Genomic DNA, 242,718 nt, shown 5'->3' with positions numbered 1-242,718 from the left:
CCCGAGGTACCACTGTAGATAGATAGACAGACAGACCTACCTGTTAACAGATCGTAGTTATTTCGAAATAATCACACCGGGCAGCGACCTAGCATGATTGCATTACAGGAAGCAGAGTTGTTTTGCTGTGGGAAAGTCAGGGTGTGGAACGTGGGCGTTTACCCCCCCCCCCCCATATTTCAGTCACTAACTTGGTTATGTCCAAATAGCCTCAAAATTCAGCCCTCTAACAGGTGTTTTGCTATTGGCATGCTTGACAGCTGTTTAACCATGTCCCGTAAATGCAGAAAGGAGTGCACTTAAATACAAATAAGTTTTGTTCAGCAGCCAGCCCTCAAGGCAGAGTGTGCTTGTGAAAATACAGTACATAACAGAACCCACAACATATACACATATAATCTGTCATTTTCAATGGAGCAGGCTTTTGAGAGTTTATGCTGTCATAAGTTACCCAGTGTATCTGCAAGGTTGCAATTTCATTTTGCTGCTTCTTCATTCTATCCAGCACTCCAGTCTTTTGACAGAAGTTTCTACCCAAACCATACATTTAATAAATGCAACACAACAGTGTAGTGAGAAAATATATTTGTAACAGAAATTAGACATATACATGAGTGAGGTTTGAGACTTGGGCCCTGCATTTTTCCAGATTAGTTTCCAGGTATGATTGAAGCTTTCACGTTTCTGGATGACCGTCTTTGCAGCATTTGCCCCCAATCTTTAACCACTTCCAATAATTGCCTTCCCCATTTTGGAGAAGTATTGGGGAAAGAATTAATGAGCAAAGTTGGGGAGGGAAGAGAGAAATAAGTCTCAACAGTTTGTTCAGACTTCTCCAGCACCTGAGTAGGTAGGGAACCCCATTTGGCTAACTACGCCCAAATCCAAATGTCTTATTAGGGAATTCTGTGCTTTAAAAACTGGTGATTACAGGTAATCATGTACATATTTAAATAGGCTGGTAATTAACAATGTAGATGAAATGGCTTGTATGATATATTTCTCAGGAATTACTTTCTTCAGTCTTCAAAGTGCCAGTTAAATATGTTATGTTCACACCTTTGTTACACTAATTTCTCTTTTGTGGCTCTTACTAATGCAGTGAAATACTCGTAACTGTCAAGATTTGAGGGAATTTGTGTCTTTAGAAGCCATGCCTAATCTGCAGATAAAGCTCTTTTGTTTTTATAAGTCAGCACAATCAAATTATTTTTAAAGAATTACATTGCTACAACCAATCTTAAAGAAAAGTTGTAGAGACTTAGTTCCAGAACACCACCACAATGTATACCACTTCATAAAATGTTTATTTAGGATGGTAACACAGGATAAGTCATGCAACAGCTCAGTAAAAAAGGGAATCATGTAAAGTTGATGAAGTATAGTACTTGGTGCTGCTGATTCAGGAATAAGTTTATAAAAAATCACACTCATTGTCCAAAACTGGTACATCTAGAACTGCTTGAAAGCTGAACATGGACATTACTTGTAAAAGTATTTGTATTAAAAAAAGTTGTAGACAGTTAAAAATTGCCACCTAAAGATTACTTCAATTGGACAACTATCACAGGTTCATCCTTACAGCTGCAACACTAAGGCTGCTGTGAATGAAAGTAGAACTTTATGCACTCAAAAAATGAGGAACCATTTTATCCTGAATGAAAAAATGAAATAAAAATTGTCTGCTGCTAAACCACAAAAGCAAAGAAATCTATATTAAAAAACCTGCATTGGCACCAAATACTCTCAAGCTGATGTATTCAGAAGGTTAAGAGAGGTATCAGACAATATGCACTGGCAGACACTATAGGAGAATGATTCTTACTTTAAAATGGAGTAATTATAACTAAGGACATTCATGAAATGGTGACATCCTACCGTGAGAATTTTGTCATTTGTAGTTTGATTTCAGTTGACACACTATGTTCAACTTTTTAGGGGGTAAATAAATACAGTGGGATGAAATTTGAAATCAAGAGAGAAGAACGGTTACCATCCATCAGTCAGCACACACCTGTGTGCCCCGAAACAAGTCAGTAATTCAAAAAGAATCATTTGAAAATAAGAAGTGTTTGCACTTATTCCTGGTCATAAACAACCCCACAAAATCTCACTTTTGGAACTATTCCAATTGAAACTACACACTGAATTAAATTCACACAGTATTAAGTTTCTTTATGTAAAAAATCTTTATACATAGTAATAAAAAAAGATAAAGGCAAGATGCATCAAACAGAAGTCAGCTGGTTGTTCTCTGGTCCTATACAGCCCACCAATGATTCTTGCAAGAGACGTGGGAGACTGTCTGTTTCAAGCATCTTCACCTTTCGCTTGTGGTAAGGATTGTTCTGTCTAAGCATCCAGGATGGCAGATGCTGGCGGTTAGTTTTGGCACTTACGCTGGCAAACTGAGCTTCTTTCCCTTGAGTACTAAAAAAAAAAGACAAAACAAGGCATTGTTAAATGTATGCATGCATCCAATTATCAACCACCAAAAAACTAATGTTTTTCTCTCATGCATCACCAAGATACACTGGGTTGTACCCAAGTAAGTCATATTCAGAGAAGCCCCACTGAAGTAAAGAGGTCTATTCAAAGTATGATGCACTTGGATACAAACTCAGAGGGTTTTATGGAATAATATGAACAAAGCATATACAGCGGTACCTCGGTTTACGAACTTAATCCGTTCCGGAAGTCCATTCTTAAACCAAAACTGTTCTTAAACCGAGATGCGCTTTCCCTAATGAGGCCTCCTGCCACCGGTGCCCTTCCACCATTCAGATTCCGTTCTTAAACTGACGTAAATTCTCAAACCAAGACACTCTTTCCAGTTTTGCGGAGTTTGTAAACCAAATTGTTCTCAAACCGAGGTATCACTGTACCGTCTTCTTTGATGTATTCCACCTTGCATTTTTATGAAAGTGCAATTTATAAATATTTAACGAAATAAACAAAAAAGGAAGCTTGCTACCCCGAGGAGACAAAAAGGTAAAGGAGGAGATATGGTGAGAAACAGTGACTTTTAATATTAGTAGAATTTGTGAAAATTAATCTCTAGCCTTTTATTATTTTATAGGCATTTGTAGCCTGCATTTCACCATGCAATCCCAAAGCTGGTTATATACAGCTCAATACAATTAAACCATGTCACAATGTGCAACCCAAAGACCTATGCAAAAAGGTGACAAGGCGAAACAGACCTCGGAGGGCATGTCGGGGGCCAACACTGAAAAGGCTTTCTCATGCACTGCTGCCTAACAAACTACATATGGCAGCAGATCCACAAAGAGACCTTCCCTGCAAATCTCAACACTGTGGCAGGCCTATATGGGAAGAGGTGCTACCTCTGATATTTTATAATGTTTAAACTCTGATATTCAATACAGTACAGTAGAACCCCATGTTATGTACTGTCCTCCTTGTAAATGCTTTGGGTTACGAGCTCCGCTAACCCAGAAGTACATGCTCCCAGTTGCAAACTTTGCCCTGGTATGCAAGCGGAAATCGCGCAGCAGTGGAAGGCGCCATTAGTGAAAGCACGCCTCATATTACAAGCGGTTTCGGCTTAAGAACGGACCTCTGGAATGAATTAAGTTCGTAACCGGAGGTACCACTGTAGAAGAATTCCAAAGCAAACTTAAAATACATTTGCTTTGCTTATATTGGGCTGGTAATGCAGACTGCTGAGCCGGGGCAAAATAAGGAAGAGGTGACAATACTGGATGAACTGCGCCACATTCATACAGGACTGAGCTTTGAAGGACCACTGGGTTCACTTACTCTCCCCTTGTGTGTAACAATTCCACCCTTTTCTGGTTTGCAGCAAAGCTCAGCTTGCCACTCAGCCACTGTGTTTGCACGTCACTTGTGGCTAACTATGGCTTTTGCTTGCCCTGCAAACCAGGACCAAAAACCACATTTCAATCCATTCTCATGTTGTTTCGCAGATAATGCTTTGTTATAAATATACTCAGATCTTGGCTGCATTTGACTCTAGTGTTACGCAACAGTGGGAAACCCCAGAGCACACCCACAACCTCCAAAGTACTGAAGAGCTGTGCTTATTTGGAAGAGTGACAGAGCTACAATATTATACACAGCATTAATATACAGTGGTATCTTGGGTTAAGTACTTAATTCGTTCCGGAGGTCCGTTTTTAACCTGAAACTGTTCTTAACCTGAAGCACCACTTTAGCTAATGGGGCCTCCCGCTGCTGCTGCACCGCTGGAGCACAATTTCTGTTCTCATCCTGAAGCAAAGTTCTTAACCCAAGGTACTATTTCTGGGTTAGCGGAGTCTGTAACCTGAAGCGTATGCAATCTGAAGCATATGTAACCCGAGGTACCACTGTATTGCAGAAAGCATGTGCAAGGGATCTATAATACATAAAATCTTTAGGCCTACAGAACAGGAAGGCCCACTCCTTACCTTTTGTAACATACAAATAGAAGAAGTCACAGTACAGAATAGTCTGGACCACACCAGCAACAACAGCTATAAGGTCAAAGAATCCCTCAAAGTAGTAGCGCCAAATCCAGTTGATAAGGTACAAGGCACGGTACAAGCCCAAGAAGAAAAGATAGTGAGTAGTGATGGTTTCTGCCTCCCCAGTTTTACTGATCATAAAAAGTTGGGGGAGAATAGCAACGGACTCCAAGTAGATGGAGAAGGTCCACAAGATCTGAAAGAGCAAGACAAAAATGTTAAAGTGATACCATCACTTGGCAGCTTCCGCGTCTAGTATGGGTCAATCCATATCAAGTGATCCAACTTTTTTACCACCCAATTGCCATCCAATTATCTTAATATTCTGTGCACTTGTTGAATGATCAAAACTAAGTTTAAATCTAAAATTTTAATTTTTTATCTCATCCCATTTGTGAGTTATGAGGGGTTGAAATTTCAATAAATTGACAATTTTGCCCTACACAAAAACCTTAAAAGCTCAACTCAGAATTGAGATACCTCAAACCTAAAAACAATGGACTTACTTTAAATTTTAAATTTAAGAATTTTGAGAGAGATGATGGGAATAACTTTGGTAATAACGAGTTCTCACCTGCAAACCCCACACATGTAATTTTTAAACATATTTGGGAAAAGACTGAATCATATTGTCCTGGAGAGTAGCTTCTTAGCAAAATAATGGATATTCATAGGTAAACAAGAAGAATCTAAAACCTCTATAAACTGATGGCAGGTGCAGGAAAGTCTGGTATGTAATATGATAGCGCAGTGACTTATATACAGGGGGGGAATTAGTAGTGGCTTGAAATAGTAAAAACCAAAGCAACACCTCTATGGAATTTTGTCCATGTTTTAAGTGTACTATCCTAAAATAGTATGTAGGGATACTTTTATTAGAAGTATATTATTTCACCTTGCAGCTAAAATAAATGCTCAAAACATCCTACAATTTGATGGACATATTTAAAAGCAATCAACTATGAAATAATGCTTTGCAATTATCTTTATACTGTGTTTTTTTGTTTAGCAACAGTACGCCCATTTGGTGCGTTTGTTTTCTTCTTTTGAAAACAAATGAATAAAAAGAATATGGGGCTGAGGCTTTCCTCTACAGGAAAGCAGAATAAAAATGTAGTAGGAAATAAGGTGGGCAGTACTGATATATGAAAGTTTTCCTGTGCAATTCATGGATCAGCTAAAATATAAGATGTATACATGTTGCCTATATTTTCCATTTCCCCTACTTTTTAACACACCCTTTACATAATTGTAGTTCTCCTTAAATTATCCAGATGGCACCAAAGACTTCTCAACTTCTATTTGAGGAACTTAAATTACATGAAGTGAAGGTCATAAGAGCCAGACCAATTTTTCAATGTTTTTGTTTAGTGCACTGAACACACCACAAATATTTGAATAACTAATTACGTTTACATAGTTAGGATTATGGTCACTGCGTTGTTCCTCAGATATAAAGTAAGTGGTCCTTGCTTCTTTGATGTATTCCGCCTTGCATTGGTATTACCACACAATGGTATGAACTGGGATCACTGGATGTACTTCTAACTCCAATCCCTGTATTGCTTTGGTTTAAGATGGCAGAAGCGATGGTGGAGCCACCTTCTCCTGCACTCGGGATTAACACCCATTTGTGCCTGAAGATCAAACTGGGCTTGAATTTTAGCATGTACCTATACATCTGCTCTCCACTACGGTTGGCTAAAATCAATCAGGCTCTCCTGAGTTGGAAGGAACCATGAGGGTCATTCTAGTCCACCCCCTGCAATTAAAGAATCTTTTTGCCCAACATGGGACTCGGACCTTCAGTTCTGAAATTAAGAGTTTTGTGCTCCACCGACTGAACTATCCCAGATTCTTCATGTACCTGCCCACTGAGCTCTCTGTGGCGTACTAAACCTAATTCTACCAGCACAGAGGTGCCAATGAGCTTTCACGTGAATAATTTTGGAGCCCACAGACTCATTAAACAAAAATCCTTGCCTAAATCCAGATAAGCAATTTGCACCGAATCACACACAGATTTTGATAATGACATTTTACAAGCAAGGTTATAGGAGAAGTTGATTTCAAAATTCCTAAAGAATTTTGTTTTTAAACCTGGTTGGGATTCTTCAGCACTATATGGGAGCAGCCCACCAAAGCAAAATCTAAGCCAGCCAAACAATTAGCGCCAGCTCTTTTAATTCACTGGACCACGAACAAATACTATATCAAACAAACTGTGCAGCCTTGAGTGAGAAACATCAAGCTTACGATGCAGCATAAAGAACAAAGTGTTCTGCTTTATTTCACAGTTACCCAAGTTCTCTTTACATTGTTTCAGAAGCCAACGCTTTATGAATAAACTAACCTCCAGGGGAGAGAAGTCATGATTGACAAGAAAAGACAGCCCACCAACTGGAACCACAAGGAACTCCACTCTGAATGTATCGTGGTTTCCATCATAGGTAGCCTTAAATTTCATGTAGATCAGGTAGACTGTGGCATACGAGCAGGCAACGTAGATAAGCTGAAAGGAAAAGACCCAGATGAGTTATCAGGCTTTTAGTCTGTTTCCTCCATAAAAAGCATTTTATACATACAACAAGGAACAATGTTGACCATTGAAGCATGGTCCCCCTTCCTGCTCCCATTTGCTCAGTTACATTCATCAACATATTGCACCGTCTACAACAGGAAAGCTATTATTCATTTTCTGGGGACCGGCTCTTTTTTAACATAGAAAACGGTTACCTGGAACATAAGGAAGTACAGTTCCCACCCCCTCCCATACCTACCAACTGATTGATTTGGGTTCCTTCAGAAGTTTAAGGAAAGTGGGATCTTTGCCTCAAGTTTTAATGGCTTGAAAGCAACATAAATCTTGTCAATTCTAATGCTGCAGCTTCAACTATAGATGCTTAAGTTGTAAAATCTCATTGATTCTGTCCCACTTACTGCAACTGGAGCATTTGTGTGAGAAAAGGTGCAACTACAGTAAACCTGCAACATGTGCTCGCTTTACTCATGGGATCACAACTTTAAATAGTCATTAAAACAATCAATCAATGGAGAGTGAGGGAAACCCAGTTCCCCACTCTCCATTTATTTATTTTTCCTCCACTCACAAACACAGTGGGCTTTCCTTGCTTACTGAGCTTTGGGAAGGCAGCGTGAGGGCTCTGGCAGTGTCCCAAAAGCAGCCCTCTGCCTCACTGGGGGTAGGGGCAATTTTGGGGGTTCCTGACTGTGCATGGACCCCTGGAACCAAACCCTTTTGTAAGTGGTGGGGCCACTGCACTCATATGAACAGTTCTGCACTTTGCGGTGGCTTTTCCCATACAATCTTTCTGCAATTTTCTATGGGTTCCAAAATCAGTCATTGATAAAGAAACAATAATATTTAATACAGGGCATTCCAAACTGTGCTTCGTGATATGTTGGTGTGTCGGCTACAGTATGCAGGTGTGTTGTGCGAACAATCTCCTGGGGCTGGAAAGGGGTTCGTTTACTAAATAAAACTGAATGACTATGTCATGAAATGATGCACATCTAAAAAGTCTGTCACCAACATGGAAAGTCTGGAAAGTTAAAATGTTATGGCCATCTCCTGAGGAAATCAATCAATCATTAAATCTGCATATGGGTAAAAGTGACAGTTCTGAAGCAAGGACCACTTCTTAGAAAGATTTTACCCTAAAATAGTGATTGCCACGTGCAACTTATAAATGCCTGTTACTTTCAAATTTAAAGCTGTGGTCTGTGGGCCACCAGTGATTCATTCAGATTGATCTGTGATATATCTGTGGAGTTGTGGATGTAGTGGCACATCTATTGTATTAAATATTCATATTGATTTTTATTGCAACTTTTATTTCTTATATCACATTTTATTGGATTGCAGTTTGTAACCTTTCTACTTACTGGGAGCAATAGGAAGCAGTGCTTATTCCAGGCATAGGCAAACTCGGCCCTCCAATTGTTTTGGGACTACAACTCCCATCATCCCTGACCACTGGTCCTGTTAGCTAGGGATCATGGGAGTTGCAGTCCAAAACATCTGGAGGGCCAAGTTTGCCTATGCCTGGATTCCATCCCCTGCCTCCTGCTCCTGAGCTGTTTTTGTGTTAGCTGGTCATTGGAAGAACTACCATTTAAGAATTGGTGCTTGAGTTTGTGCTTTTCCTCTTCACTCCCTGTCCCTTTCCACTTGTTCTTTAGATTGTAAGCTGACAGGGCAGGAAATGCCTTGTTTTAATTGATTGTATGTCAAGCACTCCAAGAGTCTTTTCGGCTAAAGCCTGGGGTACAAATCTTCTAAATAAATGAATTAAAAATAAATTTAAAACCATACAACATCTGCACAGCACATTACAATAGCTATAGCAGCCCCACCCCAAAAAAGCATTGTGGTCTGCCAAGAGTCAGACCCTTGGGATTTTCAAGTGGTTCATGGGGAGAAAGTTTAGGAACCATTGGTATAAAGCATGGGTAGGCAAACTAAGGCCCAGGGGCCAGATCCGGCCTAATCACCTTCTAAATCTGGCCTGCGGACGGTCCGGGAATCAGCGTGTTTTTACATGAGTAGAATGTGCCCTTTTATATAAATGCATCTCTGAGTTATTTGTGGAGCTTGGAATTCATTCATTCCCCCCCCCAAAATATAGTCTAGCCCCCCCACAAGATCTGAGGAACAGTGGACCAGCCCCCTGCTGAAAAAGTTTGCTGACCCCTGGTATAAAATGTCCATTCTCAGGAGTTTCATTACACCACTGTAGTGAATATTTTAACTCACACGGCTCTCTTTATGACTACCGAGGAGAATAGCAACCAACTTGAAATAATGGCCTGGCCACCAGGGCCAGGTAGTAGCAGATGTCATGGTCTCTCAGGGACAGGCGCCACTTCAGCTAGGCAGCCTGCAGCTCCTGGTTCTTCCAGGTGACATGCATAGATTAGATTGGAAGTGGGTTCAGATCACTATCTAAATTATACGCATATTCTGCTTTGGTATATTTGAAGAGTGCTTCATTGGTAGTGGGCTTGTTAACATAAGAGGCATCCAATGTAGTTAATGAGCCTACAGTTAAAGAGGCAGCTCCCAGCTTCTGATTTCAGGGCTTCATCCAGAAGAGGTTACCTTGAGGAAACTGGGCTTCATTACGTTCATGATAAAAATACTGTACACAGACTTAATTATCAAGTGGAGAAGGCCGAGGCTAAGAAAAATTAAATGACTTGCTGAAGGTCACACAAATTGTGTCAGATGTGGAATCCAGGTCACTGCCTAACTAACTAGGCCACAGCAACCCCAGGCGAAATGTTCAAGGTTCTCCACTCACCATCTGTAAGCATATTCTCAGGGAACTAATACTTAGAACACTTTAACAAGCGGAACCTAGTTTCCATGCACTGTAGCAGACAGAAAGGACAGCATGAGTCACCATCCCAGAGGTGGTATTCAAGTAGCCAATGAGTCACAGAAAAATCCCTAGAAAGCAGTGGCCAGGATGCCAACAACAATAACATCTTGAAAGTGCAAAAGCCAGGGCTAGCCTGGAGAAAACTCACCAATAATAACTGGTTATGATTATTAAGATAAAAAAGAAACATGGTCTGGATAAAGTTACACTTGGGGGAAAAGACATAAATTCAAAGCAGTCCGACTAGAAGAAAATTAAGAGATGCTGGTTAATGTTACAGGTGACGGGCCTGCTCAGGCAATGGGGTTCTGTAGTCAATTTGATGTTTAGTGGGCCTGATGGGAGTGGGAGTCCACAACATTTAGAGGGCCACAAGATCCCACCCTTAAAGGTAAAGGTACCCCTGCCCGTACGGGCCAGTCTTGCCAGACTCTAGGGTTGTGCGCTCATCTCACTCTATAGGCCGGGAGCCAGCGCTGTCCGCAGACACTTCCGGGTCACGTGGCCAGCGTGACAAGCTGCATCTGGCGAGCCAGCGCAGCACACGGAACGCCGTTTACCTTCCCGCTGGTAAGCGGCCCCTATTTATCTACTTGCTCCCGGGGGTGCTTTCGAACTGCTAGGTTGGCAGGCGCTGGGACCGAACGACGGGAGCGCACCCCGCCACGGGGATTCGAACCGCCGACCTGACGATTGGCAAGTCCTAGGCGCTGAGGTTTTACCCACAGTGCCACCCGCGTCCCTTGATCCCACCCTTAGGTTAAACCAATTTCTTCACTGGATTTGCTAGCTGCCTTTCATTGAAATGATTGTAGGATGGCACACAATAGCTTCATACAAAAATACAATGAATTATAATAATAAAAGAACGCAATATTAAAATCCAAACATTAAAATTGCTACAGAACAAAAGCAGAATTTCAAGCAACAGTAACAGTGCATCAGGGCCTGATCAATTTGGTTACTTGCAAACACTTGGATAAAAGAGACTTCAGACTACAGCAAAAGCTACAAACAAAGAAGCAAACTGAACCTCCTGGGGTTGCCAAGGTTGTTCCTTGCCAATTCTCTTGTGCCTCCTTTTGGCATTTGCACACACACTTGCATAAGCAAGCGAAGCATACACAGATATCTGGGTGTCACTCCCCCTGTCCCTGGGTCCACAGATGAGAAAAGGGCAGGCTATATAAAAGATGGCATTGCCAATTCCATAGCCTCCCAGGATTTCAAGCTGCATCCCCATCATAAGTAGGGTAGACATTGGATCTTCTTTACCTTCTAATGTCATTATGGTGGTTCTACTCCACCAAAGAATCAAAAGAGGATAATTATTTGGGGTTGGATCCAGACTTAAGTCATGCTTGGAGTAGACCCACGGGAATCAATGGAGCTTATGTTAGTCATGACAAGCTTGTCCCATTGATGGGTCTACTCTAACAATTCTAAGTTTGAAGCCAGTCTTTCATCAGTAAAATGGCAGGTTCATATTTTTGTCTTTACAGACGACACAACTGGCTAACAGCAAGAGATTTGAACGAACATTCGAAAATAGTCTGGTTGTGACTAAGCATGGCTCCATAAACATTTCAGTATCATTTACTTCAAAGTAATTAAAGTTGAAGGATTTGTGGATTCTTTGCACATCATGAATAGAAAAAAAAGCTGGGCAAACAGTTTTCTGGTAGACCAAATTAAAACTAGAATCAGATAGAGGATCAGCCCTTATTCTAGGGCTCACAGACATGAAGAAAGCTGTGTGAACAAGATGCAATTATGACCATTGTGTGTCCCTGACTAGACAGGGAATTTTTGACAGTTCTAAGGAAAACGAATTAAGTACAGATAAGCACTCCTCATTAGTAGCAACAAGCATTCAATGACAGTTTGAGACAAGCTTCTAATCACTTTTTTATTCTATCATCCTTTCATATGGGGTGATCCCAAAACCAGGGGACAAATCAGATCTACACATCTGTTTAGCACCAGTGGTTCTGCAGCACCAAGTGCTTCCATACCCCTCATTGGACCTGCTTTTTTATCTTTTTGCATTACAGGTGTAACTCTTTACACCAAGTCATTTTACTTAGCTCACAATTCATATAAATATTTCATAACACAACCAGCATACATTGGAATCCAATAAAAATTCAGCTGCTTGAGAGAGCATATATATCAGCACAAGTACGCCAGACTCATCCTCGAGCCCAACCAATACTCATCCCCTTCATGTATTTGTAGTCAGAACTGCAGAAGCAAACATTCACATTAATATCAAAATGGAAGTCCACCAGAAACCCAGCCTTGAAAGTGGGTTTGGCTCAAGGTTGGCTTTCTCCACCACGCTCTCCCAGCAAAGCTTCCAAGTCAGGATTGCTGAATGCCTGCTTGTGGAGCAGCTGGTGTATTGAACTTATGGAAGTTGACTAAGAGAGCTGTAAAAAGGTCATGTGCATCCAATTAAGGCAGGTCCGTTTGAGCACGTTGCCATACATTCAAGACATCCCTACTACAACACAGATTTTACCATCTTAAGAATTTCAGTTTCCATTTTAAAAGTATAACCGGGGGGGGGGGGATAAGGAGTGCTTCCAGGAGACACAAGGCAGAGTTCTACTGCTGTTCTGAACACCGTTCCCACTCCCCTCTAACTTGACTGTCATCCCCGTCACCTTTAGTCTTCTTTCATTTCTTGAAAAGAAACCTAAAGCCAGTTTTGCAAAGCAAATAGATACTAATTAGCAAGGCACTCTGTCTGAGGACCATATACATTTCATGAACCTTTTCTTTTTCCAAAGGCCAAAGGCACTGGGATGATCACATTTATACACACCTGGTTCTTCTGCTCCAAAACTAAGAAAGCCCTCAAGTAAGGCACAGAGTCCTCAGAAGGTGAAGAGTCAGACAGGGGTGGCACATCCCATTTCGCCACTTAAGGCAAAATATGAAGTGCCACTCTGCCCTGTCACTGCCACCTTGCACTGCCTGCCTGCCTCACCACCTCCACGTCAATATTGGGTGAGATCTTGCATGCTCTGCAAGATCTCACACCATTTTGATCTTGCCCAAAACCAGCACCAGTGCTGGTTGTGGTGGGGTAGGTGAGGCATCTGTAGGGGCACTGCCGTGGGGGCTCCCACTGCCTGAAGCTGCAGCCTCACCCCACCTAAGGGCTGCATCAGCCCCAGAGTCGGGCATACTCCAGGGACACAAAATAGTCCCTGGCTTTGTTGCTGGTCAGATACTTTGTAGGAATTTTAAAGAACATAGTCATAGTGATAATAAAACCGGGGGAACCTGATCAAGCTATTGGAGGACAAACTAAGTTGTGACCATCAGGCAATGCAGCAAACTGCCTCAAGAGCTGACTTCAACCCTTTCAGGCAAAACAGTTTATCCATGTGTAAAACAGAGAAAGCTGTCATCTAGGAGTGAAACTCGTATGACTCAAGACACTGCAGATGACTGGCAATACAAAGGTAATTTATTGTGGCATTTTCAAACCTGCTTCTTCCCTACGGCTGCAACACATTGGTTGTTGTTTTTTTAATCAGCAGACTCACGTTAACTTTAACATGAACAGGGAGAAGCACATTTGAATTTTCTTTCAGCCTTTACTCGAAATTACCATGGAGGCGAATTCATTAAGAGGTATGTGGAGAAAATTCAGTAGCCCCTCTTGCATATTGAATGTATCATACCTTCATAGAAGTGTTATAAAAAGAAATGAATGAAGTGAAGAGATCCAGGTAACGAGTGGTGAACACCAGTGCAAAGAGAAGCTGGCTTTTCCCAGATATACCTAAAGGAATAAAAAGAAGTCATGTGAGAAAGGGTATTTAAAAACCCAAGCCATGTGAATTATCTTAGTTCAAACACCAAGATTCACTGCACACCCACCGTTGCATTGCAACAGAACCTTATGGTAATCTGAGCTCCAGATTCAAAACCCAGAAGTTTCATCTATTGCTAGCAATTTTCTGCTACTTACCTCTTTTACTACTATTCAGCTTTTTATTCATAACCAACAATGTACCAGGCACCATACTGAACAGGTCAAATCATAAACCCTCTGTATAAGATCAAAAGGAAGATTTATCAGAAAAGAAGCTAGGTTCACTGAATACTAGTCACTGGAGAGCAACAACAACAAAATGCAACAATGAAGAGAACTAGGGATAGTCCTATGGACCACTGTCACTCACAGAATGTCTTTCTATGCTCTGCCCCAGAAATGGTTCAGTAGCACTGATCAGGAATCACTGTGTATCAAAGCTGACCATCAGCTGGTTGTGGGCAGTTTGCCTACTCTGAAAGTTGTTCAGCTTTTTTTTTTTGCACAAACCACAATATTACAATATTATTGGACCTTTCAATGTCAATTCCGCATTTGAAATCCCAGTAATGTCTGGGAAAATCCAGGTGTATGGCACATGTATGCCATTTCAGTTTATTATTTTTATGTCAGCCAGAGAGAGGGTATCCCAGTGCTGTGTCCTTAGCAGCCTTGGAAACCTAAACTATGGCTGGAAAGATGTGAGATCCTCTCTTCCAGGTGAGTGACTAAAGAAAGCAGTTGGGTCTGTATCAGCCTCTGCGTTCATAAGACTCAATTCCACTCCCAAACTAATGGAAGATGCCATATCATCACTTGGACCCCCACCTTTCACTCAAACCCTTCTGATATTAAATAAGTATACAGTCAATTACCATCCCAGCCCAGTTCCTAGGGTCTTCCTTCTACCCAACTCCCATCATGGTCACAATGAGGCTATCTAACCTAGGCAGGGCCCACTACCAGATCTGATCCCAAACTGTGAGAAATTCCCACTGAGACATCTTCCATGCCCTATACCTGAAGAACCATCTGCATTGAGAGTCCCTCAGGCAGGACACAGTGGGTGATAACAACACTAGACATCAATCTTGAGCACATTTACATGCTTCCTATCTCCCATTGAAGTGTGTCTATAACTGAAACTCTGATGGGCAAGTCATTAAAAAAAACCTCAATACAGTAAGTTCAGAGACCACATTTTTGTAAAGACTGTCTCACTTCATGTAAAATAGGTGTTGATTACAATACATGCCTCATTACATTGTCATAATGTGGCAGGACGTGCCTATTTATTAGCTCTGCTCCATTCAGCTCAATGTGAACAAAGGAAGCAACAGAGGTTGCATTTTTCAGCAACATAAGACAAAAGCATGGATGCACTCTATGACTCAGCCTGTTCTGTCGTGCTATTTTGTCAAGGCAACTGTTTAGAGACCACCTTTCTGCCAATGCATTCAAAAAATGGTATACAATCCAATATACTTGTTACAAATGGAAAAGGGAATGAAAACCAGGCACAGAGTGTCATGTAATTGTTGTAATGACCAGACTCAATGGCCACCAAGGGAGAAAGTTCTGAGGTGGAAGGAGTCAAACAGCAACTGGTGCTGGCTGAGCTAACTGACCTTGCAGTCTCTTGTTTTTCCCTCTGATGAGAAAGGGTGCTGATGGAAGCATGAGAATTAGATGTCCAATACTAAGGAAGAAGTGTTCAACAACCAAAAACTTACCACAGGTCCCAATTTTTAAGTTACAGTGGAACCTCTGGTTGCAAACGGTATCTGTTCCAGAGGTCCAACTGCATCCCGAGGAATTTGCAACCAGAGGACCACTTCTGCGCATGCGGCAAAACCCAGAAAAATACTTCCGGGTTTGCCGCGTTCACATCCCAAAGATTACGTATCCAGAGGGATACGTAAGCGGAGGTACAACTGTACTCTTAGAGCTCTCTTGTTGCTTATAAGTACTCTTAGTGCCAGATACATTACCTTTTATTTCAGTAGCCCCATGACAGTTCATATTTGTATCATTTTAATTCATTACAATATCAGATGTCTTTTATTCAAAAGGGAAGTAGATGGTAATAATATTCCCTGTTATAATTGTTTTTCTTAACCACTTTCCTGTGAAATGTCAGAATGTCATCTACTCTCCCTCTCTCATCTTGATGCAATTGTTTTCTGTCGATCAACATTGTTTATTCAAAAAGAAATTGTGTTAAAGAATAAGCAAGTATCTTTGTTTTGAACATTAGCTTTTAAAGGCTTAAATTTGGGAGGCTGCGTATCTCTGCTGGTTGCCAGCATTCTCTAGAAGTAACACACTTAGACTCAATGTAACTATTTCACATTACACTAACAATGCCAGTGCTAAACAATTTTTTCTTGTCAGTCTTAGGAAGTGATAACACCAAGCCCCTAGAAGAATAAACTATTCTGGTTATGAAAGTTTTTGCATTAATTGATTTGCAAAGGATCCCTACCCAAACATGACCTCACTACATATACTCTGCTAGCTTCCTCCAACCTTCCCCCTTTGCAAGGACACCTTGAGGCAGGGGTAGTCAACATGGTGCCCTTCAGATGTTCCTGGATTTCCAACTCCCATCATTTCTGACCATTGCCTATGCTGCCTGAGGCTGATGGGAGTTGTGGTCCAAACAACTTCTGGATGACACCACACTGGTTATCCCTGCTCTGGGGCAAAATGGTAGTCAGAAAGGGTACAACCAATTGTTCCAATGATGCTTTGCTCAAAGGCACAATAAGCTGTCTCCCAACTACCCAGATATCACGTGCTCCTTATGGGCTTGCTAGTGTTGAATACACTATGAATACGTAGTGTTATAGGCATTCAAAATAAATATACAATAAGCTGTATGCAGGCTAGGATAGTACATGGAACAAAGTTTAACAATGAATGGGTCATACTCTAATAGCTATTTAATTTAATAGCTATTAACATGCTATTAAAACAGGTGCCTTTGCATATATAACTGCTCAATCCTATGCTCAATCCTTTTCAAAAAGTGAAGTTTCAGTTCATTGAAAGTTCATGATTGCAGCCAGTTTACAATATTTATATAAGTTTATATAAGCTTACTAAGGACTAAGCCGCCCTGTAGTCAACTAGCATTACTTTTACGTAAGCATGCCATAGTGTCAAGCTGTAGGGATAATAAGACTGCTTGGTTACAAAACAGAAATATATATAAAGTTAATGAATTCTAACTCTAAAAAGTTCTGCATATGAGGGGACTCATGGTTTATTCAAACTCTGGCTACTTTTCTACAATAACTCCAGTCTGCAGCTTTAAAAAGAGCTCTATTAAATTCCCAGGAATTAGTCAACTGTGAGTGATGCATTTTGCCACCAGATAGCATTTCCTCTGCCTTACAAAGTTCACAGTTCAAAATCTACTTGGCTTGATCATAAAGACTACAAACAAAATTACCAACACAGAATCAGTCTAGAATAGTATTTAGACATAAGAACACAGTTCAAAGTCAAACCATCAATGCAGGATAAACAAGGACTGCGTGTCTAAGTGAAATGTACTGAATAGCTTCAGCAGCATAAAAAACTTGTGACTGAGCTTGCTTTCCTTTCCTCCCTTCCTTTTCCCTCACCTGTCATGTCTTGTCTTTTTAGACTGTGAGCCTAAGGGCGTGCCATCTTAAAGCAACTTACAAAAATCTATTCCAAGACTAAAATCAGGGTGTAAATGCTGTAAACAAACAGGCACACAGAAGCATCAGAGTGAGTAAATTCTCATTTCTAGGTTAAAATAACAAAAATCTATCTTCAAAATAAGAGATTAAAACAGCCCTTTTAGGAACAAGTTTTGTTTTGCAACATAACCAGGGATTTCTTCAGTTGAATAAGTTTCTATTGAGGAAATGACATAGGGGTGCAGCAAGAATACAACTGATCTCTCTCTTCCAGGCAGCTCTGTTCACCACACCTTCTGTTAGCTGCCACGTCAGACTAGGCCAGGAATCCCAATTGAGAGCCTATTCTCCCAAGCCTTGATTCAGTCATTTGCTTCCAGTTTTCAAATGCAGCTGGCAATGCAAGTAAAAGAGCTTGCCAAGCTCTCAGATCAAGTCGGATCACAGGTTAACCCCTTCAGTTACAAATAAATAAAGGGTCTAGCATGAAAATCTATAAACAGAGGTTCCAGGATTCAGAAGAACCACCTTGGAACTTGCATAAAAAACTTGCTGTTTCTGCAAAGCACTCAGAAAAAGCACAATTTAGGCTGTGTCATATGTCTTCGATTTCAGAACTACTGCAAAATACAATGCATCTTGATTAGGATGGTAAAACTCATTTTTTCCTGCAAGTCCAGAATCTGAAAGGGAAGTTCTAGCCTCAGGAAAGCAAACTACCATCCCCTTTGCTTTAAGTCCATTCATTCTATTTGTGCACAACTGCCTCAAAATAAATCGATGTCTGAATGGTAGGACGGAGAGAGAGAAAGTCATACTTCCTGCAGCTCCCTTCACACTGTACCATGATTTTGCTTGGGCTTGAATGCTGCACCAGGAATTTTCTTTCACCTACTACATCATTGTGTGCTAAGAAGGCACTTAATCTGTTCATTCATCTCATTTATATTACTGTGCTCTTCTTGAAGCAAGAAAGAGATGACAAAGTTATTTGCCCTGAATATTCATCATTATGGAGGAGTTAGCAAATCAGGTTGCCTAGATTTAGACTCATTGCAAGTCTCTACTGACTTTGCTTCAATTTCACTAGCACTATGAAATCTCTCCACCTACAACACTATTAAAAGAAAAAGAAAACCCCCAACCATTTCTGCACTTAGTTCACTCCGATGGGATCTTCATCAACAAATATATCCCATACAGAATACGTATAATGAACATAAAGCCCTGTTTTCAGGATACCCTTTCAAAGATATTCATAGTGTTGTCCTACCCTCCCCTTTTTGAAAAATATTGACCGTAACCTCTACTCTCTAGACATCACATTTTCCAGTGCTGTAAAGGCTTACCAACTCTTTATTTGATGCAACTGCAGGAGTGACCCCCAATCAAAATATTTTATCGCATATTACATTCTTCCTCCAAGGAACTCAGGAGCAAAACACATGATCTCCCACATCCTTACCCTAGCAACAATCCTGTGAAGGCAGTTACAGTTCAGAGAGGTCTAAGGTCACATGACAACCTCCACCAGGAATTTGAACCTGGGTGTACCTGGCCCTAGTTCAACACTCTAGCACTGAACTACACTGGCCTCACTCTGCAGTACCCCACAAGTTTTCTCTAGCAGACAACTCCACTTAATGCAACATCCCATAACCTTTAAAAGAAGTCACTTCTCAGATCTCCTCCTTTAAAAGTAGGAGGCATAGCAGGAATACGATCCCCAAATCAGCATCACAACCCCCCTGCAAGCATTCCATGAGCTTCCACAATTACACCAAACCCTCACCAAATACAAGAGTAAGTGGGGGAACCCATCACTCCCCCCCCAATGAGTACCCCCAAATTCCTAACCTGCTCCAGCCTCCCATAAGCTCCTCACTTACAAGAAATCTCCACCCCATCACCACCCACCCACCTCCACACCCCCAAAATTGCCCCTCATCTGACGTTCTTGCCCAACTCGACACACAGGAGACAGCATTTTTTGTGGGGGGGGGGAGGGTTGGAAATCGCTCCACCTCAACATCCCATAATCAGCCAAGCTTGCTCCGCCAACACACACAGAGGAGAATATGGGGGCACCACCCCCAAAGTAGGCACTCCCTCCTCAGTCAGGCTCCACCACAACTGAAGGAGGCGAACTACCCCCATAAAACAAGAGGGCATGCGGAGCACCCCATCCAAATCCCCCCTCCACTGAAGGCAAGCATAAAAAGGGGGGTGGCAAGAGGGACGCACCCTCCCCACTCCCCTAACCAAAGTCTCTGAAAGGAAACCCCATAGGGAGGAGAGAATCACACCCCCCAAAAAATCTGCACCCCTAAATTTCCCCGCTCGTTTCGCAGTGTGACGAGGGGGCAGGACCACCAGTCCCCCCCCACTCCCCCCCCCTGAGGCGAGGGGCCGAGGCGGGTCGTCCCCCCCCCATGGCCGGGAGTCGACGTCCCTCGCGCCGCCTCAGCCTCGCCAACCGCCCGCCGAGCCCGACGCACCGGCGCACGAGCGGGTCTTCCAGATCTTGAGGAGGAGGATGATGATGGCCGCCAGGTGGGAGAGGTCCCCGGTGAGGCGGAAGACGTTCATGGCGCCGGCGGCCGCGCTGGAGGAAGAGGAGGTGAAGGAGGAGGAGAAGCGGGGAGAGGAGCCGGCGACCGGACCGAAGATGGCGAGAGCGCAGCGGACACCGAGCGACGTGGCCCGGGGACGTGGCCAGAGACAGCCAGCGCGGGCGCGGTGCACGCCGGGAGAAGTAGGGGGGTGGGAGAAGGAAAGAGAAGGCGGGGAGGAAAAGCCACGCCCCCTTCTTTCCCTCACAGCCGATGGGCGGGGCTCGTGAGGGATCCTTTCATACGCACGCGCACATTCTCCCTCCCCCCCCCGCATCCTCGGAAAGGGCGCACGACGGGTTTTTTTCTTCTTCTTCTGCGCACGCGCGCATATCTCCCACACCGCAACACAAGACTCGCCCTCTGCCGTTCCGTCCTTAGAAGGTAGAGCTGCGCTTGCGCTGTATGGAGGAGCAAGAATTCTGGAAGGCGTGTAGCGGGGGCGCGAGTGCGCCTGCGCCGTTTCGCCCGTTGGCCCCAATAGCGGGTTTTAAAAAGTCGGTTCCAGACGTGCTGCCGGTTGCTAAACTCACATATGTTTTTGATCGAGTGGCATTGCTCTGGCCTGGCATTTTAATGCGTTATGAGCGCTCGGGCATTGTTTTAGGCTGAAGTCGAAATTGCGTTGAGTGTGTTTTTTATATAGAAAAAGTGGTGTGCACATATGTTTTTAAAACTATTTTTTAAAAGCTGCTTTTCTGGGCAACAGCATCTGAAGCGGCTCAGGCCTGCTGTTATTTTTACTATAATTATTCAGTTACATTGTAACTGTTGACAAGATGACTGCACAACAAAATCGACTTTAGAGTAGCAAAGTTTTTCTGCAGTTCGGAAAAGAAAACAAAAAAGAATTGCCCAGGGTCGAGTTATTATGGTGCACATATTAGCTCAACTATAAAGTACCCATTCAATGATAAATATATATTTGTCACTTTCCACACAAAGCACAATATAAATTATGTAAGTAGATCATTAGTGTAACTTATATTAACTAGAATCCTAGAACTGTAGAGTTGGAAGGAACCCCAAGGGTCATCTAGTCCAAAGCCCTTGAAATGCAGGAATCTCAACTAAAGCTTCCATGACAGACAGCCATCCAACCTCTGCTTAAAAACCTCCAAGGAAAGAGAGGCCACCACCTTCTGGGGAAGTCCATTCCCCTGTCAAACAGCTCTTACCATCAGAGAGTTCTTCCTGATGTTTAGTCGGAATCTCTTTTTGTAACTTGAATCTGTTGGTTCAGGTCCCACCCTCCAGAGCAGAAGAAAACAAGCTTGCTCTTATCTTCCCTGTGACAGCCCTGTAGATATTTGAAGATGGATTATCATCTCGTCTCAGTCTCCTCTTTTCCAGGATAAACGTACCCAACTCCCTCAACTGTTCCTCGTAAGGCTTGGTTTCCAGACCCTTGATCATATTGGTTGCTGTCCTTTCCACATTTCAATTCCTTCAAACTGATAATCTACTACTGTTGCATTTGCTCCAAAGTTCTGCCTTGACATCATTAGGTGTTTAGAAAGTTGAGGTAATTTTGATCTGTTTTAGAATTAATAAGTTTTGTTTGTTTTAAAGTAGGGTTGTTTATTTTTATTTATCTTATTGTGAGCAGGCAGCAACTGTTTTAGGAGTGTGCACGTGCATAATGCTGACCCCAGAAGTGGCTGGAACAGGGGGTGGGGACGGGGCAGGGAGGGAACAGAGTGGAGCAAACTTAACATGCGCTCCACTGATGCGCACAGGGGTCAGGAATGCACACCCCCCCCCGTGCTGAACTGTTGTTGCCTGTTGTATGAATTTAAATAAATAAATTGGGCACGTCTGGCCCAATCTCTTCATACTTCCAGGTAACTGATTAAGACACAGGTTTTTCAGCAAGTGTTTGGAGGGGAGGCCTGATTAGACAATAAAATTTACTTTGTCTGTCTGCTGCCATTAGTAATTGCTATGTAGCATGGGAGTAGCCAGGATTTATTGGGGGGGGGGGCAAAACCAAGGTATCTGTGGTGCAGTTGGACAGTTAGTTAAGTATTTTTATTTATTTACTTGATTTAGGGGGGGCAGCTGTTCCCCCTGCACCTCCCAAGCAAGCTATGTCCATGCTATGTACAGTGGTACCTCGCAAGACGAATGCCTCGCAAGACAAAAAACTCGCTAGACGAAACGTTTTTCCGTTTTCAATTTGCCTCGCAAGACGAATTTCCCTATGGGCTTGTTTCGCAAGACGAAAACGTCTCGCGACTTTGTTTCCTTTGTCTAAAAACCGTTAAAACCAAGGGTGCTTAGCTTGAGCAGCTGCAGTTGCGACTTGACTTTGAGGAGCAACTGTTAGCACGTGGTTTGGTAGCCTTTTCTCAGACTTTGCTCACTTTTGAAGCTTTTCCAAAACTTTTCCAGAACTTCTCTTGCATCCATTTGGTAAGTTAAACTTTTAAAACTTTTTTGGGGGGTTTTGGATTTTGGGTTGGGGTGTTTGGGATTCAAGGACTTGGTGTTGTGGGGGGGGTTGCGATAATCTGGGAGCTTGTGGGCCTTTTTTGGGAATTTTTATGATTTTCTGTGACCATTGGGCCAGGTTGTTGTTTTTTTTGAAAATTTTTCTGAGTTTGAATTTCTGAGTGCTGGCTGGCTGGGGGAACAGTTGGGGAGGTTTCTGCAGGAATCTGGGAGCTTGTGGGGTTTTTTTTTTTTTGGAATTTTTATGATTTTCTGTGACCATTGGGCAAGGTTGGTTTTTTTCAATTTTTTTGTTGATTTTTAAATGTTTTTCTGTCATGTTTATAAAGTTAATTTATTTTCCCTTCAATTTTTGAACTGCTCTTTACAGTATGTGTGACTTTAAAGAGCAGTTAATAAACTGTTGTTGTACCAAATTTGGCTTTGTTTGGACTTTTTTTGACCATAGGAACGCATTAATTGATTTTCAATGCATTCCTATGGGATTTCGTGATTCGCAAGACGAAAAATTCGCTAGATGACAAAACTTGCGGAACGAATTAATTTCGTCTTGCGGGGCACCACTGTAGTGCTTTTGTTATGAATTGCTGTGTTTTTATTTAAGGCCCCATCTGCACAGTGCAGTTAAAACGGTGTCATACTACATTAAACAGTCATGGCTTTCCCCAAGGAATCCAGAGAACTGTAGTTTATAACAGGTACTGCATCTTGTTAGGAGGCTCCTATCCCTGTTCATAGAGCTACGCTCTCCAGAATTTCCTGGGAAGAGGAATTTACTGTGCAGTCTATCAGTAGTAATGGGACGAACTCATTTGTTAAGTGTCCATGCTCCAGGGAGGGCTCTCAGCAGCTGGAGTCTCAGTGCAAGGAGGGAAAAGCCTTTTACCAAAACACCCAAGAGAGCAGGGTTCAAAGTGCAATGAAGCCACAACAGGGGAAGGTAGGGTTGCCATGTGTCCTCTTTTTCCAGGATGCATCCTCTTTTTCAGGTGTAAAATTTCTTTCCAGGTGGATTTTTTAAAAAATTGCCAAAATGTCATAGACATAACTGGTGGTTAAAGACTTGCTTTCCTCTTCTCTTTTCCTGCCTACCCCCCAGCAATATATCACAACTTCTATTGCCTGCATATAGTTGGGGTATTTAAAATGAGAGTCGTCATAGCATCCTCTTCTTTGCTCTTCAAAATATGGCAACCCAAAATTGGTTATCACGTGGGGGGACGGTTTATATTCTCATGTTCTTTTGAAAAAACCCGGAGAAGAGAGCATTAGCCTTTTCCTCCAGATGTTCCCCAATGAATGGTATTCACAGAGAGGTATACAGACAGATGGATGCCAACAACAACACAATCTCTGAACCTGGAAGAAGCATGTCACCATCCATGATTATTAATCATTCTCCGCTCCCTTCTTATTCTGTCTCTCTGCAACATGCGCTGCAGCTCCTAGCAACAAGCCTTGAGTGGTGGTGGATGGTAAATGACAGGAATGCAAGGAGATTAGCAACAGGCGAAAAAACGCAGCACCTGTCCAATTTTTATTTTCCGATTCCAACAGTGTCTCCACAACAGATGTGAAACATAAATCTATATAATGTTTTTTTAAAAAAACAAACAAACACCAAGCAATCCATAGTTCTAAACTAGGCATTCTAGTTTAGTGGAAGGAGCAAATACAAAGAGCATAAAGCAGGGATTGCCAACCAGGGCCGTCTTTACCCAGGGGTGCAAGGGATGCGGGGCACCTGGGCGTCAAATTCTGGGGGGCGCCAAATGTATACCTACTGTATACCGGTCCCTCTTGATCGGCGGCAGTGAAAAGCAATGGAGCGAACGTCCCTGCCCCCCTCCTCTGTCACTCTGTTACTCCATAGCATGAAATATTACTGATGAGTCAGGAAACAAGAGCAGTTTTTTCCGCTGCGTTGTCGTTACAGGTGAGTAATTCCCCCCCCCAAAAAAGCTCAAGAACTTTGAGTTCGCCCCCCTAAAAACAACATTGGCTTCCCCCCTTTCCAAAAAAAGCTCAATAAAAGTTAATTTGGGGCAACTAAACTAAATTTGGGGGCGCTGGGCGGATCTTTGCACCCCAGTGGTGCATTTTGCTAAAGACAGCCCTGTTGCCAACCCAGTGCCCACAAGCACCATGGTGTGTGAAGGGCTTTCACCGGAGGTGTCTTATCCCCACTAGAAAGTAAATTATAAGGCAAAATGTCCAAGAACCTTCTAAGCAATTTCTGTGAAATGAGAGTGGGTATGATGTGGTCGCCTTGTGTATTCCCCCGCCGGGTTTGAGAATTGCGCCCTGCTACTATTAGACAGTAAGGCCGGCTCACCCATGAGGCAAGGTGAGACAACTGCCTCAGACAACAGGATCCACAGGGGCAGCAGATCCTGATGCAGATCTTTATTCCCCCTTTGCTCCTGGTGTCAATCTCCACTCCCCCACTCCTTCCCTGGCAGGGAGTGGGGTGTCATTTTGTAGTTCGCCTCAGGTATCAAAATGTCTTGGGCCGGCCTATTCAACAGTAACGTACGTGTGTGTGTGATCAATATTGTGTGACCTCCACAATAAGGACCAGCAGGACATAGCTGATTTCCCTTGGCAGGCATAAGGTTGTTTGGGATGGCCGTCTCTCTTGTGTTATGCCACACTCCCTATGACAGCCATTTTGTGTTATGCCCTTCTCCCTATAGCAGCTATTCTGAGACTGGTGCCTGCCATAGCTGCCAACCTTCCCCTTTTTTGTGGGAAATTCCCTTATTCACCGTTTCCCGCTGCTTCCCGTTGATATCCCAGATTGTTAGATATCCCGTAGACTGTCCCCGGGACAGGTGAGGCTGCTGATCCCTTATTTTCAAGGCTGCTGATCCCTTACTTTCAAATCTGAAAGTTGACAGCTATGGTGCCTGCAGTGCTCTCTCAAAATTTGAAATGAGCAAAGGCAGAATCATCCTCAGTTTAATCAACTCTTTATGAATCCTCAATCTTGAGTTCAAAAGAACAGCATCCAGGATCAAAGGAAACATGTTCCGAAGTAAATAAAGGGGCTTGTATCAGTAAATGAATTAAAACAACAACAACATCCTGTACCATTTAATCTTCTGGAACAGAAGCAACAAATGTATTATCTACCATACCAGAAAAGCTGGAAGGTTTTCCAGCAATTTTAATTATTTTAATTCTTTTTTCAGCTCAGTCAGTACAGCATGAGACTCTTAATCTCAGGGTCATGGGTTTGAGCCCCAAATTGGGCAAAGAAATCCTGCACTGCAGGGGGTTAGACTAGATGACCCTCGGGGTGCCTTCCAACTCTACATTCTATGATAAAGTAATCCAAATAAGCTTATAAGGTTGTTATAAGTAATCACCCCTCACCAACTTATATTTGCAAAATACAATTCAATACAAAATTATGGGAAAAGGTAATTCTGGAGGATTCTTTAATTTTAGAATAGCACACAAATAATTAAAAACACTTGTAGACCACACAAGGTTTCATCCCTGACAACCAAATTGCAGTTGAAACATTTACTTTGTAAGCATGGTAATTCATTTTGGTTCCACAAGAACTTTTGCCATAACAAAACAAATGGAATTTTCACAGCATTTCTAACATTAGGTTTCAACTGCTCATCCAAAAAAGAGAGGGTGAACAAAGATTTTTCTTTAAAAAAAAACCACAGTCTTGCAACGTGTTAATTGATCACTTAGCATAATGAACATACTGTAATCCATATTTCAATGAGGCATTTTGGCTTCTTGGAGAAAGTACTGTACCACCTGCTTGCTTCCTTTTGAAGTATCATATAGATAGGATATATGTTATCAAATGCCGATCATATTTAATCATAATCTCCATTTTTTGCAATTAAAGTAATTGACACAGAGATTAAAAGATTATATCTAACTACAGGTCACCTTTAAAAAAAGTGTGCCCTGACTCTTAATAAAGAAGGGGGGAACAATTAAAACACAAAAACCACATGGTTGTCTTTTCTGGACTATGGTGCTGGACTATAGGCTGTAAAAGGTAAAGGTAAAGGACCCCTGGACAGTTAAGCCCAGTCAAAGGCAACTATGGGGTCATGTGGCCAGCTGACTAAACCACTTCTGGCACAATGGGATACTGTGACGGAAACCAGAGTTCACGGAAATGCTGTTTATCTTCCCGCCACAGCGGAACCTATTTATCTACTTGCACTTGGACATGCTTTCGAACTGCTAGGTTGGCAGGAGCTGGGGCAGAGCAACGGGAGCTCACCCCATCGCGGGGATTCGTACCGCCGACCTTCTGATCGGGTGGCGCTGTGGTCTAAACCACCGAGTCTCTTGGGCTTGCCGATCAGAAGGTCAGAACTTGGTGTTATCTACTGAACCTGAATGGTGGGAGATGCAGAACCAACAAGAGGAAGCATTTCTTTACACTATGGAGTTCTCCACTACCCGCTGTAGCCATAACCACCAATTAGATTGGCTTTAAAAGAGGATTGGCAAATTTGTGAAGGATAAGGCTACCCGTGGCTACTAGTCATCATGATAGCCATGGGGTTCCAGGGTCAGAGGCATTATGTTTCTGAATGCCAGTCACTGGCCAACAGCAGCAAGATTGTCTGTTGTCTTTAGATCCTGTTTGTGGGATTCCCAGGAGCATCTGTTTGGCTACTGTGGGGGAACAGGATCGGCCCCAGCTATTTTGTTGCCTCCGGCACAGAATAAGATGCCTGCCCCCCACCAACCCAAATTCCACGTAAAGAAGCTGAGTCTTACTTCCACACTGGTAATGGGATAGCATTCAATTAAGTTCACATTTAAAGGCAAACCCAGCAAATTTGCAGGAACTGAAACCTAGCCGTCCTTCAAAATTCACAGTTCTCCAAATTTTGCAATGCAGTTCCCCAGCCAAATAATGTATACAAATACACACACTAGCGTAAAGTGTGCATAAAATGCATATAATAGTGAAAAATGACATACCAAAATGCATGATATTGGGGGAAATAGCTTTGTAAATATTTTCACATTGGGGAAAATTGGATATAAAAATGTGTCTTCGTAGGAGAAAACCACACTAAAACGCTGTCCATTTTTTCATCGGACTTTAAAACAAAATCACAGACAGCTGTGGAAATGTGGAGAACGGAATTTAAGATTGGAACCATGAGAAATCAAGACAACTGAAACTGACAGATCCATCCATCCTTACCTCCAGTGCTTCTGGCAACCTATGCTATTTTAGGGAGTAGACGAACAGGCCTGTGGTGTGCACTGCTCTGATCTCCAACAGAAGGGCCCTCAAGAGAAATGGATGCTGGCTTGTGCCTACTTTTGCCCCTGTACTGCCCACCACTGGCATATAGCCCTCAGAAGGTTACCCTGAAATGAGAGCGGCCCCCAAGCTGAAAGGACCACTTACATTCCAGGGACGCAGCGATTGTGGTCCGTCATAGCCCCTTGGAGGTTGGGGGACACACCTATGTCCCTTGTGGCTGGCTTTTTGCTTTGGCCTCAGCCGGCCGCGAGGGGCAATGGGATAACCCAATTCAAACTGGCCTATGGTGTCCAGGGTTTGGGGCAGGGCTTCAGCGGTGGACCAGGAGAACAAATGCCTCATTCTGGTCTGCCACTGAGTATTTAAGCCAGCTCTGCCAGGTGCCAGCAGCACAGTTGGGGAAGCTGAACAACCCACCTACCCACCCTGTAAATTGGCAGTGCCCTAAAGGAATGTGGGCAGTGCGTATGAAGAACCTTACTGTGGAGATAATTGGTCGCCGTATTCATGGCCAGGGAGGGTTTGCCTTCAGACATATTGGGCCAGTGAGGGGTTGTTGTTGTTTTTTGCTTTTGTTGTTTGTCCCAATCTTTCTCAGAGAAGGCATTGGGTTGAATCCTCAGTCTGTTTCAGGTGGGTGAGATGCTACCTCACCTCCTTGAGCAGGTGCGATATCTCAGAGTCACCTGGTAAAGGGGTCTGGGTGGGAGAATCTGTCTGGAAGTTCATGCAGGGTTGGGGTCGACGGATGAGCCATAGAACTTCCCATATGGCAGCCCAGGGGGTTGACCCTTGGTTGACCTGCGTCTTGAGGTGACCCTTAACTTAGGCACAGCCCTGTTCAATGTCAGCCATCCGTCAGGCAGCTGACCAAGGACGGATACCCAACATCAAAGCATACAGATGTCTGTAATCAATAAAGTTGTGGAGATTTTCAACTCCACAACATTGTTGTGTCAGTTTATTCTTATGTTTTACCAAACCTTCCTGGCTCCTGGGAGCTCACTGCACATGGGCCCACGAAAGATTCCCCACTTCTGTTCCACATAATACACCATGGAGTTTTTTGTAAATTAAGAGCATTTGCGCCTGGGTCATGGAGCCAGTGGTCTGGATAGTGAGCATCTTGTTTCCAGCAGCCAATATCTGCACATTTGAATCATCATTCAACAGCACGTGACACTAAATGGGTGTTCTGTCTCCCATTGGCTCACGTCCCAACACCTAGCAACTGAAGGATTTCAACATGAGTGTGTTCTCCTGGTGATTCATTCTAAAAGCTATGGCTATTATTCTACAAACATTACATCTGGTTTTGTAGTGCCTCAATGGCAATCAATGGCCATTGCTACTTCTTATGGCCATGGTTATGGGAAGATGGAAAACATCACTTGAATGGATTCCTAAGACTCACAGCTACCATACTTCTTAAAAAGCTGCAATGTTTTTATTTTCTCCGCATCAGTAGGCTGTCCAAAAGACTGTTTCTGTATCCACCCAGGTGAGCTGTAGCCTTCTGAAAATTGCATCAAGGTAGAGTGATATTGAGAGGGAAGAAATAATATACAGAAAAATTAGTGCCTGACATAGCATTCTTATAGCACAATCCTTTAGATGGCTGTTCAAACCTAATCCCCATTGAGTTCAATGGGACTTGCTCCTAGGGAGCCTTAGATTTAAATCATATACACACTTCTCTGGGAGCAAGTTCCATTGAACTTAATAGGACTTAATTCTGAGTAAACATGCATAGAGTTGCACTGCACATTTCTAAGCAGTCAAAATGGCAATTAAAGGCATCTTTTTATTATTTTATAGATCTTATTTTTTCAGTTGTGTGTGGGGAGGGAACACCCTTACAATAACAGTTTACCAAATACATAAGAATACAACAGCAAAATCCAGCCACAAAAGTATTTCCTGATTTTCAAACTATGTTTGAAAGCACAAATGTAGCTTTCTTAATAAGCTGCTATCATGGTATCACACGCCCTTAGTGTACAAGGTTTTGTTTTTAAAAAGAAAGAAAGAAAGAAAGAAAGAAAGAAAGAAAGAAAGAAAGAAAGAAAGAAAGAAAGAAAGAGAAATTGAAAAGAGCATGCTTACCATAAACTCTTAACAGTGATAACTTGATTCAGGAAACAGGATGCAGGATGAATGCAGTAAACACCCAAAGACTTAAACTGCAGGAAATTGGAGCACCTGCAAAGAGAATATTCTATTGTGAATTAACAGCATCTCTAACTTGCACATACACCTTAGTGAATTCAGCTATCTGAGAAAACATGGGGGAAGGATTCAGAGAAATCATTCTCTCGACTGAAATTGGCCCATTGGTGATGCATGCTGCTAGCTATAGCAGTCATCTCTTTGCTCCAGGGGACTCTCCCAGCAGTAAACACTTTGCTCCAGTTGACTTGCTTCCTGTTCAACACAAACCATAGTTTGCTATTACATCGGAACAAAATAAATAAACAATGGTTTGTGATTACCTTCCAAATCAGAAATGGAAACCATGTTCAAGCCACATTGAAAGTTGTTTTGCAAATGCAACCAGAGTTTCCTGGTTTGGGTGGAATAACAAAGTATAATTTACACAATACAGGAAGTAAATGAATTGCAATGCTGCAGAGAGTATGGAGTACCAAGAAAAATATTATGGAGTATAGGCAAAGCATTAGAGCATTACATCCACACCTCTTACTAGAGTTTGGGGGACATGTATAATGTAATAGGAATTCGGGGGTGGGTGGGGGAGACATAGTGTTTTAGACTACTGAGCTTTGTGATGTCACGAGCAATATGTGCCTTATCTACATTACATAGGTAGAAAGGACAAACCAGCTGCAGTGTGTGGTTAAAAGAGCAGGAAATGACTAGGATCCTTTGAGAAGATACAGCAGACATAAAAGGAACATTGCCAGATCATTTGGGAAATGGGAACTTCTTCAGTGCCTCCATGAAGGAGAGATAATGAAGTTCCACTGTCAGCTGACAGCTGTTTTTGCTCCACCAAAACCCAGAGGGAGAATACTGGTAGCAGCATCTGTGCTCTCTTGAGAGATTATCCCTGAAGAATCAACGAGCCAGTGAGTACAAGGAAATTTGATTTACTCTGTTTGTACCAAGCTAGGGGAATAGTGGTCACCTGTCGCAACGCATGATGTCACAGGCAGGGATGATGTTGCCAAAGCTGTCATTGAAAAATAAAGAAATCTTGGGATGAACCATTGAGGTCCTACAGATCCCATAACTGGGAAGCTGCTTTATACTGAGTTAACATAGGAACATAGTGTTGTGAGGTTGGGGGGCCCTAGACCTCAGAAATTAATAAATGGTAGAATTTTGATTTTTTTGGAGTATTAAAGGGCAAATTGCTGGCCAGTGGAAAAATACAGGCTAAGCTTCCTTTCCAAGCCAGGATAGAGGTGTTAAATTGACAAAAGGTGTTGGTGGCCCATCTAAGAGGAATCTTGGGTCTGGGCAGACAGAGGTTGCCAAAGTGAGTGTGTGTGTGTGTGTGTGTGTGTGTGTGTGAGAGAGAGAGAGAGAGAGAGAGAGAGAGAGAGAGAGAGAGAGAGGGGTGACTATGTATTTTGCAAGGTGTGCTGGGAAGAAGGAGGGAGAGAACAAAGACAGAGATTCATCTTGGGCATGCTGGCTAAAGGCAGGATGGGAAGGATGCCTTTGACTCCAGTGTTGCACTGTTGTGGGGAACAAGCCCTTCTTGAGATGACCATTCTGTAAGAGCTGGACTCCCTCCATCCAAACCTAGGTGTAAATATCTGAATAAATCATAAAACTACAACAGTCTCCGCCCTGGTCTTCAATTCTCCAAAGAAGCACAGGCCTTGGGTGAGCACCTGGAACAACCTGGAATTTTGCTACCACTCAGCAGAGAGTGGAGGTGGCACCCAACTTTTGTAGCAATAGGAAGTTGGCTTATACTGAGTCAGACCATTGGTCAATATACCGTAGCTTATTGCTGTCTACTCTGGCGGGCAGAGACTCTCCAGGGTTTCAGACAGGAGCTTCTCCCAACCCTGTCTGGAAATGCTAGGGATTTCTGCATGCACGGCAGATCTTCTACCACTGAGCCAGGGCCCTTCCCCTGAGGACCATGGTTGCATCCAGACCAGTACTGTCTTCTCTGACTGGCAGTGGATCTCCAGGGTTTCACAAAGGAGTGCCAGGGATTTAATCTGTGACCTTCCGCATGCAAAATAGGTGCTCAGCCACTGAGCTATGGCCCTTCCTCAAAACGTAGCCTGGCCAGAAGTGGGATTCAAACCTCTACCTCCAGGGGAGACTGTGACCTGTTTGCAGTGCTTTAAACTGCTCAGCCATCCTGGCTGCAGAGCTCCTCCATCCTTGATTGCTTTTGTCATGGTTGTGATGATAATTTTATTATTTGTACCCCACCCATCTGAGTGGGTTGCCCCAGTCACTCTGGGCAGCTTTCAATAAAACACCAAACATTAAAAACTTCCCTATGCAGGGCTGCCTTCAGATGTCTTCTAAAAGTTGTAAAGTTATTTAAATCCTTGACATCTGATGGGAGGACATTCCACAGGGTGGGCGCCACTACTGAGAAGGCCCTCTGCCTGGTTCCCTGTAACTTTCATAATCAAAAGAAACATCACTTATTAAATTGCAATCTGTTTCATACCATTATGTTTTACACTTTTTAGGGAGGGGTCAATGTTTTAAAATAGAAGAAGAAGAAGAAATTGGTATGCTAAGTTACGTAGGGCTAAGAAACCATGGTCTCCACCAAAGGAATTATCATCCAGCAATTGTTCTTACTGGAATTTTGCTTTCTGGTGGTAAGCTACAGCTGCCATTGTGTTAATTAAAGGGTGTTGCTACCATATGGGTCCTACATAATGAGATGCATGCAACAAGGAGAGGATAGCACTCTGGTGCTGTATAGAGCGGGCTACAAGATACTACAGAAAGGAAAGCATCCTTTTGTGTTTATGTGGAGCTTTGTGTTTTTTTCCAGATACCTTGAGCAGAGCTCCGTGCTATGGATTTCAGAAAATTCAGACAAAAACAGAAAAGAAAACAGAAATTGCTGCAGTTTGCCTGTTCTTCTGTGGTCTGGTACTGGTTGGAAACAGAATGCTAGACTAGATGGGCCTTTGGCCTGCTCCTTTTCTTAGTGTCAAAGAAAGTAGATGTCAGTGGACCAAGGATGTAACTTAATGTTATAGGGCTTTTTGTGGGGCTTCAGTCTGGGTGACACCTGTGGGTCCCTTCTGGGCCTGTGATTCTGCATCCAGTGAGTTGGAAGCCATAGCCTTAGCTGTCCAGTTAAGTACTGCCATTTACATATCCAAAGAGGTCGTCCTGTTGCCATAAAGACGAACGGGTGGCCTTTTGCCACCTCACCTGGCTGCATGACATGTCATTCTAGGATGAAGAACAATAGAGCAAGCAGGAATTTTTGTGTGTAAGTTTTGGCTACTGCTGGAAGCTGGGGACACAGAGGTTTGTCTTGCTCTGTGCTGGACCTTAAGCTATGGCTTGATGATCTTGCTGAGAACCTAAAGGGGATGTGAAGCCTGATGGAGTGCTAATGCTGTGAGCCCCTCCATCCTATGCTCAGGTTGCATATTTGTATAAAGAAACCCATATATCCTAAAGACAACACCGTCTCCACTGACCTTCATTCCAAGGAAACCAAACATAATGCTGGAACCCCTCTCAGTGACTGGGATACATGCAACAATATGAATATGGCCTGAGAGTTGTTATTATTTTTAACTCACTGTTCTGAACTGATGTGTATGTCGGTCTAACCGTGCTCTCATGGAGCGGAAGCTCCTGGATGCTTGTTCTGGCTCCATCCATCGCCAGCAGAAGACTCTGAAGCTGCAATCCATTGAGATGCTGACGCTGCAACTCTGTCACTACAGCAGCATTTTCAGGACCAAGGTTTGCTATTTGTTCTGGGGACAGCTCCTGGACAAAGCAAAACCAGATTTTCATGTTGTTTATTTATTGTGTTTCTATCTCAACCTTGTTCTCCAAGGAGTGAGTGTGCATGGTTCTCCCCCTCCTCATTTACCCCCCCCCCCCACAACAACCCTGTGAGGGTGGTTAGGCTGAGAGGCAGTGACTGGCCTGAGGTCACACAGTGAACTTCATGGCTGAATGGGGATTTGAACCCTGGTCTGCCAAGTCCTAGTCCAGCACGCTGACCACTACGCCACATCAGCACTCGTGAAGGATTTTCCTGTACAGGAGCACCAGGAAAAGTGAGCAGCACACAGGGCATTGCAGAGTAAATGCATTCAGTATACAGACATAGGAGCCAGTGTGGGGTAGCGGTTCATGTGCTGAACTAGATAAAATGGAGAGGGGGTGAAGCTGGTATGCTACCTTGAACAACCTGGAGGAAGAGTTGAAACTAGTATTAGCCCTACTCAAAGTAGACCCATTGAAATAAATGGACATGACCAACATTGGGGGGATTTAGTTTGTCTCATTTAGTTAATTTGTTAGTGGTTCTGTGTATGTTTGTTTGCTGAGTGAGGGAAATATAACAGTGTAATGCAGTTATATCAACATACTTTATTGAACAGATCACATCCTCTGCTTATGTATTTAATTATTCCTGAAAATCCTTCCTATCTATCTATCTATCTATCTATCTATCATCTATCTATCTATCTATCTATCTATCTATCTATCTATCTATCTATCTATTTATCTATCGTGTGTATGATCACAAGAATCCAGGAGTATCTGTATTTTCATCTATACAACATAGAAGGTTGTGTATCTTGCTGGTGTGTGATGGGAAACCAGATGCAGGAGCTGGAGAAGACAATACACCTGCACCAAGCAATCTCCCATATATGACAATTTATCCTCCTAGCGGTTTCTGCTCCATCGTTTCACATCAGCAGCTTCGGAGTCAACCGTCTGTCTTCATTTGTGCTTGCAAAATGTTACACTGGAAAAACAATGATGCAATCAATGTGATCCACAAAACCGAAGAGATGTCATCGACTGCCTCGGCTGTCGGATCTTTTCTTCAGGTGCAAAATAATCTGTCGAGTGAGGCCATATTATTAAGCCTTCTTTGAAAACCGGCTACTGTTATAATTGCACAGTAATTATCTTTCCACGTAGAACAAAGATGGCAATTTGTGCGACTGACACCTATAATAGCACCTCTGAGTTCTCCTTGATTTTGTAGAACGTTCTTCATCTTTCAAAAAAAATTCTCTTTCCCCATTTAGGTTTTACAAAAATAAAAAGGATGAGAGAGCCCAGATATTGACTTTCATCAAGAGGAAAGGAGCTTTTTTTGGACTTTCTCAAACAACAACCCTTGCAGTAGAGGTTGCATCACAAAGCTATTTCTCTTTGGTTAAAAAATCAACAAGCAACATGGTGGAGAGGGGGTGATGCCAATGTTTAGTGAAATAGCTCTGCTACATATATGGAACCCCAATGACTGGATTAATGGACTATCAGTGGTCTGATGAGCCTTAGCTAGAGACCAATATGGTGGCAACAGCTTTGCTGTGACCCAGCTGGGATGGCCTTGCGACTTGCCTGTGGATCCTGCTTAACCGCTTTCTGACCTGTGTATAAGTCCAGGAATTTCAAATTACATTGGGTTCGCTTTTAAAACGCAGAGTAAATGAAAATCTCCTCAATCTCTACTTTATGTTATGTGCATAACACATTGCTATCATCCATTAGACTTAAAAAATCCAGCATGCACAAGCTGTATGCAGCAAACCCCACGGGAACTCTTTTATGTCCTTAGTTTCTCCACGGAATAAATGCAATTATATAGAGAGATATCAGCTTTGCTAGAACATGGCCATTGTTACCTATTATTGACTATTTGTTTACACTGCTCTTTTACTGTCAGAACAACCCTGCCAGGTAGGTTGGGCTAAGACAGGGGTCTGCAACCTTTAAGACAAAAAGAGCCACTTGGACCCATTTCCGAAGAAAACAACAACTGGGAGCCGCAAAACCATTGCGACATTTAAAACAAATATATCTCCGGAGCCGCGATCTGACAGCGGGCGGGAAGGTGACGTCGGGACGGTGCGTGACAAACGCACGCGCCGCCCCCATGCGACGTCACAGCCAGTACAGCGCCCGCCACAGTGGGGAGTGTCGGACGCACGATGCGCCTCCTCCCCTCGCAAGTATCCACCCCGGAGCCGCAGCAAAGGTGTAAAAGAGCCGCATGCGGCTCCGGAGCCGCGGGTTGCAGACCCCTGGGCTAAGAGGTAATAATTGGCCCGAGGTCGCACACTAAGCTTCGTGGCAAAATGGGGATTTGGACCCTAGTCTCCTGAAACTCTAACCAGGTGTATGGAACCTTCCCCCCCCGGTGTTGTTGGACTACAACTCCCATCAGCCCCAGCAAGCATGGCCAATACCCAGGGATGCTGGGAGTTGTAGTGCAGTAGCATCTGGAGGGCCAAAAGTTCCCCACCCATGCCACTACACTCTACTTTAATATTTCTAGAGACTTAAGAAGAAGCCCTTCAAAGTGTTCTCCGAATGAAGATACGCATTCACGTCACCGTTTATAACAAAGCAGAAGTAAATGGGGAAAGAATCAAAACATCCACAACACTTACTTTGAAGATTTCATCAGGGATATATTTTATTGCTGTTGGATGGAAATAGGGCATCAATTCTTTTTCAAGAGCTTTTAATTCTTCCCCATTTAAGCCAGCTAGAGAGAGAGGAAAAGATTGAGAGAGTGAGAAAAAGAGATCAGAATGCAGCTTACTTAGTTCACACCACGGTGGATTAGGCTGAATTTGGGGCAAACGTACATTTCAGAGCCTCTGTATGCTTTAGCTGATCAATATTTGATTCTAAAATGTTTTCAGACACCTCTGGGAAATCAGGCCTTTAAGAAAACAAGGCGCTTCTCTGCAGTTAAATGAAAAGTTCGATGTGCAGCCCTTGTAAAAGTGCACCTTATTAATCCAATTTTCTTTTTCCTTTTGTTTCTGTTTTAAGGGCAAAAGTTGCCATTTCTGCTTGTGTTCTTTCCCATCTCCCAAGACATCCATATAACAAACATATAAATAAGCTGTGCCACACATATTATAAGCCAACATTGCACAATCCGCCATAGCATAGTTGCCAGTTAGCCATTCTCAGAGTAGGCCTACTGAAGTTAATGAACACGAGTGAGTCCTGCCCATTCATTTCAAAGGGTCTATTCAGAAGGAATGACACAACCCATAGGGTTGTATCCAACAGCAGTCCAACTGAGAGCAGACACACTGAAATTAATATATGTGACTAAGTTAGGTTCATTCATTTCGGTGGGTCTACTCAGAATAATAGAATTTGTGGAGTTCAAAGGGACAACGGGGGTCATCTAGTCCAACCCCCTGCAATGCAGGAATATTTTGCCCAACGTTGGGCTCAAACCCATGACCTTGAGATTAAGAGTCTCAAGCTCTATTGACTGAGCTATCGCAGCTGAGTAAACTTAGTTGGATACATCCCATACTCACCCTGACACATGTCCCATTGAACACAATGGAACATATTTCAAGCAGACATGCATAGGATTGCACTTTAAAACTCTTTTATTTCAATGGGGTTAATTGCTCCTAACTTGGTTACCTTGTAGGCCACCACAACATCCCACCAATATTGGATCTAAGGTTAATGGTGACCAGATACAGGGTTCATCTTTTCCCTATTTCCCCTTCCATCTTCTGATTCAGAGATATAGGGTACGAGGTGGACCACATCGCTCAGAACATCCTTGATACGGATGTGAGCCTCCTTACCTGCAATGTTGCCAATCTCCTGCAGGATAGATCTGTCCCACCCTGTAGCAATTCCAAACACAGACTCTGCCTTCTTCTTAAACTCTTTCAGAACGTTTGCGCTGCATGGCAGAGAGCCAATTCTTGAAACAACAGCACTGCAGAAAGGGCAAAAAGGGGACTGTAATTTTACACAGTTGGAAAAGCCTGAATATTAAAGTAGACTTAGTGGCGCTTCATGCATGAGATTCTTCCTAGACAGCTGTAAGGAATCATAATAATATCACGTTCGTTTGCATGATGAGTATCTATTTTGCTGCTTCCCACGGCTTCCATATATACATGTGCAATTATCACCTGAAAATTTTGACACTCGTGGGGCGGCGGAAGAAGCCATGTGTGAAGCTGCTCTGTGCATGAGCTGCATATCAAATGAAAAAAGATGAGATAGCAAATAATATTTAATATGTTGATAAGGCAATAATTTGTACTTTCTTTATTTCTTTTTGAGTGGGCTAGCATCTGGCACTGGTTCATGATTCATAGCTTAACGTAAGAAAAGCCCTGCTTAGGGTTCTCAGCTCAGGAGTATCGCAGACCCTGAGATTGCAGGGCCCAAACCTGGGACTTTGGGGTGGTCCCTGGTGATGATGTCATGAAGGCATTCCTCGGTGACGTCATAGGGCAACCCCATGAGATGGAGGTTAATTGAGAGAAGGGAACAGAGGAAGGCAGACACCCCAAAGTGTACCTATGCTATCATTTGCAGCCAGCCCCTGCTGGGCTGAAGCTTCGAAGGGAATCTTGCCCACCTGTAGATTCAAGCTCGCCATCCATCACTTGGAGGGGACCAGCCAAACCTGGAGACTTCAGGCGAGACTGGAGGTCTGGCAACCCTAGTCCTGTTGGGTCAAGCCAATGGCCCATCTAGTCCTGAATCCTGCTCTCACAGTGGTCAGTCAGATGCCTCAGTGGGAAGCTCATAAGCAAGACTTGAGTGCCACAGTCCTCTCCCTCGCTTGTGATTTGCAGAAACTGGCAATGGGAGGCAGACTGCCTGCCACAATAGAGGTAGAACAATACACAACATGGCTGTTAGCCTTGTCCTCCACGGATTTGTCAAATCATCTTTTAAAGTTATCCAAGTTGGTGGCCATCACTGCTTGTTGTTGGAGCAAAATCCATAATTCAGTTCTCTGTTGCGTGAAGAGGTCCTCTCCTGAACTTCAGGGTGCACACAACATACGTATTTCTAGTAGTCCCAAGACCTTTTAGTCTCAGCAGGCTTTTAATGTTTAATTGTCAGGGATTCTTAATGATGATATATTTATTTATTTATTTATTTATTTATACATACATACATACATACATACATACATACCCCGCTCATCTGGCTGGGTTTCCCCAGCCACTCTGAGCAGCTCCCAACAGAATATTCAAAACACGACCAAACATTAAAAACTTCCCTAAACAGGGCTGCTTTCAGATGTCTTCTAAAAGTCAGATAGTTGTTTATTTCCTTGACATCTGATGGGAGGGCGTTCCACAGGTCAGGCGCCACTACCGAGAAGACCCTCTGCCTGGTTCCCTGTAACCTCACTTCTCACAGGGAGGGAACCGCCAGAAGGCCCTCGGAGCTGCTAGCTTTCGAGCTAATATGCTTTTACTACTGTCGCTAATACTATTAGTATTTCACACATTGGTTTTAACTGTATTCTGTTTTAGTACTCTTTATTGTAAGCCTGGGGGTTATTTATTTATTTATTTATTTATTTATTTATTGGTAAGGAACATTTCTCAAAAAAAGTTTATGGCTTTTACTGTTAATATTATTTATTTATTTATTTATTCAGTTTATTAGTTGCTTGCTACATGAAGAGTCTCTAAGAAACTTTTTAAAAAAATTAGCTCAACATGCAAAATAAAATCAGAGATAACAATAAAAGCCATGCAACATTAACTTTTTTCTAATTTATCTTTCGTAAGTGCATTGTTAATGGAAGAATTGTGGTGCTGTACCTGAACTCAACTGCATTTATAGATTCGATCTCTGTGGAGTTCAGAGCACAAAGATTATGGCCTAGTCCAGCCAAATCAAAGCTTTTCAGGGTGTCCATTCCTTGACCCGAGTCTTCCAGAAAGCCCTGTAAAATCAACCTGGCCTGAAAAACAAACACAACGAAGATCTAACTCAGTTAAAAGCAGTTAAATTAGAAGGTAACAAGACTCTGCACTCCAGGAAGCTATAATGCAACTGATTATCATGGAATCAGGATGCTTGCACACAAAATAATGATAAAAGTGGCTTTACACTGAAAGTGAAAAAGAACTTCTTTTAACTGACAATGCATGTTCTAGTCAAATATTGTCCATGAATCAAATTATAGGATGTCACCGTGGCAAAGAAGCAGTTTACTTAAAGGATCTTTTTAAGCTAGTCCCAGAGGTCTGGGACCACTTTACTTGAAGGATTGCCTTACCAAATATATAGTTTCTTGACCCCTTTGATCTGCGGAACTGGCACTTTTACAAGTTTCACATAATGGTCATTCCGAACTTGCAAGGAATCAATCCTTCGATGCAGCAGAATCTACACACTGGAACTTCTTGCCCATTTATATGCATAAGGCGCCTTCATTGTATCATTTTCGGTGCCCATTTAAATGCCTACCTAGGCACGAAATTTTAACATGCATTCTATTATGTTGTTTTATTATGTGCTACTATTTCTAAAATGGCTGGTTTTATTCAAATTTTGATAGATTTCAAATGTAAGCTTGTTTTTCAATTTCAAATAAACATTTTACATACTTAAGATATCAATGACTTCCCTTCTTCTCTTTCCATGGCTCACTTTACATATCTTATATCCCTGCATATTTTACAAAAACTATACCAATCAGTTTTCCATTATTACATCCATCAAAACATATTCACACTGTTGAATTTATCTTAACGCTGCCAGCGTTAAGACAACTATTTTCCATATATTCAATAAACATTTTGCAACCCTCTCTAAACGTATGTTCTTCTCGTTCTCTTATTCTATATGTGAAGCCTGCAAGTTGTGCATATTCTGTCAACTTAAGTTGCCATTCTTCTTTGGTTGGGACCTCGCTCGGTTTCCATTTTGGGGCTAACAAAACACGGGCCGCAGTTGTTTCACACATAAATAAACTTTTCTGACACTTGGGGGAATTCACTTTTGTACACTGTTCTTTATAAACTGCTTGGGGAGTTTCTGTTGTTTTATGTGGTCTATACACTTTCTTAAATCAAAGCAATAAAATGAAACAAGTGATCTAGAAGCTGGAACCTTTGGGATGCGGTGGGGGATTTTGCAATGTCGCCCTTCCCAGCCCTTTCTGCCACATGGAGCTGCTGTAGAGTGGGAAGAGCCACTAGCTAGGAATGTGCTAACATCTCTGGCTCAGCAAAGGAGAAGCCAACAACCCCCCCCCCCCCCCCGTTCCCAATCTGCTGCCAGTTTTTCTACATGGCAACCAGGGCTAGATTTAGGTTTGATGAGGCCCTAAGCTACTGTACTGAAGGTAATGGGACCCGTTATATGTCCAGCTGTCCTTTGTAAAAAACAAATCGTCACTGTTTTTTGTGTTGAATATTTGCCCTATGGTAATTTATGGACCTAATAGGTATCTAAAGCCATTTGTACATATTGCCATGCAACCAGTCCGGGCAGAATGTAGGCACCCTATATACGTAAATGAGCAAACCAGTGATATTTTAGGGAGCAGGCTAGCAGGCGGGGCCCATTACTTGCATCATAGGAGCCTACACAAAACAAAACACTGTTGCTGTAGGTAGGTTTTATTTTTTTTTTTATCTTATATTTTGGAAATGTACATCCAGGGTTTTTTTCCCTTAAATTTTTTTGGGGCCCCCCCAAGAGAGTGGGGCCCTAATCTATAGCTCATGGGTAGGCAAACTAAGGCCCGGGTCCAGATCCGGCCCATCACCTTCTAAATCCGGCCCGTGGTCCAGGAATCAGCATGTTTTTACATGAGTAGAATGTGTCTTTTTATTTAAAATGCATCTCTGGGTTATTTGTGAGGCATAGGAATTCGTTCATATTTTTCCCCCCTTCAAAATATAGTCCGGCCCCCCACAAGGTCTGAGGGACAGTGGACCGGCCCCCTGCTGAAAAAGTTTGCTGACCCCTGCTATAGCTTGTTTAGCTTACACATAAATCCATCACTGATGGCAACCACCCTGCAGTGGATTCACCAATTGGACACACTCACCTGCGTAGGGCTCCATTCTGTTTGCTGGCTGAGTGCCACAACGGTATCAATAGAACCCAAATCCAGCATTCCAATTTCAGTCTCATTTAGCACTGCAGCAATGTGCCCAAGGGAAACTATGTGGTAGCTCTTCCAGCTTGTCAGGGGGCCCCAAGACTTTAAAACAACAACAACAACATATTGGGGTTAGCCAGGAATTCTCCAAGGACAGAAGGTGTGACACCTCACTTTTTTGAAAGATAACTTTTTAAAAACAAATTATCATTTAAAATCAATAATGCGGCATAAAGTAAACAAAGATCACAGCCACACATAGGGGGTAAAACAAGTAACATTCGTTCTTATTAAATAAAATAAAATAAAAACAACGGTTACTCCTATCTGCTGGGTTGACATATGGTACATTAATGGAATTTATTCTAAGAATATAACAAGAAATCTACCTCTTTTGAAATATCCGATGAAAAGTACTAAGAATTTAACATGTCAATTTTGCACACATGCCCCTTTTGTTTGATATTTGGGGAGGTGTGCGTGTATAATTGTTTTTGTATTATATATATATATATATTAAACTGTAATAATAAATTTAGAAACACAAAACAAGTTCTCCTCCTGCAAAAATTATTTCAGAGCTATGGCTGTCTTTTGGTTTGAGCTTAACAATGTAGTTTTGCTAAAAATACCTGCTGCCTGAAGGATTATGCATGGTTTAGTACATTACAGAAGTAAGCACGTATCTTCCAGCTGAGCACAGCTGGCGCATGCTAATCTTGATGGTAATTTCTATGGGCTGGAGAGATCTCCCTCTAAGGATTTTTTTTCAAAAAAAAACTCAGCAAGCAGCTTTTGACTCATGACAGCAAATCATCGGATCAATCTTGCTGTTAAGATTGAAGTGGCTTTGGCTTGTTCTATGGTTGCAGCATTCCTCCCCGCATGTAAATTGTGGCAGCCACTGGCTTTTTTCTTTTCTTTCATTGGGGTGGGAGCGGAAACTGTCAGATTGTAAGCACTGTGCAGCCCTGGGAATCTGTGGTTTCCTCAAAGGAGGAAGATTAGGACACCCCATCTAGGACCTTCACACTGCCAGTTAGAGATGGGTGAATATGTCAGTGTTGGTTTCTCTCAGTTTCTCATCTTTCCAACCTTAAATCCAGCTCTCTACATTTCCATGTTAATTTGTGATCTATTAAAATCCTCATGAAAAGTCACCAGCATTTTAGTGCAAATTTCTCCTACACCTGCAACTCCAAATTCACATGGGAGTGTAATCTGTTTTGAAACAAGTATTTTAAAAACTGTTGGAGATGCCGGGGATTGAACTTGTGACCTTCTGCATGCAAGGCAGATGTTCTACCACTGAGCTACAGCCCTTCCCCATCTGGGACTCAGCTACATTATTCATGTTATGCTAGAACTGTGTTATAAACATGCAACACCAGATGGCGCTGTAGAGCACAAAACTTTGTCTATACGGTTTTACATAGAGTTTTTCTTTTTCTTTTGTTATAACGATTTAATTTATGACATTTATAGTGTGCTTTCCCCCCTGTGTGTAGATCCAGCCCTAGTTTGGCCTTAAGTCATAGATCTAGGATACCAGAGTCTGTTAGGGAATGGCAGAAATGAATAAACGGTGGTATTCAGATAATATTTGGGATATGAAGGGACAATACAAGCAGCAGAACTGTGCCAGACAAGAAATTCCAGACCAGGCTAGCTAACTGAAAAACCATTAAGGATCAACGGAGAGCCATTAAGGGCAATTGGCAATGCAAAAAGCTATCATTCCCTGCCTGCTGCGAGGAGTGGACAGAGACAGGAGGTTTGGGAGGCTGCCAAGGTGATGGGGGATGTGATGTAACAGGAAAAAATGTCCTTTTTGAAATGTAAAGGTGTTCTGGGAACAAGGAGGAAGGAGGCAGAACCATCTTGGCACTGGCTGGAGGAGGCTGCACCGAGAGACTGGGAGCGATGGCTGGCTGCTGCTATGGACCCCACGAATCTTGGAGGGGAGTGAGAGACTGTGGGAGAGATTCATGGGGTTTGTGAGGGGGATTCTGTCAAGAGGGTTTGTTCTGACAGGTGGTAGAGCAGAGGAGAGCCGAGAACTCTCAGTACAGTGGTGCCTTGCAAGACGAAAAGAATCCGTTCGGTGATTCTCTTCGTCTAGCGGTTTTTTCGTCTTGCGAAGCAAGCCCATTGATGGATTAGCGGATTGGCGCTATTAGAGGCTTTTAGAGGCTTTTAGAGGCTTTTAGCGGCTTATCTGCTGATCGGATCAGCTGATAAGCGGCTTAGCGGCTTAGAAAAAGGGGGGGAGGAAAAAAAACCAGCAGGAACTCGCAAGACATTGTCGTCTTGCGAAGCAAGCCCATAGGAGATTCGTTTTGCGAAGCACCTCCAAAACGGAAAACCCTTTCGTCTAGCGAGTTTTCCGTCTTGCGAGGCATTCGTCTTGCGGAGCACCACTGTGTATGCTCTAAGGTTCTGAATCACAGAACACTGTTAAAAATAGACAAGACACAGCCCCACACGATGTTCACAGGAAAAAGGATCCTCAGAGGGAATACTCTGATAGAAAAGGGGTAGTAGTGATTCTGAGGCCAAGGAGGATTTGGAGGTCTGTAAGGGAAACAGACCAGTTAAAAACCTAAGTTCCTGAAGTGAGTGTGGATAAGTCTGATCTATGGAAGATGTGTAAAAGAAAGTAACCTTAAGCCTGAACAGCATAGAGCGTATAACTTGAGACAGTATACGTTTTAATAAAAAGCAACAGCACTGTTTGTTACAATTCTGTGGAAGAAGAAGAAGCAAAACTCTTTGCTTACATCTGTTATAATAAAGTTTGTTTGCAACCTTTTTTCCCAAAAGAAAAACCCACTGTCACTCGTGATTCATTCTCCACTGGGGATTTCACCTAAGAGAAAGGGAAACAGAGGCCTGGCACAGTGGTCCTAGGGAGAAAGAGGGCCGATGCGCCATTGCACCCTCCCTCTATTGAAAGGTTTAGGCGTAAATATGTGCCCAATAAATCATATTTCCTAAAGATGCTAGATTCTGGTGTGCCTCGATTTCTCCAACGGAAACACAACCCTGGGTTAGCGCCAGGAACCCCCGTGGAATCTTGCTGCTGCTCAGCAGAGATTGGTAGTATTTTATATAACAGTATTTTATGATACATCTGCTGCTCAAAGCGGGAATCACTTGACCCCACTAACCACCCTCAAGCTCAAGTAAATGCACATCTAAGGGAGTTTGGTAAAAACAACAACGCTTCATAGGTACCTCCTTAGCTTTCTCTTTCAGCGCAGCAAGCTGAGAGGTATCGAAACGGACCACAGAGCCAAGGAATTCCACAGTCTTGGCGAAAGTGCCCGGATCCATGCAGGCCAGCTCTTGGGCTGACCAGAACATGTTGGCTTCTGATAATTTCATAATCTCCTCTGAGGAAGGTGCCATGACGTCTGCGCAATCTGGTACTGAAGAAGATATATTCGCAGAGAGGTTAATCACCGACCAAAACTCATTGACTGTAATGCTAAGCGGTAATTAGATCGTAATGCTAATCTTTTGCAAGATTACTGCCACGTTGGGCAGGGTGGGGCAGCAACAACTTCCATTACAATGCAGGTTACTACCACAGTGCAGATGTTTCATTTGACACTTCTATTTCTCTGGTGGGAGAAAGGATCTCATCACCTTAAACTTCGTCTTACAGGGCTCCATGTGCGAGAGTTTTTGCCTTGGATATCCCAAGCGCATTTGGATTACAGCTATTGCCTACATTGAATAAGTTAGGCCGAGATAGCTTAGGCCAGGAATGGGAGACCTCTGGCCTAGGGGGAAATTTGGCCCTTCAGGCTTCCCTACCTGGCCCTTGGGATTCTCCCCAGACCAAACCATTAAGTATAATTGTACATTGAAATGGAAAATAACTTTGTATGTGTTTTGCACAAGGTGTAACATTGTAAAAGTCCATTGAAGCCAGGCATGCTAAGCAGGAGGGGAGCTAGGGGGCCAGCCCCCTGGAAAATTTAAATAAGGGGCTGGGCCCCCTCAAGGTTCTGTGGTAGCTGTGCGCAAGTGACACTGCGTCATGCGCAAGGGACATCAGCATGCAATGGGGTATGCGAGCGCACTGCAGGGCATGCTAATGTCATGCGTGCATGCTTAGGAGGGGGTGCACGCATGGCATGCTGATCCGGCTCAACCCTGGCCCCCTCAACCACAGGGGCAAGGCGGCAGGAGTGATTGAAGCTAAGCAAGGGCAGCAGAGACCCTTACAACTGATAATTAACTAAGAATGTACCTATCTCTGCTCCTCTGTCATGAGGTGTTCAACTCACACAAAATGGAGATTTGCAACTGAATATCTTTCTCATTTGATCTAAAGTCAGTCTTTGTTCTGTGCTAATGACTCCCTCTCCAGGAACACAGCCTCAGGCTGGAATGCAGGCTGTGTGTAGAGGGACAGAGCTTTGGTTTTTCAGTTCTGGATGAAGTAATTTCATATTTCTAAGATGCTGTACCTGTGCTTGGACAAGCACATGATATGATGCAACTATTTGGATGTGACGTCATTCTGAGTGTTTTGGAACAAGTTCCGTTAGTAAAGCTTTTGAACCATATTTTTTTAGACTGGACAATTTTTACGTATTTCAAGGAGAGTCAGTTTTCATTTATCCTAATGCTTCCAAAAGTGCAATATTAGTAACTGCAATATACCCTCTCTCCAAGCCACACCCTTCGGTGGTCCAGCTTTGTAATGTACTTCAACATTTTTGCCTGGCTGGAAACGTGTCCTTATACTCTGATAATGCTTGCATGCATGGAAGATAAAGAAGTGTGTGTGTGTGTGTGTGTGTGTGTGTGTGTGTGTAAAAACTGGGCTACTGTAAAAAGGTAACATTTGCATTCCTTTCTCCACTCACTTTTGCCTCTGGTCTCACCCACCACTTGTATATGGCCCCCAGAAGCTTGCCCTTAAGGGAATGTGGCCCTTGAACTTAAAAAGCTTCCAAGCACTAGCACTTACTGGGATGCATCAGCCAACATCTTAAAAAAAAAATCGGTTAACAACTGTCCGAGCCCTTAGAAAAGTGTGGCTTTGCAATTTTAACTAAAAAAGAAAGCAACTTTGCATTGGGTTATCTTCTGTAATAAAGTAGAACATCACAGATGCTGATTAGGAGCCGAGTTTTCCCCCACTAAGCAAATTACAGCGAGGATGTACCAAAGAGATTTGTACTTGGAACGGAAGCGAAAGGAAGGATTTGCTTCAATCAAACAGAACTACAGAAGCCAGCAAAACATTCTAACAAGATTGTGTCTGCTGGGCCAATGGAGGGAGGGTCAATAATAAACAAACAGTAAATCGGATGTCGTACTAGCAAAAATCCATTCATCATCTGTCAAACTGGAATAGCTTCACATTTTTAGAAGCAAAAGGGGGTTTACTCCACATCCTCTCTCTTTGATGTAAACAATACACATGAAGAGGCAAGGATGGACAAATTTGTCAGTGTTGGTTTCTCACTGACCTGCCTGCTGTCTCACCCCTCTCAGTAAGCAACAGCACCCCACGTGCTGGGAGGCCAATACTGCAGCTTCACCCCACCTGGTGAGCCACTTCTCCTTGCTTGCTGTTTTTCTTTATGAAATCTAGTACAGTGGTACCTTGGTTCTCAAATGCCTTGGTACTCAAACAACTTGGAACCTAAACACTGCAAACCCAGAAGTGTGTGTTCCAGTTTGTGAACTTTTTTCGGAAGCCGAACATGCTCCATTTTGAGTGTTATGCTCCTGTTCTGAGCGCCACACTTCTGTTTTGAATGTTACGCTGAGGTCTGTCTGTTTTCACTATTTATTTTGTGTTTTTGTTTTTGTGGCTCTTTTTTTGTTTTTGTGACTGTGTGGCACCCAATTCAGCTACTGATTGGTTGATTGTGTGACTGCAGTACATTGTTTATTGCTTTCATTTTATGGATCAATTGTCTTGTTAGATAGTAAAATCCATGTTCAATTGCTGTTTTAGGGGTTGTTGTTTTTTGCATTATTTTCTATGGGAAAGTGTGCCTTGGTTTTTGAACGCTTTGGTTTTGGAACGGACTTCTGGAATGGATTAAGTTTGAGAACCAAGGTACCACTGTATAAATATTCATTTGAGACAATAGACAAAAGAAGCCAAACTCAGCAGCATTTTTTTCTGCTATACAAAGCCAGGAGTGCATTCTACCTACCAGAAGTCAAATCAGGTGTTGTCCCTGGGATGCTGGAGTTGCGGATAGATTCAAATTGAGCCAAGAGCAGCTCCCCAGTTGGCAGAACTGGCCCAGTCGTCTTTGATGCTATTTCCGAGATGATATCAGGAAACTTTAAGGAGAGGGAAGGACAAACTAAAGATGGTTATTATTATCATGCAAGGTGCACTGGCCGAAACAACATATTCTGCCAACTATGAAAGGTGAAGGAGCCCTGTCTTCTTTTGCATTAGGCCACCCTAGATAGCAATATGCTGCAACATTTTGTTGCAGGTCCAGCTTGTCATGATTAATAGCCATGAATTTGTCTGACCCCCTTTTAAAACCATCTAAGTCAGCCGCCCTCACGACATCCAATTTCAGTGAATTCCACAAATAAATGATGTGCTATGGGAAGCAGCAATTCCTTACTGTCAATCCCAAATCTATTGCCCACTCATTTCCCACAAGTTCTAATGTAGTTCAAAAGAGAGAGAGAGAGAGAGAGAGAGAGAGAGAGAGAGAGAGAGAGAGAGAGAGAGAACTACCGTATTTTTCGCTCTATAAGATGCACTAGACCACAAGACGCACCTAGTTTTTGGAGGAGGAAAACAAGAATGTTTTTTTTCTGAATCTCAGAAGCTGGAACAGCAAGAGGGATTGCTGCGTAGTGAAAGCAGCAATCCCTCTTGCTGTTCTGGCTTCTGGGATAGCTGCGCAGCCTGGATTCGCTCCATAAGATGCACACACATTTCCCCTTACTTTTTAGGAGGGAAAAAGTGAGTCTTATAGAGCAAAAAATACAGTACATACCTCTATCCGCTCTCTCTGCACTAGGTATCATTTTATTACAATAAAAAGGCAAGTATTTTTTATTTTCAAGGCAAATGTTGCATCTTGCAAGGACTCTATATATACTATTAAGTGAACTCATCTGAGTGTGGGTCCTTCGGAAGCCAAAATGGCACAACTGAAACACAAGTGTGTGACAAAGTTTTGTCAAAGGAAGTAGCACCCTTGGGTGAAACCCCAAGGTTTTCTGAAGTATGGGGGGGTGGGACTCAAACAGCCCATTGAGGATAGAACTTGCTCAGTGGCTATAGAACACTGCCTGTTGGGGAAGGGGATGAAAAGTAGAGGGGAGGGGGAATGGAATGGCATATCCTGGAAAAGGTTGTCACTGGCTAGCTGGAATTGAGAACAGAAGCACTCCAAACACACCCCAGCAAGAATTCTGAGAGTACCTTTTCCACGAGGATGTTTAATTCAGCTTTTGGCAAAAGGGCTATGAATGATCCAACGTCCCGCGTGGTTTCAGCTGTCCAGTTTCTTGGGGAACTTGGAAATACATTTTGGAATATGATGTGAACAAAGAAATCTCAGAGCGTGCCACAATGATGTAGCAAATGTACCAATAAAATCCATATGCTGGAACACAGCCAATAGCTATGTAAAAATGCCCTTTTGTTGCTTTCTTTACATAAGATCTTTTAAAATTATTACTTAGACATGTGTTCTATGGATACCACTTCCCCGCATGCCTCTACTGTAAATTGTGAGATTCTCCTGTGTCCTGATTGAAGAAAGTGATCAACTTTAAGGTGAAAGTCCTTTGTCATTAATGGTTATATACTGTGTGTTGTTAAATGAATACAACAGAATTAATTTTTTTTAAGTGTCAGACTGATTTATATGCTGCTACACGAAGATTCGGGACGCGGGTGGTGCTGTGGGTTAAACCACAGAGCCTAGGACTTGCCGATCAGAAGGTCGGCGGTTCGAATTCCCGCGACGGGGTGAGCTCCCGTTGCTCGGTCCCTGCTCCTGCCAACCTAGCAGTTCGAAAGCACGTCAAAGTGCAAGTAGATAAATAGGTACCGCTCCGGCGGGAAGGTAAACGGCGTTTCCGTGCACTGCTCTGGTTCGCCAGAAGCGGCTTAGTCATGCTGGCCACATGACCTGGAAGCTGTACGCCGGCTCCCTCGGCCAATAAAGCGAGATGAGTGCCACAACCCCAGAGTCGGTCACGACTGGACCTAATGGTCAGGGATCCCTTTACCTTTACACGAAGATTCAGAGCAAAACCCTCGCAGATTATTCTCTTACCCATGCAATTCAATAAGTCTGTGCTTGATTTCTGTCTTCTGATCATCGCTGAGATGATGGCATAGTCCGAACTGGTGAAGGGCTGTTGCCATCGCTTCCTGCGAGATTCCCTCACAAATAAACTCTGGGGGTAGATGGCAAATGAGATTTCCAAGCAAGTCGATGTCATATTCATCGATGGCCGAGCCGTTCTGAAATAAAGAAATCAGTGCTGGGGTTTGCGTGTGCGATTTTGATCAAGCAAAAGATGGAATGAGTTCTGAAGAACCGCTAAAAACATAGAGAAAACAACCATTAAAAACAGTTAAGAAAACCTAAGGGTTTATTTCCTCTGGGTATTATGTTGAGTTCCTTTTCCCCAGTTTCATTCCTGGTTTTCTTTCTTGTTTGGCTTGCTGCTGCTTCAGTGAGCTAGTTTGGGTTGTTTTGTATACAGTGGTACCTCGGGTTAAGTACTTAATTTGTTCCGGAGGTCCGTACTTAACCTGAAACTGTTCTTAACCTGAAGCACCACTTTAGGTAATGGGGCCTCCTGCTGCTGCCGTGCCGCCGGAGCACGATTTCTGTTCTCATCCTGAAGCAAAGTTCTTAACCTGAGGCACTATTTCTGGGTTAGCGGAGTGTGTAACCTGAAGCGTATGTAACCTGAAGTATATGTAACCTGAGGTACCACTATATTATGTTTTTTAAATTGTTATTTTGTATGGGGTTGCCCATAAAAGACTTGGAGAGCCTGTGCGGACCCCAAAGTGGGACGTACACATTTTAACGAAACAAAATAGTGTCATATTCTTACCAGGCAGTCTTGCACTTTTTGCAGAATTGCTTGTTTCTTCTCCCTATTTGAAACAAGACGGTCAAGTTCAAGCTTCCCCAGGCTGGTCACAAAAGGGGCACAGAGAGGTCCTGAAATGGATTCCAGATACTCAGCACTAGAGGAAAGATTTAAAATATCGGTTTTGGGGAAGAAGAAACTAGGATCTTTAGAGCACTACATACTAAAATTCATTTAGCAGCGTATCCCACTTTTCCCTTGAAGGGCACTGTATGACATACATTGGGTTCTTATGGCCCAGAAATGAAGAATGTCTGGTTCCGCCAGATGTTGTTGGACTGCATCTCCCATCAATCTTAGCCATTGGTGATGCTGACTGGGCATGATGGGAGATGGAGTCCGGCAACACATGGAGGGCAACAGGTTTTCCCTACCCCGGTGTGTATGTAGATATATAGGATTGTGGCTTCACAGCAGGCAGCAGAAATCTTTATTTCTGTTCTCTGTCTATCCAGGAGCCTTTGTGTTTCTTTAATGTGTGGGACAGATCTGAGTGACAAGCAAAGGTTACACACTCTTATAGATGTAGAGCAGCCATTTCTTCTTTATCCCAGAATCCTATGAGCGTAACCTGAAATCTATAGCATCTGAGAGGTATTTTCTTTCAGTCTGCCATTGCCATCTTGGAACTATTTATCATTCATTCATTTATTGCATTTCATAGAACTCTACACAGAACTGTAGAGTTGGAAGGTACCCCCAAAGGTCATCTAGTCCAACCCCCTGCAAGGCAGGAATGTCAGCCAAAGCATCCATGGCAGATGACCATCCACCTCTGCTTAAAAACCCCCAAGGAAGGAGAGTTCACCACCTCTCGTGGGAGTCTGTTCCACTGCCAAAGAGCTCTTACTGTCAGAAAGTTTTTTCCGAATGTGTAGTCAGAATCTCCTTTCTTTTAACTTGAAGCAGTTGCCTTGAGTACTACCCTCAAGAGCAGGAGAAAACAAGCACACTTCCTCTTCCATATGACAGCCCTTAAAATATTTGAAGATGGCTATCATATCTCCTCTCAGTCTCCTCTTTTCCAGGCTAAACATACCCAGCTCCTTCAAGTGTTCCTCATAAGGCTTAGTTTCCAGACCCCTGATCATCTTGTTTGCCCTCCTCTGCACACCTTCCAGCTTGTCAACATCCTTCTTAAATTGTGGCAACCAAAACTGGACACAGGACTCCAGGTGTGGTCTGACCAAGGCAGAATAGAGTGGTACTATTACCTCCCTTGATCTGGACACTATACTTCTATTGATGCAGCCTAGAATAGTGTTAGCTTTTTTTTACTGTTGCATCACACCGTTGACTCATGTTAAGCTTGTGGTCCATTTATATCCCAACTTTCCCCCCTAGAATCTCAAGGTGGCATACATGGCTCTCCCGCACCTCATTTAACCCCCCACAACAACCCTGTGTTTTTGCTTTTTAATGGACCAACAAGGGTACCTTTGCTTTTTATTAAAATAGGCGTGCATGAGAGAGAACTTACGGAAGCACTGATAAGAGATAGGGAGGCACAGATGCATTGGAGAGTATCCAAAATTTCCAAGCCAGATAATTGATCTGCAAAAAAGACATCCTTAAATCATTTTTAGCTATATGTGATTGTCGAGGAGCAATGGAAAAAGCAGCAGCAGCTATAATCCTTGATAGGTTCGTTGCTCATAACTTCCGGACAATATCCAGATGTACCTATCCATACCACACCTTCATGCAACGTAACATAACAGCACTTAATGACATCCACATAACATAGCAGCACATAACACAACATCCACATATGTGTAGATGTGCTGCTATGAAGATGTGGGTCATAAGACCAGACCCCCATAATATAACATGACACCACATCCACATAACATACCAGCCAAAGTCACACATCCATATACAAACTGTGGCCAATGACTGGTTTGCAACTTCTCAATGACTCACTTGCAAATTAAGTCCCACTTGGAAGCACAATTAGACTAGTGTGCAAAACCCAAATTTGGCTATCCACCAGATTTTTGCATTCCTTTTATTGTTGCAACACGATTCTTGTCCGTTTAAGCACACCAAATTGTGTACTTCTTTCAAAATCTATTTGAATTCCATATTCAAATATATTTTGAAAGAAGGCAAACATATAAACAATATTTTGAGGGCATTAAAAAAATAAATAAATCTCAGAGTAATGCAGAAACGTAACAGAATTATGGTAAAAGCTTTAGAAGGTGGTGTTGGCCTGAAATAGACCCACCCACCCTGGCGCTAGCTTCTGTTGAACACAGAATAATCATTACGGTGCTTTCACAATTTTACCTGATATGGCGACAGCAGATGAAGATTCTTTTCAAAAACTTTGAATGTGTTTAAAAAAGAGACTGTGCTCATACTCTCAAGCTGACTGCATGTTACTCCTTTGACCAATTGGCTGATGCTGATTTGAAGAAAGCATAGATAGTTAAGTAATTATAAGACCCAACATGACTTGGCACGTTTTACAGTGCAATTCTATGTATGTCTACTCATATGTAAGTCCCATAACATTCAGGAAGTGTGCCGAGAAGTGTATCCAGACCATCTTTATTTTGCAGATGGGACTGAAGTGCATAGCGTAAATTTAGGTTGGGTAATTAAAATTAGTGCTTTTTTCTGAAAAAAAATGTTTAGGGGTACTCTCATTTTCCTAATCATATTGAAATACTGCCCCTCAATGAGGCCAAACTTAGATTCACAAAATATTTAGAGGTATGCATACCCCTGTGTACCCCCAGAAAAAAAGCACTTATTAAAAAAATACATTAAAGTGCTCTGTTGCCCAACTCAACAAATCCACGTTTTAAAAATTGGACTTTTTTGTGGTTTGTAAATTAACAGTTAAATGCACTTGAATGGTGTGGGACGAACAAAGGGAAAATTGCTTCCTGCGTGCTGTTACTTCCATGGTGATGCTCTGCCTATAGAAATTTCAGGCATCTGAACCTCAAAAGAGCAATAATAATACTTGCAATTGTGGCACCATAAGGATGGAAAGGTAAGGGTCAGTGTGAAATTTGCACTCATACCTTAAGAGGTCAGGAGGAGGGGTTTTCTTTGACAACAATTCATACAGAAACAAGGCCTGAAATGAAATTATAAATTGAAATGAAAGTACTGAAATCAAATTAGCTGCAGGGCATCCCCAGTCCCTAAAGGAATGCTCATTTTCATCACTTCAGTCTCCTCTCCCAACTTCAGTTTTCTTCCCTTGCTATACTTAGCTGACATCGTGACATTCAGTACCTCCCAGAAGCTTGCAGGTTTTTGCCAGGCTGCTTTGGGATTTTTCTGCATACCTGGTCTGCACTTCAGAATACCCAGTGCCGGATTTACATATAAGCTAAACAAGCTATAGCTTAGGGCCCCCAAAAAATTTAAAGGGAAAAAACCTGAATGTACATTTCAAAAAAATAAGATAAAAAACAAATAAAATAAAACCTACATACAACAACAGTGTTTTGTGTTGTGTAGGCTCCTATGAAGTAAGTAATGGACCCCGCCTGCTAGCCTGCTCCCTAAAATATCACTGGTTTGCTCATTTCTATATATAGGGTGCCTACATTCTGCATGGACTGGTTGCATGACAGCATGTGCAAATGGCTTTAGATACCTATTAGGACCATAGATTACCATATAGCATGCAAAGCAAACTCCGGCCCTCCAGATGTTTGGGACTACAATTCCCATCATTCCTAGCTAACAGAACCAGTGGTCAGGGATGATGGGAATTGTAGTCCCAAACATCTGGAGGGCCAGAGTTTGCCTATGCCTGCCATATAGCATATATTCAACACAAAAAAGAGTGACAATTTGTTGTTGACAAAGGACAGCTGGACATATAAAGGGCTACCGTCAGTAGCTTAGGGCCTCATCAAACCTAAATCCGGCCCTGGGGATACCTGAGAGATATTTGTGTTGTTAGTTACCTGACTTGGCCTTAATTCTTTGTCTTTCACCAGTGAAGAGTTCAGTCCTTCCACCATCCATAAAGTAACAAGTGACACCTCTTTAAAAAAGGCCCCTTGCATATCGGCAATCACTGATATCAGCTCCGTGGATTCGATCATCTACAGAAGAAGCACAAGAGGCAATGCTAAGACGAGTCCTGATGAATCAGGCCAATGGCTGTTCCAGTCCAGCATCATGTTCTCACAGTGGCCAACCAGATGCCTGTGGGAATCCCGAAAGCACACCAGTGCTCTGCCCACCAACAAGTGGTGTTCAGAAGTGTTACTACCTCCAAAAGTGGGGGTAGAACATAGCCACCATGGCTAGTTGCCTTTGATAACTTTATGAATCCTCAAAACTTCTTTTAAAGCCATCCAAGATGGTGGCGATTTTCTTGCGGTGGCAAATTCTCCACAGTGTCTTATCCCAGTTTACATCACTTGCTTTAACTGAACAGCTGCAGCTCCCTCAGAGTTTGCCCCAAACCCAAAGGCAACAGTACAAGGTATAGCTTATTTGGAAGTTCTTCTGACTGAACTCAGTGGGACCTAGGCCCCATCTGCAAATATACAATTACAGCAATATCGTACCATTTTAAACAGTCGTGCTTTCCACCAAAGAATCCTAGGAATAGCAGAAGAAGAAGAGAAGAGTTTGGATTTGATATCCCGCTTTATCACTACCTGAAGGAGTCTCAAAGCGGCTAACAATCTCCTTTTCCCTTTCTCCCCCACAACAAACATAATGTGAGGTGAGTGGGGCTGAGAGACTTCAGAGAAGTGTAACTAGCCCAAGGTCACCCAGCAGCTGCATGTGGAGGAGCGGGGAAGCGAACCCAGTTCACCAGATTACGAGTCTACCGCTCCTAACCACTACACCACACTGGCTTTGTTAAGGGTGCTGGGAGTTATTAGGGGTATACATAATCAAATTATCAAAAGACAGAAAAATCAACACATTTCTTTTAAAAATGCACACATTCCAAACAAGAGAACCAAAATGTCAATTACCTGTGCAGCAAACCTGCACAGCTTTATTAATCCAAAAGCTTGTCCTGAATAGTAGGAAATGTTTGCATTCTTTCACCTGGCCACAACCTGTAGCCATGCTCTGTGCCAGGCGAGAGGAATCTCAAGATGTTCTGGACTACAACTGACATCATCCTGGCTGTGAGGTGGAAGTCAACAACATCTGGAGGCCTATAGGATTCTCACTGATAAGCTCCTCGCTGATAAAGTCTTGAGAACTTTAATTGAAACTGTTTATGGAATGTTTTACCTGTTTTAGATTTTTTTAATAATAATAATAATAATAATAATAATAATAATAATAATAATAATAATGTGGATATGTTTGTTCCCTCAGGAGGTAGGACAGTATATAAATTCAACAACGAAAAACAACAATAATTTTATCCCCTTTTTTGGGTTAGAGAACTGCATCACAAAATTCAGACAGAAAGGATACCCGCGTTTCTGTTTGTGTATGAAGGCTCAGCAAACTTTTTCAGCAGGGGGCCAGTCCACTGTCCCTCAGACCTTGTGGGGGGCCGGACTATATTTTTTTTTGGGGGGGGGGGAAGAATGAATGAATTCCTATGCCCCACAAATAACCCAGAGATGCATTTTAAATAAAAGGACACATTCTCCTCATGTAAAAACACACTGATTCCTGGACCGTCCGTGGGCTGGATTTAGAAGGCGATTGGGCCGCATCCGGCCCACGGGCCTTAGTTTGCCTACCCATGGGGTATCATTTTGGAAAGTGCGAACCCACGTGCGAAATGTCAGGTGAACTGGATTTCTCCCCCAACTCTACTCCTCCCACACAAAGATCTGCAAATACCTTCCGGAGGATCCCTTGGTGCTGTGCTGGTGACAAATCTGATGCACGTTGCGCCAGTGCGCCTCTGACAACCTGAGAGAGCTCTTTGGGACTCATGTTGTGGAACGCCTGGGTGCTGATCCCAGTCGCCAAAGCACCCATTTGACTTATATTATGAAACGACAAAGCCTGCATGAAGAACAAAATAAATGCACAGCAGCCGATTAACAGAGTATAAGACTGCATTTGGACAGTATGCATAGGTTATATGTAAAATCTCCAAGGTTGTTTTTGCATATCATGGGCAGAAGGCTTTTGAGCCACTTGCACTTTATATTGTACTAGCAGTCTTTTACCTGGCATTGCCTGGGTACAATGCAGAGCAGTTCTGAATAGTTCATTTTAGATTCATTTTACAGCAACATCCCCCAAAGTACCTTTTCATACATCAGGTATTTGCTGGATAAAATCATGATCTGGCTTTTGGCCCATCCAGAGACTTGGTTTAAGGTTGGAATAGCATTGTGCACAGCCTCAGGTGAGAGAGACTCCAACTGGCTGATAGTTAGTCCCACAACTGCGTCCGAGAGTGACCCAAGAGTGTCGTTCAACGTCTGATTTTGCATGGCAATGTCAAGAAGTTGGGATTTGAGCTGAAACAGTTTTTTAAAAAGTGTGTTAAAGAACTGATCAGAAGCTAAAACATGTATGCTTTCTGAGGCTAACTTTCCTTTGTTTCTCTGATCAATAGCAACGCTTGCTAAACAGACATTCTTAACAGTTATAAACACATAAAGGCCTGGGTTGCACACCACATTGAACCACAGCAGCTGTAGTTAGCAAAAAAGAATGTTTGCCGTGTGGAAGAGTGCTAGGCGTTCTTGTAGGCAAACTACACAAGTGAGAATAGATCTACCCAGTTATCTTGCTAGTAATTAATGGAGCAGCAGAGATATTGCTCCAGAGTAGTGTTGGTACATTCGGTCTGGCCATTGGTTTGTTGGTGATATGCTATGGAGAGCAGAAGATCTACATCCAGTAGAATGGAAGCAGCTATGCCAGAACCATGTAGTAAACTGGGAACCTCAATCAGACACAATACTTTCTGACAGCCTATGTAGGTGGAATACATGCTTGATAAACAAGTGAGCTATTTACTTGGTGGACAGGGCGCAAGATATGAAATGGGCCGTTTTTGCAAGCAAGTCCACCACTACCAGGAATGTACTGTGCCCACCTGGTAGGGGAAGATCTGTGACAATATCCAAGGATATACTATTCTAAATCCAAGAGGGAATTGGAAAGAGATGTAACAACCTAGGCAGTTTGTTGGGTGGATTCTTGGTTTGCCGGCAGCTATCATGGCTGGGCATGGTGCTCCATGTCCTTCGAAACCCTGTGCCACCAAAATTCTCAGGTGCCCGAGTGGACAGTCTTTTACAGAACCAAATGACCAGCAGGCTGGCTATCATGACATGACACTAAACTCAAATTTCTGTCACTTCCAAAGTGATGCAATCATTCTAGCAAGAATAAAGTCTATACCCACCTTCTGAACATCAGCCTGGAAACCCCTCAGCTGGTTACATTTAATCATTTGATGAAGCAGTACCCGGGCCACATTGGCACCCATCTGTTCCAGGCTATTGTAAAAACAAACCAACAAGCCTAACCTGCATGAAAGAATGTGGAAGTGAGTTGGCAGGCTTTCCCTACTGAATGCCCATCACTACAGTGCAGCTGGGTAGCATAGGGCAGTGGTTAAGAGACTGAGTTATAAACCAGAAAGTCCTAGGGGGTTTATAATGCTTCCCTCTCTTTTAGAGTTGTTGTAAGGCTCATACAACAGCGGGTGGCACTGTGGTCTAAACCACTGAGCCTAGGGCTTGCCGATCAGAAGGTCAGCGGTTCGAATCCCCACGACAGGGTGAGCTCCCGTTGCTCGGTCCCTGCTCCTGCCAACCTAGCAGTTCAAAAGCACGTCAAAGTGCAAGTAGATAAATAGGTACCGCTCCAGCGGGAAGGTAAGAGGCGTTTCCGTGCACTGCTCTGGTTCACCAGAAGCGGCTTAGTCATGCTGGACACATGACCCGGAAACTGTCTGTGGACAAACACCGGCTCTCTTGGCCTATAGAGGGATATGAGCGCCGCAACCCCAGAGTTGTCCGCGACTGGACCTAACGGTCAGCGGTACCTTTACCTTTACCTTTAAGGCTCATAAGAGGGTATAATACACACAACGTGCCTTCCATACTCTAAGCGCACTGTATATAAGTGGTACTGTTATATCAGGCAACCAATCAAAGCAAATTATTTTGAATCAAATTACATGTCCAGAAAAATCACATGACACAGCCCTTCTGAGACTGTACCACTTCAGGACATATAGCAGGGGACAATTGGCTGGTTGAATGCTCTCCCACATTATTATACAAAGTCCTTGACAACTTAGGACCAGTTTACCTATGAAATGACCTTACCCCACATGCGGCCACTTGATCTCTTTGAGTAGAAGAACTGGCACCACCACAGATACCACATAATACCCATTCCACATTTGTAAGAACTCAATCATTTAGTGTGGCAGCACCTACACTTGAAAATCCCTATTGATATCAACCAGGTGCCTTCACTGTACAGTGGTACCTCAGGTTAAGTACTTAATTCGTTCCGGAGGTCTGTTCTTAACCTGAAACTGTTCTTAACCTGAAGCACCACTTTAGCTAATGGGGCCTCCTGCTGCTGCTGCTGCGCCACCAGAGCATGATTTCTGTTCTCATCCTGAAGCAAAGTTCTTAACCTGAAGCACTATTTCTGGGTTAGCGGAGTGTGTAACCTGAAGTGTATGTAACCCGAGGTACCACTGTACGCTTTTCGGCACTTGCTAAAAACAAATTCTTCTTTAGACAAGCCTACCCAGGTGCTTAGAAAGTTGAGGTAATTATATTCTTAGTATTTTAACTTTTGTATGTTTGAAAGTACTGTTGCATTTTTTTCTTTATTTTCTTGTTTTTTTGTAAAATATGTTGAGGTTTCTGCTGTTGTTGTTTACAGTCAAGCAGTGTAGAGATTTTATGAAATAAAATAAAAATAAGAGGACCCATCATATAGCACTGTGGGGTCCAGAAGAGAACAGTTTTTCCATGACTTGATAACAATCCTTGAAACACTTAGCCTCATCTCTCTCCTCCTCACCACCATGCTCAACTTGCAAAAAATACAACCTTGAGAAATATGACTTGCCTATAGAGAGTTGAGGTGTTTCTCATATCAAATCCTGATGCATTTATTCTTTCCAAGAAAGCCAGCGAAAGATCCGGTGTGATATCATACACGGTATCAAGCTGTTTTGTTGCATTGTCATAACTGATGAACAATCTCATCTAATTAGAAGAGAGATTAAAGGTGTGTTATCAGGACTGAACTCAGCAGTATACACTAAATGTTCATATTCCATATGATACCTATCTACATCCCCTCCACTGCTCCCATTTCCCTCAATCTCTGGCCAGCAAAGAAGAGTCTTGCATTTTAGAATGCTCTTGATAAGACCTGTTGTCTTGGCTAATTGGATTTAACAACTTATGTGTTCTAAACAGAACACTGTTTTTAATAATAAAAATAAAATATCTACATTTATATTTTGTTTTCCTAAGGAGATCTTACTTTTGTTCAATGTTTGTTTTATTAAACAATGAAAGTGTGTGAGAGCCAGTTTTGACCTATTATAACTTCAGGAACTGTTTTTTTAAAAGTAAAGATCATTACAGTTCTGTGGATTTGATTACTGCTAGAATCTTGCTTTCTTTCATGAGTGATATATCTATATTTCTCTCTCTTTCTCTCTCTGTGTGTGTACTCAGAACTCAAACTGGTACTGTGATTGAAATCCAGAGTAGTACTTGGAGCCATAAGAATGACACCAACCGTGCCTTATATATTCCAAAACCAATATTCAGGTGAGTACTTCATCATTACTTACTTCATTAGGGTTAATTTTTGTGATTTCTTCCAGTGGGAGGTGAACCATATATCTTCCTAGGATCCACAGGTTGTCTGCACTGACCCACGAAGTAGAATTCTCCGGTTCTGGGGACACCACAAAAGAAAATATGCTCATAGCCAAGTGAGCATCATTACTACTATAAACGAACAAGTTGGCCTTGCAACAAAATGTTACAGTGAAAAGTGCTTCTATTCAGGGCTCTAGCCAGCCAGCCAGTCATGCCATGTTCAGTGCCCTCTCCTCCCAGTTTTCTGGCCAGCTGTCAGTAAACATTTTGCAACTGCTGTGCATAACCTATTCAGTTTCCCTCTGATTTGTTGGGGGGAGAAAATTTATTGTACTTTTGCAAACCTTGGGGTCCTCACTCCCACAACAAGCCTGCTGATACCCGCCAGACACTCTTGTGCATGGGGATCAGGGCCGGAATTAGGTTTGATGAGGAGATCTTACTTACTGAAGGTAGTGGAGCCCTTTATATGTCCAGCTGTCCTTTGTCAACAACAAATTGCCACTGTTTTTTGTGTTGAATATATGCTATATGGTAATTTATGGGCCTAATAGGTATCTAAAGCCATCTGCACATAACAAAATATGCATTTTATCAAAGTAATTGTTGAACTGAAATACAATTAAGAAGTATATTAATAGTGAAATAATTATTAAGCTCTAACTTAAAATGATTGAGTGCCCATTACTTACATCATAGGAGCCTACACAACACAAAACACTACTGCTGTATGTAGGTTTTATTTCATTTGTTTTTTATTTTATATTTTGGAAATGTACATCCAGGTTTTTTTTTCTTTAATTTTTTTTGGGGGCCCCCAAGAGAGTGGGGCCCTAAACTATAGCTTGTTTAGCTTATACATAAACCTGGCACTGATGGGGATGGTATCATTTTGGCAACGTAAGGAACAACCCTTAGATAATTAGTTCACTATTAGTATACAGAATATGCAACCTAAAGTCAAAACCTGGGCAGCTGCATTTTGAACTTCCTTCAAAGGCAGTCCCACAGGATTACAGTAATCCAACTGAGCAGATCTCCTCATTTCTTTGGAGGCAGGGTGATTGATTCCAAGGGCAGATTTCAACCAGCAGTGATCTATAGCTTTTGCTCTGGAGCCCTCTGCTGGATTCATGTGCAGTTCTTCCTGCCATAGCTCCTAGCATTGATCTAGATATGCTGTGTAGACTGTTGTATCGATCCGTCCCAGGAAACAGTGTCCAGAATCCATATGTCCATTGGGAAACATATTTCCCAATAACAGATTATCTTCTACCTCATTGCAATCTTGTAATTCTTAGACAATTGCCTACAATAAGCCATGGCGTGAAAGACACGGTTATTCCCCCAGAAAGTTAAACAAGAGGATTTGTCTCTGAGCAGCCGGAAGAGGAGAGGCATGCAGAGGTCAGAGTAAGGATTTTGAGCAGAGGGAGGTCCATTTGCCATCATTTGGCCACACACACCAATGGGAAGCTCACTACCAGACCCTCCAAATGTCCTTATTTTCCAGGGATAGTCCCAGATTTACAGAAGCCGTCCTGGTTTCTGATTTGATCCCAGAATGTCCCGCTTTTCCTTAGGGCATCTCTATTTTCATCAGAGAAATGTTGGAGGGTATGGAGTTATGTGACCCCTGAGCCAAGGAGATAAGTAGGTAACTATACAACCTTTAGAAGACATTTGAAGGCAGCCCTGTACAGGGAAGTTTTAAAAATAATATTTAACCACTGAGTCTAGGGTTTGTCGATCAGAAGGTCAGCAGTTCAAATCCCCATGACGGGGTGAGCTCCTGTTGCTTGGTCCCAGCTCCTGCCTACCTAGCAGTTCGAAAGCACACCCAAAAAGTGCAAATAGATAAATAGGTACTGCTCCAGCGGGAAGGTAAACGGCGTTTCCGTGCGCTCCTCTGGTTCACCAGAAGCGGCTTAGTCATGCTGGCCACATGACCCGAAAGCTGTCTGTGGAAAACGCTGGCTCCCTCGGCCCATAGAGCGAGATGAGCACCGCAATCCGAGTCATCCGCAACTGGACCTAACGGTCAGGGGTACCTTTACCTTTACCTTTAATATTTTTATATATGTGGGAAGCTGCCCAGAGTGGCTGGGGCAACTCAGTCAGATGGGTGGGGTATAAATAAAATAAAATATAACAACAACAACAACAACAACAACAACAACAACAACAACAACAACAACAACAACAACAATAATAGAATAGGACATCCCTATTTTCATCAGAGAAATATAGAAGGTATGCACTACACCCGATGTAGCCTGGAGCAGGGTGCGTGGAGTGCGTGGAATGCGTGGAGTGCAGTTGATTGCTAGGGTTGCCAGGGCTGACCTGAATTCTCCAGATTTGCTGCTCCCCCACCACCTGCTTCATGGCAGAGGGAGGGCTTGAATCACCAAGTGGGCAATAGTGCCTTTAAAAAGAATGATTAAGAAGACTGTGCATGCAGCTTGCAAGGAGCTGGCTGAAAATTATTGCATAGACTTACGGTATCTAGGGTCACTGACATGCTCTCAGAGACTGTGGTTGATGCTTAGCTCCAAGTGTCATGCTTAATGACATCACCAGGAACTGCCTGCTCACGTGACATCACTGGGGGCTATCCCCTGTGGCATCCCCAGAGGCTGCTCCTAGGTTTCAGGTTTGGGCTCTGAAATCTCAGGGTCTGGGGTGCTCCTGACCCAGCAACCCTATTGATGGCTGAATGGGAGACAGCTAAACCCTAGAGAGTGAGAGGCTAGGGTGAAGTCTTCAGGTTCAGGGGACAAAATGGCTGCTGTATCTAAAAGAGCAGAGAGAGAGACAAAATGCCCTCTAGTCAATCCCCATTGATGGTGTTATGTACTAAGCTTGGATCCTAGAACAATAGGCAGGTAGGATCCTAGAATGCAACAACTGATTGGCTTGCAGGATAAGACCAATCAGGCTCCAGGAGGAAGTTAACCAGCCTATTAGGCTGGTAGGATCGTAGAATGCAACAACTGATTGGCCTGCAGGAGAAGACCAATCAGGCTCCAGGAGGGAAGTAGAATCAGCCAATCAGACGGGATTCCTTGTGTAAATAATGTACATAAAAGCCTGAGGTTTGGGGGGAAATTCAGTCACTGTTTTACAAGCTGCAGTAAAGAGAATGAAACCACTGCAGGACTCCGAGCATATTTCAGATGGGGAAAAGGCACCTACATCAGTTCCAATATAGCACATTCACTCCTGGCGAGAAGCTCTTTTCATCCCTCCTTTGTTCAGAGAGAGAGAGTGGGAGGGTGGCCAAACTTGACATCCAATGAAATTTGAGCATGTTTAAGCAGGGTGGGGGGTGTCAATGCAGAAGAGGCAGGGCCAATGTAATCAGAAACTCAGCAGCGGTCACCTGTGCATTATAAATTTTTGAAGGGGTATTTCCTGTGATTTTTGTAAGCACCATATGAGGAACAGGTGAGTACATTGGGGCATATGGGTGCCACATTGGTAAGCCCTTAAAGCAGTAGGTCCCAATTAGTTAAGTACTGTGGAACCCCTGTTTTTCAAGAGTCAAGCCATGGACCCCCTACTTTTGAAAATGTTTATATCTCTCTGCTAGTTTTAGTTATGTGAATGGTGCCACAGACTGCCTGGGTGGGTTACACAAAACCCCTGTGGTCCTCCGACCAACACTTGGGAACCACTGCCTTAAGGGAGGTATATGGCCCCTGTTGGTTGCTGGTATTCAACCTACCACTGGTATTGTAGGATTTTTGCAGGATTTGTGTCATCCAGTCGTATAGAGCCCTTTGTGCATTTGCTCCTGTTCTGTCATACAGGTCTCTGAACACAGTTGATCTGAAAGAGAAAAGCAGCACACGATGGATGGATTTGACTGACTTTCCTTTCATTAGCCTGTCAGCCAAAATTCTCCCTCCCTCCCCACCCTGCTCTCACCCTTAGTCAAAATATTCTATATTTGTGAATTACATCACCCAGCACATTTTTATAGGATTGAGGGATTGCTTTGGTTGACTTGCTATTCATATAGGTTATTTCTATACTGAGGTTGGTATTCATAAGCATTCATATTCATATAACTTGCTATTCATATAGGTTATTTCTATACCAATGTTATAAAATAAAACCACTTGTTGCCTTAAATTATTTACAGCCGGAAAAGTAACTTACAGGTTTCGAAAAGCATCTTCTTGCAGATCGTTTGGGAGCCTTGCTATGGTGTGGCGTTGCAGGTAGGTCATTGATGATGCCTGAAGGACCTGGCTTAATATGTCCACACATTCCACAGCGTTCAGCATCAGGAAGCACCTTTCCAGAGTAACGAGGAACAATGTCCTGTTTCCTCCCGGACTTTGGAAAATTCTCTCTCTTATGCCGGCCAGATCGATAACAATATTTCCCAACTCCTGAAATCAAAGAGTGCAGCTGTATCAATGGCTATTAGTCATAGGACGTGGTCATGCAACAAAAGGTTGCAGGTGCTCCAGCTAGTCAAGTTCTTTTGCCACACACACCTCTTTAGATGGGTTAAAAAGGTAAAGGACCCCTGGACGGTTAAGCCCAGGCAAAGATGACTCTGGGGTTGCGGCGCTCATCTCGGTTTCAGGCCAAGGGAGCCGGCGTTTGTCCACAGATAGCTTTCCGGGTCATGTGGCCAGCAGGACTAAACTGCTTCTGGCGTAATGGAACACTGTGACAGAAACCAGAGTGCACGGAAACGGCGTTTACCTCCCCGCCACAGTGGTACCTATTTATCTACTTGCACTGGTGTGCTGGTAATGATGAGGCTGCCACCAAAAAACCACAATGACATCAACACTGACTTGCAAGTAAGGAAGAGATCAGGCTAATAATGGCACAGGTTCAGCAGCTAGCACAAGGTCCAGAAGTCAAGATTCTGAGGTATATGAGCAAGCCAGGAGGTTCATAACTGAATGGAAGCTACAAAGATGTCCCAACAGATGACACGTCCCCTCCAGCCAAGCTTTTAAAGGCCTGTGGAGTGAGCTCATTCACGGGACTCTCTTGCCTACGGGTCTACTCCAGGTGCACACCTGCACTCCCTCTAGGCAGATGCACATCCAAAGGCTGTGCCTGCATCTCAGTCTCCCTGCCTTCAGCTCTGCTGCCAACTACTTCTTTTCAGACCTCCTTCTGGCTGGTCAAAGCCCTCCTTCTTCCATGATGAGGCTCTGCTCTCTGCTGGAGGGGCAGAGGAGGGAGCTGGGACCTCCATCTCTGACATGTAGAGTCACGAGGAGAGCACCCGGTGATGGCACCAGCGTATGTAAAAGAGAATCTAGGCCAAGACTGCTCCAGTTTGCAGCATGCTTTAACCAAAACCGATTTACCAAATGTTCCTGCTTGCTGCTGAAGAGATACTTCATTGCTGTTTGAAAATGTGGGTGATTCATCTGTCGAAACTCTGACAGCAGCACTTTGGGGTGGTATAAGAGGTTGCCCAGGTAATTTTTTACAGACACCTGAAAAACAGGGCAGAGGGGTAGAGAGGATGAATATAACTCATTCAAATACGATTTACCTTGGGTTTTTTATGAACTTGCACACTGAAAAGAGAGACAGTCATAGATCGGGGCGAGGATCATTTTTTTTCTGCCAAGGCCCAGGTCCACATCTGTCAAGGGCTACATACTAGAGCTAAAAGTGGGCAGGGCACTCCTTCATTTCCCCCCCCTCTTTTTCTGCAGTCCTCTCTCTCTCTCTCTCTCTCTCTCTCTCTCTCTGCCACCCACTTTCATCCAATTTCTCTCTCCTTGCCATGCATTTGAAATTATGCTGTGTATAACATTTTATTAATTTTCAACAATAACAAAAATAAAAGCAGTAACAATAACAATATAAAAACAAAACAAAACAAATTGACTTCCCCCTAGTCCCTTCCTTGGTTCCATTGTTTATCATTGTATGTGTCCATTGAAAAGTTATAAATCATTTGAATTGCTTATGGTCCATTCATAATTAAATTACAAGTATTTTCAAAGCCCTGCTAATGTATTAACCTGTGTACATTGCTTCTGTATATATGCACTAAAGTCCTTCCAATTTACCTTAAATTCATTGTCATCTCATTGGCATTTTAAATTGGGCTGAGGACCACATCAACTGAGGCTCAAAACCCAATGAAATCCTATGGGGTGGGGAACCTCGGTCCTGTGGGCCTATGGGCCAAATATGGCCCTCTAGGCATCTCTGGGTGGCCCTTGGGAGCCATCACCAGCCCTGCTCTGTGCCCTCCTTTGATTGCTTTTGCCTGCCTGGTATCTATCCTTGAATTGTGATAATGCGTTTGGAAAGAGCAGATTCAATAGATTTGGCTTTTAACCTGAAATTAATATAATTTCTTCCCCATCTCGATAGCTAATTCAACATTTTTTCATTCCTAAATGTACATCCAAAACAAAGGTAGTTATGTTCCAAAAGTCCAGCCAATTGTCACAAAATCCTGACAAGCATTCTGAATTTGCATGCAGAAGGTCCCTGGCATCTCTAGGTAGGGCTGGGAGAGACCCCTCTCTAAAATCCTGAAGAACTAGTGCCAGTTAGTGTAGACAGCCCTGAGTTAGATAGGTCAATGGTCTGTCTCAGTATAAAGTAGCTGGCTACCCTCCTTGTTATGCTGTGAGTTCTTCCAATGAAGAGCTCTGAAGAACTCAAAAGCTTCCTACAAATTTGTGACGTTGTCATCCGTCGTCATATAGGTATTTGCCCAACGTTGAGGTTTGGAGTTTAGGAATGTTTATTTATTTTTATTCCACCACTCACCAGCAGCAGCAGCCTACCCAACCTTACTGAAATATTCTAGTAGCAGAGATATTAGAGTGATACAAACCTGTAGGCTGCTAGCAGTAATTTCAATATCCTGAGCATGGAGACTTGCCATGATTTGGTCAAGCAGGTCAGTTGTCCACATGTTAGTGCTATAGAAGAAAACAGAAGCAAAAAAAGTATGTTCAATAATTTGTTCTGAAATTGTAATGTTTCTATAACTAGTACATCCTCATACTAACATAGCTCTATAGTTTGCATTACTAGGTACTATTTACCTTCAACAGCATTGATGTTTGGATGTCAAGTGTCATTATGAATCCAGGTGATGGGCCAAAACATGTTTTTGGTGTGACTTTGCCCCATTTTAGGCCAAACTGGGCCAAACTCACAAACCTCACTATCCATTTACCGTATTTTTCCATGTATAAGACGACCCCTATTTTTTGAGCCCAAAATAAATAATTGCAACATTCCGTGTATAAGACTCCCAATTTTAAACAATTTCTTTGGGGGAAATATAGTCTTATACACGGAAAAATACAGTAAATACCACATTTTTTTTGTTTCTACAAATTCCCAGGTAGCCCAAGACACTCTCCACTATTCTACCATACAGTAAAGAACACTAATCAGATATTACCTTTGAAAGTGAAGTATATCAAGGAGAGCTAAAAAGGGGGGAAACAATCCAAAATGTTAATACTCTCTTTCATATTATAAAGTGGATTTTTAAAAATAAATGCAAATATAGTCCGCAATTACCATTTAGATACTTTCCAGCTATGACTTCTTCCTTAAAAAAAGAGATAGAAGAGGACAAAATGCATGCAATAACAAGGGTTGTGGAATGTAGCTAAAAATATCAAGTACCGTAAAAATACTGACCACGGTTCTTTGCAGCTGTGGAGGCAGATCTGAAGGAGGAAACAGTACAAAAAAATGTTAATAGAAACTGCTTTGACTGCAGTGCTGTACGCATACTGACCTGGAGGCAAGTCCCATGAAACTCAATGGAGCTTACTTCTGAGTAGACAGGTATAGAACTGCACTGCCAGAAACACAGAAACTAAGGCATCATGAACACTGTATATATTAGTGATATCTGCTAATACCGTATTGGCCCAAATATAAGCCGCACTTTTTTCCAAATTCCCCCCAAGCCGCCGAATTTTAAAGGTGAGGCTTATTTGCGGGTGCAGCTTATATTCGGGCCAATACAGTATAATGCAATTCAAGAAAAGGTTTGGGAAGGAGTCTAAGGTGGGCCAGAGAAATTAGATCATTTTGCAAAAGATTCTGCATATTTTTTTAATACGATATGATACGATATCTTTATTGTCATTGTCCCTTGCGGAACAGTGAAATTGAAAACTACTTAATGATAGACAAAGAACACCCAATCTACTATATATATTTTGGAAAGTAGTTTGTCTGTCTTCCTGTCCTCTAGAAGTTTGTCTGCCTCTCAATATATAATCACCAGACTTGCCACAATGACTCCTGATATGGGGAAGGTGGACTGTTACCATTTGGGCACCTGGTGCTATTTTGAAATGCGAATTCAGTATGCTTTCTCACATTGACGGGCTCTCTGGATATCGTTGCCAAACTCAGCATGAGGACTCACAAGGCAGGGGTGGCAGTCTTCATTGTTGCTTGCGTGCCGGGCGCCATTTTAAATCAAGATGGCTGTCAGGGTACTGCCATCGAAAGGGGGGAGGGGGGCAGAAGCGTACAGGGAGCCTCCACCGTTGCTGAGCAGTAACACTTCGTCAGGGAGTGGAAAGAGTGATGCCTCTGGTGAAGCGGAGGTAGAAAGGAGGGGCGAAGTGAGGCAAAGGTTCACAGAGGTTACTGTGGAGCCCTAGCACCTCACCCAGTCAGGATGGTCGGGAAACAGACATGCCTCTTTTGTCGCCTAGTTTTTGCAAGGGGGTCAAACGTAAAGAAAGGAGGTGGAGATTTGGGGTATCTAAGTTCTTATGCTGGGGGGACGGGACAGGAAGGAGCCACTCCCGGAATCTGCAAGTGACTGAGGCAGACATGAACTTTGGGTTTCTGCACTGTACATAGTTTGCACTAAATGAAACCTGTAAAAAGCAGGTCGGAGTCCTGGCTGTTTACTCGTGAGCAACCACCAGCACCCCTGACAATGGCAGACCAAAATGTGACTTTGGTGTGACTTTGCCTGATTTTTGGCATGATGGGTTCAAACTCACAAATTATACTGATAAAAAAGCCACAGTATTTTGGGGTTTCTACAAATTCCTGTGAAGTGCCAGTAACTTCTAGCTGGCAGGAAATAATTCTTTTGAAAACTACCACTTTATGAAAATTAGCTCTGTGAAAAAGACATATAATTTACACATTTAAATGTTCCTGCTCAAAAGAACATCTCATCTCTTAAACACTATCCAGCCTTTTAAATGAGGGCAGTTCAACCCTCAGTCTATTCAGCGGAATTGCCGCCATTTATTTGTTTGTCTGTCTCCTACTTCATGAATAGGATTGCACTGCCCTTATTTTAGTAGGAAACTTGCTTCATTTTCCTCAGTATTACTGGATTCCACTTTAATAGGCCGTAAATTTCTTCACCGACAGTATCTCTCTGTGACGCACAAAAGTATTTCATCTTACCTTGACTGATGTTCTGATGACTCGAAGCCTCTATAGGATTTGTTAACATCAAGAAGAAAAATATCCTCAGGGTTGGGGTCATTTTCCCTGTTGCCTTATGGTGTTGAGATAGCCAAAAGAAAGAGGAAGAAAGAGGTTTCGCCCAGCTTTGTGATTTGAACAAAATAATATCTGCATTGCTTGTTGCCATTGTAGTGTTGCCTGACTGTAAAATTTTGGTAGTTTTTTTTTTTTAAATTGCAGCAAATTTAAGAGCTTGGACACACACAGTTTTTTCTTTCAATGCTTGATGTTAGCATATGTTACTCAGGCTCCATCTGCACAATACATTTAAAGCAGTATCGTACCACTTTCAATAGTCATGGCTTCCCCACAGAATCCTGGGAACTGTAGTTTGTTAAAGGTGCCGGCCATTGTCTGGAGACCCCCTTTCCCCCCACAGAGCTCTAATCCCCAGAGCGGTTTAACAACCGGTCCCTCTTCTCGTCCTACTAGCCTCGGTGGGCACCAGCCACTACGACCCCTTTCTCTCTCAAACTGGAGGGAATGTCTCTCCTAAAATGGTCCTGGCCACCTGCAACAAGGGTTTGTATTACTACGACCAGGGCCAGCCGAAAACATTTTGGCACCTGAGGTGAACCACAAAATGGCACCTCCCTCCCTGCCAGGGAAGGAGGAGTGAGTGAAAATATATGTCTGGAACAATTGGCAAATGATGATCCACATCAGGATCTGCTGCCCCTGTGTATCATGCTGCCTGAGGCAGTTGCCTCACCTCGCCTCATGTGTGGGCTGGCTCAGTCTACAACTAAAAAAAAGAAAAAAGATATGAGGATCAACTTCCAGCCCAGTTTTCTTTGTGAGTTAATTGTGTTCCAAGGACCTGCCCCTGGCTTTGTGCGTGTAAGATCCCAGGCTAAACCAAATTCACCTGGCTTTATCATTTTTTCCAAATGTGGGCTGGCTATTATTTGTTTATTACATAAATTACTGCCACTACTCAAACAAATTGCCCAGGAAAGTTTATCTATCTATCTATCTATCTATCTATCGATTGATCCATCATAAAAAATTAAACAGCTGAATAAGACAGTTTTACCATTTCCTGCAAGCCAACCTGAACAGGATCAAAAATATCATGGAGCTTAAAGGTAAAGGACCCCTGGATGGTTAAGTCCAGTCAAAGGTGACTATGGGGTTGTGGTACTCATCTTGCTTTCAGGCAGAGGGAGCCAGTGTTTCTCCACAGACAGCTTTCCAGGTCATGTGGGCAGCATGACTAAACCGCATCTGGAGCAACGGGACACCGTGACGGAAGCCAGAGCACATGGAAATGCCATTTACCTTCCCGCTGCAGCTGCACCTATTTATCTACTTGCACTGGTGTGCTTTCAAACTGCTAAGTTGGCAGGAGCTGGGACAGAGCAATGGGAGCTCACCTTGTGGCGGGGATTCGAACCTCTAAGCTTCTGATCAGCAAGCCCAAGAGGCTCAGTGGTTTAGACCACAGCGCCACCCGCGTCCCATGCATCATGGAGCATAAAATAACTTCAACAATAGTGTGATTGAAGATTATGAGCATCTGATCTTGGGAACCAGCTTGATTTATTAGACCCATCCATCTTCGCTGTGTGGAAAAGCTACCTGTACTCCCCTTTCCGCTAGTCCATGGGGAGTTCTCCAGTACATCTGTGTCATTCATAGGTATTCAGTTTCCCTTACAATGAACTCAGTTGTACTTGTTTCTGCCTTTGCCCTATTAATTTGCACGACATGGCTTACAAATCCAGTCCTCCACTGACAAATTCAGTTCTCTGCCTTTCCTGCTTTTCTGCATTTTAAATTTTTATTTAACCAGATTTATATGCCACTTAATAAAACAACAATAGCCCTCTAAGTAGTTTACATGAAATAATATAAAGTATTCAGAAGAAAATACCAGTAGAATCACCAGACTTGCTTTTAGACATTATCAAAATATGGATAAAATCAACAGTTTTGGAAGCAAATGTGCTTCATAAAAGTGGCATGCCAATGTAGGCTTGCCTAAACCAAAAAGTTTTGAGCAGATGTCAAAAATGGTGCAATGAAGGCTAATATCAATAGACTGGGAGCTCCAGAGAATAAGTACTGCCACATTAAATGACTGATACCTCTCAAGGGCAGAACAAACATACATGGTGCTTGTAAAAGTGCCAATTCTGCAGATCAAAGTGGTCAGAGTGGACTCATCTTTCAAAGCAATCCTGCAATCCTATGCATGCTTACTTATGCATGTTTATAAGTTCCACTGAGTCCAAAGAGACTTACTTCCAAGTAAGCAAGCCTGGGATTGTAGCCTCCCTTGTTCACTCCTGTATCTACTGTTTTACTTTATATTTCATTGTATAAAATTCCCAGCAACAATAAATAAATAATGGGCTTGAAATATAATTTTTAGGGTTGTAGATTCCTTCAATTAGCATTTTTAAAATTTATTATAGTAAATAGTCTCTGAACTGGGTGAGGGAGCTTTAACCCTTTGCCTCTTGGTGGGGTTTCAAACCCACTTTGACTCCTCTCCAAGCCTGCTGTTTGCATTAGAATAAAAACTTCTATTGGGAGAACAGTGGGAGACAAATAGTTGAAGGCCATCCAGAAAACTTTATGTTATGGGGGTGGCACTGAATGTCACAAACAAACAAACAATTGACACCTCTAAGATTTCGGCAGGCATTGCTCCCCATTCACACACTTATTTCTTTCGCTTTTGCAACAGTGAGGACTAGAATCTTGTTTTGTTTTAAAACTTGTGCATCAAAGAAGAAATCCCGAGGCTGTTCCAAATCACAGAATACACAGGGGGATTTCTTTTTTTAAAAAAAGGAAGGAAAAAAAGCACCACACACAATCCAACTTGTACTCAAAAGACCTATCAAGTTTCTTCTCGGCGATTATTTTGATAGTAGATCCTGAAACAAAGAAGGTAAAACTACTGCAAGCTTTTATTTGCCTTTTGAGTTCAAAGCAGAGTGGGAATGAATTCCTAGCCTTATCGCTGGATTGTTTGAGTGAAACAGTGCCCTGGTGGAAGCCTTTGCACTGATCTCCAGCTGGCATTACAACCCAGAAGCAACGATAAAGGTGCACACAGAGAGATACCTGTCCTCAGCATCTCCCAGATGTGATTGCCAGACACTTTTAAGTGAGAAGGAGCTCTCAAAATTCTGCAGGGCTGGAGTGGTGGAGGGAATGGAGCGTGGGGGGAGAGATCAGATGAGAGGACTACTTGCTGTACTTAATAGTAGCAGTTCTGCTTTGCAGCCAAGGTTATCCCACCCATATATCTGTGCCAGGGCAATGTTTCCCAAAATTCCCCATCCACCACAGACCACCTGAAAATTGCTGCAGGTCTTGCCCTAGCACACAGAACCATTTCCCTGCTTGTTGTAGCAATTGCGATGAACTGCGCTACTTTTATTTCTTACACATCGTGTATTGTTGCATTAGAATCCAAACTGCAATGCAATTAAACGCAACCTGGAAGAACCGAAAGGAGCAATAAAAAATATAATGAAAAATATAAATATGAATATTTAATGTGACTGACGTGCTGTCCAGCCTGTCGCCAGCAACAAAACCACAGACACGCCATGGGGCGTCTGAATGATGCTTGCAGACCACCCATGGGTCACCGTTTGGGAAATGCTGTGCTAGGGAATGCAAGAGAGAGAGAGAGCTGGGAAGGGAACTGTGCCATCGCTGTCCTATGTGGTGATGATAAGGTGGCTTGACACCCAGGGACGAAAAAGAGGATTTCTTTCAACCCAAAAATAGGGCATCAGTTTGCATGAAATTTGTATATGCATATTGCAAACTGATAATTTCTATAATTTAAGTAGAAATACAGTGCATCTCATCTGAGTGGAAAAGGCACCAGGCAGCTTGCGTACTCAGTCTGCTGGCTGTAGATAGACAATTACGAGGGTTCCTTCTCCTTTGTATGATTCCTTAGTTTCAAGCCAGGCTTGGACTGGGCAACCCTCAAACAGAGGCAGTGTGGTGTAGTGGTTAGAGTGTTCAACCAGCCATGAAGCTTACTAGGAGGCCTTAGGCCAGTCACTGCCTCTAGGCCTATCCTACCTCACAGGGTTGCTGTGAGGATTAAATGAGGAGAGGCAAGTACCATGCACATCACCTTGAGCTCATTGGAGAAAAAGGTGGGCTAAAAATGCTACAAATAAATAATAAACAAACCGATAAATAAATGATACTTGCAAATAGAGGGCTGTCCTCCATAAAGCAGGGCACAGGGCCACCCTACGTACTGAGCCAGTTTGAAAGTTTGTTAGCTGAATTTCTGGCATTTTCATGGATTATAAGCATTCCCAGAAAATATATCGTGTGTTCCTGATTTCTCTCCTCAACCACAGGTTTTGTTTCCATCATCTCTGGCAAATGAATACCACTTGGAATTATATTCATTTATGTCACACAACTTATGTCCTTGTATGTTAGAAAGCCCGTAATTTCTTTAATGCCGAATGCCAAAATAAAAAATAAAAGAATGGGAAAAGGAAGGATTTGATTCTGTTCCTTTTGAGCAGCTCAGCATCAGAGGGGGAAAAAGCAACACCTTGTTTTACTTCAGAAACTTTGACTGAAAGAAACCAAAGCAATAAAGAAGACCAAACAACAAACCAAATATTATTTGCAAGCATTTAAAAGAGGTATTACTCTATTTGCAAGCATTTTAAAAATGGTAGTGGAATGAAAAGGCAAACTTCACATTGTGACTTACCTTATGCAAAATCCGTGAAGGTCAAGTTCTGAGAATCGTAAGTAGCTATTTTTCTCAGCTCCACCACGAATTCTAAGAGGTTTACTTTTTGGAAAAAGAGATTGCTACGAAACGCCAGTTCTGCACCTTGGAAGGTGAAGACAGACAAGGAGACTGGGAAAGAGGCTCAGGTGTACAGAAGAACAGAAGAGAAAGTCAAAAGGCAGCTGAGAGGCTATAAAAAGAGAGAAAAAGGGAAAGAACATGCGAGGGGTTGGATGTCAAAGAAAAAGTGACTTGAAACAGGAAAACTGACCTGACTCTGTTTGTCTGCTGTTCCTTTGGGGCTTGCAGCTCAGTGTCCTGGTAGCTTCCAAGCAAGGCAGTCGGTCACCTGAGAGATGGAAAAGGACTGCCCTACAAACAGGGGCAAAATATTCACAAGTACTACTCTCTGCATTTAAGGTTAAAGAGATTTGGGGGAAATGCTAACCCAGAAAGCCCGCTCACAATATCAAATTGCCAGGAAATGCTCTAACAGTTTCCATCAACAACATATACTTTTATAAACTTATTTTGAAAGGGCACATTAAAAAGAGTTAATAGGTATTCTGTATTTTCAAAGCTGTAGTATCAAAGTTGGTTATGGTGTTTGGTTTTCAACAGCAAAGGGCAACATTTGGCATACATGAGAAGACAAGCCGCCTTATCGCACAGGTGCAACAACACACACACACACACACACACACACACACACACACACACACACAGAGCTTTTTGAAATATGGCAACCCTAGTGTAAAGTTGAGAGTTAAGCATTATAATTCCATTTTACTACTTCTAAATGAGGTTTAGAAATAGTTTAACACCCTTAATTGAAGGAAGGTGAGGACAGGTGACCTCACCTAGGCCCGAAGTCACCCCCCCCCCAAGCAGGCTCAAAGCTTCTCAAAAGCTTTTCAAAATCATTTTCTCAGCAGCTAAGCATCAGAAACATTCCGCTTGCTGTAACTAAAAAGATTGCAACAAGGTAGAGAACAGAGCCCATTGTCTTCTCAGGCCTTTCTCAGAACCACATTGCAACTTGCTTTCTCTCCGGGAACCATGCCAAAGCACAAGAATGAAACAACTGGAACACACTGAAACCCCCTCACCCCCTTTCCTGCCAAGAGTCCACAATAGTCCCAAGACAGCTTTCTGTACATGCTCAGGAACCTCAACATGGGGCAGGACTCCTGAGGGAGGAGAAAGGAGGAGGGAACTGGAAAGGGGTATATATGCTTGTGCACAGGACTGTGAACTTCGTGCATGCTTTTTGTGACTTATCACACTTGCTCCTTCTACCAGTTCATGGATGGTAGAAATAAAAGCCTTTTCTCCAAAACTATTCCTTGAGTCTCTGTTGACTCCCACTTCCCTTTCCCAGGCGCAATATTTTTCCCACCCGAGGGCAAAGCCTCATAAGGCTACATAATGATTTTTAACTGAGTATTTCAGGCTGCAATTCTATATGATACTCATTTGCCTGGCACTATGCTCCATTGAACTCAATGAGCCTTACCTCTGAGTAGACACATATGCATATTTATTTGGGTGTAAGATCCATTCAGCTGAGCAATACACACAAATATAATCTCACATGGAGCTGTCCTGTATAAATGAATGTTTTCCTCTCCATTTGCTTTCTGGTAGCATTTCCAAAATTTGGGGAATTGCCGATATGCCTTTCCTCTCTCCACTCACAACTCCCATCTGTTTATTTCCTATGAGGTAAATATCCTGAGTTCCCTCAGTCTTTCTCTTCAAAATCTCGTCATTTTTGTAAGTTTTCTTTTCTCTTAACCCTTTCAAAGTTCAAATGGGAGGCCCAGGCCTGAACAAAGTATCCAGATGAGGACTTAAAATTGCTGAGCAAAGTAGCATGAGTAATGGAATCGGTACTAGTAAGGAATGCCCCTCTGTAATTTATTTGTATGGACATTTTTTTTTAATGATTTTTGTTCTTCTTCTGAGAATTTGTTGGCTTGTCTGCGTGTGGGGATGTTGCAGACTTCAGGTGATCGCTTCCAAGCTATTAACAATTGCGTGAGGGGAGCACAGGAACGTAATAACTTTATGGATCAGTCCAGTGGCCCATATAGCTCAGCATCCTGTTCTTGCTGTGGTGAACTAGATGCCCACGAGAACCCTTACACTACTTTTACAGATATTTTCCTCATATGTTTAATAATAATAATAATAATAATAATAATAATAATAATAATAATAATAAATATTTATACTCCGCCCATCTGGCTGGGTTTCCCCAGACACTCTGGGCGGCTCCCAACCGAATATTAAAAACACAATACAGCATTAAACATTAAAATTCCCTAAACAGGGCTGCCTTCAGATGTCTTCTAAAAGTCAGATAGTTCTTTATTTCCTTGACATCTGATGGGAGGGCGTTCCACAGGGCAGGCGCCACCACCGAGAAGGCCCTCTGCCTGGTTCCCTGTAACCTCACTTCTCGCAATGGGGGAACCGCCAGAAGGCCCTCAGCGCTGGATCTCAGTGTCCGGGCTGAATGATGGGGGTGGAGACGCTCCTTCAGGTATACAGGGCCGAGGCTGTTTAAGGCTTTAAAGGTCAGCACCAACACTTTGAATTGTGCTCGGAAATGTACTGGGAGCCAATGCAGATCTCTCAGGACCAGTGTTGCATGACAATTGAAAATATAATGGGGAGGCCAATATTGTCTCTGAGGGTTTCTGGCTAGGGATGAATGAAAACCAATTTCTGTTCGATGTCAGCATCACAGACTCTCCAAGTGTCCCTATTTTCCAGGGACATCCCTAATTTAGAAAAGTCGTCCCAGTTTCTGATTTGATCCTAGAATGTCCCTCTTTTCCTTAGGATGTCCCTATTTTCATTGAAAAAATGTTGGAGGGTACAGAGTTATCCAATCCCCCGAGCCGTCTGAAGGCAATTGTGTATAGGGAAGTTTTTTAAAAGAATGTTTAATGTTTTACAGTGGTACCTCGGGTTACATACGCTTCAGGTTACATACGCTTCAGGTTATAAACTCCGCTAACCCAGAAATATTACCTCAGGTTAAGAACTTTGCTTCAGGATGAGAACAGAAATCGTGCTCTGTTGGCAGTGGGAGGCCCCATTAGCTAAAGTGGTGCTTCAGGTTAAGAACAGTTTCAGGTTAAGAACGGACCTCCGGAACAAATTAAGTACTTAACCCGAGGTACCACTGTATTATGTTTTTATGTATGTTTGAAGCTGCCCAGAGTGCTGGGGCAACCCAATAAGATGCGTGTGGTATAAATAGTAAATTATCATTATGGAATGGGACGTCCCTATTTTTATCGGAGAAATGTTGGAGGGTATGACATCGCTTTTGGGTCTTTGCTGTCCTGCAAGCTGAGAATTTTGTAAACAAAAAAAAAATAAAACTCATTACAGGTTCACAAGGTAGTTCAAGGGCTGCCTTTCAGATTTGACATTCTCATCCACCTGCCTCAGGTAAAACAATTCCTTGAAGTAGCCTGTGGCAGCCATCTTTTTTTTTTTTGTTTCATCCAAGTTCCTGAGAGAATGAGCTGCCAGCTTGTATTTGCTGTGCTTTCTTTCCACTTAGAGCAGCTGTTGCTACCTATGAAAACTTGAACGTCACCCCTGGGAAAACGTTTTTAAAACTGTAAGCAATGGAAACATTCAGCAGAAAAGTCCAGAGAACTGGAGACTGCACCACAAAACCACACACAGAGATCCATGATGAGGATGTGAGATTGGGAAACAATGAACAGAAAGGACGTGCCTCAAACTCAGCCTTGAGAGCTAGACATGTATACAAGATAACACAGTCGCGTACGCCAGAAAGGGAGAGCCAAAGGGTGATGCCCACACTGAGAAGGGAGTAAAAATGAATAGAGTAGATTGAACAATGTATTAGGAATGTGCTGAATTCTGGTAGATAGATTGTAAGCCAAGCCTCCAAAAGAGGGGCGGCAGCTAGGGATAAAACTGCTGTGCTTATGCCCGATCGGGGCTCTTCGTATCCACGGGTACGAGGGGTCCGCCTTTGCAAACGCGCTAATAAAAAGGTTACCCTTATATTGAAGTCCTTTGTCAGTTTCTATCCACGGACAACTTCCCACAACTTTTGGCGCCCAACGTGGGGCTCTCGACGGGCTGCTCGGGGGGATCTCGGAATCCGGGTAGGCGCCCCTCCGTCTTTTCGGAGTGACCCGAGCCGGAGTCCACCCGTGACGGTTCACGAGGGCTAAAAGACAGGACTTGATATAGGGGGATAGAGAGAGAGAACTAGGTCTCATTTTTGGCGGTCCGGGACCGCGAGCACCCATTGGCGGTCCGGGACCGCGAGCACCCAGCGGGGACGCCCGCCTGTTCACTAGTTGCGAGAAGCGACGCTGGACTGTACTGGGTGAGTAGACGTGGGAAAGTGAAGAAACTTGTGGGCTGTGGAACGGGACGGGGGCGAGAGAATCGTCTCCTGAACGGAAGAGAGGTTCCATACGGACGCGTGAGTGTGGATCAGGGTTCTGCCCTGACGGGAGGATTAGCTTGCGGTTCCGTCTTTCCCGCGAGGGGAGCGGCCAGGCGATTCCGCGTGAGTGTGTGTGTGTGTGCGAGTCGGAGACACTGTAAACATGGGCAAGAGTCAGAGTAAGGGAAGGGGAAAGGGGAAGGTGAAAAAGGAGCTGCCCTAAAGGAGAGGAGGCAGCTGCGTAGACTTTGAAGCAAAGCGGGGCTGCAGAATAGAAGAGAAAAGTGGCTTCGAAATAGGGTTGGAGAAAGGGGAATGAGGTTTTCAACCAGTACAAGGTTCTAGGGGTTTAATGTGTATTGGAGGGTCAGAGACTCCCAGTTTCATATTTTGAAAGTGGGGGTTTGTCTCTTGATCTTTCTTACCTTTAAGCAATTAAAAGGTGGATGATTGGTGTGTATTCTAGCTTGTGCATGTTTTAAAAGTTGCAACGTTACACCAGCCTTTCCAGTGCTAGACCTTGCACACCTCTTGATAGGCCTGGCAATGTAAGGCTGTCTAGAATGCTCCTTGCAGAGTTTGGAAGAACTCTGGTTTTGTTTGTTTCTTTGCTTGCAGTAAAATACAGTTTTCTAAAAACTTTAAAGTTTTTTTAGTTAGTGAAAACCAATGCTGTGCTCTTCAGTGCTCTGTGGGCAAAGCATAGAGCTATTCCATATAGAAGAGTATAAATACAACACAATGTGTGTCGCTCCTGGTTTCTTGTGTTGTCTCAACATGAAGGTCCAGGTTCAGGGTAGTAATCTTGAACATACATTTAATCTACAAGCAAACACTGCTGTGTGGGCAATGTCTAACTGAGCAAACTTAAAGATTGGGGGGTGCACAAAGAGGGCCGCAGAATATGAGAGAGGATAACGGTCTGGGAGCAAGAGAGTTGAGAAGAGTGAGGAGGGGTGAAGGTGTCTAAGGACAAACTACAGTTTGTACAGCGGAAGGTAAAGTATTTGGGACACTTACTAGAAGGGGGAACAAGGAAATTGGATCCAGAAAGAGTTAAGGGAATTTTAGAATTACAACCTCCTAGAAACAAAACAGATGTAAGAAGAATGTTGGGACTCCTAGGATACTGTAGACTGTGGATAGATCAATTTGCCAAGCTGGTCCGGTTTTTAAACCGGAAACTGGCCGGAGATGGTAGAATAACATGGGAACAGGACGATGAACAAAGATGGGAAGAAGTAAAGAAAACATTGATAGGGGCCCCTGTCCTAGCTCTACCAAACCTCCAACAGCCGTTCCACCTATATGTAACTATTAGTTCTCAGACTGCTGTCGGAGTCCTAGCCCAAAAGAGAGGGGGGCGGTATCAGCCAGTAGCTTATCTTAGCAAAACCCTGGAGCCAGTGGTGCGAGCATGGCCCACGTGTATCCAGGTGGTGGCAGCAGCAGCTGAGCTCCACGATACTAACTGGGGCAGCCTCCACCTGGATGACGGATGGCCGCCTAACCCACTACGAAACAGTGCTACGTACCAGCCCTGATATTACATTAGGAACTGATCAGAATTTAAATCCAGCAGAGTTCTTGATAGGAGAAAGGAAAGAATGGGAACCAGATGAGCATGATTGCTTGGGCACTATACAATTAATGGCAAAGGTTCGAGAGGATTTATCAGAAATCCCTTTAGTAATGGGGGAGAGATGGTACGTTGATGGATCTAGTTATGTTGAGGAAGGAAAAAGGAAGTCAGGATATGCTGTAGTTAAGGAAGATGGGGAGATAATCGAAAGTGGGGCTTTGCCGGCGAACTGGTCGGCCCAGAAATGTGAGATTATGGCCCTGGCACGGGCTCTCGAGTTGGCAAGGGGCTTAGAGGTAACCATATGGACAGACTCCTGCTATGCATGGGGGGGGGTGGTACATACCTTTGGTAGGACTTGGCGGGACCGGGGATATATTAAGGCGGATGGAAAGCAAATAGAACACATGGCATTACTAGAAAGACTATTAAATGCCCTCACTGGACCAGAAAAGGTCGCAGTGGTTCATGTTCCAGCCCACACCAGAGGGACGAGCCCCGAAGAAGTAGGAAATAGGTGGGCTGATTTGAGAGCAAAGGAAGCTGTCAGGGGCACCCCTAGAGCCGCACTGGTACAACAATATAGTTTGAAAGTACCTGTCCTGACCAAAGCAGATACAGAAAACCTGGTCTTTACCCCCCAAGAGATAGATTACATGAAAAAGGAGGGATGGGAACAAAGGGATAATAGATGGGAAACCCCAGAAGGACCCCCCCCTTGGGATTACAATACTACAGAGGGAAGGGCGGCCTTAGAGACTTATCACAGAAATGTTTTAGAAGGCATGAGACGGGCAGCGGAAAGGCCTACAAATATGGCGAAATTCTCAAAAATGATTTCTTCTCATCTCTGTTCTTGCTAAAAGACTGTTGCAGCTAGAAGCGAGTGAACTAACTGTTTCTAACATTCATTCATGAAAGTAACAGGACATCAGTTTGTTTTTTTTCCTTGTGCCAGGCGCTTGGAGGTAGCTTCAGAGCGTTATCTCTTGGCTCCTATTCCAAGAAGGACACTGCTGCATTCAGCCAGCTACCCTGAACCTCACACTTTCTGGATTTACAGTTCAGCCACATAAACCCAGAAGGCCAAAAGTTACCCATCCCCCTGCCCCAAAGTATTAACCTGGAAAAGTGACTTTCTTAAAAAGCAAGTGAATGCTTTCTGTGAACTTTGTCAAGTTTTTCTTTTTAATGTGCAATTTTACTCTGAAAGGAGCTGCGGCATAGGAATTGATACTTTGAGGAATTTGAAACTTTGCCAGAAGCAAGGAGCGCATTGTTCTTTCTACAGACACTGGCAAATGAACTGAAATTTGCAACATGGCTTAGAGTTCTGAAACTTAGAGCACAGGAAGACTTTTAAAAATCTCGGCTGGCAAACTTAACCCAAGGAACAGAACTGTTAACCCCTTGCGAAGTTTCTTGCCATGCTGACCCCTTTGAGTTAATATATCAATTTGTTCTGTGCAATCGCTGCCGTCTTTGTTATCTCTTCTCTTAACAGGTGGACTTCACAGAGCTACCAGAGAGGGGGAGCAGAAATATTTGCTGGTGTTCAAAGATCACCTTACAGGACGTGGCGTTTTGGCCCAGCGTCCTCCCTTACTGGAACATCATAAAAGTGTGGAAGGCGGAGAAATTGCACCCTGCTTGGGAAGGTCCGTTCCAGGTATTGCTGACCACCGAGTGCAGTAAGGACCAGAGAGCACGGGTGGACTCACTATCACAGGGTCAAGAAAGCCCCGCAGGACTGGAGGGTAACTGTTGACCCCGATAATCCGCTGAAGGTGACGCTTAACCAGAAAGAATCCAAACGCTGACCTCGATGTGTCTATTCTGTACTTGCAAATGTTTTTATGAATGCTGTTGCTGCGCTCATTGCGAATGTTGTGTGTTATGTGTGCATTGCACTGAGTTGTGTGACATAATTTTTATAGAAGACATAATTATACAATATTGTGCCATCACCCTTGAGGGAGAGGTCAATTGCAGTCTGAGCTGGACTCCCACGGTAGTGCAAGCAGTAAACCAATTAAGACGGAGGCAATGATAGCAGGGTTCAGCCTCCTGATTATGCTAGGGAGTATCCTGGCCACCGAAATTCAAGATGAGAGCTGCAGCCAATGTATCCGAGTTACTAAAACTGGGACAGTAGTTACACGAACTTTAATGTATTATAATGTTGCCCCCGAGTGTGTAGTAGAATTAGACCCCTGTGTCCACAATCAGACCCAATATCTTAGATGTAAGACCCAAAAGAATGAAACGGAATGTTATGAGCCCCTAGCGGTGGGACCTATTACCTCTAGCATATATGTATATGGAAATAAAGGGGGAACGGCAAAGAAGGCAAGTGAAAGGGCACATATGTTTTCCCTAACACAAAATAGGCAGGGATATATAGCTCACAACTCCACCAGGGGCACGGAGAAGATACATGTTTGTTTTGATGCATGCATTGCTATTTCAAAGGGACAAGGGTCTAACGACCAAGCCGGAGTCACTTGTGGGTCATTAAGCTGGGAGAGAGCTTATCTCCAAGAGGATAAGTACCTGTTCCAGCAGGCTGCCGGTTCCAATGTAGGGGCCACTAAGATGGAATTATTGGTATACCAATGGGGTGGAAGAGATACCCCTATATAGGGGTCCGAAGGGGATAAATATCACCAGGGGAGCGGCTTCGACGGCCTGTGGGTCAGGACAATGCAATCCTGTATGTCTGTGGGCTAAGGAACTCCCTTCCACTAGACCTAAATATATTCACCTTGGTTTGGGGATAGATGGAAATGGGAAGGATCCTTATGGGCACCTAATCATAAAAGTACATACTACTAAGGTCAGCAAACAGCCAATCTCAGTATTTGAGAGCTTTGACAACAATTAAATAAATTACCTCTTCCCCCAAGAGCTCATAACATGTTTTTGAGTCTAGCTGAGACTATCGCCAAAGAGCTAACTGTGAAAAAATTGTTTTGTATGTGGAGGAACGAATATGGGAGTTATTATGTGAGTTTGAGGCAAGGTACAAAAGAGAGGGGGGATTGTGAGATTGGGAAACAATGAACAGAAAGGACGTGCCTCAAACTCAGCCTTGAGAGCTAGACATGTATACAAGATAACACAGTCGCGTACGCCAGAAAGGGAGAGCCAAAGGGTGATGCCCACACTGAGAAGGGAGTAAAAATGAATAGAGTAGATTGAACAATGTATTAGGAATGTGCTGAATTCTGGTAGATAGATTGTAAGCCAAACCTCCAAAAGAGGGGCGGCAGCTAGGGATAAAACTGCTGTGCTTATGCCCGATCGGGGCTCTTCGTATCCACGGGTACGAGGGGTCCGCCTTTGCAAACGCGCTAATAAAAAGGTTACCCTTATATTGAAGTCCTTTGTCAGTTTCTATCCACGGACAACTTCCCACAAGGAGATCAGATCAGTTTGCTCCAAAATGCGTAGCGAATGACTTTCTCAAGCACCCATAGTCTGGTTTCTCCCACCCTACCTGTAGCTACAACCCTGGAGTGTTTGCGTGTCTTATTACAAGACTGAAGTACAAATTCACAGGTTCTGGCAGCCAAAATAATATAAGTTTTCATTCTTTTCAAACTATTTTGTCGAAATGCGGAAAACGCAGAGTCTTTTACTCCTGTTCAGTTTAAGAATGCTTCCCCCTTTATTTATGACAGCCACCCTTCTTCGAATTCTCTCCTTAGAGATTATCGCATATATGAAAAGGAATTATTGATGTTTGAAATACAGGAAAACATAACCTTCAGGGAACAAAGATCAGAAAGCATGAGCTGCACTGCCATCTAGGTAGAAGGAAGGGGAACAACAAGAAGATTCCCTTCAACATTAGGCTTTTTTTGCTTCCCCGCTCCTGGTTAACCGATTCATAGAATAATAGGCTGCAGTCCAATGCACATCTGAGAGGAAACTCCATGGAGCACAGTGGAGCTTACTTCTGAGTGAAAATTCAAAGGATTATGCTGCCTTATGTTCTTTGGAGAGAAGCAACTGGAGAATTATATGAAAGGAATGTCCAATTCTGAAAGAATGGATCCCTAAATAGTTCCCAAAACAGACCTCTCACAGGTTGTAAGAGTTCAAAGGAGCCCAATTGTCTTATATCCTTAGCAGCTACTGAGTCATTTCAGGCCAAATAAATTTTAAAAAATAATTATTTATTTATACCCCACCCATCTGGCTGGGTTTCCTCAGCCACTCTGGGCGGCTCCCAATCAAATATTAAAACACAATACAGCATTAAACATTAAAAACTTCCCTAAACAAGGCTGCCTTCAGATGCCTTTTAAAAAGTAGGATAGTTGCTTATTTCCTTGACATCTGATGGGAGCTGGCCTCACTGAGATAGTAAACCTGTCCATGTTTTGTACCATTTCAGACTGCAAGGTAGTTTGGAGGCTCATAAGGGGGGAAATCTTCATAGAGATAACACTAGATGTTGTGGAGAAAGTTTCCAGCCTTCTTCTCCCCTTGATATGCTCCCTCCCCTTACATGTGATCTGTCTTGGCAGATGCACCTGACTTCACCTATGAATTTGGTGCCGGGCTTTTGATGGCATGACTATGCCCTGCCCCTCTGCCACCTCCTATTGTTCAGCCTCTCCCTCTTGTTAGTGTAATCTATAAATAGACTTTAAATGCTCCTTGCATAGTTTTGCCCCTAGCAACAGGTTTTCTCCCAGCAATAGGTCTTCCCCAGCAACAGACTTCTTTATTTGACATGCTCAGGAAGAAAGGAATGGGCTGTTGCTCTGTCCAGAGGGGAGGAATGAGTCTCTGTACATAGTTTTACTTTATTTTCCTTAGACCAGCAGTTGTATAAGTTGTAATGTTAATTCTTCAGTAAATAACTTAAGCAGAACTGGAATGGGTGAGGTGTTTATTCCCACATGAGAATTCATCAACAGATGAGCTAAACTGAGAAAAATGATTCTGGAAGACTTGCTGGGAGAGTCTGCAGACTGAAAAAGGAACCCCAAACGACAGCAATTTGCACAGACACCTCTGCCTGGTTAGAGTCCTTCCTACTTCCTGATGAGGCTCTGCACTCTTGGTAGGAAGGGAAATAGAGAGAACCAACAGATCTGATTCCCTCTCTCGGACATCATCTCTGGTTGCCAGCCCTCTAGCTCCTCACCATCTGCTCCTCCTCTGCCTGGAGCTGCCAAACCATGCCAAGCAGTCCATGACGATGAGAACACATGGCAACAGGACTAATGAGAACAACGCTTAACAGGACAAATGTACTTCTAACAAATGAACAACGAAACCAACAAGGTATTTTAATCATAAATGGAAAACAGGGAAATTCCCAGCTTTGCATGCAGGGATGGATGAATCTCTGCAATGCCAGCTTCTCATGTTTCCAAGCTTGCAATCAGTTCTCCACATCGGTTTGTGATGAATCAGCATCTTAGGTGTGCGTTTCTCACTGCATAGCAACAAGAACCTTGGCCATAGCAGTACACATGTTTTGTGGGCACAAACACCCTGGGTTTAATTCCTGACATCTCCAGCTGGGCTGTGGCAACCCAACCAGAGGGGCGCGGTACAAATAATAAAATTATTATTACTGGGCTGGAAAGCACCTACATGCTACCTTGGTTTGCTGTTGCATGTCAGAATAGACGCTACTGAGCCTACGATCTGATTCTGAATAAGGCAGTGTCGTTTGTTCATATGCTTTAACTCCGCAGGCAGAGCAGCCAAGCTTTGCAGACTAGTGAAGTTTATGTCTCCAACACTTCCTGCTAAGGAAAGAGGTGGGGAACCTGTGGTTTCTGAACTACAATCCTCATAACCCCTGACCATTGGGCCAAGCAGACTGGGGCTGATGGGAGTTGGAGTCCAACAGCACCTGGAGGGCCACAGGTCCCCCACCTGTGTTAAAGGATTGTAGGCAGCTGGGAAAGAGTTCATCCCAGGTTGTTGCAAGTTAAGGGTTTACAGTGCTGAATGATGCGGACCACAAGGCAACTTCCTATGTTTACATGCACGCACCCAAGTTATCTAAGGCTAAACAAGACTCCGTTTGCATAAATGAAGATTGGATACATGAGTCATCTCAAAAAAAGTTTTATTAGCATGATTAAAAACATGTGCTGAAGACCAACAGATAAAATAACTTCATCAACATGGAAGAAAATCCATCCCAACACTTGATAATCAATCCAGTTTTTCTACTGGACGGACAGCTTTATTGCCAGTATTCTCGCATGTCCTTGAAAAACCAGCTGCACTGGATCAGTTTATGTAGCTTCCTGGCTATGGCTGGATCATGATCCTTATCCATAGTTAGGTATAAAAATATCTTCGATTTATTGTTGGATTGCAGGTGCATCGTGGGGGTTAAGAAATCATCAACAGAAGAGTTCTTTTTTTTTTTTTAAAGAAAGAGTTCCTTCCCCCCCCCTTCCAAAACATACTACAAAGAAATTAGTATTTTGACCTTTAGACTTCATACATGATGTCGATTTAGAATGGATAACCACAATAGTTTTTCCTCCCATCCTGCAATTAATAAAAACCGAGAAAAAACCCCAAAATCAAAATGCTTCATTCACAGACTGCTTCTTGGGTTTGACTCAGAAGACACATTTACACTGGTTTGAGGACGAAGACAGCATCATCTAAGACGTAGTAGTCATTATACATGTCACCTTCACATAAGTATGGCAGTCTGGTGAACGCCTCTATGACAAAGCCAGCTTTCCTGAAAACCTCTGGCAAGCTGTTCACCTGTTCCTCCCACGTCTGTCCTTTGATTTCCAAAACTTCGGAAGGTTTATCCCACTTGCCACCTACTGAAAAAGCACATGGGGTTCGCGTTAGTTATTTATCTTTATTTAAATCTGTTTCACTTATCCTGCTTTTTGGCCTAATGACTCGAACAAGGCAGGCTGCGAATCCATTAGGAAAGGCAGAAATTACAACAACGAATCAAGGACAATAATGGACAAATCCTACGAGCAGCCGAGAGCCATAAAGCCCAGAGCGAGCTCTTCCCAAACAGCCAGACAGCATCCAAAGGTGAAAGAGAATAATCTTAATCCATCTTCTAAAAACCGGGAAAAAGGGAAAGAAACCTCCTTTCCCTATTAGGTCAAGAAATGCAAATTCCCCTCGCTGAAACATTGATGGGTATATGGAAAAACTTGTGCACAAACTGAGAGTACTTGATGGAATTTCTAAAACAGATAAATTTATTAAAACCTGGTTTGCCTTTCCAATTTACAAATTACTTAAAGATAGTGATATTAATTCCCCACTGCAATCTGCCTCAATTTGAAACTCATGATGAGGTCCCCATCCCCCTTTCTACCATTTATGCACTTGTCTGTGTTTTTCTTTACCCCAATACCCCAATAATATCTCCTTGAAATATTATTATTACTATTCTCCATATTTCTTTAATGAATGTAACTGGGGGGTGTTGGGTGTTGTTTTGTTTGATGTAATGAGCACTGCATTTTGTCTATAATGAAAAGCAATAAAAAAATAAAAATAAAAATATATACTTCTCCTTTATTTTAGTGGTTATTGTAATAAGTACCAGATAATTTTAACCATTTGGTTTCTTCCAAATTATTCTACTTTCTTGTAACAATAGGTAGGCGAGTTATTCCCCAATGCTTAAATTTATTTCCTTTTATGTGTGTGCTTCTGCATTTAAATATATATGTAAATTCAAAACTCCAAAACGTTTATTTTCAAATTGTGGGACAAAATGAGTACATAAACCGTGGGAAGCGATACCTCTCGCAAACCACTTTCAAGGCCCTTGAAAACTATTGCCTGCCTCAGTCTAATTTGCTTCGGTATTGCCAATGTTCAAAGTGCTCTTTCATCACCACACAGTGTGGTTTCTGTGAGGGAAGTGGCAAAGCAGTTTAGGTGAGAGCAACCTCATTCCCAATCTTCAAGAGAAAGGAAGTGCCGGGACCATATGAGCCACCATGTGAAGACTTAAGACAGGGGCGGTAAAACTTTTGCAGCCCGAAGAAACTCAAGTGTTAGAAACACAGAAAGATAAGCTAATTGCCAAATGACTCCTTAAACCTAGGTTATGGTTGCCACAATGGGATGCCTAGGTGCCTTTTTTTTTTATATAGTGATGATTAATCTCATTTCCATACCGCTTTATATTTTAAAGAAAATATCTCAAAGCAGTTTATAACACATTAAGACATCAAATAAAACAATCCAGAATAAAACAAATTCAAGCTTTTAGTAGTAGTAGTAGTAGTAGTAGTAGTAGTAGTAATAAAAAAATAATAATTTTATTTATATCCTGCCCTCTCCGGCCACAACTGGGCTCAGGGTGGCTAACATATAATACATTAAAATATAAATTCAGCAATTGACTGAAATACAGATTAAAATCAGATTAAAATCAAAATAAACTCAGATGGCTACCCACAATTATAACTATAGGGTTGGGGGCCTTAAGTATTTCAGACATATTGCTTTCCACCTATATTTACCTGCTTAATTTATATAGCTGCCCCATAGCAGAAGAACTCTAGGAAGCCAGTGTGGTGTAGTGGTTAGTGTCAGACTAGAACCTAGGAGATCAGGGTTCAAATCCCCACTCCGTCATGGAGCTTACTGGATGACCTTGGGACAGTCACAGCCTCTTTACCTACCTCATAGGGTCATCGCAGAGATTAACCGAGGAGCAGGTGTGAACCACGTACTCCTCTTTCCCAGCTCAAAATTAAAATTGGCATTGGTACTGATAAGAGTAGGATTATCTAATCCGTTTTTTAAAAGCCATGCAGCTTGGCGACCACCACTGCAAATTCCATCTTTCAACATTCAGCTTTGCTGGATGTTCTCAGATTCTAGTGCTATGAGAGACGGAGAGGAAAAACGGGGGGCGGGGGGAGCCATGCGCTTTCGATGCCTGGTGTGGATGTGACCCTAAACTCTGTTGCTCACACGGCCCTCTCCATAGTACTGTACTGCCTTGCACCACTGGGGCCCTGGATGGGCTTCCTGTGAAGGCCAAGAGAAACCAAGGTGTAGTTGGAACTGTGCACACCCCTTGAAGGAAAGATGGGATAGAAAGCATGATGATTATAATCTGTCAACTCTGTGAGTGTCATTCCCATTTTCCATTTGCTTGAACCAGATGTAACAATAGGAATCTGCTGTTTTCAGGAAAGGATAATTTGGGATGCGGGTGGCGCGATGGTCTAAAGCACTGAGCCTCTTGGGCTTGCCGATCAGAAGGTCAGTGGTTCGAATCCCCGTGAAGGAGTGAGCTCCCGTTGCTCTGTTCTTGCCAACTTAGCAGTTCGAAAGCACGCCAGTGCAGGTAGATAAATAGGTACCGCTGTGGTGGGAAAGTAAACAGCATTTCTGCGCACTCTGGTTTCCATCACAGTGTTTGTTCCATTGTGCCAGAAGCGGTTTAGTCACGCTGCCCACATGACCCGGAAAGCTGTCTGCGGACAAATGCCGGCTCCCTCGGCCTGAAAGCAAGATGAACGCCGCAACCCCATAGCCACCTTTGGCTGGACTTAACCGTCCAGGTGTTCTTTACTTTTTAACTTTAGTTAAAGAATTCTTTCCTCTCCATTTTTAAAGGTTCCCGAGGGGTGGCTACTAAACAGCACCCAGCAAATAAGCCGAAAACAGTTGCACAGAGAGACACCCTGTGCTTTATTTCACATCATGTAAATACAGAGCTAGGAACTTCCTCAGTTGTGCAATATGAAGAACTGTAACTGACAAGGGCTTCCCATTCCATTTCCACTTCGGGCTCCCCTCAGTTCCACTTTCTTGAGCTGTAACCCTTTCAGAGGAAACCTTGCAGGCAAAATGGCAACGTTCAAGCAATGGGTTCTGATTCTGGTGCTGCAATTTACCTGGGTGACATATTATGCAGGTAAGGAATTCTCTCTCTCTCTCTTAATCCTTTCTGTTGTCATTAAGCTTTAAAAATAACAGCTCTTGCAGAAAGCATCAGAAGCAGATTTGAGAAAAACTCGGGCAGGGGTGGGGTGAGGCAAATGGCCAAAAAGACAGCGGGGGCAGGGTGAAGCTGATCCTCCTCTATCTCTGCAGAAAAATGCACAGGATTGGGTTGTAAGTCACACCAGTGGAGGTGATGACTAGAGCCTTCAAATGGCTTGTGGAAACTGCAATTAACAGGAAACAGCAAGCTCCTAGACTGTAATATGCAGAGAACCGACTCCTCACCCTTTTTCGAATGACTTTCTCATCAGGGTATGTTTAATCCTCCTCAATAGGTGCCAACTTTTGCAAAGTGACAGTATCTCAACCTCCACTCATGGAAGGCTACCCTGCATCAAAATATATTGCTATACCGTGTACTTTTTCTGCTCAGGGATGCCCCACATCCACTCCGACCATTCTGTGGTTTCGATATCTTGCACATACCCACGAAGCCTTGTGCACTCCCAACTGCATAAACAGCACAAAGTTCAAAGTGTCTCACTTAACATCTAAGAACGAGGTTCAGCTTGGGATCAACGAAATCAGTGAAGAAGACAGCGCAATTTATTTTTGTGGGGTAGCAATTTCAAGTTCAAATTCCTCCACCTCCAAGCAAACTGGAAGCGGAACAGTGTTAGTGATAAGAGGTTGGTTGCTACTTTATTTTTTTATTTTTTGAGGGGGCAGGGTTCTCACTGGGAGAGCCAGTGTGGTGTAGTGGTTAAGAGCGGTAGTCTCGTAATCTGGGGAACCGGGTTCGCGTCTCCGCTCCTCCACATGCAGCTGTTGGGTGACCTTGGGCCAGTCACACTTCTTTGAAGTCTCTCAGCCCCACTCACCTCACACAGTGTTTGTTGTGGGGGAGGAAGGGAAGGGAGAATGCTAGCTGCTTTGAGACTCCTTAAAGGGAGTGAAAGGCGGGATATCAAATCCAAACTCTTCTATTATTTTAAGGAGATTTATATCCAGTGCTTTTTTTTTCCTCTAAAAAAAATGTTTAGAGGTACTCTCATTTTCCTACTCATACTGAAATACTGCCCCTCAACGAGGCCAGACTTAGATTCACAAAATGTTTAGGGGTATGTGTACCCCTGCATCCCCCCAGGAAAAAAAACCACTTTTTATATCTCACTTGCAGGTCAAAGACTGCTCCCTACAAATATTATTTTAATAAACTGTAAAGCAAAAGTGCTAAGGCAGGGTAGCCAGGCAGGGTAGACACTCCCAAGGTTTGCTGGACTAATGCTTTGGCTCTGCATAAGGATTTTCATATATTCAAACTAATCAGAACCAAAGAGATACAAAGCAAGCCTAACTCTCTCTAACTCAGTTGGTTGATTCACACACACGTGACAACCTTATCACACATGATAAACTATGTAAAAAATAAATAAATTGTCCAGTAGCACCTTAGAGACCAACTAAGTTAAGTGATAAACTATGGTTTACAAAGCTGGCAACGGGCTTTTGTCCTGCGTGTTCCTCCCTTGTTTTGGTGCTTCAGCCCAATTTGAAGAGTGTATTGCTATCTCAGAAGCAGAAAACTAAGTTTTAATGTCTGTTTGATAACCAGGTTTCTAAAACCACGGTTTGATCTTAGATTAAGATCCTGGTTAGGAAACCAGCCCTAAGCAGCAAGGTTTGTGTGTAATGGGAAATGGTGATTTGCTTTGAACCTGACTGAAGTGCTGAAGCTGGTGTTTCAGGGAAGGAGTAAGGGGAGGAGCTTGGAGAACTGACCGGTTTTATAAACAGCGGCATATAAAGCTGGAACCGTTACATCTCAACTGGCCCAGCAGGCTCTTCTTATGCTCTGATGGTCCAGACTCCTCAAGGTGGAATCAGAACAAGAAACTAGAAACGTAGAACCTGGGGACTCTGCAGCTCTTTTGTGGACTTTTAGGACATATGCGAATAATCGTTCCCATTTGAACATTGTACCTGCAAAATATAACTTTATATGGAACTCTTTGTGACATCTACATAGGTCTCTATGTACAAACAACTTGCACAACCTGTTGTGCCTTTGGGTCTTCAACTGGATTACATGGCGACCTCTTGCCACCCAGGTCTAGATTCTCCCTTTTCTTCCTCCACACCTACTTTTTCTCTCCTTCCCATCCCCTTCCTTACATAGAAGAGCCGGTGGTTTCCTTACTTTATGCGGTGTTATCACTGTTTTTAGGTCTCCGCTGATTGTTACTTGTTCCTTTTGATTAATGAAATCATTAAAAAGCGCAAGAAAATCACCATTCGTACTATGTCAATAATGCAAACTGAAACTAAACTAACAATATTCTTTTTGTTGTTCTTATTTTAAAAAAGAGAGTGGAACATACAGCCGAGGAGTTGAGTACAGCATGCTGGCCATTTCAGTTGTGCTGCTCCTCTACCTTGTTGCCTTGCTGGCAGTTTCTAAGTTATTCACTAAGGTATGTTCGTCTCTCTCTGTATCTGCTCTCTCTCAATCTCTCTCCCATACCAGATCCTAGCAGCTTTCCAATGCTTTCAATGAAAGAAACCCAAGACCAGCCTTGGGTTGCAAGTCTATTTGCATGCTGTGAAAATATTTTTTTATAAAAGAAAAAAGAGGGCATGTGATTATGACACCCTCGCCACTTCTGCAAATTCGGTTGCTGCCAAGCTAGATATGATGTCAGCCACATCCACTTCTTAAAAAACAAAACACCCCAAAACTGGGAATGTACATAGTAAGCTGCCTTATGCTGAATCATACAATTGGTGAATCTTCTGATTTGGACTATTGCAATAGTCCTTACGTAAGGCTGCCTTTACAAAGTTATGGAAACTGCAGCTGGCCTGAATTTGCGGTGGTTCTGCTGACTGGAGCAGGTTATAGGGAGCGTGTGACTCTCTTGTTACAACAACTTGTTGACTTACTGGTTCACTTCCAAGCCCAATTCAAAGTGCTCGCCTCAGCCTTCAAAGCTTTAAACAGCTGAGGACCAGGGTACCTCAAGGGATACCTGCCCCAATATGAACTTGTATCAGGTGAATCTCTTCTCTTTCTCCTGCCCACTTTGAGGTGTGTTTAGTAGGGACACAAGAGGAGGGCCTTTTTAGTGGCTGCACCCAAGCATTGGAATTTTATCTCTTGGAAGGTCTGCATAGCCCCCTCTTTGATGGCATTCTGTCTAGATGACAAAACCCTCTTTTTGGGGGCCTAGCTTTTGGTTTAGCAGTTGGCCACTTTTAACTGGATGTTTTCTGCTGCTTGCATATATCATTTAGTGCTAGAATTTTTTATGGTACTATGCTTATTTCATTTGTACAGTGGTACCTCTGGTTACGTACTTAATTTGTTCTGGAGGTCCGTTCTTAACTTGAAGCACCACTTTAACTAATGGGGCCTCCCGCTGCTGCCGTGCCGCCACCGCACGATTTCTGCTCTCACCCTGAAGCAAAGTTCTTAACCCGAGGTTCTATTTCTGGGTTAGCGGAGTCTGTAACCTAAAGCATCTGTAACCCAAGGTACCACTGTATATGATAGGGGGGAGTTTTAAAATGTGTTGGCACTGATGTACTCAGTGTTTGTTCGCCACTTTTGAACAGACAGGATATAAATATTCTTAATAATCCAATCAATCAATAAATTTTATGCAATACCCTTGTATCCACTAAAGAACTCAGGGTGGGTTATATTCCCCACCCACCCCCGAGTACACTGCAGTTACACCCACACCATACGCAGTTTGTTAAGGGTGCATTTGTAGCTCTGTGAGGGGTAAACTACAGTTCCCAGGATTCTTTGCAGGAAGCCATGTGTTTTTAATTGCGTGGTGTGGATGTGACCTGTATCTTCGCAATCATCACTTCGGGAGGTGGGTTAGGTTAACAGAGCATGCAGTTTGCCCAAATTACTCAGAGAGCTTCCTGCCCATGCAGTGACTTGAACCTGGGACGCCACAGTTTAAATCCCACACTCTACCCTGTGCACAGGGCTTCTGCTATCTCCATTTTTCACCCCACATGACCCGCTCTTCAATTTAACCTCCCAAACATTTTACTTCTCCATGTGACAGGTGGCTCCCATCACTATGATTCCTTGAACGCAACAGCAAAAATACCCATTACCACATCATCCCCAATCTGTGTAATGTTTGCTTAAAAAAAAAAAAGAGGTACCAATCCCCTTTGCTAAAATGCATTGTTCACCTTTGTTTCCACAGCCTAAACTCAAGAAAACAGAGAGGCATGTCAATGTTTGCGTAAGTGTTTGCAATCCTGTACACAAGGTAGCTAATGCATTCTCCAAGGGTGAATCTTTTTATGAGCAGGAAAAGGAACTACCCACGCAAAGGAGGGACGTAACAGCAAGCTTGGGGGAACCCTGAGGCCTACAGAGGGACAAAAAACTTTAGTTAAAACCCCAGTTCTTAAGAGAGACACCCTTCCAAGCTACTCAGTGAGGCCTAAGCATGCTCAGTAGCCACCCTTGAGAGAGAAACCCCCTTAGAAAACTGAGGGAAGAGGGATTATCCTGAAATGAGACATGGCTGGCTTTAACTCTTAATAGGAGCCTTCCACATGGCAACACTTGGCTGCATGTCCAGCCTGTTGCATTTCAAATCTGCAGTGGGCTGGCATATGGCAAGCCTTAAAAAAACCCCTGCAATCTTATACACACTTAGCAGCTGGAAGATCACAAAGTTTGTAGGCTACACAACAGTTTGGTTATCTATGGCAAGTTAATCCAAAGCCTGCAGGGAACCGCTGCTGCTGCATATGACATCTGAAAACAGATGTGCGCAGCCTCATCTCATGACTGAATTTCTCCAGCTGGGGAAATGGAGCCAGACTATGCCTGCTGGCAATCTGGAACAGAGGTGGGGAAACTGTGGTCGATTTGAATGCTGCTGGACTCCAACTCCTATCGGCCCTAGCCAGCATGGTCAGTATTCAGGGAAGCTGGGAGTTGGAGTCCGGCAACATCCAGGACGCAAAAGTTTTCCCCTAATCCATTTCTACTTTAGAAAGGAGGACCAGAAAAGTAATTGCACCACAATGCACCACTTTATGCTGAGATGGAAACACAGAATTCTGCTAGGGTTGCTTCCTCCTCCTCCTTCCTCTTGTGGTGTTACATGAAAGAGAAAGGGAGCACATGCTGAGTGGGTGGCTCTAGAAGTAGCCAGTTTGCATGGCTAGCAATAGGAACAGCAACGCCCCTTCCTTGTTGTGTCTGCTTTGTAACCGCCTAGTGGCAGAGTTCCATGGGGAACAGGCAGGTGATGGGCACAGGGCTGCACCTGACACTCAGGTGTGCTGCATTTGTGGAGATGGGAACCTGGCTAGACCGAAACAAAAGCGAGAGAGGGACCAGCAGGGAACGAAGCAATGCAAGGAAGAGGCCTGGGCTTCTGCTTGGCAGAAGCTGCCGCCCCTTCTCTTTCAGAGGCACCTCGACTCACATTTCCTCTTTTAATTGCTGCCATGTTTAAATGGGATTGTTTTCATTGCATGATATAACTACAGACGTTGGTATTCCAAATGGTACTTTTGATTGCGTATTTCAATTTTATTATTTGGTTATTTTGTGCCATTAATGTACACGGCTCTGTAGTTAATTATGAACGTTTGCATTTTAAGGTTTGTGTAACTGGTTTTCATACTTGGAGATTGCTTGGAAGTCTATTTGGGCACTGAGCAATATAATAGTAATAGTAATAGTAATAATAATAATAATAATAATAATAATAATAATAATAATAATAATAGCCTTGCTGCTATTTGCCAGGGCACACTGACCAACTTGTGCTCCCTTCCATAATATAACAGCAAGGAAGAGAGGCATGGTTGGGATGGTCTGATCTGGTTCTGTATAAGGCTACGGTCCTATGGCTGATAAATACCCCACCCCACAACTGTTAGTAACAGTCATGTTTCCTGTCGCATCGGCAGTGTCAGAAGGGGTCATTTTCTCAGTTTCTGTTTTAAAAACAACAACACGCCAATGTGCCCCACACTGCTAGGTGAGGACAAGTGTTCAAAGTCTCTTTTAAATTTCCAGGGTGGGGGAAGCAAAGTAGCCGTTTGTCGAGCGATCGCAAAGGAGTTTGGCAAAAAGAAGCGCAACAGGCAGCGGAGGCATGTAAGTAGCCAGGAGCATTGAAAGGGGGCAGGAACTGTGTTCATACAGGCAATCGCAGTGCATCGGTGACAGAAGGGGAAAGGAACCAATTGGGCGGCAGCACAGAGGCCAGGTTATAGGCTATGCTGCTATGCCAATGTTGCTCCAGCATTCTAAGTTTAGCAATGAATGCAAAAAGAATTATTATTGTCTTGTCTGTGCTGTGATTTGGCACCCATCCTTCCTTATCCATTTCAACCTGGAGAAGGTAGCATAGCTGTTCTGAGAATGGCGTAATTCTTCCTGCAACTCACACAAAAATGTATCTTGTATAAATGGGAATGTCGCAATGAAAAACAAGCTACAGAAAGTAGGCTTAAAAAACAAACAACCCAGTCTTACACATAAAGATTCCGGACAGAATAATATTTCATAGAAAGCTAATCCTTTTGAGCTTGCCAATGGATGCCAGTATGGTATAGAGTTCCCTTCACTGAGTAAGCTCTTGGAGAATTTGCAGTTGTTTGGGAAGCTTATGATTCAGCCGTTTTCTTCTGCTGGTACAGTGGTGCCCCGCAAGACGAATGCCTCGCAAGACGGAAAACCCGCTAGACGAAAGGGTTTTCCGTTTTTGAGCTGCTTCGCAAGACGATTTCCCCTATGGGCTTGCTTTGCAAGACGAAAACGTCTTGCAAGTGTTCCGATTTTTTTCCGCTCCCCCCCCTTTTTCTAAGCCACTAAGCCGCTAATAGCCTTTTAGCCGCTAATTCGCTAAGCCTTTAATAGCCGCTAAACCGCTAATAGCGCTAAGCCGCTAATAGGGTTGCTTCGCAAGACGAAAAAACCGCTAGACGAAGAGACTCGCGGAACGGATTAATTTCGTCTTGCGAGGCACCACTGTATATGGATAGCTATATATATATGTGTGGTTTTTTTTTAAAAAAAAAAGAGACAGAGAAGTGCGGTGCACCATTGCAGTGAACATGACTCTTTGGGATCAAGTATTTTGGGGTTTTATTGCACACTAGCAAACTACTGAACATGCTTCTTTTCTTTTCTTGCAGGGACATTTGGATAAAAGCCACAAAATGGATGAATTATCATAGCAGATGCACTTGCATGGGTTCAGTAGAACTGGAAATGTGAGTCACACATTAAACATCCGAAGGGGAAAAAGTGAGCTTCATATAGCAAAAAGCTCCTATTGTGTCATACTAAGCTAGGGCTGCCATACGTCTGGATTTTCCCGGACATCACCGGGATCTCAAAGGCAGAACTGACGTCCAGGGGGGAATTTTTGAAAGGCAGTCAATTGAAAAATCACTTTTTCTTGGCGTTTTTGTAAAAGAAAAGAAAAGAAAAGAAAAGAAAAGAAAAGAAAAGAAAAGCTCAACAACTTTCAGGGTGTCTTGGTTTTTACTTTTTGAAATAGTTAACCCAGAATGTTAAATGAAAATGTAGCATTTACAGTGGTGCCTCGCAAGACGAAAAGAATCCGTTCTGTGATTCTCTTCGTCTAGTGGTTTTTTCGTCTTACGAAGCAAGCCCATTGACGGATTAGCGCTATTAGCGGCTTTTAGCGGCTTATCTGCTGATCGGATCTGCTGATAAGCGGCTTAGAAAAAGGGGGGGGGAAAGGAAAAAAAACCAGCAGGAACTCGCAAGACATTGTCGTCTTGCAAAGCAAGCCCATAGGAGATTTGATTTGCGAAGCACCTCCAAAACGGAAAACACTTTCGTCTAGCGGGTTTTCCGTCTTGCGAGGCATTCGTCTTGCGGGGCACCACTGTACACATATGCCAGGAGCTGCCTAGAACTGGAATTAATTTCAGTGGCTTTACCACTAAAAACGGGGGCTAACAGGGAATACAACCTATTTAATCAGAAATGTCCTTGAGTTTTTAGTGGTGTTCCTTCCTTTTCCCTTCATTGATTTCCATCTTCCCCACATTCTCTCGCCCACCCTCACCCTTCTTTGCTTAGCTTTAGAGCTGCCTGTGCCTCTTCAAAAGGCGAGCCCATCTTGTACTTCAGAGGCCCACATATCTAGCATCCTGATCTCAAAGCAAACACTGGTCTTTGAACCATGAGGAAACAAATGCCAGTATGTGCTTGGTTGCCTTGCCAGGAAGTTGCGTTAAGTTTTATTGTACAGTTACCAAACAGGATCCTGGACATAAAGGTGTGGGAGAGAAACAGCAACACCCTGGAAATCCTGAGAAGTTACAAGCCCAGAGAGAGAAACAGAACTGTAGAATTGCAAAGTAAGATACGAAAAATGCAAGGACGTCGACCAGTTCACAACTCAGGCCAGCTTAAGCACAGGTTCTGGGGCCTAGGTCTTGCATGCTACATTATGGGGGCTCGCCCTAAATGGACCAGGAACAGCAGCACTGGTCCATGGTGGAGAATGGTGTGAACAACCAGTCCAGGGCACATACTGGGGCAGATGACAGTTGCTGGGTGGGTTTGCTATGCAGGAAAAGACCTGCTGAGGTTCAAGCTGCACCAAACATCTTAATTTCCCCAGTTCTGCTTTCTTCTTCTCCTCCTCCCTTTAAGAGACCACTTCCTGCTGCTGCCTCTTAAACCTACAGAGCAGGGAGCAGTAGAGGAGAAAGCAGGAAGTGGGAGAGCAACCAGGGAAGGGCTTTGTGGGAAGGAAGTAGGGAAGCAGCCAGGGCAAGGCAGGAAAGGAGAAGAGCAACCAGGGCGGTGTTGTCTTCCCCCTGCAAGGGCACCTTGCCCAAGGTCCCCTCAAAACTGGCAACACACCTGAGGTTAAGAAGCATCTCCAGGCATACAACTGTACTCCTGGGATTCTGCCCCGAACATGGGTGCTGCAGTGACCAGAAGGGCATTTACACAATTACAACTCAGGCACCAACTGCACCCATTCCTTATCGGATCTGGCCACTGTGATGCGTGACTTAGATGCGCCCCAGTTGGACTACTGTAACGTGATCTATGTGTGGCTGCCTTTGAGAAGTACAGTGGTACCTCGGGTTACAGACACTTCAGGTTACATACGCTTCAGGTTACAGACTCCGCTAACCCAGAAATAGTACCTCAGGTTAAGAACTTTGCTTCAGGATGAGAACAGAAATCACACGGTGGCGGGAGGCCCCATTAGCTAAAGTGGTACCTCAGGTTAAGAACAGTTTCAGGTTAAGAACAGACCTCCAGAACGAATTAAGTTCTTAACCTGAGGTACCACTGTATTTGGAAGCTTTAGCTGGTTCAGAATTCTGGGCCAAACTGCTGACTGGTACCGGTAGCAGAGAGCATTATTATTATTATGTTACTCTGTCATTAAAACAACTTCACGGGCTACCGGTTCGTTTCTGGGTACAATTCAAAGTGCTGGCTGTATCCTATAAAGCCCTATATGCTTGAGCCCTGGTTACAGGAAATATCGTAATTCCCTACATGAACCTACCTGGGTGCTAACATCCTCAGGTGAGCACCTTCTCTCAGTCCCATCGACATCAGTGACACAGTTGGTGGTGACACAAGAGAGCGCCTTTGCTGTGGCTGCTCCCACATTGTGTAATTTCCTCCCAAGAGATGTTAAGACTGGCTCCCTTTTTGGAAGACAGGAGTGCCTGGCGTGCTCTGGTCCATGGGGTCATGAAGAGTTGGACACGACTAAACAAAAAACCCCTATTTGTATCCTTCCACTGGCAGGCTAAGGCCTTCCTAGGCCTTTGAAAACGGAGGTGCAGACACTGGGCTGTGGTCAGGGCAAAGTGGGTTTTAATTTTTGGTTTTGAATGTGTTCTGCTGTATTTTAATTATTGTTTTTAACTAGTTTGTTTTTATCGCTCTGTATTTTATAATGCCGTTTTAAATGTTGTAAGCCACCCAGAATCCTAATTTGCGAGAAAGATGGGATATAAATACTAACAACAACAAATTGTGTGCACTCCTCAGTAGTGCTCAAGCAAGACGGGGGAAAAAAGTTCTTTGTCAACATGGCATTTTATCAAAATTAATGGGAAGTCAAATGTTTCTACTTTAGCACATACCGCATTTTTCGCTCTATAGGACGCACCGGACCATAGGAGAGGGAGAACAGGGGAACATTTTTTTCCCTTGTTCTCCCCCTCTAAAACAAGGTGCGTTCAAGGTGCATTCACCCAAAGCCTCCGGAGCGCAGCGGGAGTTCCCTCTGGGCTCCGGAGGCTTCAGGTTCCTTTTGACCTGCTCTTTGGGGCTGGCGGGGGGGAAGCGCTGCTTTCCCCCACCGCCAGCCCCAAAGAGCAGGTCGGGGAACAGAGCAAAGGCTGCGCGCAGCCTTGCCGCTGCCCCCGAGCTTGTGGGGCTGGCGGTGGGGGGAAGCGCTGCTTTCCCCCACTGCCAGCCTCAAAGATCCCTGAAGCCTTTGGAGTGCAGCGCGAGTTCCCGCTGCACTCCAAAGGTTTCAGGCTTCGGGGACAGCCTTTCTAGCCTCTGGAGGGCTAACCCCAAGCTAGAAGAGCGAGATGGAGCACTCCGCAGCGCTCCGTCTCCCTGTTCTGGCTTTGGGCTTAGCCGCGCATCCTGTATTCGCTCTATAGGACGCACACACATTTCCCGTTAATTTTTTTTGGGGGGGGGGAATGCATCCTATAGAGCGAAAAATACGGTATGTAGTTCAAAACAGTACAAAAGCTAAGAGATCTGTTGCGGTGGTTCAAATGGAATCCCAAACGATAGCGTGCAGAAAGGGGTCTCTGGACTGTGCCCTTTCCCCTGCCATGCGCCATCAGCTCCCAACCACAGATCCTGGTTTGTTGCAAACTATAGTTTGGCATTTTGTCTGAAACCAGGAACCTTTGGTTTGTGCTTTTCTTGCAAACCAGTTTGGAACTACCTCTTCCTCACAAGATATATTATTGCCACAAATGATGATTTATAAGCTTACATATTTCTTTTAAGAAAGACAGAAAGAAAGACAACACATCCTTCCCACTTTTCATGAGTGGATGAACAAAGAGTGGGAATAGAAGGTAATGCAGAAACTGAACTTGTAAAGAAGAAAGACTGGATTTCAAAGCCAGAACAAGTCTTTTCTCACCTCATTTCTCGTTTTCTTCCATGTTAACTCCCCCCACCCCCAGCAAAACATGACTGCCAAAATTTGAATGTATACAAAGTACTTTCTTGCAATTTGTCATCTGTATGATGCTGACGTATGGGTATCTAGTTCCATGGAAGAACAGACTCCCTGCAAATTAAGATTTGTCTTTGTAGCTTTTGTGCATGACAAATAGGCTGTAAGCTTAGTTTCCTTTCTTTGGTTATTTTAAATTTGCTTTGTACAGTGGGCATTATTGACCAAAATGCTGGATATGTGAGTTTTTGTACTTAGTTAAGACTAAATAAACCTTTAAAAAAACCACTCAGAACAAAACAAACAAAAACTCAGAACCACACACACACACACACACACACACACACACACACAAAACCAGAAAGAGAGAATATTGGAAAAAATGAACTATTATAAAAGTCAACTTGGAGCATGGGTGGAGTAGTTCCTTTGCAACTACAACCATAGTCCTTTGGGTGTGGAGACATAACCTCAACCAGGTATTGCTCCTTAAAAAATTAACTTGGTCCAGCCTTCTATTCTGACTACAGGCTATGACTGGCTGAAGCCTCTAAATAAGTCCTCCTAAGAGGCACTTTACATACGTGGAGCCATTGTTGCTTCCATACAGCTCTGGGAATGTGGTTTGGCTGCACTTGTTGGTGTACATGTTAAACATTTCAGAGCAACTGTGGAAGTGAGGCCAGCCATGTCACTCCAAGCAAGACATAAAGCGCCCATGGATTCTAGGCAGGCTGTCTGCAATTGCAAACAGCTCTTGGGAAACCCCTGCAGAACAGATTCTCATGCAATTGCAGGAGTGAGGAAGTCCCCCTTTCCTTCCCTCCCAACCCCCATCAATCAGCTGTTAAACACTTACCATTCTCCACATATGGATGAAAGGGCAGAACCAATGCCAGGATGACTCTGCCTCTCGTAGGCTCCAGTACACTTCTAATATCTTTTAATACAGTCAATGGCTGATCACAGCGATCGAGCAGATTCAAGCAGCTGATGACATCGTACTGGAACCCTGTGCTCTGCCATTCGTTGATGCCGAGCACTCTGTATAGGTAGAGGGGGAAAGTGTTGAGGGTTACAACCAGACAAGGAGAGATTGTTCTCTTTCTGCCTACAATGATGTGAGGCAAAGTAAGCAAATAATGAGTTAACCTCTGCTCATTAAGTCTAGGCCACTATGCAGATGATCCTGCAAAAGGAGTGTGGGCTTTATAGCGTTAGCATCTATTTTGCAGTGGGAGATCTGCAAATCAACATTATACGTCTTACTCCAATAAGATTTCATCACACGAACAGCAATTTGCTGGGTACATGCTGAAGAGGGAATAAACAGACAGGACCTTTATATTCTCCGCAGAGGAACTTGTCAGCTTGCAGAACGGTTGCAGCCTAGAGTGTCTGTCCCGATCGCAGATGTAATACAGTCAATAATTCCATCAGAGCCAGTGTTAGCATTATAATCTGTTTGCAATAACTCTAAAATGACAATTTTATACGAAGGGCTTGTATTAGCTCTGTTAGCTGCAGCTTGTCTTGAAATCGCCAGACACTAGAAAACTTTAAGAGGTTATACCAGCCACAGCTGATACAGCAGAACTTGGCAAATAATGGGGCTGGAGAAGCTGACACATAATAGAAGCCTTCGTCAGGGGACAATCAAAACGAGATGAATTTCTCTCATTTGTAAAGAAAAGGGAGTATGGCTTACAACTTCCCAGAGTCATAAGCATCTTTTTGCCAGAAACTCACCTAAGCCAAACAGGTCTTTGCACATGTTAATCAGCATTACCCAATCTGGAGTCCTTCAGATAATTTGGGTTATTTGTGGGGCATAGGAATTCGTTCATCCCCCCCCCAAGAAATATAGCCTAGCCCCCCACCAGGTCTGAGGGATAGTGGACCGGCTCCCTGCTGAAAAAGTCTGCTGACCCCTGGTCCAAAGTATCTGAAAGGAAACCTGCTTGATGCATTCTGATGGCCATACTTCTAATGTGCTCTAAACCACTGGTCTTCAACTGGTGGGTCGGAACCCCCTAGTGCAGGCACGACCAAACTCAGCCCTCCAGATGTTTTGGGACTACAATTCCCATCATCCCTGACCACTGGCCCTGTTAGCTAGGGATGATGGGAGTTGTAGTCCCAAAACATCTGGAGGGCCCAGTTTGGCCATGCCTGCCCTGGTGGGTCGTGGCCTGATCCAAAATGGGTCACAGCAGGAGCATTACTACAATGCAAATATATGGTAAAGGTTTAAGAAATAGGCCTCCAAATGCTTGCTTGGGTTTTCGTTATATTCATTCAGAAAAATAAGAATGGGCTATTTTAAAAAAGAAAAGAAATAATCATGGTACAGTCATCCTGCAAAACACAAGCTATAGCTTCTGTCCAACTGCAGGCACCGTATTTAATTCTGGGAGGGGGCAGAGGGGCAGGCGAGAGAAAGGAAGGAGGCACAAAACATTTCAAGAGTTCTAAGTTAAGAGACCCACAAATGTAATTCAGGCTAAATTGGACACTAGAGATCTTTGCTGTAAGTCAACAGCCCCTGTGTCTTGTTGTGATTTGAAGCTGGATCTCAAAGCAGCAAGGCAGGTCAGGAGCTGCAGAACCACAGGTAGCTCCAGGTGAGCAACTTGCTCTGATGAAGGTTGAGAGCAGACAGAACATCCTTAAGCCTCTGCCACTAGACTACGTCTGAAGGCTCCACCCCTTGTGGATAACCTTAGGATTCTTAGAGGACCAACCGTCTGGCACTTCTCCATAGCCTCTTGCCTTGTTAGCTCCCTGTACCAATGGACTGGTGAGGTACTGTGGGAAGCCTTTGTTTTCTCAGGCTCTGATACCCGTGAGGGTCCTGGCTCTGGACCTCTGGCCTAGTGGACTCCTGGTCTCCACCAACAGACTTAGAGCCCTAAAGCTGGCCTGGTTCCTTGTTTGGCTCCTTAGCTGGAGATTCTGCAGCCTGTGACTCAAGAGTCTTGATTGCTACTGGCCTCATGGCACCAAGGTTCCAGCTGGACTACTACAACTACAAAGGAAGCGGCGTGGTGCTGTGGTCTAAACCACCGAGCCTCTGGGCTTGCTGACTGGAAGGTCGGCAGTTTGAATCCCCGCGATGGGGGGAGCTCCCATTGCTCTGTCCCAGCTTCTGCCAACCTAGCAGTTCAAAAGCATACCAGTGCAAGCAGATAAAAAGGTACCACTGCGGCGGGAAGGTAAATGGCGTTTCCAGGCGCTCTGGTTTGTGTCACAGTGTTCCACTCCTCCAGAAGTGGTTTAGTCATGCTGACCACAGGACCCGGAAAGCTGTCTGTGGACAAACGCTGGCTCCCTCGGCCTGAAAAGTGAGATGAGTGCCGCACCTTTGACTGGATTAACTGGGTCCTTTACCTACCTTACCTTTTTTACTACAACTACAACACGGCTATTGCTCAGCTTTCCTCCTTTCAGCAAGCGCAAGGGGAATGCACACATTACCCCACTGCCCCATGTCTGAAAAACCACCTTGGATATTTTGCAGAAAGGATATACAGTTGTACCTTGGTTGTCAAACGCCTTGGAACTCGTATGTTTCGACTCCCGATCAAAAACCGGAAGTGAGTGTTCTAGTTTTCTAACAATTTTTGGAAGTCAAACGTCTGGTGCAGCTTCCGCTTGGCTGCAAGAGCTTCCTGCAGCCAATCAGAAGCCGTGTTTTGGTTTCTGAATATTTTGGAAGTCAAATGGACTTCCAGAACGGATTCCGTTTGACTTCCAATGTATGACTGTAAATCCTAATGAGATTTTTTTAAAAAAGCAAACAGATTGTATCTTCCCTAATTTGCAGAAATAATTATAGTTATCAGATAGAAATCTTGTAACAGCCTATATGCTTTGATAGACCATGGCAGGGGTGGGAGAGAAGATAGCTAACGTAGTATCACTGACGTAGCACACAGCCCACTTAGCAAGCAATATACCTGTATTTCTTCTTCTGAAGCTGCCAAATCATAGTTTCAGACAACTCGGTAGCATAGGTTTCTTCAAAGTGAGGACTCATGACTTTTGTGACTTCTCCATCTCCTGCTCCTAAATCGAGAAGCCGGCGGGATTTCCAGTCTGGATTTATTTTAAGCAGTCTCTGAAATTGTTCGGGTGAAAACACAAACATGGAACCTCTTCCCAGTAACCTGAAATGTTAAAAGACGACAAGGTTTTATTTGTTTATGAACAAAGTGGGCAAATTTAGGAAGTGGAGACAACATTTCTTTCATTTCAAACCAGTGTGGACATAGCGATGGGAAACCTTTTAACCGTTTCCAGAGTGGTTTAACATTCAGTCCCTATGGGTTTTCCTAACTATTGTTAGCACCGTTAACATCTACAGTTCCTAGGTTTCTTTAGGGGAGGCCATGACTGTTTAAAGTGGTACGATACTGCTTTAAATGAATAGTGCAGATAGGGCTTGACCTGGGTTGGCCCTTAACCAGCATTTAAAGTCGCCTGATGAAGAACTGCAGTATTTTACAACAAGCTGCCTGGCCCAATAAAAGACAACATTCCACCTACTCGACATCCAACTTGCAATGCCATGAAGCCTTATTGGGGTGTCCAAACTTTTTTCAAAGAGGGGCAGATTTGATGAAGTGAACATGTGTGAGGGCTGACCAAAGGGCCAACCAAAGTTGCCGAGCTTTTTCTACTATTTTACCCCAGGAAATAAACTGCCACAGGCACCAGATTAAACCAACCGGCGGACTTTGGACTTGCCTGCCTTACATGCTGACTTTAGATTCAAAGGCATTAGAGGAGAAGAGGACTCAAAAAAGGTTAGCTTTAAGAAGACAAGAGTGACAAGGAAGATGTAAAAGAATAGAAGAAGAAACAGACTGAAAGAGATGCTGAAGATGACATCGTTAGAGCAGTGGGAAAGGAGATTAATATTTTAAAACGGTATAAACTAGCAGCAAAGACCACAGTAGGTATCCGAAGCTTCCTTGTGCGATAGAAAAGAACGTGGAATGGCAAATGAGCCATTCATTAAGGAATCTGCAGCAGGGACAATTGGGGTCTCTGTGGACTGTATCAATGGCATCTCTGCTTGTCCCACTTTGAAGTCTATATTGTAAGATTACAGTAGTTGTGCCAGAGGTGCAAGTGAATGAAAGAATAAGGAGTGGAAGAATCCGGGGGGGGGGGGGAGAAAATAATTGGTTAGCAAGAGACACAAGAGGGAAGCAACGCATTAGTCAGGTCAACCACAGGAAGGAGCCCAAGCTGAAGGGTAAAAAGGTGATCTGTGCCAGCGAGTCCCAGCTGCAAAGAGCAGAATCATGATCAAGAGAGAGGACACGGGAAGGAGAGAGAACGGCTGGTGAGGACAATGAGAGCAGATAAAAAGTGGGAAAAGTAAAAACGTACCAATGCGCGCGGAATGGAATGGTCCGGAGGGAACTGCCATTTTTATAACGGGCGTTGGAAGAAAAACATGAAAGCAAGTGGCATTCACTTTTCAAAGACCAACCCCCTGGCAGTACATCTGAGCATCCCTCACATAAGTTGGCTCAAGGGCATTATTCCTAAAGACACCGCAAGAAGGCATTCAAAGTAACAGAAACCTTTTGGACTGGAGCAAAAACAGCGAGGATACGAGGGGATACAGCGAGGCACTGCAGTCGACTGTGCACCCCACAGGAAACGTCTAGCTGAGAAATATGATTGGCTCATGACATAATTCCTCTCTCACTGAAACAGCAGCAGCTCAGATCAAACTGTATAGCAGGATAACGTGTAAAAGGGTGTATTTTTTTTAAAAAAAAGTCGTGGTATTTCCTTCACTCAGCTAAAGAGGATGTAGAGTCAAGCATGCATCAAAGGAAAACATAAAACCTAGAGTCCTTTGGAGGGCCTGGCATTAAAGGAAACTGAGCAGCTGGGTGCAAATGCCAGGGTTGCATCTATGGGATGCAGGATGCATAGCTCTCAAGCAGCTGTCTGCCAGCATATTACTGAAGGTGGTGCTAGGCAAGACACACCACCCTGGCAGGTGTAACGCACGTCTCCCCAAATATAACTCAGGTGGCTAGGAAGGCCCAACAGAGACTCCATTTCCTCTGGGTCTTGCAAAAGAACAATGTTGAACAACAATTGATGACCTCCTTCTTGATGACCACAATAGAAAGTGTCCTCTCATACTGTATCACAGTGTGGTACGTTGACTTGACAGTCACAGACAGAAAGTCTTTACAAAGGGTGGGGAACACAGCACATGATATCATGGGCTGTCCCCTGAGCCCGCTAGACGACATCGCAAGGGATCTTTGCCTTAGGAGAGCGAGAAAAATTCTCATTGACGATTCACACCCCAGCCAGCACCTCTTTAATCTTCTACCCTCAGCAGGAGATGTAGAAGTATAATCAGTTGTAAAAGGTAAAGGGACCCCTGACCATTAGGTCCAGTCGTGGCCGACTCTGGGGTTGCAGTGCTCATCTCGCTTTATTGGCTGAAGGAGCCGGCATACAGCTTTCGGGTCATGTGGCCAGCATGACTAAGCTGCTTCTGGCGAACCAGAGCAGCACACGGAAATGCCGTTTACCTTCCCACCAGAGTGGTACCTATTTATCTACTTGCACTATGATGTGCTTTTGAACTGCTAGGTTGGCAGGAGCAGGGACCGAGCAACGGGAGCTCACCCCATCACGGGGATTCGAACCGCCGACCTTCTGATCGGCAAGTCCTAGGCTCTGTGGTTTAACCCACAGTGCCGTACCAACAGGCTAAAAAACAGTTTCTATCTGTGGGCTGTTAGGCTGCTGAACAGAAAATAATATAGTGCAACTGATTTTCGGGGTTGGTGTGTTGTGCGACAAGCACACAAAGTGCAATGGGATTGAGTGAGGGGGGGAGGCTCGGTTAATTTCATTTTACACAGGTTGTACATTAACAATAAAGGTATTATTAGTGTGTACGTGTAATTTCAAGAATACTGATTGGGTAGTGGTAGGTCTCTTCCTCAGTATCACTGTTCTGATTGAATTTGGAGACCCTCCCCCCAATAAAGCAGCTTTTAGGTCTTCCCCCAGCTTGAATGCTTAGTTATGGGCTCATTTCTAAGGAAATTTGCTACAGTGAAAAATTTGGTTGAGGGCTCCAGTTGCATATTAGTTCAATTTGTCAGCTCAGGCAAAGCTCAGGCAAAGCAGAGGAGGTGGCCTTAATATGTAGAAATGAACTGGTGTTGTGTTTTTTCAAAGGACACTAAAGGGCAGCTCTCTCCATGCTGAGTATCTGCTCCAAGTTTCCTGTGAAAAACCAGTTTGAACAGACCCTTCCAAGACAAGCAACTCCATTCTATACTTGGCTATCTTCAGTCTTCCTAGGCTAAAGAGAATGGAGAACCATTTGATTATTGATCGAATACCACTCTCCCTGCTTCCATCTGTACACACTGATATATAGAAGTTGAGAGCAAAAGCTTTACACCACGCTCCTCTTGAGTTTGGAAGCAAAGAGAACTGCTCCGGTTGAAATGCTCCGGCTCAAATGGGATTTTTTATTTTATTTATTTCACAACTTTGATATACCACTCACAACTGGAACAACACCTCTAAGCTGTTTACAAAAAAACACACAACAGGATTAAAACGATCAATTATTAAAAGTGCTGTTTAAAACAGTCAAAATCAAACAGCAAGCAAAAAGAGATTAAAGTACATTTCAGCGTTCTACATCTCCAGGAAGGCTTTCCTGAACAAAAATGTCTTAAGCAGGCACTTAAATGTTTCATGCAGAGATGCTACCTATGGGGGAATTCTAGAAATCAGAAGTGGCTCCCCCGGCACTAGCGTGGAGAGAAAGATGGGGGTGAAGTGAGGGGATGGGTGGGGAGATGCGCTGGCAGACGCAATCCAGCACTCGCACTGGTACATCCACACAGAGCCCACCTTCCTGCCTCTTTGCTTCTCCCCCCTAGGTAAGCTGAAGCAGCACTAGTGCTAGGAGGCCAGGTATATGACAATGTCCCTCTTCGCCAGCTGCACCTGCTAGAAATGTCATAATCATGCTATTTTTCCAGAAAAGAGGTGCAGGATCCCACCATGAACACCTCCCTCGCTCTCTTAGAATGGCAATGGCGCCCAACTGAGAGGTGCCGGAATTGTGTTCCTGGGAGCTCTGGCTGAAAAACAGCCTCGGTCGCGAGCAAGATACCAGGAGGCAATATTAACTGAGCTATCCCGAATGCTACAAGGTATGATGGCTGTTAGGACCAGCCGTCAATGGCAATTAGCCATGGCGACGGTATGCTCTCAGAATATCAGTCTCTCAGGGACTCATGTTCTCCTTGTGGGCTTCCCAAGAGGCATCTGGAAACAAGATACAGGAAGCAGGATACTGAATGAGATGGACACATCAGAAGATGCATGCTCATTCTTCGTGGAAAAGTTGTCGCTGCACTGTCAAAGCGACAATTCCTGCTCCCCTCCAAAAACCAGGGCAATCACGTGGCATAGCTGCCCCCGAGTCATCTCATAAGACACCACTTAGGAAAACGCTTCATTTAACTAGGATCTGGAAGTGGACTTCCCTAGTGCAAAAGTCAAGCCGCACAAGAGAAGCAAGGGCGTTTCTTTTTGAGCGTGAGACCTACACACCCTCCCCCTCGCCACTTTCCACTTGGCACTTACCCATTGATAGACGTCCTGGACATAAACAGGCTAAAAACAGAGGACACGAAGGAGTGATAGAGTTGAATGAACAGCCAGCCCGATTTCTCAATACTGTTATTTAAGAAGATCTGTGTTCCTTGGTCAAGGTAACTCTGGACAAAGATAGGCTGAAGAGATTCACACAGCTGCTCTGTATTGCACACGTACCACTGCAGGGGGAGGAAAAGGGACAAGAATCATTATTCACATGTCGGCACTAGGCCTGGGCAATATAGCGACCTATCGCCCAGGACCGGTATGAGGAGCAGACCGTGATGCTGGTTTCACTCAGCGGTATATCGCTGGTGAAACCGCTCCACTCCTGAGTCCCTCTGCTAGCAGCACAGCTTCATCCAGGAGATGCTGCTAGCAAAGGGATTCAGAAGCACGGCGGTTTCACCAGGAATATACTGTTGAGTGAAACCAACGTTGCGGTCTGCCCTCATATGGCGCAGAGGGAGGAAGAAGCTGTATCGGCAAGGTGCTTGTTCCTCCCTTCTGCATCTTTGAACTGCTCAACTTATGGGCACCCAGTTGCTGCTCCCTTCAGCCAAGCGTTTAACAGAGCCCCTAGTCTGCGCTAGCTTGCCCAAGCTGACAGCGGGGTGGGGGCTCTGTGAAACTGCCCCCCCCATCTGAGCAACCCCGAGGCCTCAGCAGCATCAGATCGCTCAGCTGGGGTGGGTGGGAAGCTTCTTCTATGCCCCAGCTGTGAAAAGCCCAATGCTGCTGTGGTGTCAGATCGCTCAGATTGGGGGCTGGAAGAAGTCTCCCCCCATCCCATCAGATGGGTTGGGGAAGACTTCTTCTACGCCACAACTGAGCGAACCCCGATGTTTCTGAGGTGTCAGGGCTCGCTCAGCTGCATTGGCCCTAGCCTGCAAAGCACTGGGGTGTAAGGGCCTCAGGTCCAGCGGTGAGACCAGCGGCCGTTTCACCCTGTGTCTAGCTGGCTGGGGCCAAATGCAGCTTGTTTCAACATCACCAAACCACGATTATCTGGCTGGGGATAGATCATGATGTTCAAAATCTAACATCGCCCAGCCCTAGTCGGCACTGCCAAGCCAGGCTTAAGCAAAGGAGAACGATCTTTGGACAGTATTCGAAACTCCCATTGTTCTAGGCACATTTTGCGATAGGGAATTCCATTAGTGTGAGCAGTTTTTGAGCTCTGGGTGCAGTACTGCGCCTAAGATTTCACATTAAAACTGCAGAGTGGAAGGAAAGGAGGACCTTTTTCTGCCTCCCCACTTCCAGCCACTCTCTTAAGAATATTAGGGGGGTGGGCAGTGGAAGGACTAGACCATATGAAAAATGAACATAATATTTTAGATTCAGTTCATTCATTTTCAGCTTTGTATTCTTGTTATAAAAAGGCTCACCTAGACATTTCATTGTTACACCCATAACCTAGGTTTAAGGTGCCATTTAGCTCCTAGCTTTCATATCTCAATTTCTAACACTGTCTTCGGATTGGGGAGGGGTGGCAGCTTAGTTGAAAAGCACATGTTTTGCAAACAGAAGAATCAGGTGATGAGGGCCTCCGGCTGTGACCCTGAGTGTCAATGTCTTTCAGGTCATATTTACACCCTACATGACTTCCTCCAAAGAATCTGGAGAACTGTAGTTAGTTAGGGGTGCTGAAAATTGTACTATGTAAGCAGTAAACTAGAAGCTCACAGGAACTGGCATCATGAGACTGGCCTTAGCTGGGGACGGTATTCTACAGTTGGGGTGCCAATAACAGATAGTGTCCCATCCTCACTCACCACTTGCCTTGCCTCAAGTTGGGAGTACACAAAGAAGGACCTCCCCTAAGGGTCAGACAGGCTTGTACAGAAGCAGACAGCTCTTAAGGCACTCTTGGCCCAATCAACTATTTGGCTTTTGACTGCTAAATTCACCTAAAATCAACTGTGTTCAGAATAATATCTAATCGGTGTGACAGTGGTATCTACAAAACTCTCGCAGCTCAAACTTCAACATTCCAGCATTTGCTGTTCCCTGTTCAAGAAAATACTTATGCATATAAATGCCTACTGGCACTATTAACACACAATTTATATTTATATCTCAAACAATTCAAATCTTGTGCTTTGAAATGAGCTCTATACAACTCTCAATCTTGCTACCCTACCCTACCAAAAGAGCTAAAAGGAAGAATCTAAAATGGTTTGGGTATTTTAATACACAAATCCATTCTTTCCAGTTGGCTTTTAAGATATTAAGCACAGTGGTCTGTACGCAGTGTTCCAGGTTGAATGCCAGCATATCAAACTAGCATTCCTTCCCTGAAGTCATCAATTTATGCCAACAGAGAGCCCAAAGCTACCTACAACCACATTACTGGAAAAATATTGCAGATTTCGGAAGGTGGTGTTAAGTTTCCAGAAGCATGCCTGGGAGCTTTCCAGCCATGCATAATACATTACAAACATGTACCTAACTTGTTGCACACGACCACTCCACAGCTCCTTTAATCTTGTTGCTTCACTGATTCCTGTTCTCTTTGCATACATTTCAGAGTATTTCAACCTCACTATGCAAGTTCACATTTTCTGTTTTGGAGGTCAAACTGCAACATTATTCAGTATCACTGCACTGCACTTTGCTAGCAGCGGAAAGAGGTGGGTGAGGCCACATGCATCAATTCAAAGCAGAACATTTGTCCTTGGGGAAGGAAGGAAACGTGAGGGCCTTATTAGAGGTGGGAATGAGAGGCAGGTATAGGTTGGGAGATAACTTCAGTGGCTAGATCTGTGATTGTTCAGATGAAAAAACGCTGAGAGGAGAAAGATTGACAGGTGTGAGGCCTTCTCTGTGGTGGCACTCCATGGAACATCTCTCCCCTGGAAGCATGTCTAGTGCTGATGCTTATGGCATTTCAGTGCCATGCAAAGGCCAGTTTATTTACCCAGGTGTTATGGGAGGCTGGCTAATGCAATTTGTGACTAAACTCTTCATGGAATTTTAGCACTGTGTTTTTCTCTGCTCTTAACTGTTTCAAACTGATGCATTTTTAATCGGGTTGTAAAATGCCCTGGGGATCATGTGATGAATGTCAGGCTAAAAATATATTTATAAATAAATATATGGTCAGGATGGAAGGAAGCAATGACAGAAATATGGATAGGCAGGTGTCATGTTCAGTAAACTGGATTGATGAGTTGGGTGCACACAGGTTTTGCAAACGAGTTTCCAGTCCTTCAGGTCACAAGGGTAAGGAAAAGAACACAAAGTGATGACAAATGTATTGGAGTTGGGAGAAGAAAACAAACTTTGGGAGTCCTATTGTGAGTTCTGAATAAAGGGCAGCATTTGGGGATTGACTGCTAAATTATCCATCCCATACTGTCAATGGACACAAAGGAGAATCGTTATCACATATCAAAGATGACAGAGAGGAAGTTGCAACAGCACAGCAATCAGCACTGCTGGAATTTTCAGCTCTAAGTGTGTGCAGAAGTCTTGTCTATACAGGTACAAGCATACAAAAATTGGGTTGTGCCTTGTTTTCCCTAGCAACTCCCCATGCCTGCTTAGCTCATACTTACAAAAGCCACAAAGCTGCCTCATGGCCAGAACTATTGTTTTTGAACACAGATTGTGTTTCCTCCCCGCTGTTTTATATTTGCACATTCAGCACAAATTCACCCGATTGTACTTCAGAACATTTTGAGGCAGAGAAAGGAAGAGAACAATTATACTACGTTAAGTTTCCTGTTCCCTGTCCCATCAGGTTCCAAGTACTGTAAATCCTCATCTCCTCCTTGCAACTTTTCAGCTTCGCCTCCCCCCACCCCTGTATCCCCACCTTTCACCAGTAGCATGTGCTCTTCCGAAGTCTCCTGCCCTGCACTCAAAGGGGGGCAAAGGAGCCAGTCTTGTTACCCACAGAAATAGCAGAAGCTCGCTGATCTTCCCGACAACCAAAGGATGTCCCATAAGAGATTTATTCCTCCCCTCCTTTATTTTGTGCACAGACTAAATGCACAAAGCACAACACACACAAATCTTTCTCCTGATCTCTCACCCGGATGTGTCCATATTCTCTCTCTCTGTCTCTTAGGCCAAGTATGGAGAGATTCTTCCAATCCTCTTTTTGTGTGTGTGTGTTGTGCGGGGAATGGAGTGTATTCAGTGGGGCAGAGGTTAACTCTCCTCAAGGAGCTTTTTATTCTTCTTCTCTCCCCCCCAAACAACATCATATCTCACCTCAAATCACACGCTTCCAAAAGAAGTGAGAGATGAATATAAAAGAGAAGCTACCCTACACCCCAAACCCTGAAATCCTTCCCTATTTGGGGGGAAGGGGAGCGGGTTAGGCGATGGATGTGGGGCCCATTCAAAACACACCCCTCCCCCTTCTTCCTCCTGCCGCCCCTCCCCCCTCACAAAATGGTTTTTGGGTGGGGGGGTGGGGGGCTAAGAAGTACTGCTCCTCCTGCTGGTGGGTCCATACCTGGTGGTTTTCCTTGATGCCCGGGGCTGGCTGGCTGTGGCTGCCCATCATATTCATGTAGAGAGACCTGGATAAAGGGCTCCTCAGGTACCTGGCAGGCCCAGACCACATCCTCTTCCTCAGCACCCACAGAGACAAGGTGTAGCAGCCCAGCCAGACCAGGCAGAGTCTCATGAGGGTGGGGTGGGGTTGTGGGGGGTGGGTGGGAGAGGGAAGAAAGGGGCGCTCAATCACCCCCTCCCGCAACCACCGCCTCCTTTCTCCATGGCTGCAGCAACGGCGGCGGCGGCGGCGGCCAGCGCGGAGCTCCCCATTCAGTGCCCGCACATCCACGCACACACATACATTACAGACACACATGCATACATGCGAGGCCGGAACCCGAGAGCCCAGGGAGGAGGGCCCAGGCCGGACGGGATGGCCGGAGACACCAACCAACCCAACCCACCCGCACGAGAGAACGCCTCGCTCGCTCGCGCGCGGGCCGGTGGGCGGGCGGGCGCCCAGCCTTTCTGTCCGCCCTCTCGGCCAATCAGGGCGCGGCGCAGGGCAGCGCCTCTGGGGGCGCTGCTTTCAAAACGAGAGGCGGCACAATGGCCGCCGCTGCGGGGCGCATGCGCAGAGGGAGGGGGAGGAGGGAGGAGGAAGGCGCCTCCACTTCCCAAGGCGGCCTTTCCTCGACACGGAGGCTGCGCTCACTCGGAGGCGGGAGGGTGGGCGAGGACGCCCCCTGCGGCACTGGGGCTCGGCTGTGACAACCAGTGCTGAACGGGAATGGCCGGTTGTACAGGAATAAGGGGTGCAGAGGACTAAAGGGGGTCGTGGGGTGACTAAATAAAAGCCCAGATTTCGCACCCAGGAAGGCAGGAACGTAGCCCCGCGGATCGGGACCAGAGCACCATTTCGCTAGGCATCCCGTTTCCCCCAGTGGCCAAGCACACGTCCCTGGGAATCCCACAAAACGGGCAAGGAAGGTGGTGGCCCGTCTGCTATTGTCTTCAGTCTAATAAGCAGGAGTGACAAGAATATACCAAGAATACAAGAGGAGGCTTACAAGATCGATCTAGTCCAGCATCCTTTCCCCCCAGTGGCCAAAATGGCCTCTTTGAGAAGGTGGTAGCTCTCCTGTGGCCTTTGCAGTTCTATTTAGGTATGGTGGGCAACTGCCATTGAGAAACCTCCCTCCTCCCATGAATTTTGCCTGTTCTGCCCACTTTTCCCACGCTCACTGATTTCCAAGCCCCGTTTGCTCAAATTCCAAATGTGTAGGGGTAGAACTGGGCTGTTTCTAATCTGTATGAGTGTGTGGTCTGTACATGCTCAAGAGAGCTCCCTCACCCATTATTTTTTCACCTAAGAGGACCCAGCCTTCCTACAGAGATCTTGGGAACCCTGGCTCAAATAAAACAGCAAGATGTGAGGGGATTTGCACTGCATTATATTCAGTCACTTCATTATGGCTGGGGAAGGGTTATTGCTTAGTACAGGGGTCAGCAACCTTTTTCAGCCATGGGCTGGTCCACTGTCCCTCAGACCATGTGGGGGGCCGGACTATATTTTTTGGTGGGGAAATGAACCAATTCCTATGTCCCACAAATAGCCCAGAGATGCATTTTAAATAAAAGGACACATTCTGCTCATGTAAAAACAGGCAGGCCCCACAAATAAGCCAGAGATGCATTTTAAATAAAAGGACACATTCTACTCATGTAAAAACACGCTGATTCCCGGACCATCCGTGGGCTGGCTTGAGAAGGCGATTGGGCCGCATCTGGCCCACGGGCCTTAGGTTGCCTACCCCTGGCTTAGTGGTACAGCATCTACTTTGCATGCAGAAGGTCCGTTTCAATCCTTGGCATCGCCAGGTAGGGCTGGGGAAGATTCACAGCAACAGGGGCAGCATTCTTACCTTCTCACTTCCAGCCTGCTGGCTCCAGCACTAGATTTGGCAGTTAAACTGCCTTCAGATTCCCTCCTACCCACATCAGGATTGCAGCCTTAGATAAATGTACAGGGTGGGAGAGGTAGAATTAGAGATCCCTGCACTATCGGTTACAGTAGCTAATGAATGGGGTAAGACATAGGCTAGAAAATGATACAATTCTCTTTTCTACAAGAAAACAACCTGGGAAATAGCCAAAAAAACCCCACCTTAAACAGGCTAAGAAGTCTGTTCCTCCAATGTTGAATTAAGAACTGAGCTATAAAGAATTGGCTTAATAAAATAAAAGACTGCTTTATGAGAAATAAAAGTGCTACTATATATAATCTACTGGATAAAGAACAGGATGGTAGGATTTATTATGGCATAATTCGGACTTTGTAACATATCAAGTAGCATTAGTTTCTCTTTAATCGCCATCTTTTCAAAAGATGAAAAATGGAAAAGGCTTTAACAGGGGCAAATCCAAAATGCTGCCTTTAGCTACTTGACAATAAAGGAAATGTGACAGACAATTTCAAATAGTATATTTTAATGCAAGTTCCAAGGGCTATAGTAGTTTTACATATGATTATCCCTCTTTGCATGGCATCAAGCAGCCAAGAAATCCAAAGCTTACGAGCCTACCACCCAGTAAATTTATTTTTCCCACAGTCCCATAAACCCAGCAGTTTGATTTAATCACATTTATTATGCTTTGGAGACGCCCAAACACTTTTTCTTTCATTATCAAGTTTTCCCATCACAAGCCACAGGCTTCCATGCAAGCTCCTCTGCCCTCCACTTCAGGCAGCCACCTGCATCTCCACCATGTGGATTAATTGGGTTTCCCACTATGCTGCATCAACTATACTGTTCCCCCTGTCTCCCCCTTTTCCGTTGCCAATGGCAATCTTCAGCACTACTTGTGTAGTCATGAGTATGTAAACATAAACATCAGTTCATGTCCTCTCCACAGCGCAGCATGCCTCCCCCTCTAAATACTGCCAAAGCTTTCTTTGCTGAACAGTCTGTACAAATTTATCCAATGTGCTCCAATGCTGTCATTGCCCTTCTTTCCAACCCCTGTAAAGCTAAGGTATCCCATGTAGAGAAACCATGTTGTGTTTTGCAGACCATATACCAGTTTGGGGGAGAGAAATCTAACATACATTTTCCAATATTCCATGGGGGGAAATGACCTTGTTTTGCTTGCAGCAAAGAGGTAGCATTTCACATTTTATGAGAGAGGGTGCTCAAATGCAGCTTCTTATGATTTATCATGGGCCCTTAGTTCTTCTAAAAAGAGTGTCAGGTTTATTCACAGAATCACACCACACCATTATGCATTCATCTCTTAGGCATCCAGTGAGGTAGTGGCATTTTGGTGTACTCAGCAAGTCTATGTGGTATCTCTAACTTGCGTACAGTTGAACTAGAAAGAAATATGGCATGATGATAAGGCACACACAAGATTTACAGATATAACAGAAAAGAATTTGCTCAGGCTGCAGATGGTCCCCCTGAATCAAGGAAGTCCAATGTTCTTGTTCATCTGACCTCTGTAAAAAAGAACAGTTGCGTTCCCGATCCACACATTTGCAATTCAATGTCAAAGTGTAAGGTGGCTATTCTGAATGGAAAAGGGTGTCCATGTCAGAATCTGTATAACTGCAATGCAAAGAGGAACCAGACAGATCATGTAGAACATGGCATCGTGGAGACCTACAAACAAACTGGAAGAGAAGTAAGGTTTTTTAAAAAAAATGTTCAGTTTTTTCAGCAATCACTACAAAACAAAACTCATTGCAGTATATATTTATCAGTGTTGTGTTCCAGCACTTCAACAAGATCATGCTTAATTCAAATTAGGAAATCATCTATCCCCATTTATATACATAAATTAAGTGGAATACCAATACTATATATAATTTAACTTGTTTTATCTGATTATGAGAAATCAGTGGTGTTGAATGCAAATTTATTGAACAATGCCATTTATACCCTATTTTACAGAAGCATTTTACCATTCTGTTTATATGCTGGGGTACCCAGAAGGGGCCTGAAAACTAGCACGTGTTGTGAACGATCTTGTTCATTTTAACAACATTTCAGACAGGCTGTATGGTATTCTGTGGAGGTTTCTGGACATCTAAGGCTGATGCAACTATATTTAGGGCTACTTCAGCAAAGCAGTTTACAAAAAAAGAGAAAAAGATACTACTTTCTCTATAACCCAATTTGCACTACAGTGGTACCTCAGGTTAAGTATTTACCGTATTTTTTGCTCCATAACATTCACTTTTTTCCTCCTAGAAAGTAAGGGGAAATGTCTGTGCGTATTATGGAGCAAATGCCTACGGATGGCGGGGGGATCTGCTGCAGTCGTCAGCAGAGGATCCATGGTTCCCCTTCCTTCCCTCCTCCGTGGCTCGCTTTGAAACAGCAAAGCAGGAGAAGAGCCGCTGAATGGGGAGGAGGGACAGAGAGCCTGGTTACAAAGCACGGATCCACATGGATCCTCAGGATTTTTGCACTGGGTCACCCCAAATTCACCATCAGATCACATAGCATGTCAATGGCTACAGCTTGCACCAAAAAAAATCACGCACCCACTGTTGCCTGGGGCCGCAAAAACGTGGTTACAAAGCATGGATCCACATGGATCCTCAGGATTTTTGCATTGGGCTACCCCAAACTCACCGTCAGATCACATGTCTGTGGCCACAGCATGAACCACAAAAATCATACATCCACTGTTTCGTTTAGATTATTTTTTTTCTTGTTTTCCTCCTCTAAAAACTATGTGTGTGTTATGGTCGGGTGCGTGTTATAGAGCGAAAAATACGGTAATTCGTTCCGGAGGTCCGTACTTAACCCGAAACTGTACTTAACCTGAAGCACCACTTTAGCTAATGGGGCCTCCTGCTGCCACCGGAGCATGATTTCTGTTCTCATCTTGAAGCAAAGTTCTTAACCTGAAGCACTATTTCTTGGTTAGTGGAGTCTGTAACCTGAAGCATATGTAACCCGAGGTACCACTGTATATGTTAAACGAGGGTTTAAATAAACCTTAGTTAACAAACCATGCCTTAGCTGTACATCTGAACCCAGCAGTGTCTGAACTATAGTCTGTTCAGATTGTTTGTTTGTTGGCTTATTGCCTTAATTATGGCTTAGTGTTACCTGAAAACATGGGCACATACTTAATTATAGTTTAAGCATAATTTGTTTTGTCATCACCCACCAAGCAACAGAGACAGTAGGCAAGCTGCCCTGAGTACTCAGCTGCTCTCACTGGTGCATTTCCTGAAGCTGCTGCTGCTGCAAATTTTGTCTGGTAACAGGATCCTCTTCCTTTCCCAACTCTACCCTGTACCCCCTTCATAGCAGCAGTCTGAACTGGAGAGTTGAACACTTAAAAGCAATCTCTTTAAACTATTGCTTTGCAGATGTTTTGACTGCAGGCTGATTAACTGTTATTGGTTGGTAAATGAATGAATGATAAATTTGGTCAGCTTTTATATAAAAAAATAATAATCTGGATTTTTAAAAAGAAAAATAACAATAAATCCAAAGTTACACAAATAAACAGGACTTAGGTTTCCAAGGGGGGTCGTGTTACTCAGTCGGCATCTATTCATTACCTTCAATAAATCTTGTCAACTTTTCAAGGAAAATCACAGGCAGCAAATATTAATTCTTTAAAAAGTTTTGGAGATGGAAAAGATTTGCATTTTAACACACCGAAATAAAAACATTAAGGACTGTTTTTTATGGGAGTATGAATGAAATGCTGTTTTGAAACAGAGCAGGTGTTGAGTGAGTGGGGCTTCAAAATGAGCTTCTGTTCCTGACAGTGACTAGAACTCACAAATGAAAATATTTAAGTGTACATTAGTAAAAGCAAGTTTTTCAAATCTCCTATGAGAGATAGGGAAGTAGTAATAAGGTGGCTCCAACACAGGTTCTGATTACTAATCTAAAAGCATAAATGTACAATAAACAGTGGTTGTCAGTTGTGAATATAAAAACAGCTGTTACAAAATTGTTTTTTATAAGCTGCAAAGCTATACAGACTTTTTTTTTCTGGGGAAGGGAAGAAAGTGGTTCCTTGAGGAATGCTGCAGAAGATCAGCACAAAGATTACCACACCTGACCAATGGAAAGTGACATGGTGAGGAAATGCCAGCAGTTGCCACAAAAGCTTGAAGGGTGTCAGATGGAGAGACAGTTGTGGGTTGGAACTAGGCGGGATGGAGGATGACAACACAAACCAGTTACTTTGATAGTCTGCAGAATGTTCTTTGGTTTAAGGGTGGTTTGTTCAATAAACCATGGTTTAAGAACAGTTTTGCGTGTCATGCGAACTGGACCTTTGTGATCTGTCAGGTATGTTCATCCCGCTGCTGCAAACACAGGAAACACTGTTGCTATACTCAAATGAAGATCTAACCAAGTACAGACTAGACCAGGAACCTTCAGCCCTCCAGATATTTTGGACTACAATTCCCATCATCCCTGACAACTGGTCCTGTTAGCTAGGGATCATGGGATTTGTAGGCCAAAACATCTGGAGGGCTGCAGGTTGGGGGTGCCTGGACTAGACTGATTGCATGGGAAAGCTTTATCTGGACAAACTTGCAAACTTTCATGTTCAAGAAGCACAAGTGAAAACTGCAATGCACTTAAGAGAAATTCTTTGTGAATATAGTAAAACAAAAATTACCTTCAACCATTGCAACTTTCCAGATAACATGTTTCAGAACACAAATTCCAACAATTTAATTTCAGAATAAAAAAAAGAAAGCTGTAATAGCCAAATAGACCAAAGGGTTCATCAGATTAAAACATCACTGTGGCAATTAATTGTCTCTTACTTACCTTGGGTCAAGATGAACAACTTTCCCATTCAGATTTGCATAACCAAATTGATTTAGTATGGTAACCACAAGCATAGGGGCTAAAGACTGGGCTGGTTTTGTAAACAAGGCATTTGTTCCAAAAACCATGGAGGAAAGTGGTAATCTGAAATGTTAAACAATTATTTCAATAGACTGCAAGTTATTATTTAAATTGCAAATTGAATACAGTGGTACCTCGGGTTAAGTACTTAATTTGTTCTGGAGGTCCGTTCTTAACCTGAAACTGTTCTTAACCTGGGGTACCACATTAGCTAGTGGGGCCTCCTGCTGCCGCCGCGCAGCTGGAGCACAATTTCTGTTCTCATCCTGAAGCAAAGTTCTTAATCCGAAGTACTATTTCTGGGTTAGCGGAGTCTGTAACCTGAAGCGTATGTAACCCGAGATACCACTGTACTTCAGCAGAAAGTTATATTCAAACACTTCTGGATGGTACTTCTGGATGCGAACGGGATCCGTTCCGGAGCCCTGTTCATATCCTGAAGAGAACGCATCCCGCATCTGCGGGTCGCTTCTGCGCATGCGCGTGACATCATTTTGAGCATCTGCGCATGCGGCGAAACCGGGAAGTAACACGTTCCGTTATTTCCGGGTCACCACGGAGCATAACCTGAAAATGCTCAACCTGAAGCAATTTTAACCCGAGGTATGACTGTATCCTCAGTTCTTCAATAGTAATACTAAGAATCTGTCAACTTCAGCTTTCCTCAGTTTCTCATTTTTCCAATCTTAAAATTCATTTTCTATACTTTAACTGCGCCTTTTTTGTTGTTTAAAAGTCCTTATGAAAATCCATCAACATTTTTGTGTGAATTTCTCCTAATATATGTATTTTTGTATGCAATTTATAGGGATAATTTAATAAATTGAGGAAAATCAGGCTCCAAACTGCTCAACTCAAGGTCACTGACAAATTGTTTGGGTATTTTTTTGGGGGGGTAAAGTACTCCATACACTGAAAAGTGTTATAGAATAATTCTATGTAGTGTAATGAGCATGCTGAATTGAGACTTTCCAATAATAACTGAAACACAATTTAACATTTATTATCTACAATGAAAGTTTGCATATCATAAAAAGTAAACAAACCATGCTTACCTCCGTTTATGTTTCTTTAAATCTGCATCAACAATATCGGCCAAAGGCAAATTAAACAGACTGAAAGAAGCTTGAACAATGACCCTAAATAAATAGAGAAGTGACTTAGATTTGAATTGCCTTGGACAAAGAAAAATTAAATTTGGATATTTTTAGTATCATAAAATATTTGTTCAGTATAGTGAACTACTACACAAATACATTAATAAAACAGCAAAGTTGAAAATAGGATATGAGGACCCAGAAGAATAAGGGTTCTAGAAATTAATGAATAAAGTCCACTTCTGTTGAAAACTTAATCTTGGCTTTCCTCCCAAAGATCTCACTGTCTGTTAACTTGTCTCATTTGTCTAATAACACTTAAGGGATTTGGGGGGAATTAAGCAGCATATAAATCATTTAAATAAATAAGTAAATAAAATAATACATTCCAGATTTGGGAAACTAGAATAAGTGGTTCCCAATAGTCTCCACTTTAGGACAATTGCCATTACTTATAAAAAATGTAATCAGTTCCAAATCATCTGTGACCCCATCTGCCTTAAAGAATCCCCAAAGAACTACCAGTCATTTTCCTGATTAATGACATTACTGCTTGAACAGACAGTGACCATTTTTGGGAGTCCAATTGATACGGACCACTGACGGTCATTTTGGACCTGGAAGGCGTAATGGGGGTGTAATGGGGTTATGCATGCTCCAGCAACGCACACTGGGGCTAGGAATGAAACCCCCCGCATGCACCTAAACGTAAGAGGACCTCTGCAACGAGACCTAGTGTGGTTCCTCCATGACCCACACTACTTCAGGACCTTGGCTCCTTTAATACGATTTACCTCCTCCAGTGCTCAGGCACGACCATTTTATAACTCCACAATGCTATGACAGAATAGTGGGGGAATTAAAACAGTGGTGCTAGGTCCTAGGGCTGACATGGTTGGTGTGTAGGGGAAGAAAGGGAGGATCATAAGGCTTGTCTTGGGCCCAGAACAGCACAGATGTGAACAAGCCACCGCTATTGATTCCATCCATAATACATGGAGATCCTACTGAGGGGTATCTTGCTTTCCCCTCTCTCCTCTACCCCCCACCCCTAGGCCACACGTGAAGTAGATCTCTGTGAATCCTGGTCAAAATTGCCAAGCAGTGTACATGCACACGAAAGCTCATACCAAGAACTAACTTAGTTGGTCTTTAAGGTGCTACTGGAAGGTTTTTTTTTATTTTGACTATGGCAGACCAACACGGCTACCTATCTGTAACTGGAACCATGGAAGGCACCACATTGAGCCGCATGAAATGGAAGTCCATCAACCGTGTGTATCTGAAGAAGTGTGCATGCACACGAAAGCTCATACCAAGAACTAACTTAGTTGGTCTTTAAGGTGCTACTGGAAGAAATTTTTTTATTTTGTTTAAACTAAAGTTACTTACATGTTTGCCGTAAGATAAATAGCCAATAAGTAGTAGTGTTCTGGACCTACAAGAAACATGATAGCGGCAGCTATTGCTTCCGAGTAGAAGGAAAATAAGACCACCTTATAGTAACCAAATTTCTTCAACAAAGCTTGACTGATTAGCACAAGGCACTGAAATATAACAGAAATATTAAGCTACATTAATACAGTATTGAAACCCTGTCAAAGATAGAATTATTTCTAACCAGAAAGAAAGCACCACAGGATACCCTGCCCATCCAACCCTTCAAAAAGGCAACATCAGCATTACATCACCAACATTTGAACATATGCCTTATAACAGCCAATCTCGTTTGGATATCTATTTGGACAAATGACTCTCCAAAGGACTGATGGATTTTTAAATTGTTAACGGGAGCCGATGCTGTTCCTTTCTTGTTGTTCTATTTGCATTCTGAAAATAGCAATAAAAATAAAGTGGCATTTTAGATTGAGCCATATATATATACTGTGTTGCATTGTCTGGATTTTAATAATTACCGTATTTTTCGCCCTATAGGACGCACCGGCCCATAGGACGCACCTAATTTTTTTTTTTGGGGGGGGGAAATAAAGAAAAAAAAATATCCCCCCCCCCAGACGCGGGGGAAGCCTGAGCTTTTAAAAACACACCTACCATAGTTTTTAGAGGAGAAAAGGATATCTTCCCAAGGCGCGGGGCGCTCTGCTTCAGAGCGCCCCGCGCTCCGGGCGGCAGGCTGCTATTCGCAGCCCAGGGAGCCCTGCGGGAACTCCCACAGGGCTCCCTAGGCTACGGATATCTTCCTGAAGCCTGGAGAGCGAGAGGGGTCGGTGCACACCGACCCCTCTCGCTCTCCAAGCTTCAGCGAAAGCCTGCATTCGCCCCATAGGACGCACCCAGATTTCCCCTTCATTTTTGGAGGGGAAAAAGTGTGTCCTATAGGGCGAAAAATACGGTATAAACCCACATCAAAATGTCACTTGCAAATACATAGCTATTGTACTAGCTAAACAGCTTATTCGTGTATCCAGTGTAACATGCTAAGGGCCCATCTATGCGCCTCAGCTTAATGTGGCTCATGAACCCCTTGTGTCTCTTAATTCCCCCTCATCCATGTGGTGTTCTCCTCCAACTACTACTGTGCCACACTTTATCCTCCCTTCCCTATGAAATAGATGCAGCTCTCCTATTCACATTTTCAAAGTACAGTGGTACCTCTGGATGTGAACAGGATCCGTTCCGGAGCCCTGTTCACATCCTGAGCAGAACACAACCTCCGTTTGTGGGTCGCGATTCACCGCTTCTGCGCATGACATCATTTTGAGCGTCTGCGCATGCGACGAAACCCGGAAGTAACCCATTCCGTTACTTCCAGGTCGCTATGGGACACAACCTGAAAATATTTAACCCGAAACTACTTTAACCCGAGGTATGACTGTATAGGGAATCTCCGAATTTAGTGAGGGGAAAATGTGGAAGAGAAGAATAGAGGAAAAAACAGTACTAATGAATAGGAAAAAATGAAAGGAAATCACTAAGTAAAATATGTTGCCCTCTAACCTGAATAGTAAAGAGGCCATTTGTTATTAAATTCCCCTGCCCTCGAGAGGCCAGCCTTATAATTTGAGAACTACTGCTCCAGGTTCAACACCATAGATTTACCTGGCTTTCAGAAAATGTGATCCCTCACAATTTTTAATCCCATAGTTGTTCTTAGAGGTTTTTACCAACTTTTTTTTAAAAACAAAAGTACCAAAAAGCATACAAACACACACTGAAGAGCCAGCTCCCCCTTTAGTCAAACCGTATGTGCATCAGTTGAATTCCTTTGGGAGACATCAGTAGCACCAAAGGTTAGTTTTGCAGTATAAAGGTTTTCTGCAAGGTAATGCATAATTATTCTTGGCAATCAGTGTAAGCAAATAAATCTGCTGAGAACCAGCATATTTTCGTCTTAAGAGAAAAGAACAAAAGGTTTCTCTGCCTACCTGAGGAAAAATAAAACCTGCCCCATACATGATACTTCTGATAGATGATGATAGAACGCCCTTAGGGATGAGGTTATCTGCAAAGATCATCATGAAATTGTTGCAGAAGGCCAAGTGGAAGACTTGAAAGAAGTTCATGGTCACAAAAAGCAAAAAGTTTTTCTGAGTCATGATCTGTTTTGTCAACAAAATCACAGAGGACCAAGAGAGAGACCTCTCAGCATTTTCATCAAATTCTTCCATTAGAGTTTCTTTTTGTTCATACTGAGTGGTGCTATACATTCCAGTGTAGCACATGCAAGCAGTGGCAACTGCTCCTACCAGAACAGCAAATGCTTGAAAATAGGTGAAGTTCTCCATGTTATCTGAAATTAAGCCACAGAAAAGGATGCTGGTGGAGCCAACCAAGGTTGCCACTTGATTATACTTAATAAGCTGGAGCCTATTTTCGTGTCTAGTTGAAATTTCCGCAAAGAGGGCACACTGTGCTAGCAAGACAAACGTAAGCAGGCCATCAAAAGCGCACAAAGCAACGATAAGATGAAGTCCGCTAAGCCAGTCACCTTCTTCATATTGTTTCCAAGGAAACCAAGGAAGAAGAAAGGCCAAAGCATACAAGGGAGCTCCATACAAAATGGAAAACTGACGCCTGGAGCAGCATGGCACTTTGGAGTTGTCTTGAATATAGCCAAAGAGAGGGTCGTTAATGGCATTCCAGATCATAAAAACAACCTGAGTAAAAATAAAATAAAAAAGAACACCAGTTTATTTATTTGCACCACTTTTCATGGCTCAGCAGAAATCACATAGTAGCTTGTACAACTGAAAACGTATCGTATCAATAAAAATATAACGGATTATAAAATGAAAAAGTTTAAAATCAGTAAATAAATGACAAATCAACACTAGTAATGTAAAGAAAAGAAAACGCTATTGGAATGGGGGCGATTTAAAACTCAGGAGAAAATGTTGCACTCATTCTATTTGTCTCTTAACCTTCATCCAAGAAGCTTGGCTATCCCTCACTCCTTTTGCCTTTACTACAAGCCTAACTTAGGTTAAGAGATAACGGCTGGTCCAAGATCACCAAATGAGCTTTATTCTTGAGTTGAGTAGAGATGGGAAACTGGGGCTTAGGGATGCCTAAGAAAATAATTTTCTAGTGTCTGTGCTGATGGCAGCTGCCAAGGAGAACTTCCACAAAAATCAAGCTGTGGGTGTGGGTGTGTGCCATCCTGTATGCTGCATTTGCACATATAATTAAAAACACCAATTCTATACATTATTATTATTATTATTATTATTATTATTATTATTATTATTATTAATTTATTTATACCCCACCTTTTTCCTTGACATGGACTCAAGGTGGCTTACAGATAAAAATAAGAACTAAAAACATAGAAAAACAACTATCCATACACCTATACAGATAGAGACAGCGTTAGAAACTAAGATATGAAATCTAGGAGCTAAATGGCACCTTAAACCTAGGTTATGGGCACTGCAATGGAGTGTCTAGGAGAACTTTTTTAGTAAGAAGAATACGAAGCTGAAAATGAATGAACTGCAGCTAAAATCTTAAATTCATTTTTCACATGGTCTAGTCCTCATCTTAAGACTGAAAAAAAAGAAAAGAAAAAAGCCATATTTCTCCTGCCCACCCCCCTTATAGTCTTATGAGAGAGTCCCTTCTGCAGTCTTCAGAGTGGCTGGAAGTGGGAAGGCAGAAAAAAGGTCCTCCTTTCCTTCCAGCAGTGGCAGTTTTAATCTGAACTCTTGGGCGCAGTACTGTGCCTAGAGCTCAGAAACTGCTCACATTAATGAAATTCTGTCGCAAAACGTGCCTGGAATAATGGGAGTTTCAAATGCTGCACAGAGAGACATCCCTACGCACCCACTGTACAATTAAGTACAATAAAAACAGCCTTTCATTAAAAGCAGTCGATTTGCAAAAACATGCTGGAACAGGAAAGAGAGAGCCAGTCTAACTTCTCTAGGGAGGGAGTTTTAAAGTCTGGGAGAAGCCACCAAGAAGGCCCTCTCCCATGTCTCTAATTTACATTGAAATACATTATGAATAAAGTATTGGAAATAGGAAAAGTACCAGAAACTTGGAAAGGGGCCTATATCACCTTGATACCTAAACACGACAAACCTAAAAAAATTCGCCCAATTTCATTACTAAACTGCAATTATAAAATATTTGCAGCAATATTGGCCAACAGGCTTAAAAAAGTTATGAGCGATCTAATACACGAGGACCAAGGAGTCTTTCTTCCTGGCAGACAGTTAAAAGAGAATGTTAGAAATATAATTAACATAATAGAATACTTAGAAGTCCGTAACGAAAAACAGACAGCGTTGATATTCTTAGATACGGAGAAAGTGTTTGACAACATGACTTGGCTATTTATGAAAAGCGTTTTGAGGGAGGTGGACCTAGGGGAAACTTTCCTAAAGGCCATAGAAGCAATATATACTGAACAACGTGCAAATATTATTGTAAATAACACAACAACTGATGGGTGTGTAGGATTATGAAAGGAAGCATACAAGGATGCCTTTTGTCTCCGTTACTGTTTATTTTGCTTTTGAAGGTATTCGCACAAAAGATAAGGAATAATGAGAAAATAAGGGGCATAAGAGCGGGCCAACAAAATTACAAGCTAAAAGCATATGTCGGTGGTGTTTTCTTGACTCTGGAAAACCCACTGGAAAATGTACCAGTGGTACACGAGGAAATACAGTGGTACCTCGGGTTACATACGCTTCAGGTTACAAACTCTGCTAACCCAGAAATATTACCTCAGGTTAAGAACTTTGCTTCAGGATGAGAACAGAAATCGTGTTCTGGCAGTGTGGCAGCAGCAGGAGGCCCCATTAGCTAAAGTGGTGCTTCAGATTAAGAACAGTTTCAGGTTAAGAACAGACCTCCGGAACGAATTTAGTACTTAACCCGAGGTACCACTGTGCAATGAAAATATTTGCATGTATCTTTCAAAGGTACATATATAACTATATAAAAATACAATTACCGAATTTTTTGCTCTACAAGACACACCAGACCATAAGACGCACCTAGTTTTTGGAGGAGGAAAACAAGAAAAAAATATTCTGAATCCCAGAAGCCAGAACAGTAAGAGGGATCACTGCGCAGCGAAAGCAGCAATCCCTCTTGCTATTCTGGCTTCTGGGATAGCTGCGCAGCCTGCATACGCTCCATAAGATGCACACACATTTCCCCTTACTTTTTAGGAGGGAAAAAGTGAGTTTTATAGAGCAAAAAATACGGTACCTAAAACAGCAGCATTAAATAAAATTCTAACTAAAATTTATAATTTATTAACCACATTCCTCATATGTCGCAAGGCAATGTCACTAATCGTTTATATATTTTTTAATCATAAACATATATACAAGGTGTTATGTATTCAGTGATCTGTGTTTGCACAGGATTATGAGCCCCTGTGTTCTGATTCGATACATGATATACAATCACAGAACATTTCAGGATCCACCGGTTGCACTGAGACTCAACCCGGCTGTTATACCAATCTGCATGAAGGCTTGGCGGGTGCCATTCACCCTGAAGCCCAAGATCGATGCAGAGCTGGATCACCTCATTGAACAAGGGCTCCTCGAGCCCGTTCTGCACACTTGATGGGAGACCCCAATTGTCATTTCCCTTAAGCGCACCCTCAACAAGGCATATCAACAACTCTCAGCTGACGAGGCCACCACCACTGAATACATAACACAAACTAACACATAACCATACAAACAGTAATGAATTACAGTAGTGTCCTTGATTTCTTTTAGGAAAGCCATAAAACTTTTATTTTCCAACCAGCTTTTCATTTAGTCAAATTAGGATAGCTAGTATCCTGAGCTGGCAATGAGGGTGCAGACAGTATTGTTTTATATGGTTTAATCTGCTGCTGGTTTGTTTTTATTGATTAAAAGAACATATTCATTTCAATTGTGCTGGTAACTATTAAGGACTTCATTGTTTTGCTGTGACTTTTTTACTGCATGCTGCCTTGGGAGGACTTGAAAAGCAGTACAGAAATTGCTTACATTAAATGAAAGACACTGCTAATTCGTATTCAAAATAATGACCAGGGAAACACCCAAAAACAACAGAAAAACTAATGTTGGCATTGACTGTACCTGTGCTTGATGGAATGCTGATTCAGATATCTTGTATTTGTTTAAAAAGAGTTTAACATAATAAAAATTAAAGATGCTGTTCATCATCCCAGCACCTAAAGTCGTCATTGAGTATGCCAGGGCATTTGGATGAATTCTTGAAAAAAACTTCATTTTTCCACGGTGGTTTTTTTCTTCCCCTAGGAGGTAAATAATAATATGATAAAACAGTTACAGGCTGTTACAGTTCCAATGGAGAGTTTTTACCTTCAGATACTGTATAGATTTTTGTAGTTTCATTCCAATGAAAAGTTGGATAATTTTGTGGCATTTGCCTATCTGTGCAATGTTTGTAGGACTGTGAGGAGGAAGACAACAAACAACGAAATCACAATACTGGAAGTAACACTACAGTACCAGTATATGGCACATGACTGGACACTTTATTATAGGAAACAGAAAGGCAAATTGCAGGTTATCTAAAAGCATTTACATAGAACAACAGAATTTTAGAGTTGGAAATCAGCTTGTAGATCATATACCTCAAGCCCGCTGCTCATCTTAAATGACTTGAAAAGGGAATTAGACAAATCCATAGCAGATAAGCCTATGGGTAACTACAGGCTATGTGCTACCTCCATTGTCTCTATGTAAATACTAGTGCCGGGAATCCCAAGTGGGGAAGAGAACTGCTGTATTCAAGTCCTCTTTGGAAGCTTCCCAGAGACATTTGGTTGGCCACTGTGAGAACAAGATGCTGGACTAAATGGGCCTTTGGTCTGATCCAGCAGGGCTCTTTTGTTCAGTTTAACTATAGCGTCACAGACAAATAGCTCTGCTTCAGGGATAGAGGACCCAAGGACCTCCAGATGTTAGAGAACTCCTCTCATTATCCTTGACCATGGTCCTGCCAGCTAAAGCAATTGGGAGTAGTCAAACAAACTTGTGGAGAGTCTATCCCTGTTCTACTTGAATACGTCCAATGAAGGACAGTCCACCACATCTTAAGGGAGTAAGTTCTGCTGATGAATAGTTGCACCTAATACAGTGGTGCCTCGCAAGACGAATGCCTCGCAAGACGGAAAACTCGCTAGACGAAAGAGTTTTCCGTTTTGGAGGTGCTTCGCAAAACGAATTTCTTATGGGCTTGCTTCGCAAGACGACAATGTCTTGCGAGTTCCTGCTGGTTTTTTTTCCTTTCCCCCCCTTTTTCTAAGCCGCTAAGCCGCTTATCAGCTGATCTGATCAGCAGATAAGACACTAAAAGCCGATAATAGCACGAATCCGCTAATCCGTCAATAAGCTTGCTTCGCAAGACGAAAAAACCGCTAGACGAAGAGAATCACAGAACGGATTCTTTTCGTCTTGCGAGGCACCACTGTAAACTGAAACATTTTTGTGTGATCTGCTGCTGTATGGAAGAGAGTTTTCAATTTTTATTTGCAAATTTAACTGTGAGCATTACCACATTTCCAATGCAGCTTTAAGAGGGAAGTCACAGTTAGATATGATTCATATTTTGAATTTATTAACCACAATTTTGTAAAAAATAAGAAATGCCCTTTAGGAATAATTCTGTCATGAGATGGATGTGTATATGCCTGCACACAAGGAGTGAGCAGAAGGAAGGTACAAGGCAAAATTAAAGTGATGGAATATATATATAGTATTTTCAAAATCTTAAGCTTTACATTTATTTGGTTTTTTGCAGTTGCCAGAATTTGAATATTTTGAAAGTTACAATAATTAACACTCCAAATCTAGTAAAAAAAACTATTTATTTTTTATTTTATTAATATCCATAAATGCAAAATGCCTTCCATGGATCAAGATGAATATTGTCAGAGGACATAAATCTATGTACGATTAGTGGCTTCGTATGATCCACTAGAGGGCTACATTTTCTCATCTATTTATCCTTGTCTCACACTGTGATAAATATTTAGCCCTCACAGCTTCCACTTTACAATTGACAAGAACAGGATCAAACCCTTCTATCCCACATCTGTGTAGTAAAATGCTTTCTGGTGGTAGTCTCTTCAGTAATGTCGCCCAGTAAATATATATCAGGGAAGGGAAAGCTAAATGGGGAACACCTCTCCCTCTCTCTCACACCACCCATCTGGGGCAGTGGATGGGGGAGAAGATGGAGTAAGAATATATATATTTTTAGGATACTGTAACAAAAATTAGGATACTGAATCCACCTGAACCATAAACCAAATTGTTAGAAACGCTTGAATAGAATGGTGAAACAGTAATCTAAAAACAGATAATCAGATGGCAAAGGTGACCTTTATCAATATTTAGCTCCAACAGATGAAGTAGACATATAATGACATTGATTAAAGTAAATCGATTCCTCCATTTAAACAGATGCCTGAGGTAAGCATGAATGGCATTATAATCAACACAAGGAACAGTGAGCACTAGTCAGGTTTTCTCTGTAACCTCCATTATACTCCAACTCTGTCTGTTGATGATGCCACAGTATGTATTGTATAAAACAAGGGCTTGTATTAAAAGTATGAATAGCAGAAGCCTCCAATGTCACTGGAAAGATGAAGGAAGCTATTTACATACGGCAGAAAAGCCCTGAATAGCTCAAATAATTTCATCAGGAAAAAGCAATTAAAATATAAAAATTGAAGAATGCAATTATTTGAAGGTGACCTCTAATCCAGTAAAAGCTTATGATTCACAAACACATTCCCCAGCTTTTGAAATGCCAATTTTTTGTTGCTGTTTCTGCTGTAAGGAGGCGTGGCTGCCCCCCCCCCCCGAATGAAAAGGTTGCCGTTAACCTTTAAATACAGGGGCAGCAGGAGCTGTGGTCCTTCAGAAACTGTTGGGACTCCAGCTCCTCTATCAGCCCCAACCAGCACAGCTTATGGTCAGGAATTATGGGAACTGTAATCAAACAACACCTGAAGGTACAAAGGTTGCCCATTAATAGCTGCATACAAGAGGAAAACTTGACAGGTGCAGCTTGTCCTGACATGATTTCCTGTTCTACTGTACTCAATTATCAAAGATACAGGAGGCCCCTCTCTCCTTCTCCTTTAATATGGCTACCCTGATTCACAAGCTGTCTCTAACAAAAGGGACAGTTGTTTTATGAGTCTCACAGTACCTTAAAACTTAACATTTATTGTAGCAGCAGTGAACATAAGAACTGCTGTGTCAGGCCAATGGCCTATCTAGTCCAGAATCCTGTTTCTCACAGTGGCCCACCAGATGCCTGTGGGAAGACCCCAAACACCTTATCAGCAAGCGTAGCAGCTTCACTGCGCCCTCCTAACTCTATAGTTTGTTTATGAATAAATTAGAAAAACACAAGTCCCGATACCCATCCTAAAGAGACTCCATTTTCTCCATTTGAAGAACTGTTCACTACACCAACTCTTTAATTTCTGTAACTTAAAATCTATTTGTGATCTACAAGTGGGACTTGACAGTCCATTTCAAAATGCCATTACAGTAATTGCATCGTTACACACCGCCCCAATCTCCAAGCTGTGCGAGATCCCAAGGGTTCCAGGGTCTGGAAATGAGGAAAAGCAGGGACTGTGGTGTCTTTATGATATATGGTTTATTTATACGTATATACAACCTGAGCCTATGGGACGCGGGTGGCGCTGTGGGTAAAACCTCAGCGCCTAGGACTTGCTGATCGCATGGTCGGCGGTTCGAATCCCCGCGACGGGGTGCGCTCCCGTCGTTCGGTCCCAGCGCCTGCCAACCTAGCAGTTCGAAAGCACCCCCGGGTGCAAGTAGATAAATAGGGACCGCTTACTAGCGGGAAGGTAAACGGCGTTCCGTGTGCTGCGCTGGCTCGCCAGATGCAGCTTGTCACGCTGGCCACGTGACCCGGAAGTGTCTGCAGACAGCGCTGGCTCCCGGCCTATAGAGTGAGATGAGCGCACAACCCTAGAGTCTGGCAAGACTGGCCCGAACGGGCAGGGGTACCTTTACCTTTACAACCTGAGCCTGCAATGGAGGGCTCCCAGCATTACACTCCAAGAGGTTATTGCTTCTCCCATAGCCACAACAGCCTAGGATTAAAAAAGACACCAGCCAAGGCTCGCCCTTTCTCCATCTTGCCACACTTTACAGACTGCAACTATTCTGTCTCAGCTAACTATCTCGGAGTTCTGGGTGTGGCTCTGCCTGTTTGCTGGCTGGCCCAGAATCTTGTGTCTCTTACATTTCTAATGGCTGTTGCCTTTCCTTTGTCTTTAAGTAATTTCCCAGGTGGTTTCCTGACCTGGAAGCTGGTTTGGGCCTGTATTTTAATATTGCTAACTCCAGTGTCTGTCAGCCTTTTAAACACTTCAAGCACTGATTAAGTTCTAACACCTATCAAACTCAGGAATTTAGGAGAACCCACAATTCAAAACAGCATTATCCGGCTACTTCAACGAAAGCAATCTATTTTGTATTTCTATAAGGCTGTTTGTTTCTGAAAATACAACACTCTTGTTTTTCTTCCATTTCTGAAGCTCCAGTGCTGAGTTGCTTTAAAACCTCTATGAACATTTTTAAACAGAGCTCCTCTGGCCTTGTTCTTAAGCTGCTGTTTTGTTAACAGGCTTTGAGAATTTTGTTGTGACGACTAGGCCCTAAATGTATTTATTTAAATCTTAATTTAAGAGGGAGTAAAGCCCTACTGGGACTTTCCGACTAAACAGGTACAAGAGGACACCACATATCCTCAAGATATTATAATGCAATTTTAGTTAAGTCCTCTCCAAAGATATAATATGATGTGACGAGGTTGTTGGGGGGTTTTTTTTGGGGGGGGGTTGCAAGGCTTATTTCCTCCTCAACGGTATTTGATAGAGAGCCCTACTCCGGAGCCCGACCAAAGGCGTCTATTTCCCCCACAGCTCTGAAAACCAGGCGAAATCCTTACCCGACGGTAAGCCCCACCGTGGTGCACGCGGTTTACTCGCAGGTAAGGGTGCACAGCATCGCCCCACCGCGCCCGGACCCCGCCTGCCCGTCCTCCCTAGCAACCCGCTTCGCACGCGCCTCGTAGCAACCACCCCAACCCGACCCTCCTCCCCCCTCCGACCCGCGTATACTAACCAAGCCTTCGCGCTTGGGCCGCTCAGAAATACTCGGAGGGCGGGTCTTCGCCTTCGAGCCTGGCCCCTCCCTTTCCACCCCATTGGCCAAACCGGGAGCGGCCCGCACGGGATAAGCCAGAGGAGCCGCGGACGCCGGCCCGCCATTGGCTCTTCTTAGGGTGGGCTCCGGCTGACTCCGTGTTTTGAATCGCTACCGCCCCAGCCTCTTGCCACGTTGCTCTGCTAACAGCCGCCCGTCTCCTTGTTCGGCGTCCTTCCTCCCCCCCCCCCCGCTTTCCCCTTCGGCGGTGATGCCGGGCTTGGTCGGGAGGGGTGTTCGGCGCAGTCCGGAAGCGCTCGGGAAAGTTCGGAAGCGGGTTTAAACGGCGGCGAGCGGAGCGCTCTGCTGAGGCGAAGCGCGGGCGGGCAGGGGATAAAGAGGCGCGGCGGGGAGCGGGCGTCGGTCCCGGGAGGCTCGCGGCGCTGCTTCTCGGGTTGGGAAGCGAGGGCGAGGGCGGCTCCGCGATGCTCACCGACAGTTTGGTGGAGGAGTTCGAGATCCGCGAGGATGAGCCGTGGTACGACCAGCAGGACCTGCAGCAAGGTGAGGGCGGCGGCGGAGGAGGAGCGGGTCGGCCGAGGGTCCTGAGGGGCTGCGGGTGGGTCAGGAGGCTTGGAAAGAGGCGGTGAGGAGAAGCCGCCGGAGAGGGAAGAAGGTGGGACTGGGACAATGGAGGGGGGGGGAGACAATGGCTGAGGGGAGCCGAGGTGGAAACTGCGGGAAAGAGAGGAGAGAGACCATGAAACGGTCGAGGAGAGGAAAGTGAGGCAGTTGGGGTTTTTTCTTTAATTTTTCGAATAAGTGAAGAGCCTTGCGGCGCCTTACTGAGGACTAGCGGGTTTCAGAAGCGCGGAGATCCATCCTCACGTGTCGCAGGTAGATGCGCGTGGGGCACGCCCGTGTGGAGAAGACGCCGAGCGCCCAGGCGAAAGAAGAGCGAAGGCTGGCGTTAAAGGGCAGCGGGATGTAAAAAGCACAGCCTGTGTCCGCCCCTTTCTTTCTTTATACAGTACTGTATCCCGCTTTTCCTTCAAAGAGCTGAAGGTGATATACATTATTTTAAAAAAATGATTGCATTCTACGTTTCTATTTTAGCGGTTAGGCGCTTTGGTGGGATATGAATAAATATGAAATGGTGGTAATGTCCATAGTTTTCCTCCTCCCCATTTCATTCTCACACCAGTGCTTTTTTAAAAAAAATGTTGAGGGGTACGCTCATTTTCCGACTCCTATTGAAAGAATGCCCCTCAATAAGGCCAAACTTAGAAAAAAGTCGCCCCAGAAAAAAGCACCGCTCACAACAATCCTGTGAGGTAGGTTAGGTTGAGAGCGAGTGACTGGCTCAAGGTCTCCCAGGAAGCTTCATGGCTGAGTGGGGATAACAAATCCCTTTCTCCCTGGTTCTGGTCTAGCAGTCTAGCCCAGCTTTTCTCAACCATGGGTCCCCAGATGTTCTTCACCCATCACCCCTGACCACTGGCCATGCTGGCTGGGAATGATGGGAACTGTTGTCCAGCAACCTCTAGAGACCCAAGTTGGAGAAAGCTTGGACTTTAACCACTACACCAAGCTGCCTCTCAATAGCAAAGGGCAATTAATGGATATTGACAGCAGCACAGTCATAGTTTATCTCTTCTTGTTTTCTTTTCTTTGGGTCTCAAATAAGTATTTCTATCATGCCTTTCATGCTCACCTGCTCATGGCTTTTTCTCCCGCCCAACTAGCTCATCTCTAGGGTGTATCCCTCATCATTCATCTCAAGCCTTTCACCTGCACCTTTTCGTGATTTAGGGAATAAGCCCCACTGAATTCATTAGGACTTCTGAGTACACATGGTTAGGATCACAGGCTTAGTTCTTTGTCACCCCATCCCTCACCCATCAGCTTAATGGGTTTAGTTCCCCCGCCCGTCATATCTTTTGTCATCGTCAAAGCACATTTTATATTCAGCTTTAATTATTTATCTCCACCATAAGTGAGTATCCCTAGTCATTTAGACCCCAAAATGTGATTTGTGGCATAATAAAAGCACACCAAAGGGGCTAGAGAAGGAGAGAGGGGGAAGAAGTAATGAGAACTTATGGGGAGAAAGTAACAAAAACAGGGATGTAGGGGTAGAGGCTTGGGAGGTAGTATGCTATGAGGTATGAGTGGCTTGAGGGTGACCGAAGTCCAGTGGGAAGAACACTTAGGTAGAGAGAAGTTACTTGACGGTGGTCTGGGGAAAAGTAATGGGGATTTGGGGACACCAGTTATGATGCTATTTGTGGGGGGAGGAACTGGAATTGTGACAAGAGAACTTGTGGAAGACGCATTGAGGATGCATGATGAGGGGAGAGGACCATGGAAGGTCAGGAAGGCATGGTTCTCAAAATGCATGCCCAGCATTGCAAACCACTTTAATGGATTTTGTATGCAATTGTATTTTACTTGTACATAGAATCATAGAGTTGGAAGGGACCACAAGGGCCATCGAGTCCAACCCCCTGCCAAGCAGGAAACGCCATCAGAGCACTCCTGACATATGGTTGTCAAGCCTCTGCTTAAAGACCTCCAAAGAAGGAGACTCCACCACACTCCTTGGCAGCAAATTCCACTGTCAAACAGCTCTTACTGTCAGGATGTTCTTCCTAATGTTTAGGTGGAATCTTCTTTCTTGTAGTTTGGATCCATTGCTCCGTGTCCGCTTCTCTGGAGCAGCAGAAAACAACCTTTCTCCCTCCTCTATGTGACATCCTTTTATATATTTGAACATGGCTATCATATCACCCCTTAACCTCCTCTTCTCCAGGCTAAACAGTTGTTGGTTTTATTTTGTTTGGGTCTGTGGTTGCATAAAAAAGTATCTGTATCTTATGTGTGCTCAGGGGCATTTAAATCTGTTTAGATTCTGCTAAAGATATAGGTACAGGCTAATTCCTTACAAGTTTTATTTGGAAATTGAATCCTTCAGACTTCAGTGGGACTTTCTCAAGAGTGAAGGTGCTTGAAAGGCTCATAAGTAAGCCCTTTGAACATGGTGAAATTTAACTGCCAAATAAACATGTACAGTATGTAATTAGATTTCTGGAAAGCTCTTTACAGACTGGTGAAAGTAAACATGCAGTTTCCCCACCATTTAATGCACATTTGCAAGAAGCACTGGTTCTAGTCTGAATTCATGATCAAACTGGGGTATGAGTTATTCTAGGTTAACAAATATAAATTAAACTGGAGAAATTCAGTTGGTGGAAGACCTTCAAGATTTTACTCTAGCACTACTTACTTCAATGAGACTAAGTAAGCCATAGAAAGATTCAGACTCTGTTCTTGCACCCTAAATATTAAAAACTACAGGTGCCCATGTATTCGTATTTAGAATAAATAGCTTTTCAAGGAATAAGGCAGGTTGTGCTATAAGATGTGCCATAAAGCTGGCAACAACATAATTGTGCTGCTGAGTAGGGTATGTATAGAAGAAAAATGAGTTTGGTATGCAGTCTGGAGGAGGCTTGTGGGGTACAGGGGTAGAAAGAGTGCCTTTCTTATGGTAAAAGCAGCCAATATTTTACAGTACAGCTCTGCTTGGTTTTTTCAAGGACCAAGAATTAAGACTCTGACATGTATCTAGGAAGTTGAGGGTGTCACATAATTCACCTTTGGATGCTGGAAGTGTAACTGTTGAAATTCTCCAATTTTTATTTTAATTTTTTTGTTCTGTGTTATATTGGTTTGTGCAGAAGCTGATGTGATATATGTATTCTTGCTCCCGTAACAGCATTTCTTGTAGTTTCAGTAACTTCAACAGGCATTACTTCTACATAAGCCAATAAACTGCAGTGTGTTTAAAAATAGAGCTCTTTCTTCAAATAGTATCTAGGACTTGTCTTACCCAGTTTAAAAACCTCGAAATAGCCAGGAAATGGGGACAGTCAAAGGCACGTCTGAGATGTGTTTATATAGTCAAAGCTCTTGCTCACTGCATTGTTATACAAATGTTTGAATATGTAGCTCCTTTAATAAGTCAGCTTGATCTTTGTTATTCTTGCATTGACAGTCCAACTTTATTGCATTATTGCAGTCAACTAACCATTCTTCTGCCAACATTCAATTTTAAATTGGCATTTTCAAGTTGTGGAAAAGGGAAGGTGTGATTTAGAAAACACACCCACCCACCCAAAGTGTTAAGTTTCTGAGACACTTAAATGATTTTCCATTGTTTGAAATTTCCAGTTCAAAGTATTTTTTTAAAAGTTAAAATATATGCTTTTGTCTCTCCAATGGAAGATTTCAATAAACATGTATAACTTTGCCTTAAGCTTTGTAATTTTTGTCTTGCACCATGTGGACAAATGATTTATAATGTCTCATTATCTAAGCAGTTGTCTTGAATAGCTTCAGTCTCCCCTCTTTTATACTGCTAATGCATTTCAATATTTGGAATGTGGCATTTATGATTCATTTTGCAGCCTCAGGCAGCATACTGTGCCTTGCTACTTCAAGACTGTTTAATCTAGTTGGATGACAAATTGCAAAACTGGTAATTCTCCGGGCACTAAAGATGTTGGTGGAGAAATATAAACTTGCAAAGAGACTTTAATTTGCAGAAGCATTCCTTGTTTAGTCTCACTGATGGCTTCCTTACTATGATTGCAGAAGATGTAGATGCCTGAACTTAGTTTTCCAGGCGGAGCATGTGGAGAATTCAAGTGAACAGTGGTGACGAGATTAAGTTCTTTGATGTCATGGACAAATTAAAAATTAACAAGTCTGTCTGGCATCTAGAGTTAAAGAACTCAAATATGAAATTGCTGACTGTTTAGCAAAAATATGTAACGTGTCCCTAAGGTTGACCTCTGTACTAGAGGACTGGAAAGCAGCCAATAGAACACTGATTTTTTAAAAAGAAATCAAGGGAACTGCAGGCCAGCTGGTATAACATCTGTTGTGATGGAATCGTTATTAAAGATATCATTTTATCAAGCATTCAGAACGGGAGTGGGAAACCTTTTTCAGCCAGAGTACCACATTCCCCCGTGGGGGACCTTCGGGGGGGGGGGGCTGCTTGCCACTGTTGGGACAGAGGGGAAAGTGAGTGAAGCAGTAGGTTACTCTTAACTTCACATTCCAGCTATACACAAATCAGAGGTTTCTACACACATACCCCTACCTGTCCAGGCAGGCATGAGACATTCAAGGGCATATTCTACCCAGGCAAAAAAAGCATTTGAGGAAGGTGAGGGGGCAAGGCCTAGGGAGAATCTTAAGAATCATATAGAAAGGTATATGAATTTCATGAACTAAACAAACCTGGAGGGTCACAGATTCCCAGTTGCTGCTCCAAATCTAAACTTTTAACAGTTACAGCCCCAGTGTCCATTTTAAAAACTACATTTCTGTTCCTTCTCTCTTCCAAAGCACTCAAGGTAGCACACATGGTTGTTTCCCCCCACCCTCTCCATCTTATCCTCACAACAGTTCTGTGAGGTAGGCTAGACTGAAAAAGAGTGACTGCCTCAAGGCACCTGGTGAGCTTCATGGCTGAATGGGGTTTTGAACTCTGGACTCCCATATTCTAGTCCAGCACTCTCACCACTTCACGACACTGGCTCTGTGTGGGTGTGACAGAGATTGTGCACTTGCTTACACTATGCATATGTGTGGCAGTGTTGTCATAGGTCTAGCAGTACAATGGATGTAGAAAATGAGAGTTGAAATGGGATTGTTGTCCTGTTGCTGTTTAAATTTTGAATGCAGCTTCGTAGGGAATCTAATACCACGTTCAGGAAATTGTTAGTGATGGAGTAACTGAACTTTGAACTGTTAAGCATAGGCAAATGCATTTTGTGGTTGAGTAATGGATTAGGAAGGTTGTGTCTCAAGTATTAACCAAGTTTTCTTGTATTGCCACTCTTCTGGGTGGCATTTAAACAGAGGTTCTGCATTTTTCTTCATTTTCTCCTCCAAACCTGATAACAGCTGTCTTCATGGCAGTTCCAGAGATTGTTAGAGGATTGTATTGAATTCTAGCTTGGGTATATTTTGTTTAACTTTGGCGTAGAGGAAAAAAAAAGGTCACTTGTTACTTAAAAAGCTAACTTGGCATAGGAGGAGGCAACTTGTTAAGTCTGTGAGTTCTTTCTGATATATTTTAAGATGCTGATCTATGTAGCTGTAAAGGAAAAGCATTAAATAAAATTGTGTATTCTAAGCACTTGGTAACCAGAATAACTTGTTCAGTCAGTTGCAAATTATCTGCTTTTAAGTCTTGCAAATACTGCTAGGAGAAGTCTCTTCTTAAAAGGTCTCTTCTTAAGAAGTCTCTTCTTAAAAGGTGCATATTAGTTATTAAACGTTTTTTAAAACTAGAAACAAAAAAAGATAAAAATGTGTATGAAATAGTACAAATTGTGGGCTTATGTGATGCTGTTCAAGGGAGCACCGCTCCAAAAATGAATTGGAGAAATGTCATGTTGACAAATAGCATGATATCTAAGCAAAACTCATCTTTAAGGGTTATACCAGGTTCTTGACACATCACAGACAGGCAGCATGAATATATGTAAGCTCTCACAGTTGGAAAAGGAGGTGCTGATAGCAGGGAGTGCTCTTGATCTTCATAAATGGCTAAAATGACAGATTTTGATTTTACCGACTTCTCATGATAGTATTTAGGGTGTGCAGGTTTTAAGAATCTGTTGAATTTCAGCCTTTGGTATCATCAGAAGTTGACCTGTTTTTAAATAACATGCATTCTCTGATACCTAGTCATCACTACAGCTCTATACCTGAACTTGAAAACTTAGTGGTCAGATGGCACCTTAGTGCACTAGAACACGGGTAGGAAATGGGGTAGAGTACTTGAAGCATCTGCTTTTCAAACTGTATGACTTGATTGAAGTAGGCAAGTCCTAGAAGGGCATCACTAATTTCTCTCTACGTCCGTTGCAATGAGGATGTATTAGAGAGAGTCAAAATAAGAGATGGACAGAACTCTAACATCCATAAAGTACACAAAAAAACAAAACTGGAAAAATGTGAGCTGTGATTAGTTGTTCTTAGGAATTGTAGGGTGTGTGTTTTTTTAATGTGCCATAACCATTGTTACCAAAGTTTGTCCTTGAAAAACACAATAGCATTTGCACCAGTTTAAATACACACAACTCATTTTAGATCTCCATCTTGCTGCTGAGCTTGGGAAGACACTCTTGGATCGAAACACGGAATTGGAGACATCCCTGCAGCAGATGTATTCCACCAATCAAGAGCAACTGCAGGAGATAGAGGTAACAACTGCACATTGGGGGCAAGTGAGCATAATGTACAGCCCAAAGGCTATATGCCCATTATTCTGGCCTAGAGCAGTGACTGTACTTCAGACCAGAACGTCCTCTATTTGAATCTTCAGTCATGAACTCACAGATGGCCCAGGCAAGCTATCTTTCACATGGCCCCATTGCCTACCTGCAATATTAGGTTACTCTTTATGGGGTCATGGTTAGAATTACTGCAAGATAATGGAAGTGAAATGTTTGAACACATGAAAGCCAAATATTTAATATTGCTAATCTTAGGCTCGATGTGTACAAGGCACTAAGGATTTTCCTTTTCCTTCCTTTTTTTCTAGCTCTAGGGGAGAAATAACATATTGGTGAATGAATGTATTTTTAAAAACAGATAAATATAAAGGACACCAGCTATTGAAGTTAGCTGTAGTGTTCAGTGCCTATCAATTTGGTTTTTATGTTTAACTTTTGTATTACAAGCTGGCATGGGAATTGTAGAACTAATGGGTAGAATGCTCTTTTAAAATGTGGGGGTTTTTTGGGGGGTATTGGGTGGTTGTTTTTATTTTGATTATGTATTTTGTGGTTTTATATTTTGATTTTATTCTGTGAACTACCCTGAGACCTCCAGTTATAGGGCGGTATATAAATTCAATTAATAATAATAATAATAATAATAGTTAAAAAATAATAAAAAAAAAAGAATATGAATGTACCAAATAAACACAGCAGTTTGCCTGTTCCCCCAGTAAAAGGCTTTGCGATTGAGGGTGGTGTTTTCTGTTCAATTACATGGATTCAGCTTTTTGTATCTTCCAACCAAGGGTGCAAATCTTCTTCTGCTGAAGGAGTATGTGGCTCCTCTAGAGTATGGAAGTTTGCAGAATGAGAAGAGTACGGAATAAAGTTCCAATCTGGTGCCTTCTAGATGTTGCTGGACCACAACTATCGTCTTTGACCACTGGTCAGAGCTGATGGGAATGCAAGTCCAAAACATGTGGAAGGCAAAAGGTTGAGGAAAGCTGGTGTGGCGCATCTATGTGTACTTCATTTGAAATTGTACATAAAGCATGTTTTAAATGGTTTTGGTTGCAACCTTGCCCGTTTACCTGGGAATAACTCATATTGATTTCAGTGGGGCTTTCTTCTAAGCAAAAATATACAAGATTGCATTGCTAGTTGCACTCTCAACTACAAGTGGGCTCTGATCAATTTGAAAGCTTCCTCTCCATGTTTCTGATAACATGACATTGTAGATGCCATTTTAGCTGGCAGTGCTTTATTATAACAATATCTTCAGCTTGCTTTCAGAATAGCAGACAAAATTAATCTGGTTCATGTTTACACTGAGATTCAGGTTAATGCTAACCTTGGCTAAACCCTGTGTTGCTCACAGGCTGACTATAAATTGCAACAGGTAATATGTCTAATTGATTCTAATAGGGTAAAGGTTGCAGGGGGTACTAGATTAACTTGTAATCCTGCTTTAGACTTCTCAAAATGTAAGCCTATCAATCATTTTAATGAGGGAAATAAAAAGATTCCAGCACAGAAGATTTGATTATATAATCAATAGGCTACTCGGCTACTTAGAGTAGTGGCTTTAAACTTCAGGTTCTGTGAAAGATTCATGTATTAGCAATATGTACAAAATTCCAGCATTCAGTTATCATAATTCTTCCTGTGCAACTTCTTTGGCATATTGATTGACTTGAAATATGCTAAATGGAACTGTTCTCACCAGTTATCTCAAGTCATTTTACTGCATTTCTGTTTCTCATAGTTGGGAACATGCGATTGAATAGTGTTTGAGGCGGAAATCCAGAGTTTGCCTCTCTTGCAAAGCAGCTTAAAGTTAATGGTTTAGTATTCTTATGCCGGACACCTCTTAGCCAAGGCTTTCTGAAAGTAGTTTTCACAGCTTTAAAAATAAACAACCTGTTATATTTCTTGAATAAAGAGGCTTGCACTAAACATTTAATATAGATTTAAAACAGGAGCCCCTTGACGGGGATTGCAAGAGTAACTCAATTTATAACGGGGAAAGTAGGAACTCACTATCAGCTGACAAGATATGCTATGCAGTGTTGCCCTATTTACCCATTATGTCTTTTCATCTTCTTGAAAGTGTCTGTAGTTTTAGAAATAAACCCTTGAGTCAAAATCTAAAGCTCTCCTTCAAGTGTGCCTAAGGGTTAAGCATGCCCAGTGGAGTGTTTCACTTTCAACAAGAGATTAGTTAGTCTCAAACTGTATGCTCCCATCAATTTCCAAAGTGATTTGCCATGGTGGAGAGGGGGGGGGGGTCATGTTTGAGACAGAAAGCCTGTTGGGCCATGTACTTAAACTATGTTGAATCCTAGGCCTAATTTTATCTTCCTTGTTACGTAACTTTACCATGACTTGTGTGCTTGGAGAGTAAAATGGGAGAGCTCTGTGTTTACTCCTGCAGAGACCTTTAGCAGTCTGAGGGATTACTCTGGCCTGAGCTGTTTGAAAAAGGTTAGTTGTATAGTGCCTCTCATTTGGGGTAAGAAGAAGGTGTATGTACTTCCGTATCGTCCTGCTAATCTTCTTAACTATCATTGCTTGAGATTGCAAGGAAAGCAGCAAAAATAATGTAATTTCAGCCACTGGTTAAGGAACCCCTCTTTAATTACATTTGCAACATTAACTGTACATTATTTTGTAGTATCTTACAAAGCAGGTGGAACTTCTGCGTCAAATGAATGATCAACATGCCAAAGTTTACGAACAGCTTGATGTCACTGCCAGAGAACTGGAAGATGCTAATCAAAAGCTAGTTTTTGACAGTAGAGCCTCGCAGCAAAAGATAATAAGGTAATATGAAAAGATAATAAGGTAATATGCTTACCAAATATGGCACTTTGTTTCCCTTCCTTAATGTGCACCATTTATATATTGCATATTTTACTCCAACAATGTCTGTATAATTCAATTGTTGCTTGACCCTCCTGGATTCTGCCTGGGCTGAGGTTGGGAGTAGGGACTGACCTTTCTCCCTGTGTCCCCCTATATCCCTCCCACCTCCACTTTCATTAAGCTAACAGCTGAACTGAAAGATTCCGTCCTTGTTTGAATATAGCTTCTTTCTAATCTTGCAAAATGGAATCCACTAGAAAAGCAGAGTCTTTATTTGGGTGAGGGAGACGTCTGTTAAAGTGACATGGAGCCTTTGGAGGTACTTGTTAGCTTTTCCTCCTCAGGATGGTGGTGGAAAAAGATGAACCCTGATGCCTTCTCCCAATGATACTTTGGGGGTCAAGTAATAACCAAAAGACAGAGTTTCTGACTCCCAGAGTCAATATCCTGGAACACAAACATCTCTCAAAGAAATCTGCAGTTTAAACAATTGTAGATGTGTCAAACTTGACTTATGCTGACAAATTTGTGTACTTCTGTGTGTGAATTTTTTTTCCAGCCTTACTGAGACTATTGAAAGTCTTCAAGCACATATTGATGATCTCCAGAGACAAGTGGAAGAGTTGAAGAATTCTGGGCAAGGGTACGCGAATCGTGAACGGTGTGAGCATCCAAGATCTGTTCATAGTTTTGCATGTCTGAAGGAATTGTATGACCTTCGCAAGTAAGTTTCAAGTTCATTTTAAAAGCAGTCTTTTTCTGTGGAAAAGTTATTTAATGTTGTTCAGTTTTGGTAGAGAAGTAAAAAAAAAAAAAGTCAAGCATATTCTGATTAGGAAATGTGTCAAGTTTAGTGATGGCATATGATTAAACAAAGCTTAAACAAAGATTATTGAAGACCTGTCCTCATCAGCTCTTAAGTGAACCTGTCATATACAGCCATGTGTGTATATTTTTCTGACCTTTTTGACGCTCTGGATAACTTTGGGCTGATTTCTGCACTTTAGTTGAAAACGATGTTGGGAATTTTTGTAAAGGAAGTTCCTGGGAAATCTAGGTCTCTTTCATTAGCCCTTCAAAGGTCTCTAAATCAGCCTATTTCCTGTTCTCTTCAGGCCAACTAGTGACAGACCTTTTTCTTTAAGGTCAACCATTAAGGTGTTTGCCTTATGTCAGAACTGGTATTGTATCCTTATGAACAGTGTGGCTTTCAGAAGGTTGGTAGAGAGTCATAGGGATGGAGACTTGATGGTGACTGTTACAAGTTTTGATATAGATGTGCGTTCTCTGAATTTCAGGACAGTAGAAACCGTAAAATTGTCCAACCCAGATCCTCTTTCTGAAGAAATTTATCTAAGTTGTTGATTTAACTCTACAATGCTTACCTAGGTATTTCTAGCCTTTTACAAAGGCAAGGTACAATCTCTAGTTTTTGTAGAGACCTAATACAGGCAGCTCTTTCACTTTAGGGTTCATGTCTAGAAACTGGCACACATTGCTGTGCTTTATTCATCCATAATAAAGTTACCCTTTGTATACAAAAAAAGCGAGTTATTGGGAAGAGCGAACTAATGCTTTTCATTGGCTCTTGTTGTTTGTGTCTAGGTATTTTGTTTATGACCATGTTTTTGCGGAAAAAATTACTTCTGTGGATAGCCAACTGAGTCCTCTGGAGGAAGAAAACCAGAGGTTAAAAAAGGCAATGACTCTTTTGCAAGCACAGCTCAGCATGGAAAAAGAGAAGAGGATGACGATGGAGGAAGAGTACAATCTCATGCTGAAGGAGAACTGTGATCTTGAGCAGAGGTTGGTGGATGTCGATCTATACCGAGCCAGAGCTGAAGAGCTTGAGTTTGAAGTGGCTGAAATGAAGCAGATATTTCAGTCTGAAAGCACCTTTGCTAATGGGGTGGAAAAGCTTGTTCCAGAGTCTTTTTTTATTTCCTTCAAAGATTCTTTAGAGAGAGATCTGAGTCAGAGCCCTTCAGATTGGAGCTCTTCTGATGGGGTTCTTTTAACTGTCCCAGAACCCGACAGAAGGGCACTCAAAAGAAGCACCAGTGAGACCTTCCTTGGCAGTGTTGCAGGTGGGGATCTTCTAATAAAGGGCCATGAAGAAACCTGTATCCGGCGGGCAGAAGCTGTAAAGCAAAGGGGCATCTCTCTGCTTAACGAGGTTGATGCACAGTATAACGCTTTGAAGGTCAAGTATGAAGACCTCCTGAAGAAGTGTCAACTAGACGAGGAGTCATTGAAACACAAAGCTGTACAAACTTCTAAACAGTATTCCAAAGATGTCAGAGTGGGGAATAAATCCTTGGACATGTGTGTTGGAGAAGCTGAACCCCCAAATGCTGACCCAGCCCCAGCCAGCTTGCCTTCAAACCCTCCACCTGAATACAAGCTTCTCTTTAAGGAAATCTTTAGTTGTATCAAGAAAACCAAACAGGAAATAGATGAACACCGAGCAAAGTATAAATCCTTTCCTTCTCAGCCTTAACAAACTTTCTGTACATCTCTACTACCTTAGAAAACCGTTGTTCTTGAGAAGTAGCTGTCTGAATGTTTCATTTGAGACATTGCTGCATGTCTGTTCTGCTAGAGTATATGTAGGTTGACTTTTTGAACTTGTAGGATGGGTTGGGTCCACTTGTTTTGGGGGGTGTTTGAGACAGTTGTTGCCACTGATTTGCTCAGGACATTGCAGATTATGCTAAATTGGCAGATGAAATGGTTACGTGACTCTGCTAACTGCACCTAATGCCTGGTAATAAAAGTTGTATTTTGGAGAATTGGAAACCACCCAGTGGCTGCATGTAAAGAGTTGTCACTTATGGAGGTTTAGTTTTTGGATTCTTTCTGCGGTCCTGAGTTGGAAAGTTGAAATTCTTCTGTAGTGTTGTGTTTCTCTTCAACAATGGCAATTCGGCTATTAAACATGGTATGAAATTAAATTGCAAGTCTGGTACATTTTTAAAAGGCAACCTCCTTGCATTTAATATTTGACTCCAAAGATTTTTTTGTTTTTGTCAGACCTGTGATTTAAAGTAATAAATTTAACAAGAAATGTCCATGCAGAGATCAAGCACTGGTTTAATTTGCTTGATTAGATGGACATTGTTTCTTCTGGAAATAAAGTACAGTTGCTGTCTTGAGAAGAAATTGTTGCTATAGGAATGATTGGAACAGAGAAGTGGCCATTGCCGAGTGTGCTACATTTGGGTAACAAGCATTCTGTATCCGTTCTATGTGTATGCTACTTCAAATTGCTCCTGGAAGCAAGCAATCTTTCAGTGACTAGCTGGGAGTTTTGGAAGCTTTCATCCCCTGAAAAGATGAGCAAAGATTGCTTCCACTGTTATGTGAAATATGGGCAGTCTTTTTCACTGAACATCTCAAATAGGTCCGGCTATTCCAGGCTTCCTCAACCTCAGCCCTCCAGATGTTTTTGGCCTACAATGCCCATTATCCCTAGCTAGTGTGGTCAGGGATGATGGGAATTGTAGTCTCAAAACATCTGGAGGGCCGAGGTTGAGGAAGCCTGGGCTATTCTATTGGCAGGATTTCTCACTGCATAAACATTAAGTACTTTGAACTAAACAAGGCTTGAGCTGAATGCTTACTTTATATGAGGTACAGTGATTATAATGTCACATCAAAGGAAAAATGCCAGAGAATTCTTCAGGCAGGACCTTGATTTCACATGAATTGGCAGCTTAAGCTTCTCTTCCTGGATCTTTCACCCCTATTACATATCTAGTTTAAGACTAAATTGGTAAGATTTTGAGCATTAATGCTTTGAGTATCAGATGGGCCCCATCATAGCTGCCTAAACCAGTGACCATGCCTCTTATGCATGGAGTTGTCATTGGAGTAGCAAACGTTCTGTATGTAAAAAGGACTACGGTGTGACGGGGGGTATTTTTGAGGTTTATTTAATGTATAGAGTATTGTCTTATGGCAGAAGGTTATGGGTTCAACACACTGTTCTGCTGCTAATAATGGCATTTGTTGCCAAGACCACGTGCATGTAATTGTTCACTTGTCTTAAGAATATTGTATTTAACATGGAGGATGGCTTCATGTAGCCTAGAAAACCTTGAACAAGCTGTAAAAGGAATGGGTAGGTATTACTATGCATATTTTCTAGGCTGTACAAAACTATTCCCAAAAGAATCTTCTGCGATTGCAAGTTGAACTTGAAAGCAAATCTTATTGCAGTGCTTTTATATTACTGAGCACATAGCTCTAAGAACAGACCTCTGTTCCCTGAAGTTTCTCTCAAATACACAAAGATGATAAGTAACAGAGCTGAGGATTCAGAAGGGTTTACCAGTACTGCATAAGATGGCATTTTTTTCAAGAGTAAAAGGTACTGTACCTGTCAACAGTAGTGTTGTGATTACATCACTAGTTAAACTGAACATGTGCGGCTTAAGGGATATCGCAGCTTTAACTTGGTTGCTGCTACTGCAAACATCTCTGCCTTATGTACAGTGTAAAATGGGAATGGCTTCTTGTTCTTGAATTACATGTTTTTCCTGGATATGGACACACTCCACCAAACTGTATTTAAGCTTATTTAAAGATTTGTAAGCTATTCTGAATATTGGTTTGTTTTTTTTAATCCCATCACAAATAAATCCCTTCAACAAATAAGCTTCTGAAGTTTGTGTGTGCATGTCTGTGTTTAAGTGAGATTTGCCAGTTGATTACTAACTAGGTGCTTGGAAGCGTGTAGAAAAACCACTTAATGCTTTTTTCAATACCTTTAGAACTATGGGGGTGGGAAAGGGGAAGGATATTCTGGGCAGCCTCAGTCTATCACTGGTATACTTGGTATTGCTGCTGTATTAGGCACATGTCTGTTTAAAAGAATAAAGTCTCTCCACCTGCATTGACTTCAGAACACTGCAGTCCAGCTCATGTGCCTAAATGTTTTTTTGGAGGTTGATGAGCTGTGTTATCATTGATCATTAAAATCACAACTACAGAGTGCACCTGTTGTATGAAAGATGACTAGCAACGACCCTATACATTTAAAATGAAATACGTAGCTGCTAACAAGCCCACTTGTTCTGGAATAAATCTCAACAGATTTCCCAACTAGCAGCAGAGAAATCCTCACATTTGGCAAAGGTAGAAAGTGGTGGTGCTCAAGCGAATGCTATTGTCAACCTTCAAGGTAAAATTTTATCTGAAGCAATTGAGGCTCTGTACTGGCACCAAGTATGGTGATTCAAACTGCACATAGCCGAGGCACCATTTGCTAGCTATTCAAAAAAGAACACACACCCCAACCATAATGTATCTTCCTATTTCCAAGAACAATTGGCAGCTTCATACACGAGACAGTATTTAGTACAACAACTCTTCCCTAGAACCAGAGGTAGGGTTGTTCCTTGCTTTCCAAAAAAGGAAGGGATGGGGGTGAACTAGAAGTAAGAACATTTGGAATTTCAAAAAAATAATTTCCCACTATCTAAGTGTAAACTTGCAATTTATTGGCATTAGTTACAAAATAAAACATTAGATCATGATCTGTAACATCTGGGTCAGTAGGTGGGCTTTTTTTTCCTTTTTTGTGATGAGAAGTTAATTTATTAGGAATCCCAAATTAACCTAACAACTCGCAAAGATCCATTTTTTCTCTTTGTGTTGAACGGTGGCATTTTGGATGCCATGCAGACATGTAAATGAGCAGCTCCGTGTCCATAACTTCATCCATCCATAGGGCTGTGAGGAGAACAGGCTCTGCCCCATCATCATTTTGCTTTCCTGCCTGTTCCACCTTTTCCGCTTCAGTCCTGGAGTTCATCCGATGCGATTAAAGCAAAACCCCTTTCGTCAAGATGCCGGTTGCTGTACTGTCCCTTTAAGATACCACATGCCACCCTGGCTTACACAGCAGTCCTGGAAGAAAGGGGAAAGCTGTTGAGAAGTATTGTTATAATCTTCTAAAGTAGACTCGCAACAGAAGATTTCTGCCCCCAATTGCATACCACCAGAATTAAGGTCAGTGAGGTGGAGGGGTGAGGGAAGAGTGAACAGGCAGCCATTGTCCTCTCCAAGTTGAGAATACCAAGAATGTGGGGGAAGGAATACAGTAATTCTTACCATTTTCATTACAAACTCTACACTGCATAGCATTTTTTTAAATAAAGTGTGTCAACTTATTTATAAAGCTTTACCATTTGCACACTTCACAAGGATGCAGAAATGCAAAATAGGTAAAGAGGCAGCAACTGCCGGATGTTGGGAGCCAACAAAAACTGTGGTCACCTGAGCCCTGTCCCTGTCCAGCACAACATCAGGGGGACTTCTGAGCACCTTCAATCTGCCTGCTGCTTTTCCAGCTCTAAAACTCAAGTGGAGGGCTAGTCTGTGGGTTTGATACCTGCTTTTCCCCAGCTCTACATCCTTAGAGGAGAAATGGAGGTTGTCCTTTCTGTGCTTGACACAGTCACCCGAAGGAAATCAGCCCCCCACCCACTGCAAGTGGATCTGTGGACCCCAGAAGGTTAGGAATGGCGGGGTTTAACTAGATTGTCAACGCTCATTCAACGAACCCGGATTCTCAACATGTGCCTCCAACACGTACTTTCTCAACAGCCCTGAGCAGTTAAAAAAAAGGTATGGTGTGTGTGTGTGTGTGTGTGTGTGTGTGTGTGTGTGTGTGTGTATGTGTGTAATTCACTGCCACCCTTGCTATTTGCCAAGCTCCTCTAAACTGCACAACTCCAAGGACCTTCCCTCATTGCTCCCCATAAGGTGAACAGGGCGGCAGCTTCAAGGGAGGCAGCAACCCAGGGGAGCCAGAGAGAAGAGCTGTTGGCTGGAAAAAGCAACTGCTTTGGTGCCTGCAACCAACTTCTGTTGATACAATCTAGGCAACTAGAAGGATCCTCAGAGAATGCAACCTGCCCTGGTAACACTTCCAATGGGAATCATTTGGCACCCCTTTCCCACCTCCTACAGAAACAATCACAACACAGCATTGCAACTCGTTACCTGGCTGGAAGCGCTATTAGAGACCAGAAAGCATGAATCCGCTAATTGGTGCAATTAACTAATTAGCCGTCTGAATGCAGATTAAAGAGAGCGAGAGCGCATGCACTTCCAGAGTTCTCATCCAGCCATCTGGCCTGTCTCCTTTTCAACTTCCCCACCAACCCATGCTATATACAGCTCCCAAATCTAGAGAACAAAACCGGTCAGATTAAGACACTAGATTGGGATCTGAAACAAAACGTTGCAGTGTATAGCACACCCCAGTTAAGGAATCCCCCCAGCCAGCTGTACCTTTTTGGGAATATGCCGTGCCACCTGCCCAGCGTAGCATGACCATTCACTGAGCATGCCCTTTCAGCTTCTGCCGATGGGGGATCCTTATTTGTGCAAGCCTTAGGGGTTTCCCCCAAAGCCTGCTCATATATCCATGGAATATCCCATTCTGGTTATATGAGGACTGGTATTCACCTCTGAAGTTTGGAAGTGAGGGGGAATATGGCTAGGCAACTTTGGACCTGAGGGCCAAATGTGGCCCTCCAGGGCTCTCTATCTGGCCCTCTGGCCTCTCCCTGTTTGTTCTGTTTTTGCCTGGCTGGAATGTGACCTTGAATTCCAATGCCTCTTGCTTGCCTGGAAAGAAGGTACAAAGGACAGCGAAGGTAATTTACATTTGTTGCTCCACCTACTTTTGCCCTTGGCGCTGCCCACCATTGGTATGTGGCCCCCAGAAGGTTGCAGAGCAGTGTATGCGGTCCTTGGGTTGAAAATGGTCCCTGAACTCCAAGAATATTCTACAGGTGTGAGGGCATCAATGGGACCCCACCCTCCAGGGTTATTAAAAGCCTACCTAGGGATGGGAACAGCAAGATTTCCAAGAATTCGTGAAACCAAGAACCATACACTAAAAATCTGCAATATCGGAAGTTTCCGAGCACAATTCAAAGTTTTGGTGTTGACCTTTAAGGCCCTAAACGGCCTCAGCCCAGTATACCTGAAGGAGCATCTCCACCCCCATCATTCTGCCCAGACACTGACGTACAGCGCCGAGAGCCTTCTGGCAGTTCCCTCATTGCGAGAAGCAAAGCTACAGGAAACCAGGCAGAGGGCCTTCTCGGTAGTGGCACCCGCCCTGTGGAACGCCCTCCCATCAGATGTTAAAGAGATAAACAACTACCTGATATTTAGAAGACATCTGAAGGCAGCCCTGCTCAGGGACGTTTTAATGTGTGACATTTTAGTGTATTTTTGGTCTCTGTTGGAAGCCACCCAGAGTGGCTGGGTAAACCCAGCCAGAGGGGCTAGGTACAAATAATAAATTATTATTATTATTTCTTCCCACCCAACAGTAGCTATTTATAGTTTGTTATAAAACAGCATTTCACAACTGACTGCACCTATAACAGCCACTCTGCAAAGAGGGTCACAGCTCCAGAAAAAGGGGACTTCAAAGCTTTGCAGGGCTTCAAACACTACCTTCCAGCCTCAGTACCACAGCTGGCCCTTGCTCGGCTGCTTAATTGGCCAATCTAATAAATAATCTTTAAAGGAGATTTTAATTAAAGCTAAAGCAATATAGATGCCCCAGGTAGAGACCTGCTGTAAGTCAGTTATGCAATGCAATTAGGACGATAGATTAAAAGTAAACTTAAAAGGCAGCGGCCTTTGGGAATCGCCTTGAGCAAAGCAATCCAGTAATAAAGCTAAGTGTGTTATCACCCAGACATCAATGCATCTGCAAGTATCTGGACACACACATGTGTGTAAACACGTTCTAGCAAATCATTAGAAATTTGCATCGAAAGAGCAGGTAGTGGTCTGTTCTCTATAATCAGGAATGGACAGATTGTGAAGAGATACTTGGGGAGCAGCTGCATCTGAATAGTAGAGCACATGCATTGCACACGAGTTCAATCCCTGGCATTTCCAGAAACAAGTGGGACACTTTGGACAGCAGCTGCCCATCAGCCTAGATCAGGGGTCAGCAAACTTTTTCAGCAGAGGGCCGGTCCACTGTCCCTCAGACCTTGTGGAGGGCCGGACTATATTTTGAAAACAAACCAAAAACAAATTTCTATGCCCCACTAATAACCCAGAGATGCATTTTAAATAAAAGCACACATTCTGCTCATGTAAAAACACACTGATTCCCAGACCGCCCGCAGGCTGGATTTAGAAGGCGATTGGCCTCCAGGACTTAGTTTGCCTACCCATGGCCTAGATAATACCAAGCTACTAGATGAACCAATGGTTTGACTCTGCAGAAGTCAGCTATCAAATGTTACGTTCAGACCCTTAATACCAACCACCACTCTTCTTTCCCCGAGTCTGTCTACTCCCTCTCTAGCTCTATTTGCAAAATGAATTAAGAGCAAGGGTGGTGACCTCTAGATGCTGCAGGACTCTCAACTCCCATCAGCTCCAGCTTGCAAAGCCAATGGGCAGGGATGATGGGAATCGTAGTCCAGTTAAGCCTGGAAGGTTACCATCCCTGGGTTAGAGAGGGACTGATCCTATTAACAGGGGGCCCGTTGACTGTCTCCTTTTAAAACTGCTTGCACGCATCCCATTCAATATATACCTTCAAGATTTTATCGATCTCCTGTTTATCTAGTTCCTCTCCGTATTCCCGGGCCAGCCGATTCTGGATGACGTTTCTGCGCACTCTGTAGTTTTTGGAAAAGATTTCGAGCAAAATTTGCCGGTGCTTTGAGAAAGAGAGAGAGAATGAGTGAACTTCAAGTTAGTAAAAGAGGGAAACAAGAAAGAAAAAGCTCGTGTCAGCATAAAACAAAACCTAGAGGCTTAAGTATAATTTGCACCACTCTTTGATGACTTAGGAATAGAAACAGCTCCTCTCGGCAGATTCCTTCTAATCAATCCCGGACCAGCAGGATGGTCTATCAGCATCGAGAAACTGATTGCTGTGTTCAGTGCATCATGCAAAACAACTGACTTAGCCAAGTCTCAGCCTGCTGCAAGGGATTCATCCCACTGCACTGATCAGAAGAGCAAGATCGAGAAAAACAACAACTTAAGTGCACTAATTTTAGAGCGGTTCAGTTCAGAAATTCACAGCAAGGCTTGACTGGTGCCTAAGTGGACAAACCACGATTTGAAACCAGCTGGAAAGTCAGAATTGGGAAGTCCGGCTCAAAGTGGATCCTGGTTTGTTCCAACTGTGAAGTAATGCAATGTCCATAGGGCTCAACCAGGGTGTATGGTCATCCTTGGCACTTCACAGCCAAGGAATGCACACGGCAGAGTGTTAATTCTTCATTGTCAAAGGGAACCAAGTCGCTTCTACTGCTCTGGAACACAACAACAGCATCTAGGCAGCTATTTTCAGGTCCATGCTTTATGGAGCGGTTGCAGCAACTGGGGACGTCTCCCCTGGACCAGTTTATGTTCCTTCTTCCCCTGATGGGCTGCATTCACACTGCAAGACATGACGCCTGCATGGAAGCTGTTTCTGCTCTTCCCACTTCAATTCTCTCCTGGGTCTGGGAGACAGTGGTGCAGGGGAGAGTGGAGAAGCACTTGCCTTGCCTGCCTTTTCCTCCTCCTCTTCCTCCAGGTCTGACGCTTCCCCTGCCGCTGATTCTTGCCTCCTGGCTTGCACAGATCCTCACAGACTACTGCCCCCCTCTCCCAAGTCAGACTCCAGCCTCCCTGCGTCCTGCCTGACTGGCAGGGGTCCTTCAGGTCTTTCCCACCACCTGCCACCCGGCTCTTTTAACTGGAAATGCCAGGGTTGAAACTAGGACCTTACACAGGAAGCTGCCTTACACCGAGCCAGACCACTGCCCCTCTAGCTGAGTATTGTCTCCTCTCCAGGATTTCATGCTGGGTTCTCTCCCAGCCCTGCCTGGAGATGCCTGGGATTATAATCTTAGAATTGCAGAGTTGGAAGGGACCTTGAAGGTCTTCTAGCCCAGCCCTCTGCAAGGCAGAAACGTGCAGCTGTCCCAGATGGGAATTGAACCTGCGACCTTGGTGTTACCAACGCCACACTCTAACCAACTGAGCTGTGTTATACGCTTGAACCTGAAACCTTCTGCATGCAAAGCAGATTACGATTTTGAATACGCTCTACCCGTGAGTCACAGCCCTTCCACATGACTATCTGCTTGCAGGAGGCAAAGCGAATATTCTCTATGCAGGAGGAATGAATGAATGAATTTATTATTTCGGTCAAAGGCCAGTTCCAGCCCACATACAATATCAAGGAAGTCATAAAACATGATAGGGATACATTTGAATTTGCAACTGGGTATAACAGGGACGTGGATGGCACTGTGGGTTAAACCACAGAGCCTAGGACTTGCCGATCAGAAGGTTGGCGGTTCGAATCCCTGTGATGGGGTAAGCTCCCTTTGATTGGTCCCTGCTCCTGCCAACCTAGCAGTTTGAAAGCACGTCAATGTGCAAGTAGATAAATAGGTACCACTCCGGCGGGAAGGTAAACGGCGTTTCCGTGCGCTGCTCTGGTTCGCCAGAAGCGGCTTAGTCATGCTGGCCACATGACCCGGAAGCTGTACGCCGGCTCCCTCGACCAATAAAGTGAGATGAGTGCTGCAACCCCAGAGTCGTCCATGACTGGACCTAATGGTCAGCGGTCCCTTTACCCTTTACCTTTATAACAGGGACAATACAGATATAGCAACAGTTAAAAAATATTTAATTAAAACTTAAGTCACTAAAATATAACCTAAAAATATCATTTAAGGCAGGAGGAATTATACGATCAAAGCAGCACATCATCAAGGGTGGATGGCACACTGAGCCCCAGAGGATAAACCCACCTCTTGGACCAGCCTTTTTTCCTAATGAGCTGAAAGTGCGCTGCTGCTGACTGGACGGAGGATGAGCAAATGCGTAAACGCTGCCGGGTGCCAATGTCCCTTGCTCTAGGCAGGACTCTGCTGGAGCAACAGCTCCAATTACCAGCTTACCTGATCGTACATGTCACCAGCTTCCCAAAGTGCAAAGACCTTTTGTTCATCCAGCAACGCAGTCGTCTGCGGGGGAAACTAAAATAAAGAAATAAATCAAACAGGTTGCGCTGGTTAGGATTATTGGCTTTAGGGTATTTAAAGACAGGATTGGAAAAAAGAATAATTCAATTAGGATTTTGCACCCGGGGGGACAGAACGCAGAGGCTACAATCTTAAGCTTCAACTTAATGCAGGAAGAACAACAACTCGGTATCCCCTGGCAAGAGAGCAGTTGAGCGGAAAGCCTGTAAGACTGTATCTTGAGGACATAAGGAGGACTTAAAACTTGTTTACATAGCAAACTTTGCTTCTGTGTGTTTAAAGCAAAGGGCGGTCAATGGCAGCCTGCCCAACAAACACCACAAAGCTTTAGCATCTAGTGCCTGATCATTTTCACAGGAAAACCCCCCCACAATTCTGATCGTATTACTGCCACCCCACTTGGATCCAAGCAAATAGGTTTGCCAGCACTTGGAGACGAAGAGGTCTAAGCTTTTCTACGTCACCTTCATTCATGCCTGGGCACATGCGCATCAGACATGTGCTTAGATGGTGGCAGGTGACAAATACAGAGCTTTTGAACCAGTCTCGTGGGGGCTCAACAGGACTCTTAGCGCTAAAGCTGGGGAGGTTTTCCTATACCCCTTGAGACAAAACACCCTATTTATTTGCTTTAGATTGCCTACAGCTCTGCTTCAACCTGGGGCATGGTCTAAAAAGCCTAAAAAGCATAATGCTGCCGTAATGCCTCCAGAGCACTGTAATTAGGGAAAGGAAAGAGCAGGTTGTCAGTCTTTTTGGAGTCAAATGTTACGCATGACACACAACAACACAGTTTTTAAAAAGCATCATCACACTTCAGACAGGTTTGCTCTGGGTCCTGGAAGGATGTAATTAAGCACCAACAACACCATATACTTTATTACAGTGACTAATGAACAGGTATTCAAAATCTGGAAGCAAAACATTTTGGCACCCACCTTCAGCTTCTCTAATGTGATGAGCACCAGAAGCCAGAAGCCAAAACGTTTTGCTGTGAAGATTTTGAATACCTCTGTTCTTTCATAGCTAATGATTTCTATACACAGTCTGATGGAGAGATTATGGGTTGGATTCAACGCTAGTCCTACTCGGAGAAGACCTACTCAAACAAACGGGCATGACTAATTTAAGTCTGTTAATTTTAATGGATTTACTCTGAGCAGAACTTAAGCTGGCTGCCTGCAACCCTGTATGTTTACCTAGCTGTAATATTCCAGCAAGTCACATTAACCACATACGTTAACTCTAGAGGCCAAATATAAAATAACCCCAACCCTGTTCCAAGCACTGTGTCACCACTGTCAGTAAGCGGGAGTCCCTTTCACAGTTGCTCAGACAGTTATTGCTGGCCCTCACTACTCCCACCTGCACTCGGCATTTAAATCCGTATCATACCACTTTATACAGCCATAGAATCATAGAATTGTAGAGTTGGAAGGGACCCTGCGGATCCCCAAGTCTGATTCCTGCAAAACAGGACTATGCAGCTGTCCCATGTGGGGACTGAACCTGCAACCTTGGTGTGTCACGCCTTCCCCCAAAGAATTTTGGGCGCTGTAGTTTCTTAAGGGTTCTTATGAGGTCTGTATTCCCCTTCACAGAACTACAATTCTTGGAGTTTTTGTGAAGAGGGATTAAACCATTCTGGGAATTGTCATAATAATAATAATAGCAATACAGTGGTACCTCAGGTTACATACGCTTCAGGTTACAGACTCCACTAACCCAGAAATAGTGCTTCAGGTTAAGAACTTTGCTTCAGGATGAGAACAGAAATCGTGCTTCAGCAGCGCGGCAGCAGCAGAAGGCCCCATTAGCTAAAGTGGTCTTCACAGTTGACAGTTTCAGGTTAAGTACGGACCTCCGGAACGAATTAAGTACTTAACCTGAGGTACCACTGTAATAACAATGATTGCTAATATTGCTATTATTATTATTTACTTATACCCCGCCCCTCTGGGTGGATTTCCCCAGCCATTCTGGGCAGCTTCCAGCAGGAGATTAAAAATACATTAAGACATCAGTCATTAAAAACTTCCCTAAACAGGGCTGCCTTCAGAATTGTAGTTCTGCGAAGGGAACAGGGGTCTACAATCAACTCTAAGCACTCTAAAGAAGCTACAGCTCCCAGAATTACACCCGTGCTCAGACACCCAGGAACTAGGAGCGGCAATTTGCGCACTTAAAACATTTAAAGCTGCTTTCATGGCAACGAGAAGATGAATTCATTCCCTATGAACAGCGCACTGGCAAAAAGATGGGTTTCCAGACCAAGCAGTGCCCAGAGCTGTTGTATGCTATGATTTGAATCAGTTTTATTGCCTTTCTGGAGGAGTCCACCCTTACTTGTTAAAAACAAACACCATTCATAGCAACAGTTTTGCAGACATGCGATAAATCTAATTCGCCGGTCTCCTAAAAGAAAGGACCACGCTCTCGACTGCACCACTTCCTTTGTCTCTCACTTCCTGCATTTGAAACAAGCTCAGTTTGGGTTCAATTCAGACACCACGCCAAAATATACTGGCTTGCTTCAAGTAGGAAAGAATGCTGTTCCTCCAAAGTGCCATCTGCAGAGATTTATTACAGCCCAATGCCTTTTGGAACCTGGGTTCCTTTCTTCAGGAGCCATCTCAAATGGTGCCAAGATGGGCAGCAATAACTGTGCAAGATGCTTCACTCTGTCCTACATAATTTGGAAGTTTTAGATTCCTCCTAAAGGAACACAGCGAACTGTAGTTAATCCACCTAGTTGGTATTTTTCAGAACAAGTTTCTTCTTTTCATTTTAGGTTTCTGTGCCTCACTCCTAGATTTTTAACCTAGAACAGGTTAAACAAGCCACAGCAAGCTTTGGGCTTCCCCTTTCCCATGCCAGCAAGAGGAGACTAGAATTCACTTCCAATTTTAAACAAGCCACAGTTCCAGGGGTTCAGATGACCCAGGGAACTTTGGTTTGCTTAAAAAGCAGCTTTCCAACTCGGGTGGGGAGAACAGACAGGCACAGAACCTGTGGCCTTCCAGATGTTATTGGGACAACAATTCAAATCATCCCCCCCCCGGGGGGCGATAGGAACAGGAACTGTGCATTATCTGGTTCCCCACCATTACAGATTTGCATGAGGCCTGAATCAGGCCTCCAAGACGATTCAGGTGCAACATCAAACTATGGCTTGCTGCAATGTATGAATCAAAACTGCATGACTAATTATGGCACGCAGGTGGCCACCAAGCTGGGAAGTGGAGCAAGCTCTTATAAACAAGAGCTTGGGTAAACTGTAATTGGGAGTTACATCTTAGCCAACAAATCATGGTTTGGGTCATTGCTCCATCCACCAAGCCCACTACTTGGGACAGTACGTAGGGATTTTTTGAGGAAGGGGGAAAACCATGCAAACTGTTACTTGTTTGCACTTTTGGCTTGAACCTAAACCATGGTTAGCACAAACCAATCTTTGGTGCTATCTGTGGAGTGTTTGAGATACAACAGTGGTTTAGAATAGTTTGTGTCTTTCCATCTTCCCTTCACTCTCATTTCTAGGATGTGGGTACCTCTAGGAAGAGGGGTTGGAACCATAACTATGGCTCAGCAGTCACACCAAACCGTGGTTAGCGTTAATTGCTTGATGTTTAGTTGTGTTTTTATATTATGTTGGAAGCTGCCCAAGTTACTGGGGCAACCCTGCCAGATGGATGGGGTATAAATAATAATAATACAAATAATAATAATAATACAATCCTGATGCTGGTTTGCGGTCCACAAAAAACCCTAGCTCAGTGTTTCCCAACCGGTGTTCCGCGGCACACTACTGTGCCGTGAGACATTGGCTGGTGTGCCGTGGGAGGGAGGCGGGCGAGTCGGGCGGTGAGAGGCGGCGGCGAGGATCCGCGTCGAGCCGGGGGCGGCTCCGCGGTGGTGGTGCCGAGCGGCGGGGCAGCGCGTGCAAAAGGGAGGAGCGCGAGACAGCGGAGGAGGAGGAGGCCGGCATGTCCGGGCAGCAGCAGCAACAACAGCAGCAGCAACTCCCGGTGATGGCTCCTCAAGCCCCGCCGCCGCCCCCTCCTCCGCCCGCTATCGCCGCCACCACCACAACAGCCGCCGCCGCCTCAGTTGCCGCCGTCCCTCAGTCCCTCGCTCTGCTGCCTCCTCCCACCCCCAAAGCTTGGAGGTTCCCCGGCAAGGGGGAGGGAAAAAACTTTCACTTTCGTGCGTCCCTCCCGGCGTGACGCTGCGCGCTGACGTCATGGGGCGGGGCTTTAATGGTGGTGTGCCGCGAGATTTTTTTCAGTAAACAGGTGTGCCGTTGCCCAAAAAAGTTTGGGAAACACTGCCCTAGCTTGACGTGACCTCACAGTAAACCATAAATGACATTCCTTAAACACGGTTTAGTGGGATAACTGAAACCTTGTCCTCTCCAATTCCAATGGTTGTTATACGGTCCCTTACACATATGAGCTGTTTAACAAAGTGAAGCCCATCCTGCCCACTGCCCAGGCAGCTCACAATCCTAAGAGAGGGAAAGAGATAAAGAACACAAGGAGCCAAGAGCATGCAGAGATATAAGGATTGGAAAGGGACAGTGTGGCAGATCAGAAACCAATGTTTTAAAAGGGATGTGCTAGTCCTTTATCCTGGTTTAAAATAGTCCAAGAAGGGCCCTGTGCAGACATAACATTTTAAACCTTAGTGATAACCAGGGTTGGCTGGTTTCTTAGAACCATGGTTTAGCTCGACAAAAGCCCAGCTCCTGGAGGTCATGGAAAAAGAGGCAACTTTCAATACTTGTAACTGTCAATACTTGTTTGTCGCTTTGCAAGCGGAGAAGAGAGTCTGGCTTTCTTCAAAGTTTACTCAGTGGGATTTTTTTTTTAATCACATCTGTGGCTGCGGAAGTGCCTTGCGATCCAGAGGCAACAGCATTAATCTCATTCACAGGGAACATCATAAAACTCTCCCAGCTTAAAGTGCATATGCCTCAAAGCTCTGACTAACAAAGACCGATGAAATAGTCACTCCCTTCCAACATGCCAGCGCCTTTAAGCCATGATCGTTTTATTCCAGCTAGACAAGTAACTTCCTTAAATTACTGTTATAGACACAGATATACACAGTCAAATCAGCTACCCTTCCTTGTGACAAGATGGCATTTGTTCCACTCCAGTTAGCTACCTGCAGTTATGTATCACGGGCGCCGCCTTCTTCCTTACAGATCAAACGAAACGAGTCCAGGAACTCTGCATATTTTTTAATTACAACACGCAAGTACAGGAGGGAGTACTGGGTATGCAACTAAAAAAGTGGAGAAACCTGCCTTTTTCAAAGGTGGATGTAAAAGTCTGTGGGGACCTCAGATACTGGAATACTCCTTAATAAATAAATAAACATTCCCTGACGGGAAGCCCTTACAAGGGAGCACTGAGCAGAGCCTGGAAGCGTCTCTTGCTGGCTTTTCCGGGAGGTGTGGGAAGGGACAGAGGGCAGCCCGTCAGTCCCTTCTCCCACCTCAGGGAAAAGCCCCCAAGAGCCTCACACACGCTCCACACGGCTCATGAAAGGGAGCGCTGAGCAGAGTCTCCCGCCTGCATTCGCTCCATTAAGACGCATACATTTCCCCTTACTTTTAAGGAGGGAAAAAGTGTGTCTTATGGAGCAAAAAAACACGGCATTGTTCTGCTTTCCTTTGGACCACATCAGTGAGGCCAAAAGGGAGGGTTTGTTGCCTGAGCAGCCCAGGACCTCCATACCCACCTGCCCGGGAGTGCACCCCAGGAAGGTCACTTTGGTGTTGCTAACATAATGGTTTGACTTCACCCCCAGAGGTGCACGCCATTGTCTCTCAAGACGGATGCCAACAACAACTGATCCTTTTAAACAGGGAGATACCAGAGACTGTACATGGGATCTTTTGCATGCAAAGCAGTTGCTCTAACACCAGGTATTGCCCCTCCAATAGCTTGCATTAAAAGGCTCTAGAACTGCACAACAGATCTGCATTCAAAAGCCTGCGGGTAATATTTCAGCAGCACATTAAAACAGAAGTAGAATTCCAGCTACCAGGTCTCATGAGGGCCCTTCCAAACCATGGCTGCCTAGCACCTCCATGACATCACAGCAGCCAAGCCAATGGATAGAAATACCATGACCCCACCTCTTGCACCAGCCCCCTGCCACATCAATTGAACCTGCCACTCACAGCCTGCAAAGGCACTTATAAACAAAAAAATAAACAAAAGCAGAAAAATCACTTACAGGCACCATAATTTGTTTGCAGCCCATGTCCAACACCATGTCCTGCAACATTTTGTCGGAAATGCCGCTGAACAGGAGATTCCCAGGAGGCAGACTAGCCACGTGGAGATTAAATAACCGTTTGAGCTCGTTCAGGGTTAGCACATACTGTTTCTTAAACGTCGCCGCCACAAAGGCTCTGAGTTCTTGCGTGACTCTCTCTTGGACCGGCAAGATGCCGTTCATGGAGTCCACAGAGTTCTCTTCCGAATGGATGCCGTTGGCCAGTCCATTATTGAGGCCGTCGCAGACAGAGGTGTCCATAGGCTCCTCATCGCTCATGGGCTCCTCTTTTATACGGACGCCAAGTATGTCCACCGGGCAAGTGCCCTGGCTGGCTTTGCCCTCCGCTTTGAGCTTCTGGAAGTTCTGCTCCAACTGCCCGTAGGTCTGCTTGACTCTTGCTTTCGCCAGACTGACCCGCTGCTCTCCAGAAACCAGCAAGGGGGCAGCTGCAAAAAACAAGCGGACAGAAGGGGTGTGAGGGTAAACCGTGGTTTGAGTAAACCTTGGCTCTCATCCACCTGACCATAGGCCATGTTGGCAGGGGCTGCTGGGAGATGGAACGCAACAACATCTGCAGAGCCACAGGTTCCCCATCCTTGTATTAAGCACATGTGAGAAGGAGGCAGACCACACAAGAGTTCCTGAGAAAGAAAAGCAAGGTAGGGTGTCTAGGGAGCAAGTTCGACTACACCAAGGAAAACACCTGGGAAGGGATCGGTGGAAGAAGAGTCAGTTTCTAGCGTACAATATATGTAGAGTCCTGCTGGTTCTGCTGCATAAAGCCCTACAGAGCTTGGGAGCATAATATGGTGGAACCTTGGTTCTCAAACTTAATCCATTCGACTCCCGAAACGTTCGAAAACCAAGGCGCGGCTTCTGACTGGCGCAGGCGCCCCAGAACCAACAGCCGACAGCCGCATTGGATGTTGGGCTTCTGAAAAACGTTAGAAAACACTTACTTCCAGGTTTTCGGCATTTGGGAGCTGATTTGTTTGTCAACTAAGTTGTTCAAGAACCAAGGTACCACTGTATCTGAAAGATTACCTAACCCTTTATATACCCAATTGAGCACATGTGAGGACCTCCTGCAGATGCCACCTTATCAGGAGTCTGCTCTGCACAATGCAGAAGTTGGGCTTTTAGTGTGGTGGCACCTGCCCCTTAGAATGCGCTCCCCTTGAATATTAGACAGGAGCTGTCCTCGCTGTCTCTTTTGTGCCCCCCCTTTCAAGAAGCCTTTAAAGCTGAAATCTTCCTCAGTCTCGATCTCTACAGGATTTTTTTTATATGCTTTCTTTAGGTTGGTTCCCCCCGCCCCCAAAAAATATGTTTATTGTTTTATCACTTGTTTGGAAGGGTGGGGTATAAATTTGCTTCAAAAAACAGAATTAATCATTCACACACACACACACACACACACACGATCCTTTGGAGAATTCAAGCCCACGTTCACCTCCACATACTTCCATCCTTATTTCAGACATGATGATATATCAATATATCACAATGTTTGGGCTGGTGATATATTGTGATGTTGAAAACCAGACATCACCTAGCCCTAATGTTAAGGAAAAAAGTGGGGGAGGGGGACCAGAGCGTATCACCTTTTACAGAAAAGCCATTAGATGTCCACAGAACTTATCGACCGACCTACAAAATCTGCATCAAACCCTCTGGTTCCCAGTGTGGCATTATGGTTGGACTGGGACCTGGGAGACCAGAGTTCAAATCCCCCCTCACTGGGTGACCACAGGCCAGTCACTCACTCTCAGCCTATCCTACCTCACAGAACTGTTGTGAAGACTGCATGAGGGGGTGGAGAAGCAAAGACGCCACCCTGAGCTTCTGGGGAGAAAAAGTGGGGATATAAATGCAATAAAATAAAAGCAATCAAGTTGGCTCACCTGCTTGCGCAGCTTGTTTCTTTGGTGCTACGTGTTCCTTGGCCAAACTGTAGACTTTCTCCAACCTGAAATTGGGTGGGAGGAGCATTTCAGTGCCTTGCGAATAGCTACACCCAGATCATCAACATTAACAACTTATCCCGCCGCCATACAGTTCAAGGAAAAACCCAGAAAATGCCAAGCACCCAAATGAAATACTCCTTTGTGGAGTCGTGACATATAGCCAAGCCACACAGCAAGGTTCCTTCCTGCACAGAACCACATCAGCCTGCAAAAACGGGTCTAGGAAGAAAGGTTTCAAGCCCAGCACTGATGTGCTAGCTTTCTACATGTGGGGGAGAATACGAATGGAGGGATGCATTTAAAAACCAATCATACTTTTGCAGCCTGAAGGAGTTGCTTAGCTTGGAGCAAAGAAAACCAAAGGGTTTGCCATGTAGATGTTGGTGGAGACTTGTTTTCTGTTGCTCCAGAGGGCAGGTCTGGAGTCAATGGGTGGAAATTGCCGGGAAGCAGATTGCAGCTCAAGATTAGGTGGGATTTCTTAACACGGTAAGATCCGCCAGCCAGCGGAAGAGTCTGCCACAGGAGGCGGTCAGCTCTCTCCTGCTGGAGGTATTTAAGCATCTGTCAGCAATGTGGCAGATTCTTGCTCGAGAGGCACAGTGGACTGGGTGAATGTCAAGACTCCTCCCAACTCTAAAATTCTATCATTCTCAGCAGTGGAGTCCAGAAAGAACCACACAGAATCACAGCGTCAGAAGGGACCCCGAGGGCCATCTAGTCCAACCCCCTGTAATGCAGGAATCACCATATGGTCCCTCATCCAATTTGACACCATACCGGACCCTGCTTAGCTTTGCAAATGTAGTAGCTTTTCAAGTAAGGGAACAGCCAAGGTGTGCTAGAGCAGACTGCATTGACCTGGTGCCCACCAGGTCGACAAAGCCAAAGAGACCTCTGGCACCACATTTTGCAAACTGCGAAGACTGGCAATGATGTGGAAAGGAAGGCGAGCGTCTGTATTCATGGAATCCAACCTGGTTATTGCTGCTTATGTTTCTTGTGTTTATTAGAGCCACTTTTTTCACAGGAAGATACCAAAAGTGATTTGAAAAACGGTGCAAACATTAAAACCAAAATGAAACAGAATCCAAAAACACATCCATAATGTATATAAAAAGGTGGGTCTAACACAAGCCACCCCAGTAAAAGGGGGGGGGTGGTGGACGACACAGGTATACCTAATGCCCTCCTAATTAAGGACCACAAAGCATTAGTGAAAAGACATGTTTTTGTCTGGCATTTAAAAATATAGGATGGATGGTACCAGGCTTGCCTTCTGCATGAGAGCATTGCACAAGGAGGAAGCCACCATTGGAAAGGCACTGGAAAGAGAGCCTCAAACAACAATCACATGTTCCAGGTAGGTTCGGGGGGGGGGGGGGGAGAGATGGTCCTTGAGGTCTTGCAAGGCCCGACATCTCTGCCTGTCTTGCTTCTCCTAATACCACTGGTTTAATCTGCTCAGAATGTTCACCAATGCGGTTTGGTAAGGTGAAAGTGTCATGGCTCTTGAGAGTTGCCAATGGCTTAGCTGCTGTGATGTCACAGAAAGTCTGGCCAACCCAGCTGTGTTGCTCAGCAAATAATAATAATAATAATAATTATTATTATTTATTTATACCCTGCCCATCTGGCTGGGTTTCCCCAGCCAATCTGGGCGGCTTCCAACAAAGTATTAAAATACACTGGTCTGTTAAACATTAAAAGCTTCCCTAAACAGGACTACCTTCAGATGTCTTCTAAAAGTCTTGTGTTAGTTCTTCTCTTTGACATCTGATGGGAAGGCATTCCACAGGGTGGGCACCACTATCAAGAAGTTCTGCCTAGTTCCCTGTAACCTCACTTCTCGCAGGGAGGGAACCGCCAGAAGGCCCTCGGTGCTGGACCTTAGTGTCCGGGCTGAACAATGGGGGTACTTTCAGGTATACTGGACCAATCCTTCCAATTCAAAGATCGATGAGTATACCATGTGCAATTTGGCCTATTCCCTTTTGGCATTAACACTATGAGTCTTTGAGTGTAACTTGGGGTGTGCGCAGATGGTCTTACAAGTTCCTGAGGTTTTTTGCTGGCACCATGTGCTGTAAATAAGATCGGGCCCAAGCAGGCGTATGTAATAGGATCCAGAAAATAAACCCTTAAATCCGTCTAAGCGACCGGCCTCCATTTACGTAACTGTACTGCAACAGGTAGCGTGAAGATGCAAGGGAGAAACCAACATTTTTTTCTTTCCCATCTCGGCTTTGTTCCCACCCCCAAGGAAAAGCCAACTATTTACTTGGCCTGGATGCCCATCCAGAGCATCTGCTGCCTCTGGACCACATCTGGGTGCTTCTGGACAAAATCCTCGTCATAACGGAGCTTGAATTCCCAGCCCTTGTTGATCCTCAGGAAAGACATGTGCTCCAAGAAATCTTTCACATCTTCTGGGCCGAGCTGCACAAACAAAGCAATAGATATATGTAACCAGCTGCTTAGGAGAAACCAAAACCCTTTTTAAATGAGATCGGCGGCCACACAAAGCGCCAGGGTGTGGCCCCGCAAGAAAAACATGGGAGGCTAAACTGCACCTCCAAGAAGCCGAAACTCAGAGAAGGCATTAAGTCCGATAGATAAACCAGCTCCAACTTGCCTGTGCAATCCCTATGCTTAGGGCGTAAAACTAGCGCAGATACAAATGAAAAGGCAAAATTCCCCTACAAAGCAATTGCCACTTCATTTAAGGAAAATGCAGGGGACTTTGTGGATATTTAAGTTATAGTTAGAAAAATCTTAATAATTGTTCATAAAGGAAACAGTTTATAAGAAGTAAATAAGGAGGCCAGGTACAGGATAAAGGAAGTCTTTTATTTGGTTGTTTGTATTGTTGTATGTTATGTCCACTGTATGTTATGTTCACGTTTAATGAGGGTGGATCGGTGTATTGGGGGGTGGGGGTTTGTGTTATGTTGTAAATAAAATTCCAATAAATAAATAAATAAATAAATAATGAAAATGCACTGGAAACTATTCAGAAGTAGGAACATGCTCCTCTCAGCCTCATGCGTATTAATCCCAATTCCTACCCCATGCTGTTGTGGTGTGTGCGTGCAAAATTAAGGGACCCTTTCTGCACACCTGTGGTGGGGACATGACAAAGACTCCTCCATATTTTGGGAGTCCACCTTTATAGAGATTTGCAAAATGAGTGCCTACAAATGTCAAGTGAGCTAGCCCTGTTGAATTCATTGCAAGGGGAAAACCCGACTGTTCCTTTTAAACCATTACCTGGATACAGTATTTACCGGTAGCAGCGAAGTTAATGTACCAAAAGATACAGCGGATTGTTTTGAATCAGGCATAGGCAAACTCGGCCCTCCAGATGTTTTCGGACTACAACTCCCATGATCCCTAGCTAACAGGACCAGTGGTCAGGGATGATGGGAATTGTAGTCCCAAAACACCTGGAGGGCCGAGTTTGCCTATGCCTGATGATTTAAAAATAATAACGTTGCGTACGTGAGAGTGCATGACAAAACGCTTTAGCAACAAGCGTGCGTGATCTGTGTGATTTGTCACGGTTGCAAATTTTCTTTGCGTAAAGTGTGGATTTTTTTTGTTCCTTTTTGGGGGGAGATGGCTTGGCAAGGAGGTTCAAGACCCAGATAACAGCTTTGTCCTTGGACTGGAGAGCTGAAGGGAAGCACATTGGGCCTCTACCTTTAGGAGGCTACACCATAGCAAGGGGGAGATCAGCAAGGCCCAATTCTTTATAGCTCTCCCCTATAAAACTGTAGGCCCCTTTCTCCACTCTGCTGTGGGACAGGAGGCTCACCATATACTGAACGGTTTGAAAGAAGTTATCGAAGCCCTGGATTGAAAACAGAAGGTTGAACCAAGATGAGTGGCCCGAACGAAGCAAAATAATTATAAAAGGAACTCACTTTTGTAACTGTCGCTACTTCCTTCCGAACTACCCAGCGGTCTTGTGTAAACTTCCACATCTGGGAAGGGGAGAGAAGGACACCATCGTATTAAAAAGAGGCCGTTCTCCAGTGTGAATACAGCCACAATCTTAAAAAAAGCACAACTGTTAATATGAGGGAACTGCGGTTGAACCTGATGTACTGAATCTCCAGTCTGGAAGCAAGTAAAGGCCTCCTCTGGGCAAAAAGCGGTTAAGGAAAAGGGCATTATTCTACTAACCAATTTAAGGACTTCCTCTTACGCAACAAGACACCTGCCTCCCACCCAATGCTGTTCCAGAGGGTTGAGGAAAATCCTTGGACAGATAGACTGAAGGGGACACACCAACAAGAGAGAGGGGGCAAATGTTCTGCTGAACAAGCAGAAATCCTTGTGCTGACAGAACAATGGCCTTGCTGTGCTGGATTCCATCCTAAGCTCTCCCCCCCCCTCCAATTTTAAACCTCAAATGATTAACACAAGCAGGAACCCCCAGGTGTGCTTGCCAGGGCAAACATACATTTCAATCTGGCGAGCGCCTGCCACAGTGCCGAGTGAAAGTTGGACAAGGAGTCAGCCTTGTATGGAGGTCTGGGAGGGACCAACAAACCCCTGCCCACTCCCCCAACGCTTCTGAACACTTAAAAAACAAAACAAAACAAGGGCAGGGTTGGTAGAGAACAGACATTTTGTGTTGGGTGGCTTCCAAGGGTTTCTGGATCAATGTTTAAGTGGGCAAACGGATTTCCTAAACTTCTTTGCAATGCTGTTGCAGCGAAAGGATTATTTGACTTTCTTGTTTTTTATTTTTTGATACTCACAACAAAATCCCTTCCTCGGCAGAGCACTTCCGCCGGGACTCCACTGTGCGGGCTGGAGGTATCTTTTGGATAGAGGACGTCGCTGTTGAAGACAAACCATTTATTAGTCGCAGGACCCCACAGTGCGACCCAGTAATAACACATGTACAGAAATTCCGGGCACCCATCCAATGGCACCTTGAAACGTTGCCTGGGATTGCAAGACACCAGCTAAAGGCATTCCAAGGAGAAACTAAAACGCTTTGTATATATTAAAAGCCAGAAAGAATTTCACAATAGTGAAAGCTACATAGAACTGCATGTGACACGACCGGTTTCTATTTGGCAGGGTTTTGAAAGAACCAGAAAGGTGTGTGCAATGCAGGTGTGTACAATGACGGTGTAGTAAATAACTTCAAAACTACCGCATTTTTTGCTCTATAAGACTCTGTTTCCCTCCTAAAAAGGGGAAATGTGTGTGCGTCTTATGGAGCGAATGCAGGCTGCGCAGCTACCCCAGAAGCCAGAGCAGCAAGAGGGATTGCTGCTTTCACTGCGCAGCGATCCCTCTTGCTGTTCTGGCTTCTGAGATTCAGATTTTTTTTTTCTTGTTTTCCTCCTCCAAAACCTAGGTGCGTCTTGTGGTCTGGTGCGTCTTAATAGAGCGAAAAATACAGTACATTTTAAAAGAAAAGGAGAAGGAGGAAGAAAAATGGTTCTACAGGTGTACGTACAAGCGGTTCCCTCTAATCAGAAACTCCCAAGGAGAATTCTGAACTTATATAATTGCACAAGTCTTGCATGAGGTTCCAAGATTCTTGCATTCACTTACAAGGCCATTAATAACTTTGGTCCAGGATACTTCAAGGGTCACCTGATTACTTATATCCTTGCCTGATCCCTGAGATCTTTGGGTGTTGGGAGTCACTGTTTATGATCCTGCACAGCTCAGGTGCATAGTTTGTATCCAACAAGGAGCCAGCTTGAAAATATGCAATGGGAACACAGGCAATACGCCCTTGTCTCGCATTAACAAACTGTCATGCTTTGCATTGTGTGCTATTGTGTCTGTCGCTGAAAAAAAATGCAACAGCAAAAAGAATAAGAGCTGCCCGTAATTCGAACAACAGACTGGCGTTCTTTGTAAGGGGTGAGTCCCTCAAGAACAAAAGGCATTTTTACCTTTTCACAACCCAGTTTCCCTGCACCAACAGCGCCACCTGCTGTATGCACCGCAAGGCTGCCGTAGGATCCGTCCCAGAAGCCAAGAGGCTCATCAGGTTTGCAAAAGCGATGACCTTCACTGCAGAAGGGGGAAAAGCAGAAAATGCAAATACTCCTTAGAGATTCAAATACCTAAGTCAAGGATGGAGTCCCGGTGGCCTTCCAGACGTTGCTGGACTGCAAATCCCATTGTCCTTGGCCATGCCAGCTGGGGCTGATGGGAGCTGGAGTCTAGCAATTATCTGGATGTCTGCAGGCTTTCCAATCTCTGACTGAAGTTAGAAGTTCATAGGATAAGAGAGCAAATAATTGCAAGCCGTGAAATGTGGCCCATCTGCCCTAGTACATTTAAAGCATCATCAGACCACTTTAAACCATCCCAGAATCATAGACCTGAAGAGTTGAAAGAACCCCAGGTAATGCAGAAATCATTTGCCCAGCACGGGGCTCGAACCCACAGCCCTGAGAAGAGTCTCATACTCTTACTGCCCGAGCTTCCCCCAATGAATCCTGGGAGCTGTAGTTTGTCAAGAATGCTGAGAGTTTTTTGGGAGACCCTTATTCCCCTTCACAGAGCAACAATTCCTGGGAAGAGGGATGGACTGTCAAACCACTCAGGGAATTCGAGTCTCCTAGCAACTCTCAGCACCCTTAACAAACTACAGTTCCCAAGATTCTTTGCTGTGGGAGGGGAGCCATGACTGCTTCTAGGGGCAAGATACTGCTTTAAATAGGTATTTCAGGTGGGCCCCGGTGTCTCCCTGTTTAATATGGCAGGCTGTATCCATTAACCAGGAAGCGGGAGCAGGAGGGGCTGGTAACGCAGGAAGTCAAAAGAGTTCACAGAGGCCGTGAGAGTTGCATAATGTCGAACAGCATACCGTTTCTCATCAAGATCTTGATCTGGTCCGCAAGGGGCAGAGTCCGCAGCTGAGCCATGGAAAGCACATTACTTGGGGCTACAGGCTTGTCCCTACGTAAGGAAAGAAAGGTTACCATTTGGGAAACCACCACAGAGAACTGAGGTTTGGCGATTTATGGAAAGCTGCCCTCCCCATTTCAGCAAGAGTTTTATTTCATTTATACTCCAAGCAGCGCAAGGCGACATACGTGGCTCTCCCCCTTCCCTTTCTACCCTCGCAACTGTTGGGATACTGCCAGGGAGACAAAGTCCATCATGACTCCACGTCGCCTCCCGACGATCCATCGATCTCCCGTAGATACAGTATCAGCAATTAGCAACATGAGCTCCAGAAATAGCTTGCCACATTCCGGAGCTGATGCACGCTCTATCAGCAGATAATGCACAGCAAAGATGCACTCAGGAGAGCATTATTTACAAGTTTATTCAGCGTTGGTCAGAACAAAGAAAACATGACTGCCTGCTTCGGTGTCTCAGGCACAGAGAGAAAACGAAAGCAAAGACACAACAGAAACATCCTGTGAACAGGAAATACGCAGGCTGTGACACAAACATCCCGCTCCCTTTTAAGGTGGAACGGAAATATCCTAACAGCAACAACCCTGCAAAGTAGGTGATGCTGAGCAATTGGTTACAGGTTACCCAGTTAGCTGCATGGCCAAGTGGGGACTTGAACCCTGGTCCCCCACTCTTAACAACTACACCATATTGGCTTGGGAGAAACCAATCAGCACAGATTGGGGGGGCGGGACGTGGGAGCAGGAGATGCGACCATGGTTATTACAAATGGGAAGAGGTCAGCTTCACAGAAAATGCCCCCTTTGCTTGATTTGTTTTGCCTGCCTAGAAGGTAAAGGTAAAGGGACCCCTGCCCATTAGGTCCAGTCGTGGCTGACTCTGGGGTTGCAGCGCTCATCTTGCTTTATTGGCCGAGGGAGCTGGCGTACAGCTTCCGGGTCATGTGGCCAGCATCACTAAGCCGCTTCTGGCGAACCAGAGCAGCACACGGAAACGCCATTTACCTTCCCGCCAGAGCGGTACCTATTTATTTACTTGCACTCTGACGTGCTTTTGAACTGCTAGGTGGGCAGGAGCAGGGACTGAGCAACGGGAGCTCACCACGTCACGGGGATTTGAACTGCCGACCTTCTGATCGGCAAGTTTTAGGCTCTGTGGTTTAACCCATAGGACCACCCGCGTCCCTCCTGCCTAGAAAGTGTCCCTGAAAACTCCAATGCCTCTTGCTCCCCTGGATGTGAAGAATGCCTGGGTAGAAAGCAGGCACTTGCACAAGGCAAAATTTACATTTGCTGCCCCACTCACTTTTGCCCCAGGCCCTGCCCTCTACTGGCATGCGGCCCCTGGAAGATGGGTCAGAATAGAATGTGGCCCTTGGCTTACTTACTTTTCATCTTCCACACTCGGAGGCACCAGCATCATCAAGTACTCACTGCGGGAAAGAGAAAGAGTAGGTCACATTGCTTGCCTAGAGAAGGGATAGCCAACATGGCGGCCTGGACAACAACTCCCATGATACCTTGCTGGGGTGGTCGATGATGAGGGCTGATGGGAATTGTGGTCAGAAATATCTGAAGGGTGCCAGGTTGACTAGCCCCTCCGCCCCCCCCCCGAGTCTAGGGAATCTTCATTCAGAAACTCGTCTCCCGAGAGACATTGCACATACCTTTGTAAATCAAGAAAACCTTTAATAAAAATAAATTTCTTAAAAAAGAAACTCATCTCCCATTTTGCCTTCCCACACACAAGGAACACGAAACCTGCCAGCACAACGCATTTGAGGCCTAGGGGAACAGCTGTGAGAAAGCAACAGCAGCAAACATCATCTGGGGAGACGGTAGCAGTGGCAGAATGAGGCCCAAGGCATTGTGAATTGGCCATTTAACTTTGCAGAGGTGGAAAAGCTGGCAGAAAGTCTACGTATACAAGCTTCTTGTCAGGCCTGGAATTTATTAAATGCAAGCCGGGGGGGGGGGGAGCGGCAACTGTAAGCATGCCATTTCCCATGCTAATAAAAAATGCATTAAAAATGCGCTTGTGAGCCCCCGACTTCAGAACTGCCCCCAACGAAACCATTTGAGGAAGACCTTTACCTTGGAGATTTAATTAATTCCGTGTTCCCAGCCATGCCATGACCTTGACTAAACAAATACTGTCGCTCGTGTTCGGAACGGCTGTCCTAGGAAAGAAGGGGTTAGAAGCCCAAGATTCATGATGGGGTACAGATTCCAAGCAATGCTTAGAGGCTTAAGGGCTACTCTGTGAACAACGGCTCAGATCCCCGCTGTGCTTAATCTGCACATTTCTCCTGTATAATATGAAACAGAATAGCTGGCATTCCCCTCAAATTGCTGTAAGATACGACTTGTAAGGGTTTTGAAAGCAAAGCTTTCCCCCACATCCCCTACAAATTTCAAGTCCTGTTGGATACACTGAGAAAACCAGAAGTATATGGACACTTCCTGCGTCACACAACTCTTACTCCAGTGCTGGTCCATGAGCCACCGGCTTTTGGTTGCAGTAACTCCACCGCAGTCCAGGTTTGGTGGAATGTTTCAAAGATCATGTAAATCATAGAATTGTAGAGCTGGAAGGGAGGGTCATATAGTCCAAGCCCCTGCAATGCAGGAATGGTTTTGTCCAACGTGGGGCTCAAACCCGCAACCCAGAGATTAAGAGTCTCATGGTCTACCAAGTGAACTGGTCCCTTGGCACAATTTGGGGGGGGGGGGAATGTCAGTCCATCACATAATATAGCGTGAGAAGCACTGCCCTGGCCATCCAGTCTTCAGTCCCCTCTCCCCAAATCACCACCAAAAGGGAGTATAAAAAGGGGGAGAGGGGGAAAAACACTGTACAAGTATTACTTAGGCTTACTTGGAACTAATCTCTAATGTATTCAAAAATACGCACTATTTTTATATTTATTTCACTTATTAATGGCTTCCCATCTTGAAGCAATCCATGTCACAACATAAAACAGTTACAGTATAACATTCTTCTTTATCTTTCTTTAGTTTTTTTCCTCTCTTTTCCTTTTCTCTCGCTTTCTCTTTCTTTAGCTTTAAACTTTCCTTGACTTTTCCTCCTTCTGACTTTGTTCCCTTTTAGACTAAGTAGCTGTTTTATCTCAGCATGTTATAAAAAATATATATACTTTGCAATGGATGTGTATTTTTATACATCTTTGAATAAATAAATAAATTTAGAACTGGGAAAAAAAAATAAAAGCAGCTAAAACACTTGCATATATAAAAACAATTTAAAATGACGACAGCGCCTATGTAAAACCAGCTCACGTCTGAGACAGATACCAGCTGGGATAAAGACCTTAGGTGGTTTGTTGAAAGGAGGACATCTTTAGCGGGTGCCCAAAAGACAACATAATCATAGAGTTGGAAGGGAGCCTGAGAGTCATCTAGTCCAACCCTCTGCAATGCAGGAATATGCAGCTGTCCCATATAGAGAAGTAAACTTTCACAGGAACAGGCTGCTAGTATCACAGGGACCCTGAGAGTTAGTCCAGTCCAGCGGCCTGCAATCAATCGAGGCCTGAGACCCGACTGAATGCAACTGCAGCTCTCCGTTTATTGCAAAGGGGGCAGTGCGAAATGTAAAACTCACTGTGCAAACACTCAAGTGTCTTTAGCATATCCACTTTTGCAGCAGAAACACAAGTAGATGTGCCTAAACGCCTACCTTTAAACCGTAGTAATGCAAGTGAGCCCAGTGCTCCTCCGCCTGCCTCTTCTGCAGGAACTCGTAGGACTGAACCCGACGTTGCCGGGCCTGTTCCGACTCAGGGCGGGAAAACCTCACCTGGAAAAGGTGTCATTTCCCCACAATTAGCCACAGGATCCAAGCACCAAAAATGTCGGACAGAAGAAACCTAGTCCAACCCCCCCCCCATCCCATGTATGGAAATCCTCTCTGAGTCCACAGCGGTACGCAAGGAATTAAAAATGTACTGAAGCCAGAAAGCTTGTTTTTGAAAGGAATGTCTCTAAGACATCAAGCTGCTGGAGATGCAACTGGGATAATTCTTCCCTAAAACATTTATTTGTACAATGTCCTACATCGAAAAAATTCTGGCAGAAGGTGATAGAGACAATCAACATGACTTTAAACAATATTTGAAATTCATTTTCATAAATACCATGAGGTCTGGTTAACTACAATAGCAATTCCCCCCCTTTTTTTGTAATGTATACAATATATTTTTTCTTTTTCATTCTGTTTTGTTTTCTACATGGGCACTATTTCTTGTTTCTTCTTCTTCTTCTATGTGTCTTCACTTACTCTGTGCACTTGTAATTCTGTGATTTTTATTCTTCAATAAAGAACATACAATTAAAAAAATAAGAACGCCAACCAAAATTACTGGCATTGCAGCTGCGGCTGGAGCCACTGCTTGCACTTTTTCACAGCTCCACCTGTTCTCACTCCCGTTTTCCGGAAGGAAAAGGGTTCCTAGTCCTCATGGCTGATATGGACGCGACTTGCCTCTACTTTCCTACGCTGTTCTCACCTATGAATTACCGTATTTTTTGCTCTATAAGACTCACTTTCCCCCTCCTAAAAAGTAAGAAGAGTTTGGATTTGATAGCCCGCCTTTCACTCCCTTTAAGGAATCTCAAAGCGGCTAACATTCTCCTTTCCCTCCCCCCCCACAACAAACACTCTGTGAGGTGAGTGGGGCTGAGAGACTTCAGAGAAGTGTGACTGGCCCAAGGTCACCCAGCAGCTGCATGTGGAGGAGCGGGGAAGCGAACCCGGTTCCCCAGATTAGGAGACTACCGCTCTTAATCACTACACCACACTGGCTCTCTGGAAATGTGTGTGCATCTTATGGAGCGAATGCAGGCTGCGCAGCTATCCCAGAAGCCAGAACAGCAAGAGGGATTTCTGCTTTCACTGCACAGCGATCCCTCTTGCTGTTCTGGCTTCTGAGATTCAGAATATTTTTTTTCTTGTTTTCCTCCTCCAAAAACTAGGTGCGTCTTATAGAGCAAAAAATATGGTATTTCCAGATTCTTTCACAGTCCTTTTATGCAGACCGAGGCATCACACCAAGTTTTCTATGTGCAGGGCGAAAGGCACCGAGCAGCATTACGAGATCCCTCGATTCCTTGTCTGAAGCGGTGACGCCCAGAGATACTGGACTATATGCTCGAGTGTGGAGGGGATAAGGAAGCAAAGGGGATGGAGATGTCTCTCTGTGCATGTATGTGGGCATGCACATGTTAGGAAGCACACAACTGGAGGAGAGGAGCCCAAGGAGGTTTCCTAGACCAGCGTTCTTCAACGCTGCGTCCACAAGTGCTGTTGCGACAACTTCCATGATCCCCGGCTGTTGGCTACAATTGCTGTGGACGATGGGAGTCATAGTCCAACAACATCTGGGGATGGTGCTGAAGAACATTGTCTAGAACAGCGGTTCTCAACCTGTGGGCACCCAGATGTTGTTGGACTACAACTCTCACCATCACTGAGCTCTGGCCTTGCTAGCTAGGGGTGGTGGGAGTTGTAGTTCAACAACATATGGGGACCCACAGGTTGAGAAAGGCTGGTCTAGAAGGACACTGTCCTAGCATACTCAAGATGGCGAAGGAAGAGGCAGAAGACGACTTGTGGCAGGCCAGGAAGTTAGAAAAAGGGATGAGACTGATAGTAAAGGGAAGACGAGACTCAACTAATCATGGAAATAGGTTTGAAAGGTTGGGTTTAATGCCCCCCCCCCCGGCCAACTGCATTCCTTAGCAGCTTTTCTCAAACTTGGGTCATGATCATCATCATCAACCTTTTATTCGACCATCAGTCAGAAAAAAGTACATTTGTCAATACACAGTTAAAAGCTCCAGGAAGATTTTAGAGCTTAGCCAACACTAAAATGGGCTAAACAGATAGCCCCATAACTCAAACTTGGGTCTCCTAGCTGTTGTTGGACTACAACTCCCATCATCCCTGACCACTGGTCCGGCTAGCTTGGGATAGTGGGAGTTGTAGTCCAATAACAGCTGAGGACCCAAATTTGAGAAGCACAGCCTTAAAGCAAGGAAGCTGTAGCCTCCAGTCACTAGTGGACTCGGTCCCAGAGGGCATGGCCCAAGGGCCAGGGATTATGGGAGTTGTAGTCAATGTAGGCACTACTGAGCTTGATGAACCAATGGCCTGACATGGCATAAGGCAGGTTCCTATGTTCCTTACATCTGGAAGAGTTGTAGTTTTGCCACTCTTGGTTAAAGAAACACAGGGAGTTTAAGGAGACAGAGGCCTTCGCTCTGTGGCAGAATGTCGCAGGTTCAGTCCCCAGCTTCTCCTGTTAAAGAAGCTGCCAGTCAGACAAGGCATTACTGGGTTTGATAAACAAATAATCCAAGCTGATACAAAGCAGCTTCCTGCATACATTTCTAGGCTACAGGTTCTGAAGTGCTGCTAAACAGGGAGGTTGGGCCTACCGTGATCTGCTTGACGTCTTCTTCTGCTTCGTCCTGGGAAGAATCGCCAGCTGTTAACAAGGGGGAAGGGAGCGTGAAAATCACTACTAAAATGCCTTGACAGCCAACATTTCTCCAGGCAGGGATGTGCGATCTCCAAGACAGATGCCATTACATTTTCTGGAGTTGCCAGGGGAACCTCACGACAGGGGCAGGGGGGGACTTGTTTCAGCCCGAGGACCGCGTTCCATTCTGAATGGCCTCCTGAGGGCCACATGCTGGTGGTGGGAAGGCTCAGAGGCCAAGAAGGGGCAAAGCAGCAAATGTAAATGTTGACTTTGGTACATAGTAGGCAACACACATTCACACATCCCGCCTCACATCTTCCACCCCAACAAGCCGGTATATGTCCCAACCAGACAAATATACTTGGGGGTTGGAAGCAGGGGCGTGTGAGGCCTGAGGCGAATCTTGAGAGCCAGGTATAGAGGCATACAGCGCCGCAACTGGCCCCCGAGTCTGAGGACACCCACCCCTAATAAAAGAGCCCTCTTGGATCAGACCACAGGCCTATCTAATCTAGTGTTTTTGCTTCCCTATAGGGATTGATTTGCTGTTTCTGGGAGATCCAAAAGCAGTATACCGGAAGGAGCGTCTCCACCCCCATCGTTCTGCCCGGACGCTGAGGTCCAACGCCGAGGGCCTTCTGGCGGTTCCCTCATTGCGAGAAGCAAACCTACAGGGAACCAGGCAGAGGGCCTTCTCGGTAGTGGCACCCGCCCTGTGGAATGCCCTCCCATCAGATGTCAAAGAGATAAACAGCTACCTAACATTTAGAAGACATCTGAAGGCAGCCCTGTTCAGGGAAGTTTTTAATGTGTGACACGTTTTAATGTATTTTTAATCTTTGTTGGAAGCCGCCCAGAGTGGCTGGGGAAACCCAGCCAGATGGGCGGGGCACAAATAAATTATTATTATTATTATTATTATTATTATTATTATTATTATTATTATTATTATTATTATTAACACAAAAGCAATAGCCACCCACCCTCCTTTGAGAGCAAGGACACAATATAAACGTTAATAACAATGATAACGACAATTTGTTCTTTCGTATCTAGCATCCAGCTCTGTGTGCAATATATATTCATCACTGAGTTTTCCCTTGATAGGATGATCCCCCACAAACACACTTTTGGAGCCGTCCAAGACTGTAGCCGTTTGCACCCTAAAAGAGGAGCCTGCTGTATCAGACCAATGGCCCATTTGTTCCAGCATCCTGCTCTCCCAGGAGCCAACTATTTGACTCCTTGCGGGGAAACCTACAAGCAGGATTCGAACACAGCACCCTCCGCCCCTGCAGCTTCCAGCAACTGGTATTCAGAAGCACAGTTGCCACCCGACTGTGGAGGAGGAACAGCCATCATGGCTAGTAGCTGTCAACGAGCCCTCTCCCTCCACAAATTTTTCTGACCCTCCTTTTAAAGCCATCTCGGCTGGCAGCCACCGCTGAGAAAGGCTCATAGTCTGACTAGCCAGTCGACAGAGAAAGCCTAGCAAGCCACTCACGCTCATTAGCAGCTTCTCGCTCTCTGTATTTGGCATCTGCTTTGTCCAAGTAGGTGAAACTCGGCCTCATTTGCAGGATTCCATGGAGAGGCGTAAGGTGGAGCTCACCTGGAGGAACAAGATGGGCATTTTCACAGCCATTTTCACTTTCCAGGGAAGAAACAAGCAGGCAGAGCCACACCCCTGAGCATGCCGGCGGGGTGATGGAAATACTGTCGCCAATCATCTCATTAACAGAATCCCGACATTTTAAAAATCCATATATATATATATATATATATGAATGAGTGCTCAAGTATTTGAATTGTTAAAGGAATGGTGAGGAATCTGTGGCCCTTCGGGGGCATCTGGACTAGTATTTATTCAGTGAATTTCTTTATTTCAATTATTTAGTAAATTTGTTTGTTCATATCACGCCCTCCTTCCTAAGGAGACAAGGGCAGATTCGCAACTGAAAAACAAAAACCGTAAACATTCTAAGAACAATCACAGTTTTAAAAGATTCTAAAAGCATATGCCAAACCAATAAAAATCTTTTAAAAATAAAATAAAAGCAGTCATAGTTAAAAACATCCTGTGATCTCGGATTTGCCAGGAACAATATACTTCAGCCACCCAATGCCTGCATCAACAGGAAGATTTTCAAATGCCTACTGAAAGCTAATGTAGGCAGATGCACCTCACTAGGGAGGGCATTCCATGATTGGGGAGCCACCACTGAAAAAGCCCTGCCACAGTTCAACCAATGGTGCCACCACCAACAAGGCCTCACCTGCCAACTGTAGTATCAAGATGGTTGCTACTGAGGAAAGCGCTCTTTTAAATACTTGGATCCCAAGCCATATAGGGCTTTGCATGCTAGTGCAAACACCTTGATAGGGGACGCGGGTGGCGCTGTGGGTAAAACCTCAGCGCCTAGGACTTGCCGATCGAATGGTCGGCGGTTCGAATCTCGGCGGCGGGGTGAGCTCCCGTCTTTCGGTCCCAGCTCCTGCCCACCTAGCAGTTCGAAAGCACCCTTAAGTGCAAATAGATAAATAGCTACCGCTTTACAGCGGGAAGGTAAACGGCATTTCCGTGTGCTGCGCTGGTGCTGGCTCGCCAGAGCAGCTTCGTCACGCTGGCCACGTGACCCGGAAGTGTCTCCGGACAGCGCTGGCTCCCGGCCTCTTAAGTGAGATGAGCACACAACCCTAGAGTCGGACACGACTGGCCTGTACGGGCAGGGGTACCTTTACCTTTACAAACACCTTGAATTGGGGCTGGAAGCTCACTGGCAAACTCCCATTACGGCCAGGCTGGCTGAAGCTAATAGCATTTTAGAGTCGAACAAACCACATGGAAGGCCACAGGTTCCCCATCCCTTCTACCAAAATTGGTACAAGTCTTGAGATTTCAAGTGTCACCTTTTCTACTTTTCTTTTTTTGCTTGTTTGTTACACAAGAAAATACTTAATAAAAGGTAAATGTAAAAAGGAACCTTTTCTGTAGATTGCAGCAGCGTATCGCGATATGTTACTGGTCGTCTGTGAGGAGGAGAACGTTTGCTTGTCCATCATCTTCCTGCAAGGACAGGAAGTTGCCTCAATTATATCTACCAGAGCAGTGGTATTCTACTAGCAGGTCACAGCCCAGGATCAGACCCCATTCACTGCTTTTCAAGGAGAAACAGGGGAAATGTCCACAGTACAAATGTATACAGTGGTGCCGCGCTAGACGAATGCCTCGCAAGATGGAAAACCCGCAAGACAAAAGGGTTTTCCGTTTTGGAGGTGCTTCGCAAAATGAATTTCCTATGGGCTTGCTTCACAAGACGAAAATGTCTTGCGAGTTCCTGCGGGGTTTTTTCCTCCCCCCCCTTTTTCCCAAGCCGCTAAGCCGCTTATCAGCTGATCCTAAGCCGCTAAGCCACTTAACAGCTGATCTGCTAAGCCGCTTATCAGCTGATCCGCTAAGGCGCTAAGGCGCTTATCAGCTGATCCGCTAAGCCGCTAATAGAACTAATCCGCTAAGGGGCTTGCTTCGCAAGACGAAAAAACCGCAAGACGAAGAGACTCGCGGAACGGATTCTTTTCGTCTTGCGAGGCACCACTGTACATTCTAGTTATGCACTGCATGTCTGCTCAGAAGGAAGGCCTGCAGAATTTGCCCCCAAACATGTGCAGGATTGTAATCCAAGGCCCAGTTCAAATGTTGTAACAACCTGTAAATTACAGTGGTACCTCGGGTTAAGTACTTAATTCGTTCCGGAGGTCCGTACTTAACCTGAAACTGTTCTTAACCTGAAGCACCACTTTAGTTAATGCGGCCTCCAGCTGCCACTGCGCCGCCAGAGCCCGATTTCTGTTCTCATCCTGAAGCAAAGTTCTTAACCTGAAGCACTATTTCTGGGTTAGCGGAGTCTGTAACCTGAAGCGTATGTAACCCAAGGTACCACTGTATATAACTCAGAGCTTTCCAAACTGTGTGTCGCCACACATTAGTGTGATGGCTGCAGTGTGTAGCTGTGTCGCGTGAACACTCCCCATTCCCCTCCCGGGGCTGGAAAGGGGTTAGTTTGCCAGTAAAACTGAATTACTGTGTCGCAAAATGATGTACACCTAAAAAGTGTGTCGCTGACATGAAAAGTTTGGAAAGCTCTGACATAACCGATAAGCCATGGTCTTTCAGATTGGGAATGAGCATTGGCCCATGAACTTTCTCCCCGAGTATCGCAATTCTATGCTTCCTCAGTTTCTTAATCCATCGTTTACATTGAAACTTGAACCAGGAAACTGTGGTTTAAATTCCCGACTTCAAACCAGAATATGAAGTCAAGTTCGGGGACAAGGGAGAGCAGACACAATCAAGATCTTTATATCTAAACCCTGGAAAGCTGGGGGGTTGTCAATGCCAGCTGCCATTTGGGGATCTCTATCACACATACACAAACAATAAGAAGAGTTTAGGGAAGAGGGATGGCCGCTAAACTAGCATGTCTACTATGGAAATGCACTCCCAAGACAGAGAGAGAAAAGGGAAGAGGAGGAGAAAGAGAGACCTACGTTTAAGTAATTAAGTTTGGATCCGAAGATTCAAGTAGAGGATGACAATTGAAAGCAACTCTACTAGAGAAAACAATGATGTGTAGAATGGGTGGAAGGATGCTCTGTGTTCAGAAGAGGGAAAGAACACCAGCGTATATTTTTAGACGTGATAAAAGAGCCACAGGTTGAGCAGCTGAAACACAAATTGCTCCATTGCTCAGCTTTCAGGCTATATGCATATTTCGATTTTAACACGGAAATCAGCCTTAGTATGGGTCAGGCCATTGGTCCATACAGCTCAGTGTTGTCTACTCTGACTGGCAGCCACTCTCCAGGGTTTCAGGCAGGAGCTCTCCACAACCTTCTCTGGAGGCACCAGGGATTGCACCTGCAAAGCAGATCCTCTGCCGTCCCGCAGAATGCTCAGGATCTTATATTCAGGAAGCAGCTTTATGCCAAAAGCCAGACCCAGGGGTTCATCTACCTCAATATCACCAACACTGGCATGCAGCTGGTGCCCAGGTTTTGCAGACAAGGAGTCTCTCCTAGGAGATGCCAGCGATGGACGCTTTAGGGCTTTGGGGTCTCGGTTACAGGCCCAGCACATCTCCACTGCCTCACTCTGCTGGCCAAGAAATAGTGGAGTCAAAACCCAGCTCCTTGATCTATAGCAAAAACGGTACTTACGAGGAATACGTGCTGGTTTCATCTGTACACGTGCCATCGACGTTGAGCGCAATCTGCTCTCCTTTGCTGCGGCAGTAATTGGGGTTCAAAGTGTCAATGGCCATTTCCAGCTCAACCTAAGCACCGGTAGACCAACAGTACATTGACAATTAATAAGGAGAATAGAATAATTAGGGAAAGATGATCCAAAACACAAAGTGTCTGATTAAAATCTGTAACAGTAACTGTTAGCCTGTAATTAGGAGTGAGGGATCTTTTTTTTATAAAAAAAAAGGAAAAGAAAAAAAGGGTTTAAATCTTTTTTTTCTTTTTTAAAAAATGCATTAGGTTTTCAAGAGTGACAACATACAAAAGCTAATGCTATTCTAGGCTGCATCAACCGAAGTATAGTGTCCAGTTCAACGGAAGTACCGTATTTTTCCATGTATAAGACTAGGTTTTTTTAACTTAAAAATGTCAAAAATTAGGGGATGTCTTATACATGGGGCCATCTCCCCCCATTTTCTTAAATCTGAGTTCCCCAAAATAGGGGCTGTCTTATACATGGGGGCGTCTTATAGACGGAAAAATACGTTAAGTGTACCGCTCTATTCTGCCCTGGTCAGACCACACCTGGAATACTGTGTCCAATTCTGGGTACCACAATTTAAGAAGGATGTTGGCAAGCTGGAACGTGTGCAGAGGAGGGCAACCAAGATGATCAAGGGTCTGGAAAACAAGCCTGATGGGAATGGTTGATGGTTTCGATCGGTGGAACTGGCACATTTACAGGTGCCACATAATACTCTCACTCAGTGGCGGAGCTTCATGCTCTGGCACCGGGGGGCGGAGCTGACGTGTGTCCTGGGGGCGTGGCGCCCAGCGTGGGCAGGGGGGCAGCCGCGATGGCACCCTGCCAGGATCGTGCTGCGGTGTGCTCCCCCCGCACGCCTCTTCCTCTGCCAGTGCTCTCACTGCATCTGTAGCAACTCAGTTGTTTAGTGTGGCAGCGCCGACACTTCGGAACTCCCTGCTTATTGATACTAGGCAGGCGCTGTCACCGTATTATTTCTGGTGCCTGCTGAACCCATTTCTATTTAGACAACGCTTCTCAGGTGCTTAGGAAGTTTGTAATTTGTTTTAAGTCTATTCTACTGTGGTTTATTGTGCTCTTCATTATCGCTGCAAATATTTTAGTGATCATTTTACTGCTTTATCCTTTTCGTAGATCGCTTTGAGGTTTTTTCCTATGACCAAGAGGTAGACAAATTCTATGAAATAAGAAATAAATAGCCAGACCACTTTGTACAGCTAGCCCAACACAGTCTCCATTTACTGGCAGCAGCCTTCCAGGGTTGAGGATGAAGAATGCCCCCAGCCCTACCTGGTGATGCCCCACCCCGGCTGTCCTAGGTCTGGTACAGTGACTGCAGTGGCTCTACTAAGCCATAACCTTTTGAAAATAACTCAATATGGTTATTAAACAACTATTTCCAAAAAAAGAGAATAGGCCCAAACCTTTTGCTGCTTTGGTTTTATCTTTGCCGAAAGATGAGTTACGTCATCATACGTCATCGAAGCTGGGCGAACGGGATACTATGAAAACACAAAGATGTTGTTACTGTTAAGGCTAAAACAAACCACCACTTTTGGTGCAAGAATGGGGCAAACCTGTCACTGGGGGCATTCACATGGGGGGGGGGTGAGAAGATGCAGCCTCCTCCCAGTGAACCCTGATTTCCAGCTGAAATCCAATGGTTAATAAGGGGGCTTCCCCTTTCTCTTGCCAATTTCATTTTGGGGGTTCCCCCTGACCTTCTGGAGCAAATTTTGCCTGCAGGGAAGATGAGCAGAGGGACAAGTCCTGTTGAGTGAGCACAACAGCCACAATGGGTACAACCCTATATTTGTAGGATTTGAGATGTGCTGGCACCCTTCTCCTCACTGTTAGAAACTAGCCTTTATATCTTTAGTTGGGAGTATTTGGTCTTGCTGCCCGGACCCCACCTGTATCTCTCACTCTCCAGATGTTGAATTACAACTCGACTCTGATCACTTGGCCATGCTTGGACAAGTGACAAGGGTTGGAGTCAGGAGTGACTCACGGTGTAGGGGTAGGTGGAGGTCAGGTAAAGTCACAGGAAGCTTGGGGAAGCTCCAGGCTGTCACCGGGGCTCCCACAGATGTCTGCGCACCTGTGAGGCTACTGCCCTGAAGCTCCCCTGACTTCAACGCTGCTGCCTCGCCTCTCTCCATCCTAGCAAATCCAGCATTGCTGTTGCTGGGAAGACACCACTGCCTCTGCCCCCCAATGAGGCAGCCCTGGCCGAAGTCTAACATCTGAAGGAGAACAGATTCCTTGTCCCCTGCTTTAGTTCATTTCCCCTTTAAACAGGTTAATTCGACAACTAACATACCTGGAACAGATACAGCTTCTCTGACAGACTTTTGGCCAGGTACACATCAATCTAACAAGAGGAGGAGGGGGGTTAAAAAAAAAGACATTATATTTAGCACACAGAAGTTTACAAAATCATCCGCAAGAACGATACAACCCCCTTTGGCAGCCACTCAGGCTCAGCACCATATTTAGAGGGCTTCATCATGGAGCCCAACCTGAACCAATTACTCGCCACCGATTTCCATGGCCAAAACCACCACAAAGCTGAAAACCCCAAAACATACTGTCAGGGAACTGCCATCAGCTCAGGGGCGAGAGGGGAAAAAGCCAGATGGATTAGAGAGAGCCCCCAAAGACCGTGGGAAGCAGACTATATGGAAATGGCGGAAATGACTGGCAGAATCCGAGACCAGGGAGAAGAGTTGGTGGAAGAAGATTGGAGGAAATTTAAAACTTATTTACAGAAACACTGTAAAATTTTTGAATGCTGATGACATTGAAATGAATTGAAGAGGCTCTAGCAATAAGGTAAAATGTAAGATGGGATTGAGAATAGATGAACTAATAGGATATGAATTTGCTGAACCAATTTTTAAAAGGGATACAAAAAAGGGAGACGTGAGGAAGTCAGGAAAATAAGTTAACTACAGATGAGAAATTAAGAAAGAGGGAGTTTTATTTTCTTGTATATGTGTCTTTTCTTCTTCTTTTTCTTTGTGTTTAATGTTTGTATTTTTGAATTTTGTAATTTTGTATTTTTCTGTTTTTGTATTTTTTTGAATTTTTCTGTTGATAAAACCTAATAAAATATTATAAAAAAACCAAAGATTGTGGGAAGCAGCACCTCCTCAGCGGAGGAGAGTAACCACGCCTCCAGAGGAGAGGAGCTACAGGGCTTGGAGGAGGCGAGGCGGTGCCAGGACACCTTGCCTGGGCAAAGCAGGGAAGAGAGAGGTCCTCCGTTACCCACGCCCTCCTTGCGCAGTAGGCTTCTGCGCAGAGAGGGGAAGCGCAGGCTGGGCGTCAAGAAACTATTCTGCTGGGGAAGGTTTAAGGACCGCCCACTCTCAGATTCTGCCAGTGAATGAGCCAGCCACGGAATAGTGGCGCTCTGCATGGTGAAGGGTTTTTTTTGGCACCAATAACAAGGCTTTACAGCCGACCAGGGAGGCATTTGCCTGATTGCTCTCCAGCAACCCCCTGATACCCTTACACATACAATGCTCTTTAATCTGTCCTGAAGCCAATGCAAACGGAAGACATGTATCTATTTACCTCCTGTATAATTGGGTCATCTTCTTCATTTGCCATAGTAGCATGGAAAGAAAAGTGGTGTTGCTAGTATTGTTTCGAGAGAACTAGAAAAGAAAGAGAAATCAACAAAATTCGGTGAAGCCAGGACTCTCTTTTCTCATTTGTTAGCAAACTTGGCATAACAGCAGCTTGATGTGCAGAACTTCATGAGTGGTAAAGTTTGTCTCCATGCTGTAAACAAATAATGATAATAATATTTACCTGCTAATGAGCTGTCACAGCAGAAGAACTGAGAAGTCAGTTCAGAGATGCAAGAGCATAGGACAATGACTTGGGGAGAGGAGTTTTTTTTCATGTATATGAACATGGCAGACTACCCAGCAACACCTCCCCCAACCCCTGGCAAAGTGGTGTAGTGGTTAGAGTGTTGGACCTGGGAGACTAGGGTTCAAATCCCTGCACAGCCATGAATCCCATTGGGTGACCTTGGACCAGTCAGTTTCGCAGCCTAACCAACCTCACAGGGTTGTTGTGGGATAAATTAGGAAGAGAACCATGGATACCACCTGGAGAAAAGGTGGGATAAACGCATAAAAAATAATAAATATTATTGGGTTGAGGTAAGACACATCGGTAGGGACAGGGCTGTTGTTTTTTATTCAGTCCTTGTATTCTTATGAAAATAATGTGTGTGTGTGTGTGTGTGTGTGTGTGTGTATTAATTACCTGCTAAGGTCAGCTGCTCAATCTGCAGAATTCAGAGTGGATTAATTTCTTGGCAGCAGCCTGTGAAATGTTAATGCCCACAAAGCTCTGCTGAGCGAAGTGCTGCTACAGGCACAGAAGCAACCAGGGACTGTAAGGGGTGGGGAGAGTTGGCAACCCTAGCAGAGGAATCTATTTGGACAGCCATCATCCAATATTGTGTTAGGGCAGCGTAATAAATAGAAGCCAACTCAGGAGGCAGGTCAGGTCAGGTGGTCAGTGAGTCACCAAGAACTCCCTGGTAAAGCTCATTCATTGTCAGTGCAACTGCTATGCAAGGCTGGGCCCAAGTACAGAGTGCCACTCCCTGCTCTAAAGTAATCTAGCATTGAACACTCAAAACCCACATTCAACTCCTAAAGGTAAAAGAGCAGCAGCCAAGGATAAGATGAAGAACAGCCACCCCAATGTCATTTATCTAAGAACCCTTCCACATATATAAATCACCTGCCATGACTGCAAAGCTCAAGCTGGACGACAATTATTTTCTCTCAGAGTTATCAGGAGATCTCAATAAGTTTGCAATGTAAGATAGAACTTGTGGCTGAGGGAAACTGAGGTTATTCTATTTTACTAATAACTCCCCCCACCCCGTGGGTCTGGGGAAAAGAAGCAAGGTGTCCATTGGCACCTGCTCATTTAAAAAAACCAAAACAAACTCCTTTTCTTGGCAGTGACTAAACCTCCCAAGTCAAGTCACCCTGATGTAACCATACAGCAGAGAAAGAGGAAACGGAATTTTGCCCCAGCCGAAGCAACTCTCTCTCTCCCTGATCAGGAGAGAATATTCCCAGGGAAGACTTCAGGAAGGAGAGCCTGAAAAACTCACTCAAAGCATTCATTCATTATTTATTTTATTTTATATTTTCCTGAAGGCTCCTTGCCGGGAAGGAGCGTGGCTGATGTAACTATGCAGCAACGGGAAAGCTTTGCAGAGCTCACACATATTCAGGGAGGTTGCTTTTTGGGAGGGGGTTGGGCGGGTGCGGAGAGAGATGGGGAGCGCTCGGATCTCGAACCCCTGGCCTTGTAACTTTTGCTGGAGAGAAGGAAAAGGAGCGTGAAGGCTCCCTCGCCACATATGCAATTCACCGCCCCCCCTTGAAATGCCCCCTTAGATTATAGGGCCCACCCACTTTGCTAGGCAAAGATTGCGGGGCTGGCGCATGTCTTCCCTCCCCCTTACTTTCACCTCCTGCTCCCCCCACTCCCAAGATTTGCAACAGGGAGAGAGAGAGAGGTGGGGGGAGGAGGATCCACACGACCCGGGCCTTGCAAAAAAGAGCAGCATGCAACCAACACCAGAAGCTTGCAAAAGTCCGGGAATGGGGAGGCAATTCGCCGCCGCTGCTGTTTCTCCTACCTCGTGGCTCCAAGGGGTGGAGGGGAGAGGCTGCCTTTCCCGGCCCCCTCCTCCTCCTCCTCGCGGCAACGTGCCTGCAGGTCCGGCGGGGGGAAATCTCAGCCAGCAGCCATGTTGGTGTAACTCCGGCAGGCACGTGGGAGGGGTGGGGAAACACACCTCGGCTCCTCCTCTTACCCATAATGCTCGCCGGGGAAGCGGCCTGCTAGGACGCGGGCGCCAGGGGGCGCTATGTGCGCAGGCTTCTTCTTCGCCGCCGCCGCCTCGTCACAGAGAGGCTCCCTTGAATAAAAGGAAGCGAGCAAAAGCGTACTGGCAGCGGTGGGATTCGAACCCACGCCCCCGAAGAGACTGGAGCCTTAATCCAGCGCCTTAGACCGCTCGGCCACGCTACCGAGATGGGAGAGACCGGCTTCCATATCTTCTTACTCATCCCTGTTTGAATAATACTAAAAGTTTATGGTTTTGTTTTCCCTCTCCATCAAGGTGTACAGCTCGACTTTCCATATTTTATTCTTCCCTGTTTAAATGACAATAATCACCATAATACTAATGCTTTGATTTAATTTTTCTTCCCCATTAGAATCTGTCGGCCTTCCATATACTTGGCCCTGTTTTAAGAATAATCATACTTTTATTTCTCCCATCAAGATCTGTCAACCTTCCATGCTTTAGACACCCCTGTTTAAATAATTGCCATCATAATTATCATACTGGTCAGGGTCCCTTTACCTTAATACTGTAATTTAATTTTCCTTCTCCATCCAGATCCCAAGTTCACCTTCCATATCTTACCTGGCCCTGTTTAAATAATAATAATAATAATAATAATAATAATAATAATAATAATAATAATAATTATTATTATTATTTTATTATCCTTCCCCATCAAGGTCTGAAACGAGACAGAGCTGTATTTGTGCAGATAGCACAGTGCATGAAATAACAATAGGTGCATTGAAATTAACGGTTATGCTATGGCAGTGTTTCCCAACCGGTGTTCCGCGGCACACTAGTGTGCCGCGAGACGTTGCCTGGTGTGCCGTGGGAGGGAGACGGGCAAGTCGGGCGACGAGAGGCGGGGCGGCGGCGGCGAGGAGAGGCCGCCCAGCGCGGGGCTCTCGCCGTCTGCCTGCCTGGCTGCCTGCGTGGCGCTGACGTCACGGGGCTGTAACGTGCCCCACATAGGCACACGCGGGGCGGCGAGCGAGCTCCCTCCCACATCCCATCGCCGCTCGCTTCAGCCGGCCTACTGGGCTGTCGCAGGCGGAAGGCCTGCGCATGCGCGAGGTTTTCGTGCCTTCGGGATTGCCTTCACGCCTTCCTCCTCCCGGGTCCTTGAGAGCGCGGGAAGCGGCAGCGCGAGACCGGCGTTGAGCCTGGTAGGTATTGCGCTTGCCAAGGCAGTCATTTGGGAAATGAAAACTTGCAAAGCAAGCAACCAGTTCAATATGAAGTATGTGTATGCTTAATATCCTGTATCTGAAACCTGTTCTGCCCCCTCCCCCACACTTGGTGCCATTTTCATCTACACATGCAGCAGAGTAAGTTGACCCAGAATAGTACCAATTCAGATGGCAGATGGGAGAATGACAGTGCTGAATGCTTTCCCATGTAGAACAGTCCCTGCAAATAAAAACCTAGCATATTTGGAAGAGGGATGCTAGCCTAACCATTACCTTCTATGCTGTTACTATTTTTTTTTTTTTTACATAAGTAAAAAGTGACCTTTCCCCATCTAGCATGGTGGTGTGCCTCGAGATTTTTTTCATGAAACAAGTGTGCCTTTGCCCAAAAAAGGTTGGGAAACACTGTGCTATGGAAATCTATTATTATTATTATTATTATTATTATTATTATTATTATTATTATTATTTTGTGTGGCTGGTCAGCTTGCAGGAGGGAGAGCAACTCTATAATCAGAATTAGGCTACCAGTTAACTCTTTGGGGAAAGATTCCGTCAATTATTCATCATGAAGGTTAAATGAAGCGTCCATATTCAGAGGCAGTGTATCTCTGAATACCAGTTGATGGGGAGAGCAACAATTGCCTCCATTCCCCTGCTTGTGTGGACTTCCCAAAGGCATTTGTGAGAGGCAGGATCCTGACTCAGCTGGTCCTCGGCTCTGACCCAGCACCCAATGTTCTCATCAGCCCGGTCGCTAAATAGAACCCGCAGATTCAGAGGCAGCGTACCTTGGAATACCAGTTGACGGTGGGAGCAAATATCTTGTCTTCATCCTCACCTTGAGGGTCTTCCTGGGGAACATCTGGTTGCCAGAAAGGTTTTAAATGCAAATTGGCTTTAAATGCACATTGAATCCCAGAATTCTTTGGAATACTCCAAAGAATTCTGGGAACTGTAGTTTGCTGAGGGTGCCGTGGAATGTAGCTCTGTGAGGGGGTAAACTATAGTTCCCGGTGTTCTCTAGGCACTTCCCTATGCCACTTTTTTTCTCGCCACAGCCCAGTCCCGGGTTAAACCCTGTGGAGGCCCCATGGCAGTCGAAATCTTGGGGGGGGGTGCTCTAGTGGGATAACAGTGAACTAAGAAAGCATGATTGTAATTTTCTTTCAAGATCAAATCAATATTATTTTGGTCTGTTGTTGCGGGGCCCCTAAAAGGCATGGGACCCATAGACTGGTGCCTACTCTGCCTATTTGGCAATGCCACAGCCCCTCTCTGCAAGCTTTTTTTGCCCCATCAGCCAACATCGCTCCTTGGTTTGCAGTTTGGCTCAGAAGAAAAGCACTAAGGAGAGTAATTTCAGGGAATTAAGGTGCAGAGGGGATCCTGCACTCCTCACTCCATGTCTAAAAAAACAAACCCCCACAATTTTGTTTCTACAGATGGGAAAGATCCTGTCCGCCACTGTTGTCATAGAGACGCAAGAAGGCCGTAGTCTCCATGTTGTGGTGAGGGCCGGCTTAAGGGAGAAGGTGTGACCAAAGAACAGTGAGTATTTCAATAACAGTTAACCTAAAATGTTTAGAGGTCTTTAAAGGCTGCAATCCTATGCCCAGGTACCAGGGTGTAATCTCCATTGAAATGAATGGGACCTACTTCGGAGTAGACATGGAAGGATTGCTACTTAGTGGAATCTGGGGGATTCTCAGGCCGAGGGACCGAAAGCTGTTATGTACTGAAGTTCTCACCCTGGGCTAGCAGGGGGATACTGTAGATAGTTCAGGTCCACATATGCAAATAAGGGATCAAAAGTGACATTCAGTGATTGGATAGTTACAGAAAGTTGTTACAGTTACGTTGTACTGGAGCTCTATATAAGCAGGCTGGCTGAACCCTTCAATTCAGTTCTGTTCTGGCCTGTGAATAAATAAGAGCTGTTTGAAGAATCGCTGTGTCGTCTGATATGTTCACCCACAACTTAACAAAAGCGGCCCTCCAGGCCCCTCTTCTTGGCTCTCAGAATGTTCCCCAAGTCATCTCCTCCTCTGCCTCCGTGCTTTGCTTCTCCACCCTGGGTGTTGAATGGAAGATAAAAAGGTCTGTGTGTAGAAATTTTCATTTGTTGCTCCGCTGGCTACAGCCATGTGGCCCTCAGCAGGTTGCCAAAAGGGAATGCGGCCCTCGGTTTGACAAAAACATTATCCACCCATGTCTTAATGAGGGATCACATAGAATACTGTGCACATGGTTTCTCTTATAGCTCTCAGGTAAAAGATCTAAAAACATGCTATTTTAACACTGAAAGCTGAAAATTCTTCAAGGAGGCCTAGAGAATCTCTGAGGAAGCCAGGATTCTGCCTTGTTTCTTTATGGCTACAGCCCTGTGAAACAGAGAGAGGCTGCAGATTGTGCAGAAAATTACACATAAGTGCAGGAAAAAATAAAACGGCAAGGTTAGCAGACTTTCAGAACATTGAGGAAAGATATTGTGGCCTGGTGTTGTGCAAAAATACTGAGAAAACACGACTTCTGGGCCATGAGACAGCAGAAATGTATGAGTTCTGAACAAAGAATTAATTCCATTGGCTCAATGCCAGGTGAAAAAGGTTTTTTGAGCCATAGTCTTACAGCAGTGTGTGCCTAGTGCCTTTCCTGACATATTTTCAGCACCAGGTAAAAGACAACTTTCCCCCCTGGCTTTCGATAGACTACAATTATGATGTTTTCTTACTAGGGTGCTGCCCAAATTTCCCATGGCTGTGTTATGAGAAAAAAACTGCTCCTTTTCCCTTATGGGGTACCCAAGAGCCCATATAGAGTCCTTTTGTAGGTTCTCTATCTGTGGGATAAAATAACAGAGACCAACCAGAGAATATTGAGAAGCAAAGCAGCTAGTAAGCCTGATCTTTATTGAACTGTTGCAACAAGGTCCTCACTCACCACAAGCAGGAAAGAGGAGCAACCCAGAACATAGGTGTGCCCACCCTTATATAGACTTTTTTAATTGCCCACCCTCAAACTCTGGACCACCCCCAGAAACATCATACATACATCACAGAAGGGGTGTATCCCAGGACCACCTCCTCCAGTGTATCATACATCACAGGAGGCGGTCCTCTAAAACAGAATCCTGAGTGTGTTGTTTTATCTCCTGCCTGGCAGGTTACCTGATTGCAGTATCTGGGTTTTGGCCACTCTCTTGTTATTATAACTCCTTAATTCCTGAATCCAGGTCACAGGTCACAGGTTCACCCTATTCACACATTAAATGTGCGTTTAAGGCAGGATTTGGCGAGCGCAGAGACAATGGGGAGGTTTTTCCCTATTTCCTTCGACCTTGCAAAGAAATATTTGAGGTCATTTTGGGAGAGGGAAAATGGTTTCAGGACTTTTCTGTGGGTTTCAGACATGTGGTTTACATATTTGTATGTGTTTGCTTGGTACATTTATGAACATCTATTTTATATCTATAGTAAAGGTAAAGGTACCCCTGCCCGTACGGGCCAGTCGTGACCGACTCTAGGGTTGCGCGCTCATCTCGCTCAAGAGGCCAGGAGCTGGCGCCATCCGAAGACACTTCCGGGTCACGTGGCCAGCGTGACAAAGCTGCAACTGGCGAACCAGCACCAGTGCCGCACACGGAAACGCCGTTTACCTTCCCGCTATAAAGCGGTACCTATTTATCTACTTGCACTTAGGGGTGCTTTCGAACTGCTAGGTGGGCAGGAGCTGGGACCGAACGGCAGGAGCTCACCCCGCCGCGGGGATTCAAACCGCCGACCTTACGATCAGCAAGTCCTAGGCACTGAGGTTTTACCCACAGTGCCACCCACGTCCCTTCTTTATATCTATATAAGACCTTAAAATTCTTATAACAGCTGTTACAGGGTAATTTTTGTTTTGATGGTTTTTTAGTGCATGGGGAGGCAAACTAAGGCCCAATCGCCTTCTAAATCCGGCCCACGGACAGTCCGGGAATCAGCGTGTTTTTACAGGAGTAGAATGTGCCCTTTTATTTAAAATGCATCTCTGGGTTATTTGTGGGGCATAGGAATTTGTTCAGCCACCCCCCCACCGCCAAAATATAGTCCAGCCCCTCACAAGGTCTGAGGGACAGTGGACTGGCCCCCTGCTGAAAAAGTTTGCTGGCCCCTGGTTTAGCATATTTACATTTTTAATGTGTTGTTAGTTGCTTGAAGAACTTCAGGTAACTAGCGACTTTAAAAGTCTAATAAATAAATAATTTCCAGGGTTCTCACACAATTTTAAAATGTTAATTTCTAGAAAATTGTAAAAGATTCTGGGTGCATTTCATCTGGGTACATGCCATTTGTCATGACTGCTTTAGCTGAGATTTCTACATTGCTGGGGGTTGGTCTAGATGACCCTTGGGGTCCCTTCCAACTCTACAATTCTATGATTCAGAGCATGAAGATCACGTTTTCTTCAAAAAATGCTTTCAGCCCTGTAGCAGCCCAGTTCATTTGATTTGATGAAGGGTTGACAAATTAAAATGCATGCTACGTAATGACTTGCATTTATTGTTCAAGCTTATGATAGGTGAGATGACAAACTAGGTTAGAACGGTCGGACGTGTTTCTTTCCTGAATCCTGGAATTATGCGGCATTATACACATACAACAGGTGAGGCCTTGGTTGTGCTACCACAACCAGTTGGCAGAGACCCAAGACAGGGCCTTTTAGGGGACCTTAAGGATGGGTTAGGGACGGGGGTGGCGCTGTGGGTAAAACCTCAGCGCCTAGGACTTGCCGATCGCATGGTCGGCGGTTCGAATCCCCGCGGCGGGGTGAGCTCCCATCGTTCGGTCCCAGCTCCTGTCCACCTAGCAGTTCAAAAGCACCCCTAAGTGCAAGTAGATAAATAGATACCGCTTTATAGTGGAAAGGTAAACAGCGTTTCCGTGTGCTGCGCTGGTGCTGGCTCGCCAGAGCAGCTTCGTCACGCTGGCCACGTGACCCGGAAGTGTCTCCGGACAGTGCTGGCCTCTGGCCTCTTAAGTGAGATGAGCGCACAACCCTTCCAGTTAAGTGATACAGCAGGCATCTTCCATATTCACCTTTAAATGTTTGCTGAAAACTTTTCCATACCATCATGCAGACATGATTTTCTGTAATAGTCAGCTGATGGTCCGTAATTTCAAATCCTTATATGGTTTAATTGTGTATATGCAATTATCCCCAATAGTAAAGCAAAACAGATCAATAATGAAGTCAACATTCCTGACACAAGAGTCCCGAAATAAAGACACAAGCTTTGGATAAGATTCTTCCTCATAAATTTATTGAAAATGTACCTATCACAACATTTTTGTGCTTCTTCCTTTCCGTCAGGCAATGTAAGCATGATACAGGAACTCAAGCCTCTTATCTTTAGCAACAAGCTCAGCAAAATCTTTAACAAGTTCTGAGTACTTGTCCGTAACCATCAAGTACCCTCCAGCAATTCTTGCTGTGGAATATGCCCCAAAGAAGATCAAAACCAGAAGGAGAATATCTCAAAAGTGAAGCGCTGGTGGCAGCTGGAAGGTGATTTCAGGATTTTTAGGTTAGTGATTCAGGAAACAAGTGAAATCTCCAAAGAGAGCGGACATGGCAAATTAAGGTGCGTAATGAAAATCTGAGATGAATGAACATTGTAAGGGACTTACTAATAGGTCTTATATTTCTGCAGTGAAGTAGCAGATGTTATTAGAAATTGCTTTCATCTCTTAAGTGGCTTAGTACAAAGGCGACAAAGTTAATTAACTAATGATTAACAGTCTGCTACTTAATTGAAAGTCTGGCTGTCACATCAAAAGTGTTTTCTTAAGGAATGGGGAGTCAGAGGCCCAATAGTTACATGCAGTAGATGCAGTCAGGAGTCTGCAACTTTGGATTGCAGGTGCGGGATCACATGACTGAGTGCTCCTCTATACAAAATAAAATATTACTCTGCATGTAGAAATCTAGATGCTAGGTCCTAGTTCTAGCCTTCTCCCTGATATCTAGTTTTCTATATGTAGGGTTTTTTTTAAAAAATAAATAAATGCATGAACATTAAAGCATGTAGTCTAGATAGAGATTCACCATCAAATCTGCTGTGTTTCAGAATTAGCCTAGAGGCTTCTGGGAACTTCACTGGGAATGGAGATGTCACTAATGATAATGAAGCAGGCAGAAAAAGTGATGCTACCATGGAAGAAAGCACAAAACCATTATTTGCATAGACAAATAAGCAAGGACTGTATTGCAGAGTGTGGTCTATAGGCCGAGGGAGCCGGTGTTCATCCACAGACAGCTTCTGGGTCATGTGGCCAGCATGACTAAGCCACTTCTGGCGAACCAGAGCAGCACACAGAAACACCGTTTACCTTCCCACCAGAGTGGTACCTATTTATCTACTTGCACTTTGATGTGCTTTCAAACTGCTAGGTGGGCAGGAGCTGGGACCGAACAACGGGAGCTCACCCCGTCACGGGGATTCAAACCACCAACCTTCTGATCGGCAAGCCCTAGGCTCTGTGGTTTAGACCGCAGCGCCACCCGCGTCTATGCTTACTGGGAAGTAAATCCCTCCAAGTTCAGTGGGGTTTACTTCCAAGAAAGCCCACATAAAATTGCAATCTTGGAGACATTAGGATCATTTTTGGTTGCTTCCAAACTTTTCTCTGAAATAGCCATCCCTTATTCACTTACTTTTTCATGGGGAGTTCACTGTATTTACTGTTTTCGAGATATATATTACTAATAAAACCCTGTCCAAGTGTGCACAAGCAATGCATTTTAAGGACAAATGTGTATTTAACTGGAAGTTGTGCAGGCTCTGCCTGTTTTATTACATCCTGTTCAGCACAACTGGTGGATTAGTAACGAACTGTACCCCAATTGTTCCTCATTTAGCCAGGTGTGTTCTGTGGAGGGTGGCAGTGGTAGCTAACATAGCAAATTGATCTCGTTGATATTAAAGTGCTATTATGCTATAAAATCACACACAAAATAGGAGAAAACTATTAATTGAAGTTCACTCCCAGAGAAGCTGATTAAAGGGGAAATTCATTACTAATTCCTGTTCACTGAACATGAAGCAGTAAGATGGGCTAAACCTGCGAGGAGCTTTTAATTAACACTGCAGAAGGCCTTTTGCTGAAAAGGGACTCACCTGTGAGTAAACATTAGATGGCTCTTGACTATGGAGAAGGACATTGCTATACAATAATAGTGCTTCTTAATTGCTATACTGGATCTCCTTTTAATTTCACTTCCAGCTAAGTGCTAAAAAGCAATTCCTCTGAAAGGGCTCTAATAAGAAAGCCATGTCCGTACACTTTCATTTCCATCAGGATATGCAAAAATAGCCCCTTATTTTCTACCATTGCATTCATTTATATCAGGAGTGGGAAATCTTGGGGCTAGGGGCCAAATGTGACCATCTGGATTGCTTTGCCTGGTCCTCTGAATTCTCTCCATGCTGTGTGTCGTCGTCCCCCAGGATACACCCACCTCATGTTCTTCTCCACATCATTTCGTGCTTTTGCCTTGCTAGAATGTGTCCTTCAACTGTGATAATATGTGCCTTGCTTGCCTGGATGGAGAAATGTTTTTGGGTGTGGGTGTGTGTGTCTATGTATATAGCTGGATTTTGTGTGGCTGAAATGTAGTCTCCTGTACAACAGGTAAGTGCCACACCTGTTGCTACGCCCACTTTCACCTCTGACTCTGCCCAGCACTGCCATGCAGACACCCAAAGGTTGCCCATGAGGAAATGGAAGCCCTTGGTCTGAAAAGGTTTCCCACCCTTGATTTATATCTACTTTATTTTGTTGTCCTTCTCATCTGTGCTGGAAAGCCAATTGAGGAATATAAGGAGGCATCAGTTCTTTTCTGCACTGTATACCTCCAAGGATTATTAGGCGACACCTGCCATCAAAGTTTGGTTTTTTGGACAGCTTGACTTGAACAGTATCCCAGTTTTAATGTAAAGGCTGAGAGTCAAGAAAGCCATCATGTTAAATTGCACTAAGACATGAAACCCCAGGATTCCATGTTTACCAGGTCCCTTTCTCAGGATAGATGAGTTATTACAATGAACAAAAACAACAACCTGGCAACAACATGTCATGAGCAGAATTTTGTTCCTGTTCTTCGGTTTCTTTCCATTGTTCATTAAGAACTTATTCAAACATACAGAAAGGCATATGGTACAGGTTCTCTCTCACAAGGCTGCATTTCCTCAAAACAAAATGTGGAACATCATTTGCCTGATTGATCAAAATATCACATCATAATCTCCTTACTCTTCAAAGTCATGAAAGGATTATGAACCAGGCTGAAAGCTTCTAGCTCAGTTTGCAGGGAGACTTACACAGCACTTTCAAATGTAAACACTGAGGTGGAACATTTCTGTAAGAGGACTGTTCCTCACGGACCTCTTGAATATTTGAATTGGCTCCTAAACCACAGAACAGGATGAGATTGGAGGGAATCACTTCTCAGGGTTTTTCTTTTCAAAGAATTTTAAAAGCTTGAGGGGGGGGGGGGACAAAATCAGCAGACTGCAGGAAATTGGGAAAGGTTTGCTCCCTGTGGCAACAGAACAAGGAGTCTACCACCATCCTGGCTCCATGATTAACAGGCAACAGTGGTTGTACGATGAAGAAAGTATCACCCTTGGATGTATTCCTAGTTTACAGCTTCTTCCAAGTTCAAAGGAAGGAGGTTCCAGACTGCCTTCCTGCCCATCACCATAGAGTCAAGAACTGTGGGGATAGAAGGTACACCTTCCCCAGTTCCTCACATCTATTATGTCCTAGACTGGAGGATCAAATCTCAAACCAATAACAAGCATGCATTTCTCACAAAAGAGACCCAAATGCAAAAATATCTGCATTTCCTAATAGAGGGAGGCAGAGACAGAAGAGGGAAGTAAAACATGAAGCAACTTTCTGTTGTGCCTGCCATAAAAGTGGATGTCTGCTTTATTTCTTCCAAATGAAGAGACAGGCTTCCCTGGTTGGACCATTTGTACAAAATTATCGACAGCAACTGATATTGCATCTCTGAATGTCAGTAACAGTACATTTCACCGCTCCTGCTTTGTATTTCTGTTCCAACAGAGTTAGAAAAATCGTCATATGAAAAACACAATTATCAGTTAACACCACATAAAAAAACTTTTTTGAAATTTCCTCCCACCCCCCGTGCACCTTGCACAAAAGTAGAGTCTTTTTTAAAAAAGCATCTATACTGATATGCGCGCACACACACATACACACACGGAAACAGCCTTGGTTCAAGTTTCATTCCTCCATCATGGCCCAGGCCTCTTCTGCTTTCTGGTAGTACTTGTTGGCCAATCTTCCCTTCATGGCTTGCATAGCAGCTTCCGCAGCTTCAGTAAACAGCTCACCTAAGAAAAATGGATGGAGAATCACATGAAGGATGTCTCCAGTTAAGAGATGGATGGATATGTCAATTTAAGTCATCAATAATGTGTTTCCTGGAAGGAGCCTAGGTGGAGATCCCACTGTTACGGAGAAGCCATCGTTTGTTAACTATGCAAAACTGGTATGATAGGCTTTGGAAGGCTGCGCTTGTAGGCAAATTAACACAACATTGCTGAGTAGTCAGAGACAACTGTAGCTGAGATAAATTTTATGATGCGTAGTTTCCATTTCTTTCATTAATTCCTCAACAGAAGAACCTCCTATTCACTTTTCTTTTTGGAGAGGTATGCTATCTCAATACTCCAGATTTTCTTTATTTAGATATCACGTCCCAGAATTTCTCCAAGGTTTAAAGAAGGTTGTTGTTAACTTCACTGTTGCACTTGATGCTACACATTTGGCATTTATAAATGTATACTTTTCAAAGTGTGTAATGAGGATGTGTGGTTCACCTGTGTAGTCATTTTCTCAATGTGATCTTTGGAATGTTTTGTGTGTTTATATCAGTTTGTTTGTTTTAATGTTCCTTCTGTACTATTATAAAATTATTATTTTTAAAGAAAACAGGATGAAGGATCACATGAAAGGCAGTTCCAAATAGGAATGCATGGATCTGTCAGTTGCGGGTTGTCTCTGTTTTTCATTTTTTTCAATCCTAGGTTTACTTCTCCCCTTTTCCACATCAGTTCATGATTTTAACAAAAATCCTCTTGAAATTTGAATGAATGCAAATGAATGCAAGTTTCTGCTAACGTTCACATGCACGCAATTTTGCCTAACACATACAAAACAAATACGAAAGCATTTTTGTATATTATTTTCACTGAGATGTGCATTTCTATGCAAACGCTCCCTCGGTATATGCATTTTTGTACACATTCCCTCACTGGAGAACTGCACTGCAGAATTCAGAGAAGTGTAAGTCTTGAACGATTGGATTCAAGGCAGCTTATAAAAATAAAGACACGCACAGATGAAACACAGAAAGTTATAAAGGAAAAAAAAGAAAGCCAGAACTGTACCTGATTTCTGTGGGTCCTTGTCTAGATGAAACCCTCCAGTCATCAACATCTCGGCTTCCCTTGCCAGGAGTAGATACCGGGGCTCATCCTGGGTCCCATCGTATTCCCCTCCTTCGTCGTAATCTGTCATGTTCAATGCCGAATTGTACCAATGTATGGCTTCCTTCCAGTCCCGGCATCTGAGTAATTAAACAACAAATCAATCATGGAAAACTCCAAGGATAATGGGGGGGGATATACATTTGGAGCTGCTTAAAGATTTTATCTTGCATCCTGCTGAGTCTTGTTATTCGATCTGCCAAACTCTGCAACAGGGGTGGGCAATCTGTTCTCGGAAAAGTGCCCTAATTTCATGCAGGCTTCGGCCTATTTCATGTGGGTTAAAACGGAGATGGCACAGAGAGAAAGGGAGGAATGTGGCAATAAGAGAGACGGAAAAGAAGTGGTGGCCAAAAGGAGAAAAACGTGGCAGAATGAGAGAGTGAGAAAAGAAATGGCAGCATACATTTAAAGCACTATGGTACCACTTTAAACTGTCATGGCTTCCCGCAAAGAATGATGGGACCTGTAGTTTGTTAAGGGTGCTGAGAGTTGTTAGGAGACCACTATTCCCCTTAAAAGCTACAATTCCTAAAGTGATTTAAGAATCAACACACACACACACACACACACACACACACACACACCTGCCACTTGTCAGAGACCCTTAACAAAATAGTACCTGTCAGGAGGAAGGTTCATGCCTGTATCGAATGCTCTAGCAACAAGAATCATGGAAGGACGGTCTCCTGCTTCTGATGCTCTGCGTAAATAATCAAACCCTTTGCTTCTATTTTCCTTGATGTCCTGTAAAAGCAAAAAGAGGATAACCAGCAATTATCATAGTTGTCATATCTGCTTGTAGAAAAAGCTGATCTAGGGTCAAGAGATATTTGTATGGGATCTTAATCTACTGGAACATTGTGTAAGGTAAAGGTAAAGGGACGCCTGACCATTAGGTCTAGTCGTGGCCGACTCTGGGGTTGTGGCGCTCATCTCGCTTTACTGGCCAAGGGAGCCTGCGTACAGCTTCCGGGTCATGTGGCCAGCACAACTAAGCCACTTCTGGCGAACCAGAGCAGCGCACAGAAATGCTGTTTACCTTCCCGCTGGAGCGGTACCTATTTATCTACTTGCGTGTTGATGTGCTTTTGAACTGCTAGGTTGGCAGGAGCAGGGACCGAGGAATAGGAGCTCACCCCATTGTGGGGATTCGAACAACTGACCTTTTGATCAGCAAGTCCTAGGCTCTGTGGTTTAACCCAAAGCGCCACCCGCATCCCTTGGAACATTGTGTATTATCATCTTAATTAAAGATATGGAACGGATGGGTGGTGAAGGGACAGAGTGGGCAACTGCAGGACCTGTAAGGTCAGGAGCCCATAAAGTTTTCGCCACCCTGGAGTGGTAGGAACGTGCAGAAGGCTCAGGGAAAAGCTCAACCAGTTTCTTACTCCTAGCTCCTCCCCACAAGCCCTCTTCCCAGCTCAACCCCCACCCCACCTCACCAAATGTCCTCTGTGTGTACCACAGATAAATAAGAGATTTGGGGAGGGGGGTCTGTCTTACTGTACTGCAGCTGGCTATCAGGTTGCCAGGAAGAGATGCTGCATTTGTGGAATGCTGAATGTGACAGCTAACGTGAGGAAAGCTGTTGGCATCGTTCCCTTTCAAGGGGACAGGGAGCCTTCCACACACAATGCAGAGCAAACTGCCTCCTGGGCAGCAAATCAGGGCTCAACAACAATATTTGTAAGATACATGGGCAGCGCCTCTGCCAGGGTCAGGCTCTGGAGCAACATCCAGAGCCCAGCTCAACAGAACGAGCACAAGGGTCCCCTCAACAGTATTTTGAAATAAAAGCAGTACGATACATTAGCATCTAAAGAGCCCCTCCCCTCTTTAGATCCTCTAAAATTACCCAAATGTACCACAGACGGTCATTTACCCTTGCTAGATTCAACGTGCTGCCATCTGCCTTATTACAGGGCAGATTCGAGGGTAAACCATACGTGGAACGAGTCTGTCTCTGCGGATTGATGGAGGTAGAAACTGTCTCTCATGTCTTTTTACGCTGCTGTTTCTATGGGGATATACGCTTGGTACAGTGCTGCCCCGCAAGACGAATGCCTCGCAAGACGAAAAACTCGCTAGACAAAAGAGTTTTCCGTTTTTTGAGTCGTTCCGCAAGATGAATTTCCCTATGGGCTTGCTTCGCAAGACAAAACGTCTTGCAAGTTCTTGCGAGTTTGTTTCCTTTTTCTTAAAGCCGCTAAGCCGTTAATAGCTGCTAAGCCGCTAATAGCCGTGCTTCGCAAGACGAAAAAACCACAAGACGAAGAGACTCGCGGAACGGATTAATTTCGTCTTGCGAGGCACCACTGTATTTATCACTCCTGTTATACAAAAATCTCTAAATGGGTCCAAACTTCAATGTCTAAAATTCCTGGTAGAGGACAAGGATCTAGAGATCACGCTAAGGGTGGCCAAAATATGTGCAACTGCCATAAAACTTAGGGAACAAGCTTGATTAAGGTTTTAAATGATAATTTTAGGTTATATTTTAGTGATCAAGATTTAATATATATTTTTAACTGTCACTAGATCTGAATTGTCTCTGTTATACCCAGTTGCAATTCAATGTATTCCTGTTGTGTTTTATGATTTTCCTGATATTGTAAGTGAGGCAGAACTGGTCTGCGACTGTAATAATAAAATTCATTCACTCAAATGTACCACAGTACGTGTGTTGGTCTCATTAACACTTCACATTTTAAAGTGTACAGACAAATGTGATTCACAAGAGTCAGAAGCGTCCCCAAAGGTGATCTGGTTCAATCCCCTGCTACAAAAATCCGCTGCTACAATAGCCAACATCCCTGACTTGTTTCTGTGTTCAAACACGAATCCAGAGGTGCGGGAATGGTCATGCAGGAGCCCCGTTTCCTCTCCAGGTTTTGGCAACTTTAAGCACTGCCTCGCTTACCTCTAGTGTGACCTCAGAGAGAATGTGATGGGGCAGCTGGGAGTACATGAGCCCTAAGCCAACAATGGCTTCCAGCTCTCCACAGTCAGCTGCATGCTCCAGGTGAAAAATGGCCGATTCCTCATCCCACTCCTGGTCTTTCTCACAGAAACGGCCCGCTTCGTGATAACGAACCATGGCCAAGTGCACCTGTGAGACAGAGAGACATCAAGAGAACGGAAGAAATCAGAAAGGAAGATGGCCCAATGAAGAATAACCCGATGGCCTGTTCAGTTCTGCAAAACGTCTTCAAGGAACCATTTTATGATTATGTACGTTATGTCTGCTCTTACATGGAACTGATAGTGGTCTCCCATCTAGGGGGCTGAGCACATCCACACCATGCTTAGTGTTAGCAATGGCGCCACACCAGAAGAACCTAGAACACTGGGCATTGTTCCGTGAAATCCTGAAGCAATTTCTTAACCTTAAAAGCCAGCAAGGGAAATTCCTGGAAGTGGATTCACAGGGCTATCTTAGTACTGCCTGGGATATTTTCCCCCTCCCTCCTATTCAAGCTGGAGAAAAGAGTGATGTGTGAAGCGGGCTCCAAATGCATGCTCTATCTCACCTAACGCCACCATGTATTTAGCTTGTCTCAGAGGAACACCCATGCTAACCAGAGGAAGGAACAGCACATTTTGAATGCTTTCAAAGTCACTTCTGCACTGCAACTGAGGCTGTACGGACAGACACGGCTTCATTGTTGGTGCCCTGCACAGATCCTCTTGCTCCCCTTGAATGCAGTCCTCAAAAGGCTGTAATATGGATGAACAGCTGCCCATGGGTGCCGGGTGCCAATACTAAGCCTCCTCAAAAATACCGTATTTTTCGCTCTATAAGACGCACCAGACCACAAGACGCACCTAGTTTTTGGAGGAGGAAAACAAGAAAAAATATTCTGAATCTCAGAAGCCAGAACAGCAAGAGGAATCACTGCACAGTGAAAGCAGCAATCCCTCTTGCTGTTCTGGCTTCTGGGATAGCTGCGCAGCCTGCATTCGCTCCATAAGACGCGCACACATTTCCCCTTACTTTTTAGGAGGGAAAAAGTGAGTCTTATAGAGCAAAAAATACGGTACTATGAAGCACTCCCCAGGGGAAAAATAAATCTAGCCATTTGCTGCCCCTGAGGAAATATCAGCAGCTCATCCCTGAGTATTAAGGCCAAAATAAACTTTTTTTTTGTTTTGCTTTACTAATCTTTAGTCTCACTGAGCAGTTTGGAAGACTGCGGCTCTAAGAGGGAGGTGTTTAACTCCTTTCTCTGATGCCCTTTCTCTAATCTAAATTGTCCTATCCCTGGCAACGCTGACAACTCCATAGTCACCCAGTAAGTTTAAATGCATTGTCAATGGAAAATTAAGTATTAGTTGATGCACAGATTACAAGTTTATTCCTTTTTCTGGCCCTAGAACCAGGCTGGTCCTCTTTACTTAAGGAGACAAGCAATTTATGTGAAAACCCTCGTTCTTTCTGCAGAGTGAGCCATCGGGCTCAGGTGATACTTGGTGCCTGCCGGATGCAAGAGACTGCGTGGTGATCAAACCTTCCCAAGGATGGACTTCCCAATTTTCTTCTCAAGCTCCAAGGCATTGAGTCTCTGCACTTCCACCGCCACACAGGAGGGTCTGTGAATGTGAACTCTGGAAGCGTTGTAGAGATTCCATTTCTCCACACTGACCTAGAACAGGGCGAATGCATCGTGACTTGAGTTTGAAACGTAAAAAGAAAAAGAAGGAAGAAAAAGAAAAGGAAAAAGAGAGAGCGCGTGCCGCCCTATCTAAACAAACAGCGCCAACGGATAGATCCCTCTTGTCCCATGAGTTTGGATCAGCAAACCTTTATAGTTGGGCTTTTCAAAACAGAAATGTGCATGGCAGCAAAGGGGTGAAAACAACATCAACACCTAACTCTCTGCCCGCAACCAGAATTTCTAGCAACTTTGGAGAACAGGCAGGTCACACCCACAAACTCCTGGTTTAATGCTGCACTACACAATCAGAGGCCTGGAAAGTGTCCTGAGAAGCTTTCGCCACCGGTACCCCAGACATCTTTGTGGTCCTTTTTTCTTTCTGAATTCATAACCCACACTTGCATAAAAGCATTGCAAGGTTATGTACAAGGATAGTATCAACAAAAGAGCCATTAAGAATCACTAAAAAAATATATCAATAAATAATCATCTCTATTTTTATTGTTGTTGTTTAGATTTGTCTACTGCCCTTCATCCATCTCAGGGCGGTTCAACAGCATTAAAAATATACTGATTGGTTAAAAGAAAAAATGTTATAAATGCCTGTCTGCACACAAAAAAGTTTTCAAAAGATGTCTAAAGGATGGGAGGGATGGTTCCTGAAAAACTTCACTGGCAGGGAGTTCTAGAATACAGGGTTTGCCTCATTAAAGGCTCGGTCCCTAGTGAAAACCGACTAGAACTCAGGTGGGTCAGGAATAGTGAGAAATAAATGATAGTAATTGGAATAAACAATAGCCTTAAAACCACAGCAGCCTGAAAGGCAAGGAACCATTTTCAGGAAGAGATCCCAAGTGTCATCTAGACCAATACCCTGCAATGCAGGAAATGCATTATGTAGAAATTTGGGGGGAGTGGGGACGACACATCAAGGCACATGCTTAAGCCCTCTGATCAGCCTTCCCCAAACGTTCCCACCCTCTGGATGTTTTGGAATACAACCGCCACCATCGAAGGCCATGCTGCCTAGGGCTGGTGGAAAGTGCAGTCAAAAGCACCTGAAGGGAACCAGGTTGAGGAAAGCAGGAACAGGACAGTAACAATTGAAACAATCTCTCTTGAAATGCTGCGGATAAGCAGGCAAAGGCAGGCTAGATAACAGCATGCTGTTCTCTTCAAGTCTCAGACTGCGGCTTGGCAATAACATGGTAATTTCAATGTGTCCATCTGTCCCCATCAGTACAGATGCCTGGAAACTTCCGCCAATGAATGGCAAATGCCTATTTTCAGCCATTTTAAGTTGTTCACAATTCTTCTGGCAGTTAAAAACAAATGAATCTGTATTTTAATTAAGACTTCTCTTTTGCCAGCATCCTCTAGCTGCTTCTTACAGCTAGAAACAATACCTTTGTTTCAGAGAGATTTACAGCTTACAAGAACTCTTCAGTTAGGCTTGCCATACGCCAGGAAAATTCCTGACACGTCCTGGTTAGGGGGTGTATAAATGATGTCATGGGAGAATTTCGCCAAATCAGCAAAATGTCAGGGAAAACCCAGATGTATGGCAATGTGATGGAAAAAGCAGCAGAAACGGTTCCAGAAGCTTAAAATCACTATTTTGGGGGAAGGTTTCCCCCAAAAAGCTAAACAACTTTGCGGGTGTCAGGAAATATACTTTGCGGGTGTCAGGAAATATGGAAACCCTAAGCTTCAACTAGCTTATCTTTCTTTTAGTTTAGAATGAGCTGGTAGGTTTTTTAAAAAAATTGCTGTTGAAAATCAAGACTAAGGATGAATGAATGAACGCATCAAAAGAAGTTTCATTTGAATTAACAATAATAATAGAAGGAAATATGGAATAAAAAGAGCAGCAGTAATGAGAGACTTTTGCATACTCCAAGATCTGGAGCCTTTTGTAGAGAAACATTCAAATAGTGTGGACAGAGCAGCAACAGCAGAACAGAATGAAAACAAAACCAAACAGAGGGGGAAAAGTTAAAGCAAATAACAGCATGTAACTGAAATATTCATGCAGAATCACCAGTTTGCTCTGAAGACTGGTTTTAGTGGTCACAGAGGATTTATTTACAACAGCATTTCTCTAATTAGGGAGGAAAAGAAATTAAAAAGTCAGGGTGAAATATTACTCCGAGAAAAGCTAAGCTCATTAATATGCATATGATATTTAAGGACCAAACCACAGCAATCAGCTATTGCCTGAAGACATTTTATGTTGTACTTACCCGTGCAGAGCTGCCCAAACTGTCTTCGTCAGGTTCGTGTCTCCGGTTGCAATTGGAATGCCCCTACATTGATGTTAAAAGAAAAGAAAGGTGCAGAATATGACTCACATTTTGCTAGGAACCTTTGCAGCGTTAGGAAACAATCCCCTTTCCCAAGATTTTGGAGTGATGCAGTCATTTCAATATGAGTAAAGTTAAATATTTCAAATAGGGAAGCAGAAAACGAGTAAAAATGATGTTAAGTTCTTATCAGTGCTTTTTTTCAGGGGTTACTCAAGGGTATGAAGTACTGGCACCTCTTTTATGTTGTTAAAAAGTGGGGCACTTACTGTAACAACTTCATGGTACCGGCCTATTTTTCTAGGGGGGGGGAAGCACTGGTTCTTATAACGATAGCTGGAAGAGACATGAAGTGTGTCCCTTCCTACCTCACCTGGGGTGACTAGCAGTTGCCCATAGGTGAGCAGAGAAGTCTGCCCCCTCCTTTTTGCCACACTCCTCCTGTCCTCTTTCCGCTGATGTTAAGGTCAGGAAAAAGAGAGGTGGATAGAGACAGGCACCTGTCACAACATGGCGTTTCTTTCATGTAGGCTGCAATCACACTATGCATTTAAGCACACTTGACTTCCCACAAAGAATCCTGGGAACTTCAGTTTACCTTTTCCAGACCTACAAGTCATGGTGCCCTTAAATTACAGCTTGATACTCTCCCAGTTGCGTGCTGTGAGCTTCTGCTCACAATTCAAATTCACAGAATGAAAAACAAGCAGCAAATTATATATGGGTTATATAATACAAAACAGGATGAGGGGGCAAGGGGAAGGCTTATTCACTCTGGAGGGAAAAGGCATTACTTTTTCTCGGTGATCCATGTCTTCTTGTTCACTCCTCTTTTCGCTGGGGTATCCACTGTCACCTCCATTTTCAGAGTCCTACGGAGAAAAAACAGGATACAATGCCAGTACTTTCTCTAAACTCTCAGTGTGCAAAGGCAGTACAAATACTCCTGCTTTATAAATTCGGCTATTTCCTTCCAGGACAGTCATATAGCAGCTTTGCACCTTGTTTTCTCAACACAACAAACTAGACACGAAAAGAGTATTCCTAACTAGCTCGCGAAACTAGTGGCACAATGATGGAAAATCAAGATGACTGGGAAAAAGTGTGAGTGTGTGTGTGTGTGTGTGTGTGTATAGAAGCAGCAGCAGGTAATAAAGATCCCTGCTTGTCTATACTACAGATTGCTAAGTCTATACTGAAATGAATGCCCACCACAGATACGATGTTTGCTCTAGAGCAGGGATGCAAGACGGCTTTATTTTCCATTCCACACTGTATTCGTTACATGCAACAGTTTCCGTTCCACCACAGGTCAGCCTCACTGTTTGTTGTGGCAAAATAACTTTTATAATTTATGTAATTATGTTATACCACCCTGTTCATTTCAGTGCAAAGGAAACCCAATGCAACGGAGGCATAATCAATTAATATCATTTGCTGACTGAAAGCAACGGCGGCAGCAAATACCGATCATATTCACCATATTGATTTCCTTTCCGGACACGAGCTAAATATGCGAACACGAGCCATTTCCGCTCCTTTTTCTGAAATTCTTCAACATCCTTCTCCTTTCTGACTAGGAGAGTTTTGTGGCATTTTACAATTGCATGGAACAAGAGTGAGGGTCTTACATTACATTTGTTTTTTGCTTTTATTACGTTTTGAAACTGAAATCAGCCACAGAAAACTAAAATAAATACTTTTAAAAGCCTAAACACTGTATGGAGTACAGTGTCTTCGAGCTCATATTTAAATTGAAACAGTTAAAGCTTATACAGGCCTTCTGCATGGAATGTTGGGCTCAAACTGGACATGGCAAACCGACACCCATGTTTAAATACATGAGAACTGATGAAATCACATTGACAAGGGGTCACCACTGTGGGGCTTGTGAGTTCACATGTGTTCTCAGAGGTTGTCCCTAGGGCATGCAGGCACCTACCCCACTCCACCTTGTTGAATTCAGGATTATAAAGATTATACAGTGGTATCTCGGGATGCAAACGGGATCCATTCTGGAGCCCCGTTTGCATCCTGAACGGAACGCAAGATGCGACGGTGTGTGCACAGGTCGTGTTTCACCGCTACCGCGCATGCATCATTTTGAGCGTCTGCGCATGTGGCGAAGCCCGGAAGTAACGCGCTCCGTTACTTCCGGGTTGCCGCGGAGCACAACTCGAACGCGCTCAACCCGAAGCGCATTCAGCTCGAGGTATGACTGTATCTTGCCTCACCATCTTCATTCGTCCAGAAGATATTTCTACCCACCCCCCCACCCGTAAATTAGGATTGGGGGGAGAGTAGCAAAAACACTTTTTCCAAGCATAAATGCTGGTGGGAGATGAGTCTGCATGTGTGTGCATGGTTGCAGGGCATGAGTGCATGTTGGAAGCATGCAAACGATGCACACAACAGTTTATCCAGTTTGCATGTGTGCCCATGGGCCCAAAAAAGGATAGCAATCCCTGCCACAGAAACAGTAGCTCTGGTTGGAAGAAAAGCACTTGGGGAGAGGGGCTGGGGGGACAAAATGAAAGGTGAGATGAGGATACTGCACTCCCCAGGTACAGGCCTGTTTGCTTTTAAAATCAGATTCCTATCTCAATCTTTCTGTGTGGCTGAGGCAGCTCTTAAGCACATCAGAGCAGCCCTGCTAGATCAGTTCAAAAGCCTATCTAAACCAGCATCCTGGTCTCATAGAGGCCCACAAGGTGTCTGTCTATGTGACGTTCCACACTTAAACACACACACACAACTGCCACAATCACATCTACTTTGGCACTTACCCGCTGATTGTCAAGGCCATCATGAACCAAGTTATCCACTTCATTGAATACCGGCCAGTCTAGGGGGCAAAATGTTACGCATTAACTCAATGGCAATAGTCTCGATTCACAAAATATCTCAGGGCCAGAACAACTAGACCTAAAACGGGACCAAGGTACAACTGATTGGCAACCTGCGCTGTGCATCACCGATGGAAAAGGGAAGATGCACAAAGCCTGTTTAGGCTCAAATTAAACTCCCCATGAAAAGGAGCAGTCATCGGTGGTGGTGTTTTTTCATTTTCAGTGTTCCAATAAGACTACCAGGGATCTGGTACAGGGGGAAAAAGATGTCAGCCCCCAAAGGCACACAGAGGGCAGCCATCTTTTTCTTCATACACTTCCCCTGCACTTTAGAAATAAATTTTAAAAAATTATATACTGCCATTTGTCAAAAGACCACACTTCTGCTTGTCCCATGCCTAGAAAGCACAGAGCTGGGCGGTTCTGCCTTTGCCCTGCTGCTTGCCCTCAGAAAACCAACCATTTTCTCTGGAAAACCTGCTTGCAGGTTTATTCCGATTCAGCACTAAATTGTGGGTTTCTGCAGGGAAGCAGCAGGGCAAACTCAAGTGTGGAAGAGCCTGCAGTTTACAACACCGAACACAAATATCAATGCTATCCGCACAAGGTAAAAACAAAAAACTTACATGAATACAATTAGAACAGTTGGAAATACATAATAAAATACAAATTAAAAAGTAAAGTGAGAGAAAATCAGCAGCAAGGTGTCTGAAAAAAGAGATTCCTGCATTGCAGGTTTGGACTAGACGGCCCTTTGAATTCTACAGTTCTATGATTCTATGAAATATAGAACCTTCCCTTTGTTTAAGACATACACTGGCTTCCTGGGAGCATTATAAAATATTGTTTTACCATGTGAATACACTGAAGCTACCAACTGCTCGAAGCAGCTGTAAAATGTTTTAAAAATAAAGGAAGCACAGCTTGTAGGTATATCAGTTGTGTTTTTGCAACGCATGCATGTATCGGTTCATAGAATATAGGGGGGAAATCCACATGCATTTGTTCCAATCCGTGCATGGTCTGGGGTGGCCAAAATGGGCAGGCCCATCCCTATATGCCGAGTGAGCCAGAATCCTCCGACAACCCTATATATCACTTACTCAGATGTTCAGTTTTGTGGCTGTGGGGTGTCGCTGAAGAAGGTGAAGAGGGCAACGAGTCGAAGGCCACATCACTCATGCTCTCATCTCCAGAGTTTTCGGACAAACGGAAAAGCAGAGGAGGCCGGCTGCCAGAGACGGTTCTGACACGGCTGCTGCCACATTTTTCTTCTGTGCCTCGCAGAACGGTCTGAGCATTTTCCTTGGCAAAACAAAACAAAACGCCACATGAAGTGCCTCAGATATCAGGTTCCCGTTTTCTCTTCACAGCATTTGAAGAGACAAGCCACGATCCAGTGACACGTTCCAGGCATGGCGGGCCCAATGCAGCCTTTTCCAACTTGGTTCCCTCTGGGTATTGTGGACTACAACTCCCATCAGCCCCAGTCAGCAGGGGAAATGCTGCTGTTATGCAGTCATAAAGAGCTGCCCTGTCCTCACCAGCCATTTCAAGGGAAGTTGTAGACTGGGGACAATGAAGGAAAACATCTGAAACAGACCCAGGGCCCAAACTAGACTCGATGCATCACATCCACACAATATACTTAAAACACATGGCTCCCCCCCCCCAAAAAAAAGAATCCTGGGAACTGTAGTTCCTTTCCCACGGAGCTAGGATTCCTAGCACCACAGTGTTTGGGATTATTTTGGGAAAGCCACATACGATGTGGCTGTGTCCTTATTTATGCAATTAGAAATTGTGAGAATGGGTTAGAAAATAGAAAATAGCAAGTTCTGTGCCTGGAGTAAGAGGAATTTTACCCCTTAAGGACAAAGGTGTAAAATTGTCCCAATGTCAGTTGGGTGCTATATGCTTTGGGAAGAAAGACTGCACTGGTGGAAACGAGAGCTTTCCTTCCAATGCGAACAGCAGAGCCAGGACCATGGCAGAGGCGGGGGGGGGGGTGCGCAACAAAACTGCTTCTTGAATAACCAGAGGCATCATTTTAATTTATACGCTCCATTTCCAGCTCAAATGGAACAGCAGTGATTAGATGCTGCTTAGCTGTTTAGATGTAGAAGCAGACCTGGATATGATAGCAAAATGGGTCACAGTTTAGCGGTACAAGAGGGAGCACTTACAAGCAATTTATTACTTCGAAATAAGGCATCTTTCTCTTTGGTGGAGAGGTCAAAAGGTGTCAGTCCCATGCTTTTGCAAATCTTGTTGCAGGAATGAGAATGAAAGAACAAGGCCATCCCTCGCACACCTGAGGGTACCAAAAGAAGAATTTCAGCACGCAAAGTTCTACATCCTCCCCCTGAAATTGTGCAGAAACAGGCATCTCTCACTGTTGTCAAAACACCTTGGGACTTCAAAATGTTGCACATGAATAATGGCACGTTTAAACAGGGTCATGGTATTTTATTTAAGGGAAATATGCCACAAGGAACCACATTATTAGGGCTCCTTGATCAATGGCTGCAACGTAAGGGGCAGTTTGCCTCGGCATTGGCCCCAAAGCCCGTCAGCACTTCGGGGTTGGACTAGATGACCCTCAGGGCCCCTTCCAAATCTACGATTCCATGATTCTATGAATCGCTTCACTAGCGAACTACCAAAGCTACAAAAACGACAGGCCAGATTTTACCTAGGTTGCCATCGCCAAAGTCTGTGCCACTCTCTGTGTGGATCTGAGGGTCTGTGTAAAGATCTCCGACTCCTTGGATGTCAACGACAATCAGCTGGTGTCCCGAGCGTTCGAACGTGAAATGGCTAAAAGCCTGCAGGAAATTGTAAACTTAGCAACGTAGGAAGCTGCCTTATATCTAGTCAGACCAACTGGTCCATTTAGTTCAGCATTGTCTACCCCAGGCGTTCTCAAAGTTCCCACTTCCACACACACACGCACCCCCAACCACTTGAGAATTGCGGAGGTTCTTGAAGGAACACTTACTGATTTTCTGCCTGGCTGCAGCAATTGCAATGCTCTGTGCTAGATGCCATGTGATTTGTAATTGCATTTTCATTGCTTCGTTTATTTCCCACGCATTGCATTTTACTGTGTTTCAATTTGGGTTCTGCAGAACGCAAATTGAAATACAGTAAGATACAATACAGGAAACAGGAGCAATAAAAATGCAATTGGAAGCTAAGAGGAATATTTCAAGGGATGGATGCGCTGTTTCCCATCTTCAGCCACAAATTCACGGACACGGCGTGAACCACCTGAATGAAGCTTGTCTGTGGACCTCTGTTTGGGAACACCTAATCTATGCTGAATAGAGGGGCTCTGCAGGAATTCAGAGGTCACCTCACTGGGTGACCCGGCAAGCTGCTCCTACAGTGTAGATGTTCTCTCTCTACTTTCGCTTTTCCTAACTAAAAAGTAACAGAACCTTGAAAGCTCGAACCATAAAAGCTTAAGGGGCATTAGATTGGCAAGCTAGAATAACTCAGGAAAGAAACATTACAAGGGCAGCAATGTCACAGAGCCCCAACTACCAGGCCTATCAAGCATCAGGGAGTGTTCATGTAGATAGTCTCCAGTTCAGAGACAGGAAGTCAAAGCAGGGATAGCCATAAAAGTGTGAGCGCCATCTACACTGTAGGAGCAGCTTGCCGGGTCACTCAGTGAGGTGACCTCAAGTGGGGCCAATCCCTGTAAAGCTCTTATCTCAGAGTGACATTGGTCTTCTTTTTTGAGGACAGAGCCTAAGCTGCTGCTCGACTTTTCCAATCACTGCCTCAAATCTTGACCCCTGCCTGGACACTTGGGGCTGGGCGTCTGCATCTGGACTGCCTCTGGTGACAGGCAGCTCAGGCCAAAAAGGCCCACAGCTAGCTCACTAAAACTAATCCAGTTATCAAGAAAGTCTCACCTGCGGGGTGAGGCGGATGTTGTCGTCTCGCACAAATCCTGAGTTTGAGTTGTACTTGATGTATTTGCCCTCGATGTAATGTTCCAGGTGGAACAGGGGCTTGCCAGGTCTGTTCTTCATTTCAATGATACAGGTCTGGACTATGTCCACCTGAGGAAGCAAGGAAGTTTAGAAGAAACAGTGAGGGTGCCCCTCCCCACACAATTCCCGTCAAATGGTAAACTCTGACCAAAAAAGGAGGCTATAAAGGAACACAGGCTGCAGCATACAAACCATATTTCCAAAGTATATTCAAAGCACACTCCCCCCCCCAAAGAATTGTAGGAACTGAAGTTTGTTGTGGGTGTTGGGAACTGTAGTTCTGTGAGGGGCAAACTTGCTATTATTATTATTATTATTATTATTATTATTATTATTATTATTATTATTATATACCGGTATTTATTTATACCCTGCCTTTTCCCCTGACGGGACTTATAGTTCCCAGAATAAACGTATGCAGGTAAATGGTGAGGATCCGTTTCCTGAAATCAGAGTAGAATTGCTGGTGTGCTTTATGGCATTTGGGCAGAAGGGCTAAGTGCCTTCACTTAAAAACTATTCAAGTTTCTATTTAAAGAACAGAGGAAATTGCAGCTAGTTATAAATTACTCTTTGCGCCCAGTCCATCAGGAACGTTGCCCGTGTTACACACTCCATTGTGTAAGACAAATCGCAGCAAGTTCCACTGACTGCATTTTTTGGAATTTGAGGCGTTTGCCTCCTTGGATGGGTCATAAGGAAAGGGTTAAAATAGGTGTGATGTGATTGGCCAGTGAGAATGCAAGGGGGGAATAAAAGTTAGAGTGGGAGGTTTTGAAAGTCAGTTGAGTCCGTTGGGTTAGTTGAGTTGAGAGTTGAGGTTTGGGTGTTGAAGAAGGAAGAGGGAGGAATAGGAAGTGGGTTGGTAGAGTTGTATTGTGAGAGAGTGAGAGGAATTGTTAGGTGGAGTCAGATAGGTAGATGGAAAAATCAGTTTGGAGTTGTTAGGAACTAAGATGAAGAAACTGTCAAGAAAAACTAACTGAAACCATAAGCTTGTTCCTGCATCTAAAAATAAACTTGATTATTTGTTTATGTTAACAACTGACTGGACTCCGTGTGTCCCTGTGAGATATGGGGTGGTGGCAGCGGAAAAAGCAATTGCAGTGGCGGCACAGGGTCAATAGACCGTCAAACGTCCGTGGGCCCTGTGTGTGATCGCCACAGAATTCAACTTACATTAAGCTGCCAGTGAAATGGTCATGGATTTATTCGTCGTAATAAACCGGCATTAATTCAGAAACTCAATGAACTGTTTGCCTCCCCTGAGTGGTGGGGGTGGTGTTTTGCTCACCGACTTAGAACAAGGTACCTGCTTGGGGGGCTTGTGACGGTTATACTCTTCTCCCCACAGCTTGGCCTCCATTTGGAGTCGCACGTCCTCAAAGTAGACATCCCGGTTGACGGTTTCTATGTATCTCTTGGCAACATAGTTGAAGGCACCTTTCCAGTTATGAGTGTGTAAAAAATTAGATAACTTTTTCCTGCAAGACCAAAGACCAAGAGAGAACAAGGAATAGGGGGGGGGGGGGAATTGAACTTAATGCTCTTTGAAAACATGATAGCATGGGAGCCAAGATAATTTCTGCAATATGGTGACATTATTATATTCGTTGGGTTCTCACCCCATAGCCTGTAGGGCAAGAAAGCGGAATCTCAGATCTAGGGCCAAATGTGGCCCCACATCTCTCTCTCTCTCTCTCTCTGGCCCTGATTGTTTTCATTTCATGGCTTTTAGGCTCAATCTCCCATCCTGCAAAGTACAGCCCAAGAATATTTATAAGCAGAGATACACTTACGTTCTGAAGCATTCCCGCATTGCTCCACGGCCAAAAGGCTGAAAATCAATATAAATATGATCAATCGTTACTCATCCAAAGGTTATTTGTATTTGAAAAATTCTGCCTGTACTCCCAGTAACTGAAAGAAAATCCTACGAGCTGCAGGCATCCTTTTGAGAATGCAGAGAACTGTCACAACAGCTAAAGCATCCGTACTGGAAATACGCTCTCCAAGTCCATGTGTTCCTTACATGTGTATTCAAATATTTATATCCTGATTCCTGCCCTTCTAATGCACTCATATTACTCAGAGCGGCCATTTGCAACAGTAAAGAACAGCCCAGCCCATAATGAAAGAGCAATATAAAAATCAAACGATGTGAAAACACGCTCATCAAGTGAAAAAAAACCCCTGAACTAGGTTACTTTACTGTATTTTAAATTTACTGGGAGGGCAAGAAAAAGCTAAAGTGGGAGTTAATGGCCTCTTTTCATAGCATTCTGTAATATGTAGACAGCGCCTTTTATCTTAAGTGTGAGTTAAGCCCTAGAAGGGGTACACTTATTTTTTTATCATAGCTCACAAACAGAAGCTTTTTAATTGCTTTGGAGGTTGAGCTGCAGGCTAGAATTGGTGGGAAGGAAGCAATGAGTGCCCCCCATCCAATTCTTCTCAGCAAGTTTCCCCTTCAAGATGCTATTAATTCCCAGATGTGATTAATTCACTTTCACCCTTAACTGGGCTCTGAGATGGGAAGGTGATCTGAGAGGAAAAATCATGGGAAGGCATTTATTTGCTTGAGAAAATTAGCCGGTGTGGGAAGGGTTAAGCATCCCAGTCAAAACAGGTAATGTGCAGATTCAGTACTGAGACTCTGAAATAGACTTGGCAGGTGAGAGACAGGAGACTACTGCCCTCCCCGGCCAAAAAGGGGCAAACTCCCTGTTGAATATAAATGTTTTCTGTGGGAAAGTATTTTCAGAATGGAGCAGTCTGAAGCAACAACAGGCTCAGTACAAACTCCCATTTATTTATTTATTGGATTTATTCCACACTTTTCCTCCAAGGAGCTCAAAGCGGTATACACATTTCTCTTCCTTCCCATGTTATCCTCACAACCCTGTGAGGTAGCTTAGGCTAAGAGATAGTGACTGGCCCAAGCTCCGTATGGCCAAGAGGGAATTCGAACCTGGGTCTCCCTGATCCTAGTCCAACACTCTAACCATTACACAACACTGTGGAGGTTAAATGGCTAGAAAAGGAGTAGGGGAGACTCAGGCACGTGTCTTCACTCAGCCATAATGCTCACCAGGTAACCTTGGGCCAATCACTAACTCTTGGCCCAATCTAACCTTGCAGGGCTGTTTTGATGATAAAGCAGGGGGGCTAATATGCATCCTGGAAGAAGAGTGGGACTTTTAAAATGCCATAAATAAACTCGCCGACAATCCCCCGCCGTTGTGGGGCTGCCTCCATTAAGGCAGGTGGGACCGGAAGCCAAGAATTCACAAAGTTCTCACCTGTGAAGCCATTTTGATCAGAACCTCATCCTCGACCCACTCTCCAGTAACAGCATTGTATCTGCCAAGTAAGAAACAACATGGGTCTGATAGTTAAAAATCACCAAGGAAGAAAAAGAAACTATTATTTGTTTTAACCACACTGCCAGGCTTTAAATGGAGAAGGTCTGCTTTTCGCTTTTGAATTTCCCACAGTGCCCCAGTGTGATGCCACATCAGGGGCATTGTGGGAAATTATTAATAATAATAATAAATTTTTATTTATACCCCGCCCTTCCCAGTTCAAAAACCGGGCTCAGGGTGGCTAACAACAAATTTAAAACACTTTAAAACACTTAATTATAAAAGCAGCATAAAATAGGGTATAAAAACATGAATAACAATAAAATTCAACAATCAATTCGATAATCCCCAGGGCTAGCTGGCTGAATTGGTCCTACTTGGGCCAGCGAGGAGGTCAGTGGAGACTTAGCTGTGGGGTCTCAGAGTGGGTGATCTTCATAAAAGAGGAGGGGGAGGGAAGAGAAGGGAAATAAAAGATCAGGCTGAATTCAAATTAAAGGCCAGGCGGAATAGCTCTGTCTTACAGGCCTGACGGAAGGAGGTTAAATCCCAAAGGGCCCTAGTCTCAGGGGACTGAGCATTCCACCAGGTCGGAGCCATCACTGAAAAGGCCCTGGCCCTGGTGGAGGATAGTCTGACTTCCTTAGGACCCAGGACCTCTAAACTATGGTTATTCATGGATCTGCGGGGCATACCAGGAGAGGCGGTCCCATAGATACGAGGGCCCTAAGCCACAAAAGGCTTTAAAGGTCAAGACCAGCACCTTGAACCTGACCCTATACTCCACCGGGAGCCAGTGCAACTGGTAAAGCACTGGGTGAATATGCTCCCATGGCAGGGACCCCGTGAGGAGCCTCGCTGCAGCATTCTGCACCTGCTGGGGTTTGTGGGACAGTTTCAAGGGCAGCCCCATGTAGAGCGAATTACAGTAGTCAACAAAAATTAAGAACACAAGAAGAGCCCTTATGGGTCCGACTGATGGCTGACAGAATCCGGTATCCTACTTTCTACAGTGTCCAACCAGACACTTCTTGGGAAACCCACAGAGAGTGGAAGAGAAATGTCCCTGCTCTTGTCTCACGTCTCCCAAAAAAAGCTGGCTGGAAGGTCTGGGAGAGAGAGAAAAATGCTAAAGACATGAGTCAGTCGTGGGTTAGCCTAGAGGTTGGAGTCCTAGCAATTCCCTGAGCGTGCTGTCTGCTGGCGGCTGGCCTGCTAGTGTGAATAAGCAAGAGCAGTACAGAAACAAAGAGGGACAAATGAAAACGGGACTAAGTATACAAGGGGCAAATAATTCAGACATGCCCTTAGGTACAGCCACATGCCACTGTTTTAAGGGCAGGAGCAGCAATTTTTCCTTGGCAGGCTGCCTAGCAAAACTGCTATTTCACTTTCTACCAAGTCATTTGGCCTATTGGGATATTATCTGTGTACCCCACCCAAGGGAGTTATGCGTGTTTACGTATTAATATATACATATATACTTTGGAAGATAACCTTCTGGAGGTAGGGGTCAAAGTAGAAGTAATAATGAATCGTTCGCTGTTTGTTTATTTCGATACACTTACGCTCTATTTCAAGACAAAAAACAAGCCCTTTCAAGGAGCCTCACAGAAACAACATTAAGCAATTTAAACACACACATACACAACATTAAAAATGAAAAACATCAGTTTTTTAAAAGTGACAGAAAAATATTTGTGATCATCATTTGAGGCCCTTCTCCATGTTCCCCCTTCAAAGGAGATTTATGGTAACACAAGAAGGGGCTTTTCGGTGGTGGCTCCCTGCTTGTGAAATGCCCCCCCAGGCTTGCCTGGAACACTCTTTAGCTAGTTTTAGGAGCCGGGGGGGGGGAGAGGAGTTTTACCCAGGTTTCCACCCCCTCGTTTGAGGCATTTGTAAGTATTTGTGGCCTCTTTGGTTGGAACAGGATAAAACAAATAGACGTGTTTGTTAGATTTTTGTTGATTCTGTTTATCATAATTGGTTTTAGTATTCCTATTGTGTTTGTAAATCAATTTGACTCATTTTTGTGAGTAAATCAGCTACTAAATATATATAACAACAACTCTGAAGGGAAGAATGCAATTCTGTTTTCCTCTCAGTGAAATAAAATTCAACGGATGGAAGCTGAGAGAGAAAACAATATTTGGCTATACAAACCACTGCCCAGTTTCAATACCCTTAATCACTGTTTGGTTGAACAAGAAACAAAGATTTTAGGAGTTCCCTCCCCCCCCACCTTCCCTCCAACTGTGAAGGGGAGAACAACATCCTTGCTTTAGTTGTGTGATTGTTTTCACTGCGGGTTTTGGTCGATTCACGCTTCCAGTTCAGCTGAAACAGCAAGTTGCCAGAGACAGATAGCCATCATCTGCATATCTTTGGCACCAGCTAGGGAGAAATGCTGTCTCTTTCTGTCCTTAAAATTTCTGCAGAGCCACATGTGACTGTGCATAAGGGTTTGGGGCGCGCACTGCACAATACTTGAAATAGTTTCTACTTTCCCTTGTAAGTACAAGAATGTGGATTATTTTTTCCTTTAAAGGATCAGCACAGCAAACACCATCAGCCGTGCTGAGACCAGACCTCTGTGAGCACATTCACAGCACATTCCCACCCCCTTAAGAATCCTGGAAACTCTGGTTTGTTAAGGGAGCTGAGAATTGTAGCTCTGTGAAGGGTAAAAACTATAGTTTCAAGGATGTGTGTGCGCGTGCGCACTTTAAATTAGCTTTTAAATGTATGGTGTGGAGGCAGCCACAATCTGGCTTATGTGCAATTCTGTACATGTGGATTCACATGTTGTTTATCACTACATGGTATTCAACACACATGAAGCTCATGTGAAACTGGAAGAACTGGTCTGTGTCATTATCATCCAGGAGAAGAGTGACTAGTGGGGTGCAACAGGGTTCTGTCTTGGGCCCGGTCTTATTCAACATTTTTATCAACGACTTGGATGATGGACTCAAGGGCATCCTGATCAAATTTGCAGATGACACCAAACTGGGAGGGGTGGCTAACACCCCAGAGGACAGGATCACACTTCAAAACGACCTTGACAGATTAGAGAACTGGGCAAAAACAAACAAGATGAATTTTAACAGGGAGAAATGTAAAGTATTGCACTTGGGCAAAAAAAATGAGAGGCACAAATACAAGATGGGTGACACCTGGCTTGAGAGCAGTACATGTGAAAAGGATCTAGGAGTCTTGGTTGACCACAAACTTGACATGAGCCAACAGTGTGACGCGGCAGCTAAAAAAGCCAATGCAATTCTGGGCTGCATCAATAGGAGTATAGCATCTAGATCAAGGGAAGTAATAGTGCCACTGTATTCTGTTCTGGTCAGACCTCACCTGGAGTACTGTGTCCAGTTCTGAGCACCACAATTCAAGAAGGACACTGACAAACTGGAACGTGTCCAGAGGAGGGCAACCAAAATGGTCAAAGGCCTGGAAACGATGCCTTATGAGGAACGGCTAAGGGAGCTGGGCATGTTTAGCCTGGAGAAGAGGAGGTTAAGGGGTGATATGATAGCCATGTTCAAATATATAAAAGGATGTCACATAGAGGAGGGAGAAAGGTTGTTTTCTGCTGCTCCAGAGAAGCGGACACAGAGCAATGGATCCAAACTACAAGAAAGAAGATTCCACCTAAACATTAGGAAGAACTTCCTGACAGTAAGAGCTGTTTGACAGTGGAATTTGCTGCCAAGGAGTGTGGTGGAGTCTCCTCCTTTGGAGGTCTTTAAGCAGAGGCTTGACAGCCATATGTCAGGAGTGCTCTGATGGTGTTTCCTGCTTGGCAGGGGGTTGGACTCAATGGCCCTTGTGGTCTCTTCCAACTCTATGATTCTATGATCTTGTGAATTGCCTTTCATGTGAGTCTCATACCACAAATTTATTATTATTAACATTTATATACCGCCCCATGCCCACAGGTCTCATGGAGGTTCACAGGATAAAATCACAATATAAAAACACAAAATATACAATCAAAATGAAAACAAGAACAACCCAATAACCCCCCCCTCAAATAACCAGAGAGGGAAAATAGAATTTAAAACACACATGCACAGTATTTGTAATAAAACATATAAAAATAAGCACCCATCAGGTATCGTCAATTAAAAGGTCAATTTAACTGTCTTTCAAATCAAAACATTTTAGCCATTGTTTTTTACCCAACTGCAACCATTCACAGAAGCTCCTTTATCCTGTGGAGGCCTCTATGAAGAGGTACTAGGAGGCAATTTTCTATTATTCCCCCTTCCTTCCACAGCCCTTGCCCCCATTCCCAAATCTGATCCAAGGTTTGGGGAAAATCTTGGGACAGCATTTGGTGGCAGCAGGGGAGGTGGCATTGAGGGCTGCAACATAAAGTAGTTTAAAATACAGTATGAAACAATGGAAGTTTGAAAAACAATTCAGAATAAACACCTAAGGTGGATACTTTTTCATCCAGCTGGAAAACCTTGTCGAAACAAAAGTGTTTTCATGAGGTTATAATATTTTATGGAGGGATTACAGATTTCCATATAGCTCCATGACTGGTTTTCCTGAGGTTTTCGTTTATAATGGAATGGGGGTTTCAGATTAAGCAAAGGACTGACATGACCTGGGAAGAAGGGTGTGTCCAACATTTTCCTTAAAAGTCGCACAGGAGACCATTTATCAGTCAATGTATTTCAAATGTTATCTGTCTTTTTCTGCAGAGACTGCGATTCAAGATCTTTTTAATAGGAAAAGAGAGTGGTACCTCGGGTTACATACGCTTCAGGTTACATACACTTCAGGTTACAGACTCTGCTAACCCAGAAATATTACCTCGGGTTAAGAACTTTGCTTTGGGATGAGAACAGAAATTGTGCAGCGGCAGCGCAGCAGCAGGCCCCGTTAACTAAAGTGGTGCTTCGGGTTAAGAATAGTTTCAGGTTAAGAACAGACCTTCAGAACGAATTAAGTTCTTAACCAGAGGTACCACTGTAATAATTGAAATGTGTTGGGCAACAATCTATTTCTGTCAGTTTTCCTCCACCTTTCCTCATGTAATCCTGCCATAAGATGCTTAGCTGAACTCATTTCACACCCAGCGAATGCACACTTCAGATGTGCATTATGTACAGCATGTTCCGATGAGCTTGTCTGCCCAGCAGGAACGCACACAAGTCAGAGGTCAGTTCTGCTCTGCGCACGCCTGCACCAGTCGTTTTTTAAAGGTTTACATTCTGGCTGTGCGTAGCAGAGGAGCACGCACACCCGAGAGAAAGCAAACACTATTTTAAGAATGGCACAGCGCGTTACGAAGAGGCCCAACTATTTATAGCTTTGCATAAAAGCATGTTGGAAGCTTTCTTCCTTATGAAGATTTAATTCCTAAGACAGCGCCAATGAGCTCAATTGTAGCTTGGGATAAAGAAGAAAAAGATAAGATTTGGAGAATCAAAAATCAGGATACGTGCAAGACATGTTTACAAGGGGTGAGGCAGGGGGCAGTAATGGACAAGCCACACGGACTCTGGATTACCAGCTTAACTCCGGTTCAGATAAAGGTTACCTAAATTGTTGGTTGGTATTTATTTTAAAAACCTGCAATGGAAGTTAACAATAACAGGTGAAATAGAACAGAACACCCGCAAGCAAGAACCTATCAGGGCATACAGGCAAGAGCCATAAATACAACAACTAATTAAAAGGAGTAATGTGGTTATTGCCCATTTTGTTTAACCTATTTGCACATCAATCAGCAGCAAGCCTCTTAACATCTTCCTGATCACATATTTTTCCTCCTAGGGTGCCACTAAAAAGTCCATACTCAGGGAGAGAGAGAGATATTAATATTTGCCTCTGCTTCAAGATGCTTCAAGATGGACTATTTTGAAAAAGAAACAAACCCCTTTGACACATAGCCCTGCCAGTGCCGGCTCAGCCGTTGGGCAGGATGAAGTCACTGCCTCAGGCTGCCCGCCTGCAGGTCTCCCGCCTGGCCTGCGACCTCTGCCAACAGCAGAGAAGTGATGCTGCAAATCGGCACCAATTTTGGGCAACATTGTGCCCGTTTGGGGCGAGATCTTGCCCGAAATCGCACAAAATTTTGTAGAGCAAAAAAATAAAAATAAATCTCATGGGATTTGGGGCAAGATCTCACCCAAAATAGGCAAGATCTTGTATGAAATCTGTGCCACCATTGGTGGATGTGCCCCTGCCCCTCACCTAAGCCCAGAGGGACACACATGGAACATCAGTACTAGAAGCAGAAGTGCCTACAAACCTGTAACGTGTTGCGTTTTCTGTTTCAATGTCCTCCAGATGAAATTCTGCCCATGGGTCAGGCATGTGCTTGGCTTTCTCAATGGCGTGCTTCCAGGCTTGCTGCAGAAGTTGGAAAGTGTCGAGTTATTCACAAAAGGCCGTCAGAGATAATGCACAATCACTGATCTCCCATCGTACTTTTGGACCTCAGTCTTGCAAAGGGAAGCACACAGAGAGAGCCCGAAAACGGTGCAGGATAAAGGATATTTGTCTGCGGACACAAGTCTCGTGGGCCTGCCTCTACATTTGGACCGGTTTTGGAAAAACCACACCTGCCTGCACTACACTGACATCTCTCACATATATATATATATACATATATATATATATATATATATATATATATATATATATATATATATATATCTCTCATCAAGGAGTGGGGAGGTAAATATGTGTAAGGACGGCCCTCCGCTGAATGCATTTTGCTTTTAAATTTTTCTTTTTAAAAAACATATTTTATTTATGATTTTCAATTTTATAAATTTCAATAATTTTACAGTCCTTTCTACATTTCAAAACTTGACTTCCTTCCCCCTCTTTGTGCGGTTCCTTAAATGTATTTTTAATATTTTCTGCCTATCCAAATTAACTTAACTTGCTCAACAAATGATAACCAACACGAGAGCCAAGACTGAACTCGTGTTTTTCTTTTAAAGCAGAGTTATTTTCTTTTACAACAAAATATTTTGGGAGTACGTCCCTGTCTCAGCTGGTGGGAGCCCCTTGACCGCTAATCTCAGCCAGACATATTCTTTCTTTGGATCTGCTCATGCATTCCTCTTCTTATTTTTTAATGTCCCAGTGATACAGTCAAACTCAAACATGCTCTTGAGGAAAAAGTAAGGGGGGGGGACACACACAAAACAAGCTACATATAATCAAACTGAGAAGCAAAAGCCGATGGAAAATGAACCAAAAAGCTCACCACAAAAAGCTCACCACATGAAGCAAAAATAATGTTAGTATGTAAAGGATGCAGATGAATATTACAACTCCAGACAAATGGCTGTTTCATTCTCCAAGACACTCAGCCCAATCCTGTGCACAAAATGTGCGTATTAGTGAAAATGCTTATGTGGGGGGAAACTGCATACAAAACTGTGTTTATTAAGAGAAGTGTGCACAAAACTGCATATGATTTTTCTGGGAATGGTGGGATCTGGGTTTTAAACCACTTGCCCACCTCAAACAAGAAATTTATTTTAAAATGTTGCTGCATTCATTTTTGACCTACCCGGCTATGGTCAACGGCAGAGCCATGCTTAGAATGCTGCTGAGTGCCATTCTAAAGGACATACATGAGAAACAATTAAGCAGAAGACATGTAGAACAGAGCAAAATAGCATTTAAATGAAAGTCACTTTTCAAGACAATCAACACATCCATGGTGCTTGGTGAAAGTTTTTGAAAGCCAGTTTTTCTACGCTTTCCTGCACTGCAGGGGATTGTGACCAGATGACCTTTGGGATCCATTCCAAGTCTACAATTCTATGATCATCTAGAATACAGTCCTGCTCTCTTCTCTTTCAACTGGTGTTCCTCTCCTCTGCTTCCCAACAGCCTTTCACTGACAGACATCTAACTTCTGGCCCAGAGTGATACTTCTTAAGAAACATCAGTGACAACATCCCATATATGGAAGCTAACGGCAAGGGCCAGAGTTTTCAAATGAGTCACATGGCAATTATGTTTGCTGCACACAGAGCGGTGTCATTCAAAGGTAAACACACTAAATTTGTCCATGTCCCTTTGACATCAGAAGGAAGAGAGATGGTGGTGGGAGGCAGGGCCTTTTCAGCTATGGCACCCTAGTTGGGAAAACACCTTCCCAGAGAGGTCTGCCAGGTGCACCAGGTGAAAACCCATTTTACCTGCCAATACCTTTTGGCTCTACCTTTCGTTTATGCTGCTTTTATGAAACAGCTTGCTGCAACTAGTTATGCTTTTATTTATTGTGAATCTTGTAGCTTTTTGTTGTCTCGCATCCCACAGAGAGCAATGGCTGAAGAGTACGTAATACATTGCTATCACAGAAAGTAATTATAATTGAAAATGGAGAGTTGCCAATAATTATTATAATGATGGAGGCCTTAGGACCAAAGCCAGCTCAACAAGGGCTGCAGTTCAGGTGGAATGATGTTTTGCTGAGGTGGCACACAGCCTTGATAAGCTGTGTAGTTCTGAGGGAGTTTTCCTTTGTATGCTTGCTTGGATGCCTCCCTGCTATGTACAAGGCCTGGAGAGAGAGAGAGAAAGACAGCACATGTCTGTTCCTTTCTCTTCAAATTATACATTGCCTTCCGTTCAGTTTCCTCAGCAAAGTACTACCAGGATTTATTTTCTCTTTGGACTCCGTCTGGGTTATTTAACAGACTTTGCCAACATTTGTGGCCATGATCATTTGCAGCTCCACAACCTGTGTCTTCTGTATATTTACAAACACACAAGTCTGCTCTGTGCCGAATGTTTACGGCTTCACACTTCGGTCTACGCACAGGAAATGAGCAAACTGCAAATTGGTCTAAAGGGGTGGGCCATTGTCTTGAGAGCAGCTACAGGTCTGGGCAAAATGCACGCAAGTTGTACATCACGGTAGTTAGTTACAAGAAACAAAGCAGGGGAAGAAAGTTTTGACCTCATGCCAGCCCAGGAAAAGCCAAGAAAGAGAGAGACTGGCGTGGACTAACCTTGATGTCAAAAGAACTCCTAGGAGAAGCGCTGGATGAATACAGCTCATTTTTCATCAAGTTGGTGTAATAGTTGCTGACTTTGTCACCAGCTGCCTTGTTTGCAACAGGGTCATCTGTTATCGGGCAGATATAGTAATTATCTTCATCCTCGCTATCGGTGTCGTGGTAATTCCCAGAGACTGCTTTCGCTGGCTTGCTGTTATCGAAGCATTCCATGTGAAAGATAAGGTCTTCTTCCGCCATACTGGTGGGAGAGTGGCTTTGCTCGTGTGGGGGTTGAAGTAGCCAGTATTACAAATGAAGGAACCTAAAGAAAAGAAAGGCGGGAGATCAATATCTGAATTAACGGGGGGGGGGGGGAATGGGTCAGTATGTAGGAATCTTTAGGCTTTACATTTGTTCATTTAATAAAAGTTACATGCCGCTTGGTTGTAAAAACAAAACAAACCCTGAATAAACCTGAAAGCGGTTTGCAAAAAAAGAATAAATCAATATATGCCTTTTAAAAATTACGCTGAGGAAAGGAGTTAGTGAAATCAGCCTAGTGTGTGAAAACAGCTGCATTCTGTTTGTGGCGTTCCTTTAAAGATTTGGGCGGTTCCCGTGGTGGTTAATAAAACGATGAGACGGTTTGAATGTTGCTTTTATCGCAGAGTGCAGTTCCTGAGCCAACGGAGATCTCTCGTTTCTCTTTGCTGCCGTTTCTTCATTCATGATGTGGGGGAGAACAGGTGAAGTTACCTGCAAGCTCAGGCTTGTGGCGCTCCATCCTAACCTGGAGAAATATCCCAGATCCTGGATAAATATGAAGTGTCTTCTTGTTGAGGCCTGTATTCCCAGGTGGGGTAGCAGTTCACATTCCTGGGAGGCAGAGAGGGCTGAAGCAGAGGTCTTCTCAGCAATGGAGAAGACATGCCTTGCCTCACCCACCAACCAGAGACGATGCAGGCCGTATGGATGGAATTTGTCTCCTACCTCCTGGCTTGAAAAAAGCACCCTGGCCATATCCACATTATTAATTTAAAGCAGTGTTATACGACTTTAAACTGTCACAGCTTCCCCTAAAGCAGGGGTCAGCAAACTTTTTCAGCAAGGGGCTGATCCACTGTCCCTCAGACCTTGTGGGGGGCCGGACTATAAGCCACCCCCTCAACCGACTCTCCCTTCCCTTCTCCACAGCACCAGACGAGCCCCTGTAAAAACACCAGGCAGGCCCCACAAATAACCCAGAGAAGCATTTTAAATAAAAGCAAACTTTCTACTCATGTAAAAACACACTGATTCTCGGACCGTCCGCAGGCCGGATTTAGAAGGCGATTCAGCCGGATTCGGCCCCTGGGCCTTAGTCTGCCTACCCATGCTCTACACACCATCTGGTAGTGGCTTTGCAGGGCATCAGACAGGATTCTCTCCCAGCCCCTGAACTGGACATACCTGGGACTTCCTGCGTACAAAAACAGATAACCCATGGCTAAGATACAGCCCTTCTCTATGGCTAAGGTTGTGTCTTAGATGAATTCCACATATACCGTAGAGGCATGCTTCCATCATTTAAAAACACGGGACTTCCCTTAGCCTTTTTTCCAGCTAACTTCTGATCTGGTTTCCTCCCCCTCCGGTTCCATGCCTTTATTTCACTCTCCTTTTATGAGACTGCAAGCCTGAGGGCAGGGCGATGTAATTCTACCTTCTGTATGGCGCCTGGTAAATAATACGTCTCATCATCATTGTTTCTGAGCAGAACTCGTTTTTAAAAAGGTTGGGGAAGATTTGGGGTGGGTGGGTGGAGCTTAAACGCTTACTTGCAAAGGCTAAATTGTGCAATGCATCCAGAAATTTCTCAATCCAACTCTCTTGGGAAGGGACCTCACCGCAACTCTTTCCAGCTGAGCCACTGGTCCAATTAGTGCCAGCACTTTGGTGGGTGTTTATCCAAGACATTTCAAGCTCATCAAACCTAGACTGAGGGTAAATCGCTCCCTCTATTTCCCATGCCCAGGCTGCACATGCCAAAATTTGCACAGCCAAAATGCCACCACCTACAGACATAAAAGAACCCCTAGGTGGGAACCCCAAGATTTTCAGAAGTACAATAAATTCTTAGCAGGGGGGGGAGGTAGGGGAGGAATCTAACAGGAGGGTGACTTCCCCAAACAGTCCAATGAGGGCTGGGCATGCTCAGTGGGTACAGAAAACTGTCTTGAGTGGTGAATGGAACACTAGGTGGAAAGGGAATGGAATCAATGGAGTATTGTGGAGGGGGTTATAGCTGGCTGGCTGGCTGGCTACAGAAGCACATTTTGTTGAAGACCATCAGTACTCTACACATGAAACATATCTGAACAAACAACAAAGACACAGCCTCAAACTGATTCCATACTGTGTCTCTGATTAGCAACTGGTATTTCTTCTAGAAATGAAAGGCGGAATTATTAATTGTTTTAATCTATCTATTTACTAACTTGCTTTGTAACATTTACACAGCACTCGGATGTAAAAAAACAACAACCTAAAAATGGTTTGCAAAAAGATAAAGTGCTAACATGGAGAAAAATCCACAAACATAATTTATTTTATTTTTAAATGAACTTTTATTGAATTTTTGCAGTTTTATATTCAATCAGACAACAAAATGTAACATTTATCATACAAAAGAAAAAAGAAGCGCGCCCCCCCCCCTCCTCGTGACTTCCCTCAACTTCCCCTTCTGGTTCTTTAAATATTTACTGCTTCTGCTTAATTATTATCTTATTTTTATGTTCTTCTACCTTAATGCTCTTGCACACACAACCATACTTTAAGGCATACAAAAGTTAAAATACTAAAACAGATTAGAATAACTTAGCTTTCTAAACATCTGGGTTGTCTTGTCAAAGCAAGAATTTTTTTAGGAGGCGCCAAAAAGAGCACAGTGAAGGACCCTGCTTAATCACTAAATAACAAATCATCAATGACTCCCAGGTTGCTTGGTGCAAAAGCAAGGTACTGCCTTAAAGAGACCTTTCCGTTTTATCTCAGATGTGGAAACGCAGGCACAGAGACTAGTTTGCTGAAGATCCACGCAGTGAATTCACCCTACAGTTAAAGTCAATAAGAAGGAAAAGCGCTTACCTATGGTGGATCAACTTCCGGCAGCAGAAGTTGAACGCAAGCCTCCTCACGTGGCAGGAATGGAGTGAGGCAGGAGGCCGCACAGAAGTACCAGCAGTTGTAAAAACAATAACCCTGTAGGTAAAGGAGAAAAATGCCCCGTTAGCCACCACTACTGCTAAGAGCTGGCCTGCCACAAATCTCACCGTCAGGCACAGTGCAATGCTCCTCTGACCTCTTCTAAAGTAAGACACAAGCTAAAATTAGAGATGGTATTTTCCCAGTGAAAGGCAAGTGCATATGTGATTCTCTGCGGAAAAGCAGCACAACTTTCAATGAGGCTGTTCAATCTGAGCAGAAAATATCAAGCTAAAGGAAACAACCGATGGCACCAGTGTATTCCACCCCCCCGCCAACTTCTTAAAAGCGTGGAGCCACCTAGACAGCTGCCTTGTTTGCCTCCACGGCTGGGCTGGACTGATCCTGCTCCAATGAAGGACCCCAGCATTGAACACATAGAGAAGACAATTAGCAATTGCATGGATGGATTTATATGTATTTATTCATTTCTGCCCCACCTTTCTGCCAAAGAGCTCAAGGTGGCATATCCTTACAAACAACCCTGTGAAGGAGGTTAGGCTGAGAGACTGACTGGCCCAAGGTAACCCAGTGAGCTGCATGACGGAGGGAGGATTCGAACCCTGGTCTCCCAGGTCCTAGTCCAACACGCTAACCGCTATACCATATTGGCTCTCACACCGCAACTACTTTATCATTTTACAAAATAAGTAGCAGGCACGGGGCCCAATACTAACCAGGAGGTTCCTGGCAGGGGGGGGAGCACAAAGGGGTTTTAATCCTTTCCTGCCACCTGATTCAAATCAGCCTCCCCTGCTTACTGTTAAAAAATCGCCCATGCAATTGCTAATTGTATAAATGGCACCTCCTTAAGCCTGGGCCAGAATTACCTAAACAATTGTCACTAAACAATAAAGCAGGGGTAGGCAAGCTAAGGCCCATGGGCCGGATGCAGCCCAATCACCTTCTCAATTGCGCCTGCGGACGGTCCAGGAATCAGCGTGTTTTTACATGAGTAGAATGTGTGCTTTTATTTAAAATGCATCTCTGGGTTATTTGTGGGGCCTGCTTAGTGTTTTTACATGAGTAGAATGTGTGCTTTTATTTAAAATGCATCTCTGGGTTATTTGTGGGGCATGGGAATTCGTTCATTCCCCCCCCAAAAAAATATATAGTTCGGCCCACCACATGGTCTGAGGGACGGTGGACCGGCCCACGGCTGAAAAGGTTGCTGACCCCTGCAATAAAGTAATAAGTAACCTTCTGTGGCATTCCTTGTTTCCACAGGAACAAGTTTGTTTGGTTTGATTTCTGGCCTTAAACCAAGCCACACAACTACATGAATGATGAAAGATTACAAAAACCAGGAAGAGAAATATTCAGAGCGTTGATTGGGGGGGGGGGTTTGCAGTCCATTAGACCTCCATGCATATTCCCCAAGATTTGGAGAACACACACACAACAACAACCCCGGAGACCAATTTTTTTTTATTAATTATTATTATTAAAAACTGGAAATCTCGTGCAGAGAATATTCAAATGCACTTCTCTTGTGCTCTAAGCTTGAGTACTAACGCTGCACCATCAGCAGTACTGAACATGCTTCTGAAACAGATCCAATTCCAGGCCTTATCTTCCTGGCATGTAGGAGCAGAGAGCTGTTTGCTTCCAGGAGAACATCCTGTGCTTTCTCTGTTTTAAGGAGGCAGCCATGTACAGGTGCCAAATGAGAAGACTCTCTTCCTGCCACCCCCAGTCATTCTGCTGCTCGAGACCTCAATGAGCCTGTGAAATGAGGCCGGTCTCCCTACCTTGTGCCAATAAGAGGACAGAGACCTTTTATTTAAAAGGTTCATCTAAAAGGATGGCAACTTGCCCTGTGCTCAAGCTGGAATTGTTTTGGCAGCTCCAAGAAGGTTCTTACTATTGATGGTCAACCTGATATTTCATCATGGTGCTATGTATATATTCCCTTGTCCCGCAAAATAAGATAATCCAAATTCTGCTTCCCCCAAATTCTGTGAATTCTCCAAGAGATATAGATCATGAGAGATGGAACTTAATTGAATACGCTCCTTTTTGCAACATTTTTGCCCCTTTCCTGAATTTCAAAAAGCATAAGGACTAGAAACTTGAATAGTAAAAGGTGAAATTCTTAGAATGCTGACTTCTGCTCCTGTTATCAGTTTCTGCCTGTTGTGTACACACAGCCTATTTATTTACTGACTACATTTATATACCGCTTTTTTGCCAAATTGCATCTCAGAACTGAGGAAGGTGTTCTGGGACAGGTCCCCTAGACTGTCAGCTGATAAGCCCAAATTAGGTCTTGAGGGCCATGACCAACAACTAGGTTTCCTGATATGATATTTGGAAATTGTACACTTCCTGCTTTTGCCATTCTGCAGGTGTCATTCTGGGCTCCATAGTTTACTCTTCAGAGTTACAATTTTGCCTGTAAATATGCGTAAGTGTGAATTGAATTCTACCCCATTCCTACTTCCAAATAAGCAAAGGTGAGACTATCTTTTTCTCCATCGCTTTACTCATGGAAGTGACTCAAAGCAACTTACAAAGACAGCATAAATCCTAAAACCAATTACAATAAACACAATCAATCAAAACAACCTCAGCTGCGATTCCTGTATTGCATGGGGTACCTTTCCAACTCTGTGATTCTTTTATATATAAAAACAAACCCAGACACATCTAGAGATCAGGCTGAAAGCAAGTGGGATTTATTCAGTTTCTCCTCTAACTCAAAACCCACATTTCTTTAGAACCAGCATATGGAAGCTATGGCCTTCCAGATGTATGGTAGACTATCATACAACATGTAACATACACAACATGGCTCATCATCCATGACTGTTGGTCAGGCTGGCTGGAACTGAAGGGATCTGGAGTCCAATAATGTCTGGATAGCCATGGCTTCACCATCACTGCATTAAAATTACACCCTTTGCCTATATATTAAAAACCCCACCCGACCAGAAGCATTGGTTCCCAGAACTGTCTTGTCCAAAACTGTTTCTCAGCACTCTCTGGGAACACTGTGTAATCTCCAAATGTTGCCCACGATCTTGAGAAAGTGTGCAAGTTGGGAATGGTACAAGACCCAGCGGCTCGAGACAACCCTAGGCATGTCTGCTCAGGAAAAAAAGTTGTGTCGAGTCCACTAGGACTTACTCCAAGTTGCCTAGGATTGCCGTCTCAACGGGTTACCGATTCGGTGTGGAATTTAGAAAGTGCATTTTGTTACTTGCCAGGATCAGAGCTGAAAAGCTATAATTGTGCTAAAGAAATGCAAGGGACCCCCAAAAGGCATCTATTCCAACCCCCAGCAAAGCAGGAATGCAACGCAGTAAAACACCCCTATCTAACAGAGTACAGAAAAGCATGCAAGACTGCTATCCTCTGCCTGTGCACTCAGGGGCTTGTGCCCAGGTTAGGTGTGTAATAATCTGCACCCTGAACAGTGCAACAGCGCTCTAAATTCAGCATTACAATAGCTACAAAATAATAATTACTTGCAATAATAAAGATTGACTGATTGACTGAATTACTAGCAGGGAGGGAGGGAAACAGCGTTACAGAATACTTTTAATGCTACTTTCAAAATTTATTCAGTAGTAAATCTGCAGAGACAACAACTACTTTCTCTCCCAAACCACAGAATCAATTATTATAATGATGATTATGGCCGTCATTTCCATTTCTTCCTGCCTGCGCTCACAGTGTAAGTCAGAACGCTGTCTTTGTCCCGTGAGGTTTCCAGAGCCTGCTACCTTATGTTGAAAACAGCAGCGGTTATATTACACAGCATTCCAACAAATACTGTCGGAAACAATTCCCCACCCATGTCGTATCTTGGAAATTTATTTTTACTTCTTCTTTAGGGCTTGTACCCAGTGTGCAACGAGCTTTAGGAAACACAACAATCTCTTGGGTTGTAATATCCAGAAAGTGAAGGAATCGTGCAGTGTTTGAATGCAAAGTAGACTCTGCACAAACCATGCAGAAAATTCAAATTAGTATTCATCTTTGTACGTGATGCAGGTCATAAATTGTAAGCCCAAAGTATGGTTTTCTTTGAATTAAAACCTGATAGGTATGTTGATTCAGTCCCCATGAAGCTATAATCTGATCAAGTAATGTAGGACATGATGAGATATCTACATATGGAGTTAAATGTTTATTTACTTATTTATTTTTGCAACACTTTGGTGCGTTGGCACGGCAACGATTGCATAACATTTAACAGTGCAGGAGGTTGGTACTGTGCAGCCATGTTTTTTGGGGGGGAAGTATCCCCCCCTTCCTCCATCTGTTCCATGTTCAGATCCCCATAAATATGTGAACATATCCAAGCTTGTCAATCAGCAGAACTGCTGACTGAGTGCCTTTGATTGCCATGACATTACGGTACATCAACAACCTGCAATCAAACAGTCCAGGAACATTCTCTGCTTAGAAAAGGAAGCAGGCTGCAATCTCGTTGTAATTTATGCCGGTGAGCAGAAGCCTACTTTTGGAAAAACACAAATGGCTATTCCTGGGTATCAGAATCATCCCTGCCTTTGTTCTACTACAGAATGTTTAATTCCATTACGTAACACTCGGTGCATTAAAACCCAGCAATGTCCTACTGTAAATGCTCTTTTGCACTGCGAGCTTAAGGATGTTTACTCACAGGAGAAGTCCCAGTGTGTTCAGTGGGACACACTCACCAGGGAGAAAGCTCAGCCAGACTTATTTTCAAGTAAACGTGTACAGGACTATGATGCCGCAGTTTCTAAAATGCTCTTCCACTACAGAAACACCATACTAATGACACACTCTGGTGTCCTACAGTGATGCCCCTCACATAAATACCCTGGTACAGTAAGCAGGGTTGCCAGACCTGCAGGTCAGACCTGATGTCTCCAGGTTTGCCTGGCCCCCCTCCAGGTGGAAAGCTTAAATCTCCAGGTCCACCAGAGTGTCTTTAATTACCTATCTATCAGACAGATTGTGGATGCAACTTGCAAGCGTCAACCCACCAAGAGTCAGCTGCAAACTGCAGCGCAAGCACTTCCTCCACTCCTTTCTCCCAATTAACCTCTGTCTCCAGGCCCTACTCCTCTGACATCACCGGGGGCCAGGGCCACCCCTAGGACTCAGGTTTGTACTCTGAAATCTCAGGATCTGGGGTGTTCCTGATTTGGCCAGCCTAACAGCAGGCTAGCTCCCCTATTCTCTCTCCAGACAAGGAAGGGGCATCATCAGAATTCACTGACACATGTTAAGGTAAAGGTAAAGGTACGGGCCAGTCGTGACCGACTCTGGGGTTGCACGCTCAACTCGCTCTAGAGGCCGGGAGCCAGCGCTGTCCGAAGACACCTCCAGGTCACGTGGCCAGCGTGACAAGCTGCATCTGGCGAGCCAGCACCAGCGCCACACACGGAAACGCTGTTTACCTTCCCCGCTAGGTAAGCGGTCCCTATTTATCTACTTGCCCTTAGGGGTGCTTTCGAACTGCTAGGTGGGCAGGAGCTCGGACCGAATGGCGGGAGCTCACCCCGCCGCGGGGATTCAAACCACCGACCTTACGATCAGCAAGTCCTAGGCACTGAGGTTTTATCCACAGCGCCACCCGCATACCCCACTGACACATGTTACATGGGGGTAAAAATGTGGAGTTTGGCCTGGGAGGAATTTCAAGGGCGGGGGGGGGGGAGGCCTAGAAGGCCTCATTTGGGTTTCCCAACCATGTTCTATGTTAATTTATGGTGCTGGCATTTGAGGAAAACCAGCATTCATTCCCCTTATTTCCGGCACAACTCCAAACCCTTTGCCCATTCTCCTTCCTCAAGCAGTTATGCAGCCTTCTTGTTCTCCATTACTTTCAAATGTGCTCCCACAGAAACAACTTTCCAAGCTGGTTAGTGTCTGTACTAGAAGACAAGGCTTCACAACACAGCACTTTTGGAAAATAGCAGCATGAAGGGAATCGTTCCTTAAAAGATAATGGCTGCTTCCTTATTGCAAAGCACCCTGGCAGAACGCTACCCCATCATTTAGGCACCGAACGTCCTGTCCTTTGGGAGCATTTACACTGGGATAGCTGAATCTTGAACAAAATGACTTTCTGCCTGCTCAGCCTTTTCCTAATCTGCTGCAGCTACAGCTAGGGACTGTCAACATCACAGCGGTTTTAACACAGATGTTACAGAGCGAAGGGGAAACGGAGAGTCCATAGACCTGTTCACATGAAGCAGAAACTCAACACATGGTCAGGCATGAATGAGGGATAACGCCCACGTACTTGGGATAAATCCTGCCTGCTACACTCCCCCGTGGAGCTCAGCCATAGTTTGGCTTATGATTACATCCAAACCCAGGCTCATGGTTTGTCTCCCCCAAGAACAAATCTTGGTCAGAGTTTGTGGTTTGTTGGGAGCGAGACAACCCACAAGCCGAGGTTTGCATACAACGCTATACCAAACCATGGCTTAACTACAGGTAGTGTAGCAGCAGCAGGAGGCAGACGTTGAAAGCAGCAACAGTTTTTGCTTTGTGCATTCACACACTCACCGGTTCATGCTTAGCCATGGTTTGGTGATACGTGAGAATTGGGCCCATCCCTGAAGAAAAGTATCAGCCTTCCTCACAGATCAGTCCAGGGTACCAAATCTGAAGACGGTTGCATCTAACTCGGTGCTGTCTAAACCAGTGTTTCCCAACCGGTGTTCCGCGGCACACTAGTGTGCCGCGAGATGATGCCTGGTGTGCCGCGAGCGAGTCCAAAAAAGGGGGAGTCCCTTCCCCCGCGGACGCCCCCTCGGCTCCAGCATCCCCCAGCGCGCCTGGACGCCGCCGCCACCGCCGTGCGTAGCCTCCCGGGGCTCGGAGGCTCTCCAGCAGCGGCAACATCTGGCGCTGCACCGCCTCCCGGGCCGGGCGGGCGCGGTCCCTGGACGCCGCCGGCGCCTCCCCTCGAGGGCTGCCGGTACCTGGCGCCCCGCCATCCCCGGCCAGGCTGGGCGGCCGCAGCCGCGTAGCCTCCGCTTCCGCCGGTCGGAGTGCAAAGGGCGCTCGGGGAGGCGCTGCGAGCTGGCACCGCCTTTTTATCCCGCCCCGTCGAGCCGGGGCCTCGCGGAGGCTCCCAGCTCCGCGCCGGGGCCTCGCGGAGGCTCCCAGCTCCGCGCCGGGGCCTCGCGGAGGCTCCCAGCTCCGCGCCGGGCGCCCCTCCGCACCCTCCCCTACCTGCCGGGCTGCTGGGAGAGGCGGCGGCGGGACGGCGCCCCGCGCCCCCCAAAGCGTCTTCCTTCCCGTCCCCGCCGTCCAGGCTCCCGGGGCGCACGGCGGGCTGGAAGGCAGCCTCCCTCTCCCGGAGCCGGAGCTGAGCCTCGCTGCCTCTCCAAATCGAGAACAAAGCCCGGGGGACAGGCGAGAGGGGGGCGCGGGACCCCCGACAGAACAATGGGGGGCCGGGGAGGGGAGGGGGCTTCCAAAGGATTAAGCAAATCCCGCGGGGATCCGAGGCCGGGATATAGCTACAATGCAGCCACAGTTTTTATTTACAGTTTTTATTTACAGTTTCGACGAAGGCGCCAGAGGACCCCCATCCTCAGCTCCTTCAGAAAGGAAGCCCCGCCCCTCGGCTCCCTACGCCGCCAGGCAGCTCAGCTGACTGACGAGGACGTTCTGCGGCGGCGGCCACCGCACAACCACCGCAGTTGCTGGCAGCGTCCGCAGCGCAATAAGTAACAGCGCCTGGTGCTGCCAACTCTTTCTCTCTCTCTCCCGCCCCCAAGCTCTCGCGCGCCCCGCGTCAACATCGCCGCGCGCAGCTTCCCGAGCTCGAGGCCAGCCGCTGCACGCACGCGCCGGCTTGTCATCGGCTCCGGTTGTTGCCTTTCTCCGCCGAGGTCGGTGGACCCCGAGCCTAGGCTTCCTTCCCGCACCCCGCTTTCCGAAGACCGCACACCAGTTGGGCCAGTACATATTCCCCTCCCGTGACTGGAGTGGAATAGCCCTTTCTCTTCTTCCCCAACCCTTCCCCAACCCTCAGTCCCTCGCTTTGCTGCCTCCTCCCCCCCCACCCCCAAAGCTTGGAGGTTCCCCGGCAAGGGGGAGGGAAAAAAATTGAAAGTTACACTTTCGTGCGTCCCTCCTGGCGTGACGCTGCGCGCTGACGTCACGGGGCTGTAATGGTGGTGTGCCTCGAGATTTTTTTCATCAAACAAGTGTGCCTTTGCCCAAAAAAGGTTGGGAAACACTGGTCTAAACCAACAACTGTCCAGGCTCACTCCCATTCCTACCTAGAAAGGCTGAGGGTAAAATCCTGGGACCTTCCATATGCAAAGCACATTCTCTGCCACAAGAGAAAATCCCTTCCTTTAAACAGAACAAGTAGTCGAGGATCACCAGTCAACCATAGTTGAATAAAGCAGTATGCAGTATATTAATTTCAAAACAAAGTAACTAAGGCTGCAATCCTGCTCACACTTACCTGGGACTAAGCCCTACTGAACACACCGGGACTTGTTTTTAAGTAGCCATGCCTAGGATTGTGCTGCAAAGTGGCAATCATATAACTAATTCCTAATTTGATGGGTCTTACTTCCGAGTTGTTGTGCATAGGACTGCGGTCTAATCGGAGACAGAATTCCTTCCGCCATCCAAATATGGTGTTCAGTCAGATCCAAAGGGAAAGAGAACCCAACAACGCTACAGAAGGACACATGCAACCAAAGGTGTTTCCAAACTCGTGCTATTTTCAGGTGCAATTCAATCACTTTGCAGAAAATTTGAATTGTGCAATTAAAAATGGAGATCTGGTACAAGTGAAATCAGCTTCCCCAAAAGATCAGTTTCTCCAATAAGGAGAGCTAGGGGTATCCCTTGCCTGTCAGTGGAGACAATACTGAACTAGTTAGATCAATTTTCTGACTCAGTAGAAGGCAGCTTCTTAGGTTCACTGGAAAGCGTGGGATAAGGCTTGATGAATTGTCATCAGACCTCCCCGCAAACAGATGAGGACAAACCCTCAACAAACGCCAACTTCGTCTAACCTCCCTGCAAACAAATCAGGAGACATATTCAACCAACAGATACTCTGGAGGAGCTGTCCTCCCCCCCCCCCATCTGTTCTCATTAAATGACAATGCATTTGGAGATCGGTTCATAAAAACACTCAGCTGATCATGATCCTGGTTTTCAGAAAATTTAAAAACCCAACCCACACATGCGCAAACTCACCCAAACCCTTCCTGATCCCGATGACTGACAGAACGAATCACGAGAGGCAAATAAAACAAAATGCCCACTGTGCAGCCAGGAACACAATAGACGCTTGTTTCTGTCCACACGGCCGCTCGCAACCCCCACAGTCACCCAGAGCACAGTTGTGTGTTGATGCAACCCTACCTACACCCCAGTCGCCAGCACTGAGGTCAGCAGCGCGGACGCTCCCAGGAAAGCTCTCGAATTCAGACGTGTCAGCGAAAGAAGGCGGGAGGGGAGGATGGCAGGAGGGTCAGCCCGGGCGCTGCTTGCATCTACCCGCTCCTAAGGAGGGGCAGGAAGAGAAACCTCCCCGGGCTGCCACGATTGCCGCTAGCCAGAGCTTTGGGCCGTCTGCAAAGGCAGCTAAGGCGGCCTTGCAAACACAACCGTCCCCTATGCACCCAAGCTGACCTAAACCCACGCAAATACACACGAGGCCAATGCCAATGCTTTCCCTTGCTTTGCTCGCCCCAAACAAACGACAGGATCAATTGCAAGCCCCGGGCCTACCTTTCCACGCAGATCCACACCTTTGCAAAACAGCAAAGGTTCCTGCTTGCTTTCCACCTCGCCAAGCCCTCTCGCTCTCTTTTCTGCAGAAGGACGGCCCAGCTAGTCGCCTCCAGGGAGGCGGGCCAGGCTTTTGCAAGCGTGCCAGGAGCAGAGGCGACGTGCAAGAGCCGCGCGCGCCGGCTGCTGCTGCTTTGCTGCTGCTTCCCCCGGGGACGGGACTGGGGCGCACCGAGCACGTTCCGGAGCGCGGCGCCTGCAGCCTCCCTGCTGAACTCGCCCTACGCAGCGAGGGATCCGACGGCACGCCTCGTTCTCACCCCGGGCTGGAGCAGGAGGAGGAGCTGGAGCAGGAAGGAGGGAAGAGGCGGCTCTCCAAGCCGAGCCAGGCGGGGCTTCGGGGCGTCCGCATGCAGACCGGGTTTATAGCGCATCGAGCGCGCGTTTAAAGTGCGAGACGAGGTGCCTTGTCGGAGCTGGGTAGCAGGCAGCACAGTCTAGGGTGGTTGCAGCCAGGGCCGGATTTAGATTTGATGAGGCCCTAAGCTACTGAAGTTAATGGGGCCCTTTATATGTCCAGCTGTCCTTTGTCAACATCAAATGTTTTTTGCGTTGAATATATGCTATATAGTAATTTATGGACCTAATTACATCATAGGAGCCTACACAACACAAAACACTGTTGCTATATGTAGGTTTTATTTTATTTTATTTTTTATCTTATATTTTAGAAATGTACAT

General features: G+C 44.2%; 8 protein-coding genes and 1 long non-coding RNA gene across 20 annotated transcripts; 3 read left to right on the top strand and 6 right to left on the bottom strand.

Moving 5' to 3' along the window:
• Window positions 1-1,288: 1,288 nt before the first annotated feature.
• KDELR2 (KDEL endoplasmic reticulum protein retention receptor 2) lies at window positions 1,289-20,181 on the bottom strand. The gene is made up of 5 exons (XM_083474533.1): window positions 19,900-20,181; window positions 13,594-13,694; window positions 6,844-7,002; window positions 4,434-4,686; window positions 1,289-2,430 (listed from the first exon to the last, which is right to left on the bottom strand). Exons 1-5 carry the CDS (start codon window positions 19,988-19,990, stop codon window positions 2,396-2,398), a joined length of 639 nt encoding a protein of 212 aa, XP_083330659.1. The 5' UTR covers window positions 19,991-20,181; the 3' UTR covers window positions 1,289-2,395.
• An 8,983-nt stretch (window positions 20,182-29,164) lies between these two features.
• OTOA (otoancorin) lies at window positions 29,165-78,684 on the bottom strand. Of its 2 annotated transcripts, XM_083474165.1 has the most exons (32): window positions 78,400-78,684; window positions 75,265-75,365; window positions 73,078-73,140; window positions 70,190-70,283; window positions 68,438-68,466; window positions 68,315-68,341; window positions 68,193-68,220; window positions 67,614-67,701; window positions 66,115-66,246; window positions 64,934-65,169; window positions 64,497-64,600; window positions 60,736-60,842; window positions 59,997-60,136; window positions 58,303-58,426; window positions 57,191-57,406; window positions 56,775-56,942; window positions 54,908-55,048; window positions 54,008-54,063; window positions 53,262-53,379; window positions 52,450-52,523; window positions 50,931-51,066; window positions 50,135-50,325; window positions 49,273-49,366; window positions 48,029-48,161; window positions 45,075-45,268; window positions 41,784-41,939; window positions 39,541-39,683; window positions 37,543-37,679; window positions 36,364-36,461; window positions 33,514-33,706; window positions 29,846-29,941; window positions 29,165-29,255 (listed from the first exon to the last, which is right to left on the bottom strand). In XM_083474165.1, the coding sequence occupies exons 1-31, from the start codon at window positions 78,495-78,497 to the stop codon at window positions 29,874-29,876; spliced, it is 3,687 nt and encodes a 1,228-aa protein (XP_083330291.1). In that variant the 5' UTR covers window positions 78,498-78,684; the 3' UTR covers window positions 29,165-29,255; window positions 29,846-29,873. The 2 variants fall into 2 exon arrangements, with proteins under 2 accessions (XP_083330291.1, XP_083330292.1); XM_083474166.1 differs by lacking the exons at window positions 70,190-70,283; window positions 73,078-73,140; window positions 75,265-75,365; window positions 78,400-78,684 and adding an exon at window positions 69,131-69,685 and having other exon boundaries at window positions 45,075-45,262; window positions 68,315-68,345.
• Window positions 78,685-87,111: 8,427 nt separating this feature from the next.
• Window positions 87,112-115,893, bottom strand: METTL9 (methyltransferase 9, His-X-His N1(pi)-histidine). Its single transcript, XM_083474485.1, has 5 exons — window positions 115,349-115,893; window positions 110,866-111,056; window positions 106,161-106,370; window positions 103,061-103,245; window positions 87,112-87,855 (listed from the first exon to the last, which is right to left on the bottom strand). The coding sequence occupies exons 1-5, from the start codon at window positions 115,706-115,708 to the stop codon at window positions 87,650-87,652; spliced, it is 1,152 nt and encodes a 383-aa protein (XP_083330611.1). The 5' UTR covers window positions 115,709-115,893; the 3' UTR covers window positions 87,112-87,649.
• On the top strand, window positions 88,484-98,511 carry IGSF6 (immunoglobulin superfamily member 6). 2 transcript variants are annotated; one of them, XM_083474558.1, is made up of 6 exons: window positions 88,484-90,944; window positions 91,309-91,662; window positions 93,341-93,447; window positions 95,206-95,271; window positions 97,047-97,127; window positions 98,171-98,511. In XM_083474558.1, the coding sequence occupies exons 1-6, from the start codon at window positions 90,878-90,880 to the stop codon at window positions 98,210-98,212; spliced, it is 717 nt and encodes a 238-aa protein (XP_083330684.1). In that variant the 5' UTR covers window positions 88,484-90,877; the 3' UTR covers window positions 98,213-98,511. The 2 variants fall into 2 exon arrangements, with proteins under 2 accessions (XP_083330684.1, XP_083330685.1); XM_083474559.1 differs by having other exon boundaries at window positions 89,351-90,944; window positions 95,206-95,244; window positions 98,171-98,510.
• A 1,912-nt stretch (window positions 115,894-117,805) lies between the features above and the next one.
• On the bottom strand, window positions 117,806-136,070 carry LOC310692904 (transmembrane protein 180-like). 2 transcript variants are annotated; one of them, XM_083474439.1, is made up of 7 exons: window positions 135,961-136,070; window positions 130,891-131,069; window positions 126,718-127,449; window positions 124,724-124,878; window positions 123,290-123,373; window positions 122,154-122,297; window positions 117,806-119,005 (listed from the first exon to the last, which is right to left on the bottom strand). In XM_083474439.1, the coding sequence occupies exons 2-7, from the start codon at window positions 131,041-131,043 to the stop codon at window positions 118,882-118,884; spliced, it is 1,392 nt and encodes a 463-aa protein (XP_083330565.1). In that variant the 5' UTR covers window positions 131,044-131,069; window positions 135,961-136,070; the 3' UTR covers window positions 117,806-118,881. The 2 variants fall into 2 exon arrangements, with proteins under 2 accessions (XP_083330565.1, XP_083330566.1); XM_083474440.1 differs by lacking the exon at window positions 135,961-136,070 and adding an exon at window positions 135,785-135,867.
• Window positions 136,071-136,405: 335 nt separating this feature from the next.
• On the top strand, window positions 136,406-150,809 carry CDR2 (cerebellar degeneration related protein 2). The gene is made up of 5 exons (XM_083474438.1): window positions 136,406-136,545; window positions 143,155-143,267; window positions 145,960-146,108; window positions 146,710-146,874; window positions 147,756-150,809. Exons 1-5 carry the CDS (start codon window positions 136,467-136,469, stop codon window positions 148,648-148,650), a joined length of 1,401 nt encoding a protein of 466 aa, XP_083330564.1. The 5' UTR covers window positions 136,406-136,466; the 3' UTR covers window positions 148,651-150,809.
• Window positions 150,810-151,633: 824 nt separating this feature from the next.
• POLR3E (RNA polymerase III subunit E) lies at window positions 151,634-191,011 on the bottom strand. Its single transcript, XM_083474329.1, has 21 exons — window positions 190,855-191,011; window positions 188,748-188,830; window positions 187,489-187,539; window positions 186,590-186,667; window positions 185,093-185,208; window positions 182,860-182,942; window positions 181,380-181,487; window positions 179,829-179,878; window positions 177,070-177,189; window positions 175,464-175,549; window positions 174,758-174,802; window positions 173,312-173,403; window positions 172,389-172,509; window positions 171,228-171,309; window positions 170,385-170,444; window positions 168,740-168,897; window positions 166,396-166,460; window positions 164,447-164,937; window positions 158,114-158,191; window positions 155,740-155,865; window positions 151,634-152,063 (listed from the first exon to the last, which is right to left on the bottom strand). Exons 2-21 carry the CDS (start codon window positions 188,781-188,783, stop codon window positions 151,998-152,000), a joined length of 2,112 nt encoding a protein of 703 aa, XP_083330455.1. The 5' UTR covers window positions 188,784-188,830; window positions 190,855-191,011; the 3' UTR covers window positions 151,634-151,997.
• LOC310693003 lies at window positions 156,268-158,214 on the top strand. Its single transcript, XR_014518951.1, has 2 exons — window positions 156,268-156,735; window positions 157,892-158,214. It is a non-coding gene; the product is annotated as an uncharacterized lncRNA (long non-coding RNA).
• Window positions 191,012-197,543: 6,532 nt separating the features above from the next.
• On the bottom strand, window positions 197,544-242,424 carry EEF2K (eukaryotic elongation factor 2 kinase). Of its 9 annotated transcripts, XM_083474308.1 has the most exons (20): window positions 241,978-242,303; window positions 232,138-232,251; window positions 229,024-229,333; window positions 227,571-227,621; window positions 226,293-226,393; window positions 219,950-220,010; window positions 218,447-218,484; window positions 217,960-218,131; window positions 216,567-216,716; window positions 215,336-215,468; window positions 214,827-214,954; window positions 213,744-213,945; window positions 212,578-212,636; window positions 210,586-210,663; window positions 209,732-209,794; window positions 207,342-207,476; window positions 205,754-205,942; window positions 203,450-203,574; window positions 202,729-202,907; window positions 197,544-201,669 (listed from the first exon to the last, which is right to left on the bottom strand). In XM_083474308.1, the coding sequence occupies exons 3-20, from the start codon at window positions 229,267-229,269 to the stop codon at window positions 201,560-201,562; spliced, it is 2,220 nt and encodes a 739-aa protein (XP_083330434.1). In that variant the 5' UTR covers window positions 229,270-229,333; window positions 232,138-232,251; window positions 241,978-242,303; the 3' UTR covers window positions 197,544-201,559. The 9 variants fall into 9 exon arrangements, with proteins under 9 accessions (XP_083330434.1, XP_083330436.1, XP_083330440.1 ...); XM_083474310.1 differs by lacking the exon at window positions 227,571-227,621 and having other exon boundaries at window positions 241,978-242,424; XM_083474314.1 differs by lacking the exon at window positions 207,342-207,476.
• Between the last annotated feature and the right edge of the window lie 294 nt (window positions 242,425-242,718).

The sequence above is a fragment of the Podarcis liolepis genome, assembly GCF_965112155.1.
Source record: "Podarcis liolepis genome assembly, chromosome: 14".
Taxonomy (NCBI): domain Eukaryota; kingdom Metazoa; phylum Chordata; class Lepidosauria; order Squamata; family Lacertidae; genus Podarcis; species Podarcis liolepis.
The sequence above is the reverse complement of the archived record's forward strand: the minus strand, read 5'-3'. Positions and strand labels throughout refer to the sequence as shown.

What these genes read in the sequence shown, in the direction of transcription:
- KDELR2 (XM_083474533.1), bottom strand. Translation starts at nt 19,990, where the DNA reads ATGAACGTCTTCCGCCTCACCGGGGACCTCTCCCACCTGGCGGCCATC. An exon ending in TTTATAACACTTCTATGAAG is followed by an intron (nt 7,003 to 13,593) that starts GTATGATACATT and finishes TTTTCCTTTCAG; the next exon opens with CTTATCTACGTTGCCTGCTC. An exon ending in ATGACTTCTCTCCCCTGGAG is followed by an intron (nt 4,687 to 6,843) that starts GTTAGTTTATTC and finishes TTGCTCTTTCAG; the next exon opens with ATCTTGTGGACCTTCTCCAT.
- OTOA (XM_083474165.1), bottom strand. Translation starts at nt 78,497, where the DNA reads ATGGCTGCCACAGGCTACTTCAAGGAATTGTTTTACCTGAGGCAGGTG. An exon ending in CAGCAGACAAACAGAGTCAG is followed by an intron (nt 73,141 to 75,264) that starts GTCAGTTTTCCT and finishes TCTTTGTTTCAG; the next exon opens with GATCTACTATCAAAATAATC. An exon ending in GGAGATTGGCAACATTGCAG is followed by an intron (nt 36,462 to 37,542) that starts GTAAGGAGGCTC and finishes CTCTCTCTCTAG; the next exon opens with CTGGCTTAAATGGGGAAGAA.
- IGSF6 (XM_083474558.1), top strand. Translation starts at nt 90,878, where the DNA reads ATGGCAACGTTCAAGCAATGGGTTCTGATTCTGGTGCTGCAATTTACC. An exon ending in CTGGGTGACATATTATGCAG is followed by an intron (nt 90,945 to 91,308) that starts GTAAGGAATTCT and finishes CCTCCTCAATAG; the next exon opens with GTGCCAACTTTTGCAAAGTG. An exon ending in TTTCTAAGTTATTCACTAAG is followed by an intron (nt 93,448 to 95,205) that starts GTATGTTCGTCT and finishes TTGTTTCCACAG; the next exon opens with CCTAAACTCAAGAAAACAGA.
- METTL9 (XM_083474485.1), bottom strand. Translation starts at nt 115,708, where the DNA reads ATGTGTGTCTGTAATGTATGTGTGTGCGTGGATGTGCGGGCACTGAAT. An exon ending in TCCAGGACGTCTATCAATGG is followed by an intron (nt 106,371 to 110,865) that starts GTAAGTGCCAAG and finishes TTAACATTTCAG; the next exon opens with GTTACTGGGAAGAGGTTCCA. An exon ending in TCATCCATATGTGGAGAATG is followed by an intron (nt 87,856 to 103,060) that starts GTAAGTGTTTAA and finishes GTGCTTTTTCAG; the next exon opens with TAGGTGGCAAGTGGGATAAA.
- LOC310692904 (XM_083474439.1), bottom strand. Translation starts at nt 131,043, where the DNA reads ATGAAGTTTTTTTCAAGAATTCATCCAAATGCCCTGGCATACTCAATG. An exon ending in CAGCATTCCATCAAGCACAG is followed by an intron (nt 127,450 to 130,890) that starts GTACAGTCAATG and finishes ATTTTTACTCAG; the next exon opens with GTTGTTTTTATGATCTGGAA. An exon ending in GTTGTTCATCTTGACCCAAG is followed by an intron (nt 119,006 to 122,153) that starts GTAAGTAAGAGA and finishes CTTCTCTTCCAG; the next exon opens with TTTGTTTGTAGGTCTCCACG.
- CDR2 (XM_083474438.1), top strand. Translation starts at nt 136,467, where the DNA reads ATGCTCACCGACAGTTTGGTGGAGGAGTTCGAGATCCGCGAGGATGAG. An exon ending in AGCAACTGCAGGAGATAGAG is followed by an intron (nt 143,268 to 145,959) that starts GTAACAACTGCA and finishes ATTATTTTGTAG; the next exon opens with TATCTTACAAAGCAGGTGGA. An exon ending in GAATTGTATGACCTTCGCAA is followed by an intron (nt 146,875 to 147,755) that starts GTAAGTTTCAAG and finishes GTTTGTGTCTAG; the next exon opens with GTATTTTGTTTATGACCATG.
- POLR3E (XM_083474329.1), bottom strand. Translation starts at nt 188,783, where the DNA reads ATGGCAAATGAAGAAGATGACCCAATTATACAGGAG. An exon ending in AGAAGCTGTATCTGTTCCAG is followed by an intron (nt 186,668 to 187,488) that starts GTATGTTAGTTG and finishes GTGTTTTCATAG; the next exon opens with TATCCCGTTCGCCCAGCTTC. An exon ending in TGGATGGGCATCCAGGCCAA is followed by an intron (nt 166,461 to 168,739) that starts GTAAATAGTTGG and finishes ACCCAATTTCAG; the next exon opens with GTTGGAGAAAGTCTACAGTT.
- EEF2K (XM_083474308.1), bottom strand. Translation starts at nt 229,269, where the DNA reads ATGGCGGAAGAAGACCTTATCTTTCACATGGAATGCTTCGATAACAGC. An exon ending in GTCACAAGCCCCCCAAGCAG is followed by an intron (nt 216,717 to 217,959) that starts GTACCTTGTTCT and finishes TTGCTTCCTCAG; the next exon opens with GTGGACATAGTCCAGACCTG. An exon ending in GGAAGTCCATCCTTGGGAAG is followed by an intron (nt 205,943 to 207,341) that starts GTTTGATCACCA and finishes TCTGTCTCACAG; the next exon opens with GTGCACTTGGCCATGGTTCG.